This window comes from Loxodonta africana, chromosome 11, assembly GCF_030014295.1.
Source record: "Loxodonta africana isolate mLoxAfr1 chromosome 11, mLoxAfr1.hap2, whole genome shotgun sequence".
In the NCBI taxonomy this organism is placed as follows: Eukaryota; Metazoa; Chordata; class Mammalia; order Proboscidea; family Elephantidae; genus Loxodonta; species Loxodonta africana.
Window position 1 is genome coordinate 73,014,486 of NC_087352.1, and position 288,358 is coordinate 73,302,843.

The 288,358-nt window shown below is 39.8% G+C and overlaps 1 protein-coding gene across 4 annotated transcripts; it reads right to left on the minus strand.

The window, feature by feature from the left end:
- Positions 1-72,194: 72,194 nt before the first annotated feature.
- Positions 72,195-241,620, minus strand: MAPRE2 (microtubule associated protein RP/EB family member 2). 4 transcript variants are annotated; one of them, XM_010586772.3, is made up of 8 exons: positions 241,559-241,620; positions 218,972-219,032; positions 158,834-158,961; positions 123,747-123,892; positions 116,411-116,624; positions 92,708-92,847; positions 85,981-86,139; positions 72,195-73,738 (listed from the first exon to the last, which is right to left on the minus strand). In XM_010586772.3, the coding sequence occupies exons 3-8, from the start codon at positions 158,952-158,954 to the stop codon at positions 73,664-73,666; spliced, it is 855 nt and encodes a 284-aa protein (XP_010585074.1). In that variant the 5' UTR covers positions 158,955-158,961; positions 218,972-219,032; positions 241,559-241,620; the 3' UTR covers positions 72,195-73,663. The 4 variants fall into 4 exon arrangements, with proteins under 4 accessions (XP_010585074.1, XP_064150686.1, XP_003406791.1 ...); XM_064294616.1 differs by lacking the exon at positions 241,559-241,620 and adding an exon at positions 240,087-240,103; XM_003406743.4 differs by lacking the exons at positions 218,972-219,032; positions 241,559-241,620 and adding an exon at positions 186,523-186,787.
- Between the last annotated feature and the right edge of the window lie 46,738 nt (positions 241,621-288,358).

Below are 288,358 nucleotides of genomic sequence, written 5' to 3' on the forward strand. Positions count from 1 at the left end.
AAGTCCAAATTCAGGGTAGCAGCTCTAGGGGAAGGCTTTCTTTCTCTGGGGGAATGTCTTTGTCATCAATCTTCCCCTGATCTAGGAGCTTCTCAGCTCAGGGATCCTGGGTTCAAGGACATACTCTCTGCTCCTGGCTGTTCTTCCTTGGTGGTGGTGGGATCCTCTCTCCGCCCTGGAATTGGCTCTCTTTTAAGGCAAAACTGATTAATCCCCTTGGTGGCCCATGATTGCTTTATTTGCACAGTCCCACCTAATCACTTGGGTGGGAGTTACAAGATCATGGCTAGAAAGGCCACATAACAGCGATCCACCACACCACACTAGGCATTTTATTCTCTTAGATGCTACTGTAAATAGAATTGTCTCCTTAATTTCCATTTCAGATTTCTCATTGCTAGTGTATAGAAACTCAACTGATTTTTATTTGTTGACCTTGTACCCTGCAACTTTTAGAAATTCCTCTATTAGCTCTATAAGTTTTCTTGTGGACTCTTTGGAATTTTCTATGTATATAATTATATCATCCCCAAATAGAGATAATTTTACTTCTTTTCTAATCTGTATACATTTTATTTCTTTTTCTTGTCTTACTGCTCTGGCTAGGAATTTTGATATAATATTGAATAGAAGTGGTGAAAGCAGGCACCCTTGTCTTGCTCCCAATTTCAAGAGGAAAGCACTCAGTCGCTCAGTCTTTCTCCATTAAGTACAATGTCAGCTGTTGGCTTTTCATATATGCCCTCGTTCATATTGAGGAATTTCCCTTCTATTCCAATCTCCTTTAGGGCTTTCATCAAGAAATCGTGTTGGATTTTATCAAATCCTTTTTATGGATTCATAGAGATGATCATGTGGTTCTTTTCCTTTGTTCTGTTTATGTGGTGTATTACATTGTTTGATTTTTTAATGTTGAACTATTCCTGCATTCCTGGAATAAATCCCACTTGGTCATGCTGTGTGTCTATTTTAATACACTGTTGCATTCTGTTTGCTGGCATTTTGCTGAGGATTTTTGCAACTATATTCATAAGATATATTGGACTATAATTTTCTTTTCTTGTGGTGTCTTTGGTTTTGCTATCAGGTTATGTTTGCTTCCTAGAACGAATTAAGGTGTAGTCCTTCTTTATCTTTTGGAAGAGTTTAAACAGTATTGGTGTCAATTCTCTAAATGTTTGGTAGAATTTACCAGTGAAGCCATCTGGTCCAGGACTTTTTTGTCATTGTTGTCGCTGGGAGGTTTTTGATCACTGATTCAATTTCTTCATTTCCTATGAGTTTGTAGAGACTTTCTTTTTCCTCTTGAGTCAGTTTGGATAGGTTGTATGCTTCTAAGAATTTGTCTGTGAATATATATTTGATTACAAATTTAAGTCATTAGTTGTTATTGGGACAATATTCAGTTTTGTAAAATTGTGAGGCAATATTTTTATCGAAGCAGTGTGTATGTTGTGAGAATAGGTTGAAAAATGACAAAGTCAGTCCTTCAATCAGGAGTTTTCAAACATTTCAGTTATGATATAAGCACAATACTCAGAGAAATGACACCAGAATTAATGGAAAAAATGAGATTGATTTTGATAAAGCATGTAAGAAACATATTTAAAATATGGAACTATTTAGGTCCATCACAAATATATATAGTCCTTACCATTTTTATGCCCTTTTGCTGCTAAAATTTAGCATATAGACCCACTGACTCATAAATGTTCTTGTTTTTGAGACTGCCATGTGTTAAACAGTGTTTTGTCCTATTTTACCCTCATAACTGCCCCATGAGGAAGGTACTATTTTATCCCATTTACACACGAGGAGACAGAGACACTTCAGTGAGATCAGTAACTCACTTGAGGTCATACACCAGTAAAGTGGCAGAGCCAGGATTTGAGCCCAGGCTGTTGGCATCAGAGTTGTGCCCTTAAACTCTAGAATATTCTGTTTTCCTAATTTATACTTTGAGAACGTTGGTCCACAAGATGATAACCAGTATGGGAGGTTGCATATAGTGTACTTATAAATATTGCCCCTGAAAACAACCAATTGTTTTAGCATCATGTAGGCTTAATGTTTTTGGTTAATAAATTTAGTTCATGTTATTCCATTTTAATAGACTGAATTTAAGTATGTATGTAGAAAGAACCATAAGAATATTTTGAATTGACTATAAAAATGCACCAAGTAGAATTTTTGTTTTTAATTCTAGAGTTTGACTTCTTTTTAAAATTCTCTTTTTCTTAGACTTCACAGATGGAAACAAGTGAGGAGAACTCAGTCATTTCCTCTTTGACCATGGCACTGGGCCACCTCCTTTGCCCCCCTCCTGTTTCTATTTGTGTGCAAATGTCCACACACGTGATGTTTTTGTTCCTGAGCATTGTCTTATTTAACTTCACGTGTTCTTACTGGAGAAGCACAACCTTGGAGTCCTCTTTCTTCCTTAAGCCAGGTGGTAAGACTCAAAGAAAATCATGTTTCTGAAAACAATTTAAAGATAACTAAGAATAACTTCAACAGGAATCCCTTGCAATTTATAAAAAGTAAAAAAGGATTTTGTAAAGATTATGTACCATTACTTTGTTTTGTGGAGGTCACTTAAAATCAGATGGTGAGTACTCATTATGTTCCGAAATCTCCGAACTGGGCAATGGTTATACTGGGAAAGAATGGTCCACTGTTCAAGCCTTAGTTGAATCGTTGCCTTAATTGTGGTCATCAGTAAATATCTGGGTCATAGGATGGAAATGGCGTTATTCCTTTCCTAGGGATGAAAACACCACTGATAAGCTCCACAGCATCAACTGCAATAGTAATTGAGATATAACAAGGTACAGCCCTGGGCTGTAGCATTTTTCTCAACTAAGTTCTTCTTATATTACCTAGGCTGCCATAGATATTCATAATAGGTAGTATAGTGCACCCTCAGCATTTGCTTGCATCTACTGAAAATCCAGTAAATATCTGGATAGAAATTCAGTTTATTTAACCCTGGGAATACATCCCCTGTACTGGCCCTGGAGAGGAAAAGGTAAATAGGAGGTTGAGTCTCATTTTGTTTTATAAATATTTTGAAAGAGAGACTATTCATTATTTCCTCTGTGTAATCTTCCTCACTTAAGAGGAATCAGAGTTTAAATGAACTTTGAAGAACATAGAACAAACATCAAAGCATTTGTATACAGAGTGGGGGGTGGGAGCGGGTGGGCAGCAGGAATCTATGGGAGATTAAACAGAAGGGAAGAAATGCGTTTTTAAACCTGTTTGAACTGGTTACCTAGAATTACAGAAATCAGAAATAAAAAAAGGACATTAAACCAAAACCTGTTGTGATCTAGTAGATTCCAATATGTGGTGATCTCATATGTTACAGAGTAGAACTGCTCCATAGGGTCCTCTGGGAAGCAGATCACCAGGCTTTTCTTCCATGGCATCACTGGGTGGGTTTGAACTGCCAACCTTTAGGTTAGTGTTGTTGTTAGGTCCCATCAAGTTGGTTCTGACTCATAGCAACTCTATGTACTATAGAATGAAATACTGCCTGGTCCTATACCATCCTCACAACTGTTGTTATCCTTAAGCCCATTGTTGCAGCCACTGTGTCAATCCATCTTATTGAGGGTCTTTTTTTTGCTTACCCTGTACTTTACCAAGCATGACGTTCTTCTCCAGGAACTGATCCCTCCTGATAACATGTCCAAAGTATGTAAGACGTAGTCTTGCCATCCTTGCTTCTAAGGAGTATTCTGGCTGTACTTCTTCCAAGACAGATTTGTTTGTCCTTTCGGCAGTCCATGATATATTCAATATTCTACACCAACACCACAATTCAAAGGTGTCAATTCTTCAGTCTTCCTTATTCATTGTCCAGCTTTCACATGCATATGATGCGATTGAAAATACCATGGCTTGGGTCAGGCGCACCTTAGTCTTCAAGGTGACAGCTTTGCTTTTCAACACCTTAAAGAGGTCTTTCACAGCAGATTTGCCCAATGCAATGCGTCTCCTGATTTCTCGACTGCTGCAACCATGGCTGTTGATTGTGGATCCAAGTAAAATGAAATCCTTGACAACCTCAATCTTTTCTCCGTTTATCATGATGTTGCTTATTGGTCCAGTTGTGAGGATTTTTGTTTTCTTTATGTTGAGGTGTAATCCATACTGAAGGCTGTGGTCTTTGATCTTCATCAGTAAGTGCTTCAAGTCCTCTTTGCTTTCAGCAAGTAAGGTTGTGTCATCTGCATAACGCAGGTTGTTACTGAGTCTTCCTCCAAACCTGATGCCCTGTTCTTCTTCATGCAGTCCAGCTTCTCAGATTATTTGCTCAGCGTACAAATTGAATAGGTATGGTGAAAGGATACAGCCCCAAAGCAAAACTTCCCTGATTTTAAACCACACAGTGTCCCCTTGTTCTGTGTGAACAACTGCCTTTTGATCTATGTACAGGTTCTCATGAGGACAATTAAGTGTTCTGGAATTCCCATTCTTTGAAATGTTATCCATAATTTGTTCTGATCCACACAGTAGAATGCTTTTGCATAGTCAATAAAACACAGGTAAACATCCTTCTGGTATTCTCTGCTTTCAGCCAGGATCCATCTGACATCAGCAATGATACCCCTGGTTCCACATCCTCTTCTGAATCTGGCCTGAATTTCTGGTAGTTCTCTGTCGATATACTGCTGCAGCTGCTTTTAAATGATCTTCAGCAAAATTTTACTTGTGTGTGCTATTAATGATATTGTTCGATAATTTCCACATTAGGTTGAATCACTTTTCTTGGGAAGAGGCATAAATATGGATCTTTTCCAGTCAGTTGGCCAGAGAGGTAGTAGTCAAGCACAAACCGTTTGCGCCACCCAGGGACCTAAAAGGATATTAGGCATCATCTAATTAAATCTCCAAAAAAGTGAAGAACCACAGTCCAGGGATGAATAGTGACCTTCACCAGTTCACGGAGCTGGGTTTTGTAGGACAGAGCTAGACGTGTGGTCTGTTGTTCCCCATATCACCGTTCCTTTCGAAGTTTCAAATTGCCTTGCATGACTCCGGACTTAATTACACAAATGACAATTTTAGACAACATATAGGAGAAGGAGATAATTGGGTGTCATAAAGAACTCCCCTCCATTGTACGAGTACAAATGGAGGTCCAAGGACTGCCCCTCCCAATCACTAGCTGTGTCCTGCAAGGCAAGGGCCTCGTGAGCATGCATGTGGATACCCCAGATAGTAGGCATTGCCCACTCCCTTTGTTCTCTCGAACAACCACCCTTGGCACCAGGGAAGCGGATTGCATAGAAACTGGGCTTGGGGTCAGTTGGGCAGGGAATTCCAGGGTTATGGGGACTTCCGTGAAGAGGAATTGCAGCAAAAGGAGGGCCAGAGTGGGGTCCTGGGGCAAGACACAGTGCATGAGGATGGTCACCAAATTATTTCGCCAAAAACCAAACCAAACTGGTTGCTGTCAAGTTGATTCTGACTCATGGTGACCCCATCCATGTGTGTCAGAGTAGAACTGTGGTCAGTAAGGTTTACAATGGCTGGTTTTTCAGAAGTGGCCAGACCTTTCTCCCAAGGTACCTCAGGGTGGACTCAAACTGCCAGCCTTTCAGTTAGCAGCAGAGTGTGTGAACTCTTTGCACCACTCAGGGCCTCCACATTATTTATACCAAAAAACCCTTTGCTGTCAAGTCGATTCCGACTCATAGTGACCCCATAGGTCAGAGCAGTACTGCCCCCATAGGGTTTCCAAGGAGCAGCTGGTAGATTTGAACTGCTGACCTTTTGGTTAGCAATCGAGCTCTTAATCACTGTACCACCAGGGCTCCACATTTACAAAGAGTTGAGATGTCTAACAATAGAGGAAAATTTGAGTGTTTTCTCCTTAATAAGCAATTATGAACTATTAAAAAGTTTAATCTTTGTGGTTATGTAGCAACATGGAAAATGTATACTGTATGTTAAGTGAAATATGCAGGCTGAATGTACAGTAACATTTCAGCTACATAAAGCATCTTTTGAAGATCTGTTTCTAGGAATTTATCCCCTTGATATATTTTTGGAGCTCTGCTGGCACAGTGGTTAAGAGCTCAGGCTGCTAACCAAAAGGTCAGCAGTGCGAATCCACCAGCTACTCCTTGGAAACCCTATGGGGCAGTTCTGCTCTGTCATATAGGGCTGCTGTCAGGCAGAATCGACTTGACAGCAACAGGTTTGGTTAATGGGTAATATACTTTCATACCTGCATAAAGATATAAATACCAGAATGCTTGTTGCAGCATTGTGTATAATACCAAAAAATTGCAAGCTAGTTGGTATTCTGTAGTGACTTGGCAAGTAAATTATGCTATATCCCTATATTGAAATAATATGCAGCCCTCAGGAAGAGCAAGACAGCTCTATATCCCAATATGAAACCATCTCCAAGAAACATTTTAGTTAGAAAAAAGCAAAGTATAGAACAATGCATATGATATATTCCTATTGGTGTAAAATAAAGGGACTTGTGTACATAAAAAAATAAGCCCAGAAGGGAATATTATAAATGATAATTGTTTTAAGCTGGTAGGGATATGGGTGATGATTATTCCTTATTTCCCAAACTGTTGTTAGTGTTTTTATAACTTAAAAAGGAAAATTAAGGAAAAACGAAGCATCAGAAAAATAAGTACTTCAGATAAGCAGCCATGCGCGGGAGTTGCTAAGACCTAATCACCTTGTCCTAGGCTGTTCTTTTTTTCTTTTTTTTAATTGTACTTTAGATAAAGGTTTACAGATCAAACTAGTTTCTGATTAAACAGTTAGTACACATATTATTTTACGACATTGGTTAACAACCCCACGACATGTCAACACTCTCCCCTCTCGACCTTGGGTTCCCTATTACCAGTTTTTCTGTTCCCACCTTAGGCAGTTAAATTCTGGTGCTACTTAAACTTAAGAACACTTGTGAATATCGCCAAGTCTTCATTGCGTCAGTTATTTTCAAGGGCAAAGGGCTATGATTTTGTTTCTATTAATACAGTTATTATAGCATTGAGCACATTTGTACATCATCATAAAATGATGAAGAAATATGATTTTCCAGCTTCATTTTGGACTGCACAAATAGCTACACTGCAGAGAGAAGACCGAGTTCTAGAGGTATCTTTGGCTTTGACTGAAATTTCTTAACTGGTTCATTTCTGACAATGATTTCTGGCATAGTATCATCAGTGGCATCAGTGGGGTTGGTGTCACCCAGTGGGGTAACTCATGGTGTCACCCCTCCACCCATGGACCTCCTCCCATACCAGACCACACAGAATCCTTAGTAATGTTTTTTGTACTAAAGTTACTCTTAAATCGTAATTCCTATATATCGCTCCTTCTTTTCCTTCAATTACTGCTTGATTCTTAAAAAAAATATTGATATAGTTTCACAAACGCGAATTACAACAATATTGGAGCTAAAATATCAGAAAGTTTGACAAAATCAGCAACTATAAAAACACCGGCAGCGATGAGATGAAAATGACAGCGCATCCTTGCAGATGAAACCACGTGATTTGAAACATTACCGTAATCGGGTAATAATGACAGCTCTGGCCAAAGTGCATTAGAAGGTTCAAAATGAAAAACAGCATAGAGTTTTAGCCTTGTAGCTGTATTGATACACGCAAGCTGGGCTTACAAAAAATATTTCTGTTGTTTTAACTAACTGTAGGAATATTTTTATAAAAAACAATGTATTTCTGCTGAAACATTGTACAAAAATTTTATAGACTGTGGTTTTGGTGTCACCCCCCTGCCAGTGTCACTGAGTGTGGTCTGCACCTCCTGCACTCCCCTAGTGATGTCACTGAGTTGCATGAATACAGCTAAAAAAAAAACCAAAAAAAAAAAACAAAAAACCAAAAACCAAATCCATTGCCATAGAGTCGATTCTGACTCACAGCGACCCACACCTGTTTGGTACCTTCGAGTTGATTTTCAATTTGTAGTGACCCCATGAGGTAGTAGAGCAGAACTGCCCCATAGGGTTTCCAGGGCTATTAATCTCTACAGAAGCAGACTGCCACGTCATTCTCTCCTGGGGCGGGCTGGTGGGTTCCAGCTGCCGAACTTCCAGGTAACAGCAGAGCATTTTAACCATTGCACCATCAGGGTTTCTTTTGAATATAACAAGACACCCCTTTTTGGCTTTTCTAACTGAGCCTAAACTTGTATTATTTTGCCTTTAGACATTGCATTTCCTTTTGTACCTACAATTCTGACTCTTGATAAAAATTTGGTTCTAATAGAAAAATTAAGGCAGATAACTTCTATAGCAAAAGTCTCTGGTACCATTTTAAGGAGGAGCTCTGGCGGCACAACAGTTAAGTGCTCAGCTGCTAACTGGAAGTTGGCAGTTTAAACCCACCCAAGGAGGAAGGACTTGGTGATCTGCATCTGTAAAAATTAAAGCCAAGAAAACCCTACGGGGCAGTTCTACTCCATCACTTGGGGTCACTAGCAATTGAAAATCTACTTGAAGGCACCTAACAACAACAACCATTTTGAGAAGACTGGGGTATCTAGTTGTGATCATTAAGGTTGTGTGTCAACTTGTTTGGGCCAGTTCTGATGTAGTTATGATGATATGGTCACTTCCATGATGAGATCTGATGTAGTGTGATCACCTCCATGATGGGATCTGCTGTGAGCAGCCAATCTGTTGAAAGGGAGTTTCCTTGGGAGTGTGGCCTGCATCCAATATAGATGGACTTTCTGGCAAGGTTCGTGGGCTTTTGCACACTCTGGATCCTGCATCTGGCTCCTGTTCGTCTGGCCTCTGCTTCTTGGGACTTGAATTAGCAGTTTACTTGCCGTCTTGCCTGCCAATCTTGGGATTCATCAGTTTTTGCAGCCTGTGAGCAAGAGCCCTGCTGTCTGACCTGCCAATCTTGGGTTCGCCAGTCCCTGTGGTTATGTAAATCAGGAGAAGCCTCCAGCCTGACTCATGGACTTGGGACATTCCAGCCTCTGCAACCATGAGAGCCATTTCCTTGATATAAATCTTTCTATGTATTTATACACTTTACTGGCTCTGCTTCTCTAGAGAACGTAGCCTAACACACTAGGTGACAAAATTAATTAAACCTACTGAGTTTGTTCATTCTCCGTATTCTGTGGGACTTAGCAAAACCAGATGTTTTTATCTTTCATTGGCCTGCTTGTCTATGCAGGTGACCCTTGAAGGGCTAAGCTAGTGGCTATTTCTTACTAGCAATACAGTCATTTCTTGGTATCTGAGGATGATTGGTTCCAGACCCACCCCCCCCAACCCCTGTGGATACCAAAGGATGCTCAAGTCACTTATATAAAATGGTGTAGTATTTGCATATGACCTATGTACATCAACCTGTATACTTTAAATCATCTCTAGATTACTTATAATACCCTAATACAATGTAATAATAGTTGTTTTGTCACAATTGAAGACTTGCTCTGGAAGATGTCTTTCTTTCTTCTGAGTTTCTTGGGCTCTTCTGGGAGCACTGATTCTGCCTGGGCCTCAGCCGATGTGGATTCTCCCGTGACCTTGACATTCTTGAGGCTGTAGCGCTTTGCAGAGCTAGTCAGCCAGCCGTTACTAGCCTGCCTTCCTCTCGCCCTCCTCAACCCTTTCACATCTAGCCTTTGTGGGATTGCTTTGACCACTTCATTGCTTTTTAGGAGCCATTTTTTCACAGAAACAAAGGGTGCACAAACACAAGTAGCAAGCAGATGAGACGCAAGGAGGCCAGCGCTCAAACAATGAGTGCTGGAGAGAGACTGAGGATCTGTGAAACGGCGGGAGGCTACGGCAGGGTATGCCTACACATTACATCATTCCCATGGATTCATCGTAGTACTCAGCACTTGGGAAACTCAAATTTTGCTTTTTGGAACACTCTTTTTTTCGAATATTTTCAATTCACAGTTGATCGAATATGCAGATATGGAACCTGAGGATGTGGAGGGCTGACTGCACCTATGGACGTGCCTGAGTTATTAGTTCATGTTAGATTTTCAGTCAATATTGAATTTCCACCATATTCCTTGAATTCTAGTAATTTTTATTTTTTAAAAATTCTTAATAGTAACAATTACATAAATAAACTACTGCTGTTCTTTTTGCACGAATGGAAAAGGAAATGATCTCATATTGATTAAATTTTATTCCAGGCACAGGCAAATTGTTTATGATTATAGCTTCCTTAATTGGCACGTAAACTAACTTTTAACTGTGCCTTATCTCCTAAAAGATATGATTCATTAAAATTGGAGAAGTTCTCTTGATTTCTGCATGCTGTTTTGATGTGCCCTTTGTGATGCTTCATTCCAATTAGTAAGTAATCAGATTGCCAAGTTGTGTTTGCAACTAATGTTCTAATTAGTTTGGGAATGGAGCTCATTTATAGGAAGCCACATTATAAATCAGAAGATGGATGTTGTGTTTTTGAATTGAGTTTCTGTCTCAGATCAGAGTTCTATTGCACCTATTACCTTCTTTTTTTTGAATTTGAAATCTCCCTATTTATTCAAGACAGAACAAATTCTGCATATCCATCCTTTAAACTCTGCCATTTTCTTCTCCAGGTGAGATCAGATTGATAATGGAGAGAGTAAGACATTTTATAAACAGAGCTGCAGACTGGTTTGAAAATTATATATTTTTTATTGTAAAATTCGGCAGACAGGAGATTCTGGCAGGAAGAATACAGGTTTTGAAGTTAGGTAAAGGTTAGAATACTGATGTATTAGTTACTTTACACAACTTAGTAGGTGTGTAAATGACAAATCAAATTTCCGACACACAGTTGCTTCAAACATAAAGTAGGTGTATAAGCTTTACCTGCTACGGACTTGGGACACAGTAGGGGAGAGTGTCATAGCTGCTCAGGTAGTATCTAGTATCTATGGTTTTAATGTGGCTTTTAATTCTGTAAGCATTTATCCAGTACTCACCACATTCTCAATATTATTTAAAAATAAATCTTCCAGAAGACTTTTTAATAAAAGGATACATCACAGAATATTGTGCTATGGTGAAAGAATAATTGATATTTTATTGTCTGGAGACCTCTCTATTTCTGCATACCTACTATATAATAACGATGATGAATATTCAGTAGTGTGACCCTGAGCCCAGAAGTTTCTTTTAAGTCATTAAAAGTGAACTGCTGACCTTTTGTTTAGCAGCTTTAGCCACTGTGCCATCAGAGCTCTTCAAAAATAGGTTGTCATGTGATTTCATCTTTAATTCAGCCTTTTTAATTATATTTAAAATCCTTAAAAATCAGTAATCCAATTGATTGGGTGTCCTTTTGGCTACAGGCAAAGAGTCCAAAGTTTAATCCTATGTATTGTTTTTAGCAATGATAAATATGTATGGAAACTGTCTATTGGCCTTAATATCCTCTTTTATAATCATGCCAGATAACCAAAGTTCCTTGAAAATTATTAAGAATAATGTAATAATAGCACCCATGGTGCAAATGGTTAAGTGCTCAACTACTAACTGAAAGGTTGGCGGTTTGAACCCACCTAGAGGCACCTTGGAAGACGGGCCTGGTGATCTGCTTCTGAAAGGTGAGAACCTTGAAAACCCTATGGAGCAGTTCTGCTGTGCACATGTGGGGTTGCCAAGAGTTGGAATTGACTCAAGGGAAACTAACAGCAACAAGAATGTACCAAGCCTGTGTGTTGCTCATTAAATTTCATTTAACATTAACTTGCATGATGCAGGATGTGTAGCATTACCCTCATTTCACAGATGAAAAAACTCAGAGAGATTAAGTAAATTGCATAATGTCACACAGGAAGTAAGTGGCAGAGTCCAGACTTGACTCTATAGCCACCTTGCTCCAGAATCTGGGCTCTTAACCACCATGAAATTCTTAGACTGCCTTTTATGTCTAGCTTCTCCTAAGTAATTTTGTTATGTCTTGTGGTCAAATCCTTTCTCTCTGAATGGTTCTGGGCTAGGAAAATGAATTGTGAATTGCTGTGTGTATGTGTTTAATATACAAGTCAAGACTATTTGAATACAAGGAAAAATTACCGGCAGTAGCAAAACAACAGTACATTTCTGAGGTTGATGGGGTAGAAAGATCATACTATCTGTCACATCGTTTTTAAAGACATGGCATTCCACAGTATGAAAAGTCTAATTATGAGCCTTTTACCAATGTCATGGCCAGAATGTAGTAATAGAAAGACTACATTTTACTTCAGTCAAAAATAAAAACAAAGAATGAGGAGAGCCTACTGGTAATGAAGCAGGCAGCCCTGAAAGAGTTATTAAGGGTTATTAACCGTCCCATAATAGTGGTTTTTCAGAAAAGTCTACTCTTGCTACATTTTTGTTACAACTTTTATAGCACTTCACCATGATTGGTCGTATTCCCAGGTTTCTTGTCTTCTCCTGGCAGGAGGCAGAGGCGCAGACACACTGACTCCTAATCTACCCTCTATGTGACCTTCCTGGGGTGGCAGTAGCAAGCCCTCACCATTTTTTCAGAGCCGTGCGCAGTGTTTTTAGAGCCGTGTGCAAAAACCCATTCACTAAAATTGTTCGGACTGTGCATGCATCAAAAGACTACAGATCCTGCCCTCATCGTTCATGCATATGTATGTCACACCCTATAAAACGGGCAAATCTGCCCTGGTTCAGGGAGCTGGCAGCCTTAGGTTACAAGACTCTGCCTTTCTCACAGTTTGCAAACTGTGAATAAACCTTTCTGTTCTTCCAACCCTGTGTCTGGCTGACTTCAATACACTAGTCTGCTTGACAAGAACCTATTAGTTGACGGCTTCAGTAATAACTGCAAAGAGATGACCTGGCAACCCTAGCCTGCAACTGAGAGGTCTGTCAGTGAAGACTGCCTTAAGGTCAGGATCCACCTAGACCTGTTGTGTGTTCTGGTGCGTGGTTTTTTTCTAGGGGAAGGCCTGAAGCATTTCTCAGATTCCCTATAGAATCCACATCTGATATAAGGTTAAAAACCAGCTCATCTAAATTTAACTTTATAAAAGTGATTTAAAAACAATTTTTTTATTGTGCTTTAAGTGAAAGTTTACATATCAAGTCGGTCTCATACAAACATTTATGTACACCTTGCTCTATACTCCTAATTGCTCTCCCCCTAATGAGACAGTCTGCTCCTTCCCTCCACTCTCTCTTTTAGTATCCGTTACGGCAGCTTCTAACCCCCTCTGCCCTCTCATCTCCCTTCCAGATAGAAGGTGCCAACATAGTCTCAAGTGTCTACTTGATCCAAGAATCTCATACTTCACCAGTATCTTTTTCTATCCCATTGTCCAGTCCATTCCTTGTCTGAAGAGTTGGCTTTGGGAATGATTTCTGTCCTGGGATAACAAAAGGTCTGGGGGGCATGACCACCGGGGTTCTTCTAGTCTCAGTCTGACCATTAAGTCTGGTCTTTTTATGAGAACTTGGGGTCTGCATCCCACTGCTCTCCTGCTCCCTCAGGGGTTCTCTGTTGTGTTCCCTGTCAGGGCAGTCATCGGTTGTAGCTGGGTGCCATCTAGTTCTTCTGGTCTCAGGATGATGTAGTCGCTGGATCATGTGGCCCTTTCTGTCTCTTGGGCTCATAATTACCTTGTGTCCTTGGTATTCTTCATTCTCCTTTGCTCCAGGTGGGCTGAGACCAATTGACACATCTTAGATGGCTGCTTTCTAGCGTTTAAGACCTCAGACACTGCTCGTCAAAGTGGGATGCAGAATGTTTTCTTAATAGATTTTATTATGCCAATTGACTTAGATGTCCCCTGAAACCATGGTCCCCAAACCCCCACCCCTGCTACACTGGCCTTCGAAGCATTCAGTTTATTCAGGAAACTGCTTTGCTTTAGCTTTAGTCCAGTTCTGCTGACCTAGCCTGTAATGTGCGCTGTCTTTCCCTTCACCTAAAGTAGTTCATATCTACTATCTAATTAGTGAATACCTCTCTCCCTCCCTCCCCCCTCCCATAACCACCAAAGAATATTTTCTTCTCTGTTTAAACTATTTCTCGAGTTCTTATAATAGTGGTTTTATACAATATTTGTCCTTTTGCAACCGACTAATTTCACTCAGCATAATGCCTTCCATATTCCCCCATGTTATGAAATGTTTCACAGATTCCTCACTGTTCTTTATCAATGCGTAGTATTCCATTGTGTGAATATACCATAATTTATTTATCCATTCATCCGTGGATGGGCACCTTGGTTGCTTCCATCTTTTTGCTATTGTAAACAGTGCTATGATGAACATGGGTGTGCATATATCTATTCATGTAAAGGCTCCTATTTCCCTAGGATATATTCCAAGGAGTGAGATTGCTGGATCGTATGGTAGTTCTATTTCTAGCTTTTTAAGGAAGCGCCAAATCGATTTCCAAAGTGGTTGTACCATTTTACATTCCCACCAGCAGTGTATAAGTGTTCCGGTCTCTCCACAGCCTCTCCAACATTTATTATTTTGTGTTTTTTGGGTTAATGCCAGCCTTGTTGGAGTGAGACGGAATCTCATTGTAGTTCTGATTTGCTCATTGTAGTTCTCTAATGGCTAATGATCGTGAGCATTTCCTCATGTATCTGTTAGCTACCTGAATGTCTTCTTTAGTGAAGTGTCTATTCATCTCTTTTGCCCATTTTTTAATTGAGTTATTTGTCTTTTTGTAGTTAAGTTTTTGCAGTATCATGTAGTTTTAGAGATCAAGAGCTGATCAGAAATGTCATAGCTAAAAACTTTTTCCCAGACTATAGGTAATCTTTTTACTCTTTCGGTGAAGTCTTTGGATGAGCATAGGTGTTTGAGTTTTAGGAGCTCCCAGTTATCTAGTTTTTCTTCTGTGTCATTAGTAATGTTTTCTATACTCTTTATGCCATGTATTAGGGCTCCTAACATTGTTCCTATTTTTTTCTTCCATGATCTTTATCATTTTAGATTTTATATCTAGGTCTTTGATCCATTTGGAGTTTGTTTTTGTGCATGGTGTGAGGTATGGGTCTTGTTTCAATTTTTTGCAGATTGATATCCAGTTATGAAAGCACCATTTGTTAAAAAGACTGTCTTTTCCCCATTTAACTGATTCTAGGCCTTCGTCAAATATCAACTGCTCATATGTGGATGGATTTATGTCTGGATTCTCAATTCTGTTCCATTGGTCTTTGTATCTGTTGTTGTACCAGTACCAGGCTGTTTTGATGCTGTGGCAGTATAATAGGTTCTAAAATCAGGCAGAGTGAGGCCTCCCACTTTGTTCTTCTTTTTCAGTAATGCTTTACTTATCTGGGGCCTCTTTCCCTTCCATATGAAATTGGTGACTTGTTTCTCCACCTCATTAAAAAATGTCTTTGGAATTTGGATTGGAATTGCATTAAATCTATAGATTGCTTTTGATAGAATAGACATTTTTGCAATGTTAAGTCTTCCTATTCATGAGCAAGGTATGTTTTTCCACTTATGTAGGCATCTCTTGGTTTCTTGCAGAAGTGTTTTATAGTTTTCTTTGTATAAGTCTTTTACATCTCTAGTTGGATTTATTCCTAAGTATTTTATCTTCTTGGGGGCTACTGTAAATGGTATTGATGTGGTGATTTCCACTTCGAAGTTCTTTTTGTTGGTGTGGAGGAATCCAGCTGATTTTTGTATGTTTATCTTAAATACCGATACTCTACTGAACTCTTCTATTAGTTTCAGTAGTTTTCTGGAGGATTCCTTAGGGTTTTCTGTGTATAAGATCATGTCATCTACAAATAGAAATACTTTTACTTCTTCCTTGCCAATCTGGATGCCCTTTATTTCTTTATCTAGACTAATTGCTCTGGCTAGGACCTCCAGCACAATGTTGAATAAGAGTGCTGATAAAGGGCATCCTTGTCTGGTTCCCGATCTCAAGGGGAATGATTTCAGGCTCTCCCCGTTTAGGATAATGTTGGCTATTGGCTTTGTATAAATGCCCTTTATTATGTTCAGGAATTTTCCTTCTATTCCTATTTTGCTGAGAGTTTTTATCATGAATGGGTGTTGAACTTTGCCAAATGCCTTTTCTGCATCAGTTGATAAAATCATGGGGTTCTTATCTTTTGTTTTGTTTTTCTAATGTTGAACCATCCCTGCATACCTGGTATGAATCCCACTTGGTCATGGTGAATTATTTTTTTGATATGTTGTTGAATTCTATTGGCTAGAATTTTGTTGAGGATTTTCGCATCTAAGTTCATGAGGGATATAGGTGTGTAATTTTCTTTGTTTGTGGTTTCTTTACCTGGTTTTGGTATCATGGATATGCTGGCTTCATAGAATGGGTTTGGGAGTATTCCGTCCTTTCCTATGCTCTGAAATACCTTTAGTAGTAGTGGTGTTAACTCCTCTCTGAAAGCTTTGTTGAACTCCGCAGTGAAGCTATCTGGGCCAGGGCTTTTTTTGGTTGGGAGTTTTTTGAGGACCTTTTCAATCTCTTCTGTTATGGGTCTATTTACTTGTTCTACCTCTGTTTGTATTAGTTTAGGTAGGTAGTGTTTTTCTAGGAATTCATTTCTTCTAGTTTTCAAATTTTTTGGAGTACAATTTTTCATAGTAATCTGATAGGATTCTTTTAATTTCAGTTGGCTGTTGTAACATTGCCCATCTCATTTCTTATTTGGGTTATTTGCTTCCTCTCCTGTTTTTCTTTTGTCAGTTTGGCCAATGGTTTATCAATTCTGTTGATATTTTCAAAGAACCAGCTTTTGGTCTTGTTAATTCTTTCAAGTGTTTTTCTGTCTTCTATTTCCTTTAGGTCTGCTCTAATTTTTATTATTTGTTTTCTTCTGGTGCCCGAGGGTTTCTTTTATTACTCTCTATTTGTTCCAGTTGTAGGGATAATTCTTTGATTTTGGCCCTTTCTTCTTTTTGGATGTGTGCATTTATTGATATAAATTGACCTCTGAGCACTGCTTTCACTGTGTCCCAAAGTTTCTGATAGGAAATGTTTTCATTCTCACTGGATTCTATGAATTTCTTTATTCCATCCTTAATGCCTTCTATAACCCAGTCTTTTTTGAGCAGGGTATTGTTCAGTTTCCAAGTGTTTGATTTCTTTTCCCTGCTTTTTCTGTTATTGATTTCTACTTTTATGGCTTTATGGTCAGAGAAGATGCTGTGTAATATTTCAATGTTTTGGATTCTGCTGAGGCTAGCTTTATGACCTAATATGTGGTCTGTTCTAGAGGGTGTTCCATGCGCACTAGAAAAGAAAGCATACTTGGTTGCTGTTGGGTGGCGCGTTCTGTATATGTCTATGAGGTCAAGTTGGTTGATTGTGGCATTTAGATCTTCCATGTCTTTATTGAGCTTCTTTCTGGATGTCCTGTCCATCACCGAAAGTGGTGTGTTGAAGTCTCCTACTATTACTGTGGAGCTGTCTGTCTCAGTTTTCAATGCTGATAGAGTTTGTTTTGTGTACCTTGCAGTTCTGTTATTCGGTGCATAAATATTTAATATGGTTATATCTTCTTGGTGTATTGTCCCTTTAATCATTATATAGTGTCCTTCCTTATCCTTTATGATGGATTTAACTTTAAAGTCTATTTTTTAAGAAATTAGTATTGCCACTCCTGTTCTTTTTGATTGTTGTTCACTTGATATATTGTTTTCGATCCTTTGAGTTTTAGTTTCTTTGTGTCTCTAAATCTAAGGTGTGTCTCTTGTAGGCAGCATAAAGACGGATTGTGTTTTTTAATCAGCCTGTCACTGTCTCTTTATTGGTGCATTTAGTCCATTTACATTCAGCATACTTATGGATAGGTATGAATTTAGTTCTATCATTTTGATGTCTCTTTTTGTGTGTTGTTGTGTTAGTTTCTTTTTCCCACTTAATTTTTTGTGCTGAGTAGATTATCTTTATATATTGTCTTTTCCTCGTATTCGTTGCTGCCGATTTTGTTTCTGCTGAGCCTCTATTTTTTTCTTGTATTTTATTTTGATGTGTAGGATAGTTTGTCTCCATTGTGGTTAACTTATTACTTACCCCTAGTTTTCTAAATTTAAACCTAACTTTTATTTCTTTGTATTGTCTTGTCTTGCTCTCAGTATGAAAGATCTATGACTACATTTCTTAGTCCCTCTTTATTGTTTTAATGTTGTCTTCTTTTACATAATAACATCACTGTTTCCCTGTTTTGAGCGTTTTTTTTGTCTTGATTTATTTTTTGTGATTTCCCTGTCTGGGTTGACTTCTGATTGCTCTGCCCAGTGTTCTAGTCTTGGGTTGATACCTGATCTTATTGATTTTCTAACCAAAGAACTCCCTTTAGTATTTCTTGTAGTTTTGGTTTGGTTTTTATGAATTCTCTAAAATTCTGTTTACCTGGAAATGTCCTAATTTCACCTTCATATTTGAGAGACAGTTTTGCTGGTATATGATTCTTGGCTGGCAATTTGTTTCCTTCAGAACTTTATATAAGTCATTCCATTGCCTTCTTGCCTGCATGTTTTCTGCTGAGTAATCTGAGTTTATTCTTATTGATTCTCTGTTGTAGGTGACTTTTTGTTTATCCCTAGCTGGTCTTAAAATTCTCTCTTTATGTTTGGTTTTGGCAAGTTTGATTATAATATGTCTTGGTGACTTTCTTTTAACATCTACCTTATGTGGAGTTCGATGAGCATCTTGGATAGATATCTTCTCATCTTTAATGAAATCAGGGAAGTTTTCTGCCAACTAATCTTCAACAATTCTCTCTGTATTTTCTGTTATCCCTCCCTGTTCTGGTACTCCAATCACTCGTAGGTTATTTCTCTTGATAGAGTCCCACATGATTCTTAAGGTTTCTTCATTTTTTTAAATTCTTTTAACTCATTTTTCTTCAAATATATTGGTGCCAAGTGCTTTATCTTCAAGTTCACCAACTGTGCCTTCCACTTGCTCGATTTTGCTCGTCTGACTTTCTACTGAGTTGTCTAATTGTGTAATTTTATTGTTAATCTTCTGATTTTCTGACTGCTGTCTGTCTATGGATTTTTCCAGCTTATTCAATTTTTCATTATGTTCCTGAATAACATTTTTGTTTCTTAAACTGCTTTATCTATGTGTTCCTTGGCTTGTTCTGCGTATTGCCTGATTTCCTTCCTGATGTCTTGAAGGGTTCTGTATATTAATATTTTGTGTTCTGCCTCCAGTAATTCCAGGAAGGCACTTTCATCTAGAACATCCCTTTATTCTTTGTGTTGAGAGCTTGTTGAGGTGATCATGGTCTGTTTATTTATGTGACTTGATATTGAATGTTGTCTCTGAGCCATCTATAACTTATTGTATTAGTTCATTTTATATTTGTTTACCCTGTTGTAGCTTCTTGCTTTGTTTTGTTTTGATATGCCCAAATGGGTTGCTTGAGTGAGCTGGCTTGATTATTTTCGCCTTTGGAGCTCTGACATCTTGTCCCCAGATGGCTAGAGCTGTTATCAGGTACATCAGTCTAGGAGTTCACTCACTTTTCTTGTATGGATTCAGCTCAGGTGTCCAGGTAGCTGATCATCAATTGTGGGACACAGGCTCTGTCCTACAGTCTTAGAGGGGCAGCGGTGATTGGTGTAGGTACTGGTAACTGGTTGCAGCAGGGGGTCACGCTCTGAACAAGGCAGGGGGCTGAGAATCATCCCCCAAGTGTCTCATAGGAAAGCATGTCCCTGTTCCCTAGAGCATGCAGGTGGGTAGGTTCTGCACATGTGCCATGGGCACCCAATGTTTTTGGTTGTAAGGACTGGGAGGTACCAGCTATTCTTGGACCTCTTTCACGGGTGGCTGGGTGACCTGAGTGGAGCCACCAGTCCTTCAGCCCCTGGTATGGGTAGGTGAGGACTCTGTTTTATTAAAACAAAGTGGTGTCAAACATCAAACACCTACCTCTCCACCACACAGCTGAAACAGTTGTAGTCTGCCAACAATGGCCTATTCTCCTGAAATAGACCCACACAGGCCCATGCAGAGGGGAAAGGTGCTCAAAATCCATGGATTGTTTATGCCTGGACAGGAGCTGCTTCCGTCCTGAGCTCCCCGGGTTAGTGGAGTTGGCAAATTATGTTTTCCCCCACTTGCAAATTTATGACTTCTCCAGGGCCTGGAGGATGGCTCCAGGTGCTCCTCAGGGCCTACCTCCGGCCCAGGGAAATCAACAACCACTGAAGCTGGCTTAGGTGCAGGGCGGCATGCTAAAATATACTCAAGTACTTAGCTTTTTCCAAGAGTGCCATTCTTCTCTGGTTCCAGGCGTGTGAGTAGGCTGTGTGGCTGGCTGCTTCTCCCTGAGGAAACTGTGGCCAAATGCTAGTACTAGCCTGCTGCAGCCACTCCCAGGAATGGTGCCTGAGGGCTCCCAGAGATTCAGGTCTGGCAACTCCTCTCCACTTCTGAACCGTCTCTTCCTCCCCTGGCCCCTCAGTTCATTTTCTAACCTTGGCTTTGATTTTCAGGGCTCCTAGCTTGTCATAAATACACTTGTTTCACTTGTTTTTGCAGGTCTTTCTTGTAAGAGGGCTTGCTGGAAAGGTCTGTCTATTCCTCCATCTTGGCCCCGCCTCCAAAAACAATTTTTAAAAAGATGTATTTTAACAATATAGTTGAAGATAATTTCTGAGGATGAAATTATGTGTGGTTTTACGCTAGCCACTTTGGATAAAGAGAATTCTATGGGAATCGACTCGATGGCAGTGGGTTTTTTTTTTTTTTTTTTTATGGGAAGTATTGCCTAACAGTTAACAGCAGTCAGTTTCGAGAGTCAGAAGTTGGGATGGAATCATTACCATTGTCCTACCCATTTCTAGGTGTTTTAGTCATCTAGTGCTGCTATAACAGAAATTAACACAAGTGGATGGCTTTAACAAAGAGAAATTTATTTTCTCACAGTAAAGTAGGCTAAAAGTCCAAATTCAGGGTGTCATCTCCAGGGTAAGTCGTTCTGTCTGTGTCCACTCTGGAGGAAGGTCCTTGTCCTCAATCTTCCCCTGGTCGAGGAGCTTTTCAGGTGCAGGGACCCCAGGTCCAAAAGATGTGCTTTGCTCCTGGTGCTGCCTTCTTGGTAGTATGAGGCCACCCCTCTCTGCTAGCTTCACTTTTATCTCTTGAGAGATAAAAGGTGGTGCAGGCCCCACCCCAGGGAAACTCCCTTTACATTGGATAAGGGATGTCACCTGGGTAAGGGTGGTGTTACAATCCCATTCTGATCCTATTAACATAAAATTACAATCACAAAATGGAGGATAGCCATGCAATACTGGGAATCATGGCCTAACCAAGTTGACACAAATTTTGGGGGGACATAATTCAATCCATGACACTAAGTTAACCTCTGAGGCTCAGTATCCCCTTCTATAAAATGGGATGGTAATACCTACTTCATTGAGTTGTTGTGGGGATTAAGTGAGGAAAATGGTATTATCTGTGTAAAGGAAATATAAGTGATCCAAGTGGAGCAAACGATGTGGCACTTGGGTTCACAGGTACTCAATAAATGATTGTACCCATGGCTCCATGTCTTTTATTTTAAAACTTAGAACAGTTAGTGGAATCCAGCCAGTATTTAGGACACATAGAAAATATAACAAAAAGATTAAATCAGTTTCAGTCAAGTGTTATGCATTGATTTGTATTTTCTAAAAATATGTGGTGGAATCCTAACCCCTATACCTGTGGACTAGGAACACTGGTGGTTTAGTGGTTAAGCACTCAGCTCCTAACTGAAAGGTTGGTGGTTTGATCCCACCAGCCGCTCCACAGGATAAAGATATGGCAGCCTGATTCCAAAAAGATTATAGCCTTGGAAACCCTAGGGAGCAGTTCTACTCTGGCGTATACGGTCACTATGAATTGGATTCGATTCGAGGGCAGTGGATTTATACCTGTGGACACAATCCGTTTCGGAATAGGGTTTTCTTTGTTAGATTAATGAAGTCCTTTCAGGGTAGGGTATGTCCTAAACCTAGTCACTTCTCATTTATAAGGAGCAGCACAGACAGAGACAAGAAGCACATACCGGAGAAGAGAGACACCATGTGAAAATCACCAAGGAATCATGGAACGACGGAGCTACAGGAGCTGAAAGAGAATAAGAATCTTCTTCAAAGCTGACAGAGAGTGCCTTTCCCTACAGCCTCCTCAACTGTGAGAAATCAAATTTCTGTTCTTTAAAGCCACCCACTTGTGTTCTTTCTATAACAACGGCACTAGAAAATGAAAGAAAAGAGGGTTTTCAGCAAAATCGAGGTGGAAAGTATGATGAAGAGGTAGCTAGATCATGGTGTATGGAGAAGCTCTCCAGGTCATTGTGAGAGGGCTTGGTGGAGGAAGTGGGGACCTAGGAGCCATCTGATCACACACCTACAGGAAGTATATGACACTCTATGGAGTTACCTCGGATTTAAGAGTAGGTCACATACTGCACATATTCAGATGGTTCAAATGTTTAATTATATAAATGACTTCACAAGGGGATATTTCAGCTGCTTGCAAAGCCACCTTAGCCATACCTCATTTATTATAGCCCTGAACACACAGGAGTCCTCATATTGAAAAATATGTAAGTATATAATATGGGGCAGGGGGAGGGGGGAGATGGAAAGGAAGGGCTTGATAAGTAAAAAGTGGTCCAGTGGTCGCACTGTCCTTATGACACCTATATGAAGGGCAACCACCATCCTTGCCCTCAAGCAGAAGAGAGACTTCTTCAGAGGTAGGTCTTCCTTGTCCTGCTTTAAACAAAGGTGTTAGTGTAAATGAATGAAGTGCTTTTATAATGAAATTAAAATTATTGAAACAAGACAAAATATTTTAAATGATAAACAGCAATCTTGAAAACTTAAAGGTGGAAACTAAGATTTTAAATGAACTATTTCTTTAATGTGACAATTTTTAAAAAATTGTGGTAAAAATATATACGACAAAACCTTCTCCATTTTAACATTTCTTACATGTACAACTCAGTGACATCACTTAATGTAACCAAAACAAAAAAAAAAAACCCAAACCCATTGCTGTCAAGTTAATTCTGACTCATAGTGACCCTAGAGGACAGAGTAGAATTGCCCCATAAGGTTTCCAGGTAGTGGCTGGTGGATTTGAACTGCTGATCTTTTGGTTCTCAGCAAAGCTCTTAACCACTGCACCACCAGGGCTCCACTGTATCACTTGGGGTCCCTTAATGTAACAGTTTATATTAAATTTCCTAGCACAGAGCTGGCACATAGTCGGTCTAATATGGTTTCTCCTTCCCTGCCCTATCATAGGAGTCCCTGGGTGGTGCAAATGGTTAACGGGCTCAGCTGCTTACTGAAAGGTTAAAGGTTCGAGTCTACCTAGAGGTTCCTCAAAAGAAAGACCTCGGGATCTACTTCCGAAAAGTCAGCCACTGAAAACACTATGGAGCACCATTCTATTCTGTCACACATGATTTTGCCATGTGTTGGAATTGACTGGAAGGCAACTGGTCTGGCCCTATCATATCTTTCCTATTTAGTGGAAACTCCAGAGCCTGTTAGGGATCCAGGTCACAACACTGTAGTGCTTTCTTTCCTATGAGTAACATTAAGTTAGTGAATGACGAGACACATTTGCATGATAAAATAATTTTTTTTTTAAACTTACAAAAAATGTCCTGCGTAAGATTCGTGTGCCCCTTCAGGGTCAAGCATTCTCCGTTCTCACAGGACATGAAAGCTGAAGCCTTTTTAATAAGTTGAAACAGAGAGGATTTTATTTTCTCTGCAGTAAAGGCTGTAGCAAAGTTTACGGACTTGTGCTTGGCATTTATGAATGGGACTTGAAAACACCCGCCTCCCTTTCCCAGAGGCTGTTTCAGAGAATAACCACTTTTCTTGTTCTACTTATGTTCTAAATCCTTGTACACTACTGATTTGACTGAATGTATAATCTCAATCTTCAAGCATTTCAAGTTCTTTTCGGCAACCACAAGGAGTTTCCATGTTCCAAGGAGGACTGCTCCTTTACTTCTTTAGTTAGACAGGATGGTGGTTTAACCCTATCAAAAAAGAGAACTTTTGATGAAAAGAAAGACCCAGATGATGTGATGGGGTGGTGAGGGAAGACCAAATCAGTGAGCATGTTAGGCAATCAACAACTTAAAATTACACTCCTGTCTTTAGTAGTATGAGGATACCAATATGCAGGATTTGTTTATTGAGACTTACTAGAGATAAATTCCAAATCTCAACGTTGTATCCTATTACTTACAGTGACAAAGATCATCTCTTTTTGATCTGTATATCAAATAATAGCAGAACTTTGGGCTAAATTTTCGTTTATATAGTCATTGATTTTACCTGAAATATGGCAATTTTCCAGTGTCTTCTCTTGGTGTTTAAATAGCATATTTTGGCAGCAGAGTGCTGGCCAAATTATCCCTTAAGGGACGCAGTGAAGTTTAGGTTTATAGTAAATTGGGAAAAGGTGCTGGGTAAAGCTTTATTTAGAGGCCTTTACAAGGCTTCAGAGAATCTTCGAATGCCAAGGTAGATGTGAGAACCCCAGGATTTCTTGGGGTTTCCCTCTCTAAAGTCTAGTATGGAACTAGAGTCATCCTGGGAATCCACTTGGACGAATAGCAGCAAAAATAATCCACTGTGGGAGAACTGCCAGTCTTGAAGAGCTTGAAGAGTCCCCTGAAGAGTAAATGAATTTTTGAGAACTCTAGTACAGTTCAAAGCTTCAACCAGCAATAAAATATCTAGGAATAAAGTAACCAAAGAAGTGAAAGACTTGTACTCTGAAAACTATACATCATTACTGAATGAAATTAAAGCTGTCCTAAATAAATGGAAGAACATTCTGTGATCATGGATTAAACCAAAAAATAAAAACAAAAACAAAAAAACACCAAACTTGATTCCGACTCATAGCGACCCTGTAGGATACAGTTTCCAAGGAGCGGCTGGTGGATTCAAACTGCTGACCTTTTGGTTAGCGCCATAGCTCTTAACCACTAGGCCACCAGGGTTTCTGATCATGGATTAGAAGGCTTAATATTGCTAAGATGTCAATACTACACAAAGTGATCTCTAGTATTAACACAATCTGCTACAAAATTCCAACAGCTGTCTCACAGAAATGGAAAAGCTAATCCTCAAATTTATACAGTAAGGGTCTCTGAATAACCAACCCCCCAACCAACCAACCAACCAAACAAAAAAAACTAAACATTGCTGTGCAGCCGATTCAGACGCATAGTGACCCTATAAGTCAGAGTAGAACTGCTCCATAAGGTTTCCAAGGCTGTAAATCTTTATGAAAGTAGACTGCCACACCTTTTTCCATGGAGCAGCTGGTGGGTTCAAACTACCAACCTTTTGGTTAGCAGCCAAGCACTTAACCACTGAGCTACCAGGGCTTCTTTTGAATAACCAAAGCAATCTTAAAAAGAACAGACTAGGAGGATTTACACTTCCTGATCTCAAAATATACTATAAAGCTACCGTCATCAAAACAGTCTGGTAGTGGTATAATGATAGACATATTGAACAGTGGAATAGAATACATCTATGGTCAGTATAGGTCCTATAGGGTTACTATGAGTCAGAATCGACTCGATGGCACTGGGGGTGTTTTTATGGTCAGTATTTTTTGACAAGGGTGCTATACCCATTCAATGGGAAAAGAATAGTCTCTTTAGTAAGTGGTGCCAGGACAACTGGATTTCCACATGCAAAAACAAATAAATAAATAAAGCTGGACCCATACCTTATACCATATAAGAAAATCAGCTCAAAATGGATCCATGACTTAAATGTAAGAACTAACCATAAAAATCTTAGAAGAAAACGTAGGGGTAATGCTTCAGAATCTAGTTTTTGTTTTTTTACAATGAATTCCTAGGTATGACACCAAAAGCACAAGCAATAAAGGACAAGAAGGATAAACGGAGCTTCATCAAAATTAAAAACTTTTGTGCATCAAAGGAATTGATCAAGAAAGTGGAGACAACCTACAGATTGGGCAAAAGCTTTTTGGGAACCATATATCTGATAAGAATATAATATCCAGACTATATAAAGAACTCCTACAAGTTAACAACAAAAAGACAAAGAACCCAATGAAAAAATGGGCAAAAGACTTGAATTGATGTTTAACAAAGAAGAAATACAAGTGACTAATAAAAACCTGAAAAAGTGCTCTATATCATTAGTCATTAGAGAAGTGCAAATCAAAACCACAATGAGTTATCATTTCACTCCCTGTAAGATGGCTGTGATTAAAAAAAAAAAGAGAGAAACAACAGGTGTCAGTGAGGATGTGGTGAAATTGGAACCCTCAGCCATTGCTGCTGTGATTGTGAAATGGTGCAACTACTACGGAAAAGAGTTTGGAGTTCCTAAAAAAGTCAAATATAGAATTACCATATGATCCAGCAATTCTGCTCCTAGGTATATACCCAAAAGAATTGAAAGCAGGAACACAAAGAGATACATGTACACCAATGTTCATTGCAGCACTATTCACCATAGCCAAAAGGTGGAAACAAACTAGACGCCCTCAAACGAAATGTTGTACATACATACAATGGAATATTACTCTCCCATGAAGAGAAATGAAGTCCTGATACATGTTATGATATGGATGAAACTTGAAAACATTGTGCTGAGTGAAGTAAGTTAATTACAAAAGGACAAATATTACATGATTCCACTTCTGTAAAATATGTAAGTAGACAAATGTATAGAGATCAAAGTTTATTAGTGGTTATGGGGGGGTGGAAGGAAAGGGGGAAGAGGTAGTCATTGCTTAGGGTGGGGCAATCACCTGTTTAAGGGTGATGGAAAAATTTGGAGATGATGATGGTGATCCTTGTATAACATAATGAACACGGTTAATGTCACTGAACTGTACATGCAAAAATGTTGGAAAAAAAAAATCTTCCCAGGAGTAAGTGGCAAGCTATGTTCTCTGTGGTCAGATAGCTGGGTTCAAATTCTAGCCATACCACTTATTAGCTGTACAACCTTGGGAAAGATACTCAACTTCTCTATGCCTTAGTTTTCTTATCTATCAAATGGGGATGATAATCACAGTAGAGTTGTTTTGAGGATTAAATAATTTTTTTAAAAAGCCAAATAGGGTTTAGTAACTGTATATGTTAAAAAAAAAACAGAGAAGGGAGAGAGATCAACATATTCTAGAGCAGTGGTTGGTAAACTATGGCTCCCAGGCCAAAACCGGCTTACCACCTGATTTTTGTAAATGAAGTTTCATTGGAACGCTGCCATGCCTATTCCTTTAAGATTTGTCTATGGCTGTCTTCCTGCCACAACAGCCAAGTTTAGGAGTTTGCAGCAGAGACCATATGGCCCGCAAAGCCTAAAATCTTTACTATTTGGGCCTTTACAGAAAAAAATTGCCAACCCTGAATTATAGTCTTTATACTTTTGCACTTTATTCAATAGTAAATGCTTTTGCCACAGATCTAGCAAAAGTGTTTCCAGCTACTCTTTCCCTCTCCAAATGCGTGAGAGTCTGTAGGTCATGAAACTCCCATGAAGCAGCATATTGTACCACTAATCAAGCCAACAGGCCGCCCAATGTCACAGAATGAATTGTGACTGGATCTTTTGTGGTGGTACTGTGGACCATTGAGACTAATATGAAAATTACCTTCTGAGTATTTATGCAAGATAATTTAATTTTAGAGCTCATAAACAAGATCAGACTTATGTGGTTTAACAAAAGGTCTCCTTATGTGTACACATCCTTGCCAAAAAGATGATGAAATCCTGAAACATAGTAAAGTTCATGTGCACTTTTAGATTTACATGTGGCAAACAGAATTGACTAGCATATCTGTTCGTCAATATTACTGCTGCTATTAGAAGGCACTTGGGAAGCATGGACAATTCTGTGAAATATGAAAATGTTTCCTCCCACACTACGGGGCCTCCATCCTAATAAATACACTCATTCCAAAGTCCTGCCAGCAATGTTTCTTGAAAAAATTTCATGTTCTGTAGTAAACATAGTCAGCTATTTTCAGTCTCTTGTCTATCCATGTGAGCCTGTCCTTGTACATATTGCGTGCTCATCCCCATAGGAACTCCCATCTTGAGGCTGCACTAGTTCTACAGAGGCCCCGAGAACACAGCAATGTACAAGTACAGTTAAGTCTGCACTAGTCGTAGGTTAAAAATTCAACTTGATTTATTTACCAAATCTTTTCAGGAAAGTTTAAAATTAAAAACAAGCTTTTATCTTTCAACTCAATCCGAAAACACCAGGCTAAGTCATGCCTACATATCAACCAGAAAAGAATCGGTAGAGGAAAAAGTCTTCAAATTAATTCAGAGTTATTGAGGTGTCCCTCAACCACTCAGGGATGTGCCGATAATTAAGGGCTTGTTTTGTTAGCATTGGAGTCCCTGGGTGGTGCAAACAGTTAATGTGCTCACTGCTAAGCAAAAGGTTGGTGGTTAGAGTCCACCCAGAGGTGCCTTGGAAGAAAGGCCTGGTGATCTACTTCCAAAAAATCAGCCATCAGAAACCCTACGGAGCTCAGTTCCGCTCTGACACACGGGGTCACCATGAGTCAGAACGGACCCAACAATGGGTTTGGATTTTTTTTTTCTGGTTTTGCTTCTTTTTACCTTTTTTTGCCTTTCAGTGTTCTAAAGAAATGTGAACGGCAATGTCCACAGAAATATTTTACTGCTTAGTCTCATACAAGAATGAAGACTAAGTCTTAGATAGTTGGGATCTAGACAGAAAAAGCATGCAATTTCTTTGAGATCAAGTTTCCTTAAAAATTATTAACTTCATAAATATTTATTAAGATTTAAACTGATCATTCAATGCCAGAACATAACATGGAATGCAATATAAAAAGGAGCAAAGTAGTAAAGGGAAGCTATAGGAAAACTATTTAATAGAGACTTGGATTCCGGGGACTTCACAGAGTTCAGTACTATTCTAAAATAATGCTGGAGTCCCTTCTAGTTTATCTTAGAAAATGAAAAATCGAGGGTCTCAAGTAATTTAGGAAGTAGTTTAACACGATGGTTAAGAGCATGATTTTTGGAGCCAGACTGTATTAGTCAAGGTTCCAGCAGGAATCAAATGATACATGCAATCAGGTTAATACAAGGAGTCCTGGTAGCACAGTGGTTAACCGAAAGGTGGGTGGTTCCAACTCACCAGCCCCTCTGCCACAGAAAGATGGGGCCAGGGGTGTCCCTAACCTTATGGGGCAGTTCTACTCTGTAACACGTGGGGTCCATGTGAGTCGAAAATCAACTCTACAGCACCTAACAGCAACAGCAAGAAGGGGGATTTAATAGAGGGACTATTTACCAAGATCTAAAGATATCACACGGCCAGTGCAGTACCTCAGCGCTAGCAATAATATAGCTGTTACCATTTCTAGCCTGAAGGGAAAAGGGTCTGGGAGTAGAGGAGCTGCTTCCTGGAATCCTGAGGGAGACAGCCGTGTGGAGAAGTGCTTCAGTCAAGAGACAAAGACGGCTTGAGAGAGCCCGGGGAATAAACACCACAGCCTTAGTTTTCCTTTCTCGCTCTGATCTCTTGCCTGGGCTCTCATCAGCTGAAACTACTGGAACGCAGAAGCAAGGAAACCGGTTCATGCAATCCACAAAGGTCAACCGCCACCTGGCGCAGAGTGGGCGGAGAGTGGGCCCGAGGTGTAAACGAAGACATCAGCACACAGACCTATCTGAGTTGTAGCTCTGCTATTTCGTAGCTGGCTCCGGTAAGCTTATTTCCCCATGTGTAAAATGGGGTTAAAAATGAGCTAATTATTATAAAGCCCTTAGTAGGATGCTTCACATGTGGAAATTATAAATAAATGCTAGCTGTCTCATTGTCCTGATTATCATCATCATCATCTCATTTAATCCTCCAAGGGCCATGTTTTTAACGCATGTCTGCTCTGGTCTTAAAATCTTTCGAGGATCTGTAGACTGAGACACTGTTCCTTTAGGGGCTGTTTTGATCCCCTGCGGAAGGGAAGCAGCCTGTGGCCTTGGAGTGACTCACGCTGTCCCTTGTCCCAGCATTGTCCCCAGTCAGCTAGGGCTTAGAACTCCCAATTTGAGTCCTATATAGAGGTCAACAATTATAACGATCCCATCGCAAAAATGAAATCTCTCACTTCTTTAAAATTTTTTTTATTTTACACCAAAATATTATGGTGTCAGAGCATGTCAGCCTAAAGCCTAGATTGGTAATGTTCATGTCTATGGTCTGGTAATAACTCCTGGAAAGTCCAGGAGACACAAAATGCCACCATAGTTGAGAAAAAGAAAGGATTTTCTTCCAGATTAGAAATACAAACACTTTGATTCATTGGCTGCCAGGATCCTTGAAACAGTTTCTGAAAAACTGTATGTGAACTTTTTCTGGAGCCTGGCTTAGAGCAATTCATTTTATTTTTAAAATGCGGTTTTAAAAAATGCCATTGAAAAAAACACCTGTGGATCTCGTGATAAAACACAGTTGAACATGTAATTTCCTTGAATGGGAAAGCGTCACCTTCTCCATAGTGCGTGTACCTTAGTTCACTGGAGAAAGATGTGCGTGAGAATCTCTTCGAGTGGCCTGTCTTTGTAATTATGACTTCTTGGATTGGTCTTATTTTTATCATTAACAACCACATGCCAAAAACTTATTCTTGGGATATGTAAGATGAGCCTGGGGACACTGCACGTTAGCTATTTGATATATGTTGTTGTTGCTAGGTGTCATCGAGTTGATTTTCGACTCACAGCGACCCCATGTGACCGAGTAGAACTGCTCCATAGGATTTTCTAGGCTGTTTTTAATCTTTACAGGCACAGATCGCCAGGTCTTTCCCTGGAAGAGCAGCTGGGTGGGTTCAAATCGTCAGCCTTTCAGTTAGCAACTGAGTGCTTAACTGTTTGTAACACAATTTTCCCATCAAAATTGTCACGTTCTTCCTCTTAGTTGGATTTTCTGTCTCCATAGTAAGAAAATGACTTCCCACTTGAATTTGATGAATGTAGCTAGCCAAATCAGATACTTTACTTTTTCCATTTTGGAATTACATGCATCACTGCATTCTTACCTGTTTATCCTTACAGGAGAGGGAGCTAATCTAAACATTATGAGCTCTGGTTTGGCTACACCTTTGCCTGACTTATTTTAAGAGGTGCCAGGAACTTCCCACAGCAAAGTAATTTTACCTTAAAGAACAAACTCAATAGCCTTTGAGGAACAGGGACATTAACATATAACATATTACATGTTAACATATAATAAGGCATTTCGATTACCACAAATCCTTTCTGGAACGAAGTGCAGCATAAAGAGACAAACTAATACATTATGAAAAGAACGTTAACCTTTCTATATATCTAAAAGGAGGCATTGATCTACTTACTTCAAATCACGTTTTGTGGAAAATGTTTTCTGTTTCTGGAGAATTAAAAATCACTGCTTAAATGTTTCTATCTTCACACTAATTTAGGTAAGAAATATCTGTGACATCTTCATTGGAAGTAGGGTTTACAGCCTTTTCTTTCTTGGTAATGAATTTGGCGTTACTACCACTCAGCAGCTGTGATCAATTGGGCTTTGATGAAATGGCTTTCTGTGTCTAACACATAGGGATACCTTACCTGTGGGGTGGAGGTTTATGATGGATTTGGGGAGCAAGAAGACATGACAGCTTTGGGACCTGGAAGGGAATGGAGCAGCAGTGATGTACATAAATTATTTTCCAGTGCAGTAATATTAAGGTCTCTTTATGTTGCCTTTGTGACATTTTCATTGCTCTTTGGATTCTTGATTGTGGCAGAGGGAAGGGAAGGGCTTCTTTTGCCAGATCTCCTTGAGTTAGACAGGGCCCATGGGCAGAACAAAGGCTGCATTTGAACTGGGGTTCAGAAGTCAGATGGGACCCACTCTATGTAGGGTTTTAAAATCAGGTTTCTGGGTCTGTTGATACTGCTTTCATCTGAGATGTCGCCCATTCAGAGGTTGTTGTGTTGTTGTTATGTGTCGTCAAGTCGGTTCCAACACATAGGGACCCTATTTATGTGCAATAGAACAAAACACTGCCCGGCTTTGCACCATCCTTACAATTGTTGTTATGCTTGAGCCCATCGCTATAGCCACAGTGTCAATACATCTCTTTGAGGGTCTTCCTTTTTTTCGATGACCCTCTACTTTACCAAGCATGATGTCCTTCTCCAGGGACTGATCCTTCCTGATAACATGTCCAAAGTATGTGAGACGTAGTTTCACCATCCTTCCTTCTAAGGAGCATTCTGGTTGTACTTCTTCCAAGACAGATTTGTTCATTCTTTCTTTTAGCAGTCCATGGTATATTCAATATTCTTCACCAACACCACAATTCAAAGGCATCAATTCTTCCGTCTTCCTTATTCATTATCTAGCTTTCACATGCATATGATGCGATTGAGAGCACCATGGCTTGGGTCAGGCATACCTTAGTCTTTAAGGTGACATCTTTGTTTTCAATGCTTTACAAAGGTCTTTTGCAGCAGATTTGCCCAATACAATGTGTTGTTTGATTTCTTAACTGGTGCTTCCATGGATGTTGATTGTGGATCCAAGTAAAATGAAATCCTTGACAACTTCAATCTTTTCTCCATTTATCATGATGTTGCTCATTGGTCCAGTTTTGAGGATTTTTGTTTTCTTTATGTTGAGGTGTAATCCAGACTGAAGGCTGTGGTCTTTGATCTTCATCAGTAAGTGCTTCAAGTCCTCTTCACTTCCAGCAAGCAAGGTTGTGTCATCTTCGTAACTCAGGTTGTTAATGAGTTTTCCTCCAATCCCGATGCCCTGTTCTTCTTCATATAGTCCAGCTTCTTGGATTATTTGCTCGGCATACAGATTGAATAGGTATGGTGAAAGGATACAGCCCTGAAGCACACCTTTCTTGACTATAAACCATGCAATATCCCTTTGTTCTGTTCAATGACTGCCTCTTGATCTATGTACAGGTTCCTCATGAGCACAATTAAGTGTTCTGGAATTCCCATTCCCATAATTTGTTATGATCCACACAGTCGAATGCCTTTGCTTAGTCAGTAAACATAGGTAAACATCTTTCTGGTATTCTCTGCTTTCAGCCAGGATCCATCTGACATCAGCAATGATATCCCTAGTTCCACATCCTCTTCTGAACTTGGCTTGAATTTCTGGCAGTTCCCTGTTGATATACTGCTATAGCTACTTTTGAACAATCTTCAGCAAATTTCACTTGCATGTGATACTAATGAAATTGTTTGATAATTTCTACATTCAGTGGGATCACCTTTCTTGGGAATAGGCATAAATATGGATATCTTCCAGTCGGTTGGCCAGGTCGCTGTCTTCCAGATTTCTTGGCATAGATGAGCGAGGACTTATAGTGCCGCATCCATTTGTTGAAACATTTCAATTGGTGTTCCGTCAATTACTGGAGCCTTGTTTTTTGCCAATGCATTCAGTGCAGCTTGGACTTCTTCCTTCAGTACCATCAGTTCCTGATCATATGCTACCTCCTACAATGGTTGCATGTTGACCAATTTTTTTGGTATAGTGACTGTGTATTCTTTCCATCTTCTTTGATGCTTCCTTCGTCATTTACTATTTCCCCCATAGAATCCTTCACTATTGCAACTCAGAGGTTGGTAAGTAAATATTCTTGTTATATGACCTCAAACTTCTTTGGCAATAATGTCCTACGATCTCTCCACACTCCCTCGTATCATCAAAGATCACTACTATAACAGGGCTCTGGGTTTAGTAACTGTCCATATCTCCCTGCTTTGGGAAAGGCAGTTGAGGAAGTATTTTCATTTATTTTATTTCTAATTTAGGAGAATGTTAATGATCTCATTGCTTTTAGCAGAACTGCTTAAAGTAATATACTACCCGCTTTCCTTTTTCACTTTAAACAGTTAATATCAGAAAGATGTGAGGAAGAAAATAAAGATTAAAGATAAAAACATGTTTAGGTATTGCAGATTTCTTTTTCTAAGGATTCAAAATGCTTTTCATAACGTATAAGAATTTCATACAGTATCAGATTTAAAAAAATATTTTATTGTGATTTTGGAGAAAATTTACATAGCAAATTAGGTTCTCATTTAATAATTTCTATACATATTATTCAGTGACGTTGGTTACACTTTTCACTATGTGTCTGCATTCTTGTTATTTCCATTCTGGTTGTACTGGTTCCATTAAATCTAGCTTCCTTGTCCCTCCCTACCTTCTTGTCTTTGGTCTAGGGCAAATGTTGACTGTCAGGTGTCATTTAGAAGATTGTTTAGAGGAGCACAGTACTCAGGCGATACTATTTATTTTATGAGCCACTTTGTCTTTTGCCTAATAGGTGACCAATAGGAATGGTTTGAGTTCTAAGTTTAAAGGGTAACCCAGAGCAATAGTCTCCATGGTTCCTCACCTACCTTGAGACCAGAAGGACTAGATGGTGCCCAGCTACCACTACCTACTATTCCAGCCAGGGACACAGCAGATGGTCCTGGATAGAATGAGAGAAAAATATAGAGCAAAACTCAAATTCCTGAAAAAGGCCAGACTTACTGGTCTGGTAGAGAGTACAGAAACCCCTGAGACTATTGTCCTGGGTTACCTACATACCTACTTACATATCTACCTATGTAACCACACACAAATTTTTTGGTTATCACTACTGTTGCAAAATCGTGTATGTTGTGGTTTTTATCAAAATCGTCCCTTATTCTTGTGTACTACATAGTGTCATTTTTTTACCTTGGTCAAGTTATGCTGACCTCACCGTTATTTGGTATTGCTTTACCTGTCAACAAAACTAACAAGTGTCTACTGTCTAGAATGTAATTCCCTCTCTCTCTCCCTCCCATCCCTGGTAACCACCTAAGAGTGTTGTTTTCTGTATATATACCTTTACTTGTCTTTTTATAATAGTGAGATCATACAGCATTTGTCCTTTTGTGAATGACTTGTTTTACTCATCATGATGTTCTCCAGATTCATCCACGTTATAGTATATTTTGAGGACTCATCATTATTCTTTACAGCTGCATAATATTCCATTGTGTGTATGTACCATGGTTTGTTTATTCATTCTTCTGTTGATGAGCAGTTAGTTTGTTTCCATCTTTTTGCTATTGCGAATAATGCTACAGTGAACATGGATGTGCATGCACCTGTTCTCATCCGTAATTTTAGTTCTCTAAGGTTTAGCGTATATACCTAGGAGTGGGATAGCTAAATAATAGGGTATTTCTATTTCTAGTTTTTTGAGGAAATGTCATACCGCTTTCCGTAACAGTTAAACAAATTTTACAGTTCCACCAGCAGTGGAGGAGGGTTCCAACCTCCCTGCAACCTCACCAGCATTTGTTGTTTTCTGTTTTTTTGATCAGTGCCGCTTTTCCAAGGGCGACATATTATCTCATTGTAGTTTTGATTTGCATCTCTCTGATGGCTAATGACTGCAAGCATCTTTTCATGTGTTTCTTGGCCACTTGAATGTCCTCTTTGGTGAAAGGTTTGTTCATGCCCTTTGCCCATTTTTAAATTGGGTTGTCTTTTTGTTGTTGAGTTGCTGAAGTTTTTTTTACATATTTTAGAGACTAGACCCTTATCAGATGTATCATTCCCGAAGATTTCTTCCCAATCCATAAGTTCTCTTTTACTCCTTTGATAAAGTTTTTTGATGAGCTTAAGTATTTAAGCAGTTCTACTCTGTTCTATAGGGTCACTATGAATTGGAATCGACTCGACGGCACTGGGTTTGGTTTTTTTTTTTAAGTATTTAATTTTTAGGAGGTCCCAGTTATCTAACTTGTCTTCTGTTGTTCATGCATTTGTAGTTGTGTTTGGTAATCTATTACTGAAAAGAATTAGGTTCCATAGTTTTGTCCCTATGTTATTGTTATAGATTGAATTGTGTCCACCCAAAATATGAGTTGTAAATACTAACCCCTATATCTGTGGCTTTAATCCCATTTGGGAATGAGTTTTCTTTGTTATGTTAATGAGACAGGATTAGTGTAGGCTGTGTCTGAAATGAATCTATTTTGAGATATAAAAAGAGATTAAACAAGCAAGCAGAGCAGAGATGGGGGTAGAGAAATCCCAAGCCACATGAAGATCGCCCAGAAGCAGAAGCTCAAAGAGACAAGGACCTTCCTTCAGTGGCAACGTAGAAAGAGTTGGCACCCTGAATTCAGACTTCTAGCCTCCTAAACTGTGAGAAAGGAAATTTCTGTTTGTTAAAGCCATCCACTTGTGGTATTTCTGTTACAGCAGCACTAGATAATTAAGACAATTATCTTCCAGGAACTTTACAGTTTTGGCTTTAACATGGAGGTCTTTGATCCATTTTGAGTTTGTTTTTGTGTATAGCGTTAGATAAAATAATCAAATATAAATAAAATTCCATGTCCATCCCCCCACTGTCCCTCAAACCCTCAAACACACACACACACACACACACACACACACCCCATAGGCCAAAGGGAATATCACCCATTTTCCTTACAAATGGTGGTGGTTTGGTTGACTAAAAACCCAAGTACATCCCAGATCTCATTCAGTGTCAAAGCACAAATGTTGTGGGAAATCAACTGCAGAACAGCACGGGAGATGTTTCCTAACTTCATCAAATATTTTTTGTAATGGAAATCTATTGTAGTGACTCAGGCAGTCTCCAAGTTGTGAACTGGTTTGGTTCCAAAAGTTCACTAGTAAGCCGGTTGTCATCACTCAGAACTAATTTTTCCACATGTTGTTGTTGTTAGGTGCCATTGAGTTGATTTCGACTCATAGTGACCCCATGTGAAAGAGTAGAACTCCCCAGAGGGTTTTCTAGGCTGTAATTTTTTCATAGAAGCACTGTTAAAATGCTAGTTTCATTCCCAAACTTGTTCCTAAAGATTATTTAACACATGTGCAATTGAACAATACTGCTCTAGACTCACAGATTATTAGTACTTGAAGGGTCTTCAGAGATCTTCGAGTTCTGTAAAACCATTAAATTGTACAATCAGAGAAGTTAAGTGACTTGCTTAAGGTTTTCCACGTCTTCTGAATTTCAGTCCAGTGACCTGTCCACTGTACTATAAGTTAGAATTGACAGCAATGGGTATAATGTATAAGGAGCCCTGGTGGCCCAGTGATTAAGAGCTTGGCTGGATTCGAACTACTGACCCTTTGGTTAGCAGCTGTAGCACTTAATCACTACGCCACCAGGGTTTCCGTATGGTTGATGTTTTCATTAAAATGTTGTATGGATTAGATCATAGTGCCTTGATGTAAGCAGGCACTCATTAAAGATTTAACCTAAATCCTTATTGAATTAGCCTAGATGAATGAATCTGAATGAATCTGAAACTTCTCTATGAACATATGAAATAGCTGGAAATTCAGCTAATACCTTTTAAGAATTCATTCATTCATTCATTCATGTATTTACTTCGTACTAATGCCAATTTTAATGCCAATTTGAAGAAGAGCAAGTGCTTAACTGGGCAATAAAAGCTAGCATTTTTACTAAATCTCCCTCTACAACTTTACCAATTTTAAAGCCTACCTTTTTAGAAAGAAATGTTTACCTACTGAATCTGGAAGAAAAAAATTGATTTCAGCTGCAGGTTTAAAAAGGATTTGACATTGTTTTCAAAGTGTAAATGTGATTAAAAAAAAAAAATCCTGAAAAAGAGAAAACCCCATTCAAAACAGTGTATCTTTACACTGAGGTGTGTTATTTGGGTTTGACATTCAGCTCATCGTGCTAGTTAGGACTGTTGGTTGGGGGCGGGGGTGTGGGTTTAGAGGTATGTTGGTGAAGATTCTTCTTGCTTTCTCAGTAGTAAAGATGGAGTTGGATTCCGGTCTACGGCTCAGGGGACTAGGCGTGGAAGAAATAAAATGTGTCACAGCAGCCTACAGTCTGGAGGCTCGCTGCAGAACTAAAAACGGTTCCAAAACGACATCACGTTTAAGTGCCACACGCCACATTTCGAAGTATTATGTCATGTCGGAATTTAATTTGCATTCCTCGGGGCTTAATTTTCATGGTGAGGGGTCTGTTCGCTCACTGGTGCTTTCAATTTACTATCCTGCTATTGCAGAAAGTATCACTCAAATTTGCAGATCCTGTTCATGTCAGGAAAGGGAGGGAAATAACCACATGGCAGGACCTGGAACTAATTTATGAAATGACTGGAAATGCTGCATCTGCCTTCTCTTTTATGTCATTGATTTTACCCCACTCTTTCTTGGTCCCTCTCTTTACTCTGAAATTTTCATTTTTCCCTTGTTCTGTACACCATTTATTTTCTCTAATTTTTGTCTTTATCTCCAGATTTCACCTCTTCTCCTACCTCTTTTTCTACTTCCTTTCTTTATATAATTTTTTTTTTCTCTCTCTCCTACTCTCCTTGTCTCCTTTTCTGAGTCTCAGAACTTTCTCCCACCCCTGTTCCAGGGCCTGCTCGGTTACCTCCTACCATCTACTCTCTTTGGCTTGCTGTTTGTCTATAATGCTTTCTAAGTTCAGTGCACCTTATTTTTCATTCTGTCTTGGAGTCTAAGAAAGAGGTTGGTTCTAAACTTATAGGCTGTATCCTAGGATCCTGTTTGAAAATAGAGGATAATGTTTTAAATTTCCTCACCTAGGGTTACTGAGCCATCTCAAAAACTTCGGAAAAAAGATAGTGATATGAATACAAAATATCTGTCATAATTTGCATAATTATTGCTGCTAATAATAATTCTACTTAGTAATGAATTACACCTACGTTTCAGGTCTTCTAACTTAGTTATATGATAGCTCAAGAATATGTAACAGCTTCCATTTTGGGGAGGCAGCACAATATTGTGGAAAGAACATGGACTTCTGAATCAAACAGAGGTTTTAATCTGGGCTCTACCCCTAATTAGCACTGTAATAGGGGCAACTTATTGCCATCACTTATTGATTGATTTTTTTTTTTTTAGTTATGAAGGACCTCAAGTTCACAGAGAAGTATATGAAATAATGAGCATTATTTGTTTACCCACCAATTCATTTTTTTAGGTCTTACAATTTTACCATATTATTTTCAGAGATCTTTTTTTGTTAAGAAATAAAACATTATAGCAATTATTTAATTGCTGATTTGAAGTTTCTTCTACTTGAAAATGGGTCTCATCACACTTAATTGCAGTCGTTAAACAGCATGACATAGCTAATGTGTCTGCTATGTGGCAAATGCCATTTCATCTTGGCAGCGTACTAAGACACGGTCCAGGATCTGAAGTTACTTAGGGTCTAGTAGGTATGATATCAAGGTGCCTGGGTGGCACAAATGATTTGTGATTTGCCACTAACCTAAAAGTTCGCAGTTTGAACCCATCCAGTGGCATTGCAGAAGAAAGCCCTTGGTGATCTGCTTCTGTAAAGATTATAGCTATGAAAACCTTATGGAACATAATTCTACTCTCTAACACATGGGGCTGCCATGAGTTGGAATTGACTCAATGGCAATTGGTTAGGCATGATAAAGGTATGCCATGGGAAGGCAGGAGTAGGAGGCCTGGTCATGTAAGCATACAGTGATGGTTCTTTGAAGCAATAATAGCAGAACGTTTAGTGTCCCTAGGAATTCTGCCTAGGGACAGGGGTACCAAAACCCAATCCATTTTACTAAAGCGAAAGTGAAGTTCACAAAAGTGGCAGCATTTGGGTTTGAACTCAGATCTACCTGGCTGCAAACTCAGCCACTGAACAACCAGCATGATGAAGGAATGGAACCCACTACTTTTCAGAGCTTTACTTGTATTATCTTCATTTCTCCTTAGAAAAATGGAGTATAAGATTTTCCTTGTATAGTTTTTGTGATGGTTAGAGATAATGTATAGAAAATACCTGGTGCTTTAGTAAAACTGCTCCATAGAGGCTAGAATTATTACTGTAATTTGCAGTATTAGTAAATCATTTGTGGGTATGATTTGCTAATTCTGCTTCTTCATTTACTGGAAAATACTCAATAACTGACAACAGCGTTTTAACTTTAATTATTCCCTTTCTAGACCTGTGGACATGGTGGTCATGGAAAACACGAATTCTTGATATTTAGCTTAAAGATGAAGTAAAGCGGGGCAAGTGTCATCTGCTCTGAAGGCACCATGTGGGGAAAACAATTCTAAGTCCTTTCTGTTTAGATGTGACAGACATATTCCTGCTCCACACTTAGGAGAGGTCTATTAACCCCAGTCTCTGAGCCTGCCTGGGAACTGAGCTGAGTTTATATCTGAATACAAACTTTAATACCAAAACCAAACCCAAACCCACTGCCATAAAGTCAATTCCAACCCCATAGGACAGACTAGAACTGCCCCATAGTTTCCAGGGAGTGCTTGGTGGATTTGAACTGCCGACCTCTTGGTTAGCAGCCATAGCACGTAACCACTACACCAACAGGGTTTCCAGTACAGGAGCTCTTATTTCTTCCCCCTTAGAATATGGTTTGGACCATGTGGCCAAATGCTAAATGGTTAATTGTACATTGAGTCAGAAATTATGGGCCTGTTAGGCAATTAGTCCAGGTAACTCAAACTAGACAGCTTTCAAAATCTGAACCAATGAGATTGAATTTAATCAAATATTTTGAATGATTTTCCACATTGTTTCTCCTCCTATATAAACCCAATTCAAATATATAATTGTCAATTAATAGTGCAGAATGGTTTCTGACTTTCAGCTTTGTCTGCCAGCTTGTTTGCAGAAATTATAAGGGCACTTGTACTCACAAGAGAAGAACTTTTTGGTACTGGAGTAGGAAGACAACTCCATTTCCCCCAATTATGTGTTTTATCAATGAAATTATTGTAAAGTAATAGTGATTACAAAGTCACTCCAGAATCAAGACAAGCAAATGAAAAACTTCAGTTTCAGGGCACATATTGCAACCTGGGTCATTTAAAATATGAATATGTATGGGGTTACCATGAGTTAGAACTGACTTGATGGCAACTGATCAACTGGTTAACCAGGTCTCACTCGGCTCAATCTCTTGCATCTAAATAATGAGTTTGGGTTTTTCACCAAAGAGGGCTCGTGAACTTTTCGGTATTTACCTAGGACCAAGAAACTCTCTGATACACTTCTCTCTCTCTGCATTGGATCCATCTCTTAAGGCACGAAACATTTACAAATTTTGGCGGTTATCCCCATTCCCATTGCTGTCTAGTCAGTTCCAACTATAGCAACCCTATAGTTCTTCCAAATCTGAGATTGTCTTGATTTTTTGTACTTATGCTGTTTGCTTTATAATCTACAGAGAGAAAGGAGTAATTGAACATTTATGATGTCCCCATAATTTAAATGATACTGTAATTTTTTTATTTTTATTGTGCTTTAAGTGAAAGTTTACAAATCAAGTCAGTCTCTAATATAAAAATTTATGTACACCTTGCTATATTTTTTTATGTACTCCTAGTTCCTCTCCCTTATTGAGAGATCACACTCATTCTCTTGATCCTCTATTTTCATGTCCATTCAGCCAGCTTCTGACCCTCTCTGCCTTCTCATCTCCCCTCCAGACAGGAGCTGCCCTCGTAGTCTCATGTGTCTGCTTGATCCAGGAAGCTCACTCCTCACCAGTATCGTTTTTTATCTTGTGGTCCAGTCCAATCCATGTCTGAAGAGTTGGCTTTGGGAATGGTTCCTGTCTTGGGCTAACAGAAGGTCTGGGGACCATGACTTCCGGGGTCCTTCCAGTCTCAGTCAGACCATTAAGTCTGGCCTTTTTACAAGAATTTGAGGTCTGCATCCCACTGCTCTCCTGTTCTCTCTGGTGTTCTCTGTTGTGTTCCCTGTTGGGGCAGTCATTGGTTGTAGCCGGGCATCATCTAGTTCTTCTGGTCTCAGGCTGATGTAGTCTCTGGTTTATGTGGCCGTTTCTGTCTCTTGGGCTCATAATTACCTTGTGTCTTTGGTGTTCTTCATTCTCCTTTGCTCCAGGTGCCTAGCGTTTAAGACCCCAGAAGACACTCTCCAAAGTGGGATGCAGAATGTTTTCTTAATAGATTTTATTATGCCAATTGACCTAGATGTTCCCTGAAACCATGGTACCCAAACCCTGGCCCCTGCTATGCTGACCTTCAAAGCGTTCAGTTTATTCAGGAAACTTCCCGGCTTTTGGTTTAATCCAGTTGTGCTGACCTCTCCTGTATTGTGTGTTGTCTTTCCATTCACCTAAAATAGTTCTTATCTACTAATTAATGAATGAAAACTCTCTCCTTCCCTTCCCCCCCTCATAACCATCAAAGAATATTTTCTTCTCTGTTAAAACTATTTCTCGAGTTCTTATAATAGTGGTCTTATGCAATATTTGTCCTTTTGCAACTGACTAATTTCACTCAGCATAATGCCTTCCAGATTCCTCCACGTTATGAAATGTTTCACGGATTCATCATTGTTCTTTATCGATGACTGGTGTTCCATTCTGTGAATGTACCATAATTTATCCATTCATCTGTTGATGGGCACCTTGGTTGTTTCCATCTCTTTGCTATTGTGAACAGTGCTGCAATGAACATGGGTGTGCATATATCTGTTCATGTAAAGGCTCTTATTTCTCTAGGATATATTTCAAGGAGTGGGATTGCTGAATTGTATGGTATTTCTAGCTTTTTAAAGAAGCGCCAAATCGATTTCCAAAGTGGTTGTACCATTTTACATTCCCACCAGTAACGTATAAGTGTTCCAATCTCTCCACAACCTCTCCAACATTTATTATTTTGTGTTTTTTGGATTAATGCCAGCCTTGTTGGAGTGAAATGGAATCTCATTGTAGCTTAACACTGTAATTTTTTAAAAGCATCAAATCACTAGTTAAAAAACAAAATTTATTGTGAGATAAAGGACTGAGAATTTAGTTGTATGCATGCATGGCTTAAGATTATAGAGTCAGCAAACAAAAAAGCTAATGGAAAAAAAAATTTTTTTTATTGTTGACTGAGTGCATAAAAATCCATCCATGGTCAATAGAGCAGACTTAATGTAGAAAAGCTTCCAGAGGAGCTAGGTTTTAAATTGAGCTTGATGGGAGGAAGAGTTTGGGGAAAGACAGTCTAAAGAGGGAAACATGGCACAAACAAAACTTAAGAGAATAGAATGGGTAAATGGATTGGGTAGTGGACTTCAGTCAATAAATATTTACTGAGTACTGACTGTGTTCCTTTGTTTTAGATACTTGAATATATCAGAGAACAAAAGATAAACATCACTGCCCTCATGGAGATGATATTCTTGGTGTGTGTGTATGTGTGTGTGTGTGTGTGTGTTGGAAGGAGACAGAAAATAAACAAGTAAATAAATGACACAGTATGTTAGAAGGTGATAAATACTTTAGAAAAAGAAAAAAAATATGGCAGGGAAAGAGGATTGGGAGTACTAGAGGGAGGGTGGTTGCAATTTTAAAGGCGTAGTCAAAATAAGCCTCTCTGAGGAGGGACATTTTGGCAAAGAGTTGAAGAAGGTGAAGGAACCACTGACTATCTGGGGGAAGAGCATTCTAGGAATATGGAAGTGCCAGTGCAAAAGGCCTAAGGGTGGAACTTGCCTGGAATGTTTAGGAACATCCAGAAGGCCATTAAGTTTGGAACAGGTTGAGCAAAGGAGAAAAGAAGTAGGAAATCAGGCCATTGTGAGGACTTACCTAGTTTTTACCTGAGTGAAATGGGGAATCATTGTAGAGTTTAGCAGAGGAGTGACATGATATGACTGATGTTTGAGAGGATCTCTGGCTCTGTAGGAGGCAAGGATAGAAGCAGAGAGGCCATTCAGGAGGTGATGGGGGCAGTCCAGTTGAGAAATGATAGAAACTTGATCAGGGTAGTAGCTATGAAAGTGATGAAGAAAATGGATTGAGTTTTGGATATACCATTTTCTTGATGCTTTTCTTGGAGCCAACAGGATTTTCTGATGGATTGAATGTGGTGTGTGAGAGTCAAGCATGACATCAAGCTTTTTGTCTTACAGAACTGGAAAGATGGTGTTGTCATTAGCTGAGACTAGGAAGACTGTAAGGGAAATAGATTTTAGGGGTAAGGTAGGGGAATCAGAAATTCAACTTCAGACATATAGAGTTTGAGATGTCAGACATCTAATTGGAGGTATTAAACAGGCAGTTGTGTATATAAGTCTGGAGTTCAGTAGAGATGTCTGAGCTGGAAATATAAAATTGGTGGTCATTAGTATACAGAGATTGAGTGCGTACTCCATGTGATGATAGAGAAGAGGATCAAGGATTGATTGAGCCCTGGGACCCTCTGATAGTAAGGGGAGAAACCAAACAAGTGATTGAGAAGGAGTAACCAGTGAGGTAGAAGGAATGGCAATAGGATTCGTTTGGCTCTAGGGGTTAAAAATCTGTTGAGATGGGACAAGGGATAAATTGGTAAAAGGTCTTGAAGCTCTGGCATAGAATCGCGCTTTCTTAGATGCTGAAACTGAGGTATAAACTGATATAAAACTTCCTGGTAAATCTCTGCTTCAAATCTCAGTTCCTTGATTCAGTAAGAATCTTCATGGTTGCGAAACATTTTCTCATGTGCAGAGTTTAGAGATATGCACCTCACTCTATCATGGAATTTGGTATGAGTGGTTACTTCATTCTGAGTTGTTCAGAATAACAAACTCTTCATCTATGTGAGTGTGAAATCAATGACAGTATTTCAGAGGAGCTTCTACACAGCCATCAAAGCTAGTAGGTCAGCATTACCTCTTTAAGACTTTATTTTTACTCACAAGCTTGATAAGGGAGAGATTACAGGCTCAAAAGCCAGACTCGAGGATCCAGTTTCCTGAATCCTGGTTCTAGCCTTATGCCCTCTAGTTATTGCTGCAATAATCCCTTTTACTTGTTGACTTTTGACCCCTTGGGAGCTTGGGTTTCCTTCTTATAGTATGTGTTATGATGTTAAAGGCCAGTAGATTGCAAAGGAGACTGAAATAATATCTTTGGCAATTCAAGTGTAATGGAAGAATATCCTAGGAAGGAAAACATGGAAATCCAACAACATCCCATGGGAGAGATGAAGAGTCAGAGAAGGTGGTTGTCACTTATGTCACACAGACCCCAGGTGTGTCACCCCTAACTTGGAAAATACTTGAACATGGTGCAGAGTTTTCATTGATTTTTGTTTGTGGTTACTAATTGCTATCTAATTTGGTGCTTCGAAGAAACAACTAAATGTTGACATTTAAAAGCTTTTGAAACCTGCTTTAAGGAATTTTTTTTTCAGTCCAATTTTCTTTGTTGCCGTTTTGATCTAAACTCTCAAACTCTTTCAGAACTACAGCAGGAAATTTAGATTTAACCTCAAGAGTCGATGTTTTGTCTTGTGTCTCTTCTAATCCATTGCAGATGTTAGGATGGCTATATTTTACTTGAATACTTATTGAATTTCTGCGTACTCCCCTTCTCTTTTTAATGGGAAACAGTCTAACTCAAGTGCTCATTAAACTCAGAAATCCAAGTTATAATCTTGAGAATGTACGTGTAGAAAAGAGATGTTTAGGATTTTTACTTAGATTACAAACTCTTCAACTGTTTCACTATTTGAGGAAAAAGTTCCCCCTCCCTGAGAAAAAGACACTGAAAAACAAATCAAACATACTAAAGATGAAAAAAGGATTAGCTTAAAAACTGAGAAAGTAGCCCTCCTAAGTGTTTTTTTTTTTTTTTTTTTGACTAGTATGAGTGTCAGTTCATGACCTGGGAATTCTGTAACATGGGTGAGATATCATTTTTAAGACTTTATATTCTAATTTCAGGATGCTTACATTTTCTATCTAGAATGTTAGTTCTCCTAAACTGTGCTATTTCAGAGCATTGCACAGATCATCAGAATACTTCAGCAACTTTGACATTGCTGGGTTGCAGCCCCATGCTGTATATTCTCTATCTAGGTCAGCTGGTCAGAAAAGGATCCCGCGTGTCCAGTGACTCTGCGACACAAACAGTGAAATCCAGTTCCTTGTGCTGCTCTTATCTCTCAACAGTGAATCAACAGTAAGAATTGTTTTTCAGGTCTGTGGCAAATTTATTTTAGAGGAAAGAACAACGTGGATGCCTAAATCGAGCTGAGTCATATGGTTTCAGTGCAGTTTCTTCATTTGATTGCATCTCACCTTGGGTCTTCCCTGGCGCAATGACCTAATCTGGTTCAACTCGTCTACACATGTGCCGCCATGATGTTTGTACTCTCTTCAGATTTACTCTCTTATAAACTTTTTTGCTTTCTTGCGTTACTGAGGAAAGGAAGCACATATCTGGGTCCTCAGATCAATCACTGATTTGTTTATTTCAGTGGTTACAACCCATCACAAAATCTTCAGAGCTGCGCAGAGGTGGAATGGGCTGCCTCCCCGGGGATGTAGTGAGGTCCCTGTTCCTGCAGGTATCAAGCTGCATGTACCCAGGTGACCATGTGGTGGGGATATTATAAAGAGATTCAGACACTGAATGGGACGTTGGCTTAGGGGACTTCCCCTTCTCACTCCTGGATGCTCTGAAGAGTTGATTTAATTCAGTCTTCTCAGGACTGACAGTGTCTGGAGAGCATGGTTATGAAATGAGCAACCCAGAGTCATGTTCACGTCTGGTCCATTGTGTGCCAGTGAGCCTGCTAATGATTACACGTGTACACTCGGCCATGCTGTGTACAACCAGCGTTCTGTAAAAGGAACATTGAAAATCATGTATTGTTTTGGCATTGACATTTTCTTTGGAGTTTAAGTTTTCTACCATGTGCTGCTCATTAGGAATGCTGGGTATCTGGTTTTAAAAACACAAACAACCTCTGTTAGCTGGTACTTTTAAACTAGCATATATTGTATACGAGACCCTAATAACGACACCAGTTATCATGTAAGCGATGCTACTACCACTGTGGGCAGCAGTTTAGTGTGTCTGGTCAAGAACTATGTTAATTTCTAATAAGACAGTAAAATATTTCTATTGTTATCACTGTGGCATCATCATTGTGGCATTATAAGAAATCTTCATTTATAAATGCTTGATGTTTTTAATTTTTTCCAGCCTGCCATGTATTCCCTACTTTTCTGCAGAATTTGCATAGCATTATATGTGCAAACCTACAAAGGTAAAACAGAAGGCACTAGAGGCAATGCGGTTAAGAGGAAAGAGTAAGCGGTTGCTGCTGCAGACCATCCTGGGTTTGAAGGTCTGCTGTGGAATTCACCCACTGTGTGGCACAGTTTCCACACTCTCCTTAGATTCCTTGGAAAAAGACCCGGACCTCTTGAAATTGATGTAGGTCCTGTGTCCAGAGAGAGACATCTTTCATGAAGTCTCCCTTTCAGAGGGACCATTGTTCTGAGCTGGGCCTGGGGCATTAACAGCAGCAAGCAGCACTGATGTTCATTAAAGGCAATGTCAGAACTTCTTTTCTCATCTATATTATTGGTTTGTACCTTGTTTAGTGGTTGGTAGGAGGTGAAAAGTAGAAAGCGAAAGAGCAGCAAAGCAGTGAAACTAGAGTATGCTCAACAATGAGGGTCCTGATGTTCTTGAAAGACAGTGTTTTGCTCAAGTACTTCTGATTGGAAAAGATGAAAGAATATTAGACTTCTGAGTGTTAATGTGACCACTAGAAAGTTTTCTAATATATATTTTTATAAAGCTTTTCTTTGTAGGGAATATCTGAAGAAAACCCCGAAGGAAGAGCTTTTATGAAGCATTGCCCCTTTTGGTGCCTCCTGCTTCTCGTTTTCCCTCCTTACTCTGTGGGTGGCCTTATCCCATCTAACATGTTGACTGAGCAACCCAGACTGTTTTTATTCATGTTTGGTGTTGCCTTCTCCAGTGTGACTGTAAGCATCTCAAAGACTCACTAGTTTCCCTGGCGAAGGCTCTTCCAAAATGGTGACGTGAATCCTTGAACCAAGCTTGCTTTAACAAAATCCAGGCAGTGTGTACATTGCATATTTAATAGCCATCCATCTTTTGAAAGGAAAGCTTCAGGCCTTCAAGTGCTGGCGATGGCTGAAGTTACCTCAGAATGTCCCTCTCAGTTTTGATGATCCTACATAAAGACGTGGAGTTTAAATGGGTTGTTATATGAAAGATTCTCAGAAGGAAAGATTCTGGGCTTAGAACTTGAATTTAAACCATGTGACCTATATGTTCTGATATTTGCACTTGCTAATGATTACAAGTTGTTACATACTTTTACCTGTGGAGAATCTAGCAAAATATATGGTGATGCATTTTAATTAGTTTGATTAACACGGGGGATGAGGAGCCTTATAGTTCAACTTCAAAAGGACTTTCATGTATGTGATGTTTTGGTTAGGCATGCTGAGTCAGCGAATCACTTTCCTTCTTTTTGGGAAGGTGTTGAACTTAGATGACATGCTAGGGAGCTTGGTGGGGAATGTGGAGAATGCCTGTGGTTAAAACAGATCCATGTCCAAACAACTTTACCCGACAAGGAACTGGCTTGGAGTTCCAATTGATTGGGGATCCTAGAGCTGAGATGGGCTTAGGGGAAGGCCAGAGGCGGCCTGCCCCTTGGGCTACAGAGCACAGAGCCTGGGAGACTGAATGACAATAACCAAGTCAAAGCTCAAATGGGGGTCCCAATCAGATGAAAGAACAAGTCAGAGCCGAGAGAGAAAAACTTGGCCATTAGACTACAGCATGGTATCTGAGGGCCCCAGATATCATTGGGGTCTACCTAGTGAGTAGATAGGGGCAGGTAGGAGGCAGAGCTCTGAAGGATCCTCAATAGCTTTGGACAATCTAGTTAATTGGAGAGCTATATGTAACAGGCTTAATTACTTTGAAATGAGAGTGTCTTAAGGCAAATGCACTGGGCAAAAGATCAAATCACTGTATATTTTGACCTTGAATCTCTAGGGTCCTGTCCTTGGACTTACAGACTTGATTGTTCTAGCTTTGGGAGAGTGGGCTTCTAAAGGATCCTAGGTTATCCCAAGAGATGCTGGGGATATCTGGCCCTGCCCTACTCTACCTTCTCTTACCATAAAAATAAATAGTAAACCTTATAGCAAGAGTCAGAATTTTTATGCTTAAAGAAAATTGGTGGAGACGAGGTAGGAAACATTTGTGTTTTACAACTGGTCTGAAGCTTTACTACCTGGCAGCTAAAGATGTATTGATACCATATTTCATGATTATCTGACTTTCACTATTTGGCCTTCAATATAATGCATTTAATATATATATACTATTTAATGTTGGTGTGGTCCCTTAAATATGAGTAGTTAACAGCGAAGGAAATGGGGCATCTTAATGGAGTGGGTCATTAGATGGTCTTTGGTTTCCAGCTTCATTTCAATAAATGATGGTCTGCTTATTAGACCCAAATGAGCAAAACATGAAAGAATGGTAGTTGAAATGGTCTCCAAATCAAAAAAAGTCACGTTTCTCTATAATTTTCTCATTCTGGTTCCTATTTATATTTTATGTGGAGGCTGAGTGGTGGTTGTCATAGCAATTCCTTTTTCTACATGAAATTCTGATAGTTGGATTTTTGTTATTTGTACCTCATAGCAAGGTAAAGTCTTTTGAAACCTCAATATTTCCTTTTAAACAATATCTTATCAGAATAGATCTTTTTACTTTTACCTCATTACCCTAATGTTTTTTGACCTCTGAACTATAGGATTCCTTAGGAACATTTTGATGGTCCAGGAGATAGTCTTATGAGCAGAGTGGTTTGAAAAAGACAAAATTCTGTGAGTTTTGTCCACACCACTGCTCCCTTTGCCTGTAGCACCTTCAGTGGCTCCTAGGCCCTTGGATATTTCCATCGTGGCTGAACAATTATGGTCCTAGTTTAAAGAATAAACAACTTGGCTGGATCTTGTTCCTTTTTCTTTTTTCCCATCCTTTTAATAGCTTCCTTTTATTTTTAGATTTTTTTTATGCAGGCTTCCTGTGTCGTTTTGACTCTACTACCAGACTTAAAATTCTGTTTTGAAGCTGACGATGACCATATCTTTTCAAATCCATTAGTTTCTCAGAATTTACCATTTGTGTATTTTCTGTTGCTTTGATGTCATTGACTAGTCACTCCTCCTTGACGCTGTCCCCTCTGATTTTCTTCTTTCTTTTTTATCCTTCCTGTCATCTTCCTACCCATCCACTGGGTGGGTCACACCAAGAACCTTTTCAGGGGTCTGCCTTGTTCTAGTTCTTCCCCTGCCTCTCTGAATGGGCCTTTTCCAGCATCTCCTGGGTTCTCCTTGAACTCCTACTCCAAAATGTGCAGCACCCCCACACCACCCCTTGGTTCTGCCTTGAACAGCTTCATGCTCCATGTTCACTTAGTGCGTTCATCTACTCTCAAGGTCCCTAGAGAGGGCTCACCCTCAAATCAGTATCACTGGTTCTAGCCACTCACCTCCACTGCAGTTCCGTATCCCCAAACATCTGCAGGACATCAGACCTGCCATCCAACACTAGATTCATCAACTTCTCCCCTCATCCCAACCTGGCTGTTAACTATCAGAGGCACTAACATTCTGTCAGCTTTCCAGCCTAAAAACCTTTGAATCTTTGGCTCCTTTGTTTTTCATTTTTTATATCCAGTTTCACATGAATGCTCTCTGCTAATTACATCAAAATAATTTTCAGATCCCACCTCTTTATTTTTACTGTGACTTTCTAATTTTACAGGGGGGGAAATTGGGGCTTAGAGTGCTTCATTGCCCTCTTTGTCACTTACCTCATGGAAAAGCCAGGACCTGACCCTGAGAAGCTAGATTTGCTGATTGAAATGTAAACGCCTGGTGGAAGATCACAGGCCAACAGCAATTCCACTCCTAGATATATGCCCAAGGAATTTGGAAGCAGCGACACAACCAGATACATGTACACTAATGCTCATTGCCATTCACAATTGCCAAAAGGTGAAAACAACCTAAATACCCATCAACAGATGAGTGGATAAACAAAATGTGGTGTATACAATGAAATATTAGTCAGCCATAAAGAGAAGTTCTGATACATGCTACAACCTTGAAAACATTACACTAAGTGAAATAAGTCAATTACAAATGGACAAATATTATACGATTCCACTTATACAAAATAACCAGAATAGGCAAATTTATAAAGTTTATCAGCGGTTACCAGGGACAGGAGAGAGGGGAAAGGGGTAGTCATTGTTTAGGAAACACTGAGTATCTGTTTATGGTGATGGAAAATTTAGCAACAGATACTGGTGATGGTTGCACAACATGATTAATGTAATTGGTGTCACTGGATTGTACATGCAAAAAATGTAAACCAACTAACCAACCAACCAACCATGGGTCTAGAGCAGTGGTTCTTTTTGGACTCAGACCCTATTTATACATTTAAAAAATATTGAGGACCTCAATATTTTTGTGTATGTGGGTTACAGTTATTAATATTTACCACATTAGAAATTAAAACCAAGAAATTAAAAAAATTACTAATTCTTTAAAAATAGCAATAATAAACTCATTGCATGTAAGCCTAAATATATATTTTTATGGAAAAATAACTTTTTCAAAACCAAAAATCAGAAAGTGGTATAGTATTTTACGTTTTTGGAAGTCTTCTTAATAGCTGCCTTAACAGAAGACAGTTGGACTGCTACATCTGCTTTTACAGTCTGTCTGCTGCGATATCACCCATCACGTAACCTCTGGAAAGTTTCACTGTGTACTTGTGAAGGAATGAAAGTGAAAAAGGCAAGTCATGTCTTAGTATCATTGTGGAAATAATTTCGATTTCCTGGACTCCCTGAAAAGGTCTTGGGGACTCACATGGGTCCCAGGATCACATTTTGGAATTGTTGGTCTAGAGGGTTGATAAGTGTTTTTCCAACTCGACATTTTGTTTTTCTTTTTCATGACCTTTCAATTTTGGTTTTGCGGTTTACATAAGAAAAGTTCAAAATGAAACACAATCATGCAGTCCAAATTTAATGTTTATCGATGGAATTCAGTCTTCAAGGATGGGAGACACATCGTATGATAAAGTGGTAGCTATTCAAAAATCACCAGGTTGAGCTTCCATGCTCATGACTTCATTGTTTTCTCCAATTCCGTGTTCTCATCTCTCCTGTTCTTCTGACCAATTGGATTGCAGTTTCTTCCAATAAAAAATTAAATTTTCATTGTCTGTGTTAATGGAGAGCAAAGTGGACATATAGAAAATAACTTTGCTGTTACACTCCATCACTATACCTTTTCCCTCCTTTCTACATGGAGTGTCTGCTATGTGTTCGAAACTGCTAGATGCTGGGAATATTAAATTCTTAGACAAAACAGTCTCATCCCTGAAATCATACCCTTGTGGAGAACACAGACTTAAACACCAGTAATCCCAATATAAGAAGCCCTGGTGGTGCCATGGTTAAAGTGCTCAGCTGCTAACTGGAAGTTGGTGGTTTGAATCCACCAGTGGCTCCAGGCGAGAAAGATGTGGCAGTCTTCCATAAAGATTACAGCCTTGGAAACCCTATGGGGCAGTTCTACTCTGTCCTGTAGGGTCGCTAGGAGCTGGAATCGACTCCACGGCAACGGGGTTTTCATCACAATACAAAGTGTTAAGAGAAGAGAGAAGACCTAAGTTCTTAAAGAGAAACCTGCGGTGACACACACTGCGTGACACAGAGCAAGGCACTTCTCTCTTCCAAGACAACAGTAGGTGACTAATAATCTCTAGCCCCCTTTTTGTCCTGAGAGACCATTTAGAACATGCAGATACAAAGATATCCAGTGCTTAGTGTTGAGCAGAAGCCAATCACCTACCCGTTAACTGTGAAAGTTTTTATTCTTCTGGGCTTATTCATCATAAGCCAGATGAGTTGAGCATGTGGTGGGTGGGTGAATTGTGAGGGAGGGGAGGCAGGAATTTAGAGCTAGAAATAAAAATGGTGGCTGGAGGGGAAGAGGGGAGCTAAAAAGGAGCAGTAGTGAAGGGACTGTCTCTGGGGAGCAGACAGAGTATATCCTTTTCACACCACACTTTAGCTTAGGCATGTTTTAGGTAATACTATCACTTTTTTTTTTTTTTTTATCACTACCACTTAGTAATAGCACCACTACCACTACTACCAGCAGTAGCCAGTATTGTATGGTTGTCCTCCATTTTGTGATTCTAATTTTATGTTAAAGAGGATTAGGGTGGGATTTTAACACCCTTGCCCAGGTCACATCCCTGATCTAATGTAAAGGGAATTTCCCTTAGGGTGCAGCCTGCACCACCTTTTATCCCTCAAGAGATAAAAAGGACAGGGAAGCGAGCAGAGAGGGGGGACCTCATACCACCAAGAAAGCAGTGCCAGGAGTAGAGCTTGTCCTTTGGACCCAGGCTCCCTGTGCAGAGAAGCTCCTAGTCTGATAAGAAGGCTAACAGAGAGAAAGCCTTCCTCTGGAGCCGATGCCCTGAATTTTGACTTTTAGCCTACTTTACTGTAAAGAAATAAATTTCTCTTTGTTAAAGCCATCCACTTGTGGTATTTCTGTTATAGCAGCACTAGATAACTAAGACAGCTACTATTATTATTCCTATGTTCTATATGAGGAAACTAGGTTTCAGTAAATAATTCAATAACTTGGCAGACTTGAGCGTTGGGTCCTTAGCCACCATGCAGTAGATGAATCAGTGTGCCTATGGAAGGTACCAGAGAATAGTCCATCTGCTGGGTCACTGCCTTTGTCACTGCTTGTCTTCACCAGAGGTGGCTAAAATGAAATGTACTGTTGGGTCTCACCAGGCAATTGGGAGCCATTATCCTGATGAACAAAGCAATGGATTAGTTGCCTCCTCGGATATTCAGGACAATTGTAAATATAACCATGACATGAAGTGACAACAAAGAATGAAGAAAACCAGAAGGGACAAATTCAAGGAGCAGTGACTGGTCAATGACATCAGAGCTACAGAAAAGACACAAATGGTAAATTCTGAGAAGGTAATGGATTTTTCTTCTTGTATTTTTGTAAATATACCGTGTGGAAGGTAAATAGCATGTCCAGTAAAGTATGTGCTTTAAATTGTCCTTGAGCTGTTTTATAAATCACAACCAATAAGAAAATCTGCCAAAAGAAGCATGTCCCATAAACTTTCCTTTGGAAATTGCCCAGGTTGTCTAGTCCTCTCAGTACAAGAAAGGCATTTTCAGGAGAAGGAAGTGTGAGACAGGAAGAATAGGAAATTTTTATAGATAGCGGTGGCTTTCAATGTGCTTCCTTTAGCCAACCCTGCCTCCCCAGTTCCCTTTACACGTGTTTGTTTCTTATTTCGACAGTGCAGTGTGACTGTTTGCCCGACGAGTGACAGAAGACCAGAGCCTTTCACTGGCTTCTTCTCCTGGCCTTTGTGGTTCTCTCTGCAGTCACAGGGCTCTGGGAACACAGGAGGAACTGACACTCATCCTGTTCACTGTGTTAAAAACAGTGATGCCTGCCCACTACAGAGTGTATGGTAAATATCTGATCTTGAGAAATGAGGTGGAAGCAGGTGAGGTCACATCCTTATTGCTGAGAGGGTATTCTATGAACGATGATTGTTTTGTGTATCGTGTGACTTGCCTGCGGCTTCCACCTGCTCAGTTGCCCTACTTAGTTGGGATAACCTAAGGAAGGGCAGGTTGATTAGACATACTCATTGGCTGGACAACTTTTGGTCTTTAGGTACAAGTCTACAGATTGAGTGAAGGAACAAATTGAAGATCATTGTTTAACTAATTCATGTTGAAAATTCACTTTGTGCTAATCTGCATTTAGTATAGGAAGTGACCTCAGATCAAATAAGTGAGTGAGGAAAAAAAAATTAAATCCCATGAAATTGGCATTTCAATTCAAATTACATTTTTTGAGCACTTAATACATGTTGTGAAGCAAACTTTAAAAGTTTTATTTCACATTTGATTTTTCTTTCCCCCCACCCCCAATATTTATAAGGTGGAGTCCGTGGGTGGTGCAAACACCACCTGCTAAAGGAAAGGTTGGTGGTTCCGGCCCACCCAGAAATGCCTCAGAAAAAAGGCCTGGCAATATACTGCCGAAAAACTAGCGATTGAAAACCCCACAGAGCACAGGTCTACTCTGACATACATGGGGTCGTCATGAGTTAGAATCAACCCCACAGCAACTGGTTAGTTGGTTTATAAGGTAGGAAAGATATGCCTAGCTCAGAAAACTATTTAGGGTCTATGTATTTTTGATTGTGCTGTTTATTGGGAGTCAGAGTTTTTAAAAACCAGTTGGGATCTAAAAGATCGCCTAGTCTAATTCTCTCATTTTACAGATGAAACTGAAGCTCAACAAAGTAATGTGCCCAAATTACCTTACAGCTGTTATAGCAGAAATGTAACTGAAATAACTTTTTAATTTTCATGATGCCTGTACAAAGTAACAAAATAAATTCTGTCCTTCACTACAATCTATATTGTTCTGGATACCTATTGCAGTGTAATAGCAACTTAAAGCAACTTATTATCTCATTTTTTCTTCAAAACAGCTTTGCAAGGGAGGCTACTGTTAGCTGCTATGGAGTTGACTCCAATTTATGGAGGCCGTGGGGCCCTGGTGACACAGTGGTTAAGAGCTACAGCATACTATGGCTGCTAAGCAAAAGGTTGGCAGTTCAAATCCACTAGCTGCTCCTTGGAAACCCTATGGAGCAATTCTAATCTGTCCTACAGGGTCACTATGAGTCAGAATCAACTTGATGGCAACAGATTATGCTCAACAGAATGAGATGTTGCCTGGTCCTGCATCATCCTCACAATTGCCAGCATGTTTGAGTTCATCATTGTGGCTATTGTGCCAATTCATCTCACTGAGGGTCTCCTATGTCCTCACTGGCTCTCTACTTCACCAAGTGTGATGTCCTCCTCTAGTGATTAATCCCTCCTGATGACGATTCAGACAATGTTCTACTGTGATCCATAATATTTTCATTGGCTAATTTTCAGAAGTAGATTGCCAGGCCTTTCTTCTTAGTCTGGAAGCTCCACTGAAACCTGTCCACCATGGGTGACCCTGCTGGTATTTGAAATACTAGTGGCATAGCTTCCAGCATCATAGCAACACACAAGCCACCACAATACAACAAACTGACAGACAGGTGGTGAGGAAAGGGAGGTATGATCTACGCACTCAGATAAGGAAATGGAGGCTAAGAAAGGATGTGCAATTTGTCGAAAATTTTAACTAGAGGTGGTACAGCTGGGATTTGAACTCAGTTCAGATGGTTTTCAAAGCCTAGTCTCTCTCCTTTACATGGCTAAGATATCATTTTGCAACCTGCAAAGGATTTTATAGATAAAATATTTCATTAATATATTATCCCTTTTCCCCTATAGGCTTATATTTTGACTTAGGAAATGTATCATTTGGCAGTGTATTTTCTCCAGGATAATTTTAAGGATTATAAGGAGTTTTTTTAAGGAGTATGTTACAGCCAATAGTTTCATATTTATAATCTACACACAAAATTGTTCTACCAGTAAATTGCCAAGGATAATTAAAAATGTTCCTTAGAAGTGAGGATGGTGAGACTTTGTCTTGCTTACGCTGGACATGTCATTAAGGAAAGACCAATGGCTAGAAAAGGACATCATGGTTGGTAAAGTGGAGAGTCAGCAAAGGTGAGGGAGGCTGTAGGTGAGAAGGACTGACAAGTGACTGGGACAATGGACTCAAACATAGCAACAATCATGAAGGTGGTGCAGGACTGAGCAACTTTCATTCTGTTATACATAAGGATTCCATAAGTTGGAGCCCACTCAAGGACAACTAACAATAACAATTACTGAAAACAAATAAAACTCACAAACAAACAAACTCTCATAATTTTTTCAGGAGGAAGCTCTAATTCTCCTCCCTCCCATCTCCATGAAGGATGGGGTGGCCTTCTCTTCTGACTCACATCCTGGCCAGGTTACTCAGTCTTCAGCTTGGGAGAAGCCCTGCCCCTAATTTTGCTGTCAAAGGAACTGTGTCTTAATCAGCAGCATTCAGTATTTTCCTTTAGTACTTGTCAGGGAATATAAGGTCACACTCTCTACCATTCAGTATTTATCTAAACTTTTGTTGCATTCCTCTAGATACTCAGCACTTTATCTTGGGGTGAAGCCAGACCCTCCAGGAGTTGTTTACATGCACAGTTTTGGTCTCTGGTAGATTGCTTTTTACTGCACTGCATCTTGGCATTATGCCATTGGAGAGAGTTGGAAGCAGGCCTTAGACTGTTACTGTATTTGCTGTGGGGTGTTATTAAGGTCAGACCCCCTAAAATCATTTAATTTCATTTTAGGAGGAGCATGGAAAAATTTCTCTTAGGTTTAAGTATCTATCTTCCTAAGGAACTGATTGCGTTCATCTTACGGACACTGTAAATTGAGTAAAGATTACTTTCCTCTCTCTATTGGCTATTAGGAAGCTCAGAGGTAATTTTCCCCCTAAGTCCTAATAAAGTCTAGAAGGCCTTCTGGCAGGTAGGAGGCTACTAACCCTACCTCTGGCTTCATCCTTTCCCTCGTTCCTATTTTCCCTTCTCTCTGATATTTTCTGATATCCTCACTTATACATAGGCAGTCCCTGGGTTATAAAAGTCTGACTTATGGACAACTCCTACTTAAGAATGGACTGCCATAAAGTCTATTAAAAATTTGGTTAAATACATATAATTATTCGTAATAAGGAACGCACATGCTACTTTGTGATGCTCATGAAAACATTACATGGTTTGGAAGTGTTTTTGTTTTCTTATGTATTTTATATGCATAGAAAGGTAAAATACATACAATGCACTAAGATGTAAATTTGCCTAATTGATGCTAAACGAGAATCGTATGTACCTGTTCTGACTTATGATTTAAAGACAGACTTAGGAATGGATCTCTGCTTGTATAATGGATTGCTTTAAAAAATAGGTAAACTGCTTGAAATCTTTTTTGGACTAAAGCAGGTAAACCAATCTTAATGGACTCAGAATGCCTCTTTCTATAGAGTTCCATCAGAGTAATTTAGGGATGTTGTTGTTAAGTGCTGCTGAGTTGGTTCTGACTCAGAGCAACCTTATGTATAACAGAACGAAACGTTGCCTGGTCCTATACCATCCTCACAACTGTTGCTATGTTTGAGCACATTGTTGTAGCCACAGTGTCAATCCATCTCATTGAGGGTCTTTCTTCTTTTTTGCTGACCTCTACTTTACAAGCATAATGTTCTTCTCCAGGGATTGGTCCCTCCTGATAACATGTCCAAGGTAAGTGAGATGAAGTTTTGACATCCTTGCTTCTGGTGCAATGGTTAAGTGCTGGGTTCCGCACGAGAAAAGACCTGGCAATCTATTCTTGTAAAGATTACGGCAGAGGAATACTGTTGAGGTAGTTCTCTTCTGTCCTACTGGGTCACCATGAGTCAGAATAGACTTGATGGCACACAACAACAACAATATAGGGATAGTGACATAATACTTTAGGAAAAAAAAAAGAAACTTAAATATTTGCTGTGAGTTTTTCTGAGACAGTATTAGCTGCTTTCTTAGATGTATGTTTTAAGTCCAAAGAAAGACAGTGTTGACTGGAATATTTACATCTTTTCAGTTAAGAAATGTGACCACCACAAAGCAACCCTCAATAAAATCCAAAACATTGAAATAATACAAAGCATTCTCTCTGAACACAACACATAAAAGTAGAAACCAATACCAGGAAGAGCAAGGATAAAAAAATCAAATACATGGAAACTGAATAACACATTGTTTAAAAACAACTGGGTAATAGAAGAAATCAAAGAGGGAATCAAAAAATTCCTAGAATAAGAATGAAAACACATCATACCAAAATCCTTGGGACATGGCAAAGGCAGTGGTCAGAGGTCAATTTATAGCAATTAACACACACATCAAACAAGAATAATGGGCAAAATCAAAATGTTAGCCCTACAACTTGAACAAATAGAAAGAGAACACCAAAAGAAGCCCACAGGCATCAAAGAAAGGAAATAATGAAGATCAGAGCAGAGATAAATGAAATAGCAGAAAAAGAATAGAAAGAATCAACAAGACCAAAAGTTGGTTCTTTGAAAAGATCAACAAAATCAACAACCCACTGGCCAAACTGACAAAAGAAAAACAGGAGAGGAAGCAAATAATCCAAGTAAGAAATGAGATGGGGGACATGACAATAGACCCAACTGAAATACAAAGGATTATAGCAGAACACTATGAAAAACTGTACTCCAACAAATTTGAGAATCTAGAGGAAATAGATAAATTTCTAGAAACACACTAACTACCTAAAATAACGTGAGCTGAGATAGAAAATCTGAATAGATCCATAACAATAGAAGAGACTGAAGAGGCAATAAAAAAACTCCCAACGACAACAACAACAACAAAAGTCCTGGCCCAGACAGCTTCACTAGAGAATTTCTACCAAATATTCAGAGATGAGGTTGCACCAGTACTACTCAAACTATTTTAGAGCATAGAAAAGGAAGGGATAGTCCCAAATTCATTCTACGAACCCAGTATAACCCTGGTACCAAAGCCAGGAAAAAACACCACAAAAAAAGAAAATTACAGACTAATATCTCTCATGAATATAGATGTGAAAATTCCCAATAAAATTCTAGCCAATAGAATTCAGCACCATATCAAAAACATAATACATCATGACCAAGTGGAATTCATGCCAAGTATGCAAGGATGGTTCAACATTAGAAAATCAATTAATGTAATCCACCACATAAATAAAACAAAAGAATCATATGATCATCTCAGTTGACACAGAAAAGGAATTTGATAAAGTCCAACATCTATTCCTGATAAAAACTCTCATTAGAATAGGAATAGAAAGGAAATGTCTCAACATAACAAAGGGCATCTATTTAGAACCAACGATCAACATCATTCTCAACTGAGAGAGGCTAAAAGTATGCATTTTATCACCACTCCTATTTAACATTGTGCTGGAAGTCCTAGCTAGAGCAACAAGGTAAGAAAAAGAAATAAAGGGCAACCGAACCAGAAAGTAAGAAGTAAAACTATCCCTATTTGCAGGTGATATGATCCTATACATAGAGAACCCCAAAGATTGCACAAAAATACTACTGGAACTAATATATTCAGTAGCAGGATACAAGCTCAATATACAGAAATCAACTGGATTCCTCTATGCCAACAAAGAGAACTTCAAAAAGGAAATCAGAAAAACAATGCCAATTATAATAGCTCCTAAAAAGATAAAATACTTAGGAATAAATGCAATCAGGGACATAGAAGACTATACAAAGAAAACTACAAAACACTATTCCAAGAAACTAAAAGAGACCTTCATAAATGGAAAAAACATACTATGTTCATAGATAGGAAGGCTTGATATTGTGAACATGTCAGTTCTACCCAAAGCCATCTACAGATATAATGCAATCCTGATCCAAATACCAACAGCATTCTTCAGTGAGATGGAAAAAGCAATCACCAACTTTATACAGAAAGGAGAGGCCCCAGATAAGAAAAACATTATTGAAGAAAAAAGAACAAAGTAGGAGGCCTCACACTACCAGGTCTCGGAACCTGTTATACAGCCACGGTAGTCAAAACAGCCTGGTATTGGAACAATGACAGACACACAGACCAGTGGAACAGAGCCCAGAGGTAAATCCATCCACCTATGGTCAATCTTTGACAAATGACCAAAATCCTCTAAATGGGGTAAAGACAGTCTTTCTAACAAATGGTGCCGGCAAAACTGTCCACCTGTAAAAAAGTGAAACAAGACCCATACCTAACACCATATGTAAAAACTAACTCAAAATGGATCAAAGACCTAAACACAAAATCTAAAATGATAAAGATCACAGAAGAAAAAATAGGGACAATACTAAGGGCCCCAATACATGGCATAAATACAATACAAACCATAACTAACAATGCACAAACACCAGAAGATAAACTAGAAACTGGGAGCTCCTAAAAATTAAACATTTAGGCTCATCAAAAGACTTCACCAAAAGAGTAAAAAGAGAACTTACAGACGGGGAGAAAAATTTGGCTACTACATATGTGACAAGGGTCTAATCTCTAAAACTTATAGAGTACTTCACTATCTCAACAATAAAAAGACAAATAATCCATTAAAAAAATGGGCAAAGGATGTGAACAAACACTTCACCAAAGAAGGCATTCAGGCAGCTAACAGACTCATGAGCAAATGCTTACCATCATTAGTCATTAGAGAAATGCAAATCAAATCTCTAATGAAATACCATCTCACCTCAACATTACCAGCATGAATTAAAAAAAAAAACAAAACAAAACCAGAAAATAACAAATGTTGGAGAGGTTGCAGGGAGACTGGAACTCTTATGCGCTGCTGGTGGGAGTGTAAAATGGTACAACTGCTATGGAAAACAATATGGTGCCTCCTTAAAAAGCCAGAAATAGAAATACCATACGATCCAGCAATCCCATTCTTAGGAATATATCCTAGAGAAATAAAAGCCATGAAACTAATAGACATATGCACACCCATGTTCATTGCAGTACTATTCACAATAGCAAAAAGATGGAAGCAACCTAAGTGCCCATCAACAGATGAATGGATAAATTATGGTACATACACACAATGGAATACTACTCGATGATAAAGAACAATGATGAATCTGTGAAATATTTCACAACATGAATGAATCTGGAGGGCACTATGTGGAGTAAAATAAGTCAATCACAAAAGGACAAATATTGTATGAGACCACTATTATTAAAACCCAAGAGAAGGTTTACACATAGAAAAAAACAATCTTTGACCGTTACAAGGGAAGGGTGGGTGGATGGGGAGGAGAAATCACTAACTAGATAGTAGACAAGTGTTAACTTTGGTGAAGAGAAAGACAACATACAATATAGGGAAGTCAGTACAACTTGACCAAGGCAAAGCCATAGAAGCTTCCTAGACACATCCGAACACCCTGAGGGACTGAGTTAATGGGGCTGAGGGCTGGGAACCATGGTCTCAGGGGACATCTAGGTTAATTTGCATAACATAGTTCATAAAGAAAATGTTCTACATCTTACTTTGCTAAATAGCATCTGGGGTCTTAAAAGCTTGTGAGAGGCTATCTAAGATACATTTATTGGTCCCATCCTGTCCTGAGCAAAGGAGAATGAAGAAAACCAAAGACATAAGAAAAATATTTGTCTAAAGGACTAATGGACCACATGAACCACAACCTCTACCAGCCTGAGCCCAGAAGAACTAAAGATGGTGCCCTGCTACCACCACCGACCGCTCAGGCAGGGATAACAAGAGGGTCCCCGGCAGACAGGGAGAAAAATGTAGAACAAAACTCAAACTCACACAAAAAAGACCAGACTTACTCGTCTGACAAAGACTGGAGGAACCCCCGAGACTATGGTCCCCGGACACCCTCCTAACTCAGAACTGAAGCCTCTCCTGAAGTCCACCTTTCAGCCAAAGATTAGACAGGCCTATAAAACAAATAATAACACAGATGAGGATCACACTTAGTTCAATCAAGTATGTGAGACCAAATGAGCAACACCTGTCCAAAAGCAAAGAGAAGACGGCAGGAAGGGACAGGAAAACTGGACGAATAGACATGGGGAGCCTGGGTTGTAAAGGGAAAGGGGGAGACTTATGACACATTGTGGGGATAGCAGTCAATGTCACAAAATAACTTGTGTATAAATTTCTGAATGAGAAACTAACTTGTGCTGTAAACTTTCACCTAAAGCACAATTTAAAAAACAAAAAAAGCAATGTGACCAGGAGTAAACATCCTTTCTGTGAAGCAGCAGCCAATTCTTCTGGTTCCCAGGGCCATGGTTTCTCCAGAAGAGTAACATTAATGGGCCAAAAGACCAAGGCACCTACACACAATGGGCAAAATGCTTACTTAAAGCTTTGTTTCTCTTGTGCTGATGGTAAGAGCCTCTCGCCCAGCTGTCTGCCACATCCCCATCTCTGTTGGCCTTGGATTCCCACCCAGGGCCTGGATCCTCACTTTGCTTGCCCTGTGAAGCCAGCACATGGTTCCTGCGTCAAACTAATCTCATTGCATAAGTGCCGTTCTTGTCAGGGCATATCTAGGCTGAGGACATTAACAAGTTCCTTGTCATGTTATTTTAAAAACAGCAAGTGACTTGAAGGATGAAGGGTTATTTAAAATACCTTAGAAGTCCAGAAGGACTACCTCTCATAATGATGTCCCCCTTTCCATTCTTTCCCCTCCTTCCTTCTGGAAGGAAAACTATATTAATAGAAGTTCCCTTGAAGTGGAAGAACTAAGGGAGTTTAAAAGGGAGCTGAAAGCCTTTATAGGCATAGTAAGTACAGCTATTCAGGGGCCCTCATTCTAGTTTTTTTTTTATAGTAAGTTTAGCCCTCTAAGCACATCCATATGGGGCTGGTTAGGGGACATTTTCATACATCATTTCACCTTCCCCTTTTGTTGCTTTTTAGAATGCAGCACAGCCACATAAGAAAATGGCAGAGGCCTTTCACAGCAGCCTGGAAGTTGGCCTGGAACACAAAAGCATCACAATGATGCATGCTAGATTATGAAATTCTCTTCTTTAGAGAGTATGTGAGGTTATTTCAAAATGTTATTCATTGAGTGTATAGCTGTGTGGTCTAAGGTATTATTTTTAAGTAAACTGGTTATTATGAGTGTTTCCAAAGCAAATACATTTGGTGCCTCTTTCAAATATCAATTGCTAATAAAATCGTGTGTTCTCACTAGGGATTGGCTACACTGTAAGAAACTCACGTGACAGAATTTTGCAAGATCAATCACTTATTCATTGGAGATGCCTTTTTTTCAACAACATAAATGGTGACTATAGACATGGACCCTGCCCGATGGAATAACAGGAATGAAATTGACTACATCTGTGGAAAGAGATGATGGAGAACTTCAATATCATTAGTCAGAACAAGGACAAGGGCTGACTATATAAATGTACCATCAATTGTTCATATGCAAGTTCAAGGTGAAGCTGAAGAAAATTAAAACAAGTCCATGAGAGCTAAAGTACAACCATGAAATATATCCCACCTGAATTTAGAGACCATCTCAAGAACAGATTTGATGCACTGAACACTAATGACCCAAGACCAGATGAGTTGTGCACGATATCATACACGAAGAAAGCCAAATGTCTTTAAAAAGACAGAAAAGGAGAAAAAGACCAAATGGATATCAGAAGAGATTTTGAAACTTAGTCTTGAACACAGAGTATCTAAATTGAACAGAAGAAATGATGAAGTAAAAGAGCTGAAAGTTTCAAAGGGCAGCTCAGAAGACAAAGTACTATAATGAAATGTGCAAAGACCTGGAGTTAGAAAACCAAAAGGGAAGAACACGCTCAGCATTTGTCAAGCTAAAAGAACTGAAGAAAAAATTCAAGTCTGCAGTTGCGATACTGAAGGATTCTATGGGGAAAATATTAAATGGCACAGGAAGCATCAAAAGAAGATGGAAGGAATACACAGAGTCACTGTACCAAAAAGAATTGGTCGACGTTCAATCATTTCAGGAGGTAGCATATGATCAAGAAATGATGGCATTGAAGGAAGAAGTCCGAGCTGCACTGAAGGCACTGGTGAAATCAAGGCTCCAGGAACTGAAGGAAAACTAATTGAGGTGTTTCAACAAACAGATGCGGAGCTGGAAGTGCTCGCTTGTCTATGCCAAGAAATTTAAGACAGCTACCTGGCCAACTGACTGGAAGAGATCCATATTTGTGTCCATTTCAAAGAAAGGTGATCCAACAGAATGTGGAAGTTTATCTAACAGTACCAGTAATGCCACATGCAAGTAAAATTATGCTAAAAATAATTTAAAAATGATTGCAGCAGTGTATCCACAGAGAACTGCCAGAATTTCAAGCCAGATTCAGAAGAGGACATGGAATGAGGAATATCATTGCTGATGTCAGATGGATCTTGGCTGAAAGCAGAGAATACCTGGCTGAAAGCAGAGAATACCAGAAAGACATTCACCTGTGTTTCACTGACTATACAAAGGCATTCCACTGTGTGGATCATATCAAATTATGGAGAACATTTTGAAGAACGGGAATTTCTGAACACTTAATTGTGCTTATGCAAAACTGTACGTAGATCAAGAGGCAGTTGTTTGAAGAGAACAAAGGGGATACTGCATGGTTTAAAATCAGGGAAGGTGTGCATCAGGGTTGAATCCTTTTACCATACTTACTCAATCTGTATACTGAGCAAATAATCCAAGAAGCTGGATTATATGAAGAAGAACGGGGCATCACGATTGGAGGAAGACTCAGTAAAAACGTACAATATACAGATGACACACCTTGCTTGCTGAAAGTGAAGAGAACTTGAAGTGCTTACTGATAAACATCAAAGACCACAGCCTTCAGTGTGGATTGCATCTCAACATAAAGAAAACAAAAATTCTCATATCTGGACCAGTAAGCAACGTCATGATAAATGGAGAAAATACTGAAGTTGTCAGGGATTTCATTTTACTTGGATCTACCATCAACGCCCACGGAAACAGCAGTCAAGAAGTTAAATGTTGTATTGCATTGGGCAAATCTGCTGCAAAAGACCTCGTTAAAGTGTTAAAAAGCAAAGCTGTCACTTTGAGAACTAAGGTGGCCTGATTCAAGCCATGGTATTTTCAATTGCCTCATGTGCATGTCAAAGCTGGACAATGAATAAGAAAGACCAAAGGAGAACTGTTGTCTTTGAATTACCATGCTGCTGAAGAATATTGAATATACCATGGACTGCCAGAACGAACAAATGTGTCTTGGAAGAAGTACAGCCAGAAGACTCCTTATAAGTGAGGATGGTGAGACTTTGTCTCATATACTTTGGATGTGTTATCAGGAGGGACCAGTCCCTGGAGAAGGGCATCACGCTTGGTAAAGTAGAGGGTCAGCGAAAAAGAAGACGGCCCTCAACGAGATGGATTGATACAGTGGTTGCAACAATGGGATCAAACATAGCAAGGATTGTGAGGATGGCTCAGGACTGGGCAATATTTTGTTCTGTTGTACATAGCATTGCTATGAATTAGAACCGTCTTGATGGCACCTAACAACTAACAGTGTCTGTTTAGTAAAAATGGCAGAAATACATGTCTGTAAATTTCCACCGTCATGCTCTCAGAAGAGGCAAATTCTTTTATTTGAGTCCTTTTTTAGGTCTATGTGGATCTGACATACCATTCACTCGGTACCTATGAAATCTTTGTTTTAAAAGAAGTATTTTTCATCCCTGGTAAATAGTATCAGAATTCAAAAAGTAAAACTAAACCATCTTGGATTTTACAGTGATGATGTTTTGGCTATGACAGGTCAGCATCTATGACGTTAATTTCGAAGTCATTCTCTTGAGAAAAACTGAAAATGTTCTGGGGTAAAAGGCACATTTTTATTCCCTATATATATGTATTTTTTCTTTTCTAAGCATAGGTGACTGGATGATGTCTGTGTGTAGGACAGGGTGGCCCCTGAGCCTATCTTCAAGAGAGTTTACCTTCAAGAGCGAAACTCTGATTTTCCGTGGGCCATTTCTTCTGAAAAATCTTCCAAGCTGTTAAAAAACTGTTCCATTACTACGAGAATATATTTCACCCATATCATAAATATATGAAATTGGAACACAGCATTCTAGTAGCAAGAAATTTGTGAATTACAATCAGATTAAAATTGTGAACGCATTTATGGGAATTTTTCACTACTTCTCTAATGTCTAAAGGTTCATTTAACGGTCAGGAAATTGACCAAAATATTTTAGTGAATAAGATAAACAGATCTTAATTTTTTTTTTTTTTTAGGACAAATATTGTATGAGACCATGCTATAAAAACTCAGGAAAAGGTTCACACACAAAAAGAAACAATCTTTGATGGTTATGAGGGAGGGAAGCAGTGGGAGTGGAAAAACACTAAATAGACAAGTGGTAACTTTGGTGAAGGGTAAGACAGTACACAATACTGGGAAGCCAGCACGACTTATACAAGGCAAGGTCAGGGAAGCTCCGTAGACATATCCAAACTCCCTTAGGGACTGAATTATTGGGCTGGGGGCTGTGGGGACCATGGTTTCGGGGAACATCTAGCTCAATTGGCATAACACAGTTTATAAAGAAAATGTTCTACATTCTATTTTGGTGAGTAGCGTCTGGTGTCTTAAAAGCCTGTGAGAGGCCATCTAAAATACTCCACTGGTCTCGTCCCTTCATGAGCAAGGGAGGATGAAGAAAACTAAAGATACAAGGGAAAGACTAGTCCAAAGGACTAATGGACCACAACTTCCACGGCTTCCACCAGACTGAGTCCAGCACAACTAGATGGTGCCTGGCTACCACCACTGACTGCTCTGACAGGGATCACAATAGAGGGTCCCGGACAGAGCTGGAGAAAAATGGTTAATGAAATTCTAACTCACAAAAAAAAGACCAGACTTGCTGGCCTGACAGAGACTGGAGAGACCCAGAGGGTATGGCCCGTGGGGCGGTCACCCTTTTAGCTCAGTAATGAAGTCACTCTTGAGGTTCACCCTTCAGCCAAAGATTAGCCAGGCCCATAAAAAGAAAATGAGACTAAAGGCGCACACCAGCCCAGGGGCAAGGGCTAGAAGGCAGAAGGGGACAGGAAAGCACGTAATAGGGAACCCAAGGTCGAGAAGGGAGAGTGTTGACATGTTGTGGGGATGTTAACTGATTTCATAAAACAATATGTGTACTATTTAACGAGAAGCAAGCTTTTTCTGTAAACCTTCATCTAAAGTTTTTGTTATATGTTATGAATTGTGTCCTCCCCGCCCCCCAAGATGTGTTGTAATCCTAATTCCTCTTCCTGTGGATGTAATCCCATTTTAAAATAGGGTTTTCTTTATGTTAATAAGACCATATTAGTGTAGGGGTAGGGCCTAAACCTAATCATTTCTGAGTTATAAGGGAGCAGCTGAGGCAGAGACAAGAGAGTACAAATAGGGGGAGACAGATGCCACACGAAGGTCACCAAGGAACAGAGGTCATTGGGACTATAGAAGTTGAAAGAGACAAGGACCTTACAACAGCAATAGGGAACTAAGACATACAGATAACCTTCAAGACCTAAAGAAATACTGTAGTGTAAAGACGAGAGGGTCATTTGCTACACAGAAAGAAATGTGCACTTAGCTTCTTTATTCTCTGGAAAAGAACACATTTAGGTACTGGGCTAGTTCCTACTGAATATCATAACTTCAAAGGTTCATTAATGTCGTTACACATAACAATTTATATCCAGTCTTGACAAAATAGTTATAAAATAACACAAGAAACCTGTTTAAGACATTAAAAATTGGCAAGCTAAAAATGCTAAACATTTTCTTTTAGTGGAATGAAATTTCTAAGTTGAATGCATTTTTTTTTTTTTTTGCTGAATGCCTTTTTAAAAAGACATCTAGCAAAGCAATTTCAGCTGGGCCTTCCATTTTGATTACAATCCTAAACCCAACCCAGAAGCAGGGCTTTGAACAGGTTTGTTCTGATTCAAACCCCTACTGAGGATTTGCACTTCTAACAAGTTCCCAGGAAGTTATATATAACACTCATCTGGGGATCCTGTTAAACTGTAAATTCCGATTCAGTGTACCTGGGGTGGAAATGAGCAAACAGGTTCGAAGCCCTGCGCAGAAGCAAGCCTGACGTCACCAAATGCAACCTGTTTAACATACGGGGTCTCTTGGGAGTTTGGAGCAGCCTGCCCGTGGACAGTCATGTGATCTGAAGTCCTGGTGCCATCTGAAAGTCCTTATTTAATCTTTGCCTTCCTGCAGGGTCGCTGTGAGTCAGAATCAACTCGAAGGCAGTGGATTTGGTTTTAGGTTTCCTGTAGGTAAAAGCAGCCAGTACTCTTCCAGAGAATGGAGAACGTCTGAGTTTCCAGTTCAACAAAACAGTTGTCAGGCATCCTGTGAGATGCTCTGACACTTGAGCTATCTGGCAACATCGCATTAGCGTTGAGAATTTGGGCCAGTCAATGTTTAATAGTGATAGCAGCCTTCAGGATCATAGTAGTTGGGTTCTAGCAGTTAATGCTGTTTGCCATTGAGTCAATTTCAACTCATAGCAACCCCATGCGACACAGCAGAATTGCCCCACTGGGTCTCCTAGGCTATAATCTTTACGGGAGCAGATCACCAGGTCTTCCTTCCATGGAGCTGCTGGTGGGTTCCCACTGTCCACTTCTAACAGCTGAGCACATAACCATTGTGCCACCAGGGCACCTTTGCAGTTAACTGGGGGGAGGGGTAAGAAAGATCAGAAACTAAGTTGTATGTGTTTAGAGAACCACCATTTTATAACTTGAAATTAGTGGAATTCTATTAACTTTTCTTTTTGGTCTCTTTACTCATGAGACCACTCAAAATACCAGTAGGAACACATTTTTAGAGATGATCACAGACTTAATAAAATGGAACATGTTATTCTACCACATTTGAACCATTAGTGATGTGTGTTTACTGGCGTTCACCTCTGTACCTTTTAAGTAAGATGAATTACGTGTATTCTTGCTGATTGGTGCACAAATGTCTAAGGGTAAGACTGATGTTTAAAGCCCAGGGATTGTGAATTAGAAACACACATGTGCTTTGAGCTCGAGATTTCACAACTCAGGTGATGGGTCACAGACGTCTGTCACACAAGTATTCTGGGGAGAAATGAAGTCAGATGGAGAAGAGTTGTGGGATCTTTATGTCTTCTGTTATTTTCCCACTTATCTGCTCTTAAAAAAAAAAAAAAGGTGCTTAAAGGCAAGTGAATGGAAGAGTTGCCCAAGGATAGTCTAGAAACAAAACTGACCTCTAGGTGGTGCTTGAAAGCAGTTTAGGGAAGGCTGGCACCCTCCAGGGTAAAAAGGGTATTGGCTGAACCTCAGCAACCTGCAGGCTCCAGGGCAAAGCGTTCAATAGACTGTTACCTGGCCTACAGTCTCTACAGGTGGCTCTCTCTGCTGGTTTTAATACATTTTTTTCCATCTACTCCTGTGCTTGTAAGTTATGGATTCCACTTATATCTTACGTCTATAAACTGCCCCTGTTTAAAGTTTACAAAGAAAAGGGGAAAAACACTCAAAAAGCGCTTTTGCCAATCACAGGCCGTTCTGCTACAAAGCTTTACATAAAACACCTGTCCCCTTCTCCCCCAGTTTCCTCTTGGCCCACTCCAATCCAGTCCGGATGGAGCAGGCTGGACCTGCAGGAGCTACCGTTTTGTTTGCCTGTGAATGCAATGTTTCCCCAGGGAATGGTTTATCTTCTTTTTTTAAAAGTTTTTTAAAAGTACTACAGCTGCTACATTTGATGTCAAAAACAAAAAACAAAAAACAAAAACCCATTTGATGTCAAACATCACTCTAATTCCTGTTGAAACATATGCCATGAATTAAAAAGGTCCCCCACCCCCCCCCATGTTGTCATAACAAAATGTGGGGAGATCTGTGAATCCACACGAATAACCCATTCATATGCATGTGCTCACTAAAAAAAAAAAAAAAAAACTTTAGCTTAAAAAATTAAGACTCTTTAGATCCAAGCAGATTTTAACATATACTTTTATTATTAAATATGTAAAAAGATAAACGCAAGTCAAGTTATTCACATATTCAGAGACAAAAAAACTATCCTATCATGCAACAATAGTGGGTCAGGTAAAATGAATGTGATACATCTGAATAAGACTTTTTCATCTACTGGGTCATTACTTATCTATATTTATAATTAACGATACATATGTTTACATTCCTTTCAGTTTACATTTAATATATAACAAAAGCTTTATGGTGTACTATTTAGTAAAAGTAATCTGAATGCATATTAAACCTTAACGGAATAATGGGAATACTCACCAGGGAAGGGAGGCGTTCTTGGTCCCCTTCTGGAGTTTACTTCTCTCGGGTCAACAGGGTGTTTGTATTTTCTTTTTCTGCTTTTCTGCTTAGAGAGAACACGGGCTATTTCTTTGCCCCCTGCTTCAATCACTTCCTATCTGACTTTAGTAGTGGACGTGCTATAAGCAGCGGACAGATGGGTGTGGGTGGAGGACTGAGAAGGATGTCTGGCTTGCTGAGAGGGAGGAGGAGGGCATACCAAAGGAGATTTCCTGCTGGGCCGGGTGGCCATGGAGGAAAGCATGTCCTGAATGCCAAGAGGCGAGAATGATGCGTACCTCATTCTCCTCGTCATGGAGGAGAAAGGAGCAGCCAGGGAAGAGAGTACAGAGGCTGGGGCTACAGGAAAGGAGTGACTCAGCAACTGAGCTGTTAAGAGTCCCCAAAGCATCAATGACTTCACCTGGGATGGAACATAGCAGAATGTTTGAAACTGTCATGGAAAGAGGATTTATAGCTCTTCTCTAAATGGACAGTCTGCCCCAAAACCTCAGGAAGGAGAATAAAATACCCATGACCGGGCAAAGTTCTCTTTGCAGGATCTCTGGCCAGTATGTTTTACAGCTTAGAACGGTGGGGAGCTGGGAAGAATGGGGTGGTTCCAGTGAATGTCAGGGGTGAGCCTTATGCGAATAATACAGTATCCAGTGGTTTCTGGAGAAGAGAGAATCCTGACTCCCTGCTGGGCCATTCATGGGCATCCACACGAGAGGGGGCTTTTGGTGGTCATCCACCTGGCACTGGCTATTACTGAGATGCCCAGGGCAGGCAAAGAATTGCCTAGGAAACATTGTCTGCATGGAATCATTTATTGTGCATCTTTGCAAGACATATTCAACAGAGTCAGTGAGTGCAACAGGCTCAGAAGGGCAACGTACCGGTAAGCATGGCGCTGCGTATAGCACAGCCACTACCTGGAACCAGGTGTGGGAGGATGTCACTGCCGAGAGCCAGGCCTTCCAGCCTTAGAGAAATGAGCTGCCGCTGTGTGCAGAGCAAGCAGGAGAGAGAAGAAAGGGAAGCAAACACCACACAACATCAGTCCAATTCTGCACAGTGTGTTATGACCTCAAAAACACAAGTTAACCTTTTCCACACAGAACTCAATAGGTACCACTTCGCTGCAAAAGATTTATTTTGAGAAGATTTCTTTTGGTGAAAAGCTTCAATGCTAGAGTTTAGAATCAGAATTCGATCAATTAATAAAGAAATGTCAGAGCTTTGTGAGACATAATTCAGACATTTATTTTTGCTTTTCAGTTAAGCGGAAAGTGGGGTGGGCACACTTGTTTCTTATTTTCGTTGCAACTGCTAAGTCAAATAATAAGTGAAAGTCAAACTAGAGACCAAGTGAAATGAATGATCCAGGAAGGGATACCATCTGTCAAAGGGGGGGAGGGGGGAGGGCAAAGATCTGCAAAAGAGGCTAAGAAAATGTGCAAATATTAGTTAAAAAAATAAGGAATGCTTTAAATTCATTAATGTTTCTTATATTTATGAATTGCCACTGTTTAGCAAAGGTTGATGACAAGAAGGGTCCTGATATTCAAGTGGGGAAATTCCTCAGTCCTGAAGGTACTGGGAGTATGTGCTGTTATGCCAGTGTCAACACCAGATGCAGAACCATGCCTTTCCCTTGGAATTAGGTTTCTACTCATAAGGTCTTCATGTCCAGCCTTCCAGAAAGTGTGCTGCACGATGCAGAACCCTGAAAGTCAGGACTGCACACCCTAAGTCGTTCTTTAGCATGAGTCCCCTAGTGTGAATGCCAGGATTTGGGCGGAAACCCACCCAAGGAGAGATGGGAGGGACAGAGGCAGGAGGACCTCTACCTACCCAACCCTCTTTGGACTGCAGATCATGATGACAGCATCGTGGGGAGAGTGGCTGCCCACCAAAGAGGACCCTGAGAAAGAAAGGAGCATGAGAACCTGGGGGGCAGGGAGAGAGCAGGGGTAGTGGGGCAGAGGGCAAAGTTGAGATGGTGTTTTCCTCGAGTGAATGTCTTTCAAAACAAACAACATACTGTGTGGTGGTCTAACGTGCCAATGAATGAACACTGCTGGGCTCTGAAGTCCTTGTTTTGAATCTTTTTTTTTTTTTCCCTTAGTTTTATGAGTAGAGAGAGAAACTGACCCTGAGTTTCCCCCATGAAACAAGTCACTGTCGTTATGGCTTTCATATCAAGTATCTGTTTCCCTTTGTTCCAATTTCTTATTTGACCCAATTTATGTTCAGAGGTTAGACTTGCAAACATCAAAGCACCACAAATGCGTGTGTGACATCTAGTGAAACTGGGTTGAGAAATGCCAATATAAATACCATAATCAAATTATCACTGTTTCACACCAGGATAAAAAGGGGTGGGGGGAGGTGGTAGAACTGCAGGGAGGGTTGTTCTGGACAGAAATGAAGAAAAGAGCAGAACCAATCTGAAGCAGCCAAGTGGTGAAGTTGAAGGTATGTGACCCTACGATCTCTCAGGTAGACGGCCTGCACCGCCATCTGCTAGCGCATCTTGGCAAAGTAAATGGGAACTGAGCGCAGTGGCTGGCGGATGCGACAGTGTGTTGTTGGTAACGGCAGATCGGACAACTGGTTTCTGTTGAGCTTGAGGCCACACATGTTCCAATTCTTCAGAAGAAAAGTTCTCACACAAAATGGAAGTGTCAAGAGCTGCTGAGATGGTTCAGTACTCTTCCTGCTGCTGCGGCTGCTGTTCGTGGACTTGCTCCTCTGCTTCCGGCTCTTCTGTGTGGCCCTCCTGCGGGGCAAGGGAGAAGTTTCCGCTGAAATAACTGACCGATTATGAGGCCTGCAGTGTTCACAGCCCAGTGTGGTGTCTCACGACTGTGGAGAGCACCAAGCTTAGGCACAACTTGTCATGCAAGTTTCTCCCAGCTCCCAGCCACCAATACACACACAGGGATGCCTTAGCTACCCTGCTCCTTCAAGGAGTGAATCACTCTAGAGAGAACAGTCATCGGGCTTAAAAGACCACATCATCAAGCTTTTATTCGAACCATTTTGGAAGGAAACCTCCATGGAAAATATTACATACATTTCTACCCCCTGAAAAAGCATAAACCAGACACAATGACTCAAGATCATCTTGACAGACATGAATTAACCTGCTGCGACACACACCAGTACAGCCCCAGGGCTCTGCGGCGTGTCCAATGGTTACCCCTACACACAAGGCCCATGATGCTGGGCTTCTCATCGGCTTCCTGTCTCCTCTCCTGCCGTCACTCTTCTCCCCTGGTAGAGGTTCTGCCTGTACTTGTTGTTGTGTGCCATCGAGTCCATTACAACTTATCCAAACCCACTGCCATCAAGTTGATTCCGACTCACAGTGACCCTACTGGACAGAGTAGGACTGCTCCATGGAGTTTCCAAGGCTGTAAACCTTTAGGAAAGCATACTGCCACATCTTTCTCCCACAGAGTGGACTGGTGGGTTCAAATCGATGACCTTTCTGTTATCAGCCTAGCACTTTAACCACTGCATCTCCAGGGCTCCTCTTCCGACTCATAGTGACCCTATATATGACAGAGTAGAACTGCCCCATATGGTTTCCTAGGCTATAATCTTTATGGGAGCAGCCACTAGTGGGTTTGAATGGCCAACCTTTTGGTTAGCAGCCAAACACATAACCAGTGCTCCCTCTGCGTTTACTAGTCCCTATAACTGGTTACTCATCTGATGTAGGCTTACATACCAGATAAGCAAGCTTGTTACAGTCGGTAAGGACAATAGCCAAGTTTTATTGGCTTCACTGGGCAAGGAGCCCTCTCTCAATAGAGCTTTAGCTCAAAGACTTTGGGACATTTCTTTAGGGCATTTAAGGCATTTTTTGCTTACTTTCTGATTATCAACTGTGAACCAGATGGGTGAGATACTCCTGTACTTGGCATCAAACGTCATATGCACTCTTTTGCCTAACCAAGTGAAGCACATCGTGAATACCAATCCCAGGGATTTGACAACCTTCACCAGCGACGTCTGAAAATTCTTTAATTTTTTAATCTCACGAAGAATAATTTACTCTTTATTACCCAAGCAGAGGGAAGAAAGCTAATCAAATAGTGGCTAAGTGCTACACCACCCACCCCTCCCAATAATGGTAGATGCTTCTGTGGTGCAGCCAGGAGCACACATCTGGACACAGAAGCACTCAAGTGCTTCACACTCTGCACACTGACTTCTTCTCCCAAGCCATCCTCCTCCTGTCTTGCTCCTATTTTCTTTAGTCTAAGACAACCTGTCTAGATCCAGAGCAAATACTGTACAATCATCTCCTTGGATCCCTAAGCCAGTATGCTTTCTCTTCTCCTGCAGCACTCTCTTTCTTCCTGTTATAAAATTCTGACCTGTAATCTGGTTTGTTTTGAACCTTCTGGCCTCATCTGTTGGATCCAGAGGTTACGGCAGTCAGGGATAACACCCCATTCATCTCCATAGCGTATCTCATTTATTACAGACTTCAATACACGATGTGTGGAGAGGCAGAATGTCACAGGTGATGCAAGAATGGATGACCCGGTCGGTCTATCAGTGTTACAAGGAGCCCTGGCTGCACAATGGTTAAGTACTCGGCTGCTAACCGAGAGGTTGTTGGTTCAAACCTACTACTGGCTCCACAGGAAAAAAGACCTGGTGATCTGCTCCCGTTAAGATTACAATCTAGGAAACCCTATTGAGCAGTTGGACTGTCTTACAGGGTCACTATGAGTCAGGATCGACTCAATGGCACGCAACGACACCAGTGTTACAGCCAAGATCAGTTGCTGTCGAGTCCATTCCAACTCACGGTGACCCATGTATATCAGAGTAGACATGTGTTCCATGGGTTTTCAATGACTTATTTTTTTGAAGCAGACTGCCAGTCCTTTCTTCTGAGGCACCTCTGAGTAGACTTGAACTTTCAGCCTTTTGGTTAGCAGCTGAGGTGTTAACTCATTTGCACCACCTAGGGATGCCATACTCAAGATCACACACCGCATATTTCCTGAGAGGCTGTATAGTGTCAAGTTTATTAGTATAGACTCTTGAGTTCACAGTCCAGCTCTGCTATTTACAAGCTGTGTGATCTTGGGAACATAACTTAATTGCCTTTTGCGTCAGTTTTCTCATCTGTAAAAATGGGGATAATAAGAGTATCCATGCAACAGAGCTGTGAAGATTCATTGGATTAATATACGTAATGTGCCTAGAACAGTGCCTGGCACATAATAAATACTGTAGGTTTAAACTATGATCAGTATTTCTTAGTGAGTGAATCCTTTGGAATACATTTTGGAAGCTAGTTAATTAAAAGAAATTAAAAATTTTACCCTCTCTGTCACATTCAACAATAAAAACCGTGGAGACTGTATTAAAGACTTCTGAAATTGATCAAACACGCAATCAAGATGCACTGATAAATACTGGTGGTTGGGATGCGAAAGTCAGAAACAAAGAATGGTCAGTAGCTGGAAAATATGGCCTTGGTGACAGAAATGACGCCGGAGATTTGACAGAATTTTGCAAGACCAACGACCTATTCATTGGAGATACACTTCTCCAACAACATAAATGACAACTATGCATGTGGACCTCACCAGATGGAATACCCAGGAATGAAATCGACTACATCTGTGGAGGGGGATGATGGAGAAGCTCAATATCATGAGTCAGAATAAGACCAGGGGACGACTGTGAAACAGACCATCAATTGCTTACTTGCAAAATCAATTTGAAGCTGAAGAAAATTAAAACAAGTCCACGAGGGAACTGCCAGAAATTCTAGCTGGATTCAGAAGAGGCCATGGAAGTACGACTTTGAGTATATCCCACCTGAATTTAGAGACCATCTCAAGAATAGATTCGACACACTGAACACTACTGACCAAAGACCAGACAAGTTGTGGGATGATATCAAGGACATCATACATGAAGAAAGCAAAAGGTCATTACAAAGACAGGAAAGAATGAAAAGACCAAAACGAGCGTCAGAAGAGACTCTGAAACTTGCTCTTGAACGCAGAGTATTTAAAACGAAAGGAAGAAATAAATGATCAAGTAAAGAGCTGAACAGATTTCAAAGGTCTGAGAAGACGAAGTATTATAAAGAAATGTGCAAAGAACTGGAGATAGAAAACCAAAAGGGAAGAACATGCTTGGCATTTCTCAAGCTGAAAAAACTGAAGAAAAAATTCAAGCCTCAAGTTGCAATACTGGAGGATTCTATGGGCAAAATACTGAATGATGCAGAAAGCATCAAAAGAAGATGGAAGGAATACACAGTCATCATACTAAAAAGAATTGGTCAATGTTTAACCATTTCCAGAGGAAGCATATGATCTGATGGTACTGAGGGAAGAAGTCCAAGATGCATCGACAGCATTGGTGAAAATAGGCTCCAGGAACTGACAGAGAACCAATTAAGATATTTCAACAAATGGATGCAACGCTGGAAGTGCTCACTTGTCTATGCCAAGAAATCTGGAAGACTGCTACTTGGCCAACTTCCTGGAAGAGGTCCATATTCATGCCCATTCCAAAAAAAGGCGATCCAATGGAATATGGAAATTATCAAACAATATCATTAATATCACATGCAAGTAAAATTATGCTGAAGATAATTAAAACAATTGCAGCAGTACAACGACAGGGAACTGCCAGAAATTGAAGCTGGATTTAGAAGAGGACATGGAATGAAGGATATCATTGCTGATACCTGATGAATCTTGGCTAAAAACAGAATACCAGAAAGATGTTTACCTGTGTTTTACTGAGTATGCAAAGGCATCTGACTGTGTGGATCATAACAAATTATGGATGACATTGCAAAGAATGGAAATTTCCAAACACTTAATTGTGCTCATGTGAAATCTATACACAGACTAAGAGGCAGTTGTTTGAACAAAGCAAGTGGATACTGCATGGTTTAAAATCAGGAAAGGTTTGCGTCAGTATCGTATCCACTCACCATAGTTATTCAATCTGTATGCTGGGCAAATAATCCAAAAAGCTGGACTATGTGAAGAAGAACATGGCATCAGGATTCGAGGAAGACTCATTAATAACCTGCAATATGCAGATGACACAACCTTGCTTGCTGAAAGTGAAGAGGACTTGAAGCACTTACTGATAAAGATCAAAGAACTGCATACAGCCTTCAGTATGGATTGTGCCTCAACATAAAACAAAAATCCTCACAACTGGACTGATAAGCAATCATGATAAATGTAGAAAATACTGAAGTTAAGGATGTCACTTTACTCGGATCACAATCAACACCCTTGGAAGCAGCAGTCAAGAAATCAAACGATGTATTGCATTGGGCAAATATGCCCCATAAGACCTCTTTAAAGTGTTAAAAACCAAAGATGTCACCGTGAAGACTAAGGTGCGCCTGACCTAAGCCATGGTGTTTTCAATCAGCTTATGTGCATGGGAAAGCTGGATAATGAATAAAGAAGACCAAAGAAGAACTGATGCCTTTGAATTATGGTGTTAGCAAAGAAAATAGAATATACCATGGACTGACAAAAGAACGGACAACTTTGTCTTGGAGGAAGTACAGCCAGAGTACTTCTTGGAAGCAAGGATCCTGAGACTTTACCTCATGTACTTTGGGCATGCTATCAGGAGGGAACAGTCCTTGGAGAAGGACATCATGCTTGGTAAAGAGTGTCGGTGAAAGAGAGGAAGACCCTCAACAAGACGGATTGACACAGTGGCTGCAACAATGGGCTCAAACACAGCAACGATTGCGAGAATGGCACAGGACTGGGCAGTGTTTTGCTCTGCTGTACACAGGGTTGCCATGAGTCGGAGTCAACTTGACAGAACCAAACAAGACTTGGGTTCAGATCTGTTGCTGTCCCTCACTAGCTGTCAGACAACAGGGAAATAAAAAACATTATCCCTTCCTACGCCCACGATCATACCCTGTTGTTGCCACCTGGAACTGCTCCAACTCTGAAATGTTAAGGTCTCATTTCCTACTGTCTTGACCACATCACGCTGCCCTATGGTACTCTCTCACTCCTTAATTCCTGAATCGCAGATGTCCTTTAATCTCAGGGAGGCCTCAGTGCCCCTGGGGCCCTCTTCACTCCCCTCTGCCTGATTGCCCCTAGACCCCACAGTGGTCACTGCACCACACTCCTTCTACAGTATCCTCTGTAAACCCCTGTGTCCCCTGCTGGGACACATACAGGTGGTCCTCTCTGCTCAGAAATTTAGCACCTCAGCTGACAGTGAGATACTCATGGGGAGGAGGGGAGTATGCCTTGCTAAGATCACAGAAAGAAAAAGTCACTGGCCTCTCCAGTAAGTGGTCTCCTCTCGTCCAGGGAACAAGAGGGAAACTAGAATGCCTGTGGGAGCTATGTAGCGGAGTGGACTGGCAAAACCCCACCGTCTGCTCAGTCCCGTGCTCCTTTAATTGTGAAAATGTCTCTCCTCCTTGAAGCCTCTCTCACTGCCTTCGCCCTGAACTAATCACACCTCTCTAAGCTTCACATCCTTGGCTTATGCTTCTGTCAGATGCTCACTGTGGCCTGGGTGTGTTCTCAGCAGCTGGCTACAAGGCTGCCCCCCCAACCAAGCTTCTGGCCCCTTAAGGGTTCGGGGTGTTGTTTACCCTTTGACGCTAGTGTGGTGTCTCCCACATTGTACAACTCATATTTCAGCTGGTCTGAAGCATGCTTTTCTTGCATAATTGTTTCTGTGCAATTGTGTGTTAGGCTGCTGATGGGAAGATCTCAGAAATGAGGATCTACTTTACATTTTATGGGGAATCTCCTGTGTTCCCGTCACAGCTGGGAGTTAACTGTGGGTTAATGGAGTTAACCCAGGACTGGAAGTCAGAAAGAACCATTGAGCCTCCAGCAAGCTGTGAGACCAGGCACGTACTACACTCAGCCCCTCCTCAGACCCCCTTGCATACTTGTTGAGCAAGGAAGTGGGTTCAGTGTCCTTGTCCATGGCTCTGTGCTCTCTAGCTGGCCGAGGGCAGATCCCCACACACACTAGGCTGAAGTCCCATTCACTGGACACCACCCATGATATAATACACCTACAGGAGTTGTGGCTCCCAGGCCACGCTGCTTGGGGCAACACTAGAATAACAAGCCAACTACCCAAGTTACTAAAGGATTGCTCCTGTTTGGGGTGCAAGTGAAGGCAGTCTGCAAATCTTGAAGCACGCATGTGTAATTTGGAGGAGACTATGCTACATATCACAACTGAGAGCTCTCAGCCCACACAATGCTATTGTAGGCTCCCAGACAAAAATGATCTTTTCTTACGCCCCGTACAAGAACAAAGAATGTAAATGCACATGTAAGTAGGAGGCCAGGCAAAATCTATGCCAAATATGGTGCTAAGGCACTGGGGTGCCACCTATTTGGTAAATTCAAATATTTGTATATCACTCCATCACATCCCTCTAGATGTTAGTTGAGAGTGACTGTGTCATAGTTTCTTATTATAATCACTAGAAAGAGAGGCAAGTCAGAAAACAATATTGAAGAAGGCTATTGCTACCGTGGGAGGCAAAGGAGGCAAAAAGAGAGGGGGCCCTGAAGAAGCTGCGAGGCCCCCTACTTCCTAAACTTAGGAGATGGCACTCAATAGCCTCATCTCCCACCACTGCCACCTGGCTGCCGTCCTCTGAGCTGCCCCACACTTTCCTTTCGGCTTACTTCAAGCTGTTTCCCCTACCTGGAAGTACCCTCCCTGTCTTAGCTCTATACCTGTCGACATTCCTAGTCATCTTTCAACACCCAACGCAAATGTCATCTTCTCTGAAGTCTTTGCTTGTCCCCCAGGCTATATTCACACAAACTGATATATGTCTCTATTACCTCGTTTATTATAAGCCATCTCCTCCCTAGGACTGTGAACTCTTCCAAGGGCAGGGCTTGTCTCCTCTTTCTATATTCCCAGCAACAGAAACACAGGCTATATCTAATAAGCACTGGCTAAGGGAGAAACACAATCCTTAGGTCATTTTAACAGTGTTTCCAAGACAGACCCTTAGGAAATGGGCAACTGTTGACCATCAGGTGCTCCTCAGCTGACAGGACCAACAAGGGAACTACTGTTGCCCAGTGACTAAGTCCAGACACCTGTGGTCCCCAAGTAACATATTAAAGGAAAAGATAATGCAAATGATAAACGAGGTACTGGACTGCTGGTTGGTGATTTGCTCTAGAAACTTCCATTATGTTTCTACAACTGGAAGTTGAACTGCCTGTTTAATTCCACTACTCAAAATTCCTTTCTGGATTTCTACATCTTCCAAACTTATGATATTCTAGGGTTGTTTGATGATAAAATTCAGAGATCAGCCATCACCGAAGAAAGGGTTAGGGGAAGAAATCCCCTCCAGCAAACACCTCCGCCTGAAATGTAAATGCAGTGTTGATACATTCATCCGTGTAAGTGAAGAGCATGCCCTGTAATTCAGCCTGAATTCTTCAGCTCTTGTGCCTGCATTACGTTCGCAACGTTCCGATCTCCACAAGGGCCCTGTTCTCTCAGAAATCCCTGTTCTCTCAGATCTGTGTACACAGTCATTTCAATGGCATCCCAAACACAGTATTGGCATTTCTTCCCAGACACCACATACACCACACATACACTTACCACTGAAGTGAGGGGATGGCCTGAAAACTGGATCCAGTGTCAGGAACAAGCTTCACAGTGGAGGGGGTGGGGTGGGTGCAGTGGCAGAGCAACCACTGAGCAGTTTTTTTCAAAAGTCATGACTTCTCAGGCCACGAGATACAGGTCAAAGTGGGCAAGGGGAGAAGCTCTTTGAAGGTTCACTCCCCGACGGTGGCGCAAATAGTTAAATGCTTGACTACTGACCGAAAGGCTGGCAGTTTGAACCTTGGCACCTTGGAAGAAAGGCCTAGCAATCTGCTTCTGAAAAGTCATAGCCATGAAAATCCTATGGAGCGCAGTTCTACTCTGACACACTTGGGGTTGCCATGAGTTAGACTGACTCAACAGCAACTTTGATTTTTTCCCCCCAATGGTAAACCTGGTTATGCTTTTGGGAGGTGGCCATAGAAACAAGATTCATTATTCTCAGGGAAGAAGGCAAATGCTTGGAGGCTTTAAGATGTCCAGGATGGTTTCTGGAATCTCTAGGTAGGGAAGCAGAAAGGAAAGGAGGCTAGCTGTTTCTAAGTCTCTTTGCATCCACTTCCGAAGAAGTCAAGTATGCACACATCTACGCACAGTCAGTATATGGAAAGAACCAGGCACCGTGTCCAGGCGTGGGGCAGACACTCTTCCCCTTCTTTCTATAGAGAAACCAAGGTTTAAAAAAATTTGGGTCCAGTCACTTTCTAAACAGGGACACCTCCCATATTCTGGATCAAAAGGCTTATTCTCTATAAAAAAACTCAGTAGAGCCTGATTTGTTTCCTTTGCAGTTGCCCAGATACAGAGGTGCAGTAAAATATATCCTAAAACTAGAAAAATTAGGCCAGCACCTGTGTTTGAAAATTTTGCTCTGATAACCCACACATACAGTGTGGTTACGTCTATTTTTTTCCTTCTAGATTCAATTGCCTAGTTACTGCCTCTAAGTAATTCTCTTCTTGGATTTTGAAACTCCTTAGCATACATTTGAGGTCCTGGTGGCACAGCGGTTAAGAATTTGACTGGTAACCAAAAGGCTGGCAGTTCGAAACCATCAGGTGCTCCTTGGAAACTCTATGGGGCAGTTCTACTCTGTCCAACTGGGTCGCTATGAGTCAGAATCAACTCAATGGCAAGGGGTTTGCTTTTTTTTTTTTTGTAGCATACACTTAAATGTAACGACGCAGTCTTTCTCTCTTTACCATGCTTCTCTTTACTTGATGGTATTTGCACAGTGCCAGAGCGACAACAAAGATGGGTTTAAAAAAGCCACTAAGTAGCCAGAAAAATCAACAACAAAAAAACGGAATTCCTCTGTGGATATTGACTTAAATAGATGAATGCTCAGAGAAAGAGACCAAGGCAACATTTTTGAAGGTGTAAACCAGCAGAATGAGATAAGGGGAGTTATTTGGAGAAAAGCTCGGTAGGAATTTGAACACCACAGAGCTTGTTCAACTCAATACTGTCAAAGAGACAATGTCTATTTCACCATTGCCCCCAAATGGTACTACCTTTTTCTTCTTTCTCCATGGCACCCAATATGCTGAGAGGCAGGTAACATAATTCTTAAGATCTTGGGTTCTGAGTCAGATAAACCTAGGTTCAAATCCTAGTCCTGGAGCTTATTAACTGCGTCATTGGGCAAGTAATTTTATCTGTCAGCTGGAGAGAGCAACAGTACTGTCACGTCCCAGGGATGTGGTTACAGTGAGAAATAAGATAATGTAAACAGAACATGAACAGCAGATCTACACAAAAACATGCTAAATCCTCAATAAATGTAAGCTAAAAAAAAAAAAATTTTTTTTTTTTTTTTATGAAGGCTATCCATGACCCCTATCTAAAAGGTGGCTCAGGCTTGGAGACAGGAAAGCAGGAACTCAGGGTTCTATACCTCATTCAAATGCAAATTATGTTGCTTACTTGCTTTGGGAACTTAAAAAGGTATTTAACCTCTCTACTGCCTTATATGGAAACCCTGGTGGTTAACTGCCAGGCGCTCCTTGGAAACTCTATGGGGCAGTTCTACTCTGTCCTATAGGGTCGCTATGAGTCAGAATTGGCTCAAAGGCACTAGGTTTGGGTTTTTCTTGGTACTGCCTTATATTCCCTTATCTGTAAAATGAGATACGAACAGTATCTACCTAATAGGATCTTCAAGAGAATTAAGGAAATATATATATATATTATATATATATACATACATATACCTATATATATATTCATATACCTTCTCCCTTACTCCCCATCCCAGACATTTGAGGAGAGGACTTACTATGCCCTTGTTCAGTCTTATAACTAACAATGCTTTACTTCTTCCCGGGGTGTATGCATTTTAATTGACTAAGACTGGAAGAAAGGCTCTCTAAATCTAGACCATAGTTTTTTGGATGGGTGGGGTGTACGTGTGTGTGTGCGTGTGTAGGGGGTTGGGGGTGAAATGAATGACAGAGCAGAAGCTGAATGTATTCATCTAGGCAACCCCCCTGAAATCACACAGAGGACACACAGGCTTTTGCTTCAGGCTGGCCTGCCTATTATCAGCCAGGGATTTCAGTGGCCCATGTCAACTCGTAATCTGGTGTCCACCTGATAGTGCTCCTACCCAGGGCTCCTTCTGGCTTGAGGTAGAATAAGGAGGCTTTTCCTCTCTGAGGGACACGCAGGGTACATGCCAGACCATGAGCAGCCTCCATCAAGGACAGGCGGCAGCACAATCACCCCCGCTCACAGTGTTCTGTGGACCTTATCTGATCTGCTCTCGAGGAAGCTTATGGAAAGAATAATTAACAGTAATTTATCTAGCGCTTGACAGATTACAGAGCACTTTCTACATATATAACATTGTGTTCATGCCATTTTTGGCAGCTGCAAACACACTACAAATCAACCTGCTGTTTCTTCCATCAGATCTGAAAATGCTGACAACCGTAGTTTTTGAAGCCATCACTGCCTCTGGGACCTGACCAGGCAGATTCCCAGGACTTCAAAATCTACATTCAGAACTACTGCTAATCAAGAAAAAATTTTAAACAATTATCCAAGGGAACTAAAAAAAGTGGCTAAGAGTCCCCAGATCCCACACACGGTTTCTTAGAGCTAAGGGAAATTTCATCACAATGATTTTGTTATAAATGGAGCACACATTTGCTTGGTATTCCGCTGGAACAAGATACCAAGTAAACGTGTTGGTGGCTTGTTACGTTCTGTGGAAATATTAGCACACATGCTACTCCACCACAGAGCCCTCAGCGCATCCTCAGGCTTCCCAGTCAGAAGGAACCAACCATTCCACCAGCTCCAACCTGACCTAAAAGCAGCTCGAAACCTCAACCCACTGCCTCTCGCCTTCCAGGGTGCAGCTCTGTGGAAGGAGAATCTCCATTTGGCACCTACTCCTGCTTCGGGCTGCTGGGACCTCTCTGTCTCTGCCCTGGCAGATGGGGTTGACTTGCCTCAAGTCTCTAGCATTTATCACCCTTTCCTCTCTTTGGGGGTCCCTGGGTGGTGTGAACAGTTAACTTGCTCAACTGCTAACCGAAAGGTTGTCCACCTGAAGGCACCTTGGAAGAAAGACCTGGCAACTGACTTCTGAAAAATCAACTATTGTAAACCCTACGGAGCACAGTTCTACTCTGACACACATGGGGTCATCGTGAGTTGGCGTCAACTTGACAGCAATTGGTTGGTTGGTTCCCCTATTGGCATCCTGAGACTCTTGTTTGTGATCTGTTTCTCTCCTCTCCTCACATTTGCTTTCTATTGCCATAAGCCACATTCTGGGTCTCCCTTAGGCACATTCACTTGTAAGCAGCAACCCTGGTGGGAGGTCCTCCCCACAAATGAAGCCTTCTAGAAGTATTTGTGCCAAAGGGCTATCCCATAGTTCTGTATTGGCAATAAGTAACCAAGACAACCAGTTATGAAATAAAAACAGTCAGTTGTGGGGACTACGAGGATGGGAAAAGCACCTAGATTATTTTCTTCTTTAAGTACAATCTGATCATTTGTGAAGAAAAAAGAATCCTTACACAAATTCTTATCGCTCATTTGCTCAGAGAGCTGAAAACCACTTGGGATATGACTGCGTAAGCCCATTTTTCTCAATTAAAGACTTCCCCTGCCCCCTCATCCATTTATCTCCTCCCAGATTAATTTATAAATGCATGTCATGCAGGCCCGGATCAAAGATCACAATGATAGTGATCTGTATTCTTCTGGGGATATCAAAAGGAATGGCTGCCTTTTCATTCTCCCTGAAGTCCCAGGGAGGTGTCCTAAGGCACGCTGATCCACTGCACTGTGACCAAGGAGTCGTTTCAGAGCACAGGCGTCAAGGCTCCTAACACTTACGTGTTCTTCTGAAGCATAGAGAACTTCCATTAGTCGCTGCACAAGGTCGTCATTTTCCTGCCCGTGCTCTTGGCAGAGCAGCTCAATCTCTCTCAACTTTCCGAAGTAGAAATCCCTTTCCTTTTCCACACCTTCAAGGGCCAGTTTTAATGAATGTACCTGCAAGAAAACAAGCGTGGGGGGAAAAAAAAAACCCAAAACATATTATAAAACATAAGTAACCAACTCTGCCTGTACGATGAAGACCCAAAACATGCAAAAATAACCAATGTGCAAGTTCCAGGCAGAAACAACAGGGGTATTGTTCAGACATTTGGGCCTGGGCCCAAATGTCCAATCTCATAACACACGACTCATTCCTTTTATTCGATTGTTTATTAGCCAATGTCAGAGTGGTCATCGTGCTGGACACAGTCCACCCAGGCTCCGAGTAAGCTTTCCTCTAACTTGTTCATAATCTGCAGGGAGGGGAGATGAGAGACTGGAAGAGGTGAGGGAGATGGGTGTGACCGCTTGTGTTACATTTATCTCGAGGACTCTCCTTTCTTCAGATCACTTGGATTAAGAGCCATCCTTAGTTTTGGACCTGTTCACAAATGATACTGAGCCAAATGAGGCAAATGCTTTCTAGGGAGAAACAGGCTCTTGGCAACACAAGGCAGAGGGGGTGAGAGTGAAAGCCTGGCTGAGCAGATCTTCATTTCTCAACTTCTGGCTTTGGGCATTATCACTAGAAGGGCGGTTAAGATATGGAAGCTCCACTTCTGTGCAGCTTCTCATAGTGATTACAGATGTAGTACAAGAGGAGGGAAGGAGAAGACCACTGGGGGCTGAAGAAACACTGATGGGGTGTACATGGATCCAGCTCCAAACCTCCAGCTGCCACACTCCTATGGGCAAAGCAGTCACACGCAGGCCTAAACTCTAACCCCCCTCCTGGACCCACGGTTTTGACTCCATGTGCATTCGCCTTTATACAGAGAATATTCTTTAGGAGGGCAGGTAAATTAAGTCTTTCATGGTCCTCCTTACATGAAATCTCTCTTTCACTATATTAAGAATTATCCTTATCAGAATTTCCAAAAATTATGCTTGAATGCAAAATTGTCTTCAACCTCATAATTCTGGGCCTTTGTCCATGGTATTTATCTGTCTGGAATTATTGATTCATTCAAACAGATAACAGGGCACGTACTGTGTCCATCCCCTTCTCGCTCACCTGGTAAATCCTCTCTGATCCTGTCAGACTCAGGAATATGGCCCCTCAGCGACAATGTCACTGATGCTTTCACATAGCTGTTCTATCCTCTGCCCTCTCCTTCCATTTCCATGAGAGCCGTTTTCATTTGTGTGTTGTTGTTGTGTGTTTCTACGTCTGTCTCCCACCAGATAATGGACAATGCAAGAGCAGAGTTCAGTTTGGCACATGTCGTAGTTAGGCACCGTCGTGTTGATTTTGCCTCATAGTGACCCTATGCAACAGAGTAGAGCTGTCCCATAGGGTTTTCTAGGCTGTAATCTTTACAGAAGCAGGTCACCGGACCTTCCCCTGTGGAGCTGCTGAATGGATCCAAACCACCCACCTTTTGGTTAGCAGCTGATGTATAACTGTTGCACCACCAGGTTTGGCACATGGTAGGAGCAAAATAAGTGAATGCTCAATTATCTTTCTTGGCTAAAAGTGAACCAAAACTCCCACTTCCTACTCATCTCTTCCATCACCTATAACTGGTCACTGATAAGGGACAGATAGAGTATAAATCTCTACTTTGAAGCAAATATGCTCAGAGACGTATCCCACAAGGTAAAGCCCAATCCTATTTAAAATCAGCAAAATGAGTTCTACAATTGATTTCTTTGGGCGGAATTATAATTGGCTTCTCATAGATGCTTTTTTCCAAGGCTGCATTAAACTATTTACTGCTAGAAGAAGGTTCACTTCCATTACTTACGTGACCAATTTATTTCCAAAGTGAAGCTGATTCATTCTAACAGTGACAGTTTCCTAGGAACCGTGTGGTGTGTGTGTCTGCCTGGGTGTGTGTGTATGTATGTGTATATGCGTGTGTGTTTTGACAGCTGATGAACTTTGCAAAGCACTTGTGTACTGCTTTTATTTTTCTTCATAGCACTTATCACCATGTGACATATTTATATTTGTTTACTGTTTTCCCCTCAATAAAATGTAAGATCTTCGTGAGTGCAGGGATTTTGTCTGTTCTGCTCACCATTGTATTCCCAATGCTTGCCACATAAGCAGGTGTTCAGCAAGTACTGGTTAAATGAGTTAGCTATTTTTGTTCCACAGTAATCACGTTAGACCTGGTTAAAAAACAACTGGATCCTGGGATAAGCAGTCTGTTAAACTGTCAAAAGCCCAGTGGATGAGCATCTATGATGCTGGAGAGTCAACAGATACTAGACTCTAGAGACATGTACTGAGTGGCAGCAATTATTAGAGATGGTTGCAATCTAATATAATGGGGTATCACTATGTTTGCAAGAGAACCGGATTTTCTCCAGCATCTCCTGGAGGACTTAAACTCTCAGTGTTCCAGGTAAGCAATTTATACAGTAAGAGTACAAGGGTATCCTGTGACTGTTGGAAGGGTCTCTTTCTGAGGAGCGTTATGCTACGTAAGGAGATTGCCCTCAGAGAGCAATCACTTCTCCTCCCTTAGCCCCGGGAATCTGCTGGTGGATAGAGAATTCTCTAAAAGGAAAATGCCATCTCTCCTCTCTTTGGTCTGTGGAGACTCCCCAGGAGAAGGAGTATCTCACCTTTTCACGGTCAGCCCCCCATTTCCCCAACCTGTCCAGTGATCCAAAAATGTAAAGAAAATCAAAATTATCTTCTCAGAGAAAGCCTGTGAACCACTTTCACAAAGCATTGGAGGGTCACTGTGCTAATGTTTTAACTTTTATTATATACTATAAAAACTGAAGGTAATCACCCTGAATTTCCAGAAAAAAGAAAACCCTCTTTATTCTAGAAATCCTTTCCAGCTTTAAAACCAACCAATCACCTTGCTGGCCTTGGCCATGAACTCCATCTCAAGTCTACAGTGGTGCCAGCAGATGGATTTGTGGCAGGTTATGGTACGCTACCACTCCTCAGCAACCCTGTACCACCAGGCAAGGAGTGTCTCTTGGACACACTCAACCCAGGAGAATGAGGTTTGTTGGCCTTCCAAGAGTGCTTTGGTCTGTATAATGAACAAACAGCTGAGGCTTTTGTAGAAATACACAACCCAGTTGGTAGTATTCCAGATGCATTAGGTAGCTGCTGTTCAGCTATAAACATTCACTAGTAAAAGCAAATAGTAGCTAAATTACATGATGAAAGATCAATCAGCAAACAAAATTCCATTTTCACAGTCCCATTCACAAAGGTCAAGGTCACCCCATTGTTGCGTGCCCCTGAGTCAATTCAGACTCATAGTGACCCTAAGGACACAGTGGAACTGCCCCGTGGGGTTTCCTAGGCTCTAATCTTTATGGCAGCAGATGGCCGGGTCTTTTCTCTCACGGAACGACTGGCAGATTTGAACCATCAACCTTTCTCTTAGCAGCAGAGCCTAAGCAATGAAGGAGATACCGGAGATGGACCTTGAGAAAAGTTAAGAGGAATGGGGCAAGGAAAGGGCATTCATTTCTCATGATTCTCCCTACTCTTCTCAGTATGTCCATACACTGCAGGTCCTCCCAGGCCTTGCAGTCCAGGTCATAAGCCAGTCTCTGCTCGGGTTAACCAATGGCCATCTTCCACTCCTGCCACTGGTCCTTTAGCAAGGCAGCGACTCCACACCACGACCCATTTGTTAACCCGCTGTCTAGAAACAGTCCCTAATTATTTTATTTATGTTTTCCTCCCCTACGTCCTTTGATTCATTTCTATCATTGGAATTGTCTAGCACAGTGGTAGTTTTATAGTATATCATGGGAGGCTACTTGAATAAAGGCATGAGGCCAAGCAAATGAAAATTCCTAAGCCTTACAGCACTTGTCATTGTCTCTATTACTACTGTAATTCATTCTTCGGCCTAAATATGTTCCCTCAACCTCTCTTGGTCCTAGTATTCTCAGGTGCAACCTAGTGCTGCCCGTGCAGCTCCCATCAACGTCTGGGAGTCGTCTCCGCCAGCTTCAAGGGCAGAGAGTGGAGGGAGCAATAACCAATCACCAAGGAGATGGATACGGAGTAAGTGCTCAGTAAATATGTGTTGAATGAATGACGCACAATGTAGGGTGTTGTAAGGCTCTCCCTCTGAGGGACAGACGGGGGCAGACATACCTGGTGTGTTGATGTGGATGCATCAAGGGGCGTGTGGGAAGTGAGGCCTTTGGAGAGTAATGAAGGAATTATAGCAAGAAGGGAGAAGACCCCTCTTTTCACACTGTCTTGTCTGGAGTGTCATTTGGGTGGTAGGATGATTTAGCTGAGTTGTTTTAGAGGTCTGGATCCCCTGGAGATGTTTGGGGCCCTTTGTGTGATTTGGACAGCTAAGTGGGGCCTACAGATGGCCCCAAGGAGAAGAAGTGAGGCTGGAGGGAGGGGCAGAAAGGACCTTGAGGTTTTCATGTGGTTATAATTTGGGCTGGAGGCTTGGGAACTGGGGTATGGTGGTGGGTGAAGACAGAAGAAAAAAAAAACAGTGAGCGGAGTCATGAAGAAACATGAGCTGGAGCTAATAAAAGTACCAGAAGAATTGGAGTTTCTAAGGAGAGAAGAGCTATAAATCCAAAGTATTATAGACCCACTGCCTGCTTCCTTTGGTCTACTCTGATTTCCTTGGAGCCTCAAGCATGTGGCCCAAGGTTCATATGGCTGTCTTAATTGCCGTTTGATCTGAGATGAACTTATTACTGGAAACTCTGTATGGGCTCAGACTGAGGATCAGCAGGTCATTAGAACATTCAACAGTTTCTAAATCAGAGTCTTACCTGCTGGATGACTTCAGGTTTTACCTTTTTCATTAAAGTGATCAGAGTGGTAAAGAAACACCCTAGTTAAGCAACTGTGTGCTTTTAAAGTAGTTACTTGATTGTAAATACAGTGTCTGTCCTCTGGTTACAGACAACTCCTCCTTGCCCTTTAATGTTATATAAATCTGCCCTCACTGTGGAAGGACTGAACCAACCCACCCCATACCCAAAACCAAACCCATGGCCATTGAGTCGATTACAACTCATAGCGACCCCATAGGACAGAGAAGGACCGCCCCATACGATTTCCGAGGAGTGGCTGGTGGATTCGAATTGCCAACCTTTCAGTTGGTGGCCAAATGCTTAACACTGTGCCACCAGGGCTCCCAAACCTACTTGCAACAAATTCTTCATCACAATCACCTTCATTTGCTGCATGGGCAGCTTTTGAATCACTGAAAAGGCTTTGAGCCTTTTCTTGCAGTAAATTACATGGAAGGCTAAATAAGAACCATATATGTACCTGTTCTGACTCACCTACAAATTCAACTTAATGACACAGTAAGGAACAGATCTCGTTTGTAACCCAGTGACTGCCTGTAGACAATTATCTCAAAAACAGTTTTCAGACTCTTGCTGGCTCATCAAAAATAAGATTAGTCACCTGAAATGGCCTCCATGAGTGGCTGGGAAATAGCCCCGGGACCTTGATTAAAGGTTCCTCCCTAAGTGATGGAAGCAGCCAAGATAAAAGTCTCCTCTGACACAGAGTGAGGTCACGTGGCTTCTGCAGTGGGCTCCGTTCTACCATTTGTTTATCACTCTTAAACTATGTGTAATCTTAAGCAGAGTCCCTGGGTGGTGCAAACTGTTAACGCACTTGGCTGCTAATTGAAAGGTTGGAGGTTTGAGTCCAACCAAAGGCAACTCAGAAGACCTCACAATCTAATTCAAAAAAATCGGCCATTAAAAGCCTATGGAGCACGGTTCCACTCTGACACACACAGGGTCGCCATGTGTCAGAGTGGACTCGATGGCAACCAGCTTTTATAATCTAGGTAAAATTAGCTATTGTTTGTTAAAAAGCATACCTATGTCTTTTATATTGAAAATTTCAAAGATAGCAGAGCTAGATTTACTGTAATTAGGAGGAACACTGGATAAAACAGAAAGATCTTTTACTTAAAGAGCAACTGTCACCTTCCTGATCCCCCAGTATAGGGTTCAGTCCTCTTGTAGCTCTGAACTTCCCACTGTGGGAAGTATTAGGTTTTTGTTTTTCTTGCGTTAATAGCCTACCGTGGGCAGTTGCTGTCTGTATCTGTCTTGCTCACCATTACTAACATCAAGCATAGTATCTAACACACAGAACAGGCTTAACAAAAAGCTGTTGAAAGAAAGAAAAGAGGGAGGGAGCAAGGGAGACAGACTAACCCTAGAGCAGCTTTGAACACTCTCTAGACTGGTCAGAGTGGACCGGAGAGGCCATGGTCAGCCTGGAGCTCACAATCACCACAGAGACAGAAAGCAGGGGAGGGCTGGTCTGCAAGCTTGCACTTACCCGAGCCTAAGCCATTTGTTCTTCTGTCCCCATGTATAACTTTGAGATTTGTGATCGTCATCTTCTATTCATTAACGGGTCACAAATTTTACCTTCCCAAACAATTCTTTTCACTCTTACTTGCTAGAAACCACTGACTCTGCCTCAACTCCCCCCTTATACCAGGCCTATAGGATACTGGTTCCTCATCCCTTATACATACCACTGCTCCCAGAGACAGAGTCGGGAACGATAAGTTACCTGTTCATTAAGCTGTATGACTTGTGTTTCTAGATCTTTATCAGATTTGGATGCTGAGCTGCTAGACGAAGCCCTTTTGGCTGAAGAGGGACGAGAAGGTGTGGATCCTGGTTTAGATGCTGGACTTGATTTAGCCGCACCTGAAAGCAACCAGAATAAATTATACATATTGACAATATTAAAAAATGCCTTTTAGACATGTAGCAAATATATGATATGAAAGAAATTTACTAAAAAGTATGAGAGACTCCCAGTGGTTCCTTCCCATTACAGAAACAGCACATATGCCCTTAGAAGGAGCTCACATGATTAAAAGATTGTGTCTTCTTGGGTAACTTATTTAATATTTCTGAGCACTGATTTTTTTTTTCCAAGTTACATGTCCCTTCTCCCTCCAGAGAAATGAGCAACAGATGCAAAAGGATTTTAAGGTTAAGAGGAAAGTTCTTAAATAGATTCACAGCATCACCATAATTGAATTTCTAATAAGAGAACAGCCCTTATAACAGATTAATACTTTATAGAAAAAATAGCAATACAACTGTATGTTTTTTCAACACATTCCCTAGATTCAGTCACTGAAAGAGCCTAGGAGCAATGACATCTCAAGAGGAGCGAATACTCCTGTGACAAAATCTTGGTTTCTAAATGCCATTCTGCACTAAAAGGACTTCTTAAGAAATGGCCTGATTCCACAGATCAGGCAGGGAAAATACAAGGTGAGCCTGGAATAACTTACTGTAATGAGTTGAATAAATAAAAATTCCAAGTCCATAAAGATACAGAGAAGGAGAGAGAATAAAAAGCTCTTCTTTACAGACTACTGCTACATAATAAATGTAGAAATGTTAGAGCCAGAAGAATCACAGTTTTACAACACTCATAGCTAGTAACTGACTTAGCAAAGGATCATTGATAGATTAGAAAACACTGAGGTGAGAGGTTTTTGGAGACAAGACACACATCAAGGTATTACCCTATAAATTTTATATTATTACACTTTATGTTATGACAAAGAGAAAACTGCACCTTTACGACAGGGAGATATCTGGGGGTCAGCACCTTAACCAAGTGGTCCAATGAAACATCACTAATGGTGATTACACACACACACATACACACATTTATACATATTTTGCAGACCACTGATTTCAGGTAAGACCTCCCTATCTGAAGCTCAGCTCACGATGGAATCTTACTATCTAGAACATAGCACAGGCATAGGAAATGAGTCTCTGTAGCCAAAACAGATGCCACAAAGCATACACAGTGAAGCTTACACACTGCATGGATTAAGGGATTCAGGCTGTCACTAGGAGCCCGGTCACTTTTACTCTGAACATAGTTCCGATGAGGTGGCAGCTCCATTTCTGACTACCCCTTCAGTTTGGTGCAGTTGCTCCCACTGGTCCACGTCTCTACCACAACCCTGATCCCCTCCTCTGGCAGACTCCTGGAGGGCAAGGACCATGTCTTATTCATCTTTATACCTCAGGTGCTTAGCACAACGCTGAGTGGAACATATATTTGGTGAATGAACACATATTTAAATAAATATATGAACAAGTAAATAAATTCTATCTGCTGAGGATAAAAAGATGACGAAGACAAAGTCTCTGCTTTCGAGGAGCTCACGGTCTCGTGGGGGTGACAGTCACCTAAGAATCCCTATTCATGGCCACCCCTGAGGATCTCAGGAGCAAGCTACATGGCCACACAGTGTGACCTGGGCTGTATTCCCTCTGTCTGAAATGCTCTCCCTGCTGCCTCCCAGAGAATAAATAATAGTAGACAATATCCTAAAGTACAGGATACTTTTTAGATAGTTAAGACTATGTTTTTTGTTTATTTGCTTTATATATTTGCTTCTTTTAAACAACCATATTATAAAGTGTACCCCAGTTTTGGGGGCTGCCAGGTACTTCTTTCCCACCTACCTGGGCCTCTATAATAAGGACGTTATCTGAAAACTGGACAATTACCAACTCCCAGTAAAGTGAATATTGATCTAACACTTATGTAACCTACCATTTGCATTCCAATTTTGTAAAATGACCCAATAATGTCCTTTACACAGCATCGAATCTTGATTTTAAACACTGGGGTCCTCGCTAGCTTCCTCCTTAACTCCTAGGATCTGCTCATTCTGCAGTGATTTATTTCACTTCTGTACCTTCCTGTGCCTCTTCGCTCAATACTGCTGATGTGAAAAACATTTACATAATGGCTTTTAAAGACAGCGCAGTTACTTTGGCTGTAATACAGATATAGATTTGTTCTTGCAGCTATCAAACACTTCAAATTTTTTTCAAGCTGCATTTGATGATGTCCTGAAACCATAATTGGTGGTAGTCCTGCCTTTACAAGCGATTGTTTTGCCCTCAAGCTGCTCTCTCCCCCCTTAATTTTCCCTTTCAAAATAAAATGGAGTTTCAGAAGCAGAGGAAAATAGACATAAATTCTGTACAAGTCCCTATAATTCTCTGACATTACCCAATGGATATGGACATGATTTACAAAGCTAGTCTTTGAGCAGTTGTGTTTTAATTAATGCCTTTAGGATTTGGGGTATAAATATGATTCTAAGATATTTTAACCATAGTTGTAAAAAACAAAGAGTGGCCTGATTCATTGCCTTAGTAAAGCCAAAGCTTCGCTGCGTCTAATGTCAGTAATTAGTAGTTTGCTTAATGTTTATGGAAAATGCTACAACATTTTGGTCATATTAGGCCCAATGAATTCAGACTGATGAAAAGCACTGTACTTGGCTTTATCCTTCATGGTCGGGACTCTGATGGAATTTAGAAATTCTTCTCACATAATCTGTTGTATTCATTCTGCCAAAATCATAAACAGAGGAGCTAAAAATATGACATTAATCCTGTTGACAAGAACCACAGAGACATTAAAAAACATACGCACAGGCACATACACTCAGGGAGCAACCACAATTCTGGTCATCCCCAAAGTCTTCCCTACTTCGAGAGTCTATTCCTCTTCGCAGAGTCCTTCACACTCAATTAAAACCCCCCATAAAAAACCCGGTTCCCACCGAGTTGACTCCGTGTTTGTCAGAGTAAAACTGTGGTCGACAGGGTTTTCAATGGCTGATTTTTTAGAATTAGATTGCCAGTTCTTTCTTCCAAGGCACCTCTGGGTGGACTTGAACTGCTAACCTTTCAGTTAGCAGCCAAGTGCATTAACCATGTACACCATTCTGGGACTTAAAACAACAACAACAACAAAACCCATAGAGCTGAAACACAGTGCAAATATATTAAATCTGCACTGATTGATAATTTACAATGGGTCTGACTTGCTCATCCCACTTACTTCGGCAAACAGAGTTTATTTTTTAACTGATAACGAGGTTGGTTTAAAAAAATAAAAAGGCCATTCCTGGGCAAAGGGTATGAGCTGGACTGAGGACGAGAGAGAATTCCTCCAGGAAGAGGGTTTCCTAAGTGGTACCACTGACACCAGGGCCATCATGCTGTGATATGACTGACACCTCCCACACACACAATTCTGATGGTTACAAATTCAAGTCATATTTAAAGATCCAATTCTCTCCTTTAAAAATGGCTAGATCCCTTCCCTTTGTAGCTTCAGTAGCTGTGCTTTGCTTCGAGGGCAAAAAAAGCACTTCACTGGCCAGAGTCCAGTCTAAATGGAATTTAACAAGTGTCTTAGTTATCTAGCGCTGCTATAACAGAAATACCACAAGTGGATGGCTTTAACAAACAAACTTATTTTCTCACAGTTTAGGAGGCTAGAAGTCCCAGTTCAGGGTGCTGGCTCTAGAAGAAGGCTTTGTTTCTCTGTCAGCTCTGGAGGAAGGCCCCTCCCTGCCTCTTAATTTGGTTTTAGTCATCTAGTGCTGCTATAACAAATACCACGAGTGGATGACTTTAACAATCAAATTTATTTTCTCACAGTTTGGGAGGCTAGAAGTCCAAATGAGGGTGCCGGCTCTAAGGGAAGGCTTTCTCTCTCTCTGTTGACTCCGCAGGAAGGTCCAGAGCTTTGAGCTTCTGCTCCTGGGAGATCTTCCTGTGTCTTGACAACTCTCTTCCCCGATCTCTGCTTGTTTGTTTAATGTCTTTTATATCTCAAAAGAGACTGACTCCAGATATACCCTATACTAATCCTACCTCATTAACATAACAAAGACAATCTACTCCCAAATGGGATTACAACCACAGGCACAGAAGCTAGGATTAACAACACATATTTTTTGGGGAGACAATTCAACCCATAACAACAGGGTGCAGGGGTGTCCTGATTCATGAGATCATTATGAGGCTGGTTCTTTTATTCTGAAATCGGTAGTTCATAGCCCTCATGACTTCTGTCCTCACCAGTGCAGCCGCTGGCAAAGTTTGGCTGTTCTTCCTTTTTGCTACTTCAGTGTCAGTTTATAAAAGTAGGCAGGTCCTCTTTGAACAGCTTGGGTGGCTCCATACAGCCAACCATGAGCCACATGAACCTTGTGGGAAGGAAGACCTGGTATGGAATTGGATATCCTCCATCTTGCCTCTGGGGCAAGTGTAGCACAGGGGCTGGGGTGGGGGCGGGGAGGCCCTGGAGCCAGACCACCTTCATATGAATCCTGACTCTGCCACGTGGTGGCTGGGTGACTTTCGCTATCACCTTGATTTTTTTTTTTTTAATTACTGATTTATTTTATTCACTGGTTGTTGTTTCCTCTGACTATCTGTATTTAAATAGCAGCACCCATTATTCCCATTGCCATCAAGTCGATTCCGACTCATAGTAGTGGTAAATAGTGAGTTTTACCAATTTTAGAAGTAATGCAATTCTTGGTTCCAATAGCTTAGTTCTGGTTATAACTGAACTTTGGTTTCTTTATGTATAAAATAGGAAGAGCAGTACCTACTCTATGGAGTTGGGAAGAGTACATGAGTTAATGCATGGAAAATACACAACAGCCTGGCACATAGTAAGTGCTCAATAAACTTCAGCTAAAAAAAAAAAACCGAACCCAGTACCATGGAGTCGATTCCAACTCATAGTGACCCTATAGATGTCAGCTTACATTACTATTATTAGTCAGCAAACGAGACTTGATTCAATGGCTAATGATGAAAACGTACATTAGTTTCCCGTTTCTAGACAGTGGCAAAAGAAAAATGAAATGGCTGAAATCACAAGGAAAGAAAAGAGGCTCCATTTTTATTTAAAGACAATCTTTACAAAAATGTATTAACCTAGAACCCACCATTGGGCTCTCAGGCATAGTCCCTCCATTCCATGTACTCTTATCTGCGAAGTCAGTGTGCTTTATTTAGCTTAAGTCTCCCCCTGAAATTACCCTAATTAGTTTATTCACACAACAAATATTTACTGAACCCCTGCTAGTGCCTGGGAAGTTAACAGGCACCTAGGATAAAACAATGAATGAAATACAAAGATGCCTGTCCTGGTGGAATGTATGTTCTAGCAGGGATATGAGATAATAAACAATAACATAACACATCAGCAAATGCTAGAGTAAGCTATACAATAAATGCCATGGAGAAAGAAAAGTAGAGCATGAAGGATAAGGATTATGGGGTTGAGGGTGGGTGAGCCACAATTTTAAATAGCAAGCTCAGGAAAAGCTGAGCATCCTCCATGGGTCTTCTCTATTTCAGTTCCCATTCAGACTCAGGACCTTTCATGGGTTACAGTGGGTCAGTGTCCACGAAGATGCAAAAAGGCAAGATGTCCATCAGGCAGACTTGGGAATCGCTCTGGCTCAAAGGGCTCACTCCTCACAGAAGCCAGTATCTCCTTTAACAACTCCATAGTCATAGCTTCCATGATCCCCACACAGGCCATGCCAGTCTCAGGAAGGGCCATTACTCAAGGTCTCTTTAAGAAAGTGAGATCTGAGCAAAGATGTGAGGGAGGTGAGGAAGTTAGTCATACGAATAGCCAGGAAAAGAGCATTTCTGGTGGAGGAATGGTCCAATGCTAGTGCAAAGGCCTGTTTCAACTGTTTGGGAATAAGGCCAATATGGCTAGAGCAGAAGGAGCCCGGGGTACAGCAGGAGGAGAGAAGGCCAGAGGCCACGGAAGGGGCAGGTCACGGAAGACCTCACAGGCTATGGTCAGGCAGTAAAAGGGAAGGTAAAAGGGAAGACTCTGCAGGATTTTCAGCAGAGGAGTGACATATCTGACTTAGGCTTCACAAGGCTCACTCTACCTGCTCTGGTGAACAGGCTAGTGGAGGGTGAGGGAAGACACAGAAAGACCAGTAAGGAGGCCACTGCAGAAATTCCCCTGGGTCTAAGAGTGAGTGCTCCAGGTTTTTATTTTGTTGTTGTTTTTTGGTAAAGCATTTGCAGTGCAGTATTTAAAAAAACCACATTATATACCCTATTGAACAGTCCCTGATACCCCAGTCATTTTAAACCATGTACGTTTTGCTGTGTTAAGCCACAAAGAGACACACTATGACTGACAGCATTTGCTACTGATTCCAAGGACAGGGCTGAAGGAAAAGTAGGCAGCGATGGAAGACTGTTAGAGTCCCTCCCGATCCACTTCTCACAGGCAATGACACAGAATAACAAATGGCTCTGCCCTGGGAGAGCAGACCCGTGGGCCACACTGGACATCAGGGGCCACAGAGAGCAGAGCGCCACGCCAGGGTGTGGCTGTGGTCACACCGAAAGCAAGCTTTGCCCTGACTGGACGTGACAGATCCTATCCCTGGCATGGGCCAGAGGGCTGGCTACCCCGAGCACACCAGCGAGTGTGAGGACTCATGCACTGAGTTACTTCCGCCCTGGTTACTGTCCCTGCTGGAGATGATGTGCTTATTTTTAGCCATCATGTGATTCTCCAGTATTTTCCAGGCTCTGCTTGAGTCATTTTGGTTTCACAGAATTTTTCATAGGGGAAAAAAAAAATGCAGGAAAGAGCTCCTCATCTTGAAATGGCTCAAGCATTAAAAATTCTAACTTTTAAATAGTTATCTGAACATGGTATACATGTCTTTCGATACACTTCTGACTTTTCATGCTTCTCACGTTTTGGAAGAAAATTAAGGCAGCTTCGAAACACATTAGGTACAAAATCTAATCACCATCTTAGTTCAAATCCTTATTTTTAAATTTTTCCTAGAGCACCGGAAATGGTGAGGATTCCTCGCCCCCATAAAAACTACACACATCAGCATCTCAACGATAACTTAGGGGAGCACCCCACTTACAGCATTAGGGGAAGGTAGTATTTGAAGGGGTGGTTGGAAAGAGCTAAGCAGACTGGGAATAAAAGACACAGGCGTTACCATAACAATGGCATCATGGGTGTCACTGCAATCCCAGCATTCAGCAGTCATTTCAGCAAAAGGCTTATAAACTAAAACTGCCACTTTGAGGAGGTACATAAGTGTTTAATTACTTTACGAATATGTTGTCCCTTAGATTCCAGTCATAGTCCCTGTCGACTTCAATTGCTAAGACTAGGGCTTTGGGTTGTTCATCTGATGGTGGCAAGTCTGTGGTGCTTCTTTAACACTGTCTTACCCAGACTTCCTTGCAATGACAGACATGGTCGGAGGCCACAGAGTAGGTCCCAGTTCAGGGACGAGAGAACCTAGGACACAGCCCCATTTGAATCATCCGTTCTCCTTTACTAACCATAATCAGCAGAAGCCAGCGTTCTTTGCTTCCACCAATCCGCCAAGCTAGAATCACTCATCCTTGGCATCCGCCTCTCCTTTACTTCCCATGTCCAGTTTATCAAGTTTTGTTGGTTGTACCTCCTTAAAGTCTCCATAATCCACATGGCCATTACCTTCTTTTAGGCCACCATCCTCTCCTGATGGTTTGCTGCCATAGCCTCTTAGCTAGTCTTTTGGATTGTAATTGTGTTCTCTACACTGGGGAGCAAACTTCTTAAACCTTCCAATGCCTCCCAACTGTCCCCATTATAAAATGTAAACCTCTGGGACAGACAGACACTAAGATGGCCTCCCCACAATGATCCCTGCCTCCTGGTGTTCATGGCTTTGTGTCATACCTTCCTCTTGAGTGTGGGTGGGCCCTATGACTTCTTCTAACCAAAAGACTATGGAAAATGTGATAGGACATCACATTCATGATTACGTTACTGCAGCTATGACTCTGTCTTGTCAGCAAACATGCTTGAGAGACCCATCCCCCCCTTACTGGCCTTGGAGAAGTTAACATGGTCAGAGCCCATGTTGAAAAAGCCCATGGAACTGCAGGTGGCCTCTAGGAACTGAGAGCTGCAGCCAGCAAGAAACTGAAGTCTCAGTCCTGCAACTGCAAGGGAACTGCCAACAACCTGAGGGAGGTTCGAAGTGACCACAGCCCCAGCAGATACCTGGATTGCAGACTGGTGAGACCCTAATTAACAGAGAACCCAACCAAGCTGTGCCTGGACTTCAGAAGCTATGAGATAATACATGTGTTTTCAGCTGCTAAGTCTGTGGTAATTTTTTGAAGCTGAAGATCTCTAATACACCCATTTCACAAGGGCCCTGCTTACCTCTATAGCCTCGTGCTTAACAGTCATACTGAATGAGAAGAATTTTACTGAACAGAGCACATTCTCTCTTGATTTCAACTTCCTGTTCTTTCTGCCTGAACCTTCTTCACCGTACCCTTCACCTGGTTAACTTGTACTCATTCATTAAATCTTAGCTGTACCTCACTTTTTCCAAGAAACCTTTCTAGAATATGCAAGACCAGCTCAGGTGGTCTTTTCCTTTGTACCCTGACAGCATTTACTTCACCATATTGCTACTGTCTATTTACTGTCAGGCTTTCCCACTAGGCTGCAACTTCTTTGAAAGCAGAGGTCCTGTCAGACTCATTGTTTATCAGCGGTGCCTCAAAAAAATACTTAAGTGATTAAATGAATTAATGAGAATTAAAGCTCTCACAAAAAAGGGGGAGAATCCCCGAAATGATAACTGTTGTTTCAGAAATAGTTCCTATGCTCCTGTATAATATACCATGCTAATTTCTAAGCTACAGTGTAAGGGGCTTCTCAGGTGATGGAGATACATGGAGATTACTTCAAGTACAGCTATGTGTTGGCTTAGGTACATGTCATCCTTGATTCAAATGGATACTGCAGTGGTTCAATTTAATTCAATTCAACGATTATTAAATGAGAACCTTCAATGTGTCAGGCAACGGGGACACAATGATTTAACAAGACAGACCTGGCTGATACACTAGTTGACCCAATTCAAAGTAATTCCAGAAAATTCTTCCATCAAAACTGTTTTATATTCTTGTCCAACACACCAAGTGACAAAGAAAAGCACTGATAATAAATATAAGTTCACTCGTGACCTGTTTCATTCTGCTTATAGAAAATGAGAATAAATGCTAAGTCATTTAAGGCCTGTGACAAGGTTTACTGCCAGGGTGAGAAGCAAAACACTGTTACACCTATCCAGAGGAAAAAGAATGTTCTGTCAGAGTAACGTCTGGGGGGGGGGGGGGGGGCGGGGTGGTGGTGGTGATGGTGGTGGTGGTTATAGTTGCAGAATCAATTAATATTTCAACATATAGAATGGCTTGATGTTGTTTATAAAAGGACCCAATGCTGTTTCAAAAAGGGCCACGGTTGTTTGCTAACCAGGTGTAGCTGGGAGCACAATGGAGGCCGCCAGCCTCTTCCACAGAGTCCCATGTGAGGAAACAGAGTGCAGCAGGCTCAAATACATGCCAGTTTTGTCTGAGGGGTTACTCTTCACTTTGAAACGATCCAGACCATTTACCCAAAGAGTTAATGAGTTGATGGATTTAAGAAATCGAGATTAGTAATCCCATTAGTCCAAGGCTCAGTATTCTAGGCTTTACGTACATTTCTGCTTTTGGGCTAATAAGTGAGCTGAAATACTGGTTTAACATTTCCTCCATTTATAAATGTCGACAAAATGTTGTAACTCTCACTCTCTCGCTTAAGAGCCCTTTGCAGAGATGAGTAAGAATGTTTCGGAATGTTTAAAAAATTCATTAAAAAAAAAAAGTATCCAAACAGAACAGCATGTACTCTGTCGTTTCAAGCCTTAGTGGCATTTCTATTTCTTCCACACACCATGCAATTTGAATTTGGTTTGTGAAAATTTACTGTGGTTCAGTATAAATGGGAGGAGATAAGACATAAAACAGGGCCCTGTCTATGCTATTTTAGAAGCAATATAATATAATGGCTAAAGACTACAAGCACTGGAATCAGTGTTTAGCTCCATATTTTAGGTTCCCTACTTCCTAGTGTGTGACCCGGGCAAGTTATTGAACCTCTTTGTACCTCAGTTTTCTTAACTCTAAAATAGGGATAATTATACTACCTATCTTTATCTTTTAGGATAAAATGAGTTGGAATCTACCCAATGACAACGGGTTTGGTTTTATCTTTTAGAACTGTTGTGAAGCTAAACTGAGTTAATACATATTAAGTGCTTTAAACAGGAGCAGGTACTTAGTACATGCTCATTAAATCCTGCTACTACTGACAAGTCCCTCTATATTTTAAATGTTTTCCTTTTCCCCAACTTTCATGAAATAATTATATTCACATTAGATTTAAAGAGTTTATACACTAATGGCATCAGACAACATTCTCTAGGATTTTATCTCTAAGCTTTTAAAAATTGTTTTTAAGAAAAAAATAGTACATACTTTGATTCCAGAAACCCAAGACAATTAAAACTTGCAAATTGAATTAGTAGTACACCATCTCCTGGCAAAGATACTGCCTCAGTAAGCAAACAAATTGGGGTGGAAATGAAAAATGCATGGCTCTTCCTAGGAAGGAGCCTTAGGTTCTCCCAGAGACACTGCCAGGAGATTAGTATCCAAAGCTCCTGAATTCTTCATGACCTTTTGCTCCTCTCTGTGCCTTATATTCCAAAGTCACAGATATTTAGTACCCTGGTAAGGCAGAGCACTGCTCATATTTTATGCTGTGGCTTCCTCATTACTATAGGTAAAGAAATACAGTATTAGTTAATCTATGAGGAGAAAAGTATCCCAATAACCAAAAGTATATCTTATACATCTTGTATATGCTAGATGTATAACTGGAAGAACGAAACTGGCAATATCACTCTCCTTCCATGGGGTGCGAGACCTCCTCTAAGAATTTATTTAATCAGGCCATTATAAGTGTTTCTTTCCATTTCCCCTAGATCTTAATGGAACTAAAGAAGCAGCCATTAAGTGGTATGCGGCTTAGCAATAGGATGGTTTCTTAATATGGACAGGCCAAGTAGATGCAATGCTGGTATGGGGTAGGGGATGAATGAAAGGTATATTTTTTCATATAATAATGAGAAGAACTAACATTTTATATGCAAAGTTGTCTTGCTAATTATGGGGCTGGTGAGAAAAATGCATCTCTTCCTTGTTTTGAGTTGAGATTTCATGATATCTGAAAATTAATGCTTAATCTTTGAAGAAATAAATAGTATATGGGTAGGAGGGTATGTGAGTAGGTGACTGGGGACTGTGAGACAGCAGTATCAATCAGGTACCTCCTGGGAAGTTGTAAGAATAAACAGGCATGACTTACCTTGATGCGAGACCATAAAAGAACAAGAGCGCCTATACCTATGCTATGGCAGCTCTGGAGAGTCAAATGCCATCAAGGACTGTCCTGGTTTAAAGTCTCTGATGATGGTTTTGGTGTGAGACCATCATTTGTAGTTAAAGGTAAACGGAGATTTGCATCTTGGTAATAAGGAAAAGAAAGTCCTGCAGAAAGGTACAGGTCTGAGAAAGGCAAGTGAAGGTTAGGACACTTGAATGGGATTCAACTTCTTGAGTAGTTTTCCCTTGGACTCTAATTGAGTTAACTATCTGTTAAATCAAAAAATCAACACTTTTTGGGACAATATAACAAAATCCAGAGTCTCTACAACTAACATTCACAATGCCCAAGACAATTCGAAATCACTCAACGTATGAAGATTCAGAAAAATGTGCCAGATTTTCACAGGAAAAGACAATCAACAGATGGCAATTATGAGTGACCAGGATGTTGGAGTTAGCAGACAAGAACTTTAAAGCAGTTACCATAACCATGCTCAGTGAGTAAAGAAAAATATCCTCGTAATGAATGAAAGGTAGGCAATCTCAGCAGAGAAATAATAAAAAAAACAAAAAGTTTAAAATTGAAAAATAGAAGGGAAGGACAATACTCAATACAGGGAAGGTCAGCTCAATTGGACTGGACCAAAAGCAAAGAAGTTTCCGGGATAAAATGAATGCTTCAAAGGTCAGCGGAGCAAGGGCGGGGGCCTGGGGACCATGGTTTAAGGGGACTTCTAAGTCATTTGGCAAAATAATTCTATTATGGAAACATTCTGCATCCCACTTTGAAATGTGGCGTCTGGGGTCTTAAATGCTAACAAGTGGCCATCTAAGACACATCAATTGGTCTCAATCCACCTGGATCAAAGGAGAATGAAGAACACCAAGGTCACACGATAACTAAGAGCCCAAGAGACAGAAAGGGCCACATGAACCAGAGACCTACATCATCCTGAGACCAGAAGAACTAGATGGTGCCCAGCCACAACCGATGACTGCCCTGACAGGGAGCACAACAGAGAACCCCTGAGGGAGCAGGAGATCAGTGGGATGCAGACCCCAAATTCTCACAAAAAGACCAGACTTAATGGTCTGACTGAGACTAGAGGAATCCCGGCGGTCACGGTCCCCAAACCTTCTGTTGGCCCAGGACAGGAACCATTCCCGAAGACAACTCATCAGACATGAAAGGGACTGGACAGTGGGTAGGAGAGAGATGCTGATGAAGAGTGAGCTATTTGTATCAGGTGGACACTTGAGACTGTGTTGGCATCTCCTGTGTGGAGGGGGGATGGGAGGATAGAGAGAGTTAGAAGCTGGCAAAATTGTCACGAGAGACTGGAATGGCTGACTCATTAGGGGGAGAGCAAGTGGGAGTACAGAGTAAGGTGTATATAAACTTATATGTGACAGTTTGACTTGATTTGTAAACGTTCACTTGAAGCTCAATAAAAGTTAATAAAAAAAATTGAAAAATAGAGTAAATAAAAAATTGGCATAATAGCAGAATAGAGGTAACAGAGGAAAGAGAGGGTAAACTTGAAGACAGATCAACAGAAATCATCTTAGCTAAAGAGGGAGAATAAAGACTGTAAGAAGCTGACCAGAGCCTGAGAGACCTGTGAGATAAGTTCAAAGTATGGATAAATGGAGTCTCAGAAGGACAGGAAAGAGAGAATGGAGATGAAAAAATGTTTTTAAAAGATAGTGGCTAAAAACTTCCCAAATACGGTAAAAGATACAAACTTACATATTCAAAAACCTCAATGAATTCCAAAACAGGATGAACAGAATGATGATTAGGCAATCACAGTCACACTACTGAAAACCCAAAATAAAGAGAAAATCTTGAAGCACCCAGAGAAAAACGACTTGTTACTTATAAGGGAAGAATGGTTTGAATGAACTTGGACACCTTATCATAAACTATGGAGGCCGTAAGGAAGTGGAATATCTTTAAAGTGCTTAAAAAAAAAAAAAAAAAAAAAAAATCAGCCCAGAATTCTTTATCTACTGAAAATATCCATCAAGAATGAAGGTGAAATAAAGACATTTATGGAAAAAGGAAAACCAAAAGAATCTTTTACCATTGGACTTGTGCTACAAGAAATGCTAAAGACAGTCCTTTGGTCTGAAGAGAAATGAAACCAATAGGAAACTCAGATGCTCAGGCATGAGTGAAGAATACTAGAAATGATAAAAATATTAAAAAAAAGATTTTTCTCTTAATTTCTTTGTACTACACGACTGTCTAAAGCATCAACAACAGAAATAAAATGCAAACCACATATTTAAAATTATCTAGTAGCCGCTTTAAAAAAAGTAAAAAGAAAATGACATTAATTTTAATATGTACAAAATATTAAAATTTCTACATGTAATTAATATAAAATTATGAGATCTTTTACCTTTTTTATAGTAAATCTTCTAAATCCATTGTGCATTTTACACATACAACACATGTCAGTTTGGGATATGCACATTTGAGGTACTCAGTAGCTACTGTATTAGACAGTGCAGGTTTAAAACAAAAGTTATGGCACTGTCTTGTGGGGTTTATAATAAGCATAGATATAATACATATGGCAACTATATGTATGGTGTGGGGGGCTGCAGGATTTCCACATTTTTCATATAGTAGTATAATATTAAAGTATACAGGTAGTCCCCGACTTACGACATATTTTAATTACAATGAACTGTACTTACAACCATCTGTTTTTCTGTACATCTTGTCATTAGTAATACGTTGCAGTGTGTATTTGCTGTGTTATCATTCTCAGATGTTCACTCACAGGTGTTCAATTTTATGATTTACTGTTCAAAGCACTGCCAGATTTATAAAGACACTGATAGTAAAAGGTAAGAATAATGAAAACTAAAAAAAAAAAAAAAAAAAATGAGGTATTCAACTTAAGTCAGTCAGAACCGACCTGAAACAGAGTTGTCGGAATGGAGCCCCGCTGTAAGTCGGGGACTACCTGTACAGTGAACAGAATATATATGGTGATCCTTAGAGTAACCACTAAAAAAATTAATGTAAAGAGGTATCATTAAAAAGGTAACTGATAAATTAAAATGGAGTTCTACAAATATTTTTAAAATCCAGAAGAAGACAGGAAAGGAGAAACAAAAGATGGAGCAGGCAAACAGAAAACAAATGATAATATGGTAGATCTAAATCTAAACAAGCCAATAATTATGACAAACATTAGTGCTCTGAATACTCCAATTTAAAGGCAGAGGCCATTGGAATGAATAAAAAAGCAGAACCCAATTATATACTGCCTACAAGAGATATAAGGAGCCCTGGTGGCCTGATGGTTAAATGCTGAGCTGCTAACCAAAAGGTCAGGTCAGCGGTTCAAACCACCACTCCGTGGCAGAAAAGACCTGGTGACCTGCTCCCATAAAGATTAAAGCCTAGAAAGCCCTGTGGGGCGTTCCACTTTGTCCTATAAGGGTCACTACAAGTCCAACCAGACAACACACAACAATGAGAAGAGATACACTTTAAATATAAAGAAAAAGACAAGTGGAAAGTTAACGTATCATGGAAAAAGATATACCATGCAAATAGTAAGCATAACAAAGTCAGACGGGCTATGTTAATATCAAATAAAATAGACTTCAAGACAAAGAGTATTAACAATGATAAAAAGGGGCCCCTCATAATAATACGAGGGCCAATTCATCAGGATGATTTTACACTCACAAATTTGTGTATGTCTAATAACAGCGCCTCAAAATACATGACATGAAAACTGAGAGAACTAAAGGGAGAAATAGATAATCCCACAATCATAACAGGAAACTTTAACACTCCCTTCTCAGCAATTGTTAGAACTAGACAACAACAAAAAAAATCAGTATAAAGAGACGATCTGAATAACATCATCAACCACCTTGGCCTAAATGATATTTGTAAAATACTGCTCCCAACATGGTACACCGACCAAAAGAGACCATATTCTGGGCCATAAAACCAAGGTCAGCACGAGGACAAAAACTACTCTTAACTGCTAATTTCACGGCCTCTCTTTAAAATAACAAAAAAACTACAAAAAAATAAAAACAACTCTTCTTTCTCAAAAGAAGGCAATAAGTGATGCTTACATAAGAAGCGCTCAAAAAATGCTCAAACATTGCTTAATGAATGAATGAAAAAGTTTGGTGACCTTTTTTAAGATTGGATGAACAGCCTTAGAGAAGCCCAAATCAAGGGTACTGAGGGTAAGAATATCCAAATGTTCAATACAGTTTTTGAAAAACACTGTTAGGATTTATTCAAATCTACATTTATCATGGACTTAATTACAACTGATCAAATACTTTGTTCTATTGTACTTCTTAGGTTGCTTCTCTTTTGAAATCACTTTTCAGATGTTAAGATGTCAAGGTTGAAACACTGATATCTCTGAGGAAAAGAGAAAGTTTAAAGACTAAATTCCCATAGCAACTCTAAATCCATCACACTATATTTATACATGGGAGTCTGGTTTAAATATATTAATGTATGTGAATTTTCAATGTGTCTAAGCTGCAGTTACTATAGTAACCGTAACTTAGAATTTCCTTTTAAGTTTAGTAAGTGCTCACACAGAAAAGCTGATGCCCCCAGACAGCTATCTCAAGTTGCAGATATGGCTCAAAGCAATAAATTTACAAACATCATGATTCACGATGATATATGCACTTAATAGACACCTATCATTACGAGAATGTGTATTTTAATAGCTGTTCCTGGTTGGGAGATCAAAAGCAATTCAAGAGGCAATTCCTCAGGATGCAGACAGAATAAAACCCACCAGGCAGTCATCCACCCTATGTGAAAACCTCTGCTTATGCCAAAACACGTTACAGTCCCGTTAAGTCACCCAACTACACACAGACAACAGATTGCTCCATGGTTTCTCCGAACCTACAGAAGAAAAATCTTCTATCTACTGAAACAGCAGAAAAACCCAGCATGCTCTGACAAAAACAGTAGACTGTATGATGTAAAAGCACATTTTTTTCCCCTTGTCAGTATAGCTAGAAAAAAACAAACAAAAACCAGTTGCTGTTGTCGACTCTGACTCGTGGTGACCCTGTGTTTCAGAGCAGAACTGCTCCATAAGGTGTTCAGTGGCTGTGATCTTTTGGGAGTTGATCACCAGGCCCTTCCTCTGAGGTACCTTTAGGTGAAGTGAATTGTCAACCTTTCAGTCAGTAGCAGAAGACTTAACCCTTTGCACCACTGACGGACTCCTAATATACAGTCCTCTCAATTATCAACCTGTGGATAAACCATTCTATGACCACTTCTTCTCCTCTAATATGGTCCCTTTGCCATACATGATGTATTTAAACTGCCACTTACTGCTTTTAATTCATTATAGTCAGGACATGCAAGTTAATTTTAATGTTAGCCTAAGGAATTATTTTGGGTGAGATGAATTCTCTGTAAAAGGAATCAAGTATTCCAAAGCCAAAAAAAAAAAAAAAATAACTAAGGATCTTCTCTTGTTCTCAATCATACTGGTCACTGCTTGTTTCCACCAATGCAGACAATTAAGAAGTCATCAAGGCTTAGGGGCAAGAACAGAAATTACTGCTAAATGTTACAGATTCATTACTACTGTGAGGTAAATGGGATACAGTTATGCATATAGATAAAGACATACTTCCCAGACAGCTGACCCTCAGCTCATTAAGCACTTTAATTTGTCTTAAATTTTGGATGGACAAAATCAGACTTGAGTATGAAGAAGATGGCCTTCCAGGCCAGAGGCAGGGAGACCAGTTTAGAGGCTGTAAAAATAGTTCACAGGGGAGATGATTCAGGATCAGCATCATAATAGAGAATATTAAGAATCAGGAGTACAAATTACTGCTTGCTGGCACTGGAGGTTTGGGGTGGGTGTCACACATACTCTGGGAGCTACTGAGAGGCAGGGAGCTATTTGATTCTACAATAAAGATCCCAGGCTACTAGGCTGTTTAGTAAGATTTTAAGTTTTTTAGCTCTTCTTTTAACTGATGCCTGTGCTTTCTATTGGTACCAGTGTACTACTTGTCCCAGTAAGTTTTGTGCTGAGAAACTAGATCCCCATGTTTATAATAATTAGGCCCAAATTAAGAAAATAGACTCTGTACCCTAGGAACTCTCTCAGGAGCACAGATTTTACAATACCTACCTTGACTCTTAGGAGCCCTGGTGGTGCAATGGTTAAAGCACTTGGCTGCTAACCAAAAGGTCAGAGGTTCAAACCCACCAGCTGCTCTGTGGGAGAAAGATGTGGCAGTCTGCTTCTGTAAAGACTTACAGCCTTGGAAACCCTATAGGGCAGTTCTACCCTGTCCTATAGGGTCACTATGAGTCAGAATTGACTTGACAGCAATGGGTGCTGTGACCCTTATGGAGCCCTGGTGATGGAATGGTTAAGTGCTTGGCTGCTAACCAAAAGGTTGGCAGTTCAAACCCACCCAGTGACTCTGCAGAAGGAAAGACGTGGTGATGTGCTCCCTTAAAGATTAAAAGAAATTACAGCCTAGAAAACCCGATGGGGCAGTTCTACTCTGTCATATAGGGTTGCTATGAGTTGGAATAGACTCAACGGCACACAACAACAACAATAACAAATTGTGACTCTTAGAAGACATTTGGCTTCCATTTTCTTGGGTATGTTCCCAATAGTTGGATATATGACCTCTAGCAAAATAAGGCCTTATTGTATTTAGAGAAGCCTTTCTCCTATTATGGCTTTTTAAATAATGTTCCACCTGTGAAGTATACCTTGCTATAATTTTTTTCCAGATAGTCTGACTATCCTATGATGTCCAATAGTCTGAATATATTTTATTAAAAAGTGAATGACTGGTAGGACTTCAGAAAATATCCCTTTCCTTGATTAAGGCCAAAGAGCTAAACATGGCCAACATATCAGGAACAAAAGTCTCAGGAAATAACTGCCTTCCGGAACACTGAAAACCAAATTTATTATCTGTTGACTTTAATGTGTTTCCTGAGCTTTGACACCTGAGATGCTGAGCTCAGCAAAATACATATTTCTTCACCTTCAGGTTCACTGACATCCTTTCTATAAAAATGTTACAAGTTTCTCTGTGGCTTCTGTGGAAGATGAGTGATGGAATTTCTAGAAAATGAGGCCAAGGCAGCATAATGACAGTTCTGTTTGAAGATAAGCAGGAGTGCTGGTACCAAAGTGAAAAAAAATACATTTTTTTTTCCTAAATTTTACTTTGTTGTTGTTGAGAATATAACCACAAAACGTACACCAATTCACCAATTCAACAGTTTCTACAAAGTACAATTCAGTGACACTGATTACATTCTTCAAGTTGTGCAACCATTCTCATCCTCCTTTTCTGAGTTGTCCCTCCCTCATTAACATACACTCACTACCCTCTAAGGTTTCTATCTAATCTTTCAAGTTGCTGTTGACAATTTGATCCCATATAGATAGTTTTTAAAAGAACATAATGCTCAAGGCAAAGCATTTTTTAGTAGTTAACCTAAACTACTTTTCAGATGACTTCAGGGGATATTTTTAGTTTAAGGCTTCAAGATTATCTCAGAGCAATAGTTTCAGGAGTTCATCCACCCTCCATGGCTCCAGAAAGTCCAAAGTCCATGAAGATTTGAAATTCTGTTCTGTATCTTCCCCCTTTTGATCAGGATTTTTTTTTATGGACTCTTTGGTCAAAATGTTCACTAATGGCAGCCAGACACCATCCAGTTCTTTTGGTCCCGTGGCAAAGGAGGCAGTTGTTCACAGAGGGAATCAGCCACAGATTACACAGTCTCCTCTTATTCCTCCTCTCCTTCTTCCTCTGTTGCTCCAGGTAAATAGAGACCAATTGTTGCGCCTGGGATGGCTGCTTGTAAGCTTTTAAGACCTCAGGCATTAAGCAAAGTACTAGGAGACAGAACGGAAGCACTAAACAAATTATTAGGCCAATTAACTGGGATGTCCCATGGAACCAAGACTCTAAACCTCCAAACCGAGGAACCAAATCCCATGAACTGTTTGGTCTGCTTCAGCAGTTACTTTTTTTTTCTCTGTTGTCATAAGGCCGTATTGTATTTGTTTTTGTCACTGTTGTAAATATTATCTTTCACACAACTTTTGCCAGTTCAACTTATTGTACAACTTATCGACAGCAATTACAATAATCGGCTATGCAATGTTATCCTTAATCAGTATGATTTTTTTCCACAATGTGAAAAAATTTAAGTATGCATTAAAATAAAACAAAACCTGTCACTGTCGAGTCAATTCTGACTCATAGCAACCCTATAAGATAGAGCAGAACTGCCCCATAGGGTTTCCAAGGAGCAGCTGGTGGATTCAAACTGCCTACGTTTTGTTTAGTAACCAAGTGACCTCTTATCCACTGCACCGCCAGGGCTCCAAGGATGCATTATGATTGTGGAAAAAAAAAATTCTGAGGTCTATCCAATATGCTACGAAAAACTTGAAAAAGTGGCAGTTGAGTTATAAGATTAATCAGTACATAATTAACAGCAACAGAAAAAGACTAAACAAGATGGGAGATATCTAGCACCTTTGGTTTCTCTCACCTCCTTGTCCTTCCACTCCACCTGCCTCCCCAACTCCAAACTCTGGAGAGGACGCACCATTTCCCATCTTCACCTCCAGCTCCTAGGCTGATGAAAGTTGCTGAAAAGTTGAAGGCCAGGTTGGGCCACCATAAATTTTTGTTTCCCAAACTCTTTGTGGCTTAATTTTTATCTAATCTCTCCCCCTATCACTTCTGCTCCAGAAAAACAAATATTTCCTTTCCTTTCCAACCCTCTATCTATGCCCTTGCCCTTATTTTTTCCCTCCAGGTTTAGTCATGCTCCACCAATTTCCTTTCTCTCTTTTCTCATTTTCAATTACTTCTTTTCCACAGACCTTTTCTCCCAACAAGGAACCCTGGTGGCACAGTGGTTACGCAACCAGTTGCTAACCGAAAGGTTGGCGGTTCCATCCCACCAGCTGCTCCAAGGGAGAAATATGTGACACTCTGCTTCCATAAAGATTATAGCCTTATAAACCCTATGAGGCAGTTCTACTCTGTCTTACAGGTGTCACTGTGCGTTCAAAATTGACTTGACAGCAACAGGTAGGTTTCTCCCAACTAACAAATCTGCTCATGATGCCTTTTATAAAACAAAAACAGACCAAGAAAAATATCACTCTCCTTCCAACCATTGTTCCTGAAGCTATCATCAGCTTTTTCCCTACACCAACCAAAGATCTTTATTTTCCTCACAAATTTATTAAAGGTGGAATCTACCCTTACAACATCCACTTCCACAGTCAACATGCATGTCCTTGTTAAATCACTGCAATCTAGGTGAATGCACTCAGCACTTTAATGGACCAATTCTGTACAAGGATTATTACATAATCACCTCCCAGGAGTCCGATTTTATTGGCCTATTTTCAAGCTTCATCCTATTTGATCTCTCCACAGTTAATATCCAGCACTGTTGGTAACCCCTCCTTCTAGAAATTTCCCACTGTTTGTTCTCTAATGCTGAGCTCTCCTGGTCTTCTTCTTGATGTTCATTTTTTTCCTCAGCTTCTTTTCTTTCTTGACCCTTGAATGTATGCATTCCACAAAGTTCTGTGCTTAGTTTTCTTTATTCTACCCAGTCTTATCAGTTCCATGGCTCTAAAGATGGATTTTTATGCGGTCTCAATCTCCTCCCTTCAATCCTCAGCCCACTCCTGGTCCCATCAGTCTACTTAAAATGCTCTTGCTAAAGGTCCTCAATGACTTCCAATAGACTCTTCCAGTCCTCATTTTGACTGACTTCTCAGAAGATTTACACCCTGTTGACCATTCTGCTTCCTTCCTCTCGCTTCACTGACACATCACTCCCTAGTTTTCCTTCAATCTTTCTGGCCTCTTCTCTGTTTCCTATCCGGGTCTTTTCTCTTCTACCCCACCACTCAATGAAAGAGTCCTCAAGGCACTCTCCCCTTCTTACTCAGTACTCACTTCCAGCTTCAATTATAGGGATACACGGAAACTCACAAATGTTTCTCTCTAGTCTACAGTTCTTTGAGCTCCAGACACATGCACATGCATGCATGCATGAGCACACACATATACAACTGCTTACTCATATCTCTTAGATATCCTAAAGGAATTAAAAAAACAACCAGTATGTCCAAAACGAACTTAGGATTCCTCCCCATATGTGGTTCTCTATCAGTACTTCCTGAACGATACCAACATTCACCCAGTTGTGCTAGACAAACCAAGAAGTCATGTTTGATACCTCCTTCTCTTTTACCCCAATGTCCATTCATTACCAATACCCAATCTACTTTACCTCCTAAATATCTCTCAGATTTGTCTATTTCTCTCCATCTCCACTACTACTATTCTAAGCAGACGAGCAAAAGTTCATCCAACATACTCATGAGACTGTGTGCTCTCATACATGCGGGCATGCAGATGTAGTAGGCCTGTTCTTATGCTGCAGATAAGAAAATCAAGGCTGGGAGGGATTACAGAACTTGCCCCAAGTGGCAGACATGATAATTTAAAACCAAATCTGACTCCAAAGCCAGTGGTCACAGGAAAGAATAATAAATCACAATATTAAGCTAATTATGTAAACATTAAACAAGAGAATAGCCTTTCTTTTCAGTTTTCTTAATGAAAGGATAACATTATTTGTGACAGCAATCATGCAATCGTATCATCCTTGCTAGGGAAGGGAGGATACTACGATTTCAAAGATACCTTTATTCCACACACTCACCCCCCTCAACAAGCTTTTTCTGAAAACTTCCAAAGCTGTGGAAATGTTGCAAGAATAATAAAATGAACATCCACATATTCTTCACCTACTGTTAACATTTTGTCACTTTTGCTTTATCCCCCCTCTCTCTCTCCATACACACATGTACTTTTTCCTGGAAACATCTAAGAATTAGTTGCAGGCTCATAATATGTTAACCCTTATGTCTTTGCATATTAAAAAAAATATTTTTGTAAAATAATGCCAGATTTCTAATGGCCTCGGCCTCCCTGGAACATAACCATGAATCCAGAAAAAAAAAAAAAAAAAAAAGACTTCAGAATAGCAAGGAAAATTGTAATTACAAAGCTATCACTACCTATTTAGTAGTAAATAGTAAATAAGGAATTCATATTATTTACAGAATTATTGATTTAGCAAGTTTTAACAATGGTTTCTACATTTGGCATGGAAACAAAACGGCCTCCTGAAGGTGCCATTGTTTAACCATCCAGCCCCACACGTGGTGGTTATAATAACCACCCTAATTTATTAAGGATACATTCTGTTTGACAAAGTCTGCTTTTTATGGGAAGGAAGTTTATGGTATGTTTTATAAAGCTTTTTTACACAAAAATTTAAAGTTCCAGGTATTTATTCTCAATAACTTCACTTTTGGACAAAGCTGGATTAATGAGGTGTTGCTGAATGCAATTAGTTAAAAACCAGCACTGCAGCGGTTAAACGTTCCGCTTCTAACGAAAAGGCCGGCAGTTCGAATCCACGAGCCACTCCTTGGAAACCCTATGGGGCAGTTCCACTCTGTCTTATAAACTCACTATGAGTTGGAAGCGACTTGACAGCACTGGGTTCATTTTTTTTTTTTGTAAACAAGAGATAGGATGCATTATTTCATGAATTTTCTATGAAGGTTTATAGATGATGACCATATTTAAAAGCAAAAATCAGTTCACTTTCTGGTCTATACTGCCAACAATTAAGCAGTGAAAATACTTCAGTCAAAATCTAAACAGCCTACTTGAAATTTCTCAGAAAAACTAGGGAGAAAACCCAACCTGTTCTCTGAGTATTATTTTAAACATCCAGCTCAGCCATATAAAGGGAAGAGTTCTGTCTTTTTAATTGCTTAAATGATGATCGTTAGACTTACTACAGTGTCACTGCTAGAAAGATAAATGTGGTCCAACAGACAATAAAAACCATCCAAAGGCACTAAAATATTGACTCCTGGGAAGAATCAATTACAGATAATGGTAAAGCACAGGTGGGTATGAGCCATTTTCTAAAACGAAAGCGGCTGTAACGATTTCCGTGTTCTGATACCTGCTGTGGGGGAATTTGCATGGTGAGACTTTTTTGGCAGGTTGAAGATCTGTTCGCCAGGGTCAGGGGGAGGAATTGCATCTTGCCCTTGTCGTGCCTCTACGGGATCATACTCCTTCCCATCGTAGTTGGCATCATAGAATTTCTTAAACCACTGAATAAAATCCAGGTTGTCTTGGAAACGTCCTTTCACTAGCTTCTCCACTGGAATTACCTGTAATATAAAGTCACCAGGTGAGTCACAAACCTCAGATTTGTTTGTATTTAACACAACTGAAGTGTTATCTCAATTTAACTATATCCCAATTCGTGGTTACTGATCTCTCCCTCCCTTCTTCTAGCTGTATTCTAGAATATAATTTTTCATCAGATTAAAGAATGAAACCAAAATGTCATAATTGGGTATCTTGGAATATTTAATACTTATAAACAAACCAAACAAATATAGGATTACCCTTATCTGTCAAATGGGAGTGATCCTCCTTATAGTGTGTGTATTTTCAAAGCATCTTCCCCCCAAACCCTAGGCCTGGGATGTGCTGTTTCAAGATCAGTGAGTTACTCTTATTTCTGGCCCAGCTGTGTTGGGATAAACCCTTTGAATAAGACTCAAATCAATGCAAACATATGCCAACCTAATGATTCATTGGAAACAAAATGGGCTTTCACAGAGCTTATTTACAATGTAGAGAAACAAGCATGAAAACAATCAGCCAAGATTCAGGATCAGCAGCACATGGGCTACACAGGAGCACGGGTACCATGTGTCACAGGAGTGGGGGGGGCAATGAAGGTTGATTGAGGGGGTCACAGAAGGCACTCCGGAAGAGAAGGTGCACAGTAGTCAGATCAGCTCCTGAGACCTGCATCTCATCATTTCATGGAGTAACCTTTCCTACAACCTAAGAGCCAATTAGCATTTCCTTTAGAGGTCTCAGAAACGCTGGTGGTATAGTGGTTAAGTGCTACAGCTGCTAACCAAAAGAATGGCAGTTCACATCCACCAGCCGCTCCTTGGAAACTCTATGGGGCAGTTCTACTCTGTCCTATAGAGTTGCTACGAATCAGAATTGACTCGACGGCAACAGGTTTTGGTTTAGAGGTCTTACAGGAGCCTCTGGGATTATGTTAAAAACAAACAAACAAACAAACAAAAACGTGGTTTGATTGCTTAGCTCTAATTCAGTGGGCAACAGTCTTGAAGGAAAATGGAAAAGTATATAGCTAGCTACCCTAACTGCACCATTACCGGGTCATTACTTGCTATTATCTTTGGGCTGGAATACTAGTTGAGTGAGAGCCACAAGAGTTACACAGTTGGGGAGTGAGAATGTGTGCATTTAAGTGTGTGGCTCAGACAGAATCACAGTGCTCAAAGCACACAACTTCATAGTGTAACAATATGAACGGGAGGGGGATAAATTAATCAATGACAACTTGAAAGACAGAAAAAAAAAGCAACTGAAGCATTTCAGGCCATCCATTAAACGAAATCATTTGCAATAAATTACCCCCCCCCGCAAAAAATCATGCAGCTTAAATGCAAACTAAATCAAATACAGGAGAAAATGAAGAGAAGCAAACTTTCGGAGGACACCCCATTTTTTAAGAATATGCTTTCTGGTAATAGAGAATTAGGTGTCTTCACTCTCCCTGAGCGTGAAGTCTGCTCACACGTTGCACTAAATTTCCTTTTCATTGTACTATTTAAACATTTTCATGCCTTCTGACTTTTAAATTTTGTTTATTTGTTTTAGAACACGACTTCTTAGAACATGAAGTCCTTAATTAACATGCTATTCTACTGTGTCTATTGCCAGACATGCGGAAATTTATCGTTCTAGAGGATGGTTGTGTCCTAGCCTTTAAAAGAAGGCATTTACTACTGCTGACTAGTTGCACATTCTCTATCAAAATGGAGGAGGCAATGGTGATTCAGTGGTAAAACGTTCGCCTTCCATGCAGGAGACTTAGGTTTGATTCCCAGCCAACGCATCTCACGTACAGCCATCAGTCATCTGTCACTGGAGGTTCATGTGTTGCTATGATGCTGAACAGATTTCAGCTGAGCTTCCAGACCAAGGACTAAGGAGAAAGGCCTGGTGATCTAAAAATCAGCCAGTGAAAAGTCTATGGATCACAACAGGTCAATCCACAATTGATCATGGAGATGGCGCAGGACTAGGCAGTGTTTTGTCCTGTTGTGCACAGGAGTTGCCGTGAGTTGAGGCAGACTCAATGGCAGGTACCAACAACGCAACATCAAAATGGAAGTTCCAGGGGCATAAATAAAAAATCTGAGGTGCAAGCAAAACTTTGCATCCAACCTTCCCACACTCTGTTAGGTTATGACAAATGTGAACAGGGGACCACTGTCTCTCACAAGACTTATGAATAGAATTGCAGCATATTAAAGCTAGACAGGCTAATAAAGGTCATCAAGGCTGGTCTCCTTTCACTACAAGAATTTTTCCCTCAACATCCTTAACAATTGCTCATCCATTCTGTGTGTGCATACTTCTAGAGAGATGTTGTTGTTGTTAGGTGCCATCAAGTCGGTTCCGACACACAGCAACCCTATGTATAACAGAACGAAGCCCTCTGTGCACCATCCTCACAATTGTTGTTACATCTGAGCCCGCTGTTGCAGCCACTGTGTCAATCTATCTAGTTGAGGGTTTTCCTCTTTTTCGCTGACCCTCTACTTTACCAGCATCATGTCCTTCTCTAGGGACTGATCCCTCCTGATAACATATCCAAAGTATGTGAGATGTAGTCTCTCCATTCTTGCTTCTAAGGAGCATTCTGGTTGTACTTCTTGTAAGACAGATTTGTTCATTATTTTGGCTTTCCATGGTATATTCAATATCCTTTGCCAGATCACAATTCAAAGGTGTCAATTCTTCAGTATTCCTTATTCACTGTCCAGCTTTCACATGCACATGAGGTGACTGAAAACACCATGGCTTGGATCAGGCGCACCTTAGTCTTCAAGGTGACACTGTTGCTTTTCAACACTTTAAAGAGGTCTTTTGCAGTAGATTTGTCCGATGCAATGCACTGTTTGATTTCTTGACTGCTGTTTCCATGGGTATTGATAGTAGATTCAAGTAAAATGAATTCCTTGACAACTTCAATCTTTCCTCTGTTTATCATAATGTTGCTCATTGGTCCAGCTGTGAGGATTTTTGTTTTCTTTCTGTTGAGGTGTAATCCAGACCGAAGGCTGTGGTCTTTGATCTTCATCAGTAAGTGCTTCAAGTCCTCTTCACTTTCAGCAAGCAAGGCCACATCATCTGCTTAATGCAGGTTGTTAACGAGTTTTCCTCCAACACTGATGCCCCATTCTTCTTCACACAGTCCAGCTTCTCAGATTATTTGCTCAGCATACAATAGGTATGGTGGAAGGATACAAGCTTGACGTACACCTTTCCTGAATTCAAACCATGCAGTATCCCCTTGTTCTGTTCAAATGGCCACTTCTTGATCTATGTACCAGTTCCCGATGAGTGCTATTAAGTGTTCTGTAATTCCCATTCTTCGCAATGTTATCCATAATCTGTTATGATCCACACAGTCGAATGTCTTTGCATACTCAATAAAACACAGGTAAACATCTGTCTGATATTCTCTGCTTTCAGCCAGGATCCATCTGATATCAGCAATGATATCCCTGGTTCCATGTCCTCATCTGAATTTGGCTTGAATTTCTGGCAGTTCCCTGTCAAATGTACTGCTGTAGCCGCTTTTGAATGATCTTCAGCAAAATTTTACTTGCAGGTAATATTAACCAATACTGTTCGATAATGTCCACAATCAGTTGGATTACCTTTCTTGGGAATAGGCATAAATATGGATCTCTTCCAGCCCGTTGGCCAGGTAGCTGTCTTCCAAATTTCTTGGCATAGACAAGTGAGCACTTCCAGTGCTGTATCCATTTGTTGAAACATCTCAATTGGCATTCCGTCATTTCCTGGGCCTTGTTTTTCAGCAATGCCTTCAGTGCAGCTTAAGCTTCTTCCTTCAGTACCACGGGTTCCTGATCATATGCTATCTTCTGAAATGGATGAACATTGACCAATTCTTTTTGGGACAATGACTCTGTGTATTCCTTCCATCTTCTTCTGATACTTTCTTCATCGTTTAATATTTTCCCCATAGAATCCTTCAATATTGCAACTCGAGGCTTGAATTTTTTCTTCAGTTCTTTCAGTTTGAGAAATGCTGAGCATGTTCTTCCGTTTTGGTTTTCCATCTCCAGGTCTTTGCACATGTCATTATAATACTTCGTCTTCTTGAGATGCCCTTTGAAAGCTTCTGTTCGGCTCTTTGACTTCATCATTTCTTCCTTTCGCTTTAGCTACTCTACATTCAAGAGCAAGTTTCACAGTCTATTCTGACATTCATTTTGGTCTTTTCTTTCTTTCCTGTCTTTTTAATGACCCTTTGCTTTCTTCATGTATGACGTCCATGACGTCATTCCACAACTCGTCTGGTCTTCAGTCATTAGTATTCAATGCGTCAAATCTATTCTTGAGGTGGTCTCTAAATTCAGGTGGGATATACTCAAGGTCATACTTTTGCTCTCGTGGACTTGTTCTAATTTTCTTCAGCTTCAACTTGAACTTGCATATGAGCAATTGATGATCTGTTCTGTGGTCAGCCTCTGGCTGTGTTTTGACTGATAATGTTGAGCTTTTCCATTCAGCATCACAGCAACACATAAGCCCCCACAGTATGACAAACTGACAGACACGTGGGGGCTAGAAAGATACAGAGCCCATTAATCTGTTATATAGGAGTTCCATCATTAAACCAATGAAAGGGTGTTTTCTTTTCAATCTAGAAGTACGCATAGAGAAATGAATGGAAAAGACACAAGTGGTGCTGCTAATATGTAAAAGTAAGGAGAACCTATACAGCTTTGGCTTTGAATACAGGTAGTTCCCAATTTACGACTGGGTTCCATTCCAATGATTCCGCTGTAAGTCTGTTTTGACACAAGTCCAATACTTCTTTTTTTTTTCCTTAAGTTTTCATTAGTATTGCCTTTTATTATCAGTATCTTTATAAATCCAGTCTTTGTCTTTGGGGGTTGGAAACATTGCATATAAACTTATGGATATATTTTAATACACACATGAAGTAACACACAAATCATAAAAACTTATTCCCACAATGAAGAACTGTTGGACAATGCTGGCATTCGGTCAGTTTTGGTAATAACTCCACTTGTGGAAAGCTCTGGATCATCCAGATTATCCCTAGCAATGGGGATAGTGTTTCTAGTCAGAAAACTAGTGAGAGTTGTCTGTATGGTCTTTTTCGTTTTCTCTTCATATGTTTTGCAGTGACATCTGACTGCTTCTTGAATCTGCCTATCTACTTTAGCAAAGCAATCAGTGTTTGGGCCCATGTTTTCAAGCAACTGAAACCCCCCTGATTTAGTTTAGAAGAAACTTCCGCTAATCCTTCTACTGTAAATCTTTTTGACAACTTCTCTTGTTCCTCTTCCCTCATTATTTCTTTGTTCTTCAGCATTTCTTCCTCTTCAAAATTCATTAAGTCCTAACGTGTCAATTCCCCTCCTTTGTGATCTATGAGCTGCTCCACGTCAGCAATATCAAGTTCTAAATTCAGCATTTTTACCATATGGACGATTTTCCACCAATCTCTTCCATCATATCATCCTGATTGAATGCTTACAGCATGTTCACATAACCCAGCAATTTTTTCCAAATCCCCTGCATGCATTTTCCTGTAACTTCCTCCCAGGAAGATGCAATGTTTCAGATACATTGAAGAATATTACAATGAAGTCAGCATCAGTGTTGTTAACAATGAATTTGAAATTGCTACGGCTGTCAGGTGCGTGCACAGTTCAATTGACGTACGTCGTTAGAGTTGAACGTTGTCTGACTTTCTATCCTTTACGACTCCCTACGCTGACACCGACACAGACTTCATTGCAGACCAGACCATAGTCTGCTATACAGCAGTGTTTTGAAGAGTAAGTCATAACACTGAACATCTGTGAGTGAATATCTGAGAACGGTAACATCAGCAAATTACATGCTGCAACACTGTATGTAGTGCACATAAAAAAATACGAAGTACAAAAAACAAAACAAAACAGTCATAAGTGCAGTTTGTCCTAACTCAAATACCTTGTAAGTTGGGGACCGCCTGTATATTGAAGGAACTAACTGGAAATTAACGATAGCAGAGCACGTTTTAAAGATAAAAACTATAAAATAATCCAAAAGCTTACGATATTAAAGAGAATGTATATTTTGAGATTAAAGTTCTGAGAAAATGAGAAGCTGAGATTTTCTTGGTAGTATTTTGGTAAGAATGCTTTGATTTAGGAAGATATGAATTGTACTAAATTAAAAAATACACAGAGTTCACCAAACATTTCTCCTTTCTTTTAACTTTTGTATCTCTTTAACCCAATACTTTGTTATTATTATTTTTAATTCCTATAGCTTATTTATTGCTACTCTTTATGCAAAGAAAAGTTTTCCATTTCTTCCCTGCTGGTTTATCTTTTTTCCCTTATTAAAAATTCACTTCTTTCCAAGCCTATTTCCTCTAAGAGATATATCCTAAAAAAGGAATATGGATTCATATTTGTAGTTTGAATAGCAGTAAACGTGCAGACTGAGTGGACCATTAGCAATGGTCCTTTACTGGGGGAAGAAAGGACTCCAATCTAACCCATTCGCATCACTCCAGGACAAAATAATTCAAAAGCAAAAAAAGGGAAAGGTATGGCACTTACCGAGACTCTGAGCATAGGCACCCTACTGCACACTTTCACATGCATACCCTCATTTCAATTTTATAACCACAGGAAAGGGGCTTTTAGTCCCATTTTACAATTAGTAAACTCAGACTCAAAGAATTTAAATAACTTGCTCAAGTCATGGAGTTGGGATTCAAACCTATGCTACTCCCACCATAACATGTTATTTCTCCAAAGGAACACAAAACACAAAGAAATACAGAAGCATCTGGTAATCATGAAAACTTCTCCTCTGCAATACTAAAACATAACTACTAACAACATTTTAACATTTTAAATTCCTGTTAGAGTTTTCAGTAAAATGGCTACAAGTTTAGAAAACCTCCTTAAATAAAAACCTCACACAAATAAAGGCCTTTGAGGCTTTTGTGGGACGTTAGGGTTGATGCTTTATACCATAAACACATCCCAACCTACGATCGAGATATCAAGATAAATCCCACTGACACATTTGTGGATTTCTGCATTTCTGCTCAAAAGCAACTGAAAGAAAGGCAACGCATATAGAGGTACAAGTCAGTCTCCTACCTTATCGACATTCATTCGCTTAAACGATGCCTGCAGAAGTTTAAAATTGTGAATATACTCATGCTCCAACTTGGCTTGAAACTTTACTTTCTTCAAACTAATGCAGCCTGGAAAAAGCATGTCCATGAACTGGCAATAGGCTGCTCCTGGAAAGAGACAAGAAAAGGACTGGTGTGAGTGTCACCGTACCCAGGTGTGATGAAGACTGCTAGGCAGGAAGGTAACCATGCTATGGAGCTGCTGTCACTCACACACAGCCCTCCTAGCCACGTGTGCGCCTCTCACCGCAGCTGTCTGCCTCCTTGTCTCCAGGGGATAAAAGGGACCATGCCTCGGCACAGCACCTGCCATTCTCCATTCCCAGACCCTGGGGTACTAACACGGTGTTCACCGGAGCTTCACCAGGCTCCATGAACAAGGAGCAGAACCTCATACTTCAATGCCCAGGAAATAAGGCTAAGATAGCCCTTCTTAGCTTCTACCAGAAAAAAGGAACATACTTCTTTTTTGTCTGGTTGCTACTGCTCAAAGTCATCAAAATACATAAATTTAAGAGAAAAACTGCAGAAAATTTTCAACATGAGAGAACTTACAAAAGCTCTCATGAAATGTATAGTTCAAAACACACACCACCTATGCCCAAACTCTTTTATATCCACCTTGTGAGTGACTTAGGTGAAACTGTAAAACTCAGTGATCTCGTACCCAAAACTTGTGTACCAGTTTGATGCCAGTCCAGAGCAATGGGGTTCCTATGTTGGCATGAAGGATGAAGACCTAGACACTGGAACGTACAGAGGTTTAGAGTCACGCTGTTTATGACTGAGAAACAAACAAGACAAACATTCAATAGTCCACTGAGGAAATGGCCCGAGGAAAAGAGGTTTATCAGTAAGTCCTTGATTTTTTTTTTTAATGAAGAGCTCTTAGAACATGGCAATTTCAACTAGAAAAATCTTGCAGGACCATATTTATTGATTCATCTCTCCTTAACAGTAAAGGCTAAAGGCATTTCGGAAAAAAAAAAAAAAAATCAAAGGAAGAATGGCAATTGAGTGGCAAGAAAAGGAACAAGTAATCACTTTTGTTTTTTTTCTTTCCTTCTTCACTGACTCCAGATCTCTCTGTTGGTCTCCAGAATGTGCCAGTGATAAGCCCTTCTGGAATAGAAAGGACCTCCTCCCATCCCTTGCCATCAAGGCTTCTATGAGGATCCTTTCATTCCATTCAGGGAACTCAGCTTTAGTTAGTTAGAAAACACCCACTCTGTCACTTATGTCAAATAAATGTCTAGCATCCTTCACTGAGATAGGAATACACAGAAGGGAGAATAAGAAACCAGGGCCCTAAGGATTGTTGGAACAGGAAATGCTGGGGCAACTCATTCTTTGTAGGTAAAGTGATGAAACATAGGCCGGAATAAATATCACCTCCAGAATCATCTCTCCAATGCTTGCCCTAAGTTGCCAATACTCTGAACATTAGTAAGTTCCTAGTCAAGCAGATGAGGGTCTCTTAAAAATAAGACAAAACATAACAAAAAACATTGGCAAGAGAAACATCATGATCTGGGGGAATTCTTACAGTCATCATCCAATTATTCAGCTCTTCTTTTTGAAGTACCACCAGATGAAGCAAATTCCAATTAGCCACTCTAACATTATTTTATACAGATGAGATCTGTCTAACACCCAAACCAAACCCGTTGCCACCGAGTTGATTCCAACTCATAGCAACTCTACATGCAAGTACAACTGCCTCATAGGGTCCCCAAGGCTGTAAATCTTTACCGAAGCAGGCTGCCACCTCTTCCTCCTGCAGAGCAGCTGTTGGGTTCAAACTACGAACCTCTCGGTTAGCAGCCAAGCTCCTTGTGTCTAATACAACTGTCTCATTATCTGCTCTTCAAAGAGTTATTTTCACTTTTGTAGAGTTCAGTATAAAATTTACCTACTGAGACCCAAATATCTGTACATACATACATACTTACAAACCAACCAAAGCACTCACTTTTCAAATTAAGAAAGTAGCACACAGCTTTTAAGTAAAAAAACTATTGTTCAATACACACTGAAGGAAGAGAGAGAGGGAAGGAGGAAGGGAAATCACCTCTAATATCATCATCCAGAAATAATCACGCAACTAACACTATTAATGTTCTACTGTATACAGTCTAATCATTTTTTTTTTTTTTTGGTAAATATATTTTTTTCCTTAAAAATGTGGTCATACTGTAAAACTGTGATTACATATCTACTTTTTTTAAAAAAACAAAACAAAAAAACCCCACTTTTTAAGGAAACTTTTTCTTTTTTTTTAACCTAACAGACCATGATTCCCCTTCTGGGTCACTTAATATTCTCTGCCAACGTTTTTACTAGCTTTCTGATTTTTATATCAGCTTAGCAACTTTCCTAAGCCAAGATTACATAAATATTCATGTGTATCTTCTTCAAGTACTTTTATGGTTTCAAATTTTACATTTAAATTCTGAATCCATGTGGAGTTTATTTTGGTCTATGACAAAGTATAGCTCTAATTTTAGTTATTCCAAATGTTAGTGGAAATCTGTCAGTTTTGGCTCCCCAGCATTTGGATACCTCCTATTTGGGGAGACGCTACAGTACCCCACCTCCAGCATGGCAGCTAAACGCGGGCAGACATCCCTTTCTCCACCCCCGGCAGGAGGGAGAGACGTAGGCTCGTGACCTGGCTCTGCCTCCTGGATGTTCCTTCCTGGGTGTCAGAGTCTTGAGGAGTGAAAGAAACTCCCAGGGACCATTAGAGTTTGGTCATGATGGGGTGGCGGGATCTAGAGTCCTAAAGCAGAGGCAGCAGCACAGTGGTTTCCCAACCACACTGCTCCTATGGCAGTAGGGAGGCTGTTACAGGCTCCTCAGCATCCTTTGATTCCTGTTAGCTTCTGAGCTTGGTTCCCCAGTGTTTCCACTGACTCTCAGCTACCCAATATCCTTCCTATAAATTCCTCTTCTGCTTCAGCTTGCCAGAGCTGGTTTCTGTTACTTTCAACCAAAAAAGCTGGCAAAGTTAGCTTCGTGTTGTACACCATTTAATAAAAATAATTTTCCCCATGGATTAAAAGCACTATCTTTACCATGTATTACTTTTTTAAAAAACATGCTCTTAGCTCTTTGGCTAGACCTTAAATTGTGAATTTTAAAGTCTGTCCCTGCGATAGTTCCATACTCTTAGCTATTTAAACTCTATAGAATGTATTGCTATCTGTAGAAAAACTTACCCTCTTAGAATTTTCTCATACATTTATCTCCTTTACATTTCTGAATTTGTTATACATGGCATATAGAAAACAATAGTTTTAAAAGATGTCATTTATTATCTAGCCATTTAATAACAGAGCTTTATTAAGATATAATTCATTTCATACCATAAAGTTCAACCTTCTAAAATGTACAATTTAAATGGTTTTAATGTATGTACTACCACTACCACTATCTGATTCTAGAACGTTTTCATCACCTCAAAAGAAACCCCATACCCATGAGGAATCACCCCCCATTTTCCCCTTTCTTCAGCCCCTGGTAACCACTACTATATTTTCTGTCTCTATGGATCTGTCTGTTCTGAACATTTCATATAAGTGAAATCATACGCTATGTGGCCTTTTGTGTTTGGCTTCTTTCACTTAGAATGCTTTCAAATTTCATCCATGTTGTAAGCATGTTATCAGAATGTCAGTCTTTCTATAGCTAAATAATATTCCACTGTATTAATACACCATATGTTGTTTATCCATTCATGAGTCAATGAGCAAATACTGTATGTTTCCATTTACATAAACTAACTGGAATAGGCAAATGCAGGGAGATGACAGTTCATTAGTGACTACCATGGGCCCGGGCGGGGCGGGGGGGGGAACAAAATGAGCAGTTATCCTTTCCTTAAGGGGTAATGAGTTTCTGCTTAGGGTGATAGAAGACATTTGGAAATGGACGGTGGTGATGGTTGCACAACATAGTGAATGTAACTAACATCAGTGAATTGTACAGCTAAAAATGGCTAAAATGCCAATTTTTTTTGGTAACATCTATTTGCCCACAATAAAATTTAATAAATAAATAAATTGGGAAACTTTCCATATTTTTTGAGGGTCTAGCAGTTTAAGCACTGAAGTAAAAAATGATTTGGTTGAATCCTAATTGCACAATTTACTACCTGTGTGTCCTGGGCTTTTCACATCTTCCCTGTGCATTTCAGAACCACATGAGCATTAAACAGGCTGAATAAATGATCTTCATTAAGCAATGTGAAAAGGATGTACCACATCATCATTTCCAGAAAAGGGCATATTGAACAAGCGTTTAGGTATTATATCGTATGTCATATATTCTAGAATCAAGGGAATCCCTAAGATCTCTCAAGAAGTACTGCCTTTCAGAACTGTGTTGAAAGCTTGCCGCTGTTGCTCTTGAGTATTTCCATTTGGGCATTTTCGACTTCTCGTTCCCCAAATCTTTTAGGGGACATGCCTATGAGACACCATGAAAAGGATACACTGAAATTAATTGTTGCTACCAAGAAAATCTTAGAAGGGGCTCTTTTGGGGGCAGGAAACTCTACCAAAGTCTAACTCAAACAAGTGTGTAGTATTCTGGTTCCATCAAAGGCCAACCCTTGATGTGTGCTCTAGATTACATCTCATGGATGCCACTCCTGAAACTGTCCTCACTCTCTCCTGAAATATCAGTTTCTCTCTGTATGGATTATTCCTACAGTGTGAAAACATGCTCTCATATCGTTTGACTTAAACAGAATAAAACAAAGAATCTTCCTTGATGCCATATCATCCTCATGTTACTGTACCTCTTCTTCACAGCAACACTTCTTGACAAAATTGTCCCTATTTCTATTGTTTCATCTATCATAGTCTTCCAGCTGAACATGTTCTTGTCAAGGTCACCAATAATCTCTCTGTTATTGACTCTAACAGTTACCTTTCTTTCTTCGTCCTACTGAACCTTGTTGACCACTCCCCATCCTTTCTTCCTTAACTGTAATGACAAAACAGGCACCAACTAACTGGTAAGTTTAGGGATTATTGTCACTGTGCTGGAAGTTTCAGCCAGCCACAGGCCAGAATGTTCCTCTCCATTAGGTATACAGTTTTTTGGGTCATTTCATTATCCTTGCAAGAATGTGACCTACATTTTGCACGGGCCCCACTTTCATCATATGTATCAGGGTTACCATTATTCATGTCCCTCCCCTGCTGTGTATACTACAGTGGTTTCCTATGAAACCACTATAAAATCCAAACTCCTTCCCTGGCTGACAGTGCCTATGATCAGGCCTCTGCCTAGAGTCCTTGACAGCTTCTCTTTAGGAAGTGCCTTTCATACTGACTTCCTGGTGTTTCTAGAACACTTTAGCTTTGTTTCTGTGCTAGGACCTTCACACAAGCTGTTCCCTCTGGAACATTACTTGGCCGGCTCCTTCTTTCCATTCAGATACAGACTTGGATGTCACCTCCTCAAAGAGACCCTCCCTTAGCATATAATCTGAAGTGGTCCTCCAGTCACTCTTAATCATCTCATCCTGTTCTATGTCTGGTATTTATTTGTTAATTCATATGTTGGTTTGTAGTTTATCTTCCCTCCTTGCGCTATAAGGCTCAAGAGGGCTTGTACTTTCCCTGTTTTGGTCCTCTCTGTATCTAAGCAGTACCCAGCATATAGTGGGCTTCAATAAATACGTGGTGAACAAATGAAGGCCTGCAGGTCGTAGCAGCTGAACCATCAAACTAGTTGCCATTGAGTTGATTCCAACTCATGGTGACCCCACGTGCTTCAAAGTGGAACTGCACTCCACAGGGTTTTTTTGAAGGAGATTGTTAGGCCTTTCTGGTTGGGTTTGAACTGCCAACCTTTTGGTTAGAAGTTATTTGGACCATCCAGGGACTCCTGAACCACATAAGGGGTGGTAAATAGTAAAATTCTAATGCTACCGAAGCCTCAAGTAAGAGGTATTACAGGAAGAGTTGCCATATATTCTTTTAAGAATCAATGGGGTATAAATGAACAAAAACAAAACAAAACACTAAACTGAATTAAGAACAAGTCTGGAGACCAAGTCTGCAGAAAAGGGAAAGATAAGCTACAAAATGGCTAAACGTAAGATAATGTACTTAGGTAAAACTAATCCAGATTATAGGATGATGTGCTCATCAAGAGACTAATTATGATGGGCTATGCTCTGAGCCCATCGGCTCAAGGTATTGCTACAGTTACAAAGGTCAACAAGACTTGGAAGTGATCAAGAAATAATCAGCACAAAGGAAATTATTACATGTTTGTACAATGCCAGTCGGTGTCTGCACCTGCAGTCCTAAGAATGCTTTCAGTTGTTATATATCAAAAGAAACATAATGGGGCTGAAAAGTTTCGGAACAGAAATCCGAAATGAACAGTTGGGGACTGTATTAAAGTAGACCTCAAAAATGAATATCTACACTTATGATATTTGGGGATATATGACTGGTCTACAAAATCATGAAAAGATCATCTTGTTTTCACCAGATCCCAAGACCACAACAATAGAGTAATACCAGGATAAACAGGCTTTTTAGAAGGAAATTTCTGGATAACAAAAAGGAAATACTACTTAACAATAATAAATTTATGGAATATATTATTCCAAGAAGTATAAGAGACAAAAACAACCATGCTTGTATAAAATCTGTTTGAAGTTTTCCTATCTGTTTTTAACATAGTAGTCTTATGAGGTAACTATTTTTATTACCATCACCTTATTTTACAGATTTGGGAACAAGGCTCAGAAAGTCTTCTAGTTAGTAAGCAGCAGAAGCAGAATTTAAACTGTGGTCTGAACTTTAATTTTTTTTTTTTTACTCTTTCCTCTTCTCTATGCTGCTTCCAGGAAATTATAAATGAAAAAATACAATGGTTCAAAAAGTTTGGCAATTTTTCGAGGTTGTAAATCTATGATGAGTTACAAAGGAAATGGCGAGAGAGCATATGAACTGTTGAGGTAGATGGCAAGGGTGTCAGTGAAGCTTTTCCTATTACAGGAGAATCTTGGTCAGGATAAATAGATCATTAATTTGCCCCAACACAATAGCTTTATATTTAGTGTATATACTCACTTAAGAATTTAATTTTACATATGATGTATATATAAGATACATATGCAGTGCTATACACACACACACCATAGAAGAACGAACAAATCTGTCTTGGAAGAAATACAACCAGAATGCTCTTTAGAAGCATGGATGGCGAGACTATATCTCACATACTTTGGACACGCTGTCAGAGGGGATCAATCAGTCTCTGGAGAAGAACGTCATGCTTGGTAAAGTACCGGGTCAGCAGAAAAGAGGAAGAACCTCGAGATGGATTGAGCCAGTGGCTGCAAGAATGGGCTTAAACATAACAATTGTAAGGACGGCGCAGGGCCAGGCACTGTTTCCTTCTGTGGTACACAGGGTCACTATGAGTCAGAGCTGACTTGACGATACCTAAAAACGCCACATGCACACCCATCTTATAGCTGTTAAAATCTCACAGCACTTTTACAAAAATGCGAAACGATCTGTGGAGATGATGTCAAGCCATATTGGGTTCTGCCATAAACAGCTACTCAAATTGCTCATCTGATTTTCCCAAGGGCCAATGACCTGTTGTACAGAGATGCTTATATCATCAAGTTACTTAGTTACAACTTTCCACTTTTCATAATCTTGCTTGATATTAATGGATGGTTAGAAGAAATGACAGCCTTAATTTACTGGACACATCTATGCAATTATAGTCATCATTACAGGAATCAATAGAGGTAAATGATTTGTAAAAAAGTACATTCTCTCAAGCTAATATCAATGAGGAAAGGAGAGATAAAGAGAGGGGTTGGAGAACTGGACTGTTGGTTTGTAGATCCAAGCCTTAATTCTGAACAGGCTGCGACGTGTCATCATGCTCCTCTAGGCCAAAGGTATTCTTATGTACAAAATGTCAGGGTTGGGTAGATCTCTAAAGTCTAAAATGGGATGGTTCTGTAATTCAAAGTCTGTCATCAACTTCTATTTTCAGGAATACTTGATGGTTCTGCTACTTAGGAGACAATAATGCTTCATCTTCACCTGACTTAATCATCTGCCAGTGCTCTACATCCTAGCCACCACCATCTTCTGTCCTAATGAATGTGAGAGGAAAGGCTAGCATCCTGCTGCACCTACAGGCATAACTTTCCGGTTCAAACACGCCCTCTCCAGATTATAGCTCTGGTGGCCTCTAACTTCCATGTTCACCTCTTTGAGCTCTTGACCCTGAGACATTCAGCAACATATTTTCTGTCATCTTTAACATTTGAATATAAAAAATTATAATGTATCTGTCATATTGGGATATTATTTTTATGCCGTAGTGACAAATTCATTCCCATCCTATTTCTGCATTCAGCCCTCCCATTCCTTGAACTGATGTTGCTGCTGAGCCATATCTGTTATCAAAGCCCAAATCTCATGCTGAAGGAAGTATTTCCTTGGGACATCAGGGCTTACTAAAAAGGAAAGTAAGGCTGCAAAACACAGGGCTGGATATTCCAATACACCAGAAGAACTCTCTGTACCTATACAAATACAAGGTTTAAAGAGTTTAATGGCAATTGTGAGAAAATGCTTTGAAAGAGGAACATTTTAAAGGACCTGAAAATCCCAAAGTTTAACTATACCATTCTAATCCAACAAAAGACACCATTAAATTTCACTGATTAGACAGTAGATAAGAACTATTCTAGGTGAAGGGAAAGACAACACACTATACAGGGGAGGTCAGCACAATTGGACTAAACCAAAAGCAAAGAAGTTTCCTGAATAAACTGAATGCCAGTGAAGCAGGGGCAGGGGTCTGGGGACCGTGGTTTCAGGGGACCTCGAAGTCAATTGGCATAATAAAATCTGTTAAGAAAACATTCTGCATCCCACGTTGAAGAGTGGTGTCTGGGGTCTTAAACGCTAGCAAGCAGCCATCTAAGATGCATCAATTGGTCTCAACCCACCTGGCTCAAAGGAGAATGAAGAACGCCAAGGACACAAGGCGATTACGAGCCCAAGAGACAGAAAGGGCCACATGAACCAGCGACTACATCATCCTGAGACCAGAAGAACTAGATGGTGCCTGGCTACAACCAATGACTGCCCTGACAGGGAACACAACAGAGAACCCCTGAGGCAGCAGGAGAGCAGTGGGATGCAGACCCTAAATTCTCATAAGACCAGACTTAACGGTCTGACTGAGACTAGAAGGACCCTGGTGGTCACAGCCCCCAGACCTTCTGTTGGCCCAGGACAGGAACCATTCCCGAAACCAACTCTTCAGACATGGATTGGACTGGACAATGGGTTGGAGAGGGATGCTGGTGAGGAGTGAGCTTCTTGGATCAGGTGGACACTTGAGACTATGTTGGCATCTCCTGCCTGGAGGGGAGATGAGAGGGTGGAGGGGGTTAGAAGCTGGCAAAATGGACATGAAAAGAGAGAGCAAAGGGAGAGAGCAGGCTGTTTCATTACAGGGAGAGTAATTGGGAGTTTGTAGCAAGGTGTATATGGGTTTTTGTGTGAGAGGCTGACAATTTGTAAACTTTCACTTAAAGCACAATAAAAATTATTAAAAAAACCCATTAAATTGGCAGTAACTCTGTGTTGTTTTTTTTAAATAATTTTTATTGTGCTTTAAGTGAAAGTTTTACAAATCAGGTCACTCTGTCACATATAAGCTTATATACACCTTACTACATACTCCCATTTACTCTCCCCCTAATAAGTCAGCCCGCTCCCTTCTTCCAGTCTCTCCTTTCGTGACCGTTTTGCCAGTTTCTAACCCTCTCTACCCTCCTATCTCCCCTCCAGACAGGAGATGCCAATACAGTCTGAAGTGTCCACCTGATACAAGTAGCTCACTCTTCATCAGCATCTCTCTCCAACCCATTGTCCAGTCCCTTCCATGTCTGATGAGTAGTCTTCGGGAATGGTTCCTGTCCTGGGCCAACAGAAGGCTTGGGGACCATGACCGCAGGGATTCTTCTAGTCTCAGTCAGACCATTAAGTCTGGTCTTTTTAATGAGAATTTGGGGTCTGCATCCCACTGTTCTCCTGCTCCCTCAGGAGTTCTCTGTTGTGCTCCCTGTCAGGGCAGTCGTCGGTTATGGCCGGGCACCATCCAGTTCTTCTGGTCTCAGGATGATGTAAGTCTCTAGTTCACGTGGCCCTTTCTGTCTCGGGCTCATAGTTATCGTGTGACCTTGGTGTTCTTCATTCTCCTTTGATCCAGGTGGATTGAGACCAATTGATGCATCTTAGATGGCCGCTTGTTAGCATTTAAGACCCCAGATGCCACAGTTCAAAGTGGGATGCAGAATGTTTTCATAATAGAGTTTATTATGCCAATTGACTTAGAAGTCCCCTTAAGCCATAGTCCCCAAACCCCCGCCCTTGCTCCACTGACCTTTGAAGCACTCAGTTTATCCTGGAAACTTCTTTGCTTTTGGTCCAGTCCAGTTGAGCTGACCTTCCCTGTATTGAGTATTGTCCTTCCCTTCACCTAAAGTAGTTCTTATCTACTAACTAATCAGTAAATAACCCTCTCCCACCCTCCCTCCCTCCCCCCTCTCGTAACCACTAAAGAATGTGTTCTTCTCAGTTTATACTGTTTCTCATGATCTTATAATAGTGGTCTTATACAATATTTGTCCTTTTGCATCTGACTAATTTCACTCAGCATTATGCCTTCCAGGTTCCTCCATGTTATGAAATGTTTCACAGATTCATCACTGTTCTTTATCGATGCGTAGTATTCCATTGTGTGAATATACCATAATTTATTTATCCATTCATCTGTTGATGGACACCTTGGTTGCTTCCAGCTTTTTGCTATTGTAAACAGTGCTGCAATAAACATGGGTGTGCATATATCTCATCATGTAAAGGCTCTTACTTCTCTAGGGTATATTCTAAGGAGTGGGATTTCTGGGTTGTATGGTAGTTCTAACTTTTTAAGAAAACGCCAGATAGATTTCCAAAGTGGTTGTACCATTTTACATTCCCACCAGCAGTGTATAAGAGTTCTAATCTCTCTGCAGCCCCTCCAATATTTACTATTTTGTGTTTTTTGAATTAATGCCAGCCTTGTTGGAGTAAGACGGAATCTCATCATAGTTTTAATCTGCATTTCTCTAATGGCTAATGATCGAGAGAGCATTTTCTCATGTGTCTGTTAGCTGCCTGAATATCTTTAGTGAAGTACGTGTTCATATCCTTTGCCCACTTTTTGATTGGGTTGTTTGTCTTTTTGTGGTTGAGTTTTAACAGAATCATACAAATTTTAGAGATCAGGTGCTGGTCAGAGATGTCATAGCTGAAAATTTTTTCCCAATCTGTAGGTGGTCTTTTTACTCTTTTGGTGAAGTCTTTAGATGAGCATAGGTGTTTGATTTTTAGGAGCTCCCAGTTATCTGGTTTCTCTTCGTCATTTTTGGTAATGTTTTGTATTCTGTTTATGCCTTGTATTAAGGCTCCTAACGTTGTCCCTATTTTTTCTTCCATGATCTTTATTGTTTTAGTCTTTATGTTTAGGTCTTTGAACCACTTGGAGTTAGTTTTTGTGCATGGTGTGAGGTATGGGTCCTGTTTCATTTTTTTTCCAATGGATATCCAGTTATGCCAGCACCATTTGTTTAAAAGGCTATCTTTTCCCCAATTAACTGACACTGGGCCTTTGTCAAATATCAGCTGCTCATATGTGGATGGATTTATATCTGCGTTCTCAATTCTGTTCCATTGGTCTATGTGCCTGTTGTACCAATCAATGCCAGGCTGTTTTGACTACTGTGGCTGTATAATAGGTTCTAAAATCAGGTAGAGTGAGGCCTCCCACTTTGTTCTTCTTTTTCAGTAACGCTTTACTTATCCGGGGATTCTTTCCCTTCCATATGAAGTTGGTGATTTGTTTCTCCATCACTTTAAAACATGTCATTGGAATTTGGATCGGAAGTGCATTGTATCTATAGATGGCTTTTTGGTAGAATAGACATTTTTACTATGTTAAGTCTTCCTATCCATGAGCAAGGTATGTTTTTCCACTTATGTAGGTCCCTTTTAGTTTCTTGCACTAGTACTTTGTAGTTTTTTTTTGTATAGGTCTTTTACATCCTTGGTAAGATTTATTCCTAAGTTTTTTATCTTCTTGGGGGCTACTGTGAATGGTATTGATTCGGTGATTTCCTCTTCGATGTTCTTTTTGTTGATGTAGAGGAATCCAAGTGATTTTTGTATGTTTATCTTGTAACCTGAGACTCTGCGGAACTCTTCTATTCGTTTCAGTAGTTTCCTGGAGGATTCCTTTGGGTTTTCTGTGTATAAGGTCATGTCATCTGCGAATAGAGATAATTTTACTTCTTCCTTGCCAATCCGTATGCCCTTTACTCCTTTGTTTAGCCTAATTGCTCTGGCCAGTACGTCTAGCACAATGTTGAATAAGAGCAGTGATAAAGGGCATCCTTGTCTGGTTCCCGTTCTCAAGGGAAATGCTTTCAGGCTCTCTGCATTTAGAATGATGTTGGCTGTTGGTTTTGTATAGATGCCCTTTATCACGTTGAGGAATTTTCCTTCAATTTCTATTTTCCTGAGAGTTTTTATCATGAATGGGTGTTGGACTTTGTCAAATGCCTTTTCTGCATCAATTGATAAGATCATGTGGTTTTTGTCTTTTCCTTTATTTATATGGTGGATTACATTAATGGTTTTTCTAATACTAAACCAACCTTGCATAAAAAAATCCCACTTGGTCGTGGTGGATTATTTTTTTGATATGTTGTTGAATTCTATTGGCTAGAATTTTGCTGAGGATTTTTGCATCTATGTTCATGAGGGATATACGTCCGTAGTTTTCTTTTTTTGTGGTGTCTTTACCTGGTTTTGGTATCAGGGATATGGTGGCTTCATGGAATGAGTTAGGTAGTATTCCGTTATTTTCTATGCTTTGAAATACCTTTAGTAGTAGTGGTGTTAACTCTTCTCTAAAAGTTTGGTAGAACTCTGCAGTGAAGACTTCTGGGCCAGGGCTTTTTTCGTTGGGAGTTTTTTGATTACCTTTTCAATCTCTTTTTTTGTTATGGGTCTATTTAGTTGTTCTGCTTCTGATTGTGTTAGTTTGGGTAGGTAGTGTGTTTCTAGGAATTCATCCATTTCTTCTAGGTTTGCAAATTTGTTAGAGTACAATTTTTCGTAATAACCTGATATGATTCTTTTAATTTCAGTTGGGTCTGTTGTGATATGGCCCATCTCGTTTCTTATTTGGGTTATTTGTTTCCTGTATTTCTTTAGTCAGTCTGGCCAATGGTTTATCAAGTTTGTTAATTTTTTCAAGGAACCAGCTTTTGGCTTTTTTAATTCTTTCAATTGTTTTTCTGTTCTCTATTTCATTTAGTTCAGCTCTAATTTTTATTATTTGTTTTCTTCTGGTGCCTGATGGATTATTTTGTTGCTCACTTTCTATTTGTTCAAGTTGTAGGGACAGTTCTCTGATTCTGGCTCTTTCTTCTTTCTGTATGTGTGCATTTATCGATATAAATTGACCTCTGAGCACTGCTTTCGCTGTGTCCCAGAGGTTTTGACAGGAAGTGTTTTCATTCTCATTGCATTATATGAATTTCTTTATTCCCTCCTTAATATCTTCTATAACGCAGTCTTTTTTGAGCAGGGTATTGTCCAGTTTCCAAGTACCTGATTTCTTTTCCCTGATTTTTCTGTTATTGATTTCCACTTTTATGGCCTTGTGGTCTGAGAAGGTGCTTTGTAATATTTCGATGTTTTGGATTCTGCAAAGGTTTGTTTCATTACCTAATATGTGATCTATTCTAGAAAATGTTCCATGTGCACTAGAAAAAAAAGTATACTTTGCAGCTGTTGGGTGCAGTGTTCTGTATAGGTCTATGAGGTCAAGTTGGTTGATTGTAGCAATTAGGTCTCCCGTGTCTCTATTGAGCTTCTTACTGGAAGTCCTATCCTTCTCCAAAAGTGGTGTGTTGAAGTCTCCTACTATAACTGTGGAGGTGTCTATCTCACTTTTCAGTTCTGTTAAAGTTTGTTTTATGTATCTTGCAGCCCTGTCATTGGGTGCATAAATATTTAATATGGTTATATCTTCCTGATCAATTGTCCCTTTAATCATTATCTAGTGTCCTTCTTTATCCTTTGTGGTGGATTTATCTTTGAAGTCTATTTTGTCAGAAATTAATATTGCTACTCCTGCTCTTTTTTGATTGTTGTTTGCTTGATATATTTTTTTCCATCCTTTGAGTTTTAGTTTGTTTGTGTCTCTAAGTCTAAGGTGTGTCTCTTGTAGGCAGCATATAGACGGATAGTGTTTCTTTATCCAGTCTGAGGTTCTCTCTTTATTGGTGCATTTAGTCCATTTACATTCATTGTAATTATAGGTAAGTATGTGTTTAGTGCTGTTATTTTGATGCCTTTTTGTGTGTGTTGTTGACAATTTCATTTTTCCACTTACTTTTTTGTGCTGATACGTTTTTCTTTGTACATTGTGTGTTCCTCATTTTCATAGTAGTCGAATTTACGTTTGCTGAGTTGTTATGTTTTTCTTGGTTTTTATTTTGAGTTATGGAATTGTTAGACGTCTTTGTGGTTACCTTAATATTTACCCCTATTTTTCTAAGTTAAAACCTAACTTGTATCGTCCCATATCACTTTGTTTTCCTCTCCATATGGCAGTTCTATGCCTCCTGTATTTAGTCCCTCTTTTTGATTATTGTGATCTTTTACATAATGACTTCAATGATTCCGTTTTGAGCATTTTTTTCTTTTTAAAATTAATTTGTTTCTGTGATTTCCTTATTTGAGTTGATATCAGGATGTTCTGTTCTGTGACCTTATGTTGTGTTGTTATCTGATGTTACTGATTTTCTGACCAATTTCCTTTAGTATTTCTTGTAGCTTTGGTTTGGTTTTTGCAGATTCTTTAAGCTTGTGTTTATCTGTAAATGTTTTAATTTCGCCTTCATATTTGAGAGAGGGTTTTGCTGGTGTCAATTGCTTTAGCCTCCAACTCCCCCACTCTGCATTCCAATTCCTCGAGTCTGCTCCTCTGACTTCCTATTGAGTTGTGTAATTCTGTAATTTTACTGTTAATCTTTTGGATTTCTGAATGCTGTCTCTCTATGGATTCTTGTAGCTTATTAATTTTTCCACTATGTTCTTGAATAATCTTTTTGATTTCTTCAACTGCTTTATCAGTGTGCTCCTTGGCTTTTTCTATAGATTGCCTTATTTCATTTTTGAGGTCATCCCTGATGTCTTGAAGCATTCTGTAAATTAGTTTTTTATATTCTGTATCTGGCAATTCCAGGATTGTATCTTCATTTGGGAAAGATTTTGATTCTTTAATTTGGGGAGTTGTAGAAGCAATCATGGTCTGCTCCTTTATGTGGTTTGATATCGACTGCTGTCTCTGAGCCATCTATAAGATATTGTAATGATTTATTTTATATTTGCTCACTGAGTCTTACCTTGTTTTTTTTTCTTTCAATATACGTAGATGGGGTACTAGATTGTGCTGTCTTGATTGTTGTAGCCTTTGAATCACTTATGTCCTCTTACCAGCTGGTTTGGGCCGTTACCAGAAATATATGCCTAAAAGTCCATTCACTATTCTTGAGTAGAATCTGATTTTGGGTCACCAAGTGTGTGGGGTAGACTGTCACCTGTTTGCTTAGAGGAGTAGTGGTGACAGTTGTGTGCACCAGATTCTAGTAGCAGCAGGAGGTCACATTCCGGGGGGGGGGGCAGGATGTTGACAGGCTTCCCCCAAGTGCCAGTGTTCCTAAAGCACTTTGGTGGGTGGGCTCTGCAGCTGTACCTTAGGCACCCAATGCATGTATCTCTACAGATTGGTAGATGTCACTATCCTCAGACCCCTATGGCAGGAGGTTAGGTGGTTTGGGTGGAGCTTCAGCCCTCAGTTCCCCATTGTGGGTCAGTGAGGGCTCTGTTTAATACATAGAGATATCAGACCTGGGAAGCTTGTCTTTCCAGTAATCCGCTAAAACAATTACAGTCTGATCTCTATCAGAATTGCCTTTGCATTATAATAGCCACCTTGTTCCTTGTAGGGATGAAAGCCCAAGACTGTGGATCTCCTATGCTTGGCTGGAGCTGGTTCTGTATTTTTAGTCCAATTTCGGGAAGTCAGGGAAGGATTCTTGGTTCCCGGGTTTTCTGTAGCTGCTTCTCTCAGGCCAGGAGAATGGGTTAGGAAAAGACAAAACAAACAAACAAACAAAAACCGAAGAGCACTTCACTCTCTGGCCCAGGAAATTCCAATGTTAATGAAGCCGCCTGGGAAGGGGAGGGGAGGGATCAGATAGGAGAGAGTAGCACCCAGGAATATAGACAAAGTTACTTATCTTGCTTGGTGAGGACTGTTTTATCTGAGATTCCCGAGGGGCAGGTAGCCTGCGTGCATGGGCTGGGTGGAGATTGCCCCTGGGGGTCAGGCCCACGTCCTGTGCATGTGCTGTCTCCGAAGCTGTGGTCAGTTCCTCCGCTCCCAGTCCAAAGCCCAGCGTCACAGTTCCCTGGCTGGGATGCCACACTCCTGGCTCTAAAACCAGTCACTGCCTCCCGGTGACTTCTCCTCCTGTTAGCTGCATCGCTGTGCTGCCTACATGCACTGGCTGGGCTTCCCGAGGTCACTTCTGGGGGCTAGGGCTGCATCCCGTGCTCGCGCCCTCTCAGGATGTCGTGCTCAGCTCCCCTGCGCCCAATCTAAAACCCGGCGCCAAGGTTTTCTGACTGGGACGCTGGCTCCAGGCTCCGAAAACAGTCCTGCTTCCCCGTGGTTGCTCATTCGTTCTCTCCTTAGCCGCGTCAGTGCGCAGCCTGCTTGCGCTGGCTGAGTCTCTACGGAGGTTACCCCAGAGGGCTAGGGGTTAGGGCTGTGTCCCGTGCCTGCCCCGCCTCAGCAAGCCGCTATCAGCCCCGCCACTCAGCACCAGGGAACCTCAAGGGCTCAAGGCTGTGGAGTGGGTCGCGGGATCCAGAAGCGGTCGCTGGTTCAGGGAGCAGCTTTTTGCTCACCTGTCACTCAGGTAAACTCTTTAGATCTGTGTTTGATGGTCAGGGTTCGTAGATTGTCATGTATGTGATCGATTCACTTGTTTTTCCGAGTCTTTGTTGCAAGAGGGATCCGAGGTAGCATCTACCTAGTCAGCCATTTGGCCCCGCCTCCCTCTGTGCTGTTTTTACAGACATCTTTCACATTCCTGACATGAACACAAGCTTGGTAGCTTCAATTACCACAATATTATTTAACTCTGTTAAAGCGAACTTAGGACACTGCTGACTTCACCTGCCCCGAGTCACAAATGCAAAAAAAAAAGAAAAAGAAAGATCCAGAGCTCAGAAATCTGGTTCCAAGTGAGCTTGTTTCCTTGAATTCCCACGGTCCTCAACTGAGCTTCCCGCTTCTTTCCACTGCTCTGAGCCACGTCAGAAACTTTTTATTCACGTTGCAAATAAGTCCCAAAGACAAGTATCTTTCAAACTGATTCCATGTAGAGGAAAAGGAGTAATAACCAGAGGAAGATCTCAGCTCCCACAGACATAGAAATAGAAGGCTGGTGAGAACTGTGCACAGCGCTGAAAGGCACCCTATCCCGTCTCCTTTCCACACAAAGAGTAAGCTGTCAAAGAACATTTTCATCTCTTTCTCTTTATTAGAAAGAGAAATAAGCTAGCAATCATTATTCAGGCAAATGGATTTTTTAAAGATTATCAGCAGATGAACTAAAAGGCTTGCCAAACCTTGTGGTTGGGCTTTCAACTGAAAATGCCCTCAGTTTTTTTTTTTTTAAACTAATTTTATGATATAAAAACCTTCTTAAGAATTTTATAAGACTGAAGCAAACTGCCAGTAAACCCATTGCCGTCGAGTTGATTCTGACTCATAGTGGCCCTATAGAACAGAGTAGAAATACCACACAGGGTTTCCAAGGAGTGGCTGGTGGATTTGAACTGCCACCCTTTTGGTTAACAGCCAGCCATAGCTCTTGTCTATTCACAATCTGTCTTCAAGAACTAAGAATACTTTCAAAAGTAAAGTTACCTTTAACTCAAAACCTTTAAGAAACTTGCAGAAAAGCCTTAAAAACGAGTTACTGCTGAGAAAACTGATCAGATATTGAAATCATTTTACTGACTTAATATAAAAATGCTTTAAAGAAAACCAATAGAGCTTCTTAATAACATGGAAAAATGAAGCATATTTTTCTGTCTCTTTCAATAGGAAATTTCAATATATTAAAGATCCACATCCTAAATAGTCCTTGATTTAAGATTTAGGGCCAATATTTTTCTTGAAGAGTAAATTTTAGAGAAATAATTATAAATCGTAATAGAAGTATCAATGGAAAAGAAAGGTGATATAGTTTTAACAATTTACTTTTTATGGTTGCTAAGAATATACACAGCAGAACATACACCAATTCAACAATTTATACACGTACAATTCAGCGACACTGATTACATTCTTCAAGTTGTGAAACCATTCTCACTCTCCTTTTCCAAACTGTTCCTCCCCCATTAACATAAACTCATTGTCCCCTAAGTTTCCAACCTAATCTTTCAAGTTGCTGTTGTCAATCCGATCCCATATAGATAGTTCTTAAAAGAACATAATGTTCCAGGCAGGCATTCTTTACTAAGTAACCTAAACTATGGTTTGGTTTTAAGAAGACTTCAGGAGGTATTTTTGGTTTAAGGTTTAAAGATTATTTTAGGGCAATTGTTTTGGGGATTCACCCAGCCTCCATGGCTCCAGAAAGTCTGATTTCATGGGACTTCAAAACTCTGTTCTACATTTTCTCCCCTTTGATCAGAATTCTTCTATAGAACCTTCGATTAAAAACATCCTATAACGGTAGCTGGGCAGCATCCAGTTCTTCCGGTCTCATAGCAAAGGAGGCAGTTGTTGTGGAGGCAGGGAGCTGATATTTTAAGAGTGGTATCTGTGAAATTCATAGAAATTAACTATTACAACTTTTTCTGCATTAAATATGGGAACGCAAAGAACCCTGACACTTAACTATTTACATTTGTTTTATTCAATCAAATAGAACTACCCTGTAGCTTATCTTGCATTTTAATGTTATAGTGGAAAAAAATGTCAACCTGCCTATTGATTTATCAATACAGAAAAAGAGTTGTCAACTGGAAAAATAAAGAAATGGCCGGTGAAGAATGATCTTGTTGGTTTGAAACATCTCTTTTCATCGACTAACTGATGATCCAGTGCTTGGTGCTCAGGGTCACCCTTAGTTTCTGACACGTGATTTCCTTTAGAGTAATGAGCTCATTAGATTTTACCAAAACAAGCTGTCTGACATATCCTGCTTCGTACACCGAGATTCGGCCTCTATACAAGAGTCAAGAGTGAAGGAAGCAGGAGAGGAACTTGGAGCACAACTCAGGAATGGTGTGTGGTACAAAATGTTACTGGCTTCCAGGGAGTCTGATACTGAAATTGGCAGCGAGATGTCCCAGAGGCTGGAGTCCGAGAATAGAGCTAAAGTTAGAATTTGGCATTTCAGACAGAGAAGAAAGGGAGGCATCAAAAGCCTTCATTACAAATGAAAAACAAGTTAGAAAGGTACATACGAAAGCTTTCTGGAGAGGTTAGTTTTCTCGTTAGGTTCATCAAAACAGAAAGTTCTGTAAAGCTGTAGTATCAGGGAAGATCACCTCTCTACTTGTACAATCACACATTTTCACATATTGGTATTATCTCCTCTACTTTCATGGACAAAAAGATTTAAAAAAAAAAAACTGAAATTATTGACTATGGAAAAAGAAGAGATTTAAATTAAGAATAGTTTCGGTAGGAGGCAAGACCCTGAAAAGATATGAGATTTCCCGCCTAATTTTTGTGGCTATAGGTCATTTTTTTATAGGTCATCACTGAAGAAATGCCCATGCCACTTTACTTATTAATCACAGACAAATAGACCAACAAATACTTAGTGTGAAACAGGGTTCTGATTTCAAAGAATCATCTAACTCAGTTTTGATAGACCAGAGATATACACATAGGAAACCCAGCCAAAATATAAAACAACCATAATTAAGTGCTAAACTGCATGACAGAGGCATACAAATACTAAAGGAGTTGTTTCAAAGATTTTGCCCAATAAAAACCCACGAAAGAGTAGTTAATATCATCAAACAGATAAACTCAAACCTGCATTGTAATTTCCAGTCCTCAAGGAGCTTAACCTCCAGTGTAGAAGGCTTAAAATGACCATTCAGTGAACCTAAGACTTGATGGAGCTACAGAAATTCAAGAGGGAGAGCTCGCATCTTGTTGAAGGTGATCAGGAAGAAGAGGCGGGTGGTAACATTTGAGAAGCCCCTCAAAAGAAGCATGCCAAGCAAAAACAGAGAACTAGAACCTATAGGTGAAAGGCATGTTTCGTGAAGTACAGGCTATAGGTAGGGGAGTAATGGGAATAAACGCAGGGAAGCTGGCTTGGGACCACATCGCTCAAAGCTTGAATGCTGGGAAAAGCACCTTATACCAATTTGGTAGGCAGTAATGAATCAATGATGACTTTTGCACCCAAGTGTCTTTAGAGCAGGGTATCTACACTATTCCATTTTTAAGCTCCAATTTTAAAAGCATTACCTATTTTTAATACAAGTGAGATTAAAGGTCAGAAACCTCAAGTTTATACACTTTCCCCAGTTTCTCAGAGAATTTCTACTAAATCACTGTTCACATCATTCAGTCAACAGTTATTATGAGTGGCCACTATATCCTAGGCCACTATATGAAGTCTGAGCATTGTAGCCAAAGGAGAGGCTTTAGTAGGCTGTGTGAGATGAAGTGGCTGAGAGGGCTACTACAACTACAAGTCATGTTTACACAATGCACCTCTGTCTCAGGCTGCTCTTTTTTGTGGGTGATATCACTGACCCTGGGACTGGGGATCAGGAGCTTAAGGGGTCTTCCATGGATCTCAGCCATTTCACCCTCTCTCCAAGGCTTCCTGGTGGACAGCTTATTAATCCTCCCAAACCAATAATATCTTCTACTACATTATTAAAAAGCAAAATGTTAAAAAGCAAAGACGTCACTTTAAGGACAAAGGTGTTCCTGACCCAAGCCATGGCATTTTCAATTGCCTCATATGCATGCAAAAGCTGGACAACGACTAAGGAAGACAGAAGAACTGATCACTCTGAATTGTGGTGTTGGCAAAGAATATTGGATATACCAAGAATATATCAAAAGAATGAACAAATCTGTCTTGGAAGAGGTACAACCAGAATGTTCCTTAGAAGCAAGGCTGGCAAGACTATGTCTCACATACTCTGGACATGTTATCAGGAGGGATCAGTCCCTGAAAAGGACATCATGCTTGGTAGAGGGTCAGCAAAAAAGAGGAAGATCTTCAATGAAACGGACTGACATAGTAGCTACAACAATCCATTCAAGCATAGCAACAATTATGAGGATGGCACAGGACCAGGCAGTGTTTCATTCTGTTGTACAGGGGGACACTATGAGTTGGAACTGACTGGATGGCACCTAACAACCACACTGCAGTGTTCCAGAGGGCAGCATTCTCTTCCCCAGAGCTCCCTGAGAAGAGGCCCAGTGGCCAGGGAAAGCCCAGCGTGCCCGGGATGATATCAAAGTAAAGAGAAACTCAAGAGTAACTACCACAGGCCATTCATGAGAACTGTAATACATAACTGTAACACTGTTGTAACATAATTTGCTTTCCCTATATTTCACAGGCTAATCCCAGAATACTTTGCTTTTCCAAATACAATTCCAGCATTAGAAGGAATCCAACTTAGTATGAGGCACATACAGTATTTACTTCAGGGATTCAATCATATGACCACAGGAGAAATAAGAGTGGGATTTAATTATAATATAAAAAAAAAGATGAGAAAGCAGGAAAGGAGTGCTTTGTTCTTTTACAGTGGATTTTAACACTGTAGGGGTTTATGTATAATTTTAAGGTTAACAAACACATTTTCATTAAAATGCTCCTTCTACAGAATTCTAATGCTCTTCCATGAATTGTGATACAAATGTAATCCAGGAGAAATAAAAGTGGAGAATGATACTTCTTAAGGAGAATGTTAAGAGAAACAGCAAGAAACAGTACTGGCCTCAGTTTCACATTTACATGCTTCTTACTGTCAAATGGTTTAGTCACAAAAGCTTATGAGCGTTAATACTTGGGTAAGAACACACCCTGGGAAGGGAGGGGACAAATAAAGAGAGGTAACTTGTTATCTGCCAGATTTACGTAATGGTTTCAGGGTGGAAAAACTCAATCTGATGGTTATTTTAAGAGTTGCCAAGCAATTCAATTATTCTGTTTCCAGGTATGCAATACTAACATGCCCAAACATTTGACAGTGATTTCTGACACCCTTTTTTATAGTGACTACATGTCAGATAAACTGTAAATGTTAAACCACAATTCAGGGAAAAAAAGTTAGAATTCTTTCTTTTGAAGAACAGCAGGATTTGAAGATGCTGAGCTTGATCATCTGAAATTGTATAGAAATTAGTTAGCCTACTAATATTTCCGATAACCACACACACAGACTACCCATTAGTGTTCTAAGCTGCTTGAGGGTTAGACAGGCTAGACATCTACTTTTGTCCAGGGACCTTGCTCAGGCTTTACTCTGTAATCTGGTAAACTGGAAAACAAAGAATCTGTACGCTCTGGATGCAAATGTGTACAAGCACAATTTTAAAAACAAAGGAATAGGTCCTAACTGGGTATGATCTGTGTGTGTGTTTTTTTAATTTTAGCTCCTTAGCACACCATCTGATACATCATAGGTGCTCAATAAGTATTTGCTGACTGTAGGAATTAATAAAGCAATATGTAGAACATTAAAACAATATCTAAATGGTACCTGTTATGGATTAAATTATGTCCCCTCACAATATGCAAATCCTAACCTCTACTCCTGAGGTAATAATCCCATCTGGGAGTAGGTTTGTTTGTTACATTAATGAGGCAGGATTAGCGCAGGGTTCATCTTGAGTCAATCTCTTTTGAGGTATACCAAAAAAAAAAAAGTCAATTCCGACTCACAACGAGTGAGCAGGGCAGAGATGGGGGAAGAGAGATATGCCAAGCCACGTGAAGATTACCGCAGGAGCAGAAGCTGAGAAGAAACAAAGACCTTCCTCTAGAGCTAGAGCCGAGAGAGAGAAAGGCTTCCCGCAAGACCCACTGGATCACTGAATCTGGACTTTAAGACTCCTAAACTGTGAGAAAATAAATCTGTTAAAGCCATCCACTTGTGGTATTTCTGTTATGTAGCAGCACTAGATGACTGAGACAGTAAGTACCTTTATTCAAAATCTTCATCTTCTCCTCTACCAGGATCCTATCCATATAAAAAGTCTAGTTTTAAGAGTATTTTAATTAAGTTCAACTTCATAGATATTTATTGACCATCCGCTAAATTTCAAGGCTCTGTTCTAGGGCCAAAGACTCAAACAATGGTTAGACAAGATGCTTTTCTAGACTGTAATAATCTTTCCTTTCTTTAAAAACTACAGCATTTGTTACTTGAAATATTGTTGTTAGGTGCTGTTGAGTTGATTTTTGACTCACAGAGATCCCACGCGACAGAACTGCCCCATAGGGCTTCCAAGGCTGTAAACTTTACAGGAGCAAGTTGCTAGGTCTTTCTCCTGAAGCCACTGAGTAGGCTTAAACCACCAACCTTTTGGTTAGCAGTGGAGCACTTAACCATTGCACCACTGTTCCTCTTCTGCTGCCTTGAATGCTAATGTAAATGGCCACACATACACTTTATCTGCTCTCTGCCTTGCTCAAACTTTCTTTTTCTGCCTAAAATGTTTTTTTGTCTCCCCTGGTGGCACAATGCTTAAGCGCTCAGCTGGTAACTGAATGGTTGGTGGTTTGAACCCAATCAGTAGCTCTGCAGGAGAAAGACCTGGTAATGTGCCCCCATAAAGATTGCATTCTAGGAAACCCTGTGGGGCAGTTCTACTCTGTCACACTGGGTGACTATGTGTCGGAATTGACTCAACAGCACCAAACAACAACAACACACCTGAGCAAAAACTTCTTATTCTTCAAAGCTCAGTCCACATATCACCTCCTCGATTCTGTTCCCAGGGCAAAGCTGTTTCACTATAACGGCTGCTAGAGCCCGTTAGCAGTTTGATTTGCATTTTGATTAGTTATCTCTCCAAGCTGATTGGTGAGTTGCTCTTTAAGACTGGGAATGCTATCAATTCATCCTTCTATTGTGCTAACACTGTCTGCCACAAATACAAGGCACAGCGCTAGAACATCCATGTAGAAAAGGTTCTGTAGCTGCAAACAGCTGGGAAGCAGGTATGGGACGGAGTGGCTAGAACTCATGGGAAACGGGATTATTCTTAAATGTTGCGTTTGCACCATCCTTTACATAAGACTAAGAAAACATCAACTTTCTGCATTAGAGAAGGGGTAGGAAAAGTATGTGTCCTGGCATAGCTGCTGCAATACAAGTTTATTAACTGAATTAAATATGTGGAAAATGGTAATACCTTGATAAATAAATCCTTTACGGAACCAAGATTGTAACAAGATTATTTAAAAAGACTTTCTATTTTCCTCAATAACATAGAAAGAAGGAACATGAGGTTGTGACGTCCTCTCACATTCAAGCTTATTCAAGTCTGGATTCAACTTGAGGAAAAGGCCGTATTCTTGGGATTCAAAGGGTGATCGTGCACACTTTTGCCTGTGTGTATCTGTACGGAGGCATGACCCTGGCTGTTGATTTACTAGCCAGGAATTACTCTAGAGAGCTGAAAAGCTCTTCTAAGGCAGGTGATGATGGGTTAGAGTAGGAGAGGGGGCGAAGAGAATGTGCAGAGAGAAGAGGAAGACTTTTCCCCACCCTACTTCTGGGAGGTAGAGCAAGGAGTGAGTATGAGACCTGGAGCTAATGCCTGTGTGTTTCTACCAGAGTCTTTCTTTGGTAAGAAAGTTCTTGAAATGACGATGACATCACTGGGACACATCCTTGCCATCAGAATTACCAGATGTGTCTCATTTCTTTAATAAGAATGAGATTTAAAGGGTGGGGACATAGACTTCTGTGTCCTCTGTTCCTGCGTGAGTAGATCTTTAATGGGTTCCTGATGAATGGATATGGAAAAGATCAGAAGGGCACGCACACACACACAACCACCTACCACACCCATAGCTACCATAGAGCAGTGAGAGGAAGAGGCTATGATACAATGAGACCCCATTCTAGAAAAAGCTGTGAACACTTCTCTGAGTCTTAAAAAAATTCCATGGGGTTGTTATATGAACTAAAAGAAATAATACATATAAAAGCACACTGAAAATGGGGGAGAGAGAGAGAGATAACAACTGAGGTATTATGACATCATTATGCCCCTAAAGCATAAAACTATGTATTACGTGCCTGGTTACAATAATCAGAGCTATAAAAATGAATGGTCTTGAATTGTGCTGTTTCAGTTATGAAACATGAATCTCCAAAATGCATGTTTTAGATTCAAAGGGCAAGGAACCAAAGAACAAAGAATAAGGTCCTTGGCTTCTCACCAGTAAAGTAGGGTATGAACATATTCCTAAGCTCTTCCAGTTTATCAACACTTGAGATTTCTCCAGTCCTTAAGACTTTCCCCAGATAAAATATATGAGGTGTTTAAATAATCACAAACTCATTTCTAAAAGGAAATTATTTTCCCTAAAATTTATGCTCCTTCTGCTAGCCTTTAGATTTAAACCAAAAAAGATTTAAACTAAAAAGCAAAGAAAAAATAGAAATATGAATCCAAAATCATGTTTTATAAGGAACAAATTCCTAAGTACAGTAATTGACATCTTTAGAAAATTCAAAATTTACTTTCTATGTGTTGGAATATACACTTTTTGTTGTTGTTAAAACTTGTTTTTATAAATCTTGGTGAATGACTACAAAACAAGTACATCGCCATATGCTTTAAAAGAAAGCATCTTATCATAAAACAGAGATGACATCATAGGAAAGGGGGCTCTTAAGGCTTCTTAATTAGAATTATAAATTAGTCTTAAAACCCACCATGGCCTCAGGCTCCAGCCCTGTGTTTCCCACTCCTTTCACTGATCCCTGAGACCATGGAGTTAGTACGGGGGCTTCAGTGGCTCATTGATTAGTCTAAGCCCCATACTCTTATCTGTATCACCTTGATAAAATCCAATACCTCTCTCCATGTACAACAGTTCTCATATCTAGACTCCTAACTAAGGACCCATTCATGATTTTTGAGTACTCACGGTTCTTACTACTATGAAACCTTGGTGGCGTAGTGGTTAAGAACTACATCTGCAACCCAAAAGGTCAGCAGTTTGAATCCACCAGGCACTCCCTGGAAACTCTATGGGGCAGTTCTACGCTGTCTTATAGGGTCGCTATGAGTCGGGATCGACTCGACGGCAATGGATTTGGATTTATGGTTCTTACTACAGAAGATGAGAACAAAGAGAACCTCAGCCCAAGGGGATAGATACTATGTGATCAAGAGTTTGTGAATGAGTGATACACTTAATAAAAATCCTAAAGACCCCACTCATCTATGACATTTGGGAATTGCTCCAGACAAGGGAAAATAACAACAGGTGGCAGGCTAGGATTTAACTAATGGTACTGCTTTGTAAAATCCCGACAATTATTAAACTTGTGATCTTATAGTGGCACTATATTAAGTTCATTTTGATTACATGATCCTTGATTCTTCTTGAAATGGATATACCACCAGCCTTTAATAGCTATATTCTAGGTGATCTATTTCCTATAGTCTTTTTTTTTTTAATTTTATTTCCCTTTATTTATGGTGATTACCACTATTCAGAAGGGACTCCAGCAGAAATAGATAAAAAGAGAAAAGACTTATGATGTGACAATGCTAATGTAGGCACATGACTCCTATCTAATTAGAGACCTGAGCAGTTATCACTGAGGTTTCGCTTTATGGAACTGAAAAAAAATCTACTGCATTCTTCTCCAAGAAGTTAGCAATTCTACAGTTTCCTGTGAATATCCCACATGTATACACAGTTGTTTTAAATAAGTAAAGACAATTTTCACATACTCATACAATGAAATCATTAGGCAAAACCCTTTACATTCTCTTGGAGGAGATGACAGGCTTCATGTATTTCAGTGCTGGCCCTAATACGAGCCACGCCTTGGACTGAGCTGAGGCCCCATGTGAAAGAGGAAAGGCCTCCATGAACAACTGCCTACTTTGCCATGAGATCAGAAGAACTGGATGATGCTTGGCTACCATTACTGCGTATTTTGATCAAAGATTCTATAGAAGAATCCTGATTAAAAGGGGTAAAATGTAGAACGGAATTTCAAATTCTCATGCACTCCAGACTTTCTGGAGCCATGGAGGGTGGATGAACCCCTGACACTATCACCCTGAGATAATCTTGAAACCTTATACCAAAAGTATCCCCTGAAGTCTTCTTAAAACCAAACAATAGTTTAGCTTAATTATTAAAAAAAATGCCTACCTTGAGCATTATGCTCTTTTAAGAACTATAGACATAAAATCAAATTGACAACAACTTGAAAGATTAGAGACAGGAACCTTTAGGGGGAAGTAAGTTTATGTTAATGGGGGAGAAACAACTCAGAAAAGGAGAGTAAGAATGGCTGCACAACTCAAAGGGAGTAATCAATGTCACGGAATTATACATGTAGAAACTGCTGAATCCGTGTATTTTTGCTGTGTATATTCTCTACAACAACAACATAAATAAAATTAAGAAAATAAAAAGGAAAGGCAACCCTAGCTTGGGGAGTTAGGGTGGATGAAACTAAGCACTCCACACATACTGCGTCACTCCATCTGGCTCAAGAGAGAGGAGGGCATTTCTGAGCTGCTTCCATACCATGGCCATCATATGTCATCCAGGTAGTACCCCACCATGCCCAATAAGTCTGAATGTCTTTCCCCACTGACTTCCCATCTTCCCACCCTCCTTAATTTACTTCCTCCTCTGAATGCTCAAAGCGCTTCCAAAATAGCACTTAACTGCAGTGCATCTCTATCCTTTTGTGGGGCAGAACCCTGCGGCATTGAGCTCTTCTAGGGCAATGACCGCATCTTACTTATCACTGGGTCTCCAGGGCCTAGCCCAAAAAAATGACTCAAAACATTTGTGTTAAAGAAAACTAAATTGATTATGAGAACTGAATACAGTAATGAGACAGATGATGATGTATCTGAGTGTTTTCAAAGATACATTGTGCCTATAAATGTATAAAAAATTATGGGGCAGTTTGATAAATGAAGGTGAATGTATACACACTTTTTTCCACCATGGTATTTAGCACTGCAAAAAGCAGTAAACAGAAAAAGCTCCCCAACAGTAACAAAAATAAAAACACCAAGTAAGGTTTCTTTTCAGTAGCAAAGTATCAAGATACATGTGAATAAACAAATACAGAAGGAATAAGAACTACTGTGCCATATATTCTGTTCAAATAATAAAGTCCCTTTCAACCAGTGCATTAATGGAGATAGGAGTATTTCACCCACTGCAGGGACTGAAACTAAAGCTGGAACCCTCTGCCCACTACCCAACTCACTTTTTGCCACTTTTCTAATTACTTGGTATGTTGAGATCAAGCAAACTCATTTTAAAATTAGCTTAAGCCAAATTAGAGAAAAACTGTCATAAGAAATAATCCTCTAATCCATCACAAATATGAACAACATTCCATTATAATATAATTACACCTCTAACAATAGTAACACAATCTAGGATGACTTAGCTTTCTTGCAGCAGAACAGTCTATGATTTTATAAAGCTAAATAAGCTCCTGAGCTTACAGACACTGACTGAATAGCCTTACTTGGTTTCAGTACAAGAGAGCTACAAGAGAAGCCCTACTAAATTTAGACTCTGAGCTGATTTCATCACTAACCTGTTCTCCTGAAAGAAAGAGAAGGCACAGGGGACGCCACAAGACACTGGGATCAGCCTATTTAATAAGGACAGTTCTATAGCCAAAAATGGTCACAAAAAACGCTCTGCTGGGCTCCGGAAAAACTGTCACCAGGGCAAACCTGGAGCACCTGTACTGCGGGCCCTGGGCACGGCGTGGCTGCACCTGTGTAGAATCCTAGAGTGGTACTAAAAATTCCAGCTCCTTACACGGGGTACAGAGTAGTAAATGTGACTACAATATGATCAGCCAGATTCAGAAGCTTTCCCAGAAGAAGAAAGTATAAGAAACTTGAACCAAGACAAGGCTTGAACCAATCTGGAGAGGCATAAATTCAATCAAATCCTGACCATTCTTCTTCCCTTTTTTCAAAGCTAGTCAAGAAAACATCTAACATTTTCATCTAAAAAATGGTTTAATTCAAATTACCAGTTGCCATACAGTCGACTCCAACTCATGGAGACCCCCTGTGTGTAAGGGTAGAACCGTACTCTATAGGGTTTTCAATGGTTGATTTTTCAGAAGTTGACAGGCCTTACTTCCAAGGCACCTCTAGAAGGACTTGAACCACCAACCTTTCAGTTAGCAGCCAACTGTGTTAACCATTTGTACCTAGGGACTCCTATTCAAAGGACATTTTGTTAACACAGTCAAAGGCTGAGGAAAATAGCTACCAACCAGCATAGCTGGGTATAGTGACAGTATAGGCACTGACCATCTTATAGGTGGATTTTCTCTCAGTATTAGTAAGTCAGTTGTTTGCCTGTCCTGTGGAGTGAGTGGAGAGGAGGAAGAAGGTTGCACAGAGAGAAATGGGCAGCCTGTGCTAGGGTCCTGATGTATAGGGAGTCACTAGTCAAGTTCTCAGTGGGCCATGCTCTGGTAGTGACCCAACACTGGATGTGGTGGTTTTGCTGCTCAGACCCCAGTCTAGAGAAGAGGACTGGGACACCGAAAAATAAGTATCAGAAATAAGTTTTAAGGGGGTTGGTATCTTAGGGCTAGAGAAGAAGGATGAGAAAGAGAAGGGAAAGAACAGATTTTGTTCCACTCCCATCGTACTCCCCTCCCCGTTTCTTTTCCTCTTCCTCTCTATGCAGTCCTCGACCTTTTCTATCATCTCCAGTAAGAAGCCCTCGTGGCACAACAGTTGAGTGCTCGGCTCGAACCCACCCAAGTGGCTACACAGGAGAAAGGCCTGGCGATCCGCTCCCGTAAAGATTTAAAAAAAAAAAAAAACCTATGATACAGTTCTGCTCTGTCACATGGGGCCCTGTGAGTTGAAATCGAGTCAATGACACCTAACGACAACAACCAATAGCTTATCTAACACTGCTGTATCTTTTTTTTTAAGGGATTTTTAGCACCTTGCTGTCCATTCCCCCCACTTGAATATCTTATAAAACATCCAGTGAACTGGTTTGAGCTGGTATTGAAGTAAAAACAAAACACTCCCTTCCTCCCACCCACCCCCAGCCTCATAAATGTTATAAACCTATTGAACCAAAACAAAAAATATTTCCAGGCTGAACCAATCTGATATTTCATTTGGTTCAATCCCCCACTCTACCATGGGAAATCCACAAATATTCATTTTCTCAGCCAGCATCAGGTTTAGGTGAGAATAATACTATTGTATTAATTTTTTTATTATTATAGGTAATATTCTAATCCACTGATAGCACGCTCAATTTAAACAGCCGACTTTTTTACTTTAAAAGTTGCGTTCGATTAGAAATAAATGCATACCATACATGCATATGATTACATGACCTAGATTTAATGTTCAAAGAAAAATTCGTAAGGTTATATATATCTTTGGGGTAAAAAGCAAAACAAAACAAACAAACAAAAAACCCCAGGAGATAAGATCAAATCATTCTCATTGTTTTGCAGCTTACTGCAATATATTTCTAAATGTTATACCTTCTCATACCATCTTTCCTTTAAAAAGCTTTTTCAAATGCTTACATGGAAACAAAAGAGATGTTATACAAAAGCTGGAAATTTTGAAGAAAATGGAACACAAATGTGAGGCAGTTTTTCAGGTCTTTTTATGAGCTACAGAAAAGCTGATGTTAGTTTTAATATTAGCTGGGAGAGATCTCTTAGCTGGAAGTAAAATAGGAAATAATACAAATAGGGAAAAAATGCAAAAGGGGTCTGCCACGATTGGAGCCCAGCCTTTAGACATTAAGAAATGATTCTGCTGCACAAGAAAAAAAGTCAGCTTAAATACGTGCAGATATTTTGTACATGTTTTCTCAGAGCATATACTAAATTAAAACCCCACACGTAAGCTCAGAGGAATTAAAAAGTTAAAGAAAAAAAAAAAAAACAAGATATTTGACTATTCATAATTACAATGAGGATAAATCACTGAGGTCAACAATATTTGGTTTTGTTCTTATCCTAACTGCACTGTCCTAGCTGCCTTAAATGCCTTCCAAAACAATAAAAGGCATAAATAAATAAATTCATAAATAAATAACTACAAAGATAGCTTCTTCCCGCTAAATGCCATTATCGAAGACAAAAGAAACGTCACATTTTAAATTATGAATATGGAGACTGTGCCAGAGAGTTTTTGATAATTTAATTTTACTTTTATCGGTTTGGGGTTTCTCTAAAATAGACTTCAAGGTTGCAGAAGAAGTACTTGGGGTGCTTGTTAAAATGCAGATTTCAAGACTCCATAGCCAGAAATTCTGATTTACAAGGTCTAGGATCCCAAGAATCTGCATTTGTAAGGATTCAAATAGAGATTATAAAAGCATTTGGAGATCATACTTTGAGGAAACTGCTGCCTAAAATAAACTGTCTCTCTATTATGGAGTTTACAGTTTTTTTTTCAGCAAAATGTGTGTGTTTCAGGGCACAAAACCCCCCAAAACAAAGGAACCTCTAAATCCACTTTGTACTTCTGATCTAGTGAACTGGTTTGAGCTGGTTACTGAAATAACCTAAGGTACCAGATGAGTTATTCTAATGGACGTTATCTGTTCAGTAGTGATCAAAATTGTTTCTACAGGTTTTCAACATGCCATGCCTGATAACGCCGTGGCTACAAACGGTTGTAAAACGTACACCAAACGTTTTTCTTTAACATTACTGTACAAAAGAGATGCCACGAGAATCCTTCACCGATGCTGCTTCAAATTCTGTTGAGCTTGCTTTAAAGGCTTATGAGAAAGTTTAAAAGATCTGCAAAGAAATGATGTGTATTACTCATAAACATTTACGACTGTATTTAAAAATGATATTCTAATTTGCTTTCATCTCATTTGCGATCAGCAACTCTCCAAGCTGTTTACATAGGAAGCTCTCCACGGGCTCCTTTAACATTGAAGACTCATGACTGGAAATTTCCTGTACAGCCTCTTTTCGTTGTCCTCTTCCTTCCTGTGTCTCTTTACCTTGATAACCAACCCCATTCCCCCTATCCACATGTACATATACCTCTTTTCTGGGTAAAACATACATTTTTGTCTTTGCCTCCTAGCAGTTGCAAATTGATTTTTATTTATCCCCAAAATGAGCACTTCTGAGGGAACAGCATGTGTCAGGCACTGTGCTAGGCGCCAGAATCCAAAAATGAAAAAGCAGAATTCCTATTCTAACGTGGCCCATAGTTTTGTGGAAAAAGAGACCAACAGACAAGCAATTACAATGCAAAGTGCTATTATTTACAGTGGATTGCTTTTTTTTTTTTTTTTTTTTAGTAACAGAGAAACTCTGCTGTTTTTCCTCGGCAAATTAAACATAAGATATTACAGAGCTCCGGGAATGCACAGCAAGAATATCAACGGCCAAATAAAATTTGAATGATGGGAATTTGAAGCTGAGTAAGACGCAATAGAGTTTCTTCCTGAAAGTAACATTTGGAGCCGTTTCAGCAGCCCAACAACCTGATACATCACCGGGGTCCACAGGAGCTCGTACTGAAGGGCAAAGCGCTGGTTAGTCAGCACCCACTGCTGACCTCATAAATCACAGGCCTCCACGTCTGAGGTCTAGGCAAGGTGAGGGTGAGTGAGGAACTGCTCAGATCCGGCCACCTCTCTGCTTCAGGGCGAAGAGATGTCATTAGCTAGTACCGAAAGCCAGTCTTCTCCGATTAATCCAGACCTAGCAAAGGGTTTTTTTTTTTTTTTTAGCAAAGGGAGAGTACACAAACCAGCGGGTGTCACGCACAGGAATGATCTCAAAGTGACTACTGCACTTCTTCAGACATGGGGGGCTTTCCAAATCTTGCCTGCATTACATGAAATCTTTTCACACATAACCAACTGGGAAAGTCAGTAGAATATCCAGTACCACTGCATTAACTAAAACTGGCGACTCCTTCGTATCTATTATGTTTTATGGATTTTCATGTGAATACATTTGAATAATATTTTTTATTTTCTAAAACTATTTTCATGTTAAGAGTCAGAGGCAGAAAGGAAATCTCTTACCTACTAGTTCACAAGAACAAACTACTTAATGTTTACAAAGGAAGACTATTTCTTTGACAAATAGTCTAACTTTATAGTATTTATTATTTATTAGAATGAAGCACTTTAAGATGCCACTGGCATGTTTTTATAACATGCCTATACTTTATCACTGAAGTAGAATCTTTTTACTTTTTAAACAAGTTTTAACTCAATACAAATTTTTTGCAGACCTACTTTGCATCAGGTATGGTACCACCATAGGCATGTGACGATGAATAAAATATATTTCTGTCTTCATGGTCTTGCAGTATCTTCAGGGAGAGCAGGGCCGGATTAAGGCATGTGAGGGCCCTAAACACTGATAATCTGTGATGCCCCCTATTGGGTGAATGTAGCAAAAGTTAAACTCAACAGTCCATCCCCACCTCTTGTTTTTCAGAAAGAAACAGTACGCTCCCCAAGAGACCCACTGAGATAAGGAGTTCAATTACATGGGAGGGGACTGTAGGAGACAGATGTCAACGAAGGTGTTGAAGTGGCAGGAGCCTCACAGCTTAGACCTTGTGCTTGGGCACCCTGGTGACTCTGCATGAACTTTATTTCCAGCCAGCATATTCTCACGCACTGGAGCTGGTGTCAATTTCATTTAGTGCCCTGCCAGTTCCCTTCCACTGCGGCACTTGCTTTTTCTTGTATCCTGTCTGCTTGGCATCTATGAGTCTTTGCTTTGGGCGACTGGTGTTCCTGTTTTGTTGATGCCCTAAGCACCGGCTTACCTTGTTTATTGGGTAACCCAACCCTGAAGAGAAGTAAGAGTTAGACATGGCAACGCAGTGTGGCAAGTGTTTTCTGGAGAGGTGGGCACAGTGTTAGGGGAACACCATGGAGCCTAGGGGGTTGAGGGATGCTTCACAAAGACGGTGGCAACTGAGCTGGATTTTAAATTGTGAATGGGATTTCACCACGTATGAAAAGGAAAGACCTCCCAACAAGGGAAGCATGAGAAAAAATATGTGATTCAAAAGGGAAGGAGCCTTTCAGGAACAAGGGGTATTTTGTAAGGCTGAGACACAGGGGAGTGAGACAAACAAGATGACACTGAGATGATGGGTTGAAGGCAGAACAGAAAAGACTTTATCAGTCTCAGTAAAGGAGTTTGAATTGTGTCCTATAGGGAAGGACAATATGGAGCCCTGGAGGTTTCTAAGGAAGGGTGTTACAGGACCCAATCTGTGTTTTAGGAAGACAAGCATGGCGGCTACCAACAGATAATAGAGAGGAGTTGAGGAGAGCAGCTAAGAGGCATTACGACAGCTCAAGCAAGAAACTGTTCATGATACCTGACAGGATGGCTCTGTGCTCTTAGGTGCCTATAAACATTTTTTTCATATGTTCTCTAGTTATACATGACCTTTTCCCCTTCAATTATATCTCAATGCTGATACTTATTTTTTCCTACCCAAAATATATCTGTGGCTTATAAAATCACATTGCACATGACAGCAAACATTTAGGTAAATACTTAAAAGATAATCTCTTACCTGAACAAAGCTGTTCCACTTTTGTGTAGTTTAAAGATACTATGTCGTTAACCCATGCAATGATGTCATGTCTGCTCATAGTCTCTTGGGTTATCGAGGTAGAATACACATTGACAGCCATTCCCCAGCTAGGAAAAAAAAAAGAAGAGGTTTATTTACCCACAAGGAAAAAATTAACTCAGAAACACAGAAGACATCTATTGAAGGTCAGGGTCCTTGGCAGAGCTCTAGGGGAGGTAAAAGTTTTGCTTTGGTTAAGTGCTTTACCTTTGCTTTCTCTATATATATTCTACATACTTGTCATAATATAAATAAATTTCACATACTTTTCAAGTAGGACCACTTGATAGCTCCCTCAACTAGACCCAAATGTTCTTCAGGTTCTAGGATTTCCAGTTTACAATACAAATTAGAGTCTCACTTTTGTCCTTAAATCCACGTGTGGTATTAAAAAGTTATCAGGTCTACAACAGTATACACCAGAATAAGTTTTCAGTTTTATAAATTTCATAGCTTATAAGTACTTGCAAGCCAGCACCTCCTCCAGTCTGCTCATACTTTGGATTCAAAGCAATCCCTATCAAAATTCTAACAGCATTCTTTGCAGAAATGGAAAAAACAATCTTCAAATTTACATGTAACTACAAGAGGCCCTAAATAGCCAAAGCAACTTGAAAAAGAAGAACAAAGCAGGAGGACTCTCCCAAATTCCAAAACACATTATAAAGCTACAGTAATCAAAACAATCTGGTATTGGTACAATGATAAACACATAGACCAATGGAATAGAATTAGTCCAGAAATAAACCCACATATGCATGGTCAATTGATTTTTGACAAGGGTGCAAATACAGAAAAAAACAATCTCACCAATAAATGATGCTGAGACAACTGGATCTCCATAAACAAAAGAATAAAGTTAGACCCATACTTAACACCATATATAAAAATCAACTCAAAATGGATCAATGACCTAAATGTAAGATTTAAAACCATAAAACTTTTTGAACAAAACATAAAAGTAACGCTTCAGGACCTAGTTTCGACAATGGATCCTTAGATCTAATACCAAAAGCACAGAAAGCAAAAGACAAAATAGATAAATGGGACTTCAAAATTAAAAACTATTGTGCAACAAAGGAATTTATTAACAAATGAGAAGACAACCCACAGAATTGGATAAAATTTTTGAGAACCATGTATCTGAGAAGGGTTTAGTAACCAGAACATATAAAGAACTTCTACAACTCAACAACGAAAAGACAAACAACCCCATAAAAAAATGAACAAAAGACCTGAATAGATGTTTCACCAAAGAAGATATACAAATGGCCAAAAAACATTGAGAAGATGCTTAACATCATTAGTCATTAACCCAAAACCAAACCCTTTGCCGTTGAGTTGATCCTGACTCATAGCCATTAGCGGAATGCAAACCAAAATCATAGTGAGATACCACTTCGCTCTCACTAGGATAGCTATAATCAGAAAAATGGAAAAGAATAAGCGTTGGTGAGGATGTGAAAAAACTGAAACCCTCATGCATTGTTGGTGGGATTGTAAAATGGTGCAGCCTCTGTGGAAAATAGCTTGGTGGTTCCTCCAAAAGTCAAATACAGAATTGCCATATGACCCAGCAATTCCACTCAAGTATATACCCAAAAGATCTGAAAGCAGGGACTCAAACAGATATTTGTACACCAACGTTCACTGCATCATAATTCACAACAGTCAAAAGGTGCAACTCTCCATCAATAATTGAATGCATAAACAAAATGTAGTATATACATATATACACAATGGAATATTATTCAGCCTTAAGGAGAAATGAAGTTCTGATACATACTCTGACATGGATGAAGCTTGAAAACATTCTGCTGAGTGAAATAAATCAGAAATAAAAGGACAAACACTGTATGATCCCACTTAGATAAAATACCTGGAAAAGGCAAATGGATAGAGACAAAAGTTTATTAGTGGTTACCAAGGGTGGGTGGGAAGGGAAATGAGGAATGTATTACTTAAGGAGTGCTGAGTTTCAGTTGATGATGATGAAAATTCTGGAACTGAACAGAGGTGACTGTTGTACAACCTGATGACTACAATGAATGTCACTGAACTGAACACGTAAAACTGGTAGAAATAAGTGATATTTTGTTATATATATTTTATAATAAAATATAAAAAGTCATACAGAGAAATAAGCAAAAATATAAAAGGTTAAAAAAAAAGACCAGTAATAAAATAAAAAACTAAAAAATGCTGAATGTAAGAATGTGCGCTACTTTTTTTTTGCAAATACAGTAAGGAGGGCAGTAGGTAAGCTAGGAACATTTTCTATCACTACGGAAGGAAATTACTTTAGAAATAGGCCATATACATGCTTCACTAGAGGCCGGGTGGTGCCTCTAATGAAGCACCTCCTGGTTAAGTGCTCAGGTGCTAACAAAAAGGTTGGCAATTCAAACCCACCCAGAGGCTCTGTGGGAAAAAGACGTGTCAATCTGCTCCTGTAATGATTACAACCTACGCCAATGGAGGCACTTCTACTGTCATATAGGGTCACTATGAGTCGGAATTGACTTGAGGACACACACAACAACATACACACACATATCGGAGCTCTGGTGGTGCAGTGGTTTAGCATTCAGCTGCTAACCAAAAGGTCTGCAGTTCAAATCCACCAGCTGCTCTTTGGAAACCCTATGGGGCAGTTCTAGCTGTCCTACAGGGTTGCTTTGAGTCAGAATCAGCTCCTCGCCAATGAGTTTTGTTCATAGACAACTTTTACTTTCAATTTTCAAACGCATACGAAAGAAGAAAGTAACAGAATAACAAACCACCAGTTGTATTTACCTCTTGGCTTCAACAATTATTAATACTCCATTTATACTTCTTCCCATCGACCCCCTCCATCCCCACTCCCCACCACCCATGCCAGATTACCAAAAAATCAAACCAGTTGCCATCGAGTTGATTCTGACTCATAGCGACCCTATAGGACAGAGCAGAACTGCCCCATAGAGTTTCCAAGGAGCACCTGGTGGATTCGAACTGCCAACCTTTTGGTTAACAGCTACAGAACTTAACCACTAGGCAACCAGGGTTTCCCAAGCCAGATTATTTGGGAGTAAATGCCAAACATGACATCATTTCATCTGTAAATGATTCAGTGTGTCTCTAAAAGATAAGGACATTTTTATAAACTATACCACATTATCACTCCTAAACATAAAAAGGAATTTCTTAATATCAAATACGCTGTGTTCTCATCTCCTAACGTCTTATTTTTTTTTCACTTTGTTTGATTCTGGATTCAAATAAGGTTTATACATTGTGATTCCCTGATATTATACTTTAAGATTCTTTTATCTGTAGGTTTCTCCTCCATTGTGAGTCCATATCCCTCTAGCTCTGTTCATGCCTCTTTCCCTTTATTAGCTCTTTCCACAGTAGACTTTGACACAGAATCGAAATGGCAAACTGCAAGTTTGGAGAGAATATCCTGTGAGCGTCATACAAGACGGGATGTCTCCACCCACCCATCCCCCTCATCTCTGAAGTCTTTGCTCCTGAAGATTGGCAAAAAATCCAAGGCATGCATTGGCATCTCAGGTAACAGCCTAATTACCGCTTTGCTAGACCATTTTTAAAGGGCTTTTATTTTTTTGGTTAATAGCTTCTATTGTGGAAACCCTGGTGGCGTAGTGGTTACTAACCAAAGGGTCGGCAGTTCAATCCACCAGGCGCTCCTTGGAAACTCTATGGGGCAGTTCTACTCTGTCCTGTAGGGTTGCTATGAGTCGGAATTGACTCGACGGCAATGGGTTTGGTTTGGCTTTGGTTTAGCTTCTATTGTTTCCTTCAGTCTATCATTTATTAAACAAAACTGCTTTTGATATTCAATGTTTTATCACCTATGTAAATTACATAAAACCTCAGTGAGAATATTTCAAAATATGTAGAATATTAACAAATAATTCAATTTAAAATATTTTGGATTGTTTGATGTAATTTTCATATACCTGCATAATTTTTGGTGGTTGATTTACTTTTCCAATGGTTTCCTCCTCAGTCAGTGCTGAAATGTGTTTGTATTTACTAGGATAAGGAGGGGAAGCCCAGAATGGGGCTAGACGGCACTGAACCAATTGGGCATAAATAAATTTTGCTCCAGATGATTTAAAAACAAAACTAAGCACAAAGTAGGGAAGACACAATCAGATCTGTGTTTTAGAAAGATGATCCATATACAACAAAACCTGCTGCCGTTGAGTTGATTCCAATTCATAGCGACCCTGCAGGATGGAGCAGAACCGCTTTAAATCTTTACAGAAGCAGACTGCTGCATCTTTCTCCATGGATTTGAACCGCCAACCTTTGGATTAGTAGCCAGACGCTTTAACCACTGTGCCACCTGGCTCCTTATCCATATACAAGCGAGTAACAATTTTCTGGTTACCTAACAGAAAATAAGAGTTATGGTAGCTTTTAAAAAATCAATACGAACAAGGAAGCAAGTTATTTACTTCAGGTTCTGTCAATGAATCACACTTTCCTCCAGGTCTTTATTGATAACATTCAACTAAGGGCCACAATCCTCCTTTCATATCTAAAGAGACATTCAGCACAAAAAGCCAAGTAAAAGCACTATCTGCCTTCAAGGAGTTTATTTACAATGACCAGGTGAACAATGGAAATAACCGCTGCTCTGTGCTTTAAAAAAACTCGAGTTAATCAGTCACGAGGCTCACCTGTTCTAACCTCTACCCTATAGCTGTCTAACCTACACAGCTGCAAACCCGTTGCCAATGGATGAGTCAATTCCAACCCACAGTGGCCCTATAGGACACAACAGAACTGCTCCATAGGATTTTCAAGGCTGTTAACTTTCTGGAAGCAGAGTACCACGTCACCTGGGTGGCTGGTGTCAGAATGACAAAGTGGGAAAGTAGGGATATGAGTTATCTTCACATTTTGGAAATTAGCCTTGTGTCAGCTACCATTCATTCATGCCGGCCCCAAAACCAATTAAAATACTCTACAAATTTGTCAAGAACAAATCTGGCAAGGTCCGTGAAAGATTCCAGAGCAGCGTCTCTTCAAAATCAGACAAATATGTACAACGTCCTAGGCTAGCATTATGTGTGGCCTCTAACTGAAATTTTTCTTATGTAATTCATTTTGTGTCTCTGCCTCAACCCACCCCTTACAAACCATACTTGAGGGAGGGGGCTCCTTTTCCTGACTTCCTCCCTTCATGCTTTGATCACTCCTCTTAGGGGGAAATTTTTTTTTTTTTCAGCAGGACTCACCACAGGCCAGGTGTCCCAAGATTCTAGCTCTGACCCTGTTTTGGGTGTGTGAATATATGGAGGAGGGCTTGAGGAATTAAATTTGGGAATGAGGCATGTGGAACCTATTTTGATTTTTTTTTTTTTTAAACAACTAAAGTCTGGGCTTGCTAGGATTCCAAGTTTAGACATGGCCATCTGCGAAGAACAGCCTCCCAAAGTGGGTGACTACTGTCCGCTGGCTGCTCTGTAAGGAGGTTCCAATTGCCTTAGATTTACCCAAAATCCACTTTGAGGCCGAACCTTTAAAAACCCTTCCTGACGTCGGTTACCTTCTTTATGCCACTCGGTAAAGGAACTTCTTATTCAATATAAAATGTTCTGAAAAGTCAACCCACCCCACGCCAACATGGCCTGTTCACACATTTTGCACTGACAACTACATCCACATCTGTGACTGCCTTTCTTCTCTCGTAAGAATCTCTATTTCCCACATGTTCCCACATCACTGGGAGAAGTAAACCCAAGGCCTCATGCTTAGTTCCCATCTCACGGGGTGTTCTTTGGGTAAGGTTTTTAGGATTGTCAAGGTTGGCCAGTTTCTCCATACCAGGCCAAGGGAGGTACATTATTTCAAACACACATGAAAGCATGGATTTTCACTCAGAGAGGAGAATCTGTTTTGCTTTTCTAACAGAAATAATCATTTTGCTAACACCTCTAAGTATCCACAAATATGATAACAGTTTACTTCATCAGTATAAAAAGAGAAAACGTAGCCAATCACTGATTTAATAATGTATATTTCCTTCTCTTACAAGCTAGTCAGTGCTGCATCTTTCTAAAATAATCCATAAATTTCTCAGAAAAAAAAAAGTACATCCCAGAGATTATACATTCACCCAAAGGAAGAACCCCACAAGACCACTTTTGCACATAAATTATCAACCCAAGGGCGAAATATTCAGTGCAAATGCACACATTTCCGTTAAATACGCGAGTTTTCGTCTGAAAAGTCTTGTGACAACACAGAACAGATTCTGCCTGAACGCCTCCTTCTTGGCTCCCAGAAGAAAAAGGCTGACGTTAAACCCCCGGTGGCTGTCCCTCACACTGAACTGAGCATCAGCGGGGAGTGACATGTAAATGTGTCCCCTGAACCAGAAACTCCCCCACTTTTCAGCTAGGTATAATTCATTCTCTAGATTCAATTCCATCCAAACATTTCATCAAGGAAAGGCCATCTCCAGATCATTGTTTATTCATCGCTCTCTTTACTTGCCACCTGAAGTGTGGGGGCAGGGAGAGGTACTCTTCTGAGGAGGGCCATCAGGACGGAGTAAAGAGGGAGTCAAACCTTGACAAGGTGAAATCTCCCTGGAGAAACATTACAGAAACTGTAGTGAGTTTCATTTAAAATTGAACATTAAAGCTTCCATTTCACTTGTGGAATAACTGATGTACGCATGGATTTTAGGACTGGAATGGGAATTCAAGAGTTCATTGATCGTCCTCAGGTAATAACACACTTAAGACCCTGTCAGCAGATGTGCATCTTCTGTTTCTAAAAGGCTCCAGGGCTCTGTTATGGCATTAGGCTAATTGCCTAACTCCCCTGGGCACTGCCCACCTCCCCCCCCCCAACCCAGCTGCCCTGAAGAGGCAGTAGAAGGGTCTCCTAGGGTGGCCGAGGTCTGAGAGCTGCACTGAGTTAAGGACGACTGAGAAGCATCAGGCCACTGCCCACAATTCTAAAACACATACATATCATTAAAATGTAGATACTGAAATATGCTATTTTTTCTTAAAATTAAGTTAGTTATGATTTAGAATGAGTGAAGAAAACCAATATAAGTGACTTTATTACTAAGCTGCTTAGAGAAACATTTGCTTGCCAAAGTTATTCTACCGCAACCAAAAAAAAAAAAAAACCTACACCCACTGCTCTCAAGTCGATTCTAACCCATGGCAACCCCATGTGTTATAGAACTGCTTCATAGGGTTTTCTTAGTGGGTAATCTTTACAGAAGCAGTTGCCAGGCCTTCCTTCTGCAGTGCCATTAAGTGAGTTTGAACTGTCAACCTTTCGATTAGTAGTTGAGTGTAAACCACCTGCATCACTCAGAGGCCTTATCCTATCATACCCACAGGCTAATGAGCTTTCTCAGAGAGCAGTATTTCAGAGTTTTCTAGGCTGCCTATCATTGTGATATTAATGGGGTCTCTGTTAAAATTCATTGCTTACTAATAATATGTTTAATGTGGGCATAAAGGTCCACTTAGTCTGACGATTAAAACTCCAGTTAATAACTGCTACCTTTCAAAAAGAATGAATACAAAAATATTATTCCTTTACAAATTGCCCTTACTTTTACCATAAACTACCGCTTTTTAAAGCAGATCACACTCTTTATTGCCATACCACCAAGTATTCTAAGTACTATTTTTTAAAAATAGAGTATGACTAAAACACAGATTTTTTTCCAATTGCCTGCAAAAGGAGATTCCATAACTCGCCTTAAAAACATACCCCCATTTTTAACAGCCTTCCTCCTAACCCAGATCTCATCAAATGCTATTCGTTAGGTGGCTACTTGCTTCTAATCCTTAGCTTGGATACCTACCATATTGTAACTAAATGAAAAAAGCATGGAACTTTCAAAATAGCACTCAGAATTCACAAATCAATAGCTCTGCCTCTGAAATGACTTGGAAACTTGGCTCTTATCCAAGGAATGAAGAAATTTTGGAATTCCAAAAAAGTTCTTTGTGGCATCCACAGTGTCCACTAATATGAATGAAACTGCATTGCATATAATGAGATTAAAAGGGAGATGCCATAAATACACACACACACACACACACACACACATACACACACACACAGAGCATACGTTTCTTCATATGGTTAGAAATACAGTTGATTATACTTGCCTAAATGCCCATCTGGTTCAAACAGTGGGTGGCTTGGTCCATGTTCTGAAAATAATTCCAATGACCCAGAGCTCATTCCCATGCCACAGGGCTTGGAGGGTCTCCCAAGGGCACCAACTTATGTTCAGCCTCCCTTCCTCCTACTTGGCTCCCAGTACATCCACTCGTTCTTTACCATCTGCCTTCTGTTTACTTTCCCAGCCCTACTTGGCCCTGTTCCCTCCCACCCTGACCTCAGCTCTCTCCCATGATCCCAAGTCACTTCCCATCAAGCCCCAAGCCTCCTCCACCCAGCATAATTCTGGGTCAAGCTTTTAGGACATAAGTACCACTGCCACCATGCTGGGTGGTTGCTCTCAGTTGTTAATCCACCTTGTGTAAAATTAAGTACAAGATACAGCAAAAGAATATGTGGCAATCAAATGAGCAACAGACCACTACGGATGCCAGGCAAAATCATGTGATAGGCAAATTTGTGTTGGGAATGCCCCCAGCCTCCTGATTCTGAGCTATTTTGTGCTCTTGGTGGTGCTGGTCTCTCCTGGGCCGCTTAGCATCTTCTGCTATCCACTATCTTTAAACCTTCTCATAATAAACAAATGGTGGCTGACAGCTTCAAGGTTAATCCTTAGGGATAACTGGGGCCCAAGGCCTTATGCAAAGGAAGAGACGCCCCCATGGTGGAAATTTCCCCCCAGCCTGGAATACTAGTTCCCAGGATTTGGCACCATTGGATACATATATCATGTTTCAGGGACAGCTCAAATGTCAACTTCTCAGCAAGGCTTCCCTGACCACCTTATCTGAAATGGTGTCCTCCAGCTGTTCTCAAAGCTCTCATTCTTTTCTTCATGACACTAAGACAATTTGTTACCATCTAGTTTGTTTGTTTACTGTCTGTCTGTCCACCATCTCCTGACCCTAGAATGTAAGCTCTTTGAAGATAAAGTACTTTATAGAATTTAGTTTGTTTTCTACTGTATCTCTGCTGTATGTGCTGTATCTCTGATGTCTAGATCAGTGCCTGGAACACAGTGGATGCACAATAAGTAAAAAATGAATGAATATGGGGAGAGGAAATTCACAGGGTGCTCAAAATCAGGCCAATTGCTAATACGTGTCTGTAGTGCTACATGAGATGGTCAGGACAGAATAAATTTGGGTTGAGTGAATTAAAGGGCTCTGTCTTCTTTGTCTAAAAAAAGAAGGAAATGTGCAATTCTCTATGTCTTGAACACAGGTATAAGAAGCTCGCTAGTTTTATGGCAGCTTCAGGAGAGCAATGGTCTAGGAGTCAGGGTACTGGCTTCCAGTTCTAGAGCTATCTTCAACTGGCTGGGTAAACTTGAGCACATTTGCTTCACCTCTCTGGTTCTTCTTTTTTCTTCAATGGTAAAACACAGGGACTAGATTAGATAACAGATTACAATAACCAGCATTTGTTGAAAACTTGCCATGTGCCAGTGCAGGACTAAGCAGTTAACATGCATTTCCTCATTTAATCTTCCCTATAACGCTATGTGATAACTACTATTTTTATGTCATTATGTAGGAACAAATACTCAGACAGGCTCAGTGACTGGCCAAAGTCAAAACTATTAAGTGGCAGAGCTGGGATTTGTATGTAGGCCTGATTCTAGAATTCTTGCTCTTAACACCAAGTCCCTTTCTACTCTGTCTTTATAATGTCATGAAAATGAGTAGGAAAAAAAGAGAACCCAAAGTGAGGACACAAATGTGATCTTTAATAGAACCACTTTTACCTTTTTAATTCTATCAAGGCATCATTTTACATTTTCACTTTAACCAAGATGAATTTTTGACCTAAGAAAAGCCTGAAATGTAGAGATTTGAGCAACTAGTTACTCAGTTTATTGCTGGGAGCGATTTTTGGCTCAAAAGTCTGCCAGCTGTAACATCTAAGCATGCTGATATTTTAGGAATCATCACATTTTACATTTCTAGTTACTATGTACTTTGGACTCAAGTCTCTCCATTTGCTTCTTGTGACAGTTGAATCAAAATGGACAGAGACCCCGTACATTACTCCTTGTAAGTTTTTTCAATGCTAATAAAAGTCTTCAGATTGGCGTCTTGACTATATCCTTAAAAAAAATCTATTTCTTAAAAAAAATCAACTCTTGGTATCTTACCCTTGGGGTTTAGTGTCTATCCAAAGGTCTGTATTTACATTACAGTAAAATTCATTTTTAAACTCACAAGAACATTTTGAAGTGGAAATGGCAAATGAAGTCCCGATAAAATTAAGCCTATTAACAGGACACAAGTACAAGCCAACATTAAAAACGATTCCGGTGACTCTGCCTACAAAATGGGTAATGTACAGCCATATCCTTCCAGCCCTGTTTATGCCTCTTTACTTTTCTTAGTTCTTTCCACGGTAGACTTTGACACAGAACCAAAAGGGCAAACTACAAGTTTGGAAACAGGAAAAGATTAAATTCCTTAAATCTTACCTTTACTGGACAAGGCACTAATCAGCTTCTACATCTAACTCACTCCCCAACCCCAGAGAACATCCTGTGAGTTTCAAACAAGATCTCTACTATGTGTTAGGAGCAGCAGCAAACGAAAATTGTAGCCTCGACGGCAATGGGTTACAGCTAAGGAGCTCTGGTGGCGAAGTGCTGAACTGCTAAATGAAAGGTTAGTGGTTCAAACTCACTCAGCCTCTGTGTGGGAGAAAGACCTGGCAATCTGCTTCCTTAAAGATTACAGCCAAGAAAACTCTATGGGGCAGTTCTATTCTGACACGCAGGGTCGCTATGAGTTGGAATCAACTCGATGGCACCCGAGAACAACAACAACATAGCTAAGATTAGTATTGTTCAGCCAAACTAGTGAAGCACTGGAGGAATACTATGAAAACAAGGAATACTATTTCATCACCAGTTCTCTGCGGCATCCTCCCAAAAATTTCTTTTCACTCCAGATGAAAAATTTTACTCCAGGTGAAATGATCACCTGCATTTTGGCTGGAGAGTGGACTTCTCCATCCCTCCTACGATTCCATTCCAGGATCAGGAGCTTGCCCTTCTTTCTCCTTCTCTGTTTTTCTGGTACTAACTCTTATTTGGGCAACCAGATACCAATTCTATCTCCCTTGTATATCGGAATGGAAGAAGAGTTTAAAAAAAAAAAAAATCAATAAACTCACCTACTATTTATTTACTGGAAGGAATGGCTGATAGACTTCTACGTTAGCTGGAAAGTGCCCAGCAGCCCCTGACAAAAATCAGTTTACACAACACACACTTAACTTGCAGTTCCTCTCTATTGACTTGTCACAGGCCAAAAATTGCAACGCTTCTAGCATCCACATAACAGCATTACAATTCCCTAAGGGAGGTACAGAAACTGCATTCAAGTAAAAAGTGGATAAAAACTGCCAGGTTTAAACTGAATGAGGTATGGAAATAAGAGAAGGACAGGTACATGGTAAGACACTTGGGTTTGGGAAAAAGATGGAAGCTTCTTGAATTGAAGCCTACCTTCTAGATTCTGCAGTTCTATGGTTTGAGGACTTAGGGGAGCAAAGGACAACATGTAACATTATGTAGTGCTTTAACAAATGTGGGGGATAGTGCTTGCTACTGAATTGGGACTGTTTTGTTAAGCTTGGAATACTTAAAGACAGTAACAATGAATGAGCACTTAGAGATAATTAACAGAAAAAGGAAATTACTTATAAGACTATCTTATAAACTCTTTGACTAAGTAACCAGAGATATTACTCTACACCCAAAAACACCATATCTAGAGAAGGGTGGATGGATTAGTTCTACAGCTGATATGTATGTTAGTCACCTAGTATCTGAGCCAATGTGAACAGCTGAAATTCGTAAATGTTGTAAAGTGTCCCTTCCTCCCCCTTTCCCTAGTTGCCAGGTCTTTAGGATTAATTTGACTCAGAGACTTTAAAACATGCAAAAAAAAGAAAATTAGGTTTGAATTGTGTAATCAAATAATAATTATAATAATTATAACTTTTTTTTAACTTTCAAACTTAAAGCAAAGACCTGATATCACACTGGTTGACTTAATGTTTCAAAAACCAAGTTTATATTATTTTAGCCTTAGCTATTGCTATAATTAATAAGCATAATAAATGTTATTTTTAATTTTACATTAAAAAATCAGTACATTTTCACTAAAGAAAAAGTAGAAAATACAGATAAAAAATAAAAATTAGCCATTATCCCATCACCCAGTTAACGTTCATTTTCCTATCTTTCTAGACCTCTTTTATATGTGTATGTGCATAAGCACTTATTTATAGGAATATACATACATATGTATATATACACTTTCACAGTAATCAGTTTGTTTCTGTTAAAATATTGTAAACATCTTTCCTATCTTCATGTGTAATATTTGTATTATATTTCACTGTGTAGGTGTACCACAATATACCTGATGCCAGAATTTTATTTTAACATATTTTTTAAAAATTCCTTCATCCTTAATTTCCAGAACTCCTATTTTCCTCGGTTTTTTCCCCTCTTTTTTCAGTTAAGTATTATTTCGAGACATATAACTAATGGTCTCTTAACAATGACCAAATCACCATGGCATGCACAGAAGTACTTGGCCATTTTTCCAAGTCTTCCAGTCTTCAGGTGATTTTGGGGGTGTCTAACTGCTTGCCAGTTAGAATCTTTAAAGCCAAAGGGACATCTTCTGTTCTGTGCTCTCTTGCTAACAGGAAAGGAAGCAAGCAATCATCTTACTACTTTAAAAGGGGGAAAAAAAAAAAAAGGTTGTGTCCTTGGCCATCATAAACTAAGGGAACCACAGGATGTCCTGTCTAATGGTATTTGGCTTCCTTTCACAGAACGTCCTCAATTAAGGCAAAACAACACTCTCAACTGATACTTGAGTGGCTGAGACTTGCTCAGTCTCAACCAGAACACAGAAAATGCTAGTCTATAATTTAGACAGCAAGAGATTACTGCCATCATGGAAGCAGTAACTTACCTGAAATTCGGCCTGAAGGTTTTGGTAATAAAAATGAATACATGAGAATTGAAGTAAGTAGCACTCATAAAATCTACTAGTAGGCTTAAGGCATTTGTGAAATCATAAGTGATCTTATATTTTATAACAAATGAAGCGTCTTTAGATTATGAAATATAGAAATTTGGCTTTAGCTGGAAAGATTTCCAAACAGATTCTGGAAGTCAAGCATTCCACCCTCTCAAAAATTACAAGGTCCCTCAAGTAGATCCTTTCAGAGACACCTTACTAGGGTTTTGCTTTCCAGTCCCTAAATCTTACTTCAGGCACTTTCTCCTTCTTAGGAGCTTAGAGAAGTCCAGAATCAAACCGGTAACAAACACAAAGCTGCCAAATTAGACAGAACGGGAATGAAGTAGAGCTGGGGCTGTTCATCTAAGGCTTTAAAAGGGGGGAGGGGGTATGGAATCCAATGTTTTAATTATCCTGGGCAAAATTTTAAAAGAATGCAAATGGCTCCTTGTTATATTTAAGGAAAAAAAAATTCTACACACACCTTCCTCTTAAATTTAAAGTGGAAAGTTTGATCTAGTGTTAAGGGAGCAATCAATACAAAGAAAAGAATATTTACAAATCACAGGGCTCTTCTCCACAGAATTGAAACAGCATCTCATATCTATCAAAGCCTCAAAGAAAACCTAACTCTTAAATTTAACATTCCATATGAAATTCCTAGGGTGAATTTAGAGGGTTTGTTTTTACTGAGCTGAAATAACTACCCTGTTACTATTTTGTAGTCTGCATTAACTGAATAATTTAATACGTGCTTACTGAGAGCTGACTATCTGCCTAATTGCTATAAAGGGCATTTTACCTGGACAAATCAACTAAAAGAAACTATCCTTTTTCTTGAGTTTATATTCAGGTTGAGGATACTAGACCCAAGAACACAGAAATCTAATTCAAGACCATATTATAGTATCCAAAATACATTCTTAAAATCCTCTTTAACAATAAATCAAAAACCTGTTGCCATCGAGTCGATTCCAACTCATAGCAACCCCATAGGACAGAGTAGAACTGCCCCATACGCCTAGTGGATTCGAACTGCCGACCTTTTGGTTAACAGCCACAGCTCTTAACCCGTATGCCACCAGGTCAAGCCAACCTAATTTTTAAAAATGGGCAAAAGATGTGAACAGATACTTCATTAAAGAATACATAAGAATGACCAGCAGGCACATGAAAAGATACCCAACATCATTAAACCCAAAACCAAAAGCATTGCTGTTGAGTTGGTTCTGACTCATAGCAACCCTATAGCGATCCTACAGGACAGAGGAGAACTGCTCCGTAGAGTTTCCAAGGAGCGCCTGGTGGATATGAACTGCCAACCTTTTGGTTAGCAGCCATAGCACACAACCACTATGCCACCAGGGCTCCCCCCCTTCCGCCCCCCACCATCACTAGTCATCAGGAAAATACCAATTAAAATAACAATGAGATACTTGTACACTTCCATAACAAAAAAAAATTTTTATAACAATGGCTAAAATTAAAAAGACTGACCATACCAAGTGCAAACAAGGACATGTGGCAACTGACACCCTCAGATTCTATTAGTAGGAATGTAAAATGGTACAACCACTTTAGACAACTTTTTGCAGTTTCTTAAAAAAGTTAAACATATACCATATTACTTTATCATTCTAGTCCTAAGTATTTACCCCAAAGAAATGAAAAAAAATGTCCACACAAAGAATATGAATGTTCACAGAAGCTTTATTCGTAACAGCTGGAGACTGGAAACAACCCAAACGTCCAACTGGTGAATAGATAAACAAAATGTGGTATATACGGGAATACCACTCAGCAATAAAAAGTAATGGACTGCTGATACACACAACAATATAGATAAATCTCAAAATCATTATGGTGAGAGAAAGAAGCCAGACACAAAGGAGTATATTCTGTATGATTTCATTTATATAAAATGTAATCTACGGTGTCAGAAAGCAGATCAGTGGTTGCCTGAAGCTGCAGATGGAGAAATGCACGAAGTGCAAAAGGTACAAAGAATCTTTTAGGGGTAAAGGAAATGTTCCATATCTTGATTGTGGTGATGGCTCCACAGAAACACAACTGCCAAAACTCATTAAACTATACATTTAAAATGAATGCAGTTTATTGTACATAAACTGATCCTCGCCGGTGTTTTCTTGACTATGCAAAGGCATTCGACTGTGTGGATCATAACAAATTGTGGATAAACACTGTGAGGAATGGGAATTCCAGAACACTTCATTGTGCTCATGAGGAACCTGTACCAATGGCAGTCATTCGAACAGAGCAAGGGATACCGGATGGTTTAAAATCAAGACGTGTGTGTCACGGTTGAACCCTTTCACCATACTTGATTCAATCTGTATGCTGAGCAAATAATCTGAGAAGCTTGAATATCTGAAGATGAACGCAGCATCAGGATTGGAGGAAGACTCATTAACGACCTGCAGTATGCAGATGACACAACCTTGCTTGTAGAAAGTAAAGAGGACTTGAAGCTCTTACTGATGATGATCAATGACTACAGTCTCCAGTATGGATTATACCTCAACATAAAGAAAACAAAAGACTCACCATCGGACCAATAAGCACCACTGTGATAAACAGAGAAAAGATTGAAGTTGTCAAGGATTTCATTTTACTTGGATCTACAATCAACACCCATGAAAGCAGCAGTCAAGAAATCAAAGGATGTATTGCACTGGACGAATCTACTGCAAAAGACCTCTTTAAAGTATTGAAAAGCAAAGATGTCACATTGAAGACTAAGGTGCATCTGACCCAAGCCACAGTGTTTTCAATTGCCTCATATGCTGTGAAAGCTCAACAAGGATAAGAGGACCAAAGAAGAGGTGACACGTTTCAGTTCTGGTATGAGTGAAGAATACTGAATATGCTGTGGACTGCCAGAAAAACAAGCAAATCTGTCTTTGATGAAGTAGAGCCAGAATGCTCCTTAGAAGCTAGTATGGCGAGACTTCATCTCATGTACTTTGGACATGTTATCAGGAGGGATGTCCCTGAAGAAGGACATCATGCTTGGTAAAGTAGAAGATCAGCAAAAGAGAGGAAGATCCTCAGTAAGATGGACTGACACAGTGGCTACAACGATGGGCTCAAACACTGCAATGACTGTGAGGATGGTGCAGGACCGGGCAGTGTTTTGTTCAGTTATACACAGGGTTGCTACGAGTTGGAATCTACTCAAGGCACCTGACAACAACAACCTAACAAAAACTTGATACCTATTTGTCAGTTTGTCGAACTGTGGTGGTTTGTGTGTTGCTATGATGCTGAAAGATATGCTACTGGTATTTCAAATACCAGCAGGGTCACCCATGGTGGACAGATTTCAGCATAGCTTCCAGACTAAGAAGACTGGTGATCTACTTCCAAAAATTAACCAGTGAAAACCCTTTGGATCACAGAACACTGAGATTTTGGTCCACTTACTTTGGACGCGTCATCAGGAGAGACCAATCGTTGAAGAAGGACGTTGTGTTTGGTGAAACGGGGGGCCGGTGAAAGTGAAAGAAAATGCTCAATGAGATGAACTGACACAGGGCTGCAATGATGAACTAAAAAACGCCAATGATCATTAAGACGGGACAGGACCTGGCAATGTTTCATTCTGTCACACACAGGGTCGCGATGAGTCAGAGGACACTTGACAGCAACTAACAACAAAGTTGACTGGGGCGGGGGTAGGAAGGCTATAGTTTAATTTGTTTGAATTCTTTCCAGACTCAATTTTAACTTTTAATGAACACTTGCTATGTGTCAGGTATTGTACTACATGCTGAGAAACAGATATTACAGGTTATCACAAAGAATAGCGTAAAACGGTTCAGTGAAAAAAAAAAAAAAAGTAAAATCCTAGCTAACCTTTATCAAGGCATTTACTTTGCAACAGGCACTGCTTGGAGTACTTTACATTCTGTATCTCATTTAATCCTAAAAATCTGTGAGGCTGGTGCTACTAATATTTCCATCTGCACCTTGCAAACTGAGACTTAGAGAGGCCAAAACATTTGACCTTTGAAAAGGTGTAGAGCTGGGATAGAAAATAAGAGTCTCACTCCAGAGCCCAAGCTTTGCCCAATACACCTCATTGCCTCTCCAAGTAGCTCCCTCCAGGGACTCTGAGAGCCCAAATCAGTCTTAATGTGAAGAGAGTACTGGCTGGTCCAGGACATCTTTTCAGTCCAGACCACGTTTTGAACCAGAGTCCAGGTGGCAGTGACGTATTTATCAGACAAGGTAGAAATATGGTCACTGTTATTTGTGAGGGTATCTTAAAGTCAGTGTTATGACAATGCTATCTGCCCGTCAGAAATTCCAGGGACAGAAAAATGCAGCTTCACAAACAACAATCCTGCTTCTGAATTTATTGTGAGTTCTAAGCTCCACTAAGGGATTTTTGAAGAGACTTGCTGATTCCCCCCTCCCCCCCACCCCATTCCTCCCTCTTGTCATAATCCTGCCTAGGTGGCTGACATGGCCGCTCATCTATCTCTCCTTCACACTAGAGAACAGAAGTGCTGGAGGGGCAGCTTTACTCTGCCTACAGACACAGAAAGAGAGAGGGGAGCGAGGGAGGGAAGGGAGGGCCGGAACTGCACCATCCCTCACCCTCCTTCTTACCACAGAGGCCTCACAGCCTACCCCACCCACCTAAGACCCCCTCTTCCGCTTCCTCCTTTTCTAGCAGAGACATTCAGCTCACAAGCCCTACAATCTTTTTTATTTGATGGTTACTGATGGTGAGCAGGTCCCTATAGCGAGGATAATGTATTCAAAGCTCTCCTCTTCTTTGTTTTTCTTAATTGGCCAGTCTCCATGGGGATTCACCCAGTCCTAACCCAGACTGGTTGAGGAGGGGGTGGGGCAGAAAGGCATGGTGAATGCAGAATGGTCTGTTTCCTATGGCAGGGATATTAAGGTCAGGGATTGCTAATCAACTTCCACAAGGTGGGAGGTCAAGCTAAGAGTTGGGGGAGAAGGAAGCGCTGCACTGGAAACGGCTAAAAAATGGCAATAACCAGTAATCTCACAGCGTTTGGGCTCCACACAGTGCTGGACAAACAGCAGGTGCTCAATAAATGAGAAGAAAACACAAATTCAGAAAGGATATTGAAAAATAATCCTTACGGGGGATTATTTTGCAGTTAGTGCAAGATTCATGGAGCATACTAAGCAGGTTGGACGTGTCACAAAAAACAACACAGGCAGCTCCAATGTACTCTGGAGAAAATGAAACAAAATATGGACTATGGATTGCTCTGTACAAAACCTCAAAGGGCTACACAAGGCAGTTGCTGTAAGAGCACATTTCACATTGATTTGCGATGTTGTTTTAATGTAAGAATGGTTTTTCCATTAGGCGAATCTTTAATATCATACATGTGACTTCCATAAGTCTACACATTTTAAAATTAAGATGTTTTCCAACGTATTTCAACATGCTAAACTCATTAAAGTTCACGCATTATTAAAGCGTTAAATGAAATGATCACTAATTGATTAGGTAACACATTTATATAGTTTCCAGATTTTTAAAAACAAAAAAAGTATATAGTAACTTATCTGCCCAGGTTAGTAGTTCGTGTCCTATCAGTTTCTTCATGCATTATCAGGTAAATATGAATATATATTCTCATTTTCTTCAAAAAAAATTAGTATGCCACATTATTTTCAACCTAGTCAGGGCTAACAAAATTATAAAAAGTCATATACTTTTTGTCAGGGAGAAGTAAGCACCCTTCCTACCACATAAACCACTCAGCAATGCCCACCCAAACTTGTGCCTGAAGGCTGTGTTAAAACTTTCACAGAGAGGTCCTGACAGGGTACACAGGCGCTCCGTTTTTACTTACAAGCTCCATTCCTGAAAGCTTTTGAAAATGACAGGAGTGATAATTTTGCACTTGCCAAGTAAGAGCGCAGTAATCACCAAATTTTATAAAGGCAACTATCCCTCCTTTGTGAAGCACTGCTGGTTCAATGGTAGAATTTTTGTCCTCCATGCAGAAGGCCCAGGTTCAATTCCTGGCCGATTCAACTCATGCAACAGCCACTACCCATCTGTCAGTGGAGGCTTTGTCTGATGCTATGACGCTGAGCAGGTTTCAGAGGAGCTTTCAGACTAAGATGAACTAGAAAGAAAGGCTTGGGGATCTACTTCTGAAAATTAGCCAGCGAAAGCCCCATCAATCACAACTGTCCAATCCACAACCAATCACGGCAGGATGGCACGGGGTGGGCAGCATTTCGTTCCCTTGTGCATGGGGTCACCACGAGTCAAGGGTTGATTCAAAGACAGCTAACAACATCCCTCTTTTGCTCCATTTGTCATTCATTCCAGAACACTTCTGGCCAACAACAGCACGCTCCCTCCAAAAAACAAAACAAACACTCCCTACCCTCCACAGCGTCAGGTGTGGGCTTCTCTCCATCTCCAAGAGACGAAGCTCTCTCCCTGCCTGTCATCCTTGCTACCGGAGGCTCCTCAGGGAGGGACGGTGTGTTATTGATCACTGTATCCCAGGGGCCCGCATGGAATTTGGCATATAGTAGGAGCTCAATAAAAATTCGCTGAAAGAACAGATTCTTAAGAGACTACTGGAATTCCAACTTAAATTTTAATGTAACAATATCTGTGTAAAATTCAAGGACAGGAATTTAAAAAATTACATTATTAGCAACCTGAAAACATATTTTGGCATTCCAAAATGACAAATGTGGAGTCGATGGGAGAGGAAGAGTCTGTTTTCCTAGCTTCACTTTTGCCTGATTGCTGAAGGTCAAATGAAAACTCACGCAGGGATGCACGGAGGACTCTTAAAATAAAGGATACTACTGTTTATAATCAAAGTAAACTGTGAACATAAGAGATGTCAATGCTTCTGGCATTTTTGACAAATTACCTCCCAGGGCTTTACCAGGATAGACAGATGTTAAATAAAGCACAAAGAATTAATGCCTTTATAGAAAAAATAAAACAAAGCAAAAACAAATACAAACACTACTTCTAGTAAAAAATAAAACGAGATCACAGAAATTCAAATTTTGGCTAAAATATGCCTCACACAAGAGCAAGGGCCATAAACTTCAGGTTCAATTTTGTGCACATTTAAAATTTGTATCTTTGTGAGGTCTGTTACAAAGGATTTTATGGCAAAATGCCTTTAAGAAGCATAGTCTTGCTATCGAAACTACATTATTAGAAAGGTCACAGGTTAACGGACTGCCACCAATGCACATTACGTACACGACGTAGACTCTTGCCGCTCAAATCTCTCGCTCTGTTTCTTTTTTGTTTTAAGTCATGGTCAAAATCAGGTACTTTGGGCACAATTATTTTACCTGTCCGAACAAGTGAATCTGGACTAGTAAAGAAAATTTTTGCCACACTTTCTTTACTAGACTAGATACACAAAAAGACATCATCACTCAAAGCAGCCATTAACTTAGCCATCCTTATGTACAGATAGTCTTCTGGCACTTTAAAAAACAAAAAAATAATGCTTTAAGCAAGAAAGTTTGTCCCACTTCAAGTAAGTAAAATCATAATTAGCCTGGGGAGATTTGACACTGAGAAGGCACAAGTATTTTTTTAAGTAACCTACTAATAAATTAGTGGTGGTGGTGGAGTGCTTAAGAGCTCGGCTACTAAACAAAAGGTGGGACAGTTAGAATCCACCATGCACTCCTTGGAAAACCTATAAGGCAGTTCCGCTGTCCTACAGGTCACTGTGAGTCACAATCGACTCAATGACACCCAACAACAACAACTAGGAAGTTATTTCTTGGTGGCCTATAAAACTCTTTCTTAATCTTTTCTTCACTAATTATTTCATAAAATGATCATCTTTAATTAAGGACGCATTTAACAAACATATCTATTTACGAGGAATTTCTTGATTCATGCTATAAGACAGAAGTCATATAATTTTAGTTTTTGCCTATGTGAACTGCAGGTTTCCATTTTGAAAGAATTCTCTCAGCACAATATAAATACCAAATGGCAGAAACACCAAGATCAACAACCAGTATTTAAAAATGAGCGAAGACACAAGGTTCATATGATACCAATGGGATGTATGTGGAGAGTTATAAGAAAAACGGCTGTTGGAATAGAGCTTAAGATACTGGCTAAATATGACATATCCAATTTAGCTTTACAGATTACAGAGGCTGATAGTTGAAAGCCTGAAATCAGGGAGCATGAAACTATTCTAACGTAAGTATACATGTATATGTATGTGTGTGTATATATGTATATGTGTACACATATATGTATACATAAAGGATACCTTTTACAGGAAAATACATTTTTTTCTTTAAAATGAAATTGACAAAAATAAACAAATCTACACAATTCAAGCTAGACTCTCAGTTCACTAGAGATTGCCATCACCATGATTCCCTCTTCTAACCGTAAGAAACTGGCACTAGAATGATAATGAACTTTCTGAGCAGTTTCATCAGAGTCATATCTTCAAATCCTGTGGCATTAAGTGACAACGGAGGATGACCTGCAATGAAGTGTGAGACACCCAGCTTCTGAGTCTGGAAGCTCAGAACAATGTGACCTTTATACACCGGCCACCCTTTGAAGTCATATGCTGGCCATGAAGTGACCATCTGCAATCATGTCTGACCTAAGTACGGGCATCTCTGTGAGGTATAAACAGTTAATGCACTCAGCTGTTAACCGAAAGGTTGGAGGTGAGTCCACCCAGAGATGCCTTGGAAGAAAGGCCTGGTGATCTACGTCCAAAAAATCAGCCACTGAAAACCTACGGAGCAGAGGTCTACTCTGATACACCTGGGGTTACCATGAGTCAGAGTCACCATAAGTCAGAGTCAGCTTGAGGACAACTGTTCACTAGTTGACCTAAGTATCAGTCTTATTTTGAGGTGAAGCTGTTATCGATTGCTTCTACTTGGGAAAAGATGCATTGAGCTAAGGAACATCTACCCACCTTGCCCCAATCCCTACATTAAGAGTTCCAAGTTCTCTCATGGCGGATGAGGTATTCTCTAGAAACTCTGGAATCTGCAGGGGGATGCACTAAAGGACTGCATTTTCCCATCAACTTTCATCCAAAACAGAAGATCAGTTCCAGTATGCACCTCTGTGTTCATGATGCTGTTTTTCTATTAATAAGCTTTCAGGTGCTTCTCATTTTCAAGTTCTGACTACCCTGCCTGCCCTTCAATGCTCCTTAGCTTCTTCACCTTCTTTTCCACCACTGCCTAACATGCAGCCTGGCCAGGCCAATAAAAATTCTGTGAATTTTGGTCTTCCATAGCATTTTTTAGCTTCCTAAGCATACTGGCCTTGAGGCTATCTTTTTCTACTTTAAGTCACTGTGAGCTCAGGAAATGCAAACTACTTGTGATATCAGATTAAGCAAACTACTCACAGCAATCTGTTATAAAATGAGCTGTGTACAAGACTGACTTTGCTAGAACTCATTGTCCTTGGAGGGGCATCTAGCACAGACCTTGACCAGAGGAGACTCTCAAATATTTGCTGAATTCTCCAAACCAAATGATATATTTAGATTTGTCCCAATATTTTCCCCCTCATTGATGGAAAAGACAACGCATATGGAAATCAACCTCCTCAATTCCAGAGGACAATCTCAAATCACTGCTCTGCTAAGATGATGCCCTGTAAAGATACTGCCACCGCTGACCAGCTGTGGAGCAGGGTAAGCCTCTCACCAAGGGCAAGGACAAATGGGAGGAGCCCCTGCGGCACTGAGAGGACCATCCTATTACCAGAAAAACCAACTAAGAACACTGAAGAGAAGTTCAAATGTTGGGCACCTAATAATCAAAGCATCAAGTAATCCTTTGATTTTTATAAAAACTAAGAAGAAAAATACTAAGGACAAAATTCGTATATATAAAAACCTCCTTTGACAGTAGTATACATGGATGATACCAATATCTACATAATAGAGACACGTGAAGCTAGACTTCTGCTATCTCTGTCTAATGTTTTGGGAAGTATGATTTGATATCTCCATTCTGGTAAAAGTGAGCCTTACTATATAATAGCTTCAACTGAATGGCACACACTTTTACAACTCTCACACACACACGCACACACATACACACACACACGATGATATTTTTCTTTGTCTTCCTTAACAATGGTTCATTTTTCAAAACTGGCAGTTTTAGGCTTAAATTTTAGTTTTGTCTTTCTTTACAGTCCATTCCCTGGGGCCAAGTAATTTTTTTTAAGTATTCAAAAATATGCTACTGTAGTGGGTTTCTGGGTAGTTGCATGTTCAAACACCCATGCGGAAACGGTCCCCTAGACTTATACTTTCATTCTTAAAAGCTTGGAGTATGCAAACAAAGATGGGTGGGCAGAGGGCCAGTTAATAAATTTCATTTTCTACTAGCATCTGCTTGAAACAGAGCGATGGGGAGCAGCCTCTCCGGGGAGATCCAGAGCACGACTCATTACTCTGTGAATTAAACAGTGTCACCTCTGATGGCCCACACTACATTTTTTTTAAGCACCTCTTAAAACATACGGATTTCTAGTGCTCATAAATGCAGTAAGGAAGCTGAGGCTGAGGAGGCAATCATACAGTAGTGGACACGAGCTGTGGAAACCTGTCCACTGGGTTCTGCTGAGCCATTTTTGCACTTGTTCTTTTCAATTGAAATCCCTAATATAGAGGCAATTTTCTAAAGGAAACCTGCTTTTGTAATCAATATGCACACTGGTTTCAATAATGATTTACCGCTCCCCCTACTCCAGGATGTGAAAACTGTCTCTGTTTACACTAACCAACACCTGGGTCAAGATACCTGAGGCATGAACCGTATCTGACTGTATGTTTTATGAAGAATTCGCTGCAAATGATATGACAATAATGTCTCCTCCTTGGCGGCGTGACTGCCTGCCCATCAACTGTGCTAGAGAATACACTCTCTTGTTCTCTAGGTGTCGCCTCCTCCTCTCACCTGTACCTCCAGCTAGGTGAAGGGTGTCCTAGAACCTTAAAAGTCCTTTTTCAGTAATAACAGCATTCTTCTTAAATTTATATGGCTCTTTTCTTTTAAGGGAGCTCCTGGGTGATGCAAATGATTAAGCACTTGGCTGCTAACTGGAAGGCTGGTGGTTGAAGTCTACCCAGGGGCACCTCCGAAGAAAGGCCTGGTGACCTACTTCCAAAAACTCAGCCATTAAAAACCCTATGGAGCACAGCTCTACTTTGACACACATGGGTCACCGAGAGTCGGAATCAACTCAACAGCAACTTTTTTTTAAGAGTTTTTTTTGTTTTGTTTTAAACATTTAAAGTTAACCTCACACACCTCTATAAGAACGAGACTAGATATCATTATACGTACTAAGCAAAGGTAGGAAAAAAATCCAAAGCTAACGGACCTGCTGGGCTACCTACAAGGCAGTAAAGGAACCAGGAAGAGAGTTCACCCTGATCTTCCCAGGGCTCTGGATTCACCCAGGCCCAGCATGGGACTCCAAGGAGAACTTCCAAGCATGTCTCACTGTGGAGGGCTGTATCAACCCTATAGCCCAAGTAAAGCTTTTGTTTGGTTAGCTCTCTATTCTGGCTTTCAAATTACCTTTCAAGTTTCCTCAGCAATTAAATGGCTATATTATTCCAGCCTCAAGATGCCGAAATGATGGAATGCTTCCTGGATACAAAAAAATGTGTCACATTTTTCCTTTCCTTACACCCCTCCAAAAAACAAGCAGTAGTTATATTACACTGGTCATCCTCTGTAAAAGAAAAGCAGACCAAGAGAAACATCAAGTGTGTCTGTTTCCACATGTAATCCTTGTATAAAACAATACAAATGCAATGTAGGATGTCATTTAACCTATGACATCTTTCGCAATAGCATCCAGTAAGCCTATTATATAAAATACAAATGCAGTGATGCTCTTAGTGACTTAAACATTTGTTCAGTCAGAGCTTTATTAAAATTCTGTTTTTGTTTTTCTTTTTTTTTTACGTAATTTCAGGTACTAATTACAAGGACTTAGAAAACTGGAACTAATTCAGGAAATATAAATAACTTGGTTTGAATTAAAAAGAGAAATAAAATTTCACTTTAAAGCAATAATTTCTCACCAAAAAGTGGCATTTACATTTTACCTTTCTGCCAACCGATTTTCCACTGACATTTCAAGGTAGTTCATATAAGTAATAAAATCCAATTATGCAACTTCCTTTGGCCCACATGGTAAAATTCGAATTCTTTCTGGAAAGCAATTGGTATCTACATAAAACCAAATCCGCTGCAGTTGAGTCAATTTCTACTCATAGTGGCCCTACTGAACAGAGTAGAATTGTCCCATAGGGTTTCCAAGGAGTGGCTGGTGGATTTGAACCGCTGACCTTTTGGTTAGCAGCTGAGCTCCTAGCCACTGTGCAACAGGGCTCTGCCACCTACATTAAAAATAAATAAATAAATAACACTGCTGTCGAGTGGATTCAGACCCACAGTGACTCTACAGGGCAGAGTAGAACTGCCCCCATAGTGTTTCCAAGGAGCAGTTGGTGGATTTGGACTACCAAGCTTTCGGTTAGCAGTCAAGCTCTTAACCACTGCACCACCAGGGCTACCTACATAGCAGAATTAAATCATTTAGGAAATGAGGATCCAAATTTATTATCTATGAAAACATTTTAAACTTGTGAGGTTTAAAAGCAACTCAGGTTTTTTGTTTGCTTGCTTTTTGGTTTTAATTCCACTTTGGGCTTTGGGATGTTCACAGAGAAGAAAGGGAGAAGATAAAGGAGCGAAATGGGCCCAACTTTAAATCACAAAAAACAAAAACAAAACAATCTGTTGCCATCAAGTATATCCGACTCATAGCAACCCTATCACAAAGGTCCACAAAAGACAAATCCCGGAAGTTGGGGACCAATTTTGGTTTATATTAAGAGAATAATGAGCACTTGGAATCTGTAAGGATGCCATGTCAACACGTTAGTTGGAACTATATGGTATGAAATTTTGGTGACCTCATGGGCACAGCCAAAAATTAACTCCAAGTATTTACATAACTGTCAGAAATGACAGGACAAGGGTTGCCTATAGTCCGTTTTTTTTTTTTTTTTGGTAAGCAAAGGGTATGTTTCTCTGGTCAGAGAGAAAGGAAGTGGGGTGATTTTGGTCCCATTTCATGATATGCAATATTTATACACAGATTATTCTACCCATAATACCATCTGAATGTTTAGATGAAAGCTTTATAAAAAAGAGTTATTTCCTGTTGCTCACTAGCTGAGAGGATGCGCTTTAGAGGTACGTGTGCTCTGTCTCAAAGCAGAAGCGCTGTTAGTGGTTATCAAGGTAATGTTTAAAAATAACTACCCGAGTACAAAAGAACTTCAGAGGAAATATGACCGAGGCTATCAGTCTCCCTTCAAGTCTGGCTTTGGGCTGCGTAAGGCTCTAGCTGCATTCTCCATTACATTGTTACCCTTATCAAACAATGCAAACAATTTTAATGAGCTTATCTACTTGAACATATTGCCAGATATGTTAATGTAAAACTGATGCCAACCGTACAGGCCAACTCATTAATCAAAAGCCTCAGAATATAATGTTCAAGATCAGTCCCATCCTCAAATCAGACCTCAACAAAATATCAGGAATTAACCTTCCTACAGTAAAGAAGAAGGGCGGGCTCCCCCACCCATGCGGAGGCCATAAACTCCTAAGAAAATGCATAACAGCGCCCAGTTTTTTTCAGGTCCATTGCAGTCCAGTTTCTTTCTAACAAGCCTAAGGTTCTATGGGGAAAATTTTGGTGAATGTCTGACACCGTGACCTCTGCTGTCAATCCTTGCACCAATCAGCGAGCAGAATTCTTACAAAGCTCCATCAATCTGGCGGTTTAACATCACAGACTGCAGCTTAATCTAGAGGATTCCATCTTCCCTGCACACACACCAGGGTTAAGTGCAAACGTTTTTTCTCACCATCCTCTGTTCTCTGCCTTTAGGCACAGCCACCTAATGGCTCCTTTAAAATCTAAAAGGGAAGAAGGAAAGGAAGTGCTATAGCCTGTCTCTCTTAGGAGAAGGCAAAAAAAAAAAAAAAAAAAGCATGCATTTTTATCAATGTGGAAGCAAAGAGACGGAGGGAGAACCCTTGCAGGCAGCAAACCTATTCACAAAATGCTTTCAATTTGCCCAATACAAACGGCATCTGAAATCGTGAAACCTCAATGCACACCCAACATGACACATGGAAATAGACAGCAAATAATCACCACCGCCTAGACGAGCGCACGCCTGCAGCCCGGGTCGGGAGCAGCGTTTGCTCCATTATGTAACGGCCCGTATTTCCGCGCGCCCTCGCCGCGTCCCCGGCCGGCGCCGCTCCCCGTGCCAGCCCCATTACCTGTAGGAACGCTCCCCGCGCACTGTGTGCTTCCGGAAAGGAATGATGGTCCCGTTATCCTGGATGATGTCGTTGTTGTTCTCGCCATTTGGTGACAGGGTTTGGGTCGGACCAGGCATTGGCGCACTCCCGAGAAAGGAAACAAAACCGCTCCCGGCTGGCTGGGTGAGGAAGGTGGGCTGCGTCTTCCCGCTCGCCTGCTCCTCGCAAGGATGGTGCCTGCCGCCTGCTCACTCGCTCGCTCACTCCCTTCTCTCCCCTCCCGCTCTCGCCCCGCCCTCCCGGGTCCCCGCCCTCCCGGCCGCTGACGTCAAAGCGCCGGCAGCAGCACCCGAGTCACGTGGCCGGCCTCGTCACCATGGCAACTCGCTAACTCATCACCTCGCCTGAATTCGCAGAGGGCGGCGGCGTGACCAAGCCAGCAGCTCCAGGCAGGCACCGGGGTAGGCCTACATCTGGCATGTAAAACCCCAGGCCACCCCGCGGCCCCCCTCGCAGTCCCCCTCGCAGACTTGCCTAGTCTGAAAACCAGCTCTTCCTCTAACCGTTTCCTTTCCGACCCGTGCTCCAAGTGCAGCTGTGTACACAAAAGAACGATTCATGCAAAAGGTTGTGGGGGGGAGACCCTTTAACTCCTTCAATACCAAGTTCCTGTGCCATCAAAATTAAACCTAGCCAGGTTTCAGAAAAATATAAAGAGACCTGGTGGCTTGCTTCTAGAAAAGGTACCGCCTAAAGGCATTAAAATTTCCAGCTTCCTCCCTCACTCTCCAAACAGCAACCTCCTCGTCAAAAGAAACCAAAAAAACCTAAGAGGAAGCTGTACTGCCTTCTAATCAATGTAGTGTATTCTTTAATAATTTGAAGATTAGAGATTGCAAATTAATAGATTTTCTGCACAAAATATCCGCAGAGGTTATTTTTAAAGGAAGATAATCACCATTTTAAAACGTTATGTTTACCCAAGTTTCCTCAATTCAAATTCTTACACTGCCACCTGATACTGATAATTGACTCTTTACCACATATTTTCTTTTTATTTGAATTAAGCAAATGACCACCCCATCTAGTATTTGGAAGCTCTCAACATTCAAACTCTTCTATATCGTTGCAATGCAGTTTTCAAATACTTTGGCTGTGAGACAGGTACTGTTATTACGTCTAAGATGTGTAAACCTCTGAGGTTAATTTTGCTGAAGATCACACAGCTAGGTAGCAGGGAACTGGAATTTCAAAGTGACTTGCCTTTACCAATGGAGTGGGCAGCAGTGGTCTGTTTAAACTGTGAGCTCAATATATACAATGGATAGAGGTAAGCATCAAATACTTCATGCACACTCCCAACACGACCACTGTGGAAAATAACTGTGAGAGGCATTGCAAATGACTGTGCAAAGTCTATGTATTAGACTATAGGGACCAAACAGACCCCAAACATGTCCAATGCTCTTCTCCAGAGAGGGGAAGGGGATTTGAAGGATTCCCTGCTTATTCAGAAGTGGTCTCTGACCTTTTGTAGGGTAGAAATGGAAGAGGAATTGAGCTAGAAAGACATAGCATAAATATATGTGGCAGAAAGCACTGGGCTCTGGCTCACTCCTTCACGTATTCGTGTGGTTTATCAGTGTTACCATTTTGTGATACAGATATTAAAAAACAAGTAAGAGCCTTGTCATTCCTGGCAATTCTCCAGCGTATGCCCCTGGTAATAACAAGTTATTTCTGAAATCAAGCTTCTAGAATTAGAATAAATGGTTCATAGCCCAGATGGTAGTGATAGTATCAAATGGGGCATTTTTATAATTTTATACTTTTTTTGATTTTTTAATAATTTTATTTTCTGCTCCTCCAGTTAATTCAGTGCACAAATTGATTCCTTCATCCATATTTCAGTTTAGAATTTTTTTCTCATACAATTAGGGTCCCATTCTGACCCAAGACTTAAAGGATACACAGATGAATCTAAGGACAGGCGATAAACCCAAGCCTCATATTGCACGATGAGCTAAAGTGGCATGAGAGTATAGTCATTACTATAAAGATCCACGCTTCCTCTTATTTCTTGCTTGACCCAGGGTTGTCCATTTCCTTACCAGTTTGCTCCCTTTCACAAAAGCTTCCTCTTTCTTTGGGAACAGTATGAAGTTGAAAGGCACAATCTACAAATCAAAGAGTTGATATTTTTGGAGTGTGCCCTCTCCAATTGGGTTTGTAGTCTAGCTTACTTTTCCGTGATCCCATATTTAAGGAATATGCTGGGCATCATTAGTGTTATCACAGGGACAAAATTTGTCAGAGAGAATTTCAGTATATAGTTCTTTGATTATACCAAATAATTTTGTGGAGAGAATATTCCCACTTTGCTTCCAGGCTGCTCATGAAGGGGCCTATAGCCAAAGAATTTGGGTTGATGGACTGAAAGGGTGAAGGAGGTATCTAAGAGCCCTTGTAAATCTTCCTCTACGACTGCTCTGAGCCACACCACTATAAAGGGACCTAGAGAGTCCCAGGACCAGTGATTACCCTCTGAGATGCAGGGGTAACAGGGATAATAATTTGAAAATATTAAACAGATGTGTTTTCATCCCTCTCCCCATAAATCAGGTTACCTGACAGCCATTCTCCAGGTTAGCCCTAGGGAAAGGGGGAGGGCAAATTCCACGTTGGGAAGCAGGATGATATGATATAGGGAAAATACAGAAAAGGCAGAAAGAGGGAGGGAAAAGACTATCCCTTCCATTCCCCCTTCTCTCCCCTGTGTAGGAAGACAGGGATAGAGGCAGGAAAACCAGGGCCTCCTGTCCTAGCACTCCAGGTTCAAGTTTCAGAAGGGAGACTTTAGATAGACTGAGAACAGAGCTGAACGCCAAAGGTCTTCCTTTTGCCCATTTCCCATTGGAGACTCTAGGAAAAGACCACCTTATAGAGTGTCTCCTCCATCAGCCCTCTCCCCCAAAACAAGGTGCAGCTGCACCACAGTAAACACTAAAATCAGAGGCTTGGTCAGTTAGGCAGTGGGTAGGCTTGAGTTCGACTCTCAATCCCTTTTTTTGCTAGCATGTAGTGTGGAAGGTATCTAGAACTTTCCATATGTCCCAAAGGGGATAAGCAGGAGGAAGAGTTGATGGAGCTATCTGGAGAGCTAAGTTTGTTTATGTGTGTGTAGGAGGTGGGGGGCGTCATAACAGATGCAAAGGGATATTTAACTGGGGTTCACAGGGTGGAGAATTTAGAGCAGACTCACAATGGGAAGAGTAGCCAGTTCTAAGGAAGCTATACAGGGCCAGGGCCAAATCTATTTGGAGATATTGCTGCTGAAAAGTTCAGCAGAGGATACTAGCAGAATGCCCATGGGTGGGATCTGACCACCCACTCCTCAGCTGACCTAGATGAGGACCAGCATGAGACCAAAAGGCTCCTACTCTCCGCTCCCCCTCTCCTGTTTCCACAAGCCCCACTCTCCTATACGCACAGATAACATCTTGGAGAGGGCCTAGGGAAAGGGAAGGACATCTCAAAGACTGAATATTCACCCAAGAGACAGAGCCATACAAAGATGATCTGAACTGGAAGAGTCTTGAGTACTGTGAATTGGTAAGTTTAAAACTGTTTCTGTCCCCCCTAAGCCCCCATCAGAGTGGGGAAAGTCACACGGATCATTAGGAAAAAAAAGCCAGTTGCTGTCAGCGTAGAACTCTACTCCATACGATTTTCAACAGCTGATTTTTCAGAAGTAGATCACCAGGCCTTTCTTTACGTGTGTAAATGAATGAACTCATTCATTTATACGAGCACCTGATTTTATTCTCACAACTATTCTAATAAGGAAAATGAGGCTCACAGAAGAGAAGCAACTTGTCCAGGACTGGAAATCAGGTTGCTTGACCCAAAAGTTCACATGTGTATCCACTATGATATCACTGTCATTTAAAAGAGGAATAGCAGTGTAAAGGGAAGGTAAATGGCTTTCCATGCCCAGGTACAGAGGTAGGAAAAGGTATAATGTCTCCGGGAGACAGCAAATTCTTTAGTATGAGCAGAGAGCAGAGTACACAGTGGCAGGAGGTGGCACAAGGATCAGGTGTAGAAATGTCCTGTGGTTGAGCTGAGGAGTTTGACCATAATTCTGAAGGTGATTTGGAACCATGAAGAGCTTTCTAAAGCAAACCAAACCTGTTGCTGTTAAATCAATTACCACTCATAGTGACACTATAGGACAGAATAGAACTGCCCCATAGGGTTTCCAAGGAGTGTCTGGTAGACTTGAACTGCCGACATTTTGGTTTGCAGCCAAGCTCTTAACCACTGTGCCACCAGGGCTCCATGAAGAGCATTAGGGGAGAGAAATTAATGGTGAAATATGCTTATCAAAAAGGTCTGATTCTGGTAGTAGTGTGGAGGATTTGTTGGAGATGGTCAAATTGAGTCAAAAAGTAATGAAAGCCTAGACTAAGACAGGCCAAGGGGTTGTAGAAGTAGCACAGATATGAGATAGTCAGAAAGTATAACTGTTAGGATTTGGTGACGAACTGGATGTAGGCAGGGCCACTGGTGGTGTTTAAGGGTGAGCAGTGAAGGAGAAAGAGACATTTAAAATGAATCTGAAGTTTATGGGTTGGGTGACCAAGTGGATAATGGTATCATTTGTCAAGCTAGGAAATACAGATTGACTTGTCCTTTTGGAAGACAGATTCTCTTAATGTGTTTTGGACATCAAGAAGTACCTACAGGGCATCCTAGTGGTGATAATGAGTGGTCAGTGGGCTTCACACATAGTAGGTGATCATCATATATTTATTGAATAAGGCAACATATGGATGGGTCTTGAAGTTTTGAGGCATGTTTGGCTTGGAGATACATATTTGGCAAAATTACCTCCCAGGTGATAATTGAAACTGTGGGTGTTGATGTCCTAGCTAAGGAAGAAAGAGAAGACCTGGGATGAAACCCTGGGCAACAAAGACATGTAAAAGCTGAGCGATAAAGGAGAAACCTCCAAAGAGACTCAGAAGTAGTTTGCCTAGTGGGGCAAATCACAGGAGTGGTATCACTGGGCCCGGGGGAGAAGCAGGTTTCACAGAGAACGGAGAGGTCTCTAGGGCCAAATGTCACCGAGATAAGAGCAGAGAAGTGTCTACTACTAAAGTGTTTACCACTTTGCCAAGGTGTACTTTAAAAAGGTATTTTTAAAAGCTTGGATTTCAGATCAGACCCACTAATGATTACTGAAGAAAGCAAACCTTTCAACAAGTAGGAAAAGTGCAACTCTGCAAAATTCATTACTAAAGTTCTGAACAACCAAGATACTCAACGAAGGAGGAGATACCAAATCAAGGATCACATATGTATTATCAGCAACAAACTGAATTCAACAAGTATTTGCACGAAAAAGCTCTCAGCAATACTGGAAGGGGTCAACATAATTAGCAAGCACCTGTTAGGCACCAGGTGAACTGCTCCTGCCTTTGAGGCCAAATTATAGTGGGGTCAGGACTCACCAAAAAAAGGTAAAGCAAATATTTAAAACATATGTTTGGAGAGCAGACTACTAAGGCCAACCCAGAGGATGCAGAGGTATGAAAGCAACGAACAAACAAGGAAACAGCAGCAGGTCCCAGCACACAGGCTCAATCAAGGAAGATTGAACTGGGCACCAGCCCAAATTTTAATTACCACAATTGCCAGGTTATATTTCTCCTAGGACTTAGGCCAGTAAGCACCAATAATTGTGTACTGGCAGAAAATATTGTCTCTAAACTTTTCCAACACATAAGTTTCATTTAGAACAGGGATTTTGCTTTGTGTTATCTTTGAAAAATCCAAAATAGCAGAGAAGGCATGGAATCACTAGTCAGGAATGGATGTTGATCTCGATTCCATCATAGATTCCATCATGCATGCCTTTTCCAGGTTAAAATGTGTTCACTGAGGCTGATGATCACGGCTGTCAAAGGCATTCACAGCTGTCACACCACCTTAGATGGGGGCTCCCTCAGATTGTTATCACCTCTGAATGCAGACAGAAGATTCCACTTAGCAGTCACCTCTGCTGCCCTGGGACAAGTAACTTCTCCCATGTGTAAGATATTTACCAGTATGGAATGGTAGATACAAGTTATCAATCAATGGCTTGACTTATGCTCCACACTCAAATTGATATCAGGGAATAAATATATGATTGGCCAGCTAGGGCACTGGCCCTAAAATTGTGCTGGTGGCATAGAAATGGATTTGAGATTAGTCCTTGCTCATTACCTTTAACTCACAGACACAGGAAGATTTTATTAGTTCTTCCTCTGAATCTGAGGAAAATTTTATAATATGGGTATGCCTTCTGGCTTCTGGTAATGGCATTTTATTAAAGAAAAATAGGTGAATAATGGTTTCCCTCAGATAAGGAAAGCCCTTTTCAAAGCAAATTCAAGCAGGATTGACTTTTGGGGTAATTTGTCCTTACAGATTATTTACCAGCCACATTTATAGCTGTTATTGTTATATTCAGAAGGCAGAATTTTAGCAAGTCTTAACAGTAAAATAGTAAGGTTTCCGTAAAGCCAAAAAACAGAATATGCCATTGTATAAGATGAGATTTCTCTGTGTGTTGGAATTTATTTTTTAATTTGCTTTTTCTTTGATTTATTCAGGCTTGGACTTAATTTTGTGGACTAACTCACAGAACATGATCTGAATACAATTTAAACACACAGAACATTACAATTTCTGTAATCATTCAATCAAATTTGTGCAATGTGAGGTTTCAGTCTGTTAAATAAAAATGTGCTTTTGAATTAAACCATCTGGTTAAATTAAAGGGGTTTAAATATGCTTTCCATAAAAAATACAATGTGATAAATGTTATAATTGAAGTATCATGGGAATACAGAAAGGGGAATAACCATGACGAGGGGAACTAGGAAAAACTTTGCTATAGTAATACTTGAATTAGAGATGTTTCATTCATTCAACAAATATTCACTGACTACCTACTATGTGCTAGGCATGATTATACGCATTGGGGATGTAGAAATTAACAAAATAGATGAAATTCCCTGCCCAAATGGAATTTACACTCAATCATATGAGTCTCTGTGTGTGTGTGGTTGGATGGGGGGACAGAAAATAAACAAGTAATATTCAGCAAAAGCCGAAACCTGTGTAAGGCAGAAACCCGTCAGAGAAGGAAAACTCAAATATTCTCCATTAATAGAGAGTGATAGAAAAGTAGTAAGACTGCACCCTGTCAAAGGCAGAAAGCTTGTGAGACTCGGAAAAGCAAGACAGTCCCATAGAGTTCCAGCTCTCATAGTCTTCTCTCAGATGGTGCTTGGAGAAAAATAAAATAAGGCAGGGGGAAAAGAGTGCTGAGGAGATAACCAGTTAAATAACTTAGCCCAAGTCACCAGCTAGAAAGTGACAGAGCTGGGCATAAACATGCCTGTCAGATGTCAAAACCTTAGTTCTTATCCACTAACTTGGCCTACCTTCTACCAGAGCCTGATACAACCTGGGAGTAAGAATGCAGAATCCCGGAATGGGACAGCAGGACGACACAGAGGCACAAAAATGTGGATTGATGCCATGAAAGCAATTCAGTCTCAGGAGGAAAGCCAGGAGTAGGCTGACAGGTGAGCAGACAAGGGGTACAGAGGTTGGAAGACTATACAGGAGAGAAGTTTTCATGTGAGTGAGCATTAAAATAAGTGGAAGAGTTGTTTTTTGATAGGTGCCATCGATTTGACTCCAACTCATAGCAACCCTATGTACAACACTGCCCAGTTCTGTGTTGTCAAAGAAGAGTAGGGCACAGAGGAAGAGCTACCAGGATTTGGGGTTAATAGTATATGTGATCGATAGAAAAATAATTTTCTTACCCTTATTTATAATGATTTGCTCTTTTTTTTTTTTCTGAATAGGCCTCAGATAGCTATGTCCATTTCTTTGATACCTTCTGGAGGGAAGAGGAGACCGCAAAATTTCTTGGTATTTGTTTTCAAAGCTAAAATCTGGTTTCATTTTCACTATGCCAAGACTGTCATAATTCAACCATCCAGCTATACACATGCCTATTTGAATGTTCTCACTGAAATATTATCTCTGCCAAAGTTTATAAAATTCTTGTATTCCTTCTGCTATTTTATTTCCATTCTAAAATAAAATGCATCTTGTTGAACTGACTGGGTAGGATAACTAAACAGGGTTTAAAAGTCACCTTGGGATCAACTGGGTGGCAGGAAAAATTAAGAGACTCTAAGTACCATTAACAAATAAATAACCTTCCAGAAGATTCCAAACTTTTCAAGAGGGGATTTCCTTAGGGTCCTCAAAAGTCATCTAACTGATTGAGTTTTATTTCTGATTTTAATATTAAAAAGTCCAGACTGAGCAAAGAGACTCAGTATACAAACCAAAGCCAGTACAAAGTGGGGAAACAGCTGTTGTAACAGATACCAGTAGCCTCCAGAATTTCAGAGCCACTCAGAACCCAGGCCACCAAGTGGCAAACAAGGACATTGGGAAGGAGGGTCTTCCTGAGCCTTGGGCTTCTCCACTAAGTCTGGTGTGCACGGTGGCCACAGCTCTGCCCCACTACGATGGCTCTTCTGCAGAGTGTAAAGGGAACATGAGGCCAGCAGCTGGGAAGCAGTGTGAGTAATGGAAGAGAAATTTCCCAATTTCTGACCTCATGCAAATAAAATTTTAGAAAAAAATTAAAGCAGCTTACTTCATTAAAAAAAAAAAAAAAAAAGCAACTGGAAATCATAAAGTAAGACTAAGTTTCCATGGAGACAAAGTTTCCATCTTACTTCATGTTTTAATTAGAGCTTATATTTTGCTTCCTCAAGAGCTTATAATGCCAAGTCTTCTATTCGTATTCACTCAGCATCTGTCTATAGAACATGAACATGAAGGGTGCATTATAAAGTACAGCACACAAAAATATAAGGGGTACGATCCAGCAATCCCACTCCTTGGAATATACCCTAGAGAGATAAGAGCCTTTACACGAACAGATATATGCACACCCATGTTTATTGCAGCACTGTTTACAATAGCAAAAAGATGGAAGCAACCAAGGTGCCCATCAACAGATGAATGGGTAAATAAATTATGATATATTCACACGACGGAATACTACGCATCGATAAAGAACAGTGAGGAATCTGTGAAACATTTCATAACGTGGAGGAACCTGGAAGGCATTATGCTGAGTGAAATTAGTCAGTTGCAAAAGGACAAATATTGTATAAGACCACTATTATAAGAACTTGAGAAATAGTTTAAAGTGAGAAGAAAAAATTCTTTTGTGGTTACGAGAGTAGGAGAAAGGGAGGGTGGGAGGGGGCATTCACTAATTAGATAGTAGATAAGAACTACTTTAGGTGAAGGGAAAGACAGCACACAATACAGGGGAGGTCAGCACAACGGGACTAAACCAAAAGCAAAGAAGTTTCCTGAATAAACTGAATGCTTTGAAGGCCAGAGTAGCAGAGGCAGGGGTCTGGGGACCATGGTTTCAGGGGACATCTAAGTCAATTGGCATAGTAAAATCTATTAACAAAACATTCTGCATCCCACTTTGAAGAGTGGCGTCTGGGGTCTTAAACGCTAGCAAGCAGCCATCGAAGATGCATCAATTGGTCTCAACCCACCTGGCTCAAAGGAGAATGAAGAACGCCAAGGACACAAGGCGATTACGAGCCCAAGAGACAGAAAGGGCCATATGAACCAGCGACTACATCATCCTGAGACCAGAAGAACTAGATGGTGCCCGGCTACAACCAATGACTGCCCTGACAGGGAACACAACAGAGAACCCCTGAGGCAGCAGGAGAGCAGTGGGATGCAGACCCCAAATTCTCATCAGACCAGACTTAATGGTCTGACTGAGACTAGAAGGACCCCAGTGGTCATGGCCCCCAGACCTTCTGTTGGCCCAGGACAGGAACCATTCCCGAAACCAACTCTTCAGACATGGATTGGACTGGACAATGGGTTGGAGAGGGATGCTGGTGAGGAGTGAGCTTCTTGGATCAGGTGGACACTTGAGACTATGTTGGCATCTCCTGCCTGGAGGGGAGATGAGAGGGTGGAGGGGGTTAGAAGCTGGCGAAATGGACATGAAAAGAGAGAGTGGAGGGAGAGAGCAGGCTGTCTCATTACAGGGAGAGTAATTGAGAGTGTGTAGCAAGGTGTATATGGGTTTTTGTGTGAGAGACTGACTTGATTTGTAAACTTTCACTTAAAGCACAATAAAAATTATATATATTAAAAAAAAACCCAGAAAAACATAAGGGGGGCACCTTCAAGAAGCTTCCATTTAATTTCTATTTAAGGAAGTCTGTGCCTTGCCTTCATTAAATTATAAAGAATTAAGACCAATTAGGAAATCCAAATGGATCTTAATCTTAACAACACATAGGGAGACACAATGAGTTGAGTCAGTTGTTAGCTCTAGGGGTAATTTTGGGGATTAACTCCCTTACACAGCCCACTCTCCATACCCTTCTCCAGTCCACACCTTCCATTTCTTTAGGGAGGATCCTATCAGCCTTCAGGGATGCAGTGGATTCATTATAAATGAGAAGTAATGGCATGTAGTTGAAAGAGCCTATGTAGTGAACATTTATTATTTTGTCTTCTCCTTCTGGGAAATATTCTTCAAGCCTTGTGATTCTAGTAGAGCTTGCCAATTACAATATCCATCCTCCTGGCTACGAGGATTGGTTCAGGGATGGGCCTGTGACTCTAGCCAGGACATTTAGAATATTTCTCTAGGATTTTCTAAAATTAGAGCTGTGATGTGTGTATGTGTGTGATCCTCCTTATTAAAGACAGAATTTTAGAATTGAGAAAATATAATAATCTGGCACAGAAGAAAAGAGTAACATAGTAGAAAAAGCTTGTGGATTGGATTAATATAGAGTTGGATTTGAATCTATGTTCTGGTACTTAAAAGTTGTAGAAAAGCCTTAGCTTTCTCATTCATAAATGGTGGTAATTAAATTTAGAAGCTAACATTTTGCGTTATAAATCTAGGCTCCCACTTTGTTTCCTGTGTCCGCAATTTTTTTTTTTTTTTAATTTATTCTTCTCTTTGAGAAATTGGATCTATTTATTCTCCCTTTTTATCTGGCTGGGCCTTTTGACTACTTTGATGGATAGATTTTAGCAGAAATGATGCCAGTTAGCTCCTGGCCTAAACTTTATGATGACTGGAAGCTTCTGCCTCAGTTTCTTGTAAGCCAGTCTCTATTTAAGAAATTCAGCTACCCTGAGACCACCAGGTACAGAAGGTGCAAGCCATGTACATCCCCATAGGATGAGACCATGGAGAGAGAGAAGAGAGAGGTGAAAGAGGAAGTGTCAAGGAGTACTGAGCCTCCAAACATGTGAATGAAGACACCATCTTGAAAATGGATCCTTCAGCCTAGCCACCACAGCTGAGACTATGTGGTTGAGAGACAACCTAGCCAAAACCTTCCTCAATTCCTAGTCCACAAACCATGAAATGTAACAAAATGATTATTTTAGATCAATAATAATTTTGTGGTAGTCTCTCATGCAGCAATAGATAACAGAAACACTCTCTTGGTTCTCTATTGCTGTATAGTGAATGACTCTGAAACCTGTTGGATTAAGACAACAGCAATCATTTTATCATTATCTCTCATCATTCTGGAGGTCTACTGGGCCCAGCTAGGTGGTTCTCACTTATGATCTCTCATGCGGTTGTAGTCAGAAGGTGGCTGATTGCTGGAGTCACCTCAAATGCTTCCTCAGTCATATAACTGGTGATTGATGTTGCCTTTTGGTTGAGACCTCATTGGGGGCTCTGGAGGAAAACCTACACAAGACCTTTCCATGTGGCCTGGGCTCCTTCCAAGAGCGAGCATCCCAAGACAGCAAGGCAGAAGGGCATGGCATTTTTTAAACCTAGTCTTGAAGGTCACATGGCATCACATCTATCACACTTTGCTAGTCAAGGCAATCACAAAGATCCACTCAGTTTCAAGAAGAAGGGATATTGATCCCACTGATATTTTAAATGAGAAAAATGTCAACATCACATTGGAAAAAGATCATGGTGGCATGGGGGATATTGTGGTAGCCATGTTTGGAAAATACATTCTGCTACACACACCCTGCTTCCACCGTCTTAATCTTTATTTCCTCAGCATGGGGTTACTAAAGCAGGAATGTTGAGAGGAGAGACAAAATCAGCACTCAAGTATGGAGTTTCAGAATAGGCTTTCAAGCCATGGTAGAGATAATAATAAAAAGTTTATGAACCTCAAAAGTCTAACTTTGAAGCATTAAAAGTTCAAGATTAAAAAAAAAGTTTAAGATCCTTGAAAGACTCAGGATCTAAAGTTTATACCATAAACCACGGGCTTAGAAGATTATGTGACTGGTTGGAGAGTCTTTGCTTGCTTTCTCAGACTAGAGAGGCAATCCATGCATGTGTGCCGGGGACAAGGAAAGCCAGAGAGACAACATGAGGGTTTGGTGCTGGTAAGTAGCACTCTCTCCTACCCCCAGTCAAGCCCCAGGAATGTTTGGGAATTTGAGAGTAGAGGGAACCCTAAATGTGGCAAGCCATGCAGAGATATCCGAGTTACCACGGTGCGGCAACAGTGGGGTGGAGATTCAGGTGAAGGGTTTAGGGAAGGTGACATCACTTTTTCTTCAGAGCTTACAATATTTCTGGGGAGGGTGGGAGAACAAAAATGAACCCATGTGGCAGTGACAGCAACATCAGCGGAAAGAATAAGCCTCCCCTGCTGACAGAGCGTGTTCTCCTAGGGGAGAGTTGCCATGAAAGCAAACTCAAAAAATAAAATATCTATTCAGGTTTCCAGAAGCACCTTGTAAAAACACAGGACTGTAGTGTGGTATCTACATTCATTACCACATTCTCTCGTCCACTGAGTAGGCAGACCAGAGGCAGAAGCAGAAATTAGGCTGGTGCCATTGGTTTGGACAATACACTGCATTTAATAAGGAAGCTTCTCCCCAACTGACTCCCTTTCCTGATCTCCTCTGTGAACTAAACCCATACCCGGCACTCAGTCTTGAATCCTTAGAATTCTTTTCCCTCTGCTCCCCATCTCTCTGATTTGTCCTCCATCCTTGTTCATTTCACAATGTGTTCATTTCACTTCCTTTTGTATCTCACTCCTAACATTCCACTTCACACATACGATCTCATGCTTAGGTTATGAGTCTCTCTCAAGAGGTTTCTTTGCTTCATGACTCTTTTACTGCTCAATGCATTTGACACACCACCACTAGATTGGTCTTCCCCCTTTCTTTTTCAAAAGCCTTCAATGGTTTCCTATCATCTTCAGGATAAAAATTCCAAGTTTTACTTTTGGCATTTAAGGTCCTATACAATTTAACTAGTTTTATAAACTTGTCTCCCACCACATGTAGTAAAAGTGGGATTGGAGCACTGGTGGTGCAGTGGTTAAAGTGCTAAGCTGCCAAACAAAAGGCCGGCAGTTCGAATCCATCAGTCACTCCACAGGAGAAAGATGTGGCAGTCTGCTTCTGTAAAGATTTATAGCCTTGGAAAGTTTAGGGGGCAGTTCTACTCTGTCCCTATAGGGTCACTACAGGATGAGGATCTACATGAAGGCAGTGGATTTGTTTTTTTGGGTTTGCCTTATAACCTGAAACGTTAGTTCTGCCTTCTGACCTCATCATAAGAAAAGGCTGCCTCTTAATGTAATAAGTGGAGTCGCTGGGTGATACAAACAGTTGACATGCCTGGCTGCTAAGCAAAAGTTGGTGGTTCAAATCCACTCAGAGGTATCTTGGAAGAAAGGCTTGGTGATTGTTACGGATTGAATCACGTATCCCAAAAATGTGTGTCAAATTGGCTAGGCCATGATTCCCAGTATTGTGTGGTTGTCCACCATTTTGTGATCTGAAGTGATTATTCTATGTGTTGCAAATTCTAACCTCTATGATGTTAGTGAGGCAGGATTAGGGGCAGTTATTTATATTTTTTAATAATTTTTATTGAGCTTTAAGTGAACGTTTACAAATCAAGTCAGTCTGTCACATATAAGCTTATATACACCTTACTCCATACTCCCACTTACTCTCCCCTAATGAGTCAGCCCTTCCAGTCTCTCCTTTCGTGACAATTTTGCCAGTTTCTAACCCTCTCTACCCTCCTCTCTCCCCTCCAGACAGGAGATGCCAACACAGTCTCAAGTGTCCACCTGATACAAGTAGCTCACTCTTCATCAGCATCTCTTTCCTACTCATTGTCCAGTCCCTTTCATGTCTGATGAGTTGGCTTCAGGCATGGTTCCTGTCCTGAGCCAACAGAAGGTTTGGGGACCATGACCGCAGGGATTCCTCTAGTCTCAGTCAGACCATTAAGTCTGGTCTTTTTATGAGAATTTGGGGTCTGCATCCCACTGATCTCCTGCTCCCTCAGGGGTTCTCTGTTGAGGGGCAGTTATTTTAATGAGGTAGGACTCAATCTACAGGATTGTGTCTTGAGTCAATCTCTTTTGAGATATAAAAGAGAATCGAGCAGAGAGGAGAGAGACCTCATGCCACCAAGAAAGAATAGCCAGGAGAAGAGTGCATCCTTTGGACCTGGGGTTCATAAGCTGAGAAACTCCTAGACCCAAGGGAAGATTGATGACAAGGACTTTCCCCCCGGAGCCAACACAGAGAGAGAGAACCTTCACCTGGAACTGGTACCCTGAATTTGGACTTCTAGCCTTCTAGATTATGAGAGAATAAACTTCTGTTTGCTATAGCCATCCATTTGTGGTATTTCTGTTATAGCAGCACTAGATAAGACAGCAATCCACTTCCAAAAAATCATCCGTTGAAAACCCTAGGGAGCACTGTTCTATTCTGACACACAGGGGATTGCCATGAATCAGAATCTACTTGACAGCAACTTTTCTACTTTTATGTAATAAGCAAAGCTCTTGCAGCATCAAATTCTTCTATTGATTATTGTATTGGGCTCTGTTCAATGGTACTGCTAGACCTCTAAGCTGCCTTTTGAAAGTAATTTCAGTATATTTCATTATAAAGTTAGGAAGAGGGTAGAAACTTAGTCAAATTAATTACGATGATATAAATGCTACAGTATCCGAGTGGTTGCCCTCTGAGAGTGCTTGTCCATTCAGGCTGAGGAGAAAGAGCCAGGAACATCCAGCCACCACCATCTCATCTTTACAACTGTTTTGACTATAATCAGATTACATCATTACAGTCAGAATCACTATATTTTCAGCAAAATAAAATATCAACTTAAAAATTCATCAAGAATGACTGGTTGGAAGAAATAAAAGAATTATAGCATTTCTGTTTACAACTGGTGGTTACAACGCCCAAAGGTTTGGGTAGCATGAGTTCCAAGGCCAGATGACAAGTCCAAAAAAAAAGGCTCTCTGCTCGGTCATTTACATTTGGACACAACCTGCTGAACAGCAGCCCCACATTCTGCACGCAAAACGCTCCACTCTCAGTAAAGTAAATCATTCCAGAAATGGCCTCCTCCCAAATTCACAGTACTTGAGAAGAGTTCCCGAAGTTTGGACGCAGTGCTGTGGAGCAAAGCCAATAAACTACACAGCGGTTATGAAACAGCTGCAAAGCCATGCTTATGTCATGACTTGTACAAGTACTATATAAACGGCACATTCAGACCTAGAGAAGAAATATGGCTTTGCTAGTAGTTCTAACGAAGGCAAGAAGCTTGATTTCACTAAAAAGCCTTCAGGAAAACCTCCTAGTGTTTCCTAGTATTCAACTCTAGAATTGGTTGTAAACCTGTGTCATTTTTTCTGTTCTATTTTCTCCACTCTCCCTCCTCCAAGCCAAAAAAAAGTATCATTTGCTCTCATCCTTTGAAATTCATCACTGTAGCCATTCACAACATGGAAGACAAAAAGGCAAAACAAAAGAGAATCTGTCTGTCTTCCCAGAGCTTCTTAACACTCAATTTACCTGGCAAAAGACAGTGCCCTTTAGCAACAAGAGACCTTGCTGTCCATGGTATTTTCTGTGGTGTAAAGTAAGTTACTTGACTCAAAAGGTCTCTTTGTGATTCTCTTTTGAACATCAGTGAGGCAAATGTGAGAGCCAAGTTTTCTGCATGATTTTCTGCATGATTGTAATTCTTTCCAAAATGGGAAATGGGGGTTAAGGAAACCTTTGGATCCTGTTCCACAGATACTCTCAGCAAATTTTATTAATCTCAAGATTCTCGTTTCTATTTGCTAAAGAAAAGCAAGTGATATAGTTACCAGCAAAACTGAAATGCGGATACTTTATAAATATGGGATGATGTCAGGATGTGAATGCCAGGGAGCTTGAGTAGGAAGAAGAGGGACACAGAGGGGGTCACAATTTGTTAAGGAGTTTGAAAATACCTCTATTCTTTCCAGTTCCAAGTTAGGATTTTAAATCATTAGTAAATAGGGCCATGATGAAGAAGTTGCTAAAATTCTAGCACATGGTACCAGAATAGCATTAAAAACTCACTAAAAACTCAACAAATATTCGCAGCTCTGGAACTTTGAGTGCTTCTAATGTAATAAAACCTGGACGTTTTTCCCTGCCACAGATCAAATTATTGAAAGACATTTGATAGAGCTAGCATATAGTGTTAGCCTGAAGCATCAATTTTTTGTTGTTTATGTGAAGATTTTAACCAAAATATGATCTTATTTAACTTACTCTTTACTGTGACCTATGGTGGTTCTTTAGTGTTACATATTTAATATTTATGATCAAATAAAATACAAAAACCTAGGTTACCACATTCTTATTATGACAAATATTTGAGGAAATTATAAATCTTACCGAATAAAGTGGTTATATTTTCACTTCTCAACCAGCCTGAAGAAATATTACTGGGTGAATTGATGGTTAAAGTTATGTGTGAACTTGAGTTGGCCATGATTTCAGTGATTTGGTAGTTATGTAATGATGTCGTTTGGCAGTCACATAATGATGTCGTTTGGTAGTTACGTAATGATGTAATTTGGCAGTTATGTAATGATACAGTCATCCTCCATGGTGTGATATGATGTAATCAGCCAATCAGTTGTAAGATGTGTTTCCTCAAAGGTGTGGCTTGCATCAAATATATATATGGACTTTCTGGCAAAGCTCCCTCGCTTGCTCTGGATCCTGCATCTGGCTCATCATCATCTGACCTCCGGTTCTTGGCACTTGAGCCTGCAGCCTGCCGTACTACCTGTTGATCTTGGGATTCATCAGACTCTGCAGCCTGTGAGCCAGCAGCCTGCTGCCTTATCTGCCCATCTTGGGTTCATCAGCACCTGCAGCTACAAGAGTCAGGAGAAGCCTCCAGCCTGACATCTGATCCATGGGCTTGGGATGTGGGAGCCTCTACAACTGCATGAACCATTTCCTTGAGATAAATCTCTTTTTCTCTCTCTCTCGCTCTACATATATGCTTCACTGGTTTTACTTCTCTAGAGAACCCAGCCTAAGACAGTGAGAAACAGCAAGGCATCAATAAAATTATATAATTCAGGGTATCATTTTGTCAGTAGTTTCAGTTTAGATTATCTCTTTAATGAATCTGAAATTTTTCTACATCTTTGCTTTGTTCTGACTTGTTTTATCACTTTCTTTGTTCAAAGGCCCTTTCAATCACCAACTCCTATCAATTTTTTTTTTCAGCTGCCTCTTTCAATCTTCCTTTGTCTTTCCACCATTCATTTTAGGTAAAATGTGGCTTCCAAGAGTCTCTTTGCCTCTGCTTTCCCTCCTTCCAATCCATTTCATAAATGTAAACTATTTATTTGTAATTTATAAAAATAATACTTACATGTTAAAAAAAATTGAGGTCTACAGAATGTACAAAATGAAACATAAATATCTCTCCCATTACTACCCCTTACTCTAGAATTCAAAGTTTTTTTTTTAAACTATTTCTGTGTTTAGTCTTTTGGAGTTACAACTGTGTCTCTAAAAATTCAGATAGATGCTCTTCTCGATTTATCAACTTAGTATCTATTTATTCTCCACTAAGAAAGAAATTCAACATACTTCTACTACTTCTCACGTCCTTATGATTTTATTGGTAATGTTACTTTTGGTCCTTCTAGCGGTTACTTTTTAACTTTAAATAATATGCTTAAAATTCTATTTCTTGACTAATCCTAAGGTACAGTGTCTGTTGGCTTTCTATTATATGTTTCCTCCTAACCTCTCCTGCTTTTAATTTTTGTAATTTTACCATTATGTCTCCTTTATGGAAATGTTGAATATTTACATTATGTTGTATGACTACAGTTAAGTCTTCTCTGTTTTGACTGTGGATTCTTTTTAAACCTGAAATCTAGTAAATACTATTTATGATTATGTAAATTCTTATTGTCTTCGGAATCAAGTTTTCTCATTAAATCTTGCAATCAGAAGAATAGTCTAATGAAAGCATCAAATGGATTTTTTCTCACACATCATTAATTGTTCAAAAGCATGCCTCGTTTTAAGATTTATTGAACTTGAATCTCGACTTTCATATATATATATTTTTTTTTCAGAGCATCTAACTACTTGTTTGTTGTTTTTCTTCTTGACAGCAGACATATATGACATCTTTTGATTAAAAAATACCTAAGTTCTAGGCCTAAATTTATATAATGGAATCTGATTTTTTTTTTCTTCAAGGCATTCTTCATGGAACCCACCACCTAATTTAGACCAACTGTTTTGAAATTTTTGCTGGTCTCCTGATATTTCTTATAATTGGACACTTCTAATAGTTTCATGGTTTCATTGATTCTGTGTATCCTCCATTTTTAATATTTTTTATTTTGCTAGAGTACATCTTCAAATTATTTTTTCATAAGGAGTGCAAGAGATGTAAAATTTTCAAGCCTTACATGACAGAAAATATCTATTTTGCTCTTATACTTTGATATTTTGGTTTCCTGACCTATAGCTCTAAATTCACTTCCCTCAGAACTTTGAAAGCACTGCTCCACAGTCTCAGAGCCCTTAGTGCTGCATTTCAAAGTTTATGCCATGCAAGTGATGACTTTTCTATTGGTAATCTCACTGTTTGCCCCTCACTCTGGAATCTCTAAGAGCTCTTTTATCCTGAAATTTCTCCAGGATGGGTTTGTGTTTGGGTTTTCAAATTCATACTGCTCAACACTCAGCCTCTTTTAATCTGAATCTTTATCTTTCTTTCTCTCCAATGTCTTTGTTTTTTCTTTTAAGAATTCTTCTTAGTCAGTGTTAGACCTTCTAGATTGTCCACCATGTCACTTTAATATTTTCCTCATTTTTTCCATCATTTTGTCTTTTTCTTCGTATCTTGGAATATTCTTTAGCCACATCCAGTATGCCCTTCTACTGATTTTTAATTTGATACTGATGTGTTTAATTTGCATAAACCCTTGTGGTTTCTCTTTTTTATCAATTAAACAACAAACAAGTTGCTGTCGAGTCTATTTTGACTCATGGCGACTCTAATGTGTATTAGAGTAGAACTGCGTTGCATAAGGTTTCTAATGGCTGATTTTTTGGAATTAGATCACCAGGTCTTTCTTCTGAGGCTCCTGTAGGTAGACTCGAACCTCCAACCTTTCCGTTAGCAGCCAAGCACATTAACTGTTTGCACCACCCAGGGATTTCACTTCTACCTCGTCCTCTCTTTTTTGGGGGGTGGGGAATAAAATATTAATGGATATTAAAAAAATTAATGGATTTTTTTTTGTCCATTTAATGATAATTAGATTTTTATTATTTTATTTTATTCCCCGAATTATTTGGGTTTTGTTTAGATTAACAGTTCTGTTTTTTTTTTTCTTCTTTTGTTCTTTTTATTTAGCTACCAATATAATTCCACCCATTTCTGTCTCTTAGAAATTTTTTAATTTCTGGTCCCCACTGATGTTTCTAGTACTGCCATGGACTTGTTCCTTTTTTTTTTTAAACTTTATTATTATTTCAGTTGAAGGTCTGGTGGGAAAGGAAGCAAAGCTGTGTTTAGACGGCCATCTTGAAACAAAGCACTAATTTTTCTAGAAGAATACTTGCATCATCTTCAATATTTTCCCCAATGTCTAAACTATAAAGCACAAACAATTTAGTCTAGTATTTGGGATGTTGCATGGTTGACTTTAGCTTATCTTTCTCTCTTACACCCTCATTATTCTCATTAAAGAATCAGAGAGAATCAGTAAACCCTCTCCCCTCAAGAAGGTTTTTGCTCCATTCCTTGTTTTTCTCACCCACCAGGAATATAGTTTTTCATCCTTTTTACCTATCCATATCTTACAAAGTTAGGTTCAGCTCAAAGTCCATCTCCTCTGAAGCCATTTATGGCCGCATCTGGATAATCTAAATTCTGTATCATTTGAAAACATGTATTGAGTTCCATAAGATAAACAATTCTGTTCTTTGTATCAGCAATGCCAATTTTTCTAACTAGAATTTTCTCCTCTATCATTCTTACCCTGAAATCCAAAATAATTTTACCTGGATGGAATTAAATTTTAGAAGCTTTCTGGTTTGATATCTCACCGCACAATAAAAACATCAAATTGTTGATCAGATAGTTTTTTTTTTTTTTAAATAGTGTTACTGGTTAGGAAATTTTTATTTTATTCTGTAGAGAATATATTTTCTTTATGTGTACGTGTGCTCAATTCTGTTTGTTTACTGATTGAATGATTGTACTTCTTAATGTCTTTATTTACCTTGGTCAAGTTGTACTGACTTCACCCATATTTGGGATTGCCTTTCCCATCACCCAACATAACAAGTGATTCCCCTTCCCTTTCCTTCTCATCCCTGGTAACTATCAGAGAACTTTGCTTTCTGTGTGTCTATTCTTGACTTTCTGTAATAGTGGGACCATACAATGTTTGAGTTATTGTGATTGACTTATTCCACTCAACATAATGTCCTCCAGATTCGTCCACATTGTAAGACGTTTCTCAGACTCCCATTGTGTGTATGTACCACAATTTGTTTATCCATTCATCCGCTGATTGGTGCTTAGGTTGTTTCCATTTTTTTGCTATCGTCAATAATGCTTCACTGAACGTGGGTGTGTATACGTCTATTCATGTCACCGCTCCTAAAGCTCTAGAATATGCACCTAGGGGTGGGTTTGCTGGATCATAAGGTATTTCTACTTCTAGCTTTTTGAGCAAGTGTCATACTGTTTTCCATTTTACAATCCCACCAGCAATGTATAAGAGTTCCAATCCCCCCATAACCTCACCAGCATTTGTTGTTTTCTGTTTTTTGATCATTGTCATTTTTTCAGGGGTGAGATGATATCTCATCGTAGCTTTGATTTGCATTTTTTTTTTTTTTAGTGGCTAACGATCATGAGCATCTTTTCATGTATTTGTTGGCCCCCTGAATGTGAGCTATGTTTCCTCGAGCAGGAGGCAAAAATGGTTGAAAATTTTCATTTCAGGCCATCATGACAGAATTGTGTTACTCCTGGCTAGATGCAATAATGTCCATTACACTCCCAGCAATCAATTCATATTTTTTAAAAAATGAGCTAAGCTTTTCTCTAAGCCAAACAGTGAAAGAGTATGCTAATGACTTAATCTAGCTTATAACGTTGCATGAATGGCATTACCTTCTGCAGGTCTGAAAGATATCATTCACCAAGAGCAAAAATATAGTTAGAGACATAAGAATCCCGTGAGAGAAACTCTACCAGGCAAATATGATAAAGCTTAGTCATCACCCTGAGAAATCATCATAAAAAACACATCAGTGTTTTGGAACACCATGGGCCAGTAAAGGCTTAATGCGATACTCCAAAGCAAGATTCGGAGTCCTGGTGAAAAATTAAAAAACTCAGTGGCCTATAATTTAGTCTGTTGGAGAGATATTCCGAGGCTTAACTTGCCCTTTACTATTCATTCTCCCTAATGTAGTTTGATACTAACCTGACTGTAATTCGTTTGGATTTCCTTCTTGAGGACTGAAGCATGGCTAACTTTAGAACACAAACATGCCAGCACACACATTTTAAGCAGAATGATACTTGAGGTAATGGATACTGAAAATGTGTGTCATCCACAGCACAAATAGCCAGGCAACCTGATGTCGAGCTGGTCTTACAGGTTACACAGAACTCAAGAAGCATGTATTAAGTGCCTAAAGTCTAGAGAGATAATTAAAATAGATTGCATCATCTTTGCTCTCAAGAATATAACACTATATTTGGGAAGTTTTTTTTAAAAAAAGGTGAAAAATAGAAAAAAAATCCAAAGTAATATTCAATGAGGAATTCCATGGTATAATAAAAATTGTATTCCCAGAGATAAGGGAACACACAGGTGTGAGACTGACACGCAAAGGTATTATTTTACCAGTTATGATCTATAAGTTTAAAACATACCAGACTAGCTTCGAAGTAGACTCTACACAGTGCACAATATCAGGTTGGATAAATAACAAAATGTCAGCTTTATAGACTATTATACAGACATTAAAACAATAATCATAAATATGTGTAAACCCGTTGCCGTCGAGTCAGCTCTGACTCATAGAGACCCGATAGTGAAAACTGCTCATAACATAAAGTCAACTAAAGAAAGCATAATACTAAAATATGCACAAGGTATGGTTATAACTATATAAAAATTACTTGAATAAGGACCAGAAGAAAAAAAAAATGAAGCAAATGATTTGTTAGGGTAGGATGACAGGTGATTTGCTTTCAATGATTTCCACTATTGTTTTTAATGATAGAAACTTTGGAAATACTACAGAAGTAGAGAGTCCCTGGGTAGTGCAAATGGTTAAGTGCTTGAATACTAATTAAAAGGTTGGCATTTGGAACTCAACCCACAGGAGCCTCAGAAGACAGGCCTGGCAATCTGCTTCTGAAAGGTCACAGGCTTGAAAACCATACGGAGCAGTTCTACTCTGCACACATGGGATTGCCATGACTCAGCATTGACTCGACAGCAACTAACAATAGAAGTAGAAGGAAATATCATACACGTAAGAGACATTTGAGAAGGCAGGCAGGCAGCAGTTGAACCCTGGGAGATGTTTGACTAAGTGATTGCAAATAATCTATTTGTCATAAAATATATCAGAAATAAGTACAGGTAGCTACCAAGGGGTTTGAGATTTTTGCCTAGATGGTAACTAAGGTGATGAGGTATGTCTTTGTTTCTTAAGGAATTTAATCCAAATAACCAGTTGTACATCTTCTATGACACCAATGGCTATATTTCCATGACAGGGTAACATACAGTCAATATAACTGAAATGACTGGGAAGGCAGGAGGGAGGAGAGAGGAGAAATACAGGATACAGGTAGAACTTGTAAGTCAATCAAGAAGTAAACACACACACACATACAAGGTAAAGTCATTTGCCATTTGCAGCACCCCATCCCTCCCAATTTCTGCCTTATCTCCAATCCTACCCTGAAGGTGTTTTGCTTCTTTGGTAGTTCCGCACATGTATATCTAGGTATAGGTACTGTTTGTGGAAATAACTTTGGACTCACACCTGTCTGTGTTCTAATCCTGACTCTACCACTTACTAGCTATGTGTCCTGAATAAGTTCAGAACCTATCTGAAACTTAAATTCCTCATCTATTAAAAGTAAAGCATAAACAAGGTTAATACAGCACACACAAGGATCAATGAGACAATATAGGTAAAATTGATGACAGAATGCCTGGTACATACCAAAAAAACAAAAAACCCCAATTATAGCCCTGAGTTGATTTCAGCCTATGATGGCCCCATGTATTAAGAGTAGAACTGCTCCACTGAGGTTTTTGTTTTTATTTTTATTGTGCTTTAGATGAAAGTTTACATAGCAAATTAGTTTCTCATTAAACAATTAATACACATATTGTTTTGTGACATGGGTTGCCAACTCAAAGATGTGTCAAAACTTTCCCCTTCTCGACCTTGGGTTCCCTTTTATCAGCTTTCCTGTCCCCTCCTGCCTTTTCACCCTTGCCCCTGGGATGGTGTGTCCATTTAGTCTCATTTTGTTTTATGAACCTATCTAATCTTTGGCTGTCCATAGAGTTTTCTTGGCTTTAATGTTTATGGAAGCGGATTACCAGGCCTTTCTTTTGCAGCATCCCTGGGTGGGTTCAAACCACCAATCTTCAGGTCAGTAGTCGAGCACAAACCATTTGTGCCACCTAGGGACCAGTCTGGTACATAGCAGGCATTAAAAAAAGTTTGCTTTCTCCCCAACATATTTTTTTATTTATTATACTTCAGATGAAGGTTTACAGAACAAACTAGTTTCTCATCAAACAGTTAGTACACTCACTGTTCTATGACATTGGTTAACAACCCCACAGCATAGCAACACTCTGCCTTCTCAACCCTGGGTTCCCTATTACCAGCTTTCCTGTTCCCTCCTGCCTTCCAGTCCCTGCCCCAGGGCTGGTGTGCCCCTTTAGTCTTGATTTGTTCCATGGGCCTGTTGAATCTCTGGCTGAAGGGTGAACCTCAGGAGTGGCCCCATTATTGAGATGAAAGGGTGTCTGGGGTCCATACTCTCAGGGTTTCTCCAGTCTCTGTCAGGCCAGCAGGTCCAGTCTTTCTTTTTGAGTTAGAAGTTTGTTCTACATTTCTCTCCAGCTCTGTCTGGAACCCTCTATTGTGATCCCTGTCAAAGCAGTCAGTGGTGGTAGCCGGGCACCCTCTAGTTGTACTGGACTCAGTCTGGTGGAAGCCATGGTAGATGTAGTCCATTAGCCCTTTGGACTAATCTTTCCCTTGAATCTTTAGTTTTCTTCATTCTTCCTTGCTCTCAAAAGGGTGAGACCAGTGGAGTATCCTAGATGGCTGCTCACAGGCTTTTAAGGCCCCAGATGCTACTCACCAAAATAGAATGTAGAACATTTTCTTTATAAACTATGTTATGTCAATTGAGCTAGATGGTCCCTGAGACCATGGTCTCCACAGCCGTCAGTCCAGCAAGTTGGTCCCTCGGGGAGTTTGGGTGTATCTATCCCCCCCACATATTTACATATTTTCCTCCTTTGAACACAGGACTCTGGTGTTCAGGTATTAAGCTCACAGTTTAGGTAGAAATGAAGGTGACTCCACCTTTGTCCTGAGTTGGTTTCAGATCTCGCTCCCTCTCTCATACTGACCCTCACATAAACTGGAACCCTTAGACTATCCCCAGCCTGGTGATGGCAGGACAAGGCCAGGTCAGAAGGCCAGGTCAGACTTACCTGAACATCAAAGACCTGACCAACTTCCTGGGGTGGCTCTATTTGCAAGTTATACTCAAATTTTCAGTTCTATCTACACTGATCTCTAGAGCTGCGCTGTCAAATACAGCCGCCACTGATCACATGTGGCTTCTACCATGAATTAATTAAAATAAGATAAAATTTAAAATGCAGTTCCTCAGTCACACTGGACACATTTCAAACACTCAACAGGCACATGTGGCTCGTGGCTACCAAATTACTTGACCCATGGAACATTTCCATTCTGGCAGAAAGCGCTTTCAACAGCTCTGCTCTAAAGTCCTGGGAGTAGCAGTGGGGAGAAGACATGTCACAGGGTTAGCTCCTATTACCTTTGTGCATGAATTCTTTTAGTGACTTCTCAACCAGGAAAATAAAGTCAGAGAGTAAAGTGGGTGGAGGAAACACATTTCTTGATTTAAAAAAAGCCAGTTTTCGTTGAATCAATCATGACTCATGGCAACCTCATGTTTGTCAGAGTAGAACTGTGTACTCAACAGGGCTTTCAATGGCTGACTTTTCAGAAGTCACCAGGCCTTTCTCCCGGGGCACCACTGCGTGGATTTGGACCTTCAGCTAGCAGCTGAGCACATGAACCATTTGTACCGCCCGAGGACTCCATTTTCTTGATTAAAACAAACAAAACCAAAAACCCAAACTGGCTGCCATCAAGTCGATTTCGACTCATAGCAACCTGATGGGACAGAGTAGAGCTGGCCCCGTAGGGTTTCCAAGAAGCGGGTGGTAGACTGGAATTGTCAGTTGGTTGGCAGCCGAACACTGAACCTCTGCACCACCAGGGCTCCTTTTCAATATATATACAAGCATTCCAGGCACCAGCCTATCTGTACCATTCTTTCCACACACCATAGCCCATTTGTAAAAAAAAAAAAAAAAAATGTTGATAAGATATATTAACCTCGGAGTAATTTTAGTGACATTTTTGCAAGCAAAAATAAATATTTAGCCAGATCCCAGGACTTTATGCAAAAAGCAGAACCTCCTATAGGGATATACCTGATGCCATTGAGTTGATTCTGACTCATGGTGACCCCACGTGAATCAAAGTAAAACTGTGTCACGTAGTGTATTAAAAGGTTTGCTAAGCAATTTGGCAGTTTTATTTCTGTATGCAACAAAGTAGTTGCCGTGGTGCCACAAGTACCTCTGACAGTGCAAATTTGTGTGTATGGGATGCAACACCATTAAACTACTCAATAAACTGTTCAAAGTTTCACCCTGAATCAAATCAATTATTAATTAAGGTTGGTCCCTAATAATCTATTCAGTCAACAGGGGGCCCTGGTGAGTTAGTTACAATCCCTGTACAAATATCAAAGTCATTATAAAACCAAAAATTACCAACTCGGATCCCACTTATGTGGCTTTTGCAACATTTTAAAAGAAAGAATGAAGCGTTAGGCCACTTTAAAATAAATGCACGGTCCTCATGATCACCTGTTTCCCAAAAGAGGAGCTTTGCCTTAGTCGTTTAGTGCTTCTAGTGGATGGTTTTAACAAACAGGAATTTATTTTCTCATAGTTTAGGCGGCTAGAAGTCCAAATTCAGGGTATTGGCTCTAGAGAAGCCTTTCTCTCTCTGTTGGCTCTGGAGGAAGGTCCTTGTCTCTTCTGAGCTTCTGCTCCTGGGCTTGTCTTCTCTCTTCCCCCATCTCTCCTTGCTAGTTTGGGATTGACTCAAAATACACCCTATACTGATTCTGTCATTAACATAACGAAGACAACTGAGTCCCAAATGGGATTATACCCACAGGCATAGAGGTTGGGATTTACAACATAGTTTGGGAGGACACAGTTCAATCCATAATGAGCTTTTATACAGTTTTCATCTGTCCAGATGCATGTGCCTCATTTGACCTGGGCATTGCTGAGTATTGTTGGGAGGAAACGCACTCTTCCTAGAAGATCAGCCCAACTGTAAGTTCATGGCCTCCAGACTCCAGTGTGTGCTTAATGCTTCCAGATCATTCGGCTGCTTCCCTAGTTGACACTCACTATCATTGTCTAAAAAACAGACATTTCAAGACTTTTCTAGTTTCCTTACATCTCTCACCCTAACCCTCTCTCCTCCCTCAACAGATAGCTTAGTTTCTGATTTCACAGGGGGTATTTGAAGCTTAGTCTCTGATTTCACAGGGGGTATTGAAGACATTAGACAAGATCTTAAATTTCCTGCTCCGAACCTCTACATTCACCTGAAGGTCAGCCATCCTATTCTGCTTCTTGCAGTGAAGAGTTGTATTCTTGGGGCCCGTTCTCTCCTGCCTCTTCAAAGACTGTTTGGGGCACCCAGAGAATCCTGTAATTCCCCCACCATAGCACTTAGCACCTTGTAGCGGAATTGTATCTTTGATTAGTATTCTATCCAGTGGACCATAAGCTCCATCAGGGCAGGGAACCTGTTTTCCCTAAAATGTGTCCCCTCCACCTTGCTCAGAGATGGAGCCATGGTAGAGCCTTAATTAATATTTCGTGATGTTTTAAAATTGGCTTGAGACATTTCAAACATCAAGAAAAGGAGAAAAAAATAGTTTAATAGTATAACGTACACTCACATATACACTAGCCACGTTCAACCACTGTTAACATTTAGCCACATTTATATCATCTAATAATCCACTCTCCATCAATGTTTATTTGACAAATCATTTTAAAGTAGAACACAGAGAAAATGAATGAATTATTAAGTCTTACCAAGTCACAACATTGTTCATAGAGCATGTAAAATAAGGTACTGAAGAAAAATAGAGCAACCATGGATAAAAAGCTCTAAATCTCTACTCAATCACAGGTAAGTGAAAATCCAGAAACGAGAACATTAAGCTGCACACCAGATACTTCCATAAGTGTATGCTCATTACACTGTTCAATTCTCATGAGTCTTATAAGGTAACCTCATTAATAAACAAAAGAAAACCTGTGAAGAACCTGTAGCTCTAGGACATAAGGGGAAAGAAAATAACATCTGTTAAGTGCCTGTAATGTGCCCATCCCTTATGTTATCCTGTCTTATTCTCATAGCAAACTCAAGAAGTATTATGCTCCCTATTCTGAAGATGAGAAAAGTGGGCTCAGTGAGGTCAAGCTACTTGCCTGATATTCTGAATTAGGCAAGTGGCAGATGTAAGATTTTTTTCCCCCAAGTTTCCCACCTTTCTACTTCTCATTGGCTAGTTACTATTGAAATTAAAATTTTAATTAAAAAAATTTTGAACTTAAAATTTCTAGCAGTGGTATGAAATGGGTAAAGTACATGTTGTTCTCCTATATGATTGAGGAAGGCTTAGGTCACCTTCTGTTTTAGTTCTTATTACCCCTATCGTATAGATGAGGCAGGGTAAGAGTAAGGCTGTGATCATAGAATAACAAGTACAGAATAGTCAGAAGCCAGGGTTCTGGTGCTGTGGCTTTGCCACTAACTGTCTGACCCCAGGCAGATCATTCAATTCGCCTCACCCAAGAACATTCATCTGCAAAATGAGCAAGTTGGATTAGAGCATCATTGAGTTTCTTTCCACTGTTTAAAAAACAAAGCAAAACCCTACCATTCTTAGCGATTTGCTTCCATCACCAGGGCCGGATTAAGGCATGTGAGGGCCCTAACATTGATAATCTGTGGTGTCCCCGTCTCTGCTTACATATGAATTCTAACGGGATATGTGAGTTTTTTTTATATATATATACATGTGTCATGGATTGAATTGTATCCCCCTAAAATATGTGTTAACTTGACTAGGCCATGATTCCCAGTATTGTGCGGCTGTCTTTCATTCTGTGATCTGATGTGATTATCCTGTGTGTTGTAAATCTTAATCTCTATAATGTTAATGAGGCAGGATTAGAAGCAGTTACGTTAATATGGCAGGACTAAATTTACAGGATTAGGTTGTATCTTGAGTCAAACTCTTTTGAGATATAAAAGACAGAAGTGAACAGAGAGGAGAGGGACCTCACTACCACCAAGTAAGAAGAGCCAGGAGCAGAGCTCGTCCTTTGGGCTCGGGGCCCCTGTGCTGAGAAGCTCCTAGACCAGGGGAAGACTGATGACAATGACCTAACCCCAGAGCAGATACAGAAAGAAAGCCTTCCCCTGGAGGTGGCATCCTGAATTTGGACTTTGAGCCTCCTAGATGGTGAGAGAATAAATATCTGTTTGTTAAGGCCATCTACTTGTGTTATTTCTGTTATAGCAGCACTAGATGACTAAAACAAGGTATATATATATATGTGTGTGTGTGTGTTAGCTATCCATGATGTAACTTCGTAAATGCAACTATAACATTAGTGATTGAACACAAAAGTGGCATATGCCATTTTATAAGAATGAGTTGAACTGGATTATAAAATTTTTAGTGGAAGTGGGGTACTTTTTATTATATCCCACATTTTCTATAAAAAGAATATTCCACATATTCTACAACAAAGAAAATGAATCAGTGAACTTAGTTGTTTCAACAATCAATGTAAAATTCTGTTGATCTCACCATGAAAAACTGACTTTCACCAATTTTGCTTTAAATGGCTCGTACTTCAATTTTGATGCTTGTTTTATAATAAATGCTATAATTATAAATATTTATTAGGAAGAAATAGTATACTCCCAAGATAACTGCCAAGATAAGCAGTTTCAGTTACATACGAGGAGATCGTAGGAAACAGATGTCAACGAAGGTGTTGAAGTGGTGGGGGTCTCCTAGATTAAACAACCTCGTGCTTGGGCGCCCTCATGCCCCTGTGTGAACTTTATTACTGGCTAGCACATTCTCATGCACTGGAGCTGGTATCAGTTTCATTACCGCACTGCCAGTTTCCTTCCACTGCATCGTTGGCTCTTCCTGTGTCCTATCTGCTTGGCAACTATGGGTCTTTTCTTTGGACAACCGGTATCTCTGTTTTGTTGATGCCCTAAGCATGCACTTACCTTGCTTATTGGGTAACCCGTTCCTGTTCGTCACCCACTGGTTAGGGCCAGGATGTGGGTCCTGCTGATCCCAGGCCTAGGCTCTGTGCATTTTCTGAACAAATGTACTCATGGGGGTGAGGGGAGACTAACTGTAAATGTAGACGAGTTTTAATTGGAACGTTGGTGAGTAAAAAGTACATCCAGAGTAACCTGCAAACTTCCAGTAGCAGACCTCCCACAGGTTCTGACACAATAACCAATGATAAGTCTGTGTCAAAAAGAAGCCTTATTCTAAAGGACACTTTCATTTCTACCCCCATGTGTCCTCTGCCAGACAAGCCATCACACTTATATTTTTTAAAGCTCTTCCACTGCACTAGGTAGTCAGGGCTAAGAGCTCTGTCTTGTTCACCTCCATATCCCTAGCTTCCAGCACAGAACCTGGCCCAGAGCTGGCACTCAATAAAGGCTTAGGGAATGAATGGCAAATCTCACCATCTCTGAGTATCCAAATTCAACTTACTTCATGGCCTAGCTCGAAGGCCACCTCTACCTTTCCTGCTAAACTTCCAAAGTATTTTAACTGCATTTCTCCTACGGTGTTTTCACTTTCCATATTTTATTATAGTTATTTATACATACGTCTTGTTATTGTGTGCCATCGAGTTGATTCCAACTCATAGTGATGCTGTATGACAGAGTAGAACTGCCTCATTGGGTTTCCTACACCGTAAATATTTATAGGAGCAGATTTCCAGGTCTTTTTGCCCATGGAGCCGCTGGTGGGTTTGAACCAGCAACCTTTCAGATAGTAACCAAGCACTTAATGTCTTAGCTCCCCAGTAAGATCAGGCTGTCTGAGAAAGGAGTTACAGTTTGCTCACCATTGGAATCCCACCATTGAAACCTTACAATACCTAGCTCATAGTGGGCACTCAACTGTTTGTGAAATGAACACATAACCCATCTTTATATAAACAAACACCAAAGCAATTAGCATGGAGCTTCATACATTAAAGGCATTCAAAAATATGTTAGAATGAATTAAGTGCTGTTCCTGGAAACGTTGTGGAGAAACTGTTCTCAAACTACAAATGGGTGCCACACCTCCATTTTCGTTAGAGCAGAAGGGGAAACGCTTATTCATCCCACTTAAATAAAACCTAATCACTTCAAATCAATACAAATTAAAATTTCATACCTGCAAATCTCACTTGATTTAATATCAAGGAAACTCCTTAAAACTCTACTCTTCAAGAGAAGATTTTCAGGTTTCTCTTCCCAAACAATTTACTCAGAAGTGACCACCAACCACACTGTTTATCACAATGGACACACAGACAAATATGGCCTATTATCTACTGATTTGAGCTTTTAATACACACCAGTACTATCTGGAAGGTTATTATGTAAGAATGAGCTTTCTAATTTTATCATTCTAGAATTAAAAACAAAGGAAAACAACACCCACATTCACACACATCTTTTTTTTTTTAAGTAAAATTTCCAATGCTGTGGGGAAAAAGAAGTAAAACAAAAGATGTTTAGCATACCTTGGATGGAATTTAGGATGTTATATTTGATGAGACTATTCTCTGCATGAACAATAACAGCTCATAGCTTTGAAACCTCTCTGAATGGCTTTCCAAATATTGCCATCTGGTGGAATTTTGGTTAATTGTTTCTTTGTTCTAGAGAGTTCTTGGAGGTGAAGCTTGAAGGCATTGTTAGAGAGAGAGAGACTCAGAGTACCAGTGGGAAATAACTGAAGGTCAAAAGATTATGTCTCAAAGACAAATCCCAAACTGAAAAAATGAGGCTTTCTGGGTCTTTGTCTCCTTCACAGGAAACATTTTTCTCTATTTCTCTTTATTGTAAAGCTAACAGAGCCACTGCCCTTGATTTTTAACAATAGCAAACAAAACTCACTTATTTACAAATAATGAGGAATGTCATGAGGTCATTTTGGCCATCTGTTGATATTATCCACCCCCACTCATCTTTAATCAAACCTTCAAAATTAAATTTGCTTGACAGTATTTTTAGAGGAATTTCTGATAGCAGTCGATTAGCATTTAGCATCCTTGGGAAATGGAATATATTTTGAAAAACAATGTTTCAATGGAGCATGTACACTTGAACACTTACTTTTATTGTTATCATAAAAAATTTTAAATACATTTGTTATAAGAGCATTAATTATATTTCAATGAATCCGAAAACAAAGATCCATACAATATAATACATGTTTATATAATGTCCATTTAGACCTTACCTTAAGCATCCAGGCTCTTTCCTGGCTGTAAAGATGATCTATTCCTCTGGAGAGTGGGATACTAACAATGAAAAAAATAGAACAAGAGCATTAAGTATGATGAAAACATAGAAGCAAACAGTTATAATTTAGTTCATTGGGTGTGGCCAGCAGTAGAAAAGGAAAAAAATCCCCAAATATCTAAATTCATTTGACTTTACTATATGAGAGTGTTTAAGGCAGCCAAACAACAATAGAATAGGGCTCTCAATCTATATTATTAGATTAATTCTTGGGCTGATTTATTAAAGTTAGTGGAAATTTAGTATGGTGCCCACCAAACCCATTGCTATCAAGTCAATTCCAACTCATAGCGACCCTATAGGACAGAGTAGAACTGCCCCATAGGATTTCCAAGGCTGTAATCTTTATGGGAGCAGACTGCCACATCTTTCTCCTGATAAGTAGCTGGTAGGTTTGAACCACTGACTTTCAGTTCACAGCCAAGTACTCACTGCTCCACTACGGCTACTTGGTAAGATACCAGTCCCGTGAAAAGTTTTTTTTTTTTTTTTTTTGCCTTTCCCTGAAATTCTGGTGGTTCCCTGCTCTAGTTGTCTCTGGAAGACCCCCTGCTGTGAGGGAACCGCGCCCACCCCCACCCATGATGGTGCTGTCAAAGCACCAGCCCCGATATACAGCTGGTTGTGCAACAGTGCTACTTGTGGCCATATCTATTCCTTGATCAGTCCCCAGTTCCTTTGAACTCACTACCCATATTAGAAATGATCCCTTTCCACCTTCCATTTATACTGCTCACCTGGAATGGGCTCTATTCTAAGTGTTTTCTCTATAGGGCCATTTCAGAAATGCCTTTGATGCTTATACAGTTTAAGATCAACTGTATAAAAACAAAATACTGTGGTAGATCCAACACTATGTGATTAATCTCAGATTTAGTTCTGGAGATGTTCCTGGGAGGAGGACTTTTTTAAAAGGGGTGAGGAAATTTTTCACTTGTTCTACAGGAAGAGGAGATGATAAAAGAAAACGATGTGACGAACAAAATGGTTAAGTGCTAGAAGAAAAATAAAGATGACAGTTGAATTTTTAATGTTATGGTATTCAATAATGGAGCTCAAAAATAATTCATAAACTTCGGCTTGCTTAAAGATTAGATACGTTAACATGAATGGTTTCAAGGACTGAACTCAGGTTCACTGACTACAACTTTAATTTTTCCTTCCTGTCAAACAGGAAGAATTTCTTCACCTATTTTATAGCAGAATTTAATTTTATAGGTAAGGATACTTAATACATCTAAGGAAATCTTGGTGGCGTAGTGGTTAAGCACTACAGCTGCTAACCAGAAGGTCGGCAGTTCAAATCCACCAGGCGCTCCTTGGAAACTCTATGGGGCAGTTTTATGGTGTCCTACAGGGTCACTATGAGTTGGAATCGACTCAATGGCAACGGGTTTTAGTAAATCTAAAAGTCATATTTAAAAAATATATCTGTTCTCATTTTTGTCAGTTTTTTTCTTAAGCCCCTCCCCCCAATCTTCCAGAAATTTTAATGGAATCAGAATAAAATTTTCACTTGTCTTCTTTATTTATCTTGTACCCAGTAGCTGTTACTATGCAAACTATTTGCCACTAAGCTAGGAAGCAAGGTATAAGGTTCCTAGTTTATCTATAAACCAAATAATTTCTTAGAAAATTCAGGATTAGCTGTGTACAACTGGCTTTTTCTGTTCTATGACAACAGCCCACTGGTGTTTTTCTAGCCCTTTCAAGGAATACTTTGGAGTAGAATGAGATCATTTATCGAACATCCTATGTGCTAGTCATTCCACATGTTTTATCTAATTTAATCCTCAAAATAATCATTTCAGAAATGAAGAAACTGAGGCTCAGAGTGGGGGAACAATTTGTCCGTGATCATACAGATGGAAAGCGACCAATTTTAATTGAGTCTCACAGACTCTAATATCTGCCCTCTCTTTCCTTCACTTTAGAAGCCAATTCTTTGCTATAGATTGGAAACTCCTAGAGGGCTTTGCTTCATTCCCATCCTAAGTCTAGGGCCTGACATATAATGAGTGCTCAGGAAGTAACTGATAAATGAGTGAGTGAGCCACCGCCAGGTTTAAAAAGAGGAAAGAGAGAAAGACAGAGGGGGTAGGGGAGGGAGGAAGGAAGGGAGGGAGGGAGGGAGAGACAGACAGAAAGACATAAAGAAAGAAAGAGAAAGGAGGATGAGGTAGATAGAGGGAAAGAGAGAGAAAGAAAGATTCACACAGAAGGTAATATACTTTGTTGTAATTAAGAATATGAATTGAGTCTCAAAGTGTTTGGAATTCCCCTAGCCCTAAAACCAACTTTTAAGCTTGTGACCTATGGGGTTATGCGATGCAATCTTTATGGGAAAACGCAACCTACATCAAACAGACCTTTGCACAAATAGGTTAGATGTGTGTCACCTTGAAGATGCCTGATTCTTTCAGTAGTTAAACTGTGAAAAGACAGTCTTCCTACATGCTTTTTACAATGCATAATGAAACCCTTCTCATTAAAGAGATTATTATTTGAAAAAAATTGATAACTTCCAAAGACAGCAGAAGAAAATGTCACAGATAAAACCTAAATTTTATTATAAGACAAGATGTTCAACATCCTTATTATTATTTGCCTTTAATCTTATCCTTTCCATATTTTACTTATAAAAGTCACTTGGGGGAAAGATAATGGCTGTTTCAAACAAACAGGAAAAACAAAGAGGAGAAAATAATAAAACAAAACTTTTTTTCTTTGCTTAAAACATCAGGTGACCAGACTTCTATCTTCCAATCAGAGAAGCTCATCTTCCAGAAGTGTATTGGACAATGTTCTGCTGTTACCCATAAGGGTTTCATTGGCTGACTTTTGGAACTAGATCAACAGGTCTTTTCTTCTAGGCTTGTCTTAGTCTGGAAGCTCTGCTGAAACCTGTCCACCACGGATGACCCTGTTGGTATTTGAAATGCCAGTGGCATAGCTTCCAGCATAATAACAACCCACAAGCTACCACAGTACAACAAACTGAGAGGTGGGTGGTGGCATTAGCTTTTAGGAAAATGCAAATTAAGATGACAATCACCTACACATCCATCAGAATTGCTAAAATTAAAAGAATACAGTGACACCATCAAATCTGGTGAGAATAAAAAGAAACTAGATCACTCATACATTGTGGTGAGAATGGTGGCACAGTGGTTAAGTGTTTGGCTGCTAACCAAGAGGTTGGCAGTTTGAATCTACCAGCCACACTTTGAAAACCCTACGGGGCAGGTCTACCCTGTCCTATAGGGTAGTTATGAGTTGGCAATTTTTTTTTTTTTTTTTTATTAAACGGTTTCGCAGTTCCTTAAAAAACTGAACAGTGCAACTAACATACAACCCAGCAATTGCACTCCTGGCCATTTATCCCAAAGAAATGGATATTTATGGAAGCTTTATTAGCAATAGCCTTAAACTGGAATCAACCCAGATATCCTTTATTGGGTTAACTGTTGAACTGTGGGATATCCATACCATGGAATACTACCTAGGAATAAAAAGTAGCCAACTATTGTTACACGTGACACCTGGATGAATCTCCAGAGATTTATGATGAGTGGGAAAAAAATTCTTTAAGGTTGCATATTATGCAATTCCAGTTATATAACATTCTTGAAATGACAAAATCATAGAAATGAACACTGATTAGTGGTTGCTAGAAGATAAGACAGGGATGAGGGTGGGAGGAAAGTGTATGTGGGTATAAAAGGGCAATGGGAGGGATCCTTATGGTGATGGAAATGTTCTGTATGTTGACTGTATTGATATCAATTGTGCTATAGGCTTGCAAGATGTTACCACTGGAGGTAAAGTGGATAAAGGGGACATGGGATCTCTCTGTATTGTATTTTTACAACTGCATGTCAGTCTACAATTATGTCAGAATAAAAAGTTTAATTAAAAAACTCAGGGGATTAGACAGAAACTAGAATTAGCAAGATACTTCACTTCTTTTTTACATTTTCAGAGAAAACCAAGAGCTCCGAGGCAGTAGGCAAGATGGGGTCAGGAACTTGCTCAATTTTACACAGATGCAAGAAAAAAAAAAATACCTCACCCAAGATTCTACCATTCGTAGAAACCACCACCAATGTTCTGGTGTCAAACCGTGCTTATCTTGGAATCTTGTTTACTGTCATCCCCCTTGCTCCCACGTCTTCTCAATCCTTCATTACAACTCAATATTAGTACAAAACATATACTCTCAAAATAGGATGTGAGCTCTAAACGGCAGTTTGATACACTCTGCATTTTTGAACTGATCTCTCATTTCCTTGAGTTCACGCTATCTAGGAAATCCCAAAATTCCCACATCTTATTTGCACAGGAATAGAATTTCATCCTTCTTTGTGGTTTTTTTTTTTTGTGTGTGGATGACAAGGCAAACGTTCTGTATTCTAAGCTGGGTCACACTCTTAATAAGGACATAACCTAATTATCAGCACACAGCGAGGAGTTTACACAGTTTCCCTTCAAGTTAGAAAAGACCAAGTTGACTTTACCTCTTTCTTATTCTGAGCGCCAGGTAGCTCCTTGGTAACAAGCAGTCATAAGCCAGCTGTTTTGTCTGGGCTTGTTTGTTAGCTCTGTTTTAATTGAAAAGACTGTATCTTTGTTAGGATGAGAGTCATGACATGGTCAAACTCTTTAACAAAGCACAGTCTCTGTTTTACATAAAGACTACAGCCAAGAAAATCTATGGAGCAGTTCTACTCTGTAACACAAGGGGTCGCCATGAGTCAGGGACCTACTCAACAGCAGCTAACAACAGCAGTCACATGATATTAATATTTAAAAGATAATGTTTCCCATTGCAATCATTTTCCTTATGAGGGGAAAAATGAAATAGAAGGGTATTCATAGAACTATCTTTATTGAATAAAGATAAGAATTTATGCAAAAAGTGCATTTTCTCTCATCCTCTAGAAATTTTGAATCCTCTTTCTTAGAACACACCCAGAATTCTAGCATCCCATGTCCAGGGCACAGCAACAGAAGACCCCTCTAGCTGGGGAGTCAGACGGGGCTGGCATTCCTTCCCAAAGACTATTTCCCTGCCTGGCCATAGACCGCAGGCAGACAAGAGATATGTCAGAATGAAAAAAATGGTTTTACAATATGCCCGTGCCATATCAATCAAGAGATATGATTTCTTTCTGTCTTCAATGCTTATGTATCTAGCTGGTGAGGCTTCTGATCGACACAGGGTTAAAGCATTCTTTTCATAAAGGGACAGAATTATTACTACCGTCTCCGCAGCTGCTCCCAGCATTTCCAAGAAGAGAACATAGCTGGGACCTGAGCCCAGCTTTGCCTCTCAGGAGTTTACTAACCAAGCTATCTTTGGATCTTCAGAATGAACTCTATCCTGAATTCCAAACTCCCCGTGGCTACTTTGAGATATTGAATCAGTCCAGTTTTCTATCACATCCTTTAGTGTAGGAGGTCCACAGCTTTTTAGGAACAAAGCAGCTTGTAAGCATTAAGAGAAGGTCACAGGCTATTAAACCTTGGGCTGATCCTCCTCGATATCATCCTTCCAAAAAGCCCTGTCTCCACCAAGCACTGCCTCACTTAGTGGTCTCAGGTTGAGCTCATGGCCTTTCCTGGGGGCAGCAGAGGGAGGCCAGGAGACTGCCCAGTCCCGTGCACACAGGGACCAGAGGCAAGGCTGCCGGGAAGCACAGAGCTAGCATCCACCAGGGAAACAAAAACCAAATGAGATTATCTGGCAAGGAAAGGAGGTCAAATTACACTGAATCTTGGGTATAAGTCTGGTACAACACATTCCTTTCTTTCCTTAAGAAAGACAAACTACTAAATGATCCATATTGTATCTTTAAGGGCTTTTAAAAAATTATAGCTGGATGATAAAGGGATTTTTGGTAGTATATATTAAGAATGGTAATGATGTTATAAACTTCTTCTGATTGTGCAATTTCAGTTTCTATAAAAATAAAAGATAAAGCCCCAGAAACTACCTAAGGTGAGAGTTACAAAAAATAGAACTCTTTTCATATAAACCTACCCTACTCCTCTCTTCTTAGAATGCTCATTGTTCCGTTTGCTACTTCCCATGTGAACTAGAATTAAAGCCATTTTTTAAGACTGACCTTTCTATTCTAGAACAGACTTCATGCTGCTAAATGGACAAAAGTAAAAAATGGAGGAAAATGACATGAAACAATGTAGTCTAAGGGATACCATGTGCATTATAATTCTGTGACATGTTTCCTATGATTACCTTATTTGCACTTATCCTGTTACCCGTATTTATTATCTATCCTTGAAAATGAAGTAGTAGAAATGGAAGAATGGTTTTCTCATTAGTGTGACTGGTAATGTAACAGAATGCTTGTGCAGCGGGAAAGTAGCACAGACAGAGCCATTGGGCTCCATTTCAGAGTCCAGGGTTCAAATTAGTGTTCAGGTAGGTCATAGTGAAAACTAAACCCTTGTTTTATACCTGTCCTGTCTTTATAGACTCTTATTTCTTTGACTAGAGCCCTGGTGGTGCAGTGGTTAAGAGCTCGGCTGCAAACCAAAATGTCAGCAGTTCAAATCTACCTGCTGCTCCTTGGAAACCCTATGGGGCAGTTCTACCCTGTCCTATAGGGTCGCTATGACTCAGAATCAACTCGATGACAGCGGTTTTTTTTTTTTTTCCTTTGACCATCCCAAGAAGGAACACAGTACCAATTTAAAAGTGTTAGGATGGTAACCTATGAGTCAGATGTAAGACTTTGATGATAGCAATGAGGCTTGTAATGACAATGCTATCCAGTCCAGTTGCTGTTGATTCCAAATTATAGCAACCTCATGTGTTTCAGAGTAGAGCTGCACTCCAAAGAGTTTTCATGGCTGTGACCTTTTCAAAGCAGAGTGTCTGAGCACCTCCGGGTGGGTTCGAACCTCCAACTTTTGGGTAGTAGCTGAGTGCTTAACTGTTTCTCCTTCAAAAAACAGATAATCCTTATCTAACTTTTGGATTGTGCTTGGAGTGGAAATATGATCAAACTTTTTTTTTTTTAAACATTTTCAGCAGTATCTGTTAAAAGTATTGATAAGTGGGTGGAACTTGTGGAAATGTACAGGAATGTGTGCATAGGCTCTGCTCACAGGTGTCTGTCTGAGCCAATGTGAAGACCCTAGAACACTGACCAAACAATACTGCTCTTGGCATTCCTGCTGTGGGTCCACCTTCCTGGGGAGTCCACGTACACAAGGTTAGGGGACTATGTCAGTAACTAAATTCCCTGGTGGGAAACTCACACTGAATCCCACTTACCTGGGAAATAAAATGACATTGCAGAGCAGAAGACCCAATTATGCTGTCAGGGATAAAACGACCATGAGGAAAACCAATTTGTTATTGGAAATAAATCCAGGTAAAACCCACTTGCCTAATTTGAAAATATTTCTTTAAGGTTTTTCTTTTTCACATCTATAGCATTCAATTTTGCAAAATTCTTTCACGTGTATCATCTTACCCCACCGTCACAAGAGAATGGCTGCTAAAGAAGATTCTTTAGCAAGGGTAAATTTCCATGTAGATGGAAAATACTTTTTATCAGTGTTGTTATTATTATTAAAGAAGTGAATTTTCAACACATCTCCTTGGGTAACTGGACTGAAATATCAGAAGCTCAGGAAATTAAAAAACAGAATCAACTGTGTAGGAAAAACCAGAAGCTTAAACAGAATGGGAGAGAAAGCCTGTCAATGTGACCTTGATGAAAGGGGCCCCCAGGGATCCCTCAGAGTCTCTGGGTGGTGCAAACAGTTAAAGTGCTTGGCTGCTAACCAAAAGATTGGCAGCTCAAGTCCACCCAGAACTGCCTCAAAAGAAAGACCTGGTGACCTACTTCCCAAAAGTCACCCGCTGAAAAGCCTGTGGAGCACAACTCTACTCTGACACACGTGGGGCTGCCATGAGGGGGAGTCCACTTCGTGGCAACTGGTTTAAGGAACCCCTTGAGCAGGGTTCTCGGTGGCCTTTTTGGTTCTGCCAAGGCCTCTTTTGCTGCATCTTTTGTAGTACCTGGCCTGAGAAACTCCACAGTTAGACCACTGTCTCAGGTTGGCAGCCAATGAAAAAAGCAAAAACTCAAACTTTATCTTTTGACCACAGGAGAAGCATTTCTGGTTAGCTTTATTTTGAATGGTAGCTCATTAAATTGTTGGGTGATTACCTTCACTTGATACAGTGTTTAATATTCTTATTTCTTTCCAATCTTGTAGACCCTACAGAAACTAGTACTTATTTCTGCCTTCTTGTTCTTTCTCATCCCACAAGGCGCTTCCTTTTTGCTCCCCACAGGGACAGCTAACTTATCCCCCATTTCTCTCTACCAGCGCACTCGGTGTGCTTGAGACTCAGGGGGATGCTTGGGGGACCTGCCAAATGGTGACAAAAGCAAACGATGAGTGAGCAAAAAACATAAAACTTTGCATTTTCTAAGTGCTTTTAGAAGGAGGAGTCTCCACGCCTCAGATTTTCATCTAGAAAACAACTGGATTAAATGAGGGTGATCTCGAACAGCTGCCTGTGGCTCTAAAATACTGTGATTCTACTTGGCATCACTAACTGAAGGCATATACTAAGGAGAGTTATATACTGATTATGTGGGATTATCTGTCAGAACCCACTGATTGTTCCAGACCTTCAAACGATTGAAACACAATTACCAGTAGCTCTATCTGTTTCCAATAGAGTGGGAAGGGGTCACAGGGCCATGTCTCTGGAGTCCAGAGTGCAATGACACTATTGCTCAGTCAGGTGTAGGCTTTGCTCATTACAAACTCCTCCTTGAGCACCTTCTGGCATGAATTTGTGGGCACCAGGACCACACAATGAAAGAAGCAGTGATTCCTCTCTCAGATCACAACTGCTAATATGCAGTCTTTCATTTGCTAACACAACTCAGCCACAGTCTTATAAAAGGGAACATCCTTTACATTTAGGAGAAAAAGAAGAGGTTTGTCATGGTTGGCTCAATCCCTGTTTTGAATCTATTTTTCTTCTTGTCCTTGTTTGCTGAGGTGCTTAGGCAGGCGCCATATTGGTGTCCAGAAATTATACCACAACCCCAAACCATGGGAGGCAGGCCTTCTTGCCCTTGCCTGTATTTTGAGGCAGTACAATACAATTCACTGCTGGACTTGGCCAGTGGTTCTGCTTTCTCCATGTCTTCCCGTCACTCTAATGGGATATGATTTATTACCCCTTTATTTCTCAGTCTAAGGTCCCTGGGTAGTGCGAGCAGTTTGCAGTTGGCTGCTAACCTAAAGGTTGGTGGTTTGAACCCACCCAGTGGCTCCATGGAAGAAAGATCTGTCAAACCTGTTTCCATAAAAAATTATAACTAAGAAAACCCTACAGGGCAGTACTACTCCGTAACACGTGAGGTCACCATGAGTTCAAATGGACTCAATGGCAAGGGGTTTGGGTTTTTTTGTTTTGTTTTGTTTTAATATTTTTAGTCCAGGCCAACTGATGGAGAGAACTGACCCTAACATCCATGTGCAGAGGGAAAAGTGAGCTCTGGAAGGTTTCTAAGCAGATGCTTTTGGCAGTATGTCTGCTCTGTCAGCTATCACACCACTTTCATTTTGAGGAGCTATAATGGCATTGTACATATATTAAGCAGAAGTTTGAATTTTATCACTGCATCTGCCTATACCAACTTAACTAAATAATTCAATGTGGTAACGGACTATCAAATCCATATATTTTCCTCATGTTTAAATAACTGAAGCAGTAATTTGTGGATTCTCTAAAGAAAAAATACAGTTTCCATTGCATTTTCTACTATATCTTATTCTAAGAAAAGATGTACTGGGACATTCTGCGGGGAGAGGATAGGTAAAGGTAAGATATCATGTTTTATTGATGAGACTGGGGGCCGCAAAGGTGAATTGAGTTGTCTTGAATTGTACTTTAAGTTGGGACAAGAACTGGGCCTCATAACAATCAGCTCAATTTGAGTTTATTATTAATGATAATAAAAACAACAAGAACGATGTTGTGCCTAAGTTGCTATGGTTTTGAGAGAAGATCTTTGTTTAGACTTAAATTTTGAATTATGGAGGATAGTTAGACACAACTGTTCTTTGTCTTATGCTGACTCACGTTTACTTTTCTTTTGAATATTTTAGATGTTGCTGCTTCCTCTTTGCTTTACTATCATTTCTATAAGTCTTCTTAACTGCAATAATTTTATCTTGCTATTTTAATTTCTTAATCTCTACAGCCTAGACTCATGATCTTTAGTAACAAAGATTGGCATCAACTTTCAGATTGAGAAATCAACATGCAAAAGTATCTCAACCAAAGTCATAAAAAATTATTAACAGGTAGTCACATAGCCCAAGGTTACTGAACATTGTTTAACATTTAAAAACAGACCCCAAAATGTCCTGTGTGAAAAGCAATCAAAATAATTCACACAGCTTTCAGATTCCAAGAGTAACCCTTAAAATACCACTAAGTCTTACAAAAATATATTGTTAAAAATCTCTTTCCATTGGGATGTGTCACAAATCCCAAGGGAAAATATGACTCAAATGGAATGAGGTTTGATGTTAGAGGGTGTAGGACACAACAATTGTCCTACCCATCTTGTGTGGCTCACCTGCATCAGCTTGCTCAGCAAGGTATTTCTGAAGGTTGCTCAACAAGGCCTATTCTGAAGGTATCAAATGACTCATAAACCCCACCCAAGATCCCAAGTCTGAGCAATTATAATGGATAGCATAATCACAGATACCCAGCTAAGCAGTTTAGGACAGAAAGACAGTCTAATACACTCTTCCCCAAGAAATGAACCTGACTCAGAGTCACAACTCCATTGGAGTTGGTGTCCATGGTGATGAGCAAGGACAGCAGCAGGCTTCCAAGGGGGCAAAAAATAGGCCACACATTCTTGAATATAATTACACTCCTTTCAATCTTGTGGTTTGTGTGGCTAATTGTCAGAGCTGTTGGTAAGCTGTACCAGTCGCCTCTGGTTCTTTTCAAATAAGGCAAACAATAGCCCCATAGGACAGACTTTTCTTGTCACTGCACACAACTTGATTCCTAAGCCCTAATCATCCTTCTGCTACTTCAAAGCAGCAGCCCCAGGGGCTGAGCTTCCCTTTCTCAGATTGGCAGTCCCCAGAACTCACAAAACATTCCTTCCACAATGAGGAAGCCAAGTGGTTCTTGGATGCAGTGAGACCTCCCTATGGTTCAGTTGTTGTTTAGTTTCAATGTGAGTTTAGGAATATCATTGTAGAAGTACCTACACTTTCGACTGTCCAGAATTTTACAAGAAATATCTGAAACAAACGAACAAAAAAATCCCCAGGGCATAAGGATTTGCTTTGAATGCGGGGCTGGTGAAATTTGCCATAGATGAGAGGCAGGCTGGGAAAAGAGTCACAGCCTGAGATTTTATAGGTAAGTGAGACATGTGATTTTTTTTTTTAAATGAAAATGTGACCGGTGGTATGGAGCAAGACAAAAATATCGTTAACATTTGTCAGAGTTAAAAGCTGTTCTCCAGCACCCCACCATTTGTCTTTTTCAGCACTCATGAGTGCTCCCTGCCGTCTCCTGTCAGATAACAATTACCTGTATGTCCCTCTCCCAGACACTTATCAAAACCTGCTGGCTGACCAACCTTCAAAGCAAGTATAAAGTGCTATTCCTTCCAGAGGTATTTGTGTTGAACAGGTATTAATCTTTTAAGCAAAAGGAATAAAGCTTCCACGAATAACTCACATAAGAGAAACACTCCTCCCTTGCCCCCCAAGTATATTTTCCACTGTAAGGATGGAGACAGGAGGGAACCCTCTAATAAACTGCAGATGTGCGACTGAGAGAGCCCTGCTGAGTGCCCCATTTCTCAGCACTACAGAAGACAGCATTTCCTTATCTATAAAATAATGGTATTGGAAAATCATGAAAAAATTACAAAAACTGAACTCTTACACATCAAGCACTGTGCAAGGATATGGGGATGTGAAGTTGAATATGATGCCATCACCGTCTTCATGGAATTCATGTGATATCCCACGTACATGGGAAATTAAAGGTAAATCAAGATGGGCACTTAGCCAACCCTGGATGGGTTGGCTGTGGGAAGGAGGCAATGGTTAGGAGTTTAGGGAAGGCTTTCCAGAAAATGTTTCTCAAATGTTCATGTGTTGACATGTGACAGGGGCCCCCTGAGGACCTTATTAAAGTACAGATTCTGACTGAGAAAGCCTGGGGGTGGAGCCTGAGACCGTGCACTTAGAAGATGTTCTCAGTAGCAGCTGACGCTGTTGGTCAGTGGACCACACTCAGTAGCAAGGACTTAGACGAGGTAACATCTAAGACAACAGGATGAACTTGAATTGACCAGGGAACGGTATCTCAGGCAGAAAAAAGAGGAAAAGTACAGGCAGAGACACTGAAGCTGGAAACAAACTGGATGCAGTAAAACAAACAAAAAAAAACAACACTAAAAATTCAGAGGAAGGAATTTATGCAAAATGTCAATGAATGCGGATACAAACGAGAAGTTTTACACAGAAATAAAAATAGTTGTGCAATACTTGCATTAAGGTGGTAGGATTGGAAGTGCCTTTCCTCCCCCATCTTTATCAGTCTCTCAATAATAAATGTTGTATTTATTAAAACAACGAAACGTTAAGTGAGTTTCTCCTGGGTGTACTGTTGGTGGCTGGGATTCTGCAGTGGGGTGTCTTTTAACAAAATAACCACTGAAGCCTCTTCCAACTTGGGATTTTATGATTGAATATGGTACAAAGCTACTTAACAATTAATCACAATTATGTAATCATAGGTTTATGATGGCTACAAAAAAATGTTTGTTTTTGCAGAAATGATTGAAGAAATAATATTTCACAAAAAAGTTGAGGAATTAAAAATATTGAAGCATGTTCCATCAATAAACTTATCCTAGGAAAAAGTACAGAAGGGACTGTGCAGAATTCTGGCAGAAAAAAAAAAATACAATTTTGTATCTTTAGACTTCACAGAACAAAGAGTGGTACCTTGATGAGGAATTCTTTGCTTGGTGACCTGGAGCATGTCACAGGTCCCCAGTCAGGAGGAGGACTTTCAGTTTGAGGAGAAGGTGATACGTTCCATTCCCAGAAGGAATGGAACTACTAAAATTAATACTACCTTTCTTCCAACTTAGGCATGCTGCAAGGAGCCACATCACATAATGGTCAACTGCTAGCCTTATCTGAAGCAGATCACTAGAAAAATATAACGACCACATCACTGTACATCCTGTAGTCATCGTGAAGACCTACATGTACATGATCTAATTTGATCCTTATGAGAACCTTGTGAGATGATAGCAGACTCCACTGTCTGTATTTTACAGAGGAGAAAACTCAATCTGAGGGAGGTTGGTTGATAAAGGATGTGATGAAGGATGTTAAGAATGTTAATGAGGGATGTTAAGTAAATTCTTCAAAGTCACTAAGCCAGTTAGCCACAGAGCCAGCTTTAAAACTCAGGCCTTCTGCCATTCTCCTTTGAAATCCAGTGTTCTTGCTGTGATACAACACTAAACCTCTTTAAAAAAAAAGTCAGCTGAAGGGGTCATCTCTAGTCTCCATAAGGATTATTTCGACATAGTATTAAATGAAAAGATTCCCTTCTGTGTGGAAGAGTGAAGCCTCTATTAAGGGCTTCTCAAACTTGAGTGTGTATATGAAATACCGTGGATCCTGTTAAAGTGAAGATTCTGTGTGAATCTTCAATCTGGAGTGGATTGAGAAAAGTTCTGCCTTTTAAGGCACTCCCAGATGATGATGATGCCTCAGATCCTGGCGCCACTTGGGGCATCATTGGAACCACCTGGGATCACACCGTGATTAGCAGCTCACTGTTGATGTGGCTGATGGGTTTCTCCTACTACCTGGATTGAGCTAACAATTTACCTACTACTTGAAGTATCACATGTCTTCTATTAACAGGTCTGTGGAAGAATAGAAACTACTTTAAAATACCTTATAAAATAAAAAGATTGCTAATTTTCTAATTCTGGGTTTACTTCTTTCCGCTCTTAATTAAGTAAATTATGTAGAAAACTTCAGGTGATGGGTTGATTTTTTTTCCTTTCAGTAGGTGAAGGCAGCTTAGATATTTTAATAGTATCCCAGAAATATAGCCTCAAATCAGATATTTTCCAGGCCAGGAAAGCTAAAGCCAGCCACTTTGAGATTTATTTATTACGTGGTAAAAGCCGGGTAGGCAGATTTAATAAAAACATAAAACAACTCAGACAACAACAAAGCAGAATGCCCAATTAAACATGAAATTTAGATTATTTTTTTAGTATGAGTATCTCCCATGTAATACATGCAACATATGGGATATACTTATACTAAAAAAAATTACTTATTATTTATCTGAAATTAACATTTAACAGGGAGTTCTGTATTTTTTCTGGCAACTCTAGATAAAAGCATACCTCCAAATTCTAACCTCCCTTGAAGTGCTGAAAGGGCAGATGCTGGGATGGGGAATTAATAGACTCACCGATGGTGATGCTTAAACACTCCAGCTACACAGGGGATTGCTCTCTGGATCTGCCTGTACCACACAGAGCACTTGGTTGCTGCTGCTATTGGTTTTTGGAAACTCGTTTTAGGAGGTTTGTGCCCAGAAGACCACACTTAAAAAAAATCATGATAGAGGGCAAGCTGGAGGTGAAGCTGACAAACAGCCTGATATCAATAGTTTCATTTCTGGGGAAGGACCAGGTGGGGCAAACAAGAGGTTTTTCTTCTAACTGCCTGTCTTTTCCATCTTACGGAGGTCTGGGGAACTCAGAGGGGAAATGGAGATGGTGGTTTCTTGGTTAGAATCATGACAGATTGCTCTTCTTAAAATATCAAATTTTGGCAAGCTGAATTGAAGACAAGCTTTGAGAGAAAGAAGGAAAATGTAAGGTGACTGCAGGCTCTCTCTCACCTCTTGCTTAGCAGGTGTTGAAAGGAGCTTTCACCAGCTTGTAAAAAGGGTAATCTAGTCCTCTGGTTTCACTTTTATATATGACATCCAATAAATAGTTTCAGGTATGTTAGCAAAACTTAAAGGAATCACCTCTCTTTTCCAAGCTGCCCGTTCTTGTTTGGGAGCCCTGGTGGCACAGTGGTTAAGAGCTCGACTATTAACCAAAAGGTCAGCAGTTCAAATCCACCAGCTGCTCCTTGGAAACCCTATGGGGCAGTTCTACTCTTATAGGGTCACTGGACAACAACGGGTCCGTTCTTGCTCATTCTCCCTTCTATTTTACCTCAATTACCAGTAGTCATTCCTGCCATGGTGTCTATAATTAATTTTAGGTTAGGTTCACGGTTTGTCGTTACACTTTTGAGTGTGTTGCCTTTGTTTAAGCAATGGGCAATTATGAGCTCCCCACTGTAGTAAAAATATAGTAGATCAAATGTAAAATCTAGATTATGATAAGGGAGACATGTTAATCTCCCTTGGACTAGTTCCTTATCAGGTCAGAATAAGAATTATACAAATTATCTTCTGGAGTCTCCCTTCCCCGTTTCCTCCAATTACTCCATCAGGAGCACTGTGGGTTAAGTTACCTTGGGAGTTAGTAGTCAACATGCCATTACTACTGAAAAAAAAAAAAAGACTAATAGCCCTAGGATGATATTAAATAGAGTTATAATTTTTTTCTTTTTTTTTTATTGTACTTTAGATGAAGGTTTACAGAACTAGTTTCTCATTAAACAGTTAGTACACATATTGTTTTATAACATTGGTTAACAACCCCACAACATGTCAACACTCTCCCTTCTCAACCTTGGGTTCCCTATTATCAGCTTTCCTGTTTCCTCCTGCCTTCTAGTCCTTGCCCCTGAGCTGGTGTGCCCCTTTAGTCTCATTTTGTTTTATGGGCCTTTAGTCTTGTTTTGTTTTACAGGCCTGTCCAATCTTTGGCTGAAGGGTGAACCTCCGGAGTGAACAATTTTTTTTTTTTTCTTAAGAAATGATTTAGGCATCTCAAAATTTACATTATGTATAGTACTTTTTTTTTTGATTTAGTGAAGAAGAAACCCCTCTTTTAAGTCTCTAAATTGCAGGTGTACTGACTCTGGAAGATCCAGATAAAAAGGATAGCAGTTATATATAACTCTTAAAGATGCTCTACTGATTTAAGCAAAATCCATTTGTAAACTCCCAGTCTGTAGTATTAAAAAGTCATCAAAAGGAGGAAGTTCTCGTAACTGAAGGAAGTTTTATGACAGGCAACAGTTACAACAAAAAATGAAGACAAGTTCCTACTCATGTAGTTCTTATTCTTTCAACTCTTGTTTCTTAGAATCTTAACCAGTAGTAATCTTCCCAGGCATGGGAGGAAGGTAAACAATTTGAATTTCTGGATCATAATATGATCTTTTTTTGAATTTAGAAAGTTCAAACCAAATTGTCCAGGGTCTAATAGCCTTCCATGACAACAGTGACTATATGAATATCTGCTTATTATTTATCTTTGCCATTATAAGTAGCAAGTCATTTACCTTAAACATATACTTTAGAAAAGTAATGTTCTTTCCAAAAGCAACAAGTTTCAACATCGTGTTTTAAGTGTATTAAGGGATAACGAAAGATTTAAAAATCTGAATAAATTCCCAAATTATGCCCCCATGTACTAAAATCAACATACACATTTCACAAGGCTGGAAAAAAAGGATGTTCCTACTGCTAAAGGATTAAGGCAAGTGTTCACCCTAGGATTGCTCTCAAGGATGTTTTCCCATTTTCTAGAGTTCTGAAAACAATGACGTAGCTCAGTGTAAGTCTGTATTGCACTGTTTGAACTTGTTTAGGTACCGAGGTTTTATGGTTGACCATATCACTGGAATTCATGTATTATTTAGAAATGTACTGAGTTTGCAGAGTAAATACATACACAAGGGAAATATGAAACTAAACTATCTTCTATTTTTAGTGATTAGTTTACCTGTGTTTGGAAACAAATTTTTTACCTTCTCTAATGGGAAAAACCCCAAAAAAGACTAAGGCTTTAAGGGAGCCAATTCTCACTTAAAATTGGTGTATATTGAGATGGTATAAATCAGGAATCTGCAAACATTTTCTGTAACTATTCAGTAAATATTTTAGGCCCTGCAGGCTGTATGGTCTCTGCTGCAAGTATTCCAGTTTGCCACTGTAGACCAGAAGTGGCCATAGACAACATGTAAATGAATAAACATGGCTGCCTGTAGTCAATACAACTTTCCTTATGGACACCGAAATTTGAATTTCATGTAATTCTCAAGTATCCTGCAATATTATTCTACTTTTACTTTTGTAAAAAGTATTAAACAACATAAAAACCATTCCCAGCTCATGGCCTTTTGGGTGGTGGGCCATAGTTTGCTGATCCCTGAAACAGATGGAGCCAAATGTTTTAATTTAACACACACTTAATGTCACTGCATGAAGATTGCCAGCAATCATTTTTGAAGTATGCAGATTATTAGATTAGATTTGTTGAAAAGAAAATTCACCAATAGCTCTATTCACTATAACTCTGTTGTGATAAACCATAATTTTGAATACTTCTCAAATATGCTGCAAATCTGGAGCACAAAGTTTGTGGATTAATGGACTGATATAACCAGATTTTTCCTTATCCCAAGTTAAAGAGAATAAAGTCAATTTAAATGTTTAAGTAGGTTGCAGGTGGATATGCAAGAGAGTTGGGTTTATTCTTTGTGTCCTCCAATAGGTGAACGTTGCAAAAAGAACTTCTCATGGATGGAACATGCTTCTAGAGAGACATTCAAGCATACACTGGAGGATTACACAGTGAAGGTGTTGTACAGGGCATTAAAGCTTTTGCTGGATGATGGGACTAACCTTTAAAGACCCTTAAACCTAAAGAGTTTATGCTTCTACAACTTGGGAAAAAAAATTAAAACGTATTACTTTGGTCATATAGATAACACGGCTCAGTTTGCTTGGTGTTTGTTTAATCCAAAGGTTGATTATTAAGTACAGTCAGCCAGTGCATGATGTATGAGAATAGTTTCTTCTGTTTTAAGGAGAGAGGAGATCATTTGAATTTGCCTTGTCTAGCCAAAGCCTGGAAACCCTGGTGGCGTAGTGGTTAAGTACTACAGCTGCTAACCTAAAAGGTTGGTGGTTCGAATCTGCCAGGTGCTCCTTGGAAACTCTATGGGGAAGTTCTACTCTGACCTATAGGGTTGCTATGAGTCGGAATCAACTCGACGGCAGTGAGTTTGGTTGGTTTTGGAGCCAAAGCCTTTAGGCAAGATTACATCAAAACTTGGGAAACAAACACTATGATGTAAGAGACTGGAAAAAGAGTCAGTACGCCAGTGTTCTAGCTTCGCATTGCCAGTTTGGAAGAGAACTTAAATTTTAGGACTTATTTTTGCTATTTGGCAAACAGGAATACTATCTATCTAATTACGTTGAGGCCCTAATGTATTAAGAAGACCAAAGGGCTATGCAGATATTCACGTGGTTTTCATGTGTTCTCAAAAGTGTTAAGAGCTTTAAAATTGAGATGACATCCTTCCATTCCACTCCACCCCTTTTGGCCTACTTGTAATATTACAGAGACAGATATATACCATCCTCTGACGAACGGTTTCGGATTCACCTGGATTCATCCCATTTTTCTAGTCTATACTTTGGTCTTTCAATATCTTACACTTCCCCCAAAAGGAGTTGGAATTTCAGAAGTGCATCCCTAGCCCCTTTCCCAGGCTACACAGAAGTAGCTAAGGATGCATTTATATAATTTTGGCCTTTAGAAGTTCTTACTAACATTTATTTTTGATGGTACCTGTCAAAGAATATATCCAACTTTCACTTTTTAAAAATATTCTGGCTATTTAAATGTATTTATGTCATTTTAATGAGAGCAGCATGACCACAAAATAACAACAAACGCTTTTTACCTATTAATCTCTCTTTTCTCCTACACTGAAATAATCTGCTAGTTTAATGGATTCCTTTAACCATCCATAGAGGTCAAAGCTGGATATGTTTTTTCTATGGTAATGAGTAGAGGATGAACTTGTGTGACCCATAAGAAGGTGGTCAAGTATTACAACAATTATTCGTTTTGCTCAAAATGCTGAATTGTTTTTGTGTGAAAAAGGTACATGAACAAATGAACTACCACTTTATACATATAGCACTTGAGAACTGTAGCAGAACTTTGGCTCCTACATATCCAGAATGTCTGTCTTGGAAAAAACCAAAACTGAATGTAGCCAAGATACTGAGTTTACAAATGTTCTCCCACCTTCTGACCCTCTTGAGTCCGATAAAGCACATCTCCAACATGCAGGGCCCTGCACTTCCTGCTATGGCAGCTGCAGACATAACCGCCCCTAAGAGATAACAGACTACCAAGCAGGGTGCAATAGGTAGGTGCTAAAGAGAGCTTTAAACAAAGTTCAATGGGAGGCTAAAAATAGCTAACAATATTGAGCGCTTGCTATGTGCCAGGAACTACTGTATCTTTTTTAAAGAAACTGAGAATGGTGAAGAAAGAATTTAGGCAATAGCAGCAAGAATGCTGGTGATACAGAGAATAAGGAAGAAAGGAAAGATAAGGTGGGAAAGTCATAGGAATAAAAATAAGAAAAATAATTTTATAATGCTATTTCACAAACTTTGTATATATCTTTAAACAGATTATCTTATTTAGACTCACCCTTTGGGTATGACATAAAAAAATTTTTTTGCAAGAAACTTTTGCTCAACCACAAACATAAATTTTCACATAAAATGTTAGGTCCGACTGTTTCTATTTAAATAGATTTTTAATCCACCCTTGAGTGTGTAATTAAATGGCATTTGACTTTTTTGCATTCAAATTTATGTACAGCAAATTCATCCTCTCTCCTTTGGAACTATTACTCATGTAATTGAAATAAACTAAGCCAGTTTACATGACTTTTCCAACAGTTTTTGTATATGGTTCTCATTAAAAAAAAGATGTCTAGTTGGCTTAAGTTTTCTCTTCTAACAGGAAAGAGCATTATATATGAAGCAGGTGGAATGAAATGCTGGAAAAGAGAGCAGCTTCTACAAACAAACAGATCCTGATCAGATATTAAAATGTGCTTTCAAAGGAGTGTGTGTGCGTCAACAAGCTACTAGGCTGTAATTACTTCCTATTCAGTGGCTCCACCTTGGAGTGCAGCTTGCTGATTCACCAAGCTGCTCCCGAGTTTCCTTCTGCTGGGTTTCCCTCCTGCCTGCTACACTTGAGTCATCCCCGGACTGAAAGTTTCTAGATGTCTCCCCTAACAACCACGCAGAAACCAAGTCCTGACAGTGAACTTCAGTCTTTTCAACAAGAACCAGATTGTAAGAAGGGAGGGTGAAAAATGATGTGGCAGGTTTCGCCACTAACCAGGCTGCCAGATGACAGTCTCCTGCCCCAGGGTGTTTGTCAGTGGCATCCCAGTTTCAGTGTCTTTCCCTTCACTCACCGAGTGGTTCAACCGGCATCTTGTCTTGCAACACCCACTGCTGGCTGCCCAAGTCTTTCATTGCAACAATGGCTCCCAAATGTTGCTGCACAATGGAATCCCGGGGGGATCTTAATAAAATATTAACATTTACCCCCCAGACATACTGATTTAAATGGCATGGGGTGTGACCTGATATTGGAATTTTTCACACCTCCCCCAAGTGATTCTAATGTGCACCAAAGTTTGGGAACCACTGCTTTCGAGAAGCATCATTCTTCCCACGCAAAAGAAACCCGCTAGTTAAGCTTAAATAAGAAAGGCTAGGTGGCCCCCCAAACTTCTGTTTTAGAGATCTGCTGACACATAGTCCCTGCCAGATGTCTTGCTTAGTTTGGCAGAAGAGAATGTTAGCAAAGCAAGGAAAATTTGCGAGAAGGCACATTGATGAGATAAAGAATATTTCCCTTTTGCTTGCCAAAAACTTAAGTCAAATTTGGTGTCCAAGAGAAGCATCTCAAACGTTCCTTCCCTTCAGTTACCTTTTGATTTCTATTCTGTTTCATTCCACTGTGTCCTGTTCAGCAAAGTTGTAAGCCTCGGGTCCCTTAGCAGAAGCAGGTGCGGCGTCCAACCTCAGTCAGGACAGCACTGCAAGCTTCACCTCCTTTGGGACGGAACCGCCGCCTCCCAGCGAGGCCCCAGGGCCGATACTGTGCTAATCAAGAAAGTTCTTCCGTCTCCTCGCGGGCGGGCACAGGTTTCAACACTTAAGCCTTGATTTTACATGCCTGCACTATATTGTGTTTAGTGACCTCTTGCTAGCGGGTCTGGACCATAGTCCTCCTCCTCGTCCTCCTTTGTTTTGTTTTGTTTTGAAATAGGAGAGGGCAAGAGCAAGTGATGAAGAAGACCCGCAGGGAGGGAACTGCAATGTTGGCTGGTGCCCAGGTGAAGGAACTGCTAACGTTTGGAATATTAATTACTCAACGCGCTACTGATTCGGCGATGGCTAGCAGAAGGGGCCTAGGGGTTAAGACAAAGGCGCCTTTTGATCAAACTGATGCAGCGCCCCTTCCTCCGAAGCAACAGCTCTGACCTTAAGGCTGGGCGGCCCGTGGCACCCGGACTGGCAAAGTCACTTAAGGGTGGCCATATCCACTCGCCCTTTCTGGGTCTGAAAGTCTGCATTACCGAGCGCTCCGGGTTGGGGGAAGGGGAGTAGGGTACTTCCCCCCGGGCCTTTGTGGGATTTCTGGCCTCGGCGCAACCCTCCTAAGGGTAGACTGACAAATTTCCTACAGAAGCAGGGTGGGGAGTAGCTGAGTAGCCCTGGCACTGAGCGCAGGATGATCCCAGCAGAAGAACCACTTGGGCGCAGAATAAAAACCGGTTCCCTCCTCCACCGGCAGAACTCCCGAGTCCCGAGCGCCGGGAGCACGGTGGAGAGGGAGTCGTGGGGAGCATCTCCGGAGGGAGAGCACGAGAGCAGCAGCAGAGCCGGGGTCGAGGGTTTCCTCCTGGGCGGCCACCGCACTTTCTGGTTGGCCCGGAAGCGCGCAGCCCCTCCTGACAGCGCCCCAACACTCACGCCTCCGGATCCGTGCTCCGAGAGCGCGCACCCGCCAGACCCCCTTGCTTTCCTGTCTACCAGCGCCAAGCCTCCCTGCCCTGACCATCCCGGCCCTCACTCCCCGAGCTAGTCCACTTTGCTTCTGCCAGCGTGGCAGCCCCACTCCCTACCCTTTCCCGGGGTGCGCAGTGCTGGGGCCCCGCAGCAGAGATACCGCCCGCGGGAGCGCAGGGGGGTGCGCACTCCGCGGTCGTGCCGCCGACCCCTGCACAACTTCTTGCGGGATTCGGAGACCCCCAGTGTCGCTTGCTCCGCGACAGGCTGTCTGCACCCCGGCGGCAGGAGGAAGCGGCGGCCAGCGCCAGGCCCAGGAACGACTGCGCCAGGGCGGGGGTGCGAGGGTAAGCCAGGGCAGTACCGCTTTAAATGCACTTGACTCACCTGCTCCGGCGCTGTAGCCTCCTTCCTCTGCTGACAGCTGGGGGCTTTGTTTTCTCCACCCACCCGGCTGCCCGCGCTCCGCCCTCACCGCCACACGTGACTAGCCGTCCGCCACCGCCGGGGCCCGGCGGTATACCGGGGAGAGTAGGGGCAGCACCGCCCCTTCCCGGGGGTACTGGGTGCCGGTGGGGATCCGTAGCGGGCTGCAGGTTGGGGCAGGTCAGAAGTGACCAGCTGGCGTGTCAGTTGGAGGGCGGCATGCTGGTTCCGTCCCGAGGAAGCGAACTGAGTTGGTGACAGGAAAAAAAGTGCCAGTCGGTGAAATGACTGGGCAGTTGGGCCGCACCCTAAAGGGAGGAGACCCGCGCAGTTGAGAGAGGGGCTTGGAAAGGCGATGTCACACCCTGCAAACGGGGGCCGGCACACCAGCCAGAGTGCGTCCGCTTTTTTACACCAAGCGCTTGTACACATACCTGGGTAACGACTGAAGCTAGTTGTCCTGAACATTGATAATTAAACTAGGCGATTCTAAGCCGGATGATACGATTAACAATTTAATAATGACGAGTTATGATGAGGTTTGAAACCTGCTTGTTGATGTTTGGATTCTATTTGGAAAATGAAGCCCAGGCTGGAGAACCCAACTCTAGAAGATTATTGATGTGGGCACTTGTCCATTTGGAACAGCACCTATTTTTAATGAAATGAATTGAGAAAATGTTCTGGCTTCAAGACCCAGCTCAGTATCTGCTGCTTTTGGAAGCGATCCCAACCCTTGCGGATCACAATGATCTCCAGTGTTCGAAACCGCAAGAACCTGTTGAAATCCTCCCTTTTGCCTTCGGAGTGCACACGTATACCTCCTCCCCCGCCCCTCCCCAAATTACAATCCAGGGCTAAGACTGCACCGACCTACGTCAGGAATCCACTTGACGACGGCAACTAACAACCACCAGCACCCCAGCATCCATTAAGGTGAAGTCTACGTAGTGGAGCGATTTAGCACAGTGCTGCCCAAACTTTCATGTGCAGATGGATCGCTTGGGGGTCTTGTTAAAACCGAATTCTGATTGCGTGGGTTTGGGGCTGGGCCCGAGATTTGCATTTCTAGCAAACTCCCAGGTGATGTCAGCGCTGTGGGTTTGCGGTCCACGCTCTGAGTAGCAAGAATTAGAGCAGCCACTGTGGCATTGTTCAGCATATTTTGAGTCCTGACTGTACTGCTTACTAGCTGTGTAACCTTAGGCAAATTTCTTATTCATTAAACCTCCCGAGCTGTGAAATAGGAATGATATTAAGACCTACCTTAGAGGATTGTTGTGAAGGTTAAATGAGAAAATCCATATAAAGCACCTAGCACAGTGCCTGGCACACATGGCTAGGGTTCAGTAAGTGTTAGCTAGTTAATTCTCAAGGTCAGCCTTGGAGGAGCAAAGCTGGCACAAAGCCCACCATAGCCCCAGGAAGAGCAGTGTGTGAAATGGGCACAGGGATGAAGTAGCCAGCCTGAGAAAGAGGACTTTGTCTCTTACAGGCCTGAGCACACACCAGGGTGTAAATTAAGCTTGTAGAATAAATAAATGGCTATGATGCAAAGCAAAAGATGCATGTTCAAAAAGTTCCTTTTCTTCTGCAAAACTTTAAATCTTAATAAATTAGTTCTGGGACACTGAATTAAAAAACCATTTTGCTTTTTATTACAGATAATGTCCAGCTGCCTGTCCAATGGATACTCTATTTTAATATCTAAGAGGGTAAATGGATTATTAAGGAGTAGTACATTTTTATCCTCATTAAAGATCTTGAAGTTTAAATTTAAATGAATTCATTAATGAAGAGATGGTATTTTTAGCTCTCAAAATGAATGGGTATTGTCATCATAGTTCTCATATCTTTCTTCCTTGCTTTCTCTGCCCCCCAAATATGGGTGTTTCCTATGACTCATTTCTTGGCTTTTTATTTTTCTCATTCTCTGCCCTTTCCCTCAGAAATTTTATTCACGTCTTACCTTCACTTTTCAAGTGGATAGAGATTGCTTTTGTACCTGTATCCACATTCTTAACCTGCTTCCAAGCCCTATTTCTGCATTTCCAATACCTTGGTAGGTATTTCCACTGAATTTCCCACTAGTCCAGAAGTTTTAGTGTGTCCTGAATTAAACTCCTCCCTCCTCCCGTAAAACTGATAGCTTCTTGTTGACAAATAAAGATGGATATTTACATTAGGAAGCCCTCGGGGCTAATGCAGGGACCTGGAAAGGGTGGGGGTTACACAGTGCGATTTACCCAGCCATCTTCCTGTTCCCAGGTTTCCAGTGAGACTTTGCTCCCAGAGGTGACTGGGGCCAACTCATGTGTAGACACAAGTTCCTGGTATAAACAGCCACATATGCACTTGTGGGCTTCTGCATAAGTGGTAATCAGTGTGAATTGAGCTACTGAGGGACCGCATCAGTCAGGATGGGCCAGGTTTTGTTGCTATAATGGACAGTACCCAAATCTCAGTAGCTTAATACAACAAAACATAATTTCATATTTGTGCAAAATTTCCAGGGCAATTATCATGGTAACTCATCATTCTAGCCTTTTTTTTTTTTTTTTCTGTGACATCTCCACATGCATCATGGCAGGGAAAGAGAATACGGAGAACTGTGCACCAAACTGTCTCACAATTCACTGGTCAAAGCAAGTCACATGGTCATAAGTCAGAAGGAATGGAAGGAAGTGGAGATCTTGGTGCTTATGAGTAATGTTTAGTACAGGGATCTAGCATTACAAAGGAGGGCTAGAGATACACTGCAAATGATCTAATTATAGTAGAGGGTGAGCACAGATTATCAGTTCTAGGATGGGACTCAGTCACGTGTAAAGTCTTCAGAGAAACATTATTGTTATTATTATACAATATTATTATATAGAGAAACACTTAAATGTGGAATATTCTTCCTTTCTGCCTGTCAGGGTCACTTTATGATTTAGCCACCATCAGTCTACTCCATGCATTGAGCCTCCAAACTTTTCTGTGACTCAGAAGCCAGGAAAGATCCTCCGTCTTGGTTATACTCTGGAGGACACACCAACTGGTAAATGAGTAGGGTTACATCAACACAAGCGAATTTGCTGATTTTCGTTTCACTGATGGTCATTCTTTACCTGCTGAGTGAATATATGTCTATGAAGAATGAAATAACTCTGGAGGATCAAATTGTTACGTATTTTTCCTTGATTGTCTAAGGTATGCCTTTGACAAAGAATTTTCTTGTTTTGTTCCTTAAAACATGAAATGTTGAAATGTAGCTTTATGAGTAAAGATCAGCCCATGAGCAACGGGAAAACCATTCATATCAATGTGAGGGAAAAAAACCATGGTATTCCATAAACTTCTGGGTTTTTTTCTCTAAAGGGCAAGAATTATGTTGACTGAACTTGCTTCCTGTATCTCCCAACACTTCATGTGCTTAAAATAGATAAAGCATTGACAAATGCTATAAACTCTAAAATGTTATACGGATTTAAGGTGTGATAATGTTTTGCTGGACACCCAATGCTTTTGATCTCAGCAGATGTATATTGGCTCTGCTCATGCTCATTGGTGTTATTTCCTCTCCTTTGAAAATATTTACCTGTTTCAAAATAAATATTTTTTACATAAATGAGCATCTTCCTAAAGTTAATATTCTGAGAGCTTCAATCACACATTTCCACAAATAACTAACATGTGAGATTAAAAAGGAAATGCAGAGTTTATCAGCTGATGTTTTAAGCCTCTTTCTCAAATCCTTTTTATTTTATCTGATGTATTTTTAGCCCTGGAGTTCTTCCTAAGTTGTAAGACTGCTGTAAGTATAAATCATAACCTCAAGAGATATGCTACAGTGAACCACTTATGAATATACAGTAATACCAGGTAGGACTGAGATGGAAGCCTTCATTGCCAGGATATGATAGTGTTTATCAAGATGGATAGTAAAGGTGGCATAAGATGACACCTTCACAAATATCATTGCCTGGGGATGACTCTAGCATCTCTTTGTGGAGCAAATGTTTGAAATAAAAACCATGCAAGCTACAAAGTATTGTGTGGGTTCTGGAGAATAAATATTTGTAAGTTAGCTAAAAAGCATTTATTATTATTCTTTCATAGATGAAGTTAAGGAGAGAGTTTAAATTACTTGCCCAAGTCCATATACTTAAATGACTCCACCAACTCTGAATGTCCAGCTATGTCCACTACAAAAACTGCTGCTGTCATAGCTAATATAAAATGGCAGAGCAAAAATCTGCTTTTATATAATATATATTGGTGCATACGTCATAGGCTATATTTAATGTACATCGACAGCAGCAAAATGTTGCGTTAGTTCACGCAAACCCGTTGTATGACAAGTATTTATGGTTTTATACCACATTAAAAAAACTCATATACAAAGAAATAAGTTGGACATATATATTTATATATTATATATATATTATACATATATATTTTATGTTGCTTAGAACAGATGGTGTTGTTTGTTGGAGGTTTCTGTCATGTCAATCCTGACTCATGGTGACCACATGTGTGCAAAGAGAACTGCTCCACAGGTTTTCAAGGCTGTGACCAGGCCTGTCTTCGAGGCATCTCTGGGTGGGTTCAAATTGCCAAAGTTTTGGCTAGTAGTTGGGCATTTAACCATTTGCGCCAGCCGGGGGCTCCTAGAATAGGTATAGCTGAGGTATTTTTATCAGTACATTCTGTGGATTTAATTAATTAATTCGTTTATATTGACCTCTTCAAGGGTGAAGCTATCTTCAAACTTAACACCTTCAGTCACTGAAATCAAGAGATTAAATCTATTAAAGTTTTCTGTGGCAGCTCCAAAGCCCAAATAGCTTTCTAGCGAGCAGTGGGATCACCATCGTCTCACCTTGGAATCCTGTGGGAGACGATTTTTGTTGAATTGGAAGTTATTCTTGATTAATGTTTATATACCTTGCCAACTGTATTTTATTTCTAGTCCTCCTGTATTCTGTCCATGAATTGGTCAGCCAGTATGAGACTAATAGGTAATTGATTTCTTGTCCCTCCTGAGAATATTTTTTTCTAATGGCTCTTTGAATCTTCAAGAGAGATTTTGCTTTTCTTTGACTCTTTCAATTTTAAAATCGCTTCAATCTTTCTAAATTATAATTTATTTAACAGACAGTTTAGTGGTGCTTCTATTTGCAATTGCCAAACCCTGGTGGCATAGTGGTTAAGCACTACAGCTGCTAACCAAAGGGTCAGCAGTTTGAATCCGCCAGGCGCTCCTTGGAAACTCTATGGGGCAGTTCTACTCTGTCCTATACGGTCGCTATGAGTCGGAATCGATGTGACAGCACTGGGTTTAGTTTTGGTTTTTTGTTGTTAGGTGCTGTATTTGGTCTCATATGGCTTACAACAGAGGGAAGGACAAACGTGTAGATAGCGTCACTTGAGAGGTATTAAGAGATATGAACAAAGTGCTAAGAGAACATGAGACAGGCAGGAAAACATCAGAGAAGGGCTGACATTTGTCTTGGGTCTTGAAGGCTAAAGAAGAAAGTACCAGGTGAAGATGAATTTGGGTGAAACAGAGTATGTGGTGAAGAGTTTTCCAGGGAGGGAATGTGAAAGACAGAGACTGGAGAATGATGAAAAGTTCGATGTGGCTGAAGGGTGGAGTATGTGGAGTGGAGAGGTCAGTGGGACCTAGACTAGGAAAAGCCTGGTATGTCCAGTTGAGATGCTTGGATGTAGTACATTGCCCAGTGAGCTCCAAAGTTGGGTGAGAACACTTAGGGTTGTATGAGATGATACACTGGGGTGAGGAAAGAATATCTATTTACTGAAAATATGAGAAAGGAGTTACGCTTTACTAATAAGTGACGTATGGATTGACCTTGGTGCCCTCGCACGGTCTGGATGTCAGACAGACAAAGGAACTTACTAGGTGCAAGGAATCCTGGGGCAAGTATGGGGATCTACAACATCAAGGGGGTGTCTGTAGGCCCTTACTCATTCTTAATGCAAACTGCAATTTATTAATCGTTTATATGTGCTCAGTTAAGTGGATTTACGTGGTTTGACTAACCTAAGCTTTGTAAGATGGATAAACAACTTAAAAAGACTGAAGATAACACAAGTAATGCAAACAATAATGAATATTAACAAAAATCCTTGCAAAATTGATGGGTGGTTTTGAAAAGTACCATAATTTTATAAGCTCACCCAACAATACATGTCCCCCATGAGGTTCTCTGTGATGTGTATTCTCTAGCTCTGGCAGCCATCAAAACCAAACATGGAAATATGCTACACTTAGATTTTCAAATCACTTTATCACAAAGCCATGTAAAATTCCCGCATATTGTGAAGCATATTCAACCACATGATTCTCATAAACAACATTTTTGATGGTAGATAAAATCTTTCTGTATTGCTAAAATGTTGTTTATGAGAATCATGTGGTTGAATATGCTTCTTAATTTGGGGGAATTTTACATGGCTTTGTGATAAAGTGGAAACCCTGGTGTCATAGTGGTTAAGTGCTATGGCTGCTAACCAAGAGGTCTGCAGTTCAAATCCACCAGATGCCCCTTGGAAACTCTATGGGGCAGTTCTACTCTGTCCTGCAGGGTCGCTATGAGTCCAAATCAACTCGACAGCAGTGGGTTTGGTTTTTTTTTTTTTTGTGATAAAGTGATTTGAAAATCTAAGTGTAGTGTATTTATTAGTAGAGATAAAATAGCATTTATTTCATCTTCCTCTCACCTGTTTAAATTTCCATTTTTGTTATGTTTCTTACATGGACAATGGATTAATGTGGTAGTTATATATTTATGTTATTTACAAATGGATGTGTGTGTGACATAAGAAATGTTTTACAGGAGTATGTAGGCAGGGGGAAGCTATAAAAGTTATTACAACAAAAGAACATAGGATCAGGTTTGTTTTTAGGAAGGTATCTCTGGCAACAGTAAGCAATGGAAGATGGGAGAACAGAGTCCAGAGAGGTCAGTCAGAAGGCTAGTATCCTGATCCAAAGGGAAGCAGATGAGGACCTGGTCTAATACAGTGATAATGAGGACGAAGAGGAGAGATCATCAAAGGATCTTGTCCATTGTAGAAGTGCGTGCGTGCATGCATGTGTGCGTGTGTTTGTGTGAAAGAGTTAGAGAAAGAGAGAGAGATAATTCCCAGCTTGCCAGTCTGAATGGATGCTGGAGCTGTTACTTGAGACAAAGAAACAAGATATCAAGCAAAATAGAGTTCAGCTTAGGACATGTTAAGTCAGAAGTATTCAAGGGCTTCCTGGGAGATGTCTCGTGGGTGATTTAAAAATAAATCTGAAGCCCAGAAGAGAGGTTCAGCAGCCTAGAGATAGAGATCTTACAGTAGTTTTATTCTTGATCTCTGGCCCTTTCTATAACTGCTGGCTTTTAAAAATACCACCTCATTTAAAGACAAATGAATGTAACATCTTAACATTTATAATTCTGTAGAATGAAAGAACAATGATTAAGAACCAACTATCACATTACATAATGGTATTACATCACTACTAAACACAGGAGAATCTAAGAATTTTAAATGGACCTTTAGGTTAGTTTTGATCTCTACTTGACCTCTTTAGAAGTATATTACCCTTTGCTGGCTTCCCATGTTTAGTTTGCTCTTTCTCACGTGTTATTTAAACTGCAGTTTATTATGACACAGTTGCTTTTTCTGTCTTGTACTTCATTCTGTCTTTTCACACAGGAAACTTGATTGTTCAACCCAGCCATTTATTTTCTTTAACTATACTACAAAAATTGTGAATGCTTTCTGTTTCTGCTGTATGAGCATGGTAAAACCACGGCATGATATCCACTTTAACCCTCCATCCACTCCATATTGTTTATTAAATAACCTATCAAAGCATTTTTTTGCTAAGTTATGAGGATGCCTTTCATACCACGTTATTTTCCTCCGTTCATTATCTTATGCTTAGTAAGCATCAGCAGCTAGTTTACCTCCTTAATTTTCAGAGTTGGTAAAATTCTATTCCTGACCAATTATCTCATAAATGACTCTCTGGGTGGCGCAGATGGTTAAACATGATGCTACAAAGGTTGGCAATTTGAACTCACCCACTGGTGCCTTGGAAGAAAGGCCTGGTGGCTTGGTTTTGTGCTTCCAAAAGGTCATGGTCATGAAAGCCTCATGGAGCGCAGCAGTCCTACTCTGTAACGCGTGGGGTCACCATGAGTCGGAATTGCCTCAACAGCAACTGGTTTGTTTGTTTGTTTTTCATAAATATGGTTTTGGGATTAAATAATTCCAACTATATGTTTATTTATTTAAAATTTGAAATTTCTTGTATATAGTTTTGTGGCATTTTATTATTTAATGATTCAGGTACTTATGCTCTGTTTTACTTGTTAAATTGGAATTTATTTTAGAGCAGGGACATATTCTCTCCACTAGAATGCAAGCCCCATGAGGGCAGGGCTTCTTGTACATTTTGTTAACGGCTCTATCTCCAGTGCGTAGAATTGTGTCTAGGACGTGATAGGTGGTAAACAAATATTTGTGAACAAATGAATGAGTGAATGAATGAATAAACAAATAAAGGAACAAAATATACTCATAAACATGTCTTGATTTGAATTATTTTCCTTTCTAGTATTTTAAAATCCAAAATCTTCTTCAGTATATTCTTTCCCTCTAATTTAGCGGCTGCATTTATTTTAAAACCTGCAGTTTAATGTAAGTTTATTGTAAGATAGTGACATTCCTATATAAAAGTTTCGATCTTTTATTTAGGAGAAAAAACTCTTTCAATCTTCTTTTACCTTAAAGATATACTAAAAACTACAAACATCTGATATGAGCCTCCAAACAATATTTAGGCAGGAGGTCAAGTTTAGTCTCTTAAAAATAACCTTCAGCATTCATAAGTAATGGTTTTCTCTAGAATGTGACAAACAAAAATAAAAAGGAAAGATATAAAAGGTATTAAAAATAGTAGAACGGTAGACCTAGAAATCAATTTCCTTAAGACAACGACTATCTGTATCAGCGAAGTGCTAATCAAATGCTGCATTTGCAGGCTTTGCTAAAATCATATTTAACCACATCGCCACATTAAATTTTGCCATTAATATCACCATTTCACAAAATATTTTATTCTCCATCTAAATCCTGAGAAAAGTAATTAGAAGAAATGCCACTTTACTGTCTCAGAGAATTCCAGCCACTGGGAGCTGTGTGCTGGCTCAGGGGACTTTGCTCAGAACCTCTGCAAATGAGGTTAATGGGTGGAGAACACAGTACAGTGGTGGGAGAGTCTGGGCCCCAAAACTCCCAAGTGAACTGTGATTTGAGAAACACTAACACTGTTTGCCACGCTACCACGTGTGTCTTTGTTCTCCAAGAACATCCATTCCATTCACCACTCTCGAACGCACGTTTGGTTTTATCTCAACTGAGAGTACAAACAAGTAAACTTAGAATGTAAAATACGTTCCTTTTGAGATTCCATGCAGGCCCATTTGTAATTCCTCTTCCTCTCCTTTTATTTTATTTGTCGATTTTCTTTCTTATGAGGATCTTATGAGATTAAAGAAATTTTGAGCAAGTCAGACACAAACATTACTATTTTGACTGAAAGCAACTGTGTGCTCTTAAAGAAGCCCTGGTGGTGCAGTGGTGAAGCACTCGGCTGCTAACCAAAAGGTCGGTGGTTTGAAACCAGCAGCCGCTCTAAGGAAGAAGGACGTGGCGGCAACAGGTAAGGGATGTGCTCTTAATGGTGTGTTTTATAATCCATGATGTTTTCGATTTGGTGAGAAATAATGATGTTTTGGGTTTGATAAAAGTTACTTTTAAGAAAGATGAAACACTATATGCTCAGGACACTTGAAAAGATATGGCTGGAACCATGTGATGTCTGGGATGCCCCTACATTTCTGGAATGGTCCAAGAGGAAATAGATAACCTAGAACTTAGCTTTGCTACTCTATTTAAAACTGATATAAACTAAGGTGACCTGAAGGTTTTGCTCCCCATCCTGGAAATGGGAACACATATTTTCCTTTAAAGGAATCTGTAGATTGCTTTTTGAATTGGCCTAGCAGTAGATGAACTTTCAATGTTTGTTTTCTTTTTTCTGGGACTTTATGGTTTTGTCTTACTTTTAGCTTCAAATGGCTTCAAAATCAACTCCTTTAATGATGCTATTTCGGGCTCTTGCATGCATGAGTATTACAGGAATAATAATAAAAAGGAGATCATACTTCGCGTATGTATTGTGTTGCAAGAAACTTTCGAACACAATTTTAGACATATTGTATGGTTTGATTCCCACAATGTTTCTGTGAGTTAGGCGGTGTATTCTTATCCCTTTAGTATTCAAGAGACTTGCTTACTGTCATGGAGTAGTCGGTGGTAGAGATGGGATTTTCAGTGGACTAGAAAGAAAGGGCTGATAAATGAAGTTATATTGCAGAAGTTATGATCTGTGTCATTAATAACGCCAGAACTCAATTTGAGAGTTTTTGAACCCTGGTTCAAGGTTATGGCCATTGATTCATGACTATCTTCTGCTCACATATACTTTCCTGTCAGTAAAGATGGTCCTTGGTGAACTGAGGGATTCACTCATTTTTAAAATGGCCCTACTTAACTTTGTGCCAACTCACACTATACTGAAATAATTCAGTAATAAACTATTCCAGGAATTAAGGTTAAGTGCTATTTATAATTTACTGAGTTAATTAATTATTAATGTGATAAAATTTATTAGTAATAAATAAAATCAATCATATTTTATTCTCTGGTTTTTTAGTAGCATAGGATTATATGTTAATATAGATTTCATTTTGAAATATAGTATGTTATCTTAATAAGTTAATTTAAGCAAAATGTTAACACCAAATCCTATTCTTATTTTTATTTAGTGACAGTGGTGCCTATTTTTCTGAGAGAGAAATGAAATATGCATTCATTCATTTATTCATTTGAGAAGCACTTGTTAAATGCTTCTCCCTCATTTTTTGTCACATTACCTGATGTATTTTCTTTGGAATGTTTGTAACTAACTAAAATTATTATACATTTTATTTATTTTTTTCTCCTCTACTAGAAGGTGAATTCATGAAAGCAGAGCTATTTTCTATTTTGGTCATCACTGTATCCCTAACACCTAGAATAGTGCCTGGCATAGAGAAGGGGATCCATAAATATTTTTTTGATGACTGTCATGGGTTGAATTGTGTTGCCTAAAAATACCTGTCAACTTGGCTTGGTCATGATTCCCTTGTTTGATTGTCTACCATTTTATCACTTAATGTGATTTCCCTATGTGATGTAAATCACATCACTATGATGTAATAAAATGGATTAGCGACAGTTATATTGATGAAGTCTACAAGATTCGTGTCTTAAACCAGTATCTTTTGAGATATAAAAGAGAGAAATGAACAGAGAGGCATGGAAACCTCATATCACCAAAAAGTCATCCTGGGAGCAGGGCGTGTCCTTTGGACCTAAGGTTCCTGCACTGAGTTGCTCCCAGACCAAGGGAAGACTGATGAATCCCAAGGACCTTCCTCCAGAGCTGACAGAGAGGAAGCTTTCCCTTGGAGCTGACTCCCTGAATTTGGACTTGCAGCCTACTTTATTGTGAGAGAATAAACTTCTCTGTGTTAAAGCCATCTGCTTTTGCAAGTATTTCTTTATAGAAGCACTAGATGACTAAGACAGTGACTATAAAACATGCTTTGACTAGAGTAAGCACAATGAGGAAAAGCTAGTGTGGGTCAAAGTACTTGGTTTGGCTATTTGACTTTGGTTTCTGACAACAACCCAAGAAATTAAGATGCCTTTGTTTTCCAGAATAGCCAGCAAGCAGGAGCTACACAGGCCCCATACCTGGACTAACTTCAGGAAGTGATGGGGGTCTAATACAGTCATGCATATTCATCAAATGGATCAATCATAACTATGCATTAAGGGCCAAGTCCTGAATATTCATTGAGGTCTCAATGACTAGAGGACCTGGGACCTTGGAGTACTCTCTTTGGGGCCTCCTGTATCAGTGAGGGGAAACCCTGGTGGCATAGTTGTTAAAAGCTATGGCTGCTAACCAAAAGGTCAGTAGTTTGAATCCAAAAGCTGCTCCTTGAAAACCCTATGGAGCAGTTCTACTCTGTTCTAAGGGATTGCTATGAGTCAGAATCGACTTGATGGTAATGGGTTTGGTTATTTGGTTCAATCTCTACAGAAGCAGATTGCCACATCTTTCTCCCACGGACTGGCTGGTGGTTTCGAATAGGCAACCTTTTTTGTTTAATAACCTAGTGCTTAGCCACTGCACCACCAGAGCTCCTTACCTGAGAAATAGACCAATGCTATTATTCTAAATGTTTTAAAGGGAAAAAATAAAGTAATGAAGACATAAAGTTCCTTACTTGCTTTTTCTTGACGGATGGTTGAGGTGTAGAGAATGTTATTAGAATGGCTAAGTGTTGTGACCTTAGGTCCAGACACAGCTGTAAGACAATGCAAGAATCCAATTGAAGGTCATTTTAATATCTCTGAGAATCATGGCCCTGACAGACAGGAAGAATATGAAAATAATTCCTAAAAGAATCAGGCAGCATATATATTAGTTATGATCCAACAAAAGGGTGAAAGGATTAAAAATGCAAATAGTTGAAAAAAAAAAACCTGATAATTCAGGGAACTTGTGGGCTACTAGACTGTCCCCTTTGAAGATATGAAGTCTCTGTTATAGTGGTTATAAAGATGACTCACAGTATCCCAATGTTGTTGGGGTAAGTTTTTTGGTATCCTTGAGAACAACTTTTATTTATAGCCAAGATTGTTTTACTTACTTTGATTTAAAAAAATTAATTTTTGATATATTAAAGTTATAAATCTAAACTCTAGATTTTCAAAAGTTTTTAAAGTCATAAGTCTAATAATTATGTTTGTAAACCCAGTATATTTTAAAAGTTAATTAAAAAAAATTTTTTTAAATTTATTTGTACTTTTTTTTTTTAACTGTGATAAATATGTATGTAACAAAACATTTGTCATTTCAACATTCTTTACATGTACGATTCAGGACAACAATTGTGTTTATCAAGTTGTGCAATCATCACCATAATCCATTTCCAAGTTTTTTTATCCGTCTTAACAGAAGCATGGTGTCCCCTAAGCAATGAGTCCCCCTTTTCTCTTCTCTCCTGCCCTCTCCTGGTAACCACTAATAAACTTTGGTCTCTATACACTTGCCTAGTCTAGACATTTCATTTAAGTGGGATCATATAATATTTGTCCTTTAAAAGTTAATTGTAATTTTTTAAAGCAGCTAATTACTGAAACAAACATCTTCCCAAGCATTTAAATAATTCTTAACACCTATTAGTTTCTATTTATAAACATGGAGTCTGTAAACATTAATGATTCCTGACTGTTACAATATTGCTTACAAACTCCAAAATTTATTATTCCATTTGAAATCCCAAGTCTAAATTAATGACCTAATTACACATTTAAAGTAAGAATCACAATAGTCATTTGACAGATCCTTTAGTAAAAAAAAAAAAAAAGTTTTTTACTTTTTTTAGTCTGTTAATTATTATGCTCTTAATGCCGATTATGCACAAGTTTTTGTAAACTTTTAATCAAGAATACTGTGTATTTGGTTTAATTTTCATTTCTATTCCTCAACTGAAATTTTCCTGGGGGAGGGGGAGGGGCAAAGGGAAAAATTCCTTCCTAAGTAAACTAGTGTCACCCCACAGAGACTTTCTCAGATAGACAAGGTTGCATACTCATATCCGTGGTTGTCAAGTCAATTTCAACTCATCATGACCCTATAGGACAGAGTAGAACTACTCCACAGGGTTTCCAAGGAGGTGGATTCAAACTGCTGATCTTTTGGTTAGCAGCCAAGCTCTTAACCACTGTGCCACCAGGGCTCCCAGGGCTACATATCTGCCAAGAATTTTGTTTGGATTACAGGATTTTTATTACCCTGAGACACTGTCCATGACCTGGGACAGCATGAGCCCTTTGCACAGTGGCTTTACAGGTCCTCCTTCTGACAAAAGTAGTAATCTCATAGCCCACTCAAGTCCCAAGGATTCAGTTTATATAAAACCTGATTCTTCCTCTTCACTATTTTACCAGTTGATAGGATCCAACTAATGATTTTATTCCTTCACTCTATGCTGAATTCCTTTCATATTTTTCTTAGATAGTAAGGCCCAAAGTCTTAGAAATATTTAAATGACACCTGTTTGGATTCTGTGTATTCCTCATGGCTTTGCCTGGTGCTTTGGCTACAACACTGAAGTGATATTAATGTTGGATAGAACCATCTAACTTAGTTTGGGTACCCGCTGAAGCCGACCCTGGGATAAGGACTGGAGTTTAAGCAAGATATAAAACAAATATTGTGGGTGGGGAAGTGAGGTAGGAAGGAAGACAGTCACTAAAAAGTGTCCTATCAAGCCAGTTATCACTGTGGACTACTGGAGCTTAATGCTAATGAGAAAACTGTGGAAGCCAGTATAGAATACATGTCTCAGAGTTATCTCACCCAAGCAGTAAGGAGCTGGAGTATTTATACACCAACTTTTGTCAGTCATGGGTTGAATGTTGCTTATGGGGGTCATTAACTCCCTTGACCTTCAGCCCAGTGTATAGAAGGGTAGAACGAGCTTTAGGAGCCAGAGAATTCCCCAGGCAGAGGAATGCAGGAGCTGGTTGACAGGAGAATGAGTCTATCTGTCGTTTTCCTCCTCCAGAGCTTCAGCTGCGTTAACAACAACAAATCAATTTTTACCCCCAAGTCTCTCAAGTGCTGGAGGTACATCCTTGTTTACCTATATCACTTCCCAGTCCATCACATTTCAGAGTTTTAGTCATTGGATTGACACAGCATACCTAGGATTGTTACCACTCCACTCACCATCAGTAGTAGTATCCTTGTTGCCATTTGGCTACTGAATCATTCAATTTTAGTACCATATCCTGAGAGTCTGCTTCTCAGGACCTCTTCCAGCACCAACTGTCTTCACTTGAGCTTTCACAGAAGTCTACCCTGAGAGAAGGATTGGAGTGCAAGAAGTTCATTTGAGAGGTGAAGCAAACATCAATAGGGGAGTTGGGAAGTGAGACAGGGGAGAGACAGTCAATAAAAAATGTACATTGTCTGGCCAATTACCACTGTGGCTAAAAAGAAAAAAAAAATCATTTAAAACCCTTTTGTTACTACTTTTTTTTTTTTGATGGCATGCGTTTTCAGGATTGGAGTGCATGCTTACTAATTGAATGTGTTTAAATTTTTGGTTGGAAATATGGATTTTTGAGAAATATGATCTGGCAATACAATCAGCCAATAAGGCAAGTGGCACTTTGGTGTCCCAAATATGCCACTGAGAATAAGGTAGATAATTTATTGCTGGCACCTTTCCTTTAGGTTACATGGGAGAAGTCCAGTTTTCCAAATATGACACAGAAAAACCAAAATAAACCTATCAGGGCCTCCTAACTATCGCACAGGAAAGCCATAATTATGGTTGCAAGCCTCATCTCACAGAAGTAAAGAAAAAAAAAAAAAAGCAAAAGTTTAGGAAACTAACACATCCAGGAAGCATCACCTAATAAAATGCTCCACCTACATAACATTGGGGCTCCAACTCCGGTCTGCTGAGATTCACCGATTTCAAAAGGGACCCACCATGTCACCAAATGCATTAGAACTGGTGTGACGCCTTACCTCTGAGATCCAGAGTCATAAAAAGTGGCTGACATATCGTTTATGCCAATGCTCATGAAAGTTAACATGGAGTTGACTTCGACTCATGGAGACTCTATGTTTTGAGTAGAACTGTGTCCCATAGGGTTTTCACTGTCTGTTTTTTTGGAAGCATATTGCCAGGCTTTTCTTAAAAGGTACCTGTGGGTGGACTCAAACCACTAACCTTTGGAAGCAGCTGAGTCCTTAATTAACCATTCATGCCACCTAGGAACTCCACCACTACTGGGACAAAATCCCACTAGGGGATCTCTGGGAGCCAGTGCTTCAGTGTTGTCTTCTCCAAGGATAAGAGGTATGGGGTACTCATTACTAATTGCCTTTAGACAGTGGTGGAGGGTTCCTGCTGTGGGAGCTAATTCCTTGGTGCTTATGACCTATGGCAAGTGGCTAGAAAACCCTCAGGTAAGGACAGCAGGTGCTGGGACTTGGAAGTCCAGCCATGCGTTGAAGTGATAACGGCCAGGGGATATTAATGGAGGGCTTGCAGCACCCCTTACACTATTGTTTTCCATTTTTTGAGGTTTTTGCTCTAATTCGATGTTATATATTTAGATAAACTGTGGATATTTAAATGTTTTACCCAGATTTTTTTTTTATTATTATTGTTCTTTTTTAATTAATTTTTATTAAGCTTCAAGTGAACATTTACCATTCCAATCAGTCTGTCACATGTAGGTTTACATACATCTTACTCCCTTCTCCCTCTTGCTCTCCCCCTATTGAGTCAGCCCTTTCAGTCTCTCGTTTCGTGGCAATTTTGCCATCTTCCCTCTCTCTCTATCTTCCCATCCTCCCTCCAGTCAAGAGTTGCCAACACACTCTCCAGTGTCCACCTAATTTAATTAGCTCACTCTTCATCAGCATCTCTCTTCCCCCCACTGACCAGTCCTTTTCATGCCTGATGAGTTGTCTTCGGGGATGGTTCCTGTCCTGTGCCATCAGAAGTTCTGGGGAGCATTGTCTCTGGGATTCCTCTAGTCGCAGTCATACCATTAGGTATGGTCTTTTTATGAGCATTTGGGGTCTGTATCCCATTGGTCTCCTGCTCCCTCAGGAGTTGTCTGTTGTGCTCCCTAACAGGGCAGACATCGATTGTGGCCGGGCACCAACTAATTCTTCTGGCCTCAGGATAATGTAGGTCTCTGGTTCATGTGGCCCTTTCTGTCTCTTGGGTTCTTAGTTGTCGTGTGACCTTGGTGTTCTTCCTTTGCCTTTGCTCCAGGTGGGTTGAGACCAATTGATGTATCTTAGATGGCCGCTTGTTGGCATTTAGGACCCCAGGCGCCACAATTCAAAGTGGGATGCAGAATGTTTTCATAATAGAATTATTTTGCCCATTGACTTAGAAGTCTCCTCAAACCAAGTTCCCCAGACCCCCAGCCCCTGCTCCGCTGACCTTTGAAGCTTTCATTTTATCCCGGAAACCTCTTTGCTTTTAGTCCAGTCCAATTAGGCTGACCTTCCTTGTATTGAGTGTTGTCTTTCCCTTCAGCCAAAGCAGTTCTTATCTACTGATTGATCAATAAAAAACCCTCGCCCTCCCTCCCTCCCTCCCCCCATTGTAACCACAAAAGTATGTGTTCTTCTCCGTTTTTTCTATTTCTCAAGATCTTATAATAGTGGTCTTATACAATATTTGTCCTTTTGCCACTGACTCATTTTGCTCAGCATAATGCCTTCCAGATTCCTCCATGTTATGAAATGTTTCAGAGATTCGTCACTGTTCTTTATCGATGTGTAGTATTCCATTGTGTGAATATACCACAATTTATTTACCCATTCATCCGTTGACAGACATCTTGGTTGCTTCCAGCTTTTTGCTGTTGTAAACAGAGCTGCAATAAACATGGGTGTGCATATATCTGTTTGTGTGAAGGCTCTTGTATCTCTAGGGTATATTCCGAGGAGTGGGATTTCTGGGTTGTATGGTAGTTCTATTTCTAACTGTTTAAGATAACGCCAGATGGATTTCCAAAGTGGTTGTACCATTTCACAATCCCACCAGCAGTGTATGAGAGTTCCAATCTCTCTGCAGCCTCTCCAACGTTTATTATTTTGTGTTCTTTGGATTAATGCCATTCTAGTTGGTGTGAGATGGAATCTCATCGTAGTTTTAATTTGCATTTCTCTAATGGCTAATGATCGGAAGCATTTTCTCATGTATCTGTTGGCTGCCTGAATATCTTCTTTAGTGAAATGTGTGTTCATATCCTTTGCCCACTTCTTGATTGGGTTGTTTGTCTTTTTGTGGTTGAGTTTTGACAGAATCATGTAGATTTTAGAGATCAGGCGTTGGTCTGAGATGTCATAGCTGAATATTCTTTCCCAGTCTGTAGGTGGTCTTTTCACTCTTTTGGTGAAGTCTTTAGATGAGCATAGGTGTTTGATTTTTAGGAGCTCCTAGTTATCTGGTTTCTCTTCATCATTTTTGGTAATGTTTTATATTCTGTTTATGCCCTGTATTAGGGCTCCTAGGGTTTTCCCTATTTTTTCTTCCATGATCTTTATCATTTTAGTCTTTATGTTTAGGTCTTTGATCCACTTGGAGTTAGTTTTTGTGCATGGTGTGAGGTATGGGTCCTGTTTCATTCTTTTGCAAATGGATATCCAGTTACACCAGCACCATTTGTTAAAAAGACTATCATTTCCCCAATTGACTGACACTGGTCCTTTGTCAAATATCAGCTGCTCATACATGGATGGATTTATATCTGGGTTCTCAATTCTGTTCCATTGGTCTATGTGCCTGTTGTTGTACCAGTACCAGGCTGTTTTGACTACTGTAGCTGTATAATAGGTTCTGAAATCAGGTAAAGTGAGGCCTCCCACTTTCTTCTTCTTTTTCAGTAATGTTTTGCTTATCCGGGGGTTCTTTCCCTTCCATATGAAATTAGTGATTTGTTTCTCTATCCCCTGAAAATATGATATTGGTATTTGGATTGGAAGTGCGTTATATGTATAGATGGCTTTTGGTAGAATAGACATTTTTACTATGTTAAGTCTTCCTATCCATGAGCAGGGTATGTTTTTCCACTTAAGTATGTCCTTTTGAATTTCTTGTAGCAGGGTTTTATAGTTTTCTTTGTATAGGTCTTTTACATCCTTGGTAAGATTTATTCCTAAGTATTTTATCTTCTTGGGGGCTACTGTGAATGGTATTGATTTGGTTATTTCCTCTTCGGTGTTCTTTTTGTTGATGTAGAGGAATCCAAGTGATTTTGGTATGTTTATTTTATAACCTGAGACTCTTCCAAACTCTTCTATTAGTTTCAGTAGTTTTCTGGAGGATTCCTTAGGGTTTTCCATGTATATGATCATGTCTTCTGCAAATAGTGATGACTTTACTTCCTCCTTGCCAATCTGGATACCCTTTATTTCTTTGTCTAGCCTAATTGCCCTGGCTAGGACTTCAAGTACGATGTTGAATAAGAGCAGTGATAAAGGGCATCCTTGTCTGGTTCCCGTTCTCAAGGGAAATGCTTTCAGGTTCTCTCCATTTAGAGTGATATTGGCTGTTGGCTTTGCATAGATGCCCTTTATTATGTTGAGGAATTTTCCTTCAATTCCTATTTTGGTAAGAGTTTTTATCATAAATGGGTGTTGAACTTTGTCAAATGCCTTTTCTGCATCTATTGATAAGATCATGTGGTTTTTATCTTTTGTTTTATTTATGTGATGGATTACATTAATGGTTTTTCTGATATTAAACCAGCCTTGCATACCTGGTATAAATCCCACTTGATCAGGGTGAATTATTTTTTTGATGTGTTGTTGGATTCTATTGGCTAGAATTTTGTTGATGATTTTTGCATCTATATTCATGAGGGATATAGGTTTAATATTTTCTTTTTTTTGTAATGTCTTTACCTGGTTTTGGTATCAGGGAGATGGTAGCTTCATAGAATGAGTTGGGTAGTATTCCGTCTTTTTCTATGCTTTGAAATACCTTCAGTAGTAGTGGTGTTAAGTCTTCTCTGAAGGTTTGGTAGAACTCTGCAGTGAAGCTGTCTGGGCCAGGACTTTTTTTTGTTGGAAGTTTTTTTGATTACCGTTTCAATCCCTTTTTTTGTTATGGGTCTATTTAGTTGTTCTACTTCTGAATGTGTTAGTTTAGGTAGGTAGTATTTTTCCAAGAATTTATCCATTTCTTCTAGGTTTTCAAATTTGTTGGAGTACAATTTTACGTAGTAATCTGAAATGACTCTTTTAATTTCATTTGGCTCTGTTGTGATGTGGTCCTTCTCATTTCTTATTTGGGTTATTAGTTTCCTTTCCTGTTTTTCTTTAGTCAGTCTAGCCAATGGTTTATCAATTTTGTTAATTTTTTCAAAGAACCAGCTTTTGGCTTTGTTAATTCTTTCAATTGTTTTTCTGTTCTCTAATTCATTTAGTTCAGCTCTAATTTTTATTATTTGTTTTCTTCTGGTGCCTGATGGATTCTTTTGTTGCTCACTTTCTATTTGTTCAAGTTATTGGGACAGTTCTCTGATATTGGCTCTTTCTTCTTTTTGTATGTGTGCATTTATCGATATAAATTGGCCTCTGAGCACTGCTTTTGCTGTGTCCCAGAGGTTTTGATAGGAAGTATTTTCAATCTCGTTGCTTTCTAAGAATTTCCTTATTCCCTCCTTGATGTCTTCTATAACCCAGTCTTTTTTCAGGAGGGTATTGTTCATTTTCCAAGTATTTGATTTCTTTTCCCTAGTTTTTCTGTTATTGATTTCTAGCTTCATTGCCTTGTGGTCTGAGAAGATGCTTTGTAATATTTCGATGTTTTGGATTCTGCAAAGATTTGTTTTGTGACCTAATATGTGGTCTATTCTAGAGAATGTTCCATGTGCACTAGAAAAAAAAGTATATTTTGCAGCAGTTGGGTGGAGAGTTCTGTATAAGTCTATGAGGTCAAGTTGGTTGATTGTTGTAAGTAGGTCTTCTGTGTCTCTATTGAGCTTCTTACTGGATGTCCTGTCCTTCTCCAAAAGTGGTGTGTTGAAGTCTCCTACTATAAATGTGGAGGTGTCTATCTCGCTTTTCAATTCTGTTAAAATTTGATTTATGTATCTTGCAGCCCTGTCATTGGGTGCGTAAATATTTAATATGGTAATGTCTTCCTGATCAATTGTCCCTTTTATCATTATATAGTGTCCTTCTTTATCCTTTGTGGCGGATTTAAGTCTAAAGTCTCTTTTGTCAGAAATTAATATTGCTACTCCTCTTCTGTTTTGCTTATTATTTGCTTGATATATTTTTTTCCATCCTTTGAGTTTTAGTTTGTTTGTGTCTCTAAGTCTAAGGTGTGTCTCTTGTAGGCAGCATATAGATGGATTGTGTTTCTTTATCCAGTCCGTGACTCTCTATCTCTTTATTGGTACATTTAGTCCATTTCCATTCAGCGTAATTATAGATAAATAAGTTTTTAGTGCTGTCATTTTGATGCCTTTTCATGTGTGTTGTTGGCCATTTCATTTTTTCACATACTTTTTTGTGCTGAGATGTTTTTCTTAGTAGATTGTGAGATTCTCATTTTCATAATGTTTATGTTTGTTGAGTCGTTACGTTTTTCTTGGCTTTTTTCTTGAGTTATGGAGTTGATATTCCTTTTTGTGGTTACCTTATTATTTACCCCTATTTTTCTAAGTGAAAACCTAACTTGTATCGTTCTATATCGCCTTGTATCACTCTCCATATGGCAGTTCAATGCCTCCTATATTTAGTCCCTCTTTTTGATTATTGTGATCGTTTATCTATTGATTTCCATGATTTCCTGTTACGTGTATTATTTTGCTTATTTATTTATTTTTTAGAATTAATCTTAATTTGTTTGTTTTTGTGCTTTCCGTATTTGGGTTGCGTTGATATCAGAACATTCTATTTTGTGACCTTGTATTGTGCTGGTACCTGATATTATTGGTCATCAGGCCAAACAATCTCCTTTAGCATTTCTTGCAGTCTTGGTTTAGTTTTTGCAAATTCTCTAAACTTGTGTTTATCTGTAAATATCTTAATTTCTCCTTCATATTTCAGAGAGAGTTTTGCTGGATATATGATCCTTGGTTGCCAGTTTTTCTCCTTCAGTGTTCTGTATATGTCGTCCCATTCCCTTCTTGCCTGCATGGTTTCTGCTGAGTAGTCTGAACTTATTCTTATTGATTCTCCCTTGAAGGAAACCTTTCTTTTCTCCCTGGCTGCTTTTAAAATTTTCTGTTTGTCTTTGGTTTTGGCAAGTTTGATGATAATATGTCTTGGTGTTTTTCTTTTTGGATCAATCTTAAATGGGGTTCGATGAGCATCTTGGATAGATATCCTTTCGTCTTTCATAATGTCAGGGAAGTTTTGTGCCAGGAGTTCTTCAACTATTTTCTCTGTGTTTTCTGTCCCCCCTCCCTGTTCTGGGACTCCAATCACTCGCAAGTTATCCTTCTTGATAGAGTCCCACATGATTCTTAGGGTTTCTTCATTTTTTTAAATTCTTTTATCTGATTTTTTTTCAGCTATGTTGGTGTTGATTCCCTGGCCCTCCAGAAGTCCCAGTCTACATTCTAATTGCTCGAGTCTGCTCCTCTGACTTTCTCTTGCGTTGTCTAATTCTGTAATTTTATTGTTAATCTTTTGGATTTCTACATGCTGTCTCTCTATGGATTCTTGCAACTTATTAATTTTTCCACTATGTTCTTGAATAATCTTTTTGAGTTCTTCAACAGTTTTATCAGTGTGTTCCTTGGCTTTTTCTGCAGTTATCCTAATTTCATTTGTGATATCTTTAAGCATTCTATAAATTAGTTTTTTATATTCTGTATCTGATAATTCCAGGATTGTATCTTCATTTGGGAAAGATTTTGATTCTTTTGTTTAGGGGGTTGGAGAAGCTGTCATGGTCTGTTTCTTTATGTGGTTTGATATGGACTGCTGTCTCCAAGCCATCACTGGGAAACTAGATTTTCCGGGTAATCAGCTGGTATGCTGGCTCCTAGTTCTGAAAACGATCGCTATCTGCCCGTATTTGTTCGTTCTAAGTCTCTAAGTCTGTGTTTGTTGTTCAGAGTTCGTAGATTGTTTTGTATGTGATCGATTCACTTGTTTTTCCGAGTCTTTGTTGCAAGAGGGATCCGCGGTAGCGTCCACCTAGTCCGCTATCTCGGCCCCGCCTCTTTACCCAGATTTTTAAACAAATTAAATTTCCCCAAATTGCCAAAACCCTTTTTTAAAACAACTATGAAGCATTTTTGGAGTGTTGGGTAGTAAGTTTGACTTTTCTGGGAAGACGGACTTGCTGAGCTGGGCTACTTAAACTAAACCATTTTTATTTCCACTAATAAGACTCCCAGGCGTAGATGTGAAGGATGGAATAAACATACTTGTTGGATTACTAGAGGAAGGGAAGACTATGAATCATGTGTATACACATAGATAGGTTTTTTTTTAGAGAGGAATTAGCATGGCTGGGTGTTAATATACCTATTTTAGAATAAGAGAATAAACTAGCATTGGGGGTTGGGACCCTTCTGGTACCAGTGAGACACTATAATGGAAAAAGTTTTGTTTTAATATTTAACAAGATTAAATTAAGTTTTTTTTTTTTTAAAGGAAAACATTTGGTGTTTCTTTAGAAAAGAAGAAAAGTTTGGCGTTGTCAAGGACTTCATTTTCCTTGGATTCACAATCCACACCCATGGAAGCATCAGACAAGAAATCAAAAGATGGATTGCATTGGGCAAATCTTCTGTGAAAGACCTCTTTAAAGTGTTGAAAAGCAAAAATGTCACCTTGAAGACTAAGGTGCGCCTGACCCAAGCCATGGTATGTTCAACTGCATCATATGTGTGCAAACACTGGACAATGAATAAGGAAGACCGAAGAAGAATAGACACCTTAGAATTGTGGTGTTGGCGAAGAATATTGAATATACCACAGGCTTCCAAAAGAATGAACAAATCTGTCTTGAAAGAAGTACAACCAGAATGCTTTTTAGAGGCAAGAGTGGCAAGACTGCGTCTTATATACTTTGGACATGTTGTGAGGAAGGATCAGCCCCTGGAGAAGGACATCATGCTTGGTAAAGTATAGGGTCAATGGAAAAGAGGAAGACCTTCAATGAGATGGATTGACACAGTGGCTGCAACAATGGACTCAAGCATAAAAACTATTGTAAGGATGGGACAGGACCAGGCAGTGTTTCATTCTGTGGTACATAGGGTTGCTATGAGTCTGAACCAACTCGACGGCACCTAACAACAACAACACATTTGGTAGATATTTAAGGAAATTGTTATTGATAATGTATGAACAGGGTTAGTCTTGTGTTAATACGATGACCATATTAAGATTTCTGGTTATCTTAAATTTTGTAAACACCAAAATCCAGAGTAAGCAGCATGATATCAATTGCCAGCAAAACTCTGTGAAACAAAATTGTATGCCACTTTCTAATTGCATGTGTATTCTGCAGACATATTAAGGGGACACAATTGTGGTAAGAGGAACTCAGTAACTAACAGCAACAATACAAACAATATTTTTTTGTGTGTAGGAAAAGCAGAGTCAGTTCTGATTTCCAAAACAACTTAGCAGTTTTCACTGTCACATGTCAATAATTTATTTTTCCATTTACTGAAGCCTATACAAGCATTTAAGAAGCCCTGGTGGCACAGTGTTTACAGGGCTTGGCTGCTAACTGAAAGGTCAGTGGTTTGATCCCACCAGCCACTCTGTAGAAGAAAGAGGTGGCAGTCTGCTTCCATGAATATGACAGCCTCGCAAACCCTATGGGGCAGTTCTGCTGTGTCCTATAGGGTCACTATGAGTTGGAATTGATTGGGTGGCAAAGGGTTATGCAAGCATTCAGCATCTGTTACATGCAAATGGCTCTTATGGATGCTATGGGTAATACAAACTCAAGTAAAATAGTTGCTGCCTGCAAGTTGCTTATGGACCCATATGGGAGAAGAACCCTAACTCAGCTAATTGTAACACAATGGGGAATGTTCACACCTTTTTAGGGAAAAAGTATTGTCATTTGGTTTCAAAGGAAGGACTAGTGACTCCAACAGAAAATTAGATGCCAAGCAAAACTTCTACCACTGAAGTGTCTGATGAAATATATGACTGGCCAGGCATGGTTAGAAAAGTGAATGAAGCCCCTGTAAAGAGTTCTGGAATGGTCCTTTGAAACATGGAAGTTGCTAGATAGACACATCCCAAATGGGCATCCTTTTAGGTAGGCAATATTTTCCACTGGGAAAGAAGCTATTCTTTCCTTCACAGCCTCTCTATGTGGCTGCAGATGGGGGATGGAGGCCCCTAAAAATAGTAGCATTGGGTATATTTTGTCGAATGGTCTGAGAAACTCGAAGAAATGAACTGAGTCTCCACTAGTTACTTGTTCTGCATGAAGCCAATTATATAAGCTGTTATTACAGTTGATGGCCCTGGGCCTAGTTGCGTGGTGGTAGGTGAACACATCTGCCTAATTATCCAGTTGCTTAGATCAGTAAAATCACTGAAAAGTCATTAGTCCTGTCCAGCTCTGTGTGTAATGATATAAGCAGATGGATGGCATGCCTGGGGGAACCTCTCTGCACTATCACCACCAAAAAAAAAACCAAAACAAAACAAACAAAATCAGTTGCTGGAGAGTCTGTTCCAACTCATGGTGACTCTACGTGTGTCAGAGTAGATCTGTGCTCCATAGGATTTTCAATGGCTGGTTTTTTAGAAGTAGGTCACCAGCCCTTTCTTCCCAGGCACCTTTGGGTGGACTTGAACCTCTAAACTTTCAGTTAGCAGCCAAGCACATTTACCATTTTCACCACCCAGAGACTCCCCAAATTCCTTCCTGAACAGAATCCGGGCCTGAGGCTTACCCTTTCTACTATTCCCCATAGAACTGCTTGGAAAGCAGAGCACAAACAAGTCACATTAATATATTTTCAAAAAACCAACAAACAAAGCTTAACTTGATTAGAGAGACAAGCTAATATTCCCTTCAGTTATCTACCTGGGTATGAATTTTTTTTTTTTAAAGACAAAAGCAAAACCTAGACCATAACCAGTATCTGTGCCTTGACACTATTAGATGAAAATGAGCCAATCAGTCAGCAGGTTTTGGGCGGGAGCAAGCCAAGCTATTAAATTGATAAGTCTGTTATTCACACTAGTATCGTGGAGTAACACTTGAATGCTGTTTCAAGCTAAAACGGAGAGGTTTATCAAGGATTTAAAATAATTTCGATTGGGGAACTACTTAGTCCATTGAAAATGGAACCAGGTAGTTCCAGGGTAAATTCATTATACAAGTATTGTTACAGGGTAAAAAGAGGAACCAAATCATAGGGAGGGTGATTACAAGAAAATCAATGACTATTGTAATAATCACACTCTGATTGGTTACTGATTATTAACAGTGATTACAGACAGTTTCACAGGATGCTTACTTACATCATGGTCACAAGACTCTTACATGTAGTTTCCATGTCTGTCTTTCAAAAATATCTTGTTGGCAACAGCACCAAGACAGCACTTTTCCTGAGTATGTGTATTTTGAGGGGTGCAGGTGGTGACTTGGCTAAGACCCCTTGGGGCAAATGGTCTCACATCCTGGTTTTGACCACTGAGGGAAAACATGTTTTTCTTAAAAAATAGCTGTTAGTCTAGAAATCCAGAATAAAATTAGATAGCATGGTCAGCATATTATGCCTCTGTCTCATGGACTGCACTGAATGTTTTCTTTTCCTGAGATACAAGAATAAATTGATTGGTGTGAAAACAATGTCAATATATATTAATTTTCATGTGGAATCAAACCCTGAGCTCTATGTACTCAGCGAGATACCTTCAAATCAACTGATAGGGCCCACCAGTTTGAGATGGGCACCCTCCATATACTCTGCTTCATACTGTGCTGACATCATTGATGTGCCTCAAGGTGGTACACATTGAGCTAAGCAGATGTCTTTGTGGTTTACCACAACTGGAAAGGACTAAAACTTGGTCTCAGCAGGAGTTCAGGATACCTAGTCTGCCTTGACAGAGGTGAAAGTGGAGAATTCCCCTAACCACAGCCTACAGGAAGGGAGGTTGACAACAGAGTTTCCTACGCCCAAATGAAAGGCTATGTCCAAATAAGACCATGACAGCTTTTGTCCTATTTTCTAGAATGGAGGAATATTTGGTTGAAAAGGACATGGAGCTGAAACTCAGCTTTAGAAGTAAAGAGATGTGATGGTGAGAGAGCTCAGATCCAGGTCTTGGCTGTTCCAACTATTTTGCTTGAAGCAAGGTAGGTGAGTAAGAGCAGAGTTCAGCCCTTGGAAAATGGGATGGATTGCATTCAGGTGGGAAGTATCTCCCCAGTTAGTCATAGGAGGCACAGAGCAAGGCTGGTGGCAGTGGACACAGTAGCAAGTATAGGTTTAGTGAACTAAACACTAAAATCTGACCGAAGAAAGCTTTCTTTCAAGTTTGGGGTATGAAATTATAGAAGAATATCTAGAAAGAAGGATGACTTGGCAGGTAGCTTGATCACTTTAGAAATATATTTGGGATGAGAATATACAAGTGGCATTGCCTCTCATGTAACAGCAATTTTCAAATCTGGCCGCTATACAATGAGTTATTTCCTTATTCAACTCACCTTTATTGAATGACAACACACACAAACTGTCACTGGTCCCGGGGGTACAAGCACATTCCTCAGAGAGGTAAGTAAATGTTTAAGTATAACAACAAGGCAGTGCAATGATAGCAATCTATACATCGTGGGTGAGAAAAAGGCAACACTTGTCCGACGTGGGCCAAAAGCTGGTGAGGAAAAGCTTCAGAGAAGGTAGCATTATACAGGCAGAGGGTCAGAAACACAGGAACAGTGAAGAAAGATGGTTTGTTTTATAGGAGGAAAGATAAACAGTTCAGCATTGTTAACCGGAGGGTGAGACCCAGAGAATGGAAGATGTTGCTAGAGACAGAAGAATGGAAGATGTTGCTAGGGAGGGAAGCTGGCTATTCTCACTGATTCAGGAAGGAGAATGGCCATCTATGCCATTAACTTATTGCTCATAAAGAAAGACCATTGTTAGCTGCTGTTGAGTTGATTCTGACTCATGGGGACCTCATGTGTACAGAGTAGAATTGCTCCATAGGGTTTTCAAGGCTAGGATAATAATAATACCTAACCTCTATTGCCCTCCAAGTGTCTGTCAGTTTGTCGTACTGTGGGGGCTTGCATGTTGCTGTGATGCTGGAAGCTATGCCACTGGTATTCAGACACAAGCAGGGTCACCCATGGAGAACAGGTTTCAGCTGAGCTTCCAGACTAAGACAGACTAGGAAGAAGGACCCAGCAGTCTACTTCTGAAAAGAATTAGTCAGTGAAAACCTTATGAATAGCAGTGGAACATTGTCTGAAATAGTGCTGGAAGATGAGCTCCCCAGGTTGGAAGGCACTCAAAAGATGACTGGGGAAGAGCTGCCTCTTCAAAGTAGAGTCAACCTTAAAGATGTGGATGGAGTAAAGCTTTCGGGACCTTCATTTGCTGATGTGGCATGACTCAAAATGAGAAGAAACAGTTGCAAACATCCATTAATAATCAGAACCTGGTATGTATGAAATATGAATCTAGGAAAACTGGAAATCATCAAAAATGAAATGGAACACTTAAACATCAATATCCTAGGCATTAGTGAGCTGAAATGGACTGGTACTGGCCATTTTGAATGGGACAATCATATAGTTTACTATGCTGGGAATGACAACTTGAAGAGGAATAGTGTTGCATTCATCGTCAAAAAGAACGTTTCAAGATCTATTCTGAAGTACAATGCTGTCAGTGATAGGATAATATCCATAAGCCTACAAGGAAGACCAGGTAGTATCAGTATTATTCAAATTTACCCACCAACCACTAATCCCAAAGATGAAGATATTGAAGATTTTTATCAGCTGCTACAGTCCAAAATTGATGGAACATGCAATCAAGATGCACTGATAGTTACTGGCGATTGGAATGTGAAAGCTGGAAACAAAGAAGAAGGATCAGTAGCTGGAAAATATCGCCTTGGCGATAGAAACAATGCCGGAGATCGAATGATAGAATTTTGCAAGACTAACAACTTCTTCATTGAAAATACCTTCTTTCACCAACATAAACGGCGACTATACACACGGACCTCACCAGATGGAACACACAGAAATCAAATTGACTATGTCGGTGGAAGGAGACGATGGAAAACCTCAATATCATCAGTCAGAACAAGGTCAGGGGCTGACTGTGGAACAAACCATCAATTGCTCATATGCAAGTTCAAGCTGAAACTGAAGAAAATCAGAGCAAGTCCACAAGAGCCAAAATATGACCCTGAGTATATCCCACCTGAATTTAGAGACCATCTGAAGAATAGATTTGACGCATTGAACACTAGTGACTGCAGACCAGACAAGTTGTGGAATGACATCAAGGACATCATCCATGAAGAAAGCAAGAGGTCATCGAAAAGACAGGAAAGAAAGAAAAGACCAAGATGGATGTCAGAGGAGACTCTGAAACTTACTCTCGAACTCTGAGCAGCTAAAGCAAAAGGAAGAATTGATGAAGTAAAAGAATTGAACGGAAGATTTCAAAGGGCATCTCGAAAAGGCAAAGTAAAGTATTATAGTGACATGTGCAAAGAGCTGGAGATGGAAACCCAAAAGGGAAGAACACACTCGTTGTTTCTCAAGCTGAAAGAACTGAAGAAAAAATTCAAGTTGCAATAGTGAAGGATTCTATGGCGAACATATTCAACAATGCAGGAAGCATCAAAAGAAGATGGAAGGAATACACAGTCATTACACCAAAAAGAATTAGTCAATGTTCAACCATTTCAAGAGGTGGCATATGATCAGGAACAGAAGCTACTGAAGGAAGAAGTCCAAGCTGCTCTGAAGGCATTGGTGAAAAACAAGGCTCCAGGAATTGAGGGAATATCAGTTGAGATGTTTCAACAGATGCAGCACTGGAGGTGCTCACTCGACTATGCCAAGAAATATGGGAGACAGCTTCCTGGCCAACTGACTGGAAGAGATCCATATTTATGCCTATTCCCAAGAAAGGTGATCCAACCAAATGTGGAAATTATAGAACAATATCATTAATATCACACGCAAGCACAATTCTGCTGAAGATCATTCAAAAATGGCTGCAGCAGTATATTGACGGGGAACTGCCAGAAATTCAGGCTGGTTTCAGAAGATGACGTGGGACCAGGGATATCATTGCTGATGTCAGATGGATCCTGGCTGAAAGCAGAGAATACCAGAAGGATGTTTACCTGTGTTTTATTGACTATGCAAAGGCATTCGACTGTATGGATCATAACAAAGTATGGATAACACTGCGAAGAATGGGAATTCCAGAACACTTAATTGTGCTCGTGAAGGACCTTTACATAGATCGAGAGGCAGTTGTTCGGACAGAACAAGGGATACCGATTGGTTTAAAGCCAGGCAAGGTGTGCATCAGGGTTGTATTCTTTCACCATACCTATTTAATCTGTATGTTGAGAAAATAATATGAGAAGCTGGACTATATGAAGAAGAATGGGGCATCAGGATTGGAGGAAGATTCATTAGCAACCTGCATTATGTAGATGACACAACCTTGTTTGCTGAAAGTGAAGAGGACTTGAAGCACTTACTGATGAAGATGAAAGACCACAGCCTTCAGTATGGGTTGCACCTCAACCTCACAACTAGACCAATGAACAACATCATGATAAATGGAGAAAAGATCGAAGCGTCAAGGATTTCATTTTACTTGGTTCAACAATCAACAGCCATGGAAGCAGCAGCCAAGAAATTGAAAGACACATTGCATTGGGTAAATCTGCTGCAAAGGACCTCTTCAAAGTGTTGAAGAGCAAAGTTGTCACCTTGAAGATGAAGGTGCGCCTGACCCAAGCCATGGTATTTCCAGTTGCATCATATGCATATGAAAGCTGGACAATGAATAAAGAAGACCGAAGAAGAATTGACACCTTTGAATTGTGATGTCGGCGAAGAATATTGAATATACCATGGACTGCTAAAAGAACAAACAAATCTGTTTTAGAAGAAGTACAGCCACAATGCTCCTTAGAGGCAAGGATGGCGAGACTGCGTCTTACATACTTTGGACATGTTGTAGGAGGGATTAGTCCCTGGAGAAGGACATCATGCTTGGCAGAGTATAGGGTGAGTGGAAAAGAGGAAGACCCTCAACAAGGTGGATTGACACAGTGGCTGCAACAACGAGCTCAAGCATAACGACGTAAGGATGGCTCAGGACCAGTCAGCATTTTGTTCTGTTGTGCAGAACAAAGTCGCTATGAGTCAGAACCTACTCGATGGCACCTAACAACAACAACAACCTCTATTGCATGCTTGTTATGTGTCAGGCACTGTGCTAAGCATTTTATGACTCTTAACTCCTCATTTTCACAACAGCCCTAGGAAGTAGGTACCGATATTATCTTTATATTATGGATGAGAGTGTTGAAGCCTATAATCAAAGTTTGCACATAAATAAGGGCAGGGCTGGGATTCAAACACAATCTGGCTGCCTAGGAAGCTTATGCTCCCTACCCCCACCATGGCTGTGCATCAGGACGCTCAGAGAACAAACAGATGTGGGAGGGGTTTCTCATTCAGGCTTGGAGATTTCTGGCCTTGGATTGGGGTTGTGGGCAATGGTGGATATTCAGCCAGGACATCAAATCATCAGTCCCATCTCATCTTCTGTCTTCCCACCTTGATCCATCACATTGCAAGCTTTTCCAGAGTATAAATTTTGAACACAGATTCAATCAGTTTTAGACTCTCCATCTGTTCATAAAAAAACCTCTTGTTGTCGACTCAATTCTGATTCACAGTGAGGATGAAGCAGAACTGCCCCATAAGGTTTCCAAGGCTGTAATCTTTACAGAAGCAGATTGCCACATCTTTCTCTTATGGAGTGGCTGGTGAGTTCGAACCGCCAACATTTTGGTTAGCAGCTGAGCACTTAACCACTGTGCCACCAGAGCTCCTTCTATCTATTCCTACAGTAGTATATATCGATGTTTCACAAAGTGTGGTCTGCGGACCCTTGACGGTTCCTGAGAGCCACAGGTCAAAGTTATTTTCATAATAATATTAAGGTGTAATTTCCCATATCACAGTGCAGACATTTGCACTGATTGTGCAAAAAACACTTGCAGTAAAAAAAAAAAAATTTAAAAAGATAGTTTCATTAAGAATTCCTCAATGAAGCAGTGGAATGATTAATTTTATTAACTCTTTACCCTTGAGAATCTGTGTGACAAAGCATGTCTGCTGTATACAAACTTCCCATAAAACATGTGTGTTGATTTTTTTTGAGGAAAAGCACTTCCATAACTGAGTTGTGAGCTGAACTGGCCCCTTTTTTGGTATGCCATTTTACTTTAAAGGATGAATGCCAGGCAAATATGGTTATTTAGGCTTGGGTATTTGGCATACTTTTTTTTTCAAAAATGGAAGAAGTGAGCTTATCACTACAAGCATGACAATTTCCCATACTTAAATACTTTTCTGATAAGATTGGTGGGGATATTAAAAATGTGATTTTTTAAATGTGTTATAAAATAATGTGACTCATTCAAAGTACAAGATAGACCAATGGATTTTAATGTAACAGAATAGAAAAGTAAGGTTTCAGATTCAACATGGCAGCCAACCTTTATGAAACTACCGCTTGCTGAGTTTTGGTGAATATAATTATCTGAAAAAGCTGTTAAAATACTCCTCCCCTTTCCAAATACATGTCTATACGAGGCAAAGTTTTCTTCATGTACTTCAACTAAGGCAACATATTGCAAAAAATTGAAAGCAGAAGCAGATAATGAGAATCCTGATGTCTTCGCCTAAAAAAAGAAAGGCTTTAAAGAGATTTTCAAAAATATAAAACAATGCTACTCTTCTAAGTATTCCTTTTTTTTTTTTTTTGGCTTGGAAAATATAATTATTTTTCATAAAAACATGGTACTCATGTTAAGTAATGGGTTTATTATTGTTATTGTAAATATATTTATAAATACTTAAAAACATTTCTTAGTTTTTTAAATTGTATGGTAGATGTCTATAGATATATAACCCAAGTAAACAAAGTGTGAAAAGACCCTGAGACCAAAACATTTGATCAGATGAAAATTTCTATCCAGATTCTCCTTGTAAAGTATTTTTTACCTATGTATTGCCTTAGATGTAAACTGTGTTTAATACCTATGGGCTGTATTTTGGGAATTCAAAGAGTACGTAAACATTCATTTCTAAGGCATGAAGATAACATCTACACACAGTGCTGGCGACATTCATGAATCTTCACAGAAACTTACTGGTAGTCAACAATAGAGTTAATAGAGCCAACACACCCTCCTTTCTGCAAACAGGGGGAAACTCTGTCAGGGGCCAAATGTCACTTCTGCATCTTTTTATTAGAAATAAATGAACAGATGTGTGTGCTTATTGTGTTTCTTATTGAGATTACTCCCTGCCTTTGGAAAAGACCTAATCAATCATCACATTTCTATGGCTCAGTGAAGAGTAAAGGGATCTCACTGATACTCAAATAATTCAGAGATTAAACTTCATTTGTGCTATAACTTAGTCTTAGAAAAAAGGTATATTTGCATGTAAAAGTTTTTTTTCCTAAGCAATACATATCAAACACATTTATTAGTTAAATAGTGAAAAAACCATCACTGATTTTTTTTTTTCATAGAGTTGGTTGATTTATTTTCACATCACATGTCAAATATTAGCTCAGAAGTAGTTAAGTCTGATAGTCTGTTGGCTGTTTGGGGAGAAAGACTTTTCAAAGGCTCTGTAGATAATTGCTGTTTTTTTCCCCCTGTTAAGGATTCACTCCCAACTTGTATAGTGTGATGAAGTCTTGTTATTCAGAGTATGGTCTTTGACCAGCAGCACTAGGCACCAATTGGAAGCTCGTTAGAAACACAGGATCTCAGGCCCCACGCCAGGTCTAAGGAATGAGAATCTGAATTTTCAAAGGATCCCAAGGGAATATGTAAACACATAACAATTTGAGAAGCACTGTTATAAGGGATGCAAATAATACTTTCTCCACATATTTTTGGTATCTTTCTGATCAGTGTTCAATTACTCTTTTGGTACAATTTTAAGAAAGATAATCAGTGTGCTCCGACTTATTCCTAGAATTATAAAAATACTTACCCAGACCAATCCTTTTAAAATACACTCTGTCTTCTAAAATGCCATATCATTAAAAGATCAAACAACTCCAGAACCACAGAATAAAACCTGAATATAGGTTAACAGTCACTGATAAAGACAAAAAATCAATGCTTATATTTTAAGAGTATTTTATCTTTAATGAGATTTTTAAGGAAAAACTTTTACTTAAATATGAGGCTTTTTTGTCTAGCCTTCTATCTGCTCAGTGCAGTGAAAGAAGACACACTTTTAGATTGGAAAGGGATCTGGTTGACAAGGCAACCTGAAGGTCGTTGTAGTTTTTAGTTGCCTTTGAGCAATGCCTACTCATGGAGGCCCCATGTGTGCAATGTAGGACTTTGCTCCATAGGGTTTTCAGAGCTGTGGCCTTTTGAAAGCAGATTACCAAGCCTGTCTTTTGAGGGACCTCTGGGTGGGTTCAAACCAACAAATTTTTGGCCGAGCATTTAACCATTTGCACCACCCAGAGACTCCGAACTGGAAGGTTAGACTTTCTTTAATGTACTGTATTTGCTTGCAAGTCACCAACAGCAGCCCATTGTCTTATTCATCGAACTCCCAAACTTAGAAGCATAGTGAATTTGCTGGAAAATTAAAGGGTTTATCCAAAGATCTTTTAATGCTCTTCTGAATTGGTCTGTTTGAGTGGTTGGCCTCCATGGTTGGTAGCTCTGTGGTAGCGTACTTTCAGTCAGTTGAAATTGTGGGCAATCTGCCTTGAATTGATAAAAAATCACTTTATAAAAGCAGCTCCTTTGTTAGAGCAGCTGGGCTTTTTGCTTCAGAGAAGCTGGAAATGAAGAAATTCTACAAAGTATGGAGAAAAGAACAACATGGCAATATACTGTCATGGTTTCATACTCTGTGCATGTTTCAGTACATCTGCCATTTGGCCTTCTCAAGGTCAAAGATCATAAGACTTAAACATGTGTGATCCAGCACTTTATGTACTCAGGGCTTTTCATGCTGATTTAATAAACATATAGGGTCGCTATGAGTCGGAATTGACTCGACGGCAATGGGTTTGGTTCTTGGTTTAATCAACATTTAGCTGCAGCTTTTATACAACATGAGGCATAGGCATCAGACCTTTCTGTGTGTAAAGCATGATATTAATTAAAGGTCCTAACTACATCATTAAGTGCTTCAGGAACTCTGAGGTAATGATTATCCTCTTTTGTCTGGTACCAGTTTTAAGTTTTAATGTAGTCCAGTGATAAATGTTTAAGAATATGTGCTTTTGGTTGTTCTGATAAAAATTACTCAGAATGTGAATATACGTCACACTTCCTACATATTCCATTAGTCATTGCTGGAGAAAAAATGTGAATAATTTATTGGTGAAAAAGTTTGAACTAACCTGCTTACAACTTAAATCATACTTAAAGATTCCTAAAGAGAAGGCTTTGGAAGAAAGATACAGTCCTTGTCAATAGGAAGAGTTTCTCCTTGAAAGAATAAGAAAATAATTTTTCCTCTTTCAGAAGAAATCAGCACGCAATCACTTAGTCTATTTCCTCTTTCTTATAAGCATCTTGGGTAAACACTTTTCATATATTTACAGATGTTTGGTGTTTTTAATTATAGTGATTTTATATGGATTTGGCCACAGATATGTAATAGATATAATTTTGTTTAAAATTGTATTTTCGAATGAACTTATTTTTTAAAGATCAGTTTTAGACAAATATATTAAAAAAATTAAAAATACTGAAATTAAGAATTAAAAGTAAAGTCATTTAAAAGTACACATTATATAGACTAGTGCTCCACATAGAGAAGGTACAAGTAGAAACAGGGACCAATATGAAATGAGAGAGAATTTTTGAAAATGGGGAGTAGAAGGAGAGGAGATAAATGAACTGAGATACTTGAGAACTGCCAATCCTAGGCAAAATCTAGGTGAATTCTAATAATAATAACAAAAAGTTAAAATGCATTGAGTATAATGGTATATGTGTATTTTTTTTCCCATTTAATCCTCAAAACAATCTCTCAAGATGAATGTTATAGTTTTCTAACAAGGAAGGAAACTGAGGCATAGGCACACTTTAAGTTCTTGAGTTAGTGTCAAATCTAAGAAGTTGGCCCAAGTGGTCATGTTCTTAGCCCTCTGGTACTCTGAGACAGACTGCTGCTATCTCACCTCCGAACTTGCTAGCCGTGAATTCCACTGGTCAGGGCCATACTCTACTCTATGAAGACAGCTAATCAGACAATTTTTTCTTTGTGATCTTTACTCACTGACTCCATTTTCTCACTTCCCTTTCCTTGATCAATCCATTGCAATTCAGTTTCCACTCTCATCACTTTTTATAAAATAACTTCTTATTTTGAAATAGTTTAAGACTCGTAAGAAGTAGCAAAAATAGTACAGAGTTGCTCTGCATCCTCCCCAGCATTTGATACTACCTGAATTTTTATTTGGGCCACTTAGACGTGCACTGGAATCTCCTCATAGCTCTAATTCTCATTTCCCTAATGGATAAAAAGGAAACCAAAATGTTGAGTATCTTTTCATTATTTGCCATTTATCTGGTAAATTGGCTGTTCAAGTCTTTTGTCTGTTTTCTAATTGCTTTTTTTTCTTACTGCTGGGTTTAGAGAATTCTTTAAATATTTTAGATACAAGTACTTTGTCAGGTATATGATTTGTAAATATTTTCTCCCATCTGTGGCTTGTCTTTTCATCTGCTTAACAGGGTTTTTCAAAGAACAAAATTTTAAATTTTGGTAAAGTCCAAAAAAGACTTTGGCATCATGTCTAAGAACTCTGCCTAATCCTAGGTCTTGAAGATTTTTCTCCTATGTTTTCATCTAAAAGTTTTATAGTTTTACACTTTATATTTAGATCCATGATCCACAGTGAGTTAAATTTATATAAGATGTGAGAGTTAGGTCAAGGTCCATTACCCGCCCCCCCAATGATTGTCCAATTGCTCCAATATTGTTTATTAAAAAGGATATTTTTCCTGCACATCAGTTTTTCAGAACTGCTTTCACCAAGTTTGTCAATGGTGTCCTACTTTCCTAATCTTAAGAAACAATGGCCTATAATGCATTTTAGCAATGTAGTGCTGATGTAGACTATATGCTTTATAACAATAGTGAGACCAGGAGCCCATCCATCTGGATGCTGAGAGACTGGAAGGAGAGTGCTGACCTCAGACCCCATCCAGTGGAGGAATGAGACCATTCAGAGCTGGTGGGGCAGCCCTGACTCTCTGCTTGTGTGGCAGTGATAGAGCAAACAGGTCTGTTTACATGGAGTTTCCAAACTGTGACAGAAAATCATCTCTCAAGAATATTTTTCATGTGTCCTTCTTGACATAAGAAGATAATATTGTAGTTTCAATTTTACTTAAAAATGAATTTTTTATTACAAAATAAATGCTTGTTACGATAAATTTGGAAAATACCAAAGTACCCCCCTCCTCTAACTCTCTTCTTCCTCCTCCTTCTACTCCTCCTCATTTGCTCTTCTTCCTTCTTCTCCTTCATGAAAATGATACACATAGACATTTATAATGGTGGTTTGCTTCTTCAGAGGAAGGGGAAAGATGAGAGAGGGACTTAGGTAGATGGATGGATGAACGGATGGATGGATGGATAGATAGATGGTTGGATAGAATTGAAGCAATTCTGATAGAAAAAACAACACGTTTAATCTTGGTGGTGGGTACACAGGGTCTGTTTTTTCTATTCTGGTCTGTAGGCTTAAAATGTTTCAAAAATCAAATTAAAGAATGAATGAAGAAGCTCTCGAGAAGTTTATTTTCAGGAAAAGAAATGCTCAACATGCTACAACATTTGTTATTAAATTATATTGAACTGGGAGGTCAGAGTGTCCCCACCATCCCAGAGAAAAGTAGATGCTGATCTTCACTGTTTAAAACGCATCAGTGCTTTTATTAAATAATGTATTAAAAATGAGAGTCTAATCTGTCCAGGATGACTGATGGGCGACGAGTTAGATGTTTCCCTAGATCCCTTTATAGGCATACTATTCCTTGACATACACAAGAGAATGAATAAATGACCTGCGTGACAATTTTGGACAATTTTCTGATGTGTTAAGATAATAAGAGTAGGCAAGTGAGCTGATTAGGAGCTATTAGCTCAGAAGGATAGAATCGCCCTTCAGAGTTGAGCCATAAATCTTACAGAAGATTTTCTGAGTTTAGTTTGCTGATGGGTTTGTTGTGTTTTTCAGACATCTTAGCCTCCATCTGCCACCTGATTAGGTTCTGGAGACTTAGTATTGAAATATAGCTATTAATAGACTGTGCAGATGGAGGTGTCTGTTTAAAAGATGGAATATTTTAAATTTGTACTTTATAGTCATGTCTATGCAGTAAAGACATGCAGGGAATTAGGACAATCATTTAGATGATTCAAGCAAAAAAGTTTGCAAAGCTACAATTACTTGGACAGTTCAGGCCAAATCTATTTTTGGCACAAAGTATTCAGACAGTTACTTCATTTTGCATAGACAGGTATGGCTTATGTCAAACTGGACATGTGTCCCATCATCTATACCCTAACACACACTTTTTTTTTTAATATGCTTTTTTTCCTAATGTTGGAATCTTGTCTTACCTTGGACAAGCCTCTCACTAACTCTGGGTCTCCCTTTCCTTGACTATAGAATTTGGGGTTTGGACTTTAACAGCAATCAAGAAAGCAAAGGATGTATTATATTGGGCAAATCTACTGTCAAGTGCTGTGTATTGTGATCAGATGAGCATAGGGTACCTGGGAACAGTGAGAGGGCGCCACATCCAGCCCTGGAGGTTTCATGGAAGGCTTCTATCTAGGCTGAGAGAACTCGGCTAGGCACAGCTAGGGGCGAGGGAAGTTCTAGATGGTGCAAAGGCCCATAGATATGAAGGACATAAAATTTCCTGACAAAATTAATATTAAAATATATAATCTATTTTATGTTTCATTGCATTTTTAAGACCAGTGGTTGGGACAAGTGTTCTTACCATCTGTGTCCTGTGTAAAGTTTCATGGCACAATGGTGTAATTGTCACTAAAATTTTAGTTTCAGTGTTTCTTTAAATTCTATTTGATTATTCATTCTTTTAAGCTATTACACTTGTCCTCATTTTGATAAAAAATTAGAATCTGAAGTTTTGAATGGTTGCAAAATATAACAAGCAAATTACTATAATTTATAAATGTGTTAAGTAGAAATTAAAAAAAATTATTTATTATTAAAGATATTTTGGGAACTCCAGAGAAATGATTTAATAACATGTTTTGTGCAATGGAAAGGATTTCGGGTGAATTTTTTTTAAACATGTTTACTAACTAGCTTTTCTAAAGCAGTTTTTAATAATATTTTGAACATTTTTTTATGAGCCAATATTTCTTCCCCAGAGAGTTGTTTTAAAAAAAAACAAAATCTTTTAAGTAACAAACCTTAAAGTTAAGGATCCTGGCAAAGTTTGATGCTATAAACAAACATTTTTTTCTTTAAAAAAGGAATAGAGCTTTTCTCTAAATATTCACTTTTCTATAAATGCTCCACTTGGAAGTGTTCTATGTTTCAACTCAAATCAATTTTCCATCGGTTTATCTGTCTTTTGTTTATGGAATAGACGATATAAGTGATTTCAGATGGGTTGGGAGTTCTTTTTATTCTTTGTGGCTTTTATTTAAACATCATCTATGGAACACTTACTTGCAACTGGAGCCCTTTCTGCATCAGAACAGTTTGAAACTGACTAAATGTTTTCTTCACCCACAGACTCATCATTTGAAAGAAGTTTGGAGTTCTCCAGAGAAATGTACATGAGCTACATGGTTATAAAATTACTACATATTAAATTAGCCATTTTCTCAAACCTGTGGACTGGAAGTATGTTACTGTGAACACATGGAGAACAGTATTTTAAATATACGACCAAAACTACATTTGCCAGTTGTAGGATCTGGCCCAGGCATCTTACATATCAGAGGTCATTGAGAGTTTATTATTGGTTTAAGGAGTGTTGTTGTTGTTACGTGCCGTAGAGTCCATTTCGACTCATAGTGACCCTATGTACAACAGAATGAAACACTGCCCAGTCCTCTGCCATTCTCACAATCATTCTTATATTTGAGCCCATCGTTGCAGCCACTGTGTCAATCTATCTTGTTGAGGATCTTCCTCTTTTTCAATGACTCTCCACTTTACCAAGTATGATGTCCTTCTCCAGCGGCTGGTGCCTTCTGATAACATGGCCAAGGTACGTGAGACGAAGTCATGCTGTCCTCGCTTCCAAGGAGCACTCTGGCTGTATTTCTTCCAAGACAGATTCTTTTGTTCTCCTAGCAGTCCATGATATATTCAATATTCTTTGCCAACACCATAATTCAAGGGCATCAACTCTTCAGTCTTCCTTATTCATTGTGCAGCTTTTGCATGCTTATGAGGCAACTGAAAATATCATGGCTTGGGTCAGGTGTACCTTAGTCCTCAAGGTGACATCTTTGCTTTTTAACACTTTAAAGACGTCTTTTGCAGATTTGCCCAACATAATATGTCATTTGATTTCTTAACTGATGCTTTCATGGGCATTGATTGTGGATCCAAGTAAAATGAAATCCTTGACAACATCAATCTTTCCTCCACGGATTTCTTTTTAAAGATTAAGAACAACAACAATAAAACAAAACAAATCTGTTGCTGTCAAGTCAATTCCAACTCGTGACAGCCCCACGTGTGTCAGAGTAGAATTGTGCTCCATTGGGTTTTCAATGGCTGTAATCTTACAGATGTAGATTGCTAGGTCTTTTTTACACAGCAAAGCTGGGTGGATTCAAACCACCAACTTTTCAGATAGTAGCCAAGTGCAAACCATTTGTGTCACCCAGAGACCTTTTTTCAAAGTAAACTTTATGAATTCTTAGGATTCCTACAAGAGTTGGGTTATTTTACTTCATAAGAAATGTTATTTATGTCAGTATATTTTCATGATGCTGTTGTAATTTCAATTTTATGATGATATAACAGAGTCATAAGTGGGTGTTTGGGGTTTGGGATCATATGTCTTAAAGTCATTCAATTAATATATTTGAACTGAAATGCTCTCTCTTTTTTCGTTTGCTGTTTGAAGTAGATGCAGGATGTTTGAATATTTGAGAAAGGACATTGGATTACTTAATTTCATAGGAATGAAAGGAAGATACTATTAGTGAAAGACATATATATATCAAAATAAATAAAAAGCTTTCAGTATAGGAGAGAAAAAAACTACTAAGTTTTTAACTTGATATTCTAGATGTAAATTATTAAATAGATGAATGGAAACTTTGTACCAAAAAATTACAATCAAGATAACAATTATATTTGCTTTAGACAAGATGTAGCAGAAAATGAGCATCAGGGATATTCAACCAGGCTTATCTACAGCAATGATTCCCAACCCTTTCTCTGCTGTGATATCCATGATTTTTATATGTATGTTAGATTCCCATGGAAGCACCCAGAAGTATAAGAAATTCTCAGTATTTTTTCACACATTACAGTTGGTAATTGCTACAATTATTAACATTACAAGTAATCATGGCAAACTATGGACTGCTATTCAGACTAAGCTGTGCTTATACATAGTTCTCATAGCCAATGCAAGTGAGTGAGAAAGAGATAAGACAGTGATATAATATATGAGAATGAGAAAGAGATAAGGAGATGCTTGAATTCACTCTATATCATACCTAGAAAAAGCAATTAATTAAAAATTTTTGATACTTTATTGTTTGCAGCAAATAAACAAAAGTATTATTTTTTTTTTAGTTTGTTCTAATGACACATTTGACAACTGGTGGCCTAGAACACCTGGCTATGGAAACCACCCCAGCATGATGAGTTATCAAGATTGTGCTTTAGTTGGTAGAAAGTGGCATTTGCAAGGCCTGAATTAATTGCAATGTACTGATTCTGTTGGATTGAGCTGTTCACCAAGCAGCCCTAATATTTATGTTTCTACAAGAAATGCTTTGACAGTATTTTGAAATCAATACATCTATTTGCATTAGGACTTTTAAATCATTTGTTACTTTCATGGAGGTGATGGTGACTCATCTGGGAGTGCAATTTGATGAATTATGAATAAAAATAATGATTGGGGTTCATTTACATCAATCAGGATTTTCCAGGCTCTCTAGATGGGTACTATTTCAGGAAAATTTAGAGAGTTAGAACCTGGACATATTTGAATAAGTTTTACATACCAGACTTTGTGCTTGGGCAGGGTGTATATATCTTTATTCAAAATAACAGAACGATTGTTTTTCTTTGGCAATTAAGTTGTTTAAAGGTTGTAAAGACATAGTTACAGGTAATGACATAATCGCAAGACCAAAAAATGGATAAGAGGGAGAGCAGTGATTCTCAAGGTCTTCTCAGTGAAGAAATAATAAAATAAACAATAATAAAAAAGAACATAATAGAAAAAATATTTAAAGTGAAAGAATATGTTATTTTTTTCTTGAGAGTAGCTGAATTAAGTATTGTCCTTTAATACCAATTAAAATTATACAGAAGGAAGGAACTATAAGCCCAGATAATAACCTACATAGAGGAAATAATGTAAACTTAATTCCTTTTTTTCCTTTTAGGACATTTCTAGGGCAAAAAGAAGGCTATTTAGTGGGACTAAGAAAGACAAAGAAAATAAGTGTGTAGATAAAATGTTATGTGTTAGGTGCTTTAATGTACAGTGTAAGGGATATATAGTGCTGACATGGCTTCTATAAACAATGAGGTGATTGAGTCATTTTGATTATTGTTCCCCCAGGTAATTCCCCAAATAATAAAATGAATTTAGCTGACATATTTATAGTGAAATAAATTTAGTCACCAGAACAGAATCCTGGTGGTAGAGGTTGGCTTACAACAATGTAGATAACCTGTATAGGCTCTATCTAAAGAGTCCATATATCCATTTATTTGTTCATTCAACACCTACTATTTTCAGAAGTGGTATTAGGAAACACAATTAAAAAAAAAAAAAAGGACTCAACAATCTCCAGTCTGTTGAGAAGAGTGACTCTAACCAGTAAAAAAAAAAAGTAGACACCATTTATGAGGAAAAAACCAGCAGCAACTTTCTCTCCACTCTCCACCTTTGCATAATAAAGCTTAGTCATTGTGGCTGTTTGTGGCAGAGATTTACTGTTCATCAAATATCCATATACTCCCACAAATTTCCTGATATTCATGTAGTTAAGTAGGATCATATGACCAGCTGTGGGCAGTGAGTTGTAAGCAGTAGCACTGATATAGGTCACTTCCAGGCCAAAGCATTTATTAACAGGTGTGTGGCTCTTCAGTTCTCCCTTTCCATTTGTGGTGACCTGGAAGCCATGTGTTGCAGGTGGCATACCTATATGGCGGAATTTGATTGGATCTCCAAGTCCTCCCTTGGGAAAGGAGGTGCCTTGAAGAGCTTCTAGATTCATGGCAGGCTTGATATGTGCTAATCCACTGAGAGATTACTGTTGTTGATTTTGTGTAGTTGCATATCCTATCCTGACTAATAGATTGCCAGTATCTGGCATCCCATTGCTAATGCCATCAGCTACTGTGGGATAAGTTCCTGGGCACATTGATAGTGCTCTAGGAAAAGTTGGGAACTCATTTATTCCCTCAATTCCTTAATTTTTAAATTAAATATAGGGTGATTTGACCTTAATCCTCTTTTATCAATTCCACTCTATTACTACAAAAGATTTACTTATTGCTCATTTTTTTAGTTGGATGAAGAAAGGGTGCTAGACTACAGTAAGCTAAACCAAAAATACCAGTTGCCATCAAGTTGATTCCAACTCATAACTACCCTGTAGGACAGAGTAGAAATGCCCCATAGGATTTCCAAGGAGCAGAGGTGGATTCAAACTGCAAGCCTTTTGGTAAGTAGCCTGAGCTCTTAACAACTGCTCCACCAAGGCTCCCTTCATCATAGGCAACCAGGATAATGGAATTTGCGTGTATGCTTTTTGTACATATATTTATATTTACAATCCCATTACGGTTGAGTTGATTCCAACTCATAGTGGCCCTATAAAAATCAAACCTGCTTCCATCGAGGTGATTCCTACTCATAGCGACCCTGTAGGACAGAGCAGAACTGCCACATAGGGTTTCCAAGGAGAGGCTCGTGGATTCAAACTGCCAACATTTTGGTTAGCAGCCACTGCGCCACCAGGGCTCCAAGAGTAGGTTAGACATGATTATTACTCATGCCTTATCTTGATGTTGCTGGCATTTTATTGAACAGGACCTTTGGAACTTGAAATGAACCCGTGGAAGGTAACAGTAACATACCTAAAACAGACTGAAGCTGATAAGCTCCTAGCATTTGTCTGGATGATGGTGATGGTGATAGAAATAATAATAGCAGCTAACACTTATATGGAATTTGCTGTGTGCCAGTCATTGGTCTAAGTCCTTTCTATATATTAATTTGTTTAGTTATTTTATTTATAACTGAAGACTTTCTCCCAGGTTTCTATTATTTTATTTCTACTAATTGTGAATAACCTCTTTGTTTAATTTCTTTGTGAAACCTCTCCCAACTCTAGAAACATCCTGTAACTCCCTCTTCTGAGCTTCCTTAGTACTTGGTACATATCTTTATTTGAGCACTTTAACATTATATTACAATTATTTGTTGAAATATCTGGATCAAAATACACTTCATAATATTCAATTTTGTATTCCCAAAGCTTATACATTGCTGGAACAGAGTAGACACTCATTAAAAGTATGATGAATTATTGAATAAATAAATGAATAAATGATTGAAATTACATGAGGTTTCTTAATACTTATGACCAAGGGAGAACTGACAAATAGGAAACTAGAAAATGGCCTTCTTACAGTGAAAACAGAGAAGATTTTTATAGGTTTAAAATTTCCCTGAATATTTACCAAAATGATTCTAGGCTCCATCTTCAAAGTAACTTTTAAGCAAATGTTATCATTCTTGGCCTGGACAATCAGGTGGGACACAAGGGGAGAAAGGGGCACAAGAGCATTTAGAAGCATTTATTTTCAAGGAAGATTCTGTTCTGTGTCTAGAGAGAGATCTCTCAACCCCTTGGAGACATGGGAAAAAATGGCTTAGGACACTTAGCAAGAACCTAATGGAATAGTTCCCTGTATCTGTGGAGACATTGTACTTCTTAAGTAACTCAAAGGCAAAGCTGCAGAAGCTTGAAACCTAGCAGTAAAACCAAAGTGCTCATTGGGGCTTCACTAGGATCAATAGCTTATATTATCGTTATTTGGTATTTAATAAGAGAAACAAATAATGCCACTGAAGGTTTTCTTTGAGAGTTAAAGCATTCCAGTAAATGACTCTATTAGAACTTTGACATAATTTTTATTCCAACTGGCTAAATTCGGGGTGATTGAGGGTTATACAGAATTTCAGGCAAAACAAATGTCTCAGTAAACACCTCATGAACATTTCTTACTGTAGTGTCAGCATGGGCAGCAGTAAGGCCTTGTGACTCTAAGGTCTAAAAGGGAAATAAAAACACAAATTTCTATTGCTACTCTTATTAATACTAGTAATAAAATCGAAAAGCCAAACCTGTTGCCATCAAGTCCTTTCCGACTCATACCAACCTTATAGGTCAGAGCAGAACTGCCCCATAGGGTTTCCAAGGAGCAGATGGTGGATTTGAACTGCTGACCTTTTGGTTAGCAGCCACGGTCTTAACCACTGCACCCCCAGGGCTAGTAGTAGCAGACATTTATTGAGCTCCTACCACGTGCCAGGCACTTTGCTAAGTGTTATACGCATTTTACCTTATTAAGTTCTCCCAGCAGCATTATCTCCATTTTACAGATGAAGAAACTAAGGGACAGAGAGTTTTGTCAACTGCCCTATGTCACAATGTCACACAGTTATTAAGTGACCCTAAAACTTAGTGCTAAGCCTGTATACCCCATAGGTTCCTCGTAGGCGAAAATGTGACCTCCATGGCTCCTTCCATGTTGTTGAGGTTAGGGGACAAGCTGGACCGAGTGCAGGGCTTATTCCCTTCATCACTTTCCCACCGAAAAGTCTTTTTCTCCTTGGCCTACTATGGTTGGTCAGGAGGCTGAAGAACACATCCTTTCTGAGAATCTTTCACAACCCACAACTCTAATTTGGGTTGGGGCTTAAGCTTCGGAAGTAGGGACTTCATATAAATCACCTAATCTCTCTACTGTTCAGAGGGACAATATGAACTGCATTGTTCAGAAACCTCACATCCCAATTTGTTTTTGATTCTCTGTGTGACAACATTTTTAAAAGACTACACATTGTAAAGTAAACATAAAAACAACAAAAAAATGAAGGTCAAAGCATCTAGATTTCTAATTAGGTTTTGTGAATATTTCAAATTTGGCTTTCTTTTCTGAAAGTGTTTTCACTACAAGTGGTTGGATTATATTTTTTCTTTCAATAGGGAACTGTAAAAATATATAAATAGATTTCATTTTGGTGGTCAACAGAAGTAATTAAGGAATCCTAAAACTATCTGGGTAGAGATTAGTAGCAATAATAAGAAAAATAACAGATACATTAATAACTGAATTTTGGTCATAACAAAGTACATTTTCTAGTATACTGTTTTATTAGATTTCTAGAAACCTTTTTTGAGGTACATGGAGTGAGTGTACTTAATTCTTATTTTATAGATGAGGAAACAGATGGTTTTGTGACTTGACCAAGACAGCTGGAGAGTCATATTT

Bases quoted from the DNA above. Each gene is read 5' to 3' on its own strand.
- MAPRE2 (XM_003406743.4), bottom strand. From the start codon at position 186,641: ATGCCTGGTCCGACCCAAACCCTGTCACCAAATGGCGAGAACAACAAC. The intron at 123,893-158,833 runs GTAAGAGATTAT...GTCTCTTTCCAG, and splicing joins AGTGGAACAGCTTTGTTCAG to GAGCAGCCTATTGCCAGTTC. The intron at 86,140-92,707 runs GTAACTTATCGT...GTTTTCTTGCAG, and splicing joins TCATACAGCTTAATGAACAG to GTACATTCATTAAAACTGGC.